The 260,747-nt window shown below is 48.8% G+C and overlaps 2 protein-coding genes and 4 pseudogenes across 15 annotated transcripts; 3 read left to right on the top strand and 3 right to left on the bottom strand.

The window, feature by feature from the left end:
- Window positions 1-18,410: 18,410 nt before the first annotated feature.
- On the top strand, window positions 18,411-147,599 carry LOC146398904 (uncharacterized). Of its 14 annotated transcripts, none has more exons than XM_084979537.1 (25): window positions 18,411-18,572; window positions 82,550-82,882; window positions 83,882-84,026; window positions 85,937-86,115; window positions 91,876-92,057; window positions 95,938-96,073; window positions 100,698-100,818; window positions 106,476-106,559; window positions 119,084-119,274; window positions 119,724-119,748; window positions 121,947-121,994; window positions 123,041-123,169; window positions 125,226-125,446; window positions 126,171-126,195; window positions 129,243-129,293; window positions 129,653-129,700; window positions 131,263-131,483; window positions 132,208-132,232; window positions 135,280-135,330; window positions 135,690-135,737; window positions 137,301-137,522; window positions 138,247-138,271; window positions 141,319-141,369; window positions 141,729-141,776; window positions 146,892-147,599. In XM_084979537.1, the coding sequence occupies exons 10-21, from the start codon at window positions 119,733-119,735 to the stop codon at window positions 137,495-137,497; spliced, it is 1,080 nt and encodes a 359-aa protein (XP_084835663.1). In that variant the 5' UTR covers window positions 18,411-18,572; window positions 82,550-82,882; window positions 83,882-84,026; window positions 85,937-86,115; window positions 91,876-92,057; window positions 95,938-96,073; window positions 100,698-100,818; window positions 106,476-106,559; window positions 119,084-119,274; window positions 119,724-119,732; the 3' UTR covers window positions 137,498-137,522; window positions 138,247-138,271; window positions 141,319-141,369; window positions 141,729-141,776; window positions 146,892-147,599. The 14 variants fall into 14 exon arrangements, 13 of the variants coding, with proteins under 13 accessions (XP_084835663.1, XP_084835662.1, XP_084835661.1 ...); XM_084979536.1 differs by lacking the exon at window positions 18,411-18,572 and adding an exon at window positions 50,533-50,646; XM_084979535.1 differs by lacking the exon at window positions 18,411-18,572 and adding an exon at window positions 54,078-54,214.
- A 16,215-nt stretch (window positions 147,600-163,814) lies between these two features.
- On the top strand, window positions 163,815-167,155 carry LOC146398903 (alpha-1,3-mannosyl-glycoprotein 4-beta-N-acetylglucosaminyltransferase-like protein MGAT4E; the record flags this gene model as incomplete). The annotated part of the gene is given in 5 exon segments (XM_084979557.1): window positions 163,815-163,895; window positions 164,816-164,972; window positions 166,019-166,873; window positions 166,876-166,905; window positions 166,908-167,155. Coding segments are annotated over 5 exon segments (1,371 nt in total), but the record flags the coding sequence as incomplete, so codon positions are not given.
- Window positions 167,156-173,014: 5,859 nt separating this feature from the next.
- Window positions 173,015-178,341, bottom strand: LOC146398902 (uncharacterized; annotated as a pseudogene).
- A 16,477-nt stretch (window positions 178,342-194,818) lies between these two features.
- LOC146398900 (sushi domain-containing protein 4-like) lies at window positions 194,819-255,007 on the bottom strand (annotated as a pseudogene).
- On the top strand, window positions 241,205-242,781 carry LOC146398901 (cyclin-dependent kinase 17 pseudogene; annotated as a pseudogene).
- Window positions 255,008-256,521: 1,514 nt separating the features above from the next.
- On the bottom strand, window positions 256,522-257,382 carry LOC146398899 (mitochondrial import inner membrane translocase subunit Tim29 pseudogene; annotated as a pseudogene).
- Between the last annotated feature and the right edge of the window lie 3,365 nt (window positions 257,383-260,747).

The raw sequence follows: 260,747 nt of genomic DNA, 5'->3' as shown, positions 1-260,747 counted from the left end.
CTCCAGGATTCAAGCCAGGTACATCTGGACCAAGAATGCTGCCTCCAAGTCATCAAAGGGCCCTCAGAGCCCCCTGATAGCCTGTCCAACTCTCTAGGCACTGGGCTGCCCAACCAGACAGGAATGGAACCACAGGTGTGAAAGGGGAACTATGTCCCCTCTCTGAGTTGAGGCAAAGAGGGCCAGAGTATCAGAGGCTGCATGTACCCAGGTGCAAGGCCCTGGGCACTTCCATGAGGTTCAACCCACCTGTCTCCAACCCCATCTCTGAGCCTGAAGGCACAGCCAGGGAGCTGCAGAGGGACTCTGCTGGTGTCTGGCACCATCTGGTGGCCATGTGCTCTGAGACCAATGCTCCACTTTTCCTACTGTTTCCTAATACAGACCCCCTGTCCCCACTGGCCTTGGGGCATTTGCCAGCATGACTTCCTTAACCCTCTCCCTCTCAGTACACTGAGAAGCACTGCAGGTGGGGATAAGCCTATCTCAAGGTCTCCCAGGGCTCTCTCCCCACTCGAAACCACCCCACTCGCTGAAATCTGTGAGCCTTGCCTTTTTTTGTGTGTGTCTTTTTAGGGCAGTATCCTTGGCATGTGGAGGTTCCCAAGTTAGGGGTCTAATTGGAGCTGTAGCTGCCAGCCTACACCAGAGCCACAGCAATGCAGGATCCGAGCCGAGTCTGTGACTGACACCACAGCTCATGGCAACATGGGGTCCTTAACCCACTGAGTGAAGCCAGGGATCAAACCTTTGTCCTCATGGGTGCTAGTCAGATTCATTTCTGCTGAAACACGATGGGAACTCCTGGCACTGCATTTCTAAACATTCATACTGAACCATCAGGAAAAGAACGAAAACAACCCTATTCACCACTGCATCCAAAAGAACAAGGAGTTCACACTGGGGTGCAAAGGGATCGGTGGCGCCTTGGGACCCCTGGGAGGCACGTTCCATCACAGAGGGTTAAGGATCCAGTGTTGGAGCAAGACAGCAGAAGCATAAGAGGACACGCTCACCCTCTCCCACAAACACATCAGAAAAACACATCTGCACGTACAATGACTCGCACAGAACATCCACTGCCTGCTGGCAGAGGAACCTAAACCTCCAAAAAGGGCAACTCTTGAGAGAACTGGGAAGAACCAAAGACAAAAAGAGAGGGTAAAGGAATCAGGGCGGGACTAGCATTCCTGAGAGGGAGCTCTGAAGGAGAAAAGGATCCCACCTCCTGGGAAGGCAGCTAACTGACAGGGAGATAAGCTGAGATGGAGGAATCTCAAAGTCACCACGAAAAGCACAGCAGCTGGACTGAGGAAGGCAAAGCAGAGTGAGAGCTGCATCTGAACCACTGGCCGGGACACCCCAGCCAGAGATGCGCAGACAGGGGCTGGGTGCTGAGACTCTGGCTCCAGAGGGGAGTCCTGGGGAGAGGACTGAGGCTGGCATGTGGGGACAGCCTGAGGGGCTAAGCAGCTGTGCAGCACAGGCTGAGGAGAGGAATGCCAGGGCAGAGGGAATCCAGGAGAAGGGCCAACCCACACGAGAGGCCAGGCACCATTGCTGGGGAAGGGAGGGGCATGGGTGGACCCAAAGGAAGCTCCAGGCACCAGAGCTGCCCATGCCCCAGGCTCAGAGGACCAGGTGGCTCTGTGCAGGTTCCCAGCAGGCGGTGAGAAGCCTCTTGCTCCTCGAAGGGAGACTGGGCACTTCTTCTGCAGGCTGCCAGTGGTCAGGCACCTCTTGTGTGGCCTAAGAGCATCAGGGGGCTGAGTGCTGTGTGGTGCCTCTTGCACCATCTACAGGCAGCAGGGACAGGCCTCAGCGGTTGCCTCAGAGGCCAGAGAGAAGCATGGCCTGCCACCACTGGGGACATGTGAGTGGGCTCCACCTGCAGTCACCTCAGGGGTTGGCAAAAAGAAGAGGGCACTGCACCCAAGCACCATACACTTTTGCTCTCACTCCCCTGGGAACACACCTGCCCTGCAGCTGCCATTGCCAAATGCTCTGGGCAGCACCCAGAGATGGTCATCTGTCCCTTCCCAAGACCCTACAACTAGGAGCAGCTGGCGCAGCACCTCCTGTGGGGGATAGGCAGAACAGGGTGCTTCTTGTATGGTCTGCATGTGGTGGGGGCAAACCACCACAGTTATCTCTGACTCCAGAGGCAGTCATGGCCCGCTCCCACTAGGGGTCCCTGAACAAGCACCACCTCACCTGTGGTTCCAATCACCTCAGAGGAGGGCATTGCAATTGAACACTGCTGCTGCTACTGCCAAATGCTCTGGACTCCTCGTAGATCTGCCTAGAGCTCATTACCACTTACTCGGACCCTGCAACTATGAGTAGCCTGTACCACATTCCTGCAGGTCCTTGCTGCTGTTTTGAACCCAATGACCAGGCACTGACTGCTGGCCCTACCCACTTCCTCCTTCTCCCTGAAAACACACTGAGTGTCCTGGAAATAACAGTCTGCTCACACCAAAGAAAGAGACAGAAACTATTCAAACTCGCACACCAAAAATAGCCACCCTCCCCCCCACAAAAAAAGAATACATAGAAGTAGCCTTGCAAGACTACAGTTTGGCTTCCCTAAACTCACAGACAAAGAAAAACATAAGCAAGATGAAGACGCTCAGAAACCAATCCCAGTTAAAGGAAAAGAGGAATTCACCTAAAGAAGTCAACAATGAAACAGACCTCTGAAGTCTGACAGACATTGAGTTCAAAAGGGAGATAGTGAAAATACTGAAGGAATTAATGCTGATCAAGGAATTAAGAGAGGATATGAATAGTAATGCAGATTCCTTTAGAAAGGAACTAGAAAATATAAGAAGGAGCCATGAAAAACTAGAAAATTCATGTGCAGAGATGCAAACTGAGCTAAAGGCACTAAAAAGCAGAATGAATGATGCAGAGAAATTAGTGACTTGGAAGACAGAATAATGGAAATCACCCAATCAGGACAGCAGACAGGAAACCAAATGAAAAAACATGAAAGCAATATAAGATATCTGTGGGATAATATAAAGCAGGCCAATCTACAAATAATAGGAATTCTAGAAGGAGAAGAAAAAAAGGGGGGATTGAAAATGTGTTTGAAGAAATGATGTCTGAAAACTTTCCAAATCTAAAGGAAACTGATATGAAGATACAGGAAGTACAGAGGGCCCCAAACAAGGTGAACTCAAACAGGCCCACGCCAAAACATAAGAAAAATGGCAAAAGTTAAAGATCAAGAGAGGATTCTAAAGGCAGCAAGAGAAAAGCAAAGCATTAATGATAAGCAAAGCCATAAGGCTATCAGCTATTTTTCTCTGTAGAAACCCTACAGGCCAGAACAGAGTGGCAAGATAGATTTCAAGGGCTGAGAGGAAAAAAATCTGCAACCTAGAATACTCTATCCAGCAAGAATATCATTTAAAATAGAAGGGAAAATACAGAATTTCTCCAGCAAACAAAAGCTGAAAGACTACAGCAATACTAAACCCATTCAAATAGAAATACGGAGGAGTTCCCGTTTTGGTGCAGTGGTTAACAAATCTGACTAGGAACCATGAGGTTGCAGGTTCGATCCCTGGCCTTGCTCAGTGGGTTAAGGATCCGGCATTGCCGTGAGCTGTGGTGTAGGTTGCAGATGCAGCTCGGATCCCGTGTTGCTGTGGCTCTGGCGTAGGCTGGCAGCTACAGCTCTGATTGGACCCCTAGCCTGGGAATCTCCATATGCCACGGGAGCAGCCCTAGAAAAGGCAAAAAGACAAAAAAAAAAAAAAAGAAATACGGAAAGGGCATCTCTAAATAAACAAAAAAAAAAAAAAAAAGGAAGAAGAAATAGGATGGAAGGAACCATAATTGGAAAGCAATTCCTTAAGTAAGTCAGCATATAGATCTAAACATGAAGATGTTAAAAAAAGGACTTCAAAATCATACAATGTAGGGAAGGAAATTAAGAAAATATAGATTCTGTTTTTATTTTAATGAGGTGTTCGAGGCTATGTGACCATCAGGCTAAAGCAAGCAGATATAGGAAGGGGTTAAGAACATACTTTAACAACAGGGCAATCCAAATCAAAACTGAACATTACATTCACAAAACCTGAAAAGAAAAGTACTCAAACATAAAATAAATGGAAATCATGCAGCCAAAAAAGGAAGGGAAGAAAAGAGAAACATAGAATCAACAGGAAAACCAGGTAGAAAATGGCAATAAATACCTATCTATCAATAATCACCTTGGATTTCCTGTCATGGTAGAGTGGAAATGAATCTGACTAGGAATCATGAGGTTGCCGGTTCTATCCATGGCCTTGCTCAGTTGGTTAAGGATCCAGCGTTGCTGTGAGCTGTGGTATAGGTCACAAACACTGCTTGGATCCCACTTTGCTGTAGCTGTGGTGTAGGCCAGCAGCTACAGCTCCAATTAGACCCCTAGCCTGGGAACCTCCATATGCTGCAGATGCGGCCCTAAAAGTCTAAATAAGAATAGGAATAATAAGAATCACCTTAAATGTCAATGGACTGAATTCTCTGATCAAAAGACACAGAGTGGTAGATTGGATTAAAAAAAGCAAAAAGCATCCATCTGCTGTCTACAAGAGAGTCACCGCAGGGAAAAGGGCACATATAGTTTGAAAGTGAGGGGACAGGAAAAGATATCTCATGTCAATGGACAAGACAGGAGAGCAGGAGTTGCAATACTCATATCAGACAAAATCAACTTTAGAATGAAGGCCATAAAGAAAGACAAAGAAGGACAGCATTTAATGGTAAAAGGATCCATTCAAGAAGAAGATATTACAATCCTCTATATATATGCCCCTAATATAGGAGCATCTCGATACCTATAACAAATACTAAGAGACATAAAAGGAGAAATTTATGGGAATACAATCATAGCAGGAGACTTTAACACCCCACTCACATCAATGACAATCCTCTCGAGAGAAAATCAATAAGGCAACAGAGATCCTAAAGGACACACTTTAGAAACATTGGACTTAACATTATCAGGGCATTACATCCAAAAAAATCAGAATATGCATTCTTCTCAAGTGCACATGGAACATTCTCAAGGATCGATCACATACTGGGGCACAAAGCTAACCTCGACAAATTTAAGAGTATAGGAATTACTTCAATTATCTTCTCTGACCACAATGGCATGAAACTAGAAGTCACCCACAGGAAAAGAAATGAGAAAAAAACTTACTACATGGAGATGAAACAATATGCTACTAAAAAAACCTATGGGTCAATGAGGACATCAAGGAGGAAATTAAGGAGTTTCCATTGTGGTGCAGTGCAAATGAATCCTACTAGGAAAAATGAGGTCTTGGGTTCAATCCCTGGCCTCACTCACTAGGTTAAGGATCAGGTGTTCCTGAGAGCTGTGATGTAGGTCACAGATGTGGCTTGGATCTGGCATTGCTGTGGCTGTGGTGTAGGCTGGCATATGCCACAACATATGGCTCTAAAAACCAAAAGAGAAAGAAAGAAAGAAAGAAAGAAAGAAAGAAAGAAAGAAAGAAAGAAAGGGAAGGAGGAAATTAAAAAATACATCAAGACAAATGACAATGAAGACATAGCTACTCAAAATCTATGGGATGCCACAAAAGCAGTGCTCAGAGGGAAGTTCAGAGAAATACAGGACTTCCTCAAAAAAGAAGAAAAATCTCATGTTGACAACTTAACCCACCACCTAAATGAATTAGAAAAAGCACAACAAGCAAAACCTAAAATCAGCAGAGGAAGGAAATCATAATGATCAGAGAGAAAATCCATAAAACAGACATTCAAAAAACAATAGAAAAAATCAATAAAACTAACACCTGGTTCTTTGAAACAGTCAACAAAATTGACAAACCTCTTGCCAGACTCACCAAGAAAAGGAGAGGAAAAAACCCAAATAAAGTCAGAAATGAAAAAGGAGACGTCACAACGGAAACTACAAAAATACCAAAAAAAAAAAAAAGAAAAAAACCATGAGAGAATACTCTCAACAATTATATGTCAACAAGTTTGACAAACTAGAAGAAACAGAAACCTTTCTAGAGACTTATACAGCCTTCCAAAACTGGATCAAGAAGAAATAGATCAACTGAGCACCCTGATCACTAGAAATGAAATTGAGTGTGTCATAAAAACACTCCCTACAAATAAAATTCCCAGGACCAGATGGCTTCACAGGAGAATTCTACCAAACATACAAAGAGGAACTTACACCCACCCTCCTTAAACTTTTTCAAAAGGTTGCAGAAGAAGGAACACTCCCAAAGACATTCTATGATGCCACCATAACCCTAATTCCAAAACCAGACAGAGATACCACCAACAAAGAAAACTATAGGCCAATATCTTTGATGAATATAGACTTGAAAATTCTCAACAAAATTTTGGCCACCTGAATCCAACATATCAAAAAGATCATACACCACGACCAGGATGGATTCACTCCAGGTTCACAAGGATGGTTCGACATGTGCAAATCAATCAACATCAAACACCACATTAACAAAAGAAAAGTCAAAAACCACATGATCATCTCAATAGATGCAGAAAAATCATTTGACAAAGTCCAACATCCACTCACCCTAAAAATTCTTGCCAAAGTGTGTCTAGAGGGAACATACCGTAACATAAAAAAAGCCATTTATGACAAACTCACAGCAAATGTAATACTCGATGGAGAAAAGATGAAAGCCTTCCCACTCAAATCTGGAACAAGATGAGGATGCCCACTCTCGCCACTGTTACTCACCAAAGTATGGGAAGTTCCTAGCCACAGCAACCAGACAAACAAAAGAAATAAAAGGCATCCAACTAGGAAGAGAAGAGGTAAAGCTGTCACCGTATGCCTACAAAGACATGATACTGGATATAGAAAACCCTAAGGACTCAACCCAGAAACTGCTTGAACTGATCAACAAATTCAGCAAAGTAGCAGGATACAAGATGAACATTCAGAAATCAGTTTCATTTTCGGATACTACCAATGAAATATTAGAAAAGGAACACAAAAATACAATACCTTTCAAAAATACAATACAATACCCCAAAAATCAAATGCATGGGAATACCACGGACCAAGGAGGTGAAACACACATATGCTGAGACCTAGAAAACATTAATCAAGGAAATTAAAGAGGATTCAAAGAAATGGGAAGAGAGTCCATGCTCCTGGGTTGGAAGAATTAATACTGTAAAAATGTACTCACTACCCAAAGCAATCTACAGATTCAACGCAATCCCTATCAAATGACCCATGACATTTTTCACAGAACTACAACAGACAATCCAAAGATTTATATGGAATCACAAAAGACCCAAAATTGCTAAAGCAATCCTGAGGACCAAAAACCAAGCAGGAGGCTTAACTCCCCAGACTTCAGGCAATATCACAAAGCCACAGGAAACAAGAAAGTGTGGTGCTGGTTCCAAAACAGACAGACAAACCAATGGAACAGAAGAGAGAACCCAGAAATAAACCCAGACACCTATGGTCAATTAATCTTTGACAAAGGAGGCAAGAATATAAAATGGGAAAAAGACATCTTTTCAGCACGTATTGCTGGGAAACCCAGACAGGTGCACACACATCAATGAAACTAAAACACATCCTCACACCATGCACAAAAATAAACTCAAGATGGCTTCAAGACTTAAATGTATGACAAGACACCATCAAACTTCTGGAAGAGAACATAGGCAAAACATTCTCTGACATCAGCCTTACAAATGTTTTCTCAGGTCAGTCTCCCAAAGCAACGGAAATAAAAGCCAAACTAATCCAATGGGACCTAATCAAACAGACAAGTTTTACACAGCAAAGGAAACCAAGAAGACAACTTACAGAAAGGGAGAAAATAGTTTCAAATGATGCAACTGACAAGGGCTTAATCTCTAAAATATACAAACAACTTATACAAATCAACAGCAAAAAAGCCAATAGCCCAATTGAAAAATGCACAAATGACCTGAATAGACATTTCTCCAAGGAAGATATACAGTTGGCCAACAGGCACATGAAAAAATGCTCAACATCCCTGGTTATTAGAGAAATGCAAATCAAAACTACCATGAGATACCACCTCGCACCAGCCAGAATGGCTATCATTCATCAGTCCACAAATAACAAATGCTGGAGGGGGTGTGGAGAAAAGGGAACCCTCCTGCACTGTGGGTGGGAATGTAAGTTGGTGCAACCACCATGGAGAACAGTATGGAGGTGCGTTAGAAAACCACATAGAACTACCATATGACCCAGCAATCCCACTCTTGGGCATATATCTGGACAAAACTTTTCTTGACAAAGACCCATGCACCCACATGTTCATTGCAGCACTATTCACAATAGCCAAGACACGGAAAAATTCTAACTGTCCAGCAACAGATGATTGGATTAGGAAGAGGTGGTAAATATGTACAATGGAATTCTACACAGCCATAAAAAGAACAAAATAATGCCATTTGCAGCAACACAGTTGGAACTAAAGACTCTCCTACTAAGTGAAGTAAGTCAGAAAGAGAACAAGTACCATAAGATATCACTTGTATCTGGAATCGGATATATGGCACCAATGAATCTTTCCACAGAAAAGAAACTCATGGACTTGCAGAATAGACTTGTGGTTGCCAGGGGGGAGGGGGAGGGAGTGGGATGGATGGGGTGCTTGGGGTTAATAGATGCAGACTCTTGCCTTTGGAATGGATAAGCAATGAAATCCTGCTGTGTAGCACTGGGAACTATATCCAGTCACTTATGATGTAGCATGATAACGTGAGGAAAAAGAATGTGTGTGTGTAACTGGGTCACCATGCTGTGCCGCAGAATATTGACAGAACACTGCAAACTAGCTATACTAAAAATAAATAAAAATCATTATATATATATCCAGTGTTGCCACAGCTGTGGCATGGGTTGCAACTGTGCTCAGATCTGATCCCTGGCCCAGGAGCTCCACATGCCACAGGGCAGCTAAAAAAGGGAAAAAAGGAACAAAAGAATACATTTAACCAAGGACATGAAAGACTGAAACACTTTCAGACAGTGATGAAGCCCCTGAAAACTATGACACACATAAATGGAAAGATACCTTGTGCTCTTGGAAAAATTCACATTGTTCAAATGTTCATTCTGCCCAAGGAAATGAACATGTGAATGCCAGCCCCTCCCCAAATTCCAACAGTCTTTTTCCCAGAAATAGAGCAAATCCTCCTACAGTTTGTGTGGAGCCACAAAAGACCTCAAGGAGCCAAAGCAACCCTCAGAAAGGACAAGAGGCCGGAGGCATCTCCCTGCCTGACTTCACTCTATGTTGTGAAGCTACAGTCACCAACAGAGTGTGGAACTGGCTCAAAAACAGGTGCCTGGCCCAGAGCAAGAGGACAGAGCCCAGAATTCAACCCACACTGAGCGGGTCAGTGTGTTCACGACAAAGGGGCCAAGGCCACGTCGTCCCCACAGGAAGTGCTGCTGGGAAAACTCAACACCACATACCATGTAAAGACAGTGGACACCATCCATACCACACACACAATGGACCAAAAAACCCCAGCTTTCAACCCAGAGCCCCTCTTGCATCCTCTGAAGGTGGACCCCCCCTCTGGTGCACATGGGAAGCTAAAAGCTTCTGCTCACCTTTTCCTCCTGTGCCACCCAATTGGCAGGAAACCTGGCTCCCATCAGTGTAGACACTGCCCCTTGATGTCCTAAAGCTGAAAGCCCCTGAAGTCTGAAGAAGACAGAGCTCTGACAGCAGAGATGCCACCAATCATCCCAGCAAAGCAGAAGCCATGGGCCCAAGGAGCCTCAACTCCCTTCATTTGTGCAAAGCAGGGTCCTCCAGGACCGCACCTGCCCCGTGGGTGCCACCACGGGAACTCCTAGAGTATTTGGTTTGGTCTGGTTTTTTTAGGGCTGCAGAAGTTCCTGGGCTAGGGGTCAAATGGATTTTGTAAAATTAAAGATTTCTCCTCTGTGAAAGGCCTTACTCAGAAAATCAAAAAGCAAGTCACAAACCGAGAGAAAACTATTTGCAAACACATACACAACAAAGGATTTGTTTCAAAATATGCAAAGAATTCTAACAAAACAACACCATTAAAAACAGAGAAAGCTCTGGAGTTCCCTTCATAGCTCAGCAGTTAATGAACCTGACTAGGATCCATGAGGATGTGGGTTCGCTCCCTGGCCTTGCTTAGTGGGTTAAGGATCTGGCATTGCTGTGACCTGTGGTGTAGGTTGCAGACACAGCTTGGATCCTGCACTGCTGTGGCTATGATATAGGCTGGCAGCTGTAGCTCTGATTTGACTCCTAGCCTGGGAACATCCATGTGACTTGGGTGCAGCCTAAAAAGAAAAAAGGAAGAAAGAAAACCATCCCCAAGAAATAGAGGTATCAAGAAAGCTGATTTATAATAGAGACAGCACTCTGCAAGTGGGTGGGGAAGGATGTTCACTTGAATAAACAGGGCCAGGATGGATGGTCACCCACATAAGAAAACTAGTATTACTGGAAACCTAACACAGTCCCACCTAAAAGACCCCTCCTACACCACTGCAAGAATAAGTAGGAGATGGCGTTCCTGTCATGGCACAGTGGTTAGCAAATCCAACTAGGAACCATGAGGTTGCAGGTTTGATCCCTGGCCTTGCTCGGTGGGTTGGGGATCTGACATTGCTGTGAGCTGTGGGTGCAGGTTGCAGATGCAGCTTGGATCCCATGTTGTTGTGACTCTGGTGTAGCCAGTGGCTGCAGCTCTGACTGGACCCCTAGCCTGGGAACCTCCATATGCCCTGGGAAGCAGCCCTAGAAAAGGCAAAAAGACAAAAAAAAAAAAAAAAGAATAAGTAGGAGAATATCATGATGACCTCAGGGCTGGGGGAGGGGACACAATGTGATACTATTTACAGTGTAGCAAAAATAGAGTGCAGAAATGCTTAGAGTAAAAACAGCCTCATGCTGACAGTTGCTGGATTTTGACAAGATGCCAAGTAAATCAAAAGGTAAGAGAGGAGTTTCTGTCATGGCTCAGTGGTTAAGGAACCTGACTAGCATCCATGAGGTTGTGGGTTCGATCCCTGGCCTGGCTCAGCAAGGTAAGGATCCAGTGTTTCGGTGAGCTGTGGTATAGGTTGGAGATACGGCTCAGATCTGGTGTTGCTCTGGCTGTAGTGTAGGCCGGTGGCTACAGCTCCGATTAGACCCCTAGCCTGGGAATCTCCATAAGTGGCAGGTGTGGCCCTAAAAAAAAGACAAACCACCAAAAAAAAAAAAAAAAAAGTAAGGGAAAGGGGTGCTGAAACAAATATATATCAGTGCAAAGAAGTGAAACTCAACCCCTACCTCATTCCATATGCAAATATGAATTTGAGACAAACACCTAAATTTTAAAAGTAACACGAGCAATTCTCATTGTGGTGCAGCGGAAACTAATCTGACTAGGATCCATGAGGATGTGGGTTCCATCCCTGGCCTCACTCAGTGGGGTAAGGATCTGGCATTGCCGTGAGCTGTGGTGTAGGTCGCAGAGACGGCTTGGATCCTGTATTGCCATGGCTGTGGTGTAGGCCGGCAGCTACAGCTCTGATTCAACCCCAAGCCTGGGAACCTCATATGTCACAAGTGTGGCCCTAAAAAATAAAAAATAAAAAAATTAAAAAAAAAATAAAAGTAGCACTATGTTTAGCACAGCAAAGGAAACCATCAACAAAATGAAGAGACAGCCTACTGAATAGAAGATATTTGCAAACCATTTAAATGACAAGGGGTTAATATCCAAAATATGTATGAAGGTCATATAACTCAATAGCAAAAAACCAAATAACACAGTTAAAAATGAACAAAGGGAGTTCCCATTGTGGCTCAGCAATAATGAAACCCAACTAGTAATCATGAGGTTGCAGGTTCAATATCTGGCCTTGCTCTGTGGGTTAAGGATCCAGCGTTGCTGTGAGCTGTGGTGTAGGTTGCAGACACAGCTCAGATCTTGCAGTGCTGTGGCTGTGGACTGCAGCTGCAGCTCAGATTTGACCCCTAACCTGGGAATTTCCAAACACCATGGGTTTGGCCCTAAAAAGAAAAAAAAAATCAAAGAAGACATTTCTCAAAAGAAGACATACATATGGCCAACAGGTACATGAAAAGATTCTCAACATCACCAGTCATCAGGGAAATTCAAACCAAAACCACAATGAGATATCACCTCATTTCTTGTGGTGAGGATGTGGGGGAAAGTGAAACTCTGTACACTTAGTGGGAATATAAATTGGTGCAGCCGTTACATAAGTTCCTCAAAAAATTAAAACTAGAACTAACAGGAGTGAAATAAAGACCCGGTGGCTCTGCAGGTTAAGAACCTGACTAGCATCCATGAGGACTTGGGTTCAATCCCTGGCCTCACTCAGTGGGTTAAGATCCAGTGTTGCTGAAAGCTGCAGCATAGATTGCAGGTACAGCTTGGATCCTGAGTTCCTTTGGCTGTGGTGTAGGCCGGCAGCTGCCGCTCCAAATAGATCCCTAGCCTTGGAACTTCCATGAACTACAAGTGCAGGCCTTAACAAAAAAGACTAAGTTATGATCTAGCAGTTCCACTTTTCAAGATGTATGTGTCCAAAGGAATTGAAGTCAGAATCTCAAAAGGATATCTGTACCCCTATGTTCACTGCACCAGAGTTCAGAATGCCCAGATGTGGAAACAATCTAAATGTCTATTGGCAGAAGAACAGAGAAAGAAAATGTGATGTATAAACACATACAATAAAGTATTCTGCAGCCTTTAAAAATGTGGAAATCCAGGAGTTCCCATCGTGGCTCAGCAGTTAATGAACCCAACTAGGATCCATGAGGATGTGGGTTTGATCCCTGGCCTTGCTCAGTGGGTTAAGGACCTGGTGTTGCCATCAGTTGTGGTGTAGGTCACAGATGCAGCTCAGATCTGGTGTTGCTGTGGCTGGGATGTAGACCAGCAGCTACAGTTCTGATTCGGCCCCTAGCCTGGGAACCACCATATCAGTGCAAAGAAATGAAACTCAACCCCATACCTAATTTTAGGTGCAGCCCTAAAAAGACCAAAAAAAAAAAAACCTGAAAGGAAAAAACCCTATGTAAAATCTTATCCTAAATTCTATTTTTTGCATCTCAAAAGCTGAAGAGGCAAGATAGGATATCATCTGGTCATCTTCTTTTCTTAGTGAAAGGCTACAACTACAGTTCATGTAATGCTCAGCTAAGCATGGTGAGGGGATGGAAGAGTGAGAAAGAAATGAAATATATTCTTAGTAATGGAAAAAAAAAGAGAGAAGAAAAGTCAACTTCAGAGGCCCTTTGAGCCATTCTGGGCCTTGGAAAGAACTGGAGATTCGAGGAGCCATTTGGGGTGAGTACAAGACACAGCCAGCAGCTGGGGTGACTGCAGCCTGGGCAGGGTAGGGCAGGATGGGGGCACTCCCTCCTCATCCATTTGAGTCAGACTGATCATTCATTTCCAATCTTCTGGGTTTGAGAGAAAAGGCTGGAAAGCTGGCTTTCCAACTGTATCCCTGCCTCATCCAGAAGCAGGTGCTTGTTATGAGGCTGGTGTGGTGAGCAGTCCCCATTCAAAGAGAACGGTGATTGACAAGCAGGGTCTCCTGGGAGGGGTGTCTAGGTGCTGCTACCTCTGAAGAGCCCACTGGGCCCCTATCCTGCAGCATTGAGGTCTTTTCTCCTTGATTTCAGAGGAATCCCTGCTCTCTGATAAACCTTTAAGCCACATTTTCTATGAGACACAAAGACCCCAGTGGAGTCTTCCAAACATGGTAAAGACTTTCACAGGATGAGAAGGTTCTAGTCACTTTTAGCTTTCCATCCTCTGCACCACTCCAGGACGGAAGAAAGCTGTGTACAAACTAGTTTCCCTTGGTCCTTCTGATTTGATCCCAAACTTCAGAATCTGCCAATCATGATCCTGGGAAGAATCAGCCACAAATGTAGGGGGGGAGCTAACATATGAGACCCAACTTATTGGCCAATTACACCCAGGTGGGGACTGGCTTGAGCTTGCAGTTTGGGCGAGGGTTGGTTCATCCCTAAGCCTTGCTTTCCTCTTCCTGGCAACACATCCTTCTGGTCAGGTCTCTGCTCCAAGAGTGAAGAAATGACAGAAACTTCTCTAGTCTCACCTGGAAGCCTGGATGAGAGGTGAGGAGGGCAGAAGCTGGACAGAGCCAAACTCCAGGACTTTTGTCTCCCCTCTGGAGGCTGCTGCATGTATGTACAAGGAGATTGAAGTGGATGGGAAAGGGCAGGGAGTCATCTGGAAGTGGCATTGGTGGAGGCGGGAAGGGGGCAGGAGGACCCAGGACCCACTGCCTGCCATCTCCACAGAGCTTCTTGGGCCCCAGCACCATGCGGCACTGCCCGTAAAAATGTTTCTTGGATGCTGTGTCCTTGATCCTCCTGAGCCGCTTCCTCCAAGAGAAAAATGCAGAGCATCCTAAGTACAGTTTATCCATGGTGAGTTCCAGAGGTGGAGCTTGGACTCCTAACCCTAACCCTTTGGGGGTGGGGGGTGGGTATATTTTCAGTTACACAAACAGTCTAAAGTCACCATGGAAGTTCTAAGAGGAATGCTGTTGAAGAATCAGGAGAGGGTTAGAGAAAAGATAATAGTGAACTAGCCTTGAAATATGTGTCGGGTTTGAATAAAGGTGAGGAAGACAAGGGGGCATTTTCCATGTGCAGAGAGCAGCCAAGGCCATGCTGTTTGGTGGGGTTGGCCCATGGGCAGCCTGCCTAGGTGAGGTCACATCCCTCTCCAGAGCCAGAGCGGTTGTGCAGAGCGCCTGCGTGGGGGTTGCGTGCGTGCAGTGGCGTGCGAGGGGGTTGCGTGCGTGCCCTGGCGTGCGTGGGGGTTCGCGTGCGTGCCGGGGAAGGGAGCCCCCGGAGCGACTGCTGAGGGACACCGCGGCGAGCGAGCATGGGTGAAGGAGCTGAGGGCGTGAGCAGGGCTGCAGCGGGCAGGTCCAAGGTAGGTTTGTGTTTATCTTTTTGAGAAGGGAAGAGGGTGCCTAGGATGCTTGGGAAAAGGGGAGGGAAGGTCCCAGGAAGTGTTTGGGGGAAAGGTGCGTGGTTGGGGAGGGACCGGCTTCAGTGCAGGGCAGGTATGGGGGTTGAGTGCAGGAGGGTTAGCTGCGTGGAGGGGAAGGGAGCTCAGAGGGAATGGGGAGGGCCACCGCGAGCGTGGGGGAGGGAGGTGAGGATGGCAGCGGAGCCCCAGCTGAGAGGTTGAAGTTAGGGTTAGTTTTGAGAGGCAGGAAGAGGGTGGATGGGATCCCTTGGAAAAGTGGAGGCGAGGTCCTAGGAAGGGTTGGGCCTGTGCGAGTGCGGGGAGCGTGGAGGCGGGCAGGCACCCCTTGCCCCCCGAGCGTGCGTGGGGGTTGCGTGGGTGCAGGGGAAGGGAGGCCGGAGGGAATGGAGAGGGACACGGAGGGCCTGGGGCCCTGCGGGGAGGTTGTGAGGGGCATTCTAGGGGATAGGTTCAAGGTAGGTTTTGGTGGCTGCTGCGGTGGTGGTGGTTTTTGTTGCTGGTTTTTGGTTTTTGGTTGGTTGTTGTGAAGGGGGAAGAGGGTGGAGGATGAGGACCCCTTAGCACATGGGAGCGGAAGGATGTCAGGAAAGGAGCCCAGAGGGGTTCGTGTGGGAATGGGCCAGGGCAGCTGGGAGGGGCTTGTGGGTAGTGCCTGAACAGAGGGGAAGGGAGAGCTGAAGGGAGTGCTGAGGGCCAGGGGAGCAGGGGGGGACTGAGGTAAGGCTGTCAGTGGAGTTCCAGCAGACAGGTTCAAGTGAGGTGTTTTTTGTTTTGGTTTTTGGCTTGCTGTGTGTGTTTGTTCGTTTGATTGTTTGTTTGAGAAGGGGGTAGAGGGGTGGGTAGGTTGGATGCCTTTGAGCTGATGGGGAAAGTTTCCAGGAAGGGGGGGGGTGTGGGTGGGGGCAGAGAGGGGCGAGGGGGGCGGGGACGCGGTTGTGCAGAGCGCCTGCGTGGGGGTTGCGTGCGTGCCGTGCGAGGGGGTTGCGTGCGTGCCGTGGCGTGCGTGGGGGTTCGCGTGCGTGCCGGGGAAGGGAGCCCCCGGAGCGACTGCTGAGGGACACCACAGCGAGCGAGCATGGGTGAAGGAGCTGAGGGCGTGAGCAGGGCTGCAGCGGACAGGTCCAAGGTAGGTTTGTGTTTATCTTTTTGAGAAGGGAAGAGGGTGCCTAGGATGCTTGGGAAAAGGGGAGGGAAGGTCCCAGGAAGTGTTTGGGGGAAAGGTGCGTGGTTGGGGAGGGACCGGCTTCAGTGCAGGGCAGGTATGGGGGTTGAGTGCAGGAGGGTTAGCTGCGTGGAGGGGAAGGGAGCTCAGAGGGAATGGGGAGGGCCACCGCGAGCGTGGGGGAGGGAGGTGAGGATGGCAGCGGAGCCCCAGCTGAGAGGTTGAAGTTAGGGTTAGTTTTGAGAGGCAGGAAGAGGGTGGATGGGATCCCTTGGAAAAGTGGAGGCGAGGTCCTAGGAAGGGTTGGGCCTGTGCGAGTGCGGGGAGCGTGGAGGCGGGCAGGCACCCCTTGCCCCCCGAGCGTGCGTGGGGGTTGCGTGGGTGCAGGGGAAGGGAGGCCGGAGGGAATGGAGAGGGACACGGAGAGCCTGGGGCCCTGCGGGGAGGTTGTGAGGGGCATTCTAGGGGATAGGTTCAAGGTAGGTTTTGGTGGCTGCTGCGGTGGTGGTGGTTTTTGTTGCTGGTTTTTGGTTTTTGGTTGGTTGTTGTGAAGGGGGAAGAGGGTGGAGGATGAGGACCCCTTAGCACATGGGAGCGGAAGGATGTCAGGAAAGGAGCCCAGAGGGGTTCGTGTGGGAATGGGCCAGGGCAGCTGGGAGGGGCTTGTGGGTAGTGCCTGAACAGAGGGGAAGGGAGAGCTGAAGGGAGTGCTGAGGGCCAGGGGAGCAGGGGGGGACTGAGGTAAGGCTGTCAGTGGAGTTCCAGCAGACAGGTTCAAGTGAGGTGTTTTTTGTTTTGGTTTTTGGCTTGCTGTGTGTGTTTGTTCGTTTGATTGTTTGTTTGAGAAGGGGGTAGAGGGGTGGGTAGGTTGGATGCCTTTGAGCTGATGGGGAAAGTTTTCAGGAAGGGGGGGGTGTGGGTGGGGGCAGAGAGGGGCGAGGGGGGCGGGGACGCGGTTGTGCAGAGCGCCTGCGTGGGGGTTGCGTGCGTGCAGTGGCGTGCGAGGGGGTTGCGTGCGTGCCCTGGCGTGCGTGGGGGTTCGCGTGCGTGCCGGGGAAGGGAGCCCCCGGAGCGACTGCTGAGGGACACCGCGGCGAGCGAGCATGGGTGAAGGAGCTGAGGGCGTGAGCAGGGCTGCAGCGGGCAGGTCCAAGGTAGGTTTGTGTTTATCTTTTTGAGAAGGGAAGAGGGTGCCTAGGATGCTTGGGAAAAGGGGAGGGAAGGTCCCAGGAAGTGTTTGGGGGAAAGGTGCGTGGTTGGGGAGGGACCGGCTTCAGTGCAGGGCAGGTATGGGGGTTGAGTGCAGGAGGGTTAGCTGCGTGGAGGGGAAGGGAGCTCAGAGGGAATGGGGAGGGCCACCGCGAGCGTGGGGGAGGGAGGTGAGGATGGCAGCGGAGCCCCAGCTGAGAGGTTGAAGTTAGGGTTAGTTTTGAGAGGCAGGAAGAGGGTGGATGGGATCCCTTGGAAAAGTGGAGGCGAGGTCCTAGGAAGGGTTGGGCCTGTGCGAGTGCGGGGAGCGTGGAGGCGGGCAGGCACCCCTTGCCCCCCGAGCGTGCGTGGGGGTTGCGTGGGTGCAGGGGAAGGGAGGCCGGAGGGAATGGAGAGGGACACGGAGAGCCTGGGGCCCTGCGGGGAGGTTGTGAGGGGCATTCTAGGGGATAGGTTCAAGGTAGGTTTTGGTGGCTGCTGCGGTGGTGGTGGTTTTTGTTGCTGGTTTTTGGTTTTTGGTTGGTTGTTGTGAAGGGGGAAGAGGGTGGAGGATGAGGACCCCTTAGCACATGGGAGCGGAAGGATGTCAGGAAAGGAGCCCAGAGGGGTTCTTGTGGGAATGGGCCAGGGCAGCTGGGAGGGGCTTGTGGGTAGTGCCTGAACAGAGGGGAAGGGAGAGCTGAAGGGAGTGCTGAGGGCCAGGGGAGCAGGGGGGGACTGAGGTAAGGCTGTCAGTGGAGTTCCAGCAGACAGGTTCAAGTGAGGTGTTTTTTGTTGTGGTTTTTGGCTTGCTGTGTGTGTTTGTTCGTTTGATTGTTTGTTTGAGAAGGGGGTAGAGGGGTGGGTAGGTTGGATGCCTTTGAGCTGATGGGGAAAGTTTTCAGGAAGGGGGGGGTGTGGGTGGGGGCAGAGAGGGGCGAGGGGGGCGGGGACGCGGTTGTGCAGAGCGCCTGCGTGGGGGTTGCGTGCGTGCAGTGGCGTGCGAGGGGGTTGCGTGCGTGCCCTGGCGTGCGTGGGGGTTCGCGTGCGTGCCGGGGAAGGGAGCCCCCGGAGCGACTGCTGAGGGACACCGCGGCGAGCGAGCATGGGTGAAGGAGCTGAGGGCGTGAGCAGGGCTGCAGCGGGCAGGTCCAAGGTAGGTTTGTGTTTATCTTTTTGAGAAGGGAAGAGGGTGCCTAGGATGCTTGGGAAAAGGGGAGGGAAGGTCCCAGGAAGTGTTTGGGGGAAAGGTGCGTGGTTGGGGAGGGACCGGCTTCAGTGCAGGGCAGGTATGGGGGTTGAGTGCAGGAGGGTTAGCTGCGTGGAGGGGAAGGGAGCTCAGAGGGAATGGGGAGGGCCACCGCGAGCGTGGGGGAGGGAGGTGAGGATGGCAGCGGAGCCCCAGCTGAGAGGTTGAAGTTAGGGTTAGTTTTGAGAGGCAGGAAGAGGGTGGATGGGATCCCTTGGAAAAGTGGAGGCGAGGTCCTAGGAAGGGTTGGGCCTGTGCGAGTGCGGGGAGCGTGGAGGCGGGCAGGCACCCCTTGCCCCCCGAGCGTGCGTGGGGGTTGCGTGGGTGCAGGGGAAGGGAGGCCGGAGGGAATGGAGAGGGACACGGAGAGCCTGGGGCCCTGCGGGGAGGTTGTGAGGGGCATTCTAGGGGATAGGTTCAAGGTAGGTTTTGGTGGCTGCTGCGGTGGTGGTGGTTTTTGTTGCTGGTTTTTGGTTTTTGGTTGGTTGTTGTGAAGGGGGAAGAGGGTGGAGGATGAGGACCCCTTAGCACATGGGAGCGGAAGGATGTCAGGAAAGGAGCCCAGAGGGGTTCGTGTGGGAATGGGCCAGGGCAGCTGGGAGGGGCTTGTGGGTAGTGCCTGAACAGAGGGGAAGGGAGAGCTGAAGGGAGTGCTGAGGGCCAGGGGAGCAGGGGGGGACTGAGGTAAGGCTGTCAGTGGAGTTCCAGCAGACAGGTTCAAGTGAGGTGTTTTTTGTTTTGGTTTTTGGCTTGCTGTGTGTGTTTGTTCGTTTGATTGTTTGTTTGAGAAGGGGGTAGAGGGGTGGGTAGGTTGGATGCCTTTGAGCTGATGGGGAAAGTTTCCAGGAAGGGGGGGGGTGTGGGTGGGGGCAGAGAGGGGCGAGGGGGGCGGGGACGCGGTTGTGCAGAGCGCCTGCGTGGGGGTTGCGTGCGTGCCGTGGCGTGCGAGGGGGTTGCGTGCGTGCCGTGGCGTGCGTGGGGGTTCGCGTGCGTGCCGGGGAAGGGAGCCCCCGGAGCGACTGCTGAGGGACACCGCGGCGAGCGAGCATGGGTGAAGGAGCTGAGGGCATGAGCAGGGCTGCAGCGGGCAGGTCCAAGGTAGGTTTGTGTTTATCTTTTTGAGAAGGGAAGAGGGTGCCTAGGATGCTTGGGAAAAGGGGAGGGAAGGTCCCAGGAAGTGTTTGGGGGAAAGGTGCGTGGTTGGGGAGGGACCGGCTTCAGTGCAGGGCAGGTATGGGGGTTGAGTGCAGGAGGGTTAGCTGCGTGGAGGGGAAGGGAGCTCAGAGGGAATGGGGAGGGCCACCGCGAGCGTGGGGGAGGGAGGGTGAGGATGGCAGCGGAGCCCCAGCTGAGAGGTTGAAGTTAGGGTTAGTTTTGTGAGGCAGGAAGAGGGTGATGGGATCCCTTGGAAAAGTGGAGGCGAGGTCCTAGGAAGGGTTGGGCCTGTGCGAGTGCGGGGAGCGTGGAGGCGGGCAGGCACCCCTTGCCCCCCGAGCGTGCGTGGGGGTTGCGTGGGTGCAGGGGAAGGGAGGCCGGAGGGAATGGAGAGGGACACGGAGAGCCTGGGGCCCTGCGGGGAGGTTGTGAGGGGCATTCTAGGGGATAGGTTCAAGGTAGGTTTTGGTGGCTGCTGCGGTGGTGGTGGTTTTTGTTGCTGGTTTTTGGTTTTTGGTTGGTTGTTGTGAAGGGGGAAGAGGGTGGAGGATGAGGACCCCTTAGCACATGGGAGCGGAAGGATGTCAGGAAAGGAGCCCAGAGGGGTTCGTGTGGGAATGGGCCAGGGCAGCTGGGAGGGGCTTGTGGGTAGTGCCTGAACAGAGGGGAAGGGAGAGCTGAAGGGAGTGCTGAGGGCCAGGGGAGCAGGGGGGGACTGAGGTAAGGCTGTCAGTGGAGTTCCAGCAGACAGGTTCAAGTGAGGTGTTTTTTGTTTTGGTTTTTGGCTTGCTGTGTGTGTTTGTTCGTTTGATTGTTTGTTTGAGAAGGGGGTAGAGGGGTGGGTAGGTTGGATGCCTTTGAGCTGATGGGGAAAGTTTTCAGGAAGGGGGGGGTGTGGGTGGGGGCAGAGAGGGGCGAGGGGGGCGGGGACGCGGTTGTGCAGAGCGCCTGCGTGGGGGTTGCGTGCGTGCCGTGGCGTGCGAGGGGGTTGCGTGCGTGCCCTGGCGTGCGTGGGGGTTCGCGTGCGTGCCGGGGAAGGGAGCCCCCGGAGCGACTGCTGAGGGACACCGCGGCGAGCGAGCATGGGTGAAGGAGCTGAGGGCGTGAGCAGGGCTGCAGCGGGCAGGTCCAAGGTAGGTTTGTGTTTATCTTTTTGAGAAGGGAAGAGGGTGCCTAGGATGCTTGGGAAAAGGGGAGGGAAGGTCCCAGGAAGTGTTTGGGGGAAAGGTGCGTGGTTGGGGAGGGACCGGCTTCAGTGCAGGGCAGGTATGGGGGTTGAGTGCAGGAGGGTTAGCTGCGTGGAGGGGAAGGGAGCTCAGAGGGAATGGGGAGGGCCACCGCGAGCGTGGGGGAGGGAGGTGAGGATGGCAGCGGAGCCCCAGCTGAGAGGTTGAAGTTAGGGTTAGTTTTGAGAGGCAGGAAGAGGGTGGATGGGATCCCTTGGAAAAGTGGAGGCGAGGTCCTAGGAAGGGTTGGGCCTGTGCGAGTGCGGGGAGCGTGGAGGCGGGCAGGCACCCCTTGCCCCCCGAGCGTGCGTGGGGGTTGCGTGGGTGCAGGGGAAGGGAGGCCGGAGGGAATGGAGAGGGACACGGAGAGCCTGGGGCCCTGCGGGGAGGTTGTGAGGGGCATTCTAGGGGATAGGTTCAAGGTAGGTTTTGGTGGCTGCTGCGGTGGTGGTGGTTTTTGTTGCTGGTTTTTGGTTTTTGGTTGGTTGTTGTGAAGGGGGAAGAGGGTGGAGGATGAGGACCCCTTAGCACATGGGAGCGGAAGGATGTCAGGAAAGGAGCCCAGAGGGGTTCGTGTGGGAATGGGCCAGGGCAGCTGGGAGGGGCTTGTGGGTAGTGCCTGAACAGAGGGGAAGGGAGAGCTGAAGGGAGTGCTGAGGGCCAGGGGAGCAGGGGGGGACTGAGGTAAGGCTGTCAGTGGAGTTCCAGCAGACAGGTTCAAGTGAGGTGTTTTTTGTTTTGGTTTTTGGCTTGCTGTGTGTGTTTGTTCGTTTGATTGTTTCTTTGAGAAGGGGGTAGAGGGGTGGGTAGGTTGGATGCCTTTGAGCTGATGGGGAAAGTTTCCAGGAAGGGGGGGGGTGTGGGTGGGGGCAGAGAGGGGCGAGGGGGGCGGGGACGCGGTTGTGCAGAGCGCCTGCGTGGGGGTTGCGTGCGTGCTGTGGCGTGCGAGGGGGTTGCGTGCGTGCCGTGGCGTGCGTGGGGGTTCGCGTGCGTGCCGGGGAAGGGAGCCCCCGGAGCGACTGCTGAGGGACACCGCGGCGAGCGAGCATGGGTGAAGGAGCTGAGGGCATGAGCAGGGCTGCAGCGGGCAGGTCCAAGGTAGGTTTGTGTTTATCTTTTTGAGAAGGGAAGAGGGTGCCTAGGATGCTTGGGAAAAGGGGAGGGAAGGTCCCAGGAAGTGTTTGGGGGAAAGGTGCGTGGTTGGGGAGGGACCGGCTTCAGTGCAGGGCAGGTATGGGGGTTGAGTGCAGGAGGGTTAGCTGCGTGGAGGGGAAGGGAGCTCAGAGGGAATGGGGAGGGCCACCGCGAGCGTGGGGGAGGGAGGTGAGGATGGCAGCGGAGCCCCAGCTGAGAGGTTGAAGTTAGGGTTAGTTTTGAGAGGCAGGAAGAGGGTGGATGGGATCCCTTGGAAAAGTGGAGGCGAGGTCCTAGGAAGGGTTGGGCCTGTGCGAGTGCGGGGAGCGTGGAGGCGGGCAGGCACCCCTTGCCCCCCGAGCGTGCGTGGGGGTTGCGTGGGTGCAGGGGAAGGGAGGCCGGAGGGAATGGAGAGGGACACGGAGAGCCTGGGGCCCTGCGGGGAGGTTGTGAGGGGCATTCTAGGGGATAGGTTCAAGGTAGGTTTTGGTGGCTGCTGCGGTGGTGGTGGTTTTTGTTGCTGGTTTTTGGTTTTTGGTTGGTTGTTGTGAAGGGGGAAGAGGGTGGAGGATGAGGACCCCTTAGCACATGGGAGCGGAAGGATGTCAGGAAAGGAGCCCAGAGGGGTTCGTGTGGGAATGGGCCAGGGCAGCTGGGAGGGGCTTGTGGGTAGTGCCTGAACAGAGGGGAAGGGAGAGCTGAAGGGAGTGCTGAGGGCCAGGGGAGCAGGGGGGGACTGAGGTAAGGCTGTCAGTGGAGTTCCAGCAGACAGGTTCAAGTGAGGTGTTTTTTGTTTTGGTTTTTGGCTTGCTGTGTGTGTTTGTTCGTTTGATTGTTTGTTTGAGAAGGGGGTAGAGGGGTGGGTAGGTTGGATGCCTTTGAGCTGATGGGGAAAGTTTTCAGGAAGGGGGGGGTGTGGGTGGGGGCAGAGAGGGGCGAGGGGGGCGGGGACGCGGTTGTGCAGAGCGCCTGCGTGGGGGTTGCGTGCGTGCCGTGGCGTGCGAGGGGGTTGCGTGCGTGCCCTGGCGTGCGTGGGGGTTCGCGTGCGTGCCGGGGAAGGGAGCCCCCGGAGCGACTGCTGAGGGACACCGCGGCGAGCGAGCATGGGTGAAGGAGCTGAGGGCGTGAGCAGGGCTGCAGCGGGCAGGTCCAAGGTAGGTTTGTGTTTATCTTTTTGAGAAGGGAAGAGGGTGCCTAGGATGCTTGGGAAAAGGGGAGGGAAGGTCCCAGGAAGTGTTTGGGGGAAAGGTGCGTGGTTGGGGAGGGACCGGCTTCAGTGCAGGGCAGGTATGGGGGTTGAGTGCAGGAGGGTTAGCTGCGTGGAGGGGAAGGGAGCTCAGAGGGAATGGGGAGGGCCACCGCGAGCGTGGGGGAGGGAGGTGAGGATGGCAGCGGAGCCCCAGCTGAGAGGTTGAAGTTAGGGTTAGTTTTGAGAGGCAGGAAGAGGGTGGATGGGATCCCTTGGAAAAGTGGAGGCGAGGTCCTAGGAAGGGTTGGGCCTGTGCGAGTGCGGGGAGCGTGGAGGCGGGCAGGCACCCCTTGCCCCCCGAGCGTGCGTGGGGGTTGCGTGGGTGCAGGGGAAGGGAGGCCGGAGGGAATGGAGAGGGACACGGAGAGCCTGGGGCCCTGCGGGGAGGTTGTGAGGGGCATTCTAGGGGATAGGTTCAAGGTAGGTTTTGGTGGCTGCTGCGGTGGTGGTGGTTTTTGTTGCTGGTTTTTGGTTTTTGGTTGGTTGTTGTGAAGGGGGAAGAGGGTGGAGGATGAGGACCCCTTAGCACATGGGAGCGGAAGGATGTCAGGAAAGGAGCCCAGAGGGGTTCGTGTGGGAATGGGCCAGGGCAGCTGGGAGGGGCTTGTGGGTAGTGCCTGAACAGAGGGGAAGGGAGAGCTGAAGGGAGTGCTGAGGGCCAGGGGAGCAGGGGGGGACTGAGGTAAGGCTGTCAGTGGAGTTCCAGCAGACAGGTTCAAGTGAGGTGTTTTTTGTTTTGGTTTTTGGCTTGCTGTGTGTGTTTGTTCGTTTGATTGTTTCTTTGAGAAGGGGGTAGAGGGGTGGGTAGGTTGGATGCCTTTGAGCTGATGGGGAAAGTTTCCAGGAAGGGGGGGGGTGTGGGTGGGGGCAGAGAGGGGCGAGGGGGGCGGGGACGCGGTTGTGCAGAGCGCCTGCGTGGGGGTTGCGTGCGTGCTGTGGCGTGCGAGGGGGTTGCGTGCGTGCCGTGGCGTGCGTGGGGGTTCGCGTGCGTGCCGGGGAAGGGAGCCCCCGGAGCGACTGCTGAGGGACACCGCGGCGAGCGAGCATGGGTGAAGGAGCTGAGGGCATGAGCAGGGCTGCAGCGGGCAGGTCCAAGGTAGGTTTGTGTTTATCTTTTTGAGAAGGGAAGAGGGTGCCTAGGATGCTTGGGAAAAGGGGAGGGAAGGTCCCAGGAAGTGTTTGGGGGAAAGGTGCGTGGTTGGGGAGGGACCGGCTTCAGTGCAGGGCAGGTATGGGGGTTGAGTGCAGGAGGGTTAGCTGCGTGGAGGGGAAGGGAGCTCAGAGGGAATGGGGAGGGCCACCGCGAGCGTGGGGGAGGGAGGGTGAGGATGGCAGCGGAGCCCCAGCTGAGAGGTTGAAGTTAGGGTTAGTTTTGTGAGGCAGGAAGAGGGTGATGGGATCCCTTGGAAAAGTGGAGGCGAGGTCCTAGGAAGGGTTGGGCCTGTGCGAGTGCGGGGAGCGTGGAGGCGGGCAGGCACCCCTTGCCCCCCGAGCGTGCGTGGGGGTTGCGTGGGTGCAGGGGAAGGGAGGCCGGAGGGAATGGAGAGGGACACGGAGAGCCTGGGGCCCTGCGGGGAGGTTGTGAGGGGCATTCTAGGGGATAGGTTCAAGGTAGGTTTTGGTGGCTGCTGCGGTGGTGGTGGTTTTTGTTGCTGGTTTTTGGTTTTTGGTTGGTTGTTGTGAAGGGGGAAGAGGGTGGAGGATGAGGACCCCTTAGCACATGGGAGCGGAAGGATGTCAGGAAAGGAGCCCAGAGGGGTTCGTGTGGGAATGGGCCAGGGCAGCTGGGAGGGGCTTGTGGGTAGTGCCTGAACAGAGGGGAAGGGAGAGCTGAAGGGAGTGCTGAGGGCCAGGGGAGCAGGGGGGGACTGAGGTAAGGCTGTCAGTGGAGTTCCAGCAGACAGGTTCAAGTGAGGTGTTTTTTGTTGTGGTTTTTGGCTTGCTGTGTGTGTTTGTTCGTTTGATTGTTTGTTTGAGAAGGGGGTAGAGGGGTGGGTAGGTTGGATGCCTTTGAGCTGATGGGGAAAGTTTCCAGGAAGGGGGGGGTGTGGGTGGGGGCAGAGAGGGGCGAGGGGGGCGGGGACGCGGTTGTGCAGAGCGCCTGCGTGGGGGTTGCGTGCGTGCCGTGGCGTGCGAGGGGGTTGCGTGCGTGCCCTGGCGTGCGTGCCGGGGAAGGGAGCCCCCGGAGCGACTGCTGAGGGACACCGCGGCGAGCGAGCATGGGTGAAGGAGCTGAGGGCATGAGCAGGGCTGCAGCGGGCAGGTCCAAGGTAGGTTTGTGTTTATCTTTTTGAGAAGGGAAGAGGGTGCCTAGGATGCTTGGGAAAAGGGGAGGGAAGGTCCCAGGAAGTGTTTGGGGGAAAGGTGCGTGGTTGGGGAGGGACCGGCTTCAGTGCAGGGCAGGTATGGGGGTTGAGTGCAGGAGGGTTAGCTGCGTGGAGGGGAAGGGAGCTCAGAGGGAATGGGGAGGGCCACCGCGAGCGTGGGGGAGGGAGGGTGAGGATGGCAGCGGAGCCCCAGCTGAGAGGTTGAAGTTAGGGTTAGTTTTGTGAGGGAGGAAGAGGGTGGATGGGATCCCTTGGAAAAGTGGAGGCGAGGTCCTAGGAAGGGTTGGGCCTGTGCGAGTGCGGGGAGCGTGGAGGCGGGCAGGCACCCCTTGCCCCCCGAGCGTGCGTGGGGGTTGCGTGGGTGCAGGGGAAGGGAGGCCGGAGGGAATGGAGAGGGACACGGAGAGCCTGGGGCCCTGCGGGGAGGTTGTGAGGGGCATTCTAGGGGATAGGTTCAAGGTAGGTTTTGGTGGCTGCTGCGGTGGTGGTGGTTTTTGTTGTTGGTTTTTGGTTTTTGGTTGGTTGTTGTGAAGGGGGAAGAGGGTGGAGGATGAGGACCCCTTAGCACATGGGAGCGGAAGGATGTCAGGAAAGGAGCCCAGAGGGGTTCGTGTGGGAATGGGCCAGGGCAGCTGGGAGGGGCTTGTGGGTAGTGCCTGAACAGAGGGGAAGGGAGAGCTGAAAGGAGTGCTGAGGGCCAGGGGAGCAGGGGGGGACTGAGGTAAGGCTGTCAGTGGAGTTCCAGCAGACAGGTTCAAGTGAGGTGTTTTTTGTTTTGGTTTTTGGCTTGCTGTGTGTGTTTGTTCGTTTGATTGTTTCTTTGAGAAGGGGGTAGAGGGGTGGGTAGGTTGGATGCCTTTGAGCTGATGGGGAAAGTTTCCAGGAAGGGGGGGGTGTGGGTGGGGGCAGAGAGGGGCGAGGGGGGCGGGGACGCGGTTGTGCAGAGCGCCTGCGTGGGGGTTGCGTGCGTGCTGTGCGAGGGGGTTGCGTGCGTGCCGTGGCGTGCGTGGGGGTTCGCGTGCGTGCCGGGGAAGGGAGCCCCCGGAGCGACTGCTGAGGGACACCGCAGCGAGCGAGCATGGGTGAAGGAGCTGAGGGCGTGAGCAGGGCTGCAGCGGGCAGGTCCAAGGTAGGTTTGTGTTTATCTTTTTGAGAAGGGAAGAGGGTGCCTAGGATGCTTGGGAAAGGGGGAGGGAAGGTCCCAGGAAGTGTTTGGGGGAAAGGTGCGTGGTTGGGGAGGGACCGGCTTCAGTGCAGGGCAGGTATGGGGGTTGAGTGCAGGAGGGTTAGCTGCGTGGAGGGGAAGGGAGCTCAGAGGGAATGGGGAGGGCCACCGCGAGCGTGGGGGAGGGAGGGTGAGGATGGCAGCGGAGCCCCAGCTGAGAGGTTGAAGTTAGGGTTAGTTTTGTGAGGCAGGAAGAGGGTGATGGGATCCCTTGGAAAAGTGGAGGCGAGGTCCTAGGAAGGGTTGGGCCTGTGCGAGTGCGGGGAGCGTGGAGGCGGGCAGGCACCCCTTGCCCCCCGAGCGTGCGTGGGGGTTGCGTGGGTGCAGGGGAAGGGAGGCCGGAGGGAATGGAGAGGGACACGGAGAGCCTGGGGCCCTGCGGGGAGGTTGTGAGGGGCATTCTAGGGGATAGGTTCAAGGTAGGTTTTGGTGGCTGCTGCGGTGGTGGTGGTTTTTGTTGCTGGTTTTTGGTTTTTGGTTGGTTGTTGTGAAGGGGGAAGAGGGTGGAGGATGAGGACCCCTTAGCACATGGGAGCGGAAGGATGTCAGGAAAGGAGCCCAGAGGGGTTCGTGTGGGAATGGGCCAGGGCAGCTGGGAGGGGCTTGTGGGTAGTGCCTGAACAGAGGGGAAGGGAGAGCTGAAGGGAGTGCTGAGGGCCAGGGGAGCAGGGGGGGACTGAGGTAAGGCTGTCAGTGGAGTTCCAGCAGACAGGTTCAAGTGAGGTGTTTTTTGTTTTGGTTTTTGGCTTGCTGTGTGTGTTTGTTCGTTTGATTGTTTGTTTGAGAAGGGGGTAGAGGGGTGGGTAGGTTGGATGCCTTTGAGCTGATGGGGAAAGTTTTCAGGAAGGGGGGGGTGTGGGTGGGGGCAGAGAGGGGCGAGGGGGGCGGGGACGCGGTTGTGCAGAGCGCCTGCGTGGGGGTTGCGTGCGTGCCGTGGCGTGCGAGGGGGTTGCGTGCGTGCCCTGGCGTGCGTGGGGGTTCGCGTGCGTGCCGGGGAAGGGAGCCCCCGGAGCGACTGCTGAGGGACACCGCGGCGAGCGAGCATGGGTGAAGGAGCTGAGGGCGTGAGCAGGGCTGCAGCGGGCAGGTCCAAGGTAGGTTTGTGTTTATCTTTTTGAGAAGGGAAGAGGGTGCCTAGGATGCTTGGGAAAAGGGGAGGGAAGGTCCCAGGAAGTGTTTGGGGGAAAGGTGCGTGGTTGGGGAGGGACCGGCTTCAGTGCAGGGCAGGTATGGGGGTTGAGTGCAGGAGGGTTAGCTGCGTGGAGGGGAAGGGAGCTCAGAGGGAATGGGGAGGGCCACCGCGAGCGTGGGGGAGGGAGGTGAGGATGGCAGCGGAGCCCCAGCTGAGAGGTTGAAGTTAGGGTTAGTTTTGAGAGGCAGGAAGAGGGTGGATGGGATCCCTTGGAAAAGTGGAGGCGAGGTCCTAGGAAGGGTTGGGCCTGTGCGAGTGCGGGGAGCGTGGAGGCGGGCAGGCACCCCTTGCCCCCCGAGCGTGCGTGGGGGTTGCGTGGGTGCAGGGGAAGGGAGGCCGGAGGGAATGGAGAGGGACACGGAGAGCCTGGGGCCCTGCGGGGAGGTTGTGAGGGGCATTCTAGGGGATAGGTTCAAGGTAGGTTTTGGTGGCTGCTGCGGTGGTGGTGGTTTTTGTTGCTGGTTTTTGGTTTTTGGTTGGTTGTTGTGAAGGGGGAAGAGGGTGGAGGATGAGGACCCCTTAGCACATGGGAGCGGAAGGATGTCAGGAAAGGAGCCCAGAGGGGTTCGTGTGGGAATGGGCCAGGGCAGCTGGGAGGGGCTTGTGGGTAGTGCCTGAACAGAGGGGAAGGGAGAGCTGAAGGGAGTGCTGAGGGCCAGGGGAGCAGGGGGGGACTGAGGTAAGGCTGTCAGTGGAGTTCCAGCAGACAGGTTCAAGTGAGGTGTTTTTTGTTTTGGTTTTTGGCTTGCTGTGTGTGTTTGTTCGTTTGATTGTTTCTTTGAGAAGGGGGTAGAGGGGTGGGTAGGTTGGATGCCTTTGAGCTGATGGGGAAAGTTTCCAGGAAGGGGGGGGGTGTGGGTGGGGGCAGAGAGGGGCGAGGGGGGCGGGGACGCGGTTGTGCAGAGCGCCTGCGTGGGGGTTGCGTGCGTGCTGTGGCGTGCGAGGGGGTTGCGTGCGTGCCGTGGCGTGCGTGGGGGTTCGCGTGCGTGCCGGGGAAGGGAGCCCCCGGAGCGACTGCTGAGTGACACCGCGGCGAGCGAGCATGGGTGAAGGAGCTGAGGGCATGAGCAGGGCTGCAGCGGGCAGGTCCAAGGTAGGTTTGTGTTTATCTTTTTGAGAAGGGAAGAGGGTGCCTAGGATGCTTGGGAAAAGGGGAGGGAAGGTCCCAGGAAGTGTTTGGGGGAAAGGTGCGTGGTTGGGGAGGGACCGGCTTCAGTGCAGGGCAGGTATGGGGGTTGAGTGCAGGAGGGTTAGCTGCGTGGAGGGGAAGGGAGCTCAGAGGGAATGGGGAGGGCCACCGCGAGCGTGGGGGAGGGAGGTGAGGATGGCAGCGGAGCCCCAGCTGAGAGGTTGAAGTTAGGGTTAGTTTTGAGAGGCAGGAAGAGGGTGGATGGGATCCCTTGGAAAAGTGGAGGCGAGGTCCTAGGAAGGGTTGGGCCTGTGCGAGTGCGGGGAGCGTGGAGGCGGGCAGGCACCCCTTGCCCCCCGAGCGTGCGTGGGGGTTGCGTGGGTGCAGGGGAAGGGAGGCCGGAGGGAATGGAGAGGGACACGGAGAGCCTGGGGCCCTGCGGGGAGGTTGTGAGGGGCATTCTAGGGGATAGGTTCAAGGTAGGTTTTGGTGGCTGCTGCGGTGGTGGTGGTTTTTGTTGCTGGTTTTTGGTTTTTGGTTGGTTGTTGTGAAGGGGGAAGAGGGTGGAGGATGAGGACCCCTTAGCACATGGGAGCGGAAGGATGTCAGGAAAGGAGCCCAGAGGGGTTCGTGTGGGAATGGGCCAGGGCAGCTGGGAGGGGCTTGTGGGTAGTGCCTGAACAGAGGGGAAGGGAGAGCTGAAGGGAGTGCTGAGGGCCAGGGGAGCAGGGGGGGACTGAGGTAAGGCTGTCAGTGGAGTTCCAGCAGACAGGTTCAAGTGAGGTGTTTTTTGTTTTGGTTTTTGGCTTGCTGTGTGTGTTTGTTCGTTTGATTGTTTGTTTGAGAAGGGGGTAGAGGGGTGGGTAGGTTGGATGCCTTTGAGCTGATGGGGAAAGTTTTCAGGAAGGGGGGGGTGTGGGTGGGGGCAGAGAGGGGCGAGGGGGGCGGGGACGCGGTTGTGCAGAGCGCCTGCGTGGGGGTTGCGTGCGTGCCGTGGCGTGCGAGGGGGTTGCGTGCGTGCCCTGGCGTGCGTGGGGGTTCGCGTGCGTGCCGGGGAAGGGAGCCCCCGGAGCGACTGCTGAGGGACACCGCGGCGAGCGAGCATGGGTGAAGGAGCTGAGGGCGTGAGCAGGGCTGCAGCGGGCAGGTCCAAGGTAGGTTTGTGTTTATCTTTTTGAGAAGGGAAGAGGGTGCCTAGGATGCTTGGGAAAAGGGGAGGGAAGGTCCCAGGAAGTGTTTGGGGGAAAGGTGCGTGGTTGGGGAGGGACCGGCTTCAGTGCAGGGCAGGTATGGGGGTTGAGTGCAGGAGGGTTAGCTGCGTGGAGGGGAAGGGAGCTCAGAGGGAATGGGGAGGGCCACCGCGAGCGTGGGGGAGGGAGGTGAGGATGGCAGCGGAGCCCCAGCTGAGAGGTTGAAGTTAGGGTTAGTTTTGAGAGGCAGGAAGAGGGTGGATGGGATCCCTTGGAAAAGTGGAGGCGAGGTCCTAGGAAGGGTTGGGCCTGTGCGAGTGCGGGGAGCGTGGAGGCGGGCAGGCACCCCTTGCCCCCCGAGCGTGCGTGGGGGTTGCGTGGGTGCAGGGGAAGGGAGGCCGGAGGGAATGGAGAGGGACACGGAGAGCCTGGGGCCCTGCGGGGAGGTTGTGAGGGGCATTCTAGGGGATAGGTTCAAGGTAGGTTTTGGTGGCTGCTGCGGTGGTGGTGGTTTTTGTTGCTGGTTTTTGGTTTTTGGTTGGTTGTTGTGAAGGGGGAAGAGGGTGGAGGATGAGGACCCCTTAGCACATGGGAGCGGAAGGATGTCAGGAAAGGAGCCCAGAGGGGTTCGTGTGGGAATGGGCCAGGGCAGCTGGGAGGGGCTTGTGGGTAGTGCCTGAACAGAGGGGAAGGGAGAGCTGAAGGGAGTGCTGAGGGCCAGGGGAGCAGGGGGGGACTGAGGTAAGGCTGTCAGTGGAGTTCCAGCAGACAGGTTCAAGTGAGGTGTTTTTTGTTTTGGTTTTTGGCTTGCTGTGTGTGTTTGTTCGTTTGATTGTTTCTTTGAGAAGGGGGTAGAGGGGTGGGTAGGTTGGATGCCTTTGAGCTGATGGGGAAAGTTTCCAGGAAGGGGGGGGGTGTGGGTGGGGGCAGAGAGGGGCGAGGGGGGCGGGGACGCGGTTGTGCAGAGCGCCTGCGTGGGGGTTGCGTGCGTGCTGTGGCGTGCGAGGGGGTTGCGTGCGTGCCGTGGCGTGCGTGGGGGTTCGCGTGCGTGCCGGGGAAGGGAGCCCCCGGAGCGACTGCTGAGGGACACCGCGGCGAGCGAGCATGGGTGAAGGAGCTGAGGGCATGAGCAGGGCTGCAGCGGGCAGGTCCAAGGTAGGTTTGTGTTTATCTTTTTGAGAAGGGAAGAGGGTGCCTAGGATGCTTGGGAAAAGGGGAGGGAAGGTCCCAGGAAGTGTTTGGGGGAAAGGTGCGTGGTTGGGGAGGGACCGGCTTCAGTGCAGGGCAGGTATGGGGGTTGAGTGCAGGAGGGTTAGCTGCGTGGAGGGGAAGGGAGCTCAGAGGGAATGGGGAGGGCCACCGCGAGCGTGGGGGAGGGAGGGTGAGGATGGCAGCGGAGCCCCAGCTGAGAGGTTGAAGTTAGGGTTAGTTTTGTGAGGCAGGAAGAGGGTGATGGGATCCCTTGGAAAAGTGGAGGCGAGGTCCTAGGAAGGGTTGGGCCTGTGCGAGTGCGGGGAGCGTGGAGGCGGGCAGGCACCCCTTGCCCCCCGAGCGTGCGTGGGGGTTGCGTGGGTGCAGGGGAAGGGAGGCCGGAGGGAATGGAGAGGGACACGGAGAGCCTGGGGCCCTGCGGGGAGGTTGTGAGGGGCATTCTAGGGGATAGGTTCAAGGTAGGTTTTGGTGGCTGCTGCGGTGGTGGTGGTTTTTGTTGCTGGTTTTTGGTTTTTGGTTGGTTGTTGTGAAGGGGGAAGAGGGTGGAGGATGAGGACCCCTTAGCACATGGGAGCGGAAGGATGTCAGGAAAGGAGCCCAGAGGGGTTCGTGTGGGAATGGGCCAGGGCAGCTGGGAGGGGCTTGTGGGTAGTGCCTGAACAGAGGGGAAGGGAGAGCTGAAGGGAGTGCTGAGGGCCAGGGGAGCAGGGGGGGACTGAGGTAAGGCTGTCAGTGGAGTTCCAGCAGACAGGTTCAAGTGAGGTGTTTTTTGTTGTGGTTTTTGGCTTGCTGTGTGTGTTTGTTCGTTTGATTGTTTGTTTGAGAAGGGGGTAGAGGGGTGGGTAGGTTGGATGCCTTTGAGCTGATGGGGAAAGTTTCCAGGAAGGGGGGGGTGTGGGTGGGGGCAGAGAGGGGCGAGGGGGGCGGGGACGCGGTTGTGCAGAGCGCCTGCGTGGGGGTTGCGTGCGTGCTGTGCGAGGGGGTTGCGTGCGTGCCGTGGCGTGCGTGGGGGTTCGCGTGCGTGCCGGGGAAGGGAGCCCCCGGAGCGACTGCTGAGGGACACCGCAGCGAGCGAGCATGGGTGAAGGAGCTGAGGGCGTGAGCAGGGCTGCAGCGGGCAGGTCCAAGGTAGGTTTGTGTTTATCTTTTTGAGAAGGGAAGAGGGTGCCTAGGATGCTTGGGAAAGGGGGAGGGAAGGTCCCAGGAAGTGTTTGGGGGAAAGGTGCGTGGTTGGGGAGGGACCGGCTTCAGTGCAGGGCAGGTATGGGGGTTGAGTGCAGGAGGGTTAGCTGCGTGGAGGGGAAGGGAGCTCAGAGGGAATGGGGAGGGCCACCGCGAGCGTGGGGGAGGGAGGTGAGGATGGCAGCGGAGCCCCAGCTGAGAGGTTGAAGTTAGGGTTAGTTTTGAGAGGCAGGAAGAGGGTGGATGGGATCCCTTGGAAAAGTGGAGGCGAGGTCCTAGGAAGGGTTGGGCCTGTGCGAGTGCGGGGAGCGTGGAGGCGGGCAGGCACCCCTTGCCCCCCGAGCGTGCGTGGGGGTTGCGTGGGTGCAGGGGAAGGGAGGCCGGAGGGAATGGAGAGGGACACGGAGAGCCTGGGGCCCTGCGGGGAGGTTGTGAGGGGCATTCTAGGGGATAGGTTCAAGGTAGGTTTTGGTGGCTGCTGCGGTGGTGGTGGTTTTTGTTGCTGGTTTTTGGTTTTTGGTTGGTTGTTGTGAAGGGGGAAGAGGGTGGAGGATGAGGACCCCTTAGCACATGGGAGCGGAAGGATGTCAGGAAAGGAGCCCAGAGGGGTTCGTGTGGGAATGGGCCAGGGCAGCTGGGAGGGGCTTGTGGGTAGTGCCTGAACAGAGGGGAAGGGAGAGCTGAAGGGAGTGCTGAGGGCCAGGGGAGCAGGGGGGGACTGAGGTAAGGCTGTCAGTGGAGTTCCAGCAGACAGGTTCAAGTGAGGTGTTTTTTGTTTTGGTTTTTGGCTTGCTGTGTGTGTTTGTTCGTTTGATTGTTTGTTTGAGAAGGGGGTAGAGGGGTGGGTAGGTTGGATGCCTTTGAGCTGATGGGGAAAGTTTTCAGGAAGGGGGGGGTGTGGGTGGGGGCAGAGAGGGGCGAGGGGGGCGGGGACGCGGTTGTGCAGAGCGCCTGCGTGGGGGTTGCGTGCGTGCCGTGGCGTGCGAGGGGGTTGCGTGCGTGCCCTGGCGTGCGTGGGGGTTCGCGTGCGTGCCGGGGAAGGGAGCCCCCGGAGCGACTGCTGAGGGACACCGCGGCGAGCGAGCATGGGTGAAGGAGCTGAGGGCGTGAGCAGGGCTGCAGCGGGCAGGTCCAAGGTAGGTTTGTGTTTATCTTTTTGAGAAGGGAAGAGGGTGCCTAGGATGCTTGGGAAAAGGGGAGGGAAGGTCCCAGGAAGTGTTTGGGGGAAAGGTGCGTGGTTGGGGAGGGACCGGCTTCAGTGCAGGGCAGGTATGGGGGTTGAGTGCAGGAGGGTTAGCTGCGTGGAGGGGAAGGGAGCTCAGAGGGAATGGGGAGGGCCACCGCGAGCGTGGGGGAGGGAGGTGAGGATGGCAGCGGAGCCCCAGCTGAGAGGTTGAAGTTAGGGTTAGTTTTGAGAGGCAGGAAGAGGGTGGATGGGATCCCTTGGAAAAGTGGAGGCGAGGTCCTAGGAAGGGTTGGGCCTGTGCGAGTGCGGGGAGCGTGGAGGCGGGCAGGCACCCCTTGCCCCCCGAGCGTGCGTGGGGGTTGCGTGGGTGCAGGGGAAGGGAGGCCGGAGGGAATGGAGAGGGACACGGAGAGCCTGGGGCCCTGCGGGGAGGTTGTGAGGGGCATTCTAGGGGATAGGTTCAAGGTAGGTTTTGGTGGCTGCTGCGGTGGTGGTGGTTTTTGTTGCTGGTTTTTGGTTTTTGGTTGGTTGTTGTGAAGGGGGAAGAGGGTGGAGGATGAGGACCCCTTAGCACATGGGAGCGGAAGGATGTCAGGAAAGGAGCCCAGAGGGGTTCGTGTGGGAATGGGCCAGGGCAGCTGGGAGGGGCTTGTGGGTAGTGCCTGAACAGAGGGGAAGGGAGAGCTGAAGGGAGTGCTGAGGGCCAGGGGAGCAGGGGGGGACTGAGGTAAGGCTGTCAGTGGAGTTCCAGCAGACAGGTTCAAGTGAGGTGTTTTTTGTTTTGGTTTTTGGCTTGCTGTGTGTGTTTGTTCGTTTGATTGTTTCTTTGAGAAGGGGGTAGAGGGGTGGGTAGGTTGGATGCCTTTGAGCTGATGGGGAAAGTTTCCAGGAAGGGGGGGGGTGTGGGTGGGGGCAGAGAGGGGCGAGGGGGGCGGGGACGCGGTTGTGCAGAGCGCCTGCGTGGGGGTTGCGTGCGTGCTGTGGCGTGCGAGGGGGTTGCGTGCGTGCCGTGGCGTGCGTGGGGGTTCGCGTGCGTGCCGGGGAAGGGAGCCCCCGGAGCGACTGCTGAGGGACACCGCGGCGAGCGAGCATGGGTGAAGGAGCTGAGGGCATGAGCAGGGCTGCAGCGGGCAGGTCCAAGGTAGGTTTGTGTTTATCTTTTTGAGAAGGGAAGAGGGTGCCTAGGATGCTTGGGAAAAGGGGAGGGAAGGTCCCAGGAAGTGTTTGGGGGAAAGGTGCGTGGTTGGGGAGGGACCGGCTTCAGTGCAGGGCAGGTATGGGGGTTGAGTGCAGGAGGGTTAGCTGCGTGGAGGGGAAGGGAGCTCAGAGGGAATGGGGAGGGCCACCGCGAGCGTGGGGGAGGGAGGGTGAGGATGGCAGCGGAGCCCCAGCTGAGAGGTTGAAGTTAGGGTTAGTTTTGTGAGGCAGGAAGAGGGTGATGGGATCCCTTGGAAAAGTGGAGGCGAGGTCCTAGGAAGGGTTGGGCCTGTGCGAGTGCGGGGAGCGTGGAGGCGGGCAGGCACCCCTTGCCCCCCGAGCGTGCGTGGGGGTTGCGTGGGTGCAGGGGAAGGGAGGCCGGAGGGAATGGAGAGGGACACGGAGAGCCTGGGGCCCTGCGGGGAGGTTGTGAGGGGCATTCTAGGGGATAGGTTCAAGGTAGGTTTTGGTGGCTGCTGCGGTGGTGGTGGTTTTTGTTGCTGGTTTTTGGTTTTTGGTTGGTTGTTGTGAAGGGGGAAGAGGGTGGAGGATGAGGACCCCTTAGCACATGGGAGCGGAAGGATGTCAGGAAAGGAGCCCAGAGGGGTTCGTGTGGGAATGGGCCAGGGCAGCTGGGAGGGGCTTGTGGGTAGTGCCTGAACAGAGGGGAAGGGAGAGCTGAAGGGAGTGCTGAGGGCCAGGGGAGCAGGGGGGGACTGAGGTAAGGCTGTCAGTGGAGTTCCAGCAGACAGGTTCAAGTGAGGTGTTTTTTGTTGTGGTTTTTGGCTTGCTGTGTGTGTTTGTTCGTTTGATTGTTTGTTTGAGAAGGGGGTAGAGGGGTGGGTAGGTTGGATGCCTTTGAGCTGATGGGGAAAGTTTCCAGGAAGGGGGGGGTGTGGGTGGGGGCAGAGAGGGGCGAGGGGGGCGGGGACGCGGTTGTGCAGAGCGCCTGCGTGGGGGTTGCGTGCGTGCTGTGCGAGGGGGTTGCGTGCGTGCCGTGGCGTGCGTGGGGGTTCGCGTGCGTGCCGGGGAAGGGAGCCCCCGGAGCGACTGCTGAGGGACACCGCAGCGAGCGAGCATGGGTGAAGGAGCTGAGGGCGTGAGCAGGGCTGCAGCGGGCAGGTCCAAGGTAGGTTTGTGTTTATCTTTTTGAGAAGGGAAGAGGGTGCCTAGGATGCTTGGGAAAGGGGGAGGGAAGGTCCCAGGAAGTGTTTGGGGGAAAGGTGCGTGGTTGGGGAGGGACCGGCTTCAGTGCAGGGCAGGTATGGGGGTTGAGTGCAGGAGGGTTAGCTGCGTGGAGGGGAAGGGAGCTCAGAGGGAATGGGGAGGGCCACCGCGAGCGTGGGGGAGGGAGGTGAGGATGGCAGCGGAGCCCCAGCTGAGAGGTTGAAGTTAGGGTTAGTTTTGAGAGGCAGGAAGAGGGTGGATGGGATCCCTTGGAAAAGTGGAGGCGAGGTCCTAGGAAGGGTTGGGCCTGTGCGAGTGCGGGGAGCGTGGAGGCGGGCAGGCACCCCTTGCCCCCCGAGCGTGCGTGGGGGTTGCGTGGGTGCAGGGGAAGGGAGGCCGGAGGGAATGGAGAGGGACACGGAGAGCCTGGGGCCCTGCGGGGAGGTTGTGAGGGGCATTCTAGGGGATAGGTTCAAGGTAGGTTTTGGTGGCTGCTGCGGTGGTGGTGGTTTTTGTTGTTGGTTTTTGGCTTTTGGTTGGTTGTTGTGAAGGGGGAAGAGGGTGGAGAATGAGGACCCCTTAGCACATGGGAGCGGAAGGATGTCAGGAAAGGAGCCCAGAGGGGTTCGTGTGGGAATGGGCCAGGGCAGCTGGGAGGGGCTTGTGGGTAGTGCCTGAACAGAGGGGAAGGGAGAGCTGAAGGGAGTGCTGAGGGCCAGGGGAGCAGGGGGGGACTGAGGTAAGGCTGTCAGTGGAGTTCCAGCAGACAGGTTCAAGTGAGGTGTTTTTTGTTTTGGTTTTTGGCTTGCTGTGTGTGTTTGTTCGTTTGATTGTTTGTTTGAGAAGGGGGTAGAGGGGTGGGTAGGTTGGATGCCTTTGAGCTGATGGGGAAAGTTTTCAGGAAGGGGGGGGTGTGGGTGGGGGCAGAGAGGGGCGAGGGGGGCGGGGACGCGGTTGTGCAGAGCGCCTGCGTGGGGGTTGCGTGCGTGCCGTGGCGTGCGAGGGGGTTGCGTGCGTGCCCTGGCGTGCGTGGGGGTTCGCGTGCGTGCCGGGGAAGGGAGCCCCCGGAGCGACTGCTGAGGGACACCGCGGCGAGCGAGCATGGGTGAAGGAGCTGAGGGCGTGAGCAGGGCTGCAGCGGACAGGTCCAAGGTAGGTTTGTGTTTATCTTTTTGAGAAGGGAAGAGGGTGCCTAGGATGCTTGGGAAAAGGGGAGGGAAGGTCCCAGGAAGTGTTTGGGGGAAAGGTGCGTGGTTGGGGAGGGACCGGCTTCAGTGCAGGGCAGGTATGGGGGTTGAGTGCAGGAGGGTTAGCTGCGTGGAGGGGAAGGGAGCTCAGAGGGAATGGGGAGGGCCACCGCGAGCGTGGGGGAGGGAGGTGAGGATGGCAGCGGAGCCCCAGCTGAGAGGTTGAAGTTAGGGTTAGTTTTGAGAGGCAGGAAGAGGGTGGATGGGATCCCTTGGAAAAGTGGAGGCGAGGTCCTAGGAAGGGTTGGGCCTGTGCGAGTGCGGGGAGCGTGGAGGCGGGCAGGCACCCCTTGCCCCCCGAGCGTGCGTGGGGGTTGCGTGGGTGCAGGGGAAGGGAGGCCGGAGGGAATGGAGAGGGACACGGAGAGCCTGGGGCCCTGCGGGGAGGTTGTGAGGGGCATTCTAGGGGATAGGTTCAAGGTAGGTTTTGGTGGCTGCTGCGGTGGTGGTGGTTTTTGTTGCTGGTTTTTGGTTTTTGGTTGGTTGTTGTGAAGGGGGAAGAGGGTGGAGGATGAGGACCCCTTAGCACATGGGAGCGGAAGGATGTCAGGAAAGGAGCCCAGAGGGGTTCGTGTGGGAATGGGCCAGGGCAGCTGGGAGGGGCTTGTGGGTAGTGCCTGAACAGAGGGGAAGGGAGAGCTGAAGGGAGTGCTGAGGGCCAGGGGAGCAGGGGGGGACTGAGGTAAGGCTGTCAGTGGAGTTCCAGCAGACAGGTTCAAGTGAGGTGTTTTTTGTTTTGGTTTTTGGCTTGCTGTGTGTGTTTGTTCGTTTGATTGTTTGTTTGAGAAGGGGGTAGAGGGGTGGGTAGGTTGGATGCCTTTGAGCTGATGGGGAAAGTTTTCAGGAAGGGGGGGGTGTGGGTGGGGGCAGAGAGGGGCGAGGGGGGCGGGGACGCGGTTGTGCAGAGCGCCTGCGTGGGGGTTGCGTGCGTGCAGTGGCGTGCGAGGGGGTTGCGTGCGTGCCCTGGCGTGCGTGGGGGTTCGCGTGCGTGCCGGGGAAGGGAGCCCCCGGAGCGACTGCTGAGGGACACCGCGGCGAGCGAGCATGGGTGAAGGAGCTGAGGGCGTGAGCAGGGCTGCAGCGGGCAGGTCCAAGGTAGGTTTGTGTTTATCTTTTTGAGAAGGGAAGAGGGTGCCTAGGATGCTTGGGAAAAGGGGAGGGAAGGTCCCAGGAAGTGTTTGGGGGAAAGGTGCGTGGTTGGGGAGGGACCGGCTTCAGTGCAGGGCAGGTATGGGGGTTGAGTGCAGGAGGGTTAGCTGCGTGGAGGGGAAGGGAGCTCAGAGGGAATGGGGAGGGCCACCGCGAGCGTGGGGGAGGGAGGTGAGGATGGCAGCGGAGCCCCAGCTGAGAGGTTGAAGTTAGGGTTAGTTTTGTGAGGCAGGAAGAGGGTGGATGGGATCCCTTGGAAAAGTGGAGGCGAGGTCCTAGGAAGGGTTGGGCCTGTGCGAGTGCGGGGAGCGTGGAGGCGGGCAGGCACCCCTTGCCCCCCGAGCGTGCGTGGGGGTTGCGTGGGTGCAGGGGAAGGGAGGCCGGAGGGAATGGAGAGGGACACGGAGAGCCTGGGGCCCTGCGGGGAGGTTGTGAGGGGCATTCTAGGGAATAGGTTCAAGGTAGGTTTTGGTGGCTGCTGCGGTGGTGGTGGTTTTTGTTGCTGGTTTTTGGTTTTTGGTTGGTTGTTGTGAAGGGGGAAGAGGGTGGAGGATGAGGACCCCTTAGCACATGGGAGCGGAAGGATGTCAGGAAAGGAGCCCAGAGGGGTTCGTGTGGGAATGGGCCAGGGCAGCTGGGAGGGGCTTGTGGGTAGTGCCTGAACAGAGGGGAAGGGAGAGCTGAAGGGAGTGCTGAGGGCCAGGGGAGCAGGGGGGGACTGAGGTAAGGCTGTCAGTGGAGTTCCAGCAGACAGGTTCAAGTGAGGTGTTTTTTGTTTTGGTTTTTGGCTTGCTGTGTGTGTTTGTTCGTTTGATTGTTTGTTTGAGAAGGGGGTAGAGGGGTGGGTAGGTTGGATGCCTTTGAGCTGATGGGGAAAGTTTTCAGGAAGGGGGGGGTGTGGGTGGGGGCAGAGAGGGGCGAGGGGGGCGGGGACGCGGTTGTGCAGAGCGCCTGCGTGGGGGTTGCGTGCGTGCCGTGGCGTGCGAGGGGGTTGCGTGCGTGCCCTGGCGTGCGTGGGGGTTCGCGTGCGTGCCGGGGAAGGGAGCCCCCGGAGCGACTGCTGAGGGACACCGCGGCGAGCGAGCATGGGTGAAGGAGCTGAGGGCGTGAGCAGGGCTGCAGCGGGCAGGTCCAAGGTAGGTTTGTGTTTATCTTTTTGAGAAGGGAAGAGGGTGCCTAGGATGCTTGGGAAAAGGGGAGGGAAGGTCCCAGGAAGTGTTTGGGGGAAAGGTGCGTGGTTGGGGAGGGACCGGCTTCAGTGCAGGGCAGGTATGGGGGTTGAGTGCAGGAGGGTTAGCTGCGTGGAGGGGAAGGGAGCTCAGAGGGAATGGGGAGGGCCACCGCGAGCGTGGGGGAGGGAGGTGAGGATGGCAGCGGAGCCCCAGCTGAGAGGTTGAAGTTAGGGTTAGTTTTGAGAGGCAGGAAGAGGGTGGATGGGATCCCTTGGAAAAGTGGAGGCGAGGTCCTAGGAAGGGTTGGGCCTGTGCGAGTGCGGGGAGCGTGGAGGCGGGCAGGCACCCCTTGCCCCCCGAGCGTGCGTGGGGGTTGCGTGGGTGCAGGGGAAGGGAGGCCGGAGGGAATGGAGAGGGACACGGAGAGCCTGGGGCCCTGCGGGGAGGTTGTGAGGGGCATTCTAGGGGATAGGTTCAAGGTAGGTTTTGGTGGCTGCTGCGGTGGTGGTGGTTTTTGTTGCTGGTTTTTGGTTTTTGGTTGGTTGTTGTGAAGGGGGAAGAGGGTGGAGGATGAGGACCCCTTAGCACATGGGAGCGGAAGGATGTCAGGAAAGGAGCCCAGAGGGGTTCGTGTGGGAATGGGCCAGGGCAGCTGGGAGGGGCTTGTGGGTAGTGCCTGAACAGAGGGGAAGGGAGAGCTGAAGGGAGTGCTGAGGGCCAGGGGAGCAGGGGGGGACTGAGGTAAGGCTGTCAGTGGAGTTCCAGCAGACAGGTTCAAGTGAGGTGTTTTTTGTTTTGGTTTTTGGCTTGCTGTGTGTGTTTGTTCGTTTGATTGTTTGTTTGAGAAGGGGGTAGAGGGGTGGGTAGGTTGGATGCCTTTGAGCTGATGGGGAAAGTTTTCAGGAAGGGGGTGGTGTGGGTGGGGGCAGAGAGGGGCGAGGGGGGCGGGGACGCGGTTGTGCAGAGCGCCTGCGTGGGGGTTGCGTGCGTGCAGTGGCGTGCGAGGGGGTTGCGTGCGTGCCCTGGCGTGCGTGGGGGTTCGCGTGCGTGCCGGGGAAGGGAGCCCCCGGAGCGACTGCTGAGGGACACCGCGGCGAGCGAGCATGGGTGAAGGAGCTGAGGGCGTGAGCAGGGCTGCAGCGGGCAGGTCCAAGGTAGGTTTGTGTTTATCTTTTTGAGAAGGGAAGAGGGTGCCTAGGATGCTTGGGAAAAGGGGAGGGAAGGTCCCAGGAAGTGTTTGGGGGAAAGGTGCGTGGTTGGGGAGGGACCGGCTTCAGTGCAGGGCAGGTATGGGGGTTGAGTGCAGGAGGGTTAGCTGCGTGGAGGGGAAGGGAGCTCAGAGGGAATGGGGAGGGCCACCGCGAGCGTGGGGGAGGGAGGTGAGGATGGCAGCGGAGCCCCAGCTGAGAGGTTGAAGTTAGGGTTAGTTTTGAGAGGCAGGAAGAGGGTGGATGGGATCCCTTGGAAAAGTGGAGGCGAGGTCCTAGGAAGGGTTGGGCCTGTGCGAGTGCGGGGAGCGTGGAGGCGGGCAGGCACCCCTTGCCCCCCGAGCGTGCGTGGGGGTTGCGTGGGTGCAGGGGAAGGGAGGCCGGAGGGAATGGAGAGGGACACGGAGAGCCTGGGGCCCTGCGGGGAGGTTGTGAGGGGCATTCTAGGGGATAGGTTCAAGGTAGGTTTTGGTGGCTGCTGCGGTGGTGGTGGTTTTTGTTGCTGGTTTTTGGTTTTTGGTTGGTTGTTGTGAAGGGGGAAGAGGGTGGAGGATGAGGACCCCTTAGCACATGGGAGCGGAAGGATGTCAGGAAAGGAGCCCAGAGGGGTTCGTGTGGGAATGGGCCAGGGCAGCTGGGAGGGGCTTGTGGGTAGTGCCTGAACAGAGGGGAAGGGAGAGCTGAAGGGAGTGCTGAGGGCCAGGGGAGCAGGGGGGGACTGAGGTAAGGCTGTCAGTGGAGTTCCAGCAGACAGGTTCAAGTGAGGTGTTTTTTGTTTTGGTTTTTGGCTTGCTGTGTGTGTTTGTTCGTTTGATTGTTTCTTTGAGAAGGGGGTAGAGGGGTGGGTAGGTTGGATGCCTTTGAGCTGATGGGGAAAGTTTCCAGGAAGGGGGGGGGTGTGGGTGGGGGCAGAGAGGGGCGAGGGGGGCGGGGACGCGGTTGTGCAGAGCGCCTGCGTGGGGGTTGCGTGCGTGCTGTGGCGTGCGAGGGGGTTGCGTGCGTGCCGTGGCGTGCGTGGGGGTTCGCGTGCGTGCCGGGGAAGGGAGCCCCCGGAGCGACTGCTGAGGGACACCGCGGCGAGCGAGCATGGGTGAAGGAGCTGAGGGCATGAGCAGGGCTGCAGCGGGCAGGTCCAAGGTAGGTTTGTGTTTATCTTTTTGAGAAGGGAAGAGGGTGCCTAGGATGCTTGGGAAAAGGGGAGGGAAGGTCCCAGGAAGTGTTTGGGGGAAAGGTGCGTGGTTGGGGAGGGACCGGCTTCAGTGCAGGGCAGGTATGGGGGTTGAGTGCAGGAGGGTTAGCTGCGTGGAGGGGAAGGGAGCTCAGAGGGAATGGGGAGGGCCACCGCGAGCGTGGGGGAGGGAGGGTGAGGATGGCAGCGGAGCCCCAGCTGAGAGGTTGAAGTTAGGGTTAGTTTTGTGAGGCAGGAAGAGGGTGATGGGATCCCTTGGAAAAGTGGAGGCGAGGTCCTAGGAAGGGTTGGGCCTGTGCGAGTGCGGGGAGCGTGGAGGCGGGCAGGCACCCCTTGCCCCCCGAGCGTGCGTGGGGGTTGCGTGGGTGCAGGGGAAGGGAGGCCGGAGGGAATGGAGAGGGACACGGAGAGCCTGGGGCCCTGCGGGGAGGTTGTGAGGGGCATTCTAGGGGATAGGTTCAAGGTAGGTTTTGGTGGCTGCTGCGGTGGTGGTGGTTTTTGTTGCTGGTTTTTGGTTTTTGGTTGGTTGTTGTGAAGGGGGAAGAGGGTGGAGGATGAGGACCCCTTAGCACATGGGAGCGGAAGGATGTCAGGAAAGGAGCCCAGAGGGGTTCGTGTGGGAATGGGCCAGGGCAGCTGGGAGGGGCTTGTGGGTAGTGCCTGAACAGAGGGGAAGGGAGAGCTGAAGGGAGTGCTGAGGGCCAGGGGAGCAGGGGGGGACTGAGGTAAGGCTGTCAGTGGAGTTCCAGCAGACAGGTTCAAGTGAGGTGTTTTTTGTTGTGGTTTTTGGCTTGCTGTGTGTGTTTGTTCGTTTGATTGTTTGTTTGAGAAGGGGGTAGAGGGGTGGGTAGGTTGGATGCCTTTGAGCTGATGGGGAAAGTTTTCAGGAAGGGGGGGGTGTGGGTGGGGGCAGAGAGGGGCGAGGGGGGCGGGGACGCGGTTGTGCAGAGCGCCTGCGTGGGGGTTGCGTGCGTGCCGTGGCGTGCGAGGGGGTTGCGTGCGTGCCCTGGCGTGCGTGCCGGGGAAGGGAGCCCCCGGAGCGACTGCTGAGGGACACCGCGGCGAGCGAGCATGGGTGAAGGAGCTGAGGGCATGAGCAGGGCTGCAGCGGGCAGGTCCAAGGTAGGTTTGTGTTTATCTTTTTGAGAAGGGAAGAGGGTGCCTAGGATGCTTGGGAAAAGGGGAGGGAAGGTCCCAGGAAGTGTTTGGGGGAAAGGTGCGTGGTTGGGGAGGGACCGGCTTCAGTGCAGGGCAGGTATGGGGGTTGAGTGCAGGAGGGTTAGCTGCGTGGAGGGGAAGGGAGCTCAGAGGGAATGGGGAGGGCCACCGCGAGCGTGGGGGAGGGAGGGTGAGGATGGCAGCGGAGCCCCAGCTGAGAGGTTGAAGTTAGGGTTAGTTTTGTGAGGCAGGAAGAGGGTGGATGGGATCCCTTGGAAAAGTGGAGGCGAGGTCCTAGGAAGGGTTCGGCCTGTGCGAGTGCGGGGAGCGTGGAGGCGGGCAGGCACCCCTTGCCCCCCGAGCGTGCGTGGGGGTTGCGTGGGTGCAGGGGAAGGGAGGCCGGAGGGAATGGAGAGGGACACGGAGAGCCTGGGGCCCTGCGGGGAGGTTGTGAGGGGCATTCTAGGGGATAGGTTCAAGGTAGGTTTTGGTGGCTGCTGCGGTGGTGGTGGTTTTTGTTGTTGGTTTTTGGTTTTTGGTTGGTTGTTGTGAAGGGGGAAGAGGGTGGAGGATGAGGACCCCTTAGCACATGGGAGCGGAAGGATGTCAGGAAAGGAGCCCAGAGGGGTTCGTGTGGGAATGGGCCAGGGCAGCTGGGAGGGGCTTGTGGGTAGTGCCTGAACAGAGGGGAAGGGAGAGCTGAAGGGAGTGCTGAGGGCCAGGGGAGCAGGGGGGGACTGAGGTAAGGCTGTCAGTGGAGTTCCAGCAGACAGGTTCAAGTGAGGTGTTTTTTGTTTTGGTTTTTGGCTTGCTGTGTGTGTTTGTTCGTTTGATTGTTTGTTTGAGAAGGGGGTAGAGGGGTGGGTAGGTTGGATGCCTTTGAGCTGATGGGGAAAGTTTTCAGGAAGGGGGGGGTGTGGGTGGGGGCAGAGAGGGGCGAGGGGGGCGGGGACGCGGTTGTGCAGAGCGCCTGCGTGGGGGTTGCGTGCGTGCCGTGGCGTGCGAGGGGGTTGCGTGCGTGCCCTGGCGTGCGTGGGGGTTCGCGTGCGTGCCGGGGAAGGGAGCCCCCGGAGCGACTGCTGAGGGACACCGCGGCGAGCGAGCATGGGTGAAGGAGCTGAGGGCGTGAGCAGGGCTGCAGCGGGCAGGTCCAAGGTAGGTTTGTGTTTATCTTTTTGAGAAGGGAAGAGGGTGCCTAGGATGCTTGGGAAAAGGGGAGGGAAGGTCCCAGGAAGTGTTTGGGGGAAAGGTGCGTGGTTGGGGAGGGACCGGCTTCAGTGCAGGGCAGGTATGGGGGTTGAGTGCAGGAGGGTTAGCTGCGTGGAGGGGAAGGGAGCTCAGAGGGAATGGGGAGGGCCACCGCGAGCGTGGGGGAGGGAGGGTGAGGATGGCAGCGGAGCCCCAGCTGAGAGGTTGAAGTTAGGGTTAGTTTTGAGAGGCAGGAAGAGGGTGGATGGGATCCCTTGGAAAAGTGGAGGCGAGGTCCTAGGAAGGGTTGGGCCTGTGCGAGTGCGGGGAGCGTGGAGGCGGGCAGGCACCCCTTGCCCCCCGAGCGTGCGTGGGGGTTGCGTGGGTGCAGGGGAAGGGAGGCCGGAGGGAATGGAGAGGGACACGGAGAGCCTGGGGCCCTGCGGGGAGGTTGTGAGGGGCATTCTAGGGGATAGGTTCAAGGTAGGTTTTGGTGGCTGCTGCGGTGGTGGTGGTTTTTGTTGCTGGTTTTTGGTTTTTGGTTGGTTGTTGTGAAGGGGGAAGAGGGTGGAGGATGAGGACCCCTTAGCACATGGGAGCGGAAGGATGTCAGGAAAGGAGCCCAGAGGGGTTCGTGTGGGAATGGGCCAGGGCAGCTGGGAGGGGCTTGTGGGTAGTGCCTGAACAGAGGGGAAGGGAGAGCTGAAGGGAGTGCTGAGGGCCAGGGGAGCAGGGGGGGACTGAGGTAAGGCTGTCAGTGGAGTTCCAGCAGACAGGTTCAAGTGAGGTGTTTTTTGTTTTGGTTTTTGGCTTGCTGTGTGTGTTTGTTCGTTTGATTGTTTCTTTGAGAAGGGGGTAGAGGGGTGGGTAGGTTGGATGCCTTTGAGCTGATGGGGAAAGTTTCCAGGAAGGGGGGGGGTGTGGGTGGGGGCAGAGAGGGGCGAGGGGGGCGGGGACGCGGTTGTGCAGAGCGCCTGCGTGGGGGTTGCGTGCGTGCTGTGGCGTGCGAGGGGGTTGCGTGCGTGCCCTGGCGTGCGTGGGGGTTCGCGTGCGTGCCGGGGAAGGGAGCCCCCGGAGCGACTGCTGAGGGACACCGCGGCGAGCGAGCATGGGTGAAGGAGCTGAGGGCGTGAGCAGGGCTGCAGCGGGCAGGTCCAAGGTAGGTTTGTGTTTATCTTTTTGAGAAGGGAAGAGGGTGCCTAGGATGCTTGGGAAAAGGGGAGGGAAGGTCCCAGGAAGTGTTTGGGGGAAAGGTGCGTGGTTGGGGAGGGACCGGCTTCAGTGCAGGGCAGGTATGGGGGTTGAGTGCAGGAGGGTTAGCTGCGTGGAGGGGAAGGGAGCTCAGAGGGAATGGGGAGGGCCACCGCGAGCGTGGGGGAGGGAGGGTGAGGATGGCAGCGGAGCCCCAGCTGAGAGGTTGAAGTTAGGGTTAGTTTTGTGAGGCAGGAAGAGGGTGATGGGATCCCTTGGAAAAGTGGAGGCGAGGTCCTAGGAAGGGTTGGGCCTGTGCGAGTGCGGGGAGCGTGGAGGCGGGCAGGCACCCCTTGCCCCCCGAGCGTGCGTGGGGGTTGCGTGGGTGCAGGGGAAGGGAGGCCGGAGGGAATGGAGAGGGACACGGAGAGCCTGGGGCCCTGCGGGGAGGTTGTGAGGGGCATTCTAGGGGATAGGTTCAAGGTAGGTTTTGGTGGCTGCTGCGGTGGTGGTGGTTTTTGTTGCTGGTTTTTGGTTTTTGGTTGGTTGTTGTGAAGGGGGAAGAGGGTGGAGGATGAGGACCCCTTAGCACATGGGAGCGGAAGGATGTCAGGAAAGGAGCCCAGAGGGGTTCGTGTGGGAATGGGCCAGGGCAGCTGGGAGGGGCTTGTGGGTAGTGCCTGAACAGAGGGGAAGGGAGAGCTGAAGGGAGTGCTGAGGGCCAGGGGAGCAGGGGGGGACTGAGGTAAGGCTGTCAGTGGAGTTCCAGCAGACAGGTTCAAGTGAGGTGTTTTTTGTTGTGGTTTTTGGCTTGCTGTGTGTGTTTGTTCGTTTGATTGTTTGTTTGAGAAGGGGGTAGAGGGGTGGGTAGGTTGGATGCCTTTGAGCTGATGGGGAAAGTTTTCAGGAAGGGGGGGGTGTGGGTGGGGGCAGAGAGGGGCGAGGGGGGCGGGGACGCGGTTGTGCAGAGCGCCTGCGTGGGGGTTGCGTGCGTGCTGTGCGAGGGGGTTGCGTGCGTGCCGTGGCGGGCGTGGGGGTTCGCGTGCGTGCCGGGGAAGGGAGCCCCCGGAGCGACTGCTGAGGGACACCGCAGCGAGCGAGCATGGGTGAAGGAGCTGAGGGCGTGAGCAGGGCTGCAGCGGGCAGGTCCAAGGTAGGTTTGTGTTTATCTTTTTGAGAAGGGAAGAGGGTGCCTAGGATGCTTGGGAAAGGGGGAGGGAAGGTCCCAGGAAGTGTTTGGGGGAAAGGTGCGTGGTTGGGGAGGGACCGGCTTCAGTGCAGGGCAGGTATGGGGGTTGAGTGCAGGAGGGTTAGCTGCGTGGAGGGGAAGGGAGCTCAGAGGGAATGGGGAGGGCCACCGCGAGCGTGGGGGAGGGAGGTGAGGATGGCAGCGGAGCCCCAGCTGAGAGGTTGAAGTTAGGGTTAGTTTTGAGAGGCAGGAAGAGGGTGGATGGGATCCCTTGGAAAAGTGGAGGCGAGGTCCTAGGAAGGGTTGGGCCTGTGCGAGTGCGGGGAGCGTGGAGGCGGGCAGGCACCCCTTGCCCCCCGAGCGTGCGTGGGGGTTGCGTGGGTGCAGGGGAAGGGAGGCCGGAGGGAATGGAGAGGGACACGGAGAGCCTGGGGCCCTGCGGGGAGGTTGTGAGGGGCATTCTAGGGGATAGGTTCAAGGTAGGTTTTGGTGGCTGCTGCGGTGGTGGTGGTTTTTGTTGTTGGTTTTTGGCTTTTGGTTGGTTGTTGTGAAGGGGGAAGAGGGTGGAGGATGAGGACCCCTTAGCACATGGGAGCGGAAGGATGTCAGGAAAGGAGCCCAGAGGGGTTCGTGTGGGAATGGGCCAGGGCAGCTGGGAGGGGCTTGTGGGTAGTGCCTGAACAGAGGGGAAGGGAGAGCTGAAGGGAGTGCTGAGGGCCAGGGGAGCAGGGGGGGACTGAGGTAAGGCTGTCAGTGGAGTTCCAGCAGACAGGTTCAAGTGAGGTGTTTTTTGTTGTGGTTTTTGGCTTGCTGTGTGTGTTTGTTCGTTTGATTGTTTGTTTGAGAAGGGGGTAGAGGGGTGGGTAGGTTGGATGCCTTTGAGCTGATGGGGAAAGTTTCCAGGAAGGGGGGGGTGTGGGTGGGGGCAGAGAGGGGCGAGGGGGGCGGGGACGCGGTTGTGCAGAGCGCCTGCGTGGGGGTTGCGTGCGTGCCGTGGCGTGCGAGGGGGTTGCGTGCGTGCCCTGGCGTGCGTGGGGGTTCGCGTGCGTGCCGGGGAAGGGAGCCCCCGGAGCGACTGCTGAGGGACACCGCGGCGAGCGAGCATGGGTGAAGGAGCTGAGGGCGTGAGCAGGGCTGCAGCGGGCAGGTCCAAGGTAGGTTTGTGTTTATCTTTTTGAGAAGGGAAGAGGGTGCCTAGGATGCTTGGGAAAAGGGGAGGGAAGGTCCCAGGAAGTGTTTGGGGGAAAGGTGCGTGGTTGGGGAGGGACCGGCTTCAGTGCAGGGCAGGTATGGGGGTTGAGTGCAGGAGGGTTAGCTGCGTGGAGGGGAAGGGAGCTCAGAGGGAATGGGGAGGGCCACCGCGAGCGTGGGGGAGGGAGGTGAGGATGGCAGCGGAGCCCCAGCTGAGAGGTTGAAGTTAGGGTTAGTTTTGAGAGGCAGGAAGAGGGTGGATGGGATCCCTTGGAAAAGTGGAGGCGAGGTCCTAGGAAGGGTTGGGCCTGTGCGAGTGCGGGGAGCGTGGAGGCGGGCAGGCACCCCTTGCCCCCCGAGCGTGCGTGGGGGTTGCGTGGGTGCAGGGGAAGGGAGGCCGGAGGGAATGGAGAGGGACACGGAGAGCCTGGGGCCCTGCGGGGAGGTTGTGAGGGGCATTCTAGGGGATAGGTTCAAGGTAGGTTTTGGTGGCTGCTGCGGTGGTGGTGGTTTTTGTTGCTGGTTTTTGGTTTTTGGTTGGTTGTTGTGAAGGGGGAAGAGGGTGGAGGATGAGGACCCCTTAGCACATGGGAGCGGAAGGATGTCAGGAAAGGAGCCCAGAGGGGTTCGTGTGGGAATGGGCCAGGGCAGCTGGGAGGGGCTTGTGGGTAGTGCCTGAACAGAGGGGAAGGGAGAGCTGAAGGGAGTGCTGAGGGCCAGGGGAGCAGGGGGGGACTGAGGTAAGGCTGTCAGTGGAGTTCCAGCAGACAGGTTCAAGTGAGGTGTTTTTTGTTTTGGTTTTTGGCTTGCTGTGTGTGTTTGTTCGTTTGATTGTTTCTTTGAGAAGGGGGTAGAGGGGTGGGTAGGTTGGATGCCTTTGAGCTGATGGGGAAAGTTTCCAGGAAGGGGGGGGGTGTGGGTGGGGGCAGAGAGGGGCGAGGGGGGCGGGGACGCGGTTGTGCAGAGCGCCTGCGTGGGGGTTGCGTGCGTGCTGTGGCGTGCGAGGGGGTTGCGTGCGTGCCGTGGCGTGCGTGGGGGTTCGCGTGCGTGCCGGGGAAGGGAGCCCCCGGAGCGACTGCTGAGGGACACCGCGGCGAGCGAGCATGGGTGAAGGAGCTGAGGGCATGAGCAGGGCTGCAGCGGGCAGGTCCAAGGTAGGTTTGTGTTTATCTTTTTGAGAAGGGAAGAGGGTGCCTAGGATGCTTGGGAAAAGGGGAGGGAAGGTCCCAGGAAGTGTTTGGGGGAAAGGTGCGTGGTTGGGGAGGGACCGGCTTCAGTGCAGGGCAGGTATGGGGGTTGAGTGCAGGAGGGTTAGCTGCGTGGAGGGGAAGGGAGCTCAGAGGGAATGGGGAGGGCCACCGCGAGCGTGGGGGAGGGAGGGTGAGGATGGCAGCGGAGCCCCAGCTGAGAGGTTGAAGTTAGGGTTAGTTTTGTGAGGCAGGAAGAGGGTGATGGGATCCCTTGGAAAAGTGGAGGCGAGGTCCTAGGAAGGGTTGGGCCTGTGCGAGTGCGGGGAGCGTGGAGGCGGGCAGGCACCCCTTGCCCCCCGAGCGTGCGTGGGGGTTGCGTGGGTGCAGGGGAAGGGAGGCCGGAGGGAATGGAGAGGGACACGGAGAGCCTGGGGCCCTGCGGGGAGGTTGTGAGGGGCATTCTAGGGGATAGGTTCAAGGTAGGTTTTGGTGGCTGCTGCGGTGGTGGTGGTTTTTGTTGCTGGTTTTTGGTTTTTGGTTGGTTGTTGTGAAGGGGGAAGAGGGTGGAGGATGAGGACCCCTTAGCACATGGGAGCGGAAGGATGTCAGGAAAGGAGCCCAGAGGGGTTCGTGTGGGAATGGGCCAGGGCAGCTGGGAGGGGCTTGTGGGTAGTGCCTGAACAGAGGGGAAGGGAGAGCTGAAGGGAGTGCTGAGGGCCAGGGGAGCAGGGGGGGACTGAGGTAAGGCTGTCAGTGGAGTTCCAGCAGACAGGTTCAAGTGAGGTGTTTTTTGTTTTGGTTTTTGGCTTGCTGTGTGTGTTTGTTCGTTTGATTGTTTGTTTGAGAAGGGGGTAGAGGGGTGGGTAGGTTGGATGCCTTTGAGCTGATGGGGAAAGTTTTCAGGAAGGGGGGGGTGTGGGTGGGGGCAGAGAGGGGCGAGGGGGGCGGGGACGCGGTTGTGCAGAGCGCCTGCGTGGGGGTTGCGTGCGTGCCGTGGCGTGCGAGGGGGTTGCGTGCGTGCCCTGGCGTGCGTGCCGGGGAAGGGAGCCCCCGGAGCGACTGCTGAGGGACACCGCGGCGAGCGAGCATGGGTGAAGGAGCTGAGGGCATGAGCAGGGCTGCAGCGGGCAGGTCCAAGGTAGGTTTGTGTTTATCTTTTTGAGAAGGGAAGAGGGTGCCTAGGATGCTTGGGAAAAGGGGAGGGAAGGTCCCAGGAAGTGTTTGGGGGAAAGGTGCGTGGTTGGGGAGGGACCGGCTTCAGTGCAGGGCAGGTATGGGGGTTGAGTGCAGGAGGGTTAGCTGCGTGGAGGGGAAGGGAGCTCAGAGGGAATGGGGAGGGCCACCGCGAGCGTGGGGGAGGGAGGGTGAGGATGGCAGCGGAGCCCCAGCTGAGAGGTTGAAGTTAGGGTTAGTTTTGTGAGGCAGGAAGAGGGTGGATGGGATCCCTTGGAAAAGTGGAGGCGAGGTCCTAGGAAGGGTTCGGCCTGTGCGAGTGCGGGGAGCGTGGAGGCGGGCAGGCACCCCTTGCCCCCCGAGCGTGCGTGGGGGTTGCGTGGGTGCAGGGGAAGGGAGGCCGGAGGGAATGGAGAGGGACACGGAGAGCCTGGGGCCCTGCGGGGAGGTTGTGAGGGGCATTCTAGGGGATAGGTTCAAGGTAGGTTTTGGTGGCTGCTGCGGTGGTGGTGGTTTTTGTTGCTGGTTTTTGGTTTTTGGTTGGTTGTTGTGAAGGGGGAAGAGGGTGGAGGATGAGGACCCCTTAGCACATGGGAGCGGAAGGATGTCAGGAAAGGAGCCCAGAGGGGTTCGTGTGGGAATGGGCCAGGGCAGCTGGGAGGGGCTTGTGGGTAGTGCCTGAACAGAGGGGAAGGGAGAGCTGAAAGGAGTGCTGAGGGCCAGGGGAGCAGGGGGGGACTGAGGTAAGGCTGTCAGTGGAGTTCCAGCAGACAGGTTCAAATGAGGTGTTTTTTGTTGTGGTTTTTGGCTTGCTGTGTGTGTTTGTTCGTTTGATTGTTTGTTTGAGAAGGGGGTAGAGGGGTGGGTAGGTTGGATGCCTTTGAGCTGATGGGGAAAGTTTCCAGGAAGGGGGGGGTGTGGGTGGGGGCAGAGAGGGGCGAGGGGGGCGGGGACGCGGTTGTGCAGAGCGCCTGCGTGGGGGTTGCGTGCGTGCTGTGCGAGGGGGTTGCGTGCGTGCCGTGGCGTGCGTGGGGGTTCGCGTGCGTGCCGGGGAAGGGAGCCCCCGGAGCGACTGCTGAGGGACACCGCAGCGAGCGAGCATGGGTGAAGGAGCTGAGGGCGTGAGCAGGGCTGCAGCGGGCAGGTCCAAGGTAGGTTTGTGTTTATCTTTTTGAGAAGGGAAGAGGGTGCCTAGGATGCTTGGGAAAGGGGGAGGGAAGGTCCCAGGAAGTGTTTGGGGGAAAGGTGCGTGGTTGGGGAGGGACCGGCTTCAGTGCAGGGCAGGTATGGGGGTTGAGTGCAGGAGGGTTAGCTGCGTGGAGGGGAAGGGAGCTCAGAGGGAATGGGGAGGGCCACCGCGAGCGTGGGGGAGGGAGGTGAGGATGGCAGCGGAGCCCCAGCTGAGAGGTTGAAGTTAGGGTTAGTTTTGAGAGGCAGGAAGAGGGTGGATGGGATCCCTTGGAAAAGTGGAGGCGAGGTCCTAGGAAGGGTTGGGCCTGTGCGAGTGCGGGGAGCGTGGAGGCGGGCAGGCACCCCTTGCCCCCCGAGCGTGCGTGGGGGTTGCGTGGGTGCAGGGGAAGGGAGGCCGGAGGGAATGGAGAGGGACACGGAGAGCCTGGGGCCCTGCGGGGAGGTTGTGAGGGGCATTCTAGGGGATAGGTTCAAGGTAGGTTTTGGTGGCTGCTGCGGTGGTGGTGGTTTTTGTTGCTGGTTTTTGGTTTTTGGTTGGTTGTTGTGAAGGGGGAAGAGGGTGGAGGATGAGGACCCCTTAGCACATGGGAGCAGAAGGATGTCAGGAAAGGAGCCCAGAGGGGTTCGTGTGGGAATGGGCCAGGGCAGCTGGGAGGGGCTTGTGGGTAGTGCCTGAACAGAGGGGAAGGGAGAGCTGAAGGGAGTGCTGAGGGCCAGGGGAGCAGGGGGGGACTGAGGTAAGGCTGTCAGTGGAGTTCCAGCAGACAGGTTCAAGTGAGGTGTTTTTTGTTGTGGTTTTTGGCTTGCTGTGTGTGTTTGTTCGTTTGATTGTTTGTTTGAGAAGGGGGTAGAGGGGTGGGTAGGTTGGATGCCTTTGAGCTGATGGGGAAAGTTTCCAGGAAGGGGGGGGGTGTGGGTGGGGGCAGAGAGGGGCGAGGGGGGCGGGGACGCGGTTGTGCAGAGCGCCTGCGTGGGGGTTGCGTGCGTGCCGTGGCGTGCGAGGGGGTTGCGTGCGTGCCGTGGCGTGCGTGGGGGTTCGCGTGCGTGCCGGGGAAGGGAGCCCCCGGAGCGACTGCTGAGGGACACCGTGGCAAGCGAGCATGGGTGAAGGAGCTGAGGGCGTGAGCAGGGCTGCAGCGGGCAGGTCCAAGGTAGGTTTGTGTTTATCTTTTTGAGAAGGGAAGAGGGTGCCTAGGATGCTTGGGAAAAGGGGAGGGAAGGTCCCAGGAAGTGTTTGGGGGAAAGGTGCGTGGTTGGGGAGGGACCGGCTTCAGTGCAGGGCAGGTATGGGGGTTGAGTGCAGGAGGGTTAGCTGCGTGGAGGGGAAGGGAGCTCAGAGGGAATGGGGAGGGCCACCGCGAGCGTGGGGGAGGGAGGTGAGGATGGCAGCGGAGCCCCAGCTGAGAGGTTGAAGTTAGGGTTAGTTTTGAGAGGCAGGAAGAGGGTGGATGGGATCCCTTGGAAAAGTGGAGGCGAGGTCCTAGGAAGGGTTGGGCCTGTGCGAGTGCGGGGAGCGTGGAGGCGGGCAGGCACCCCTTGCCCCCCGAGCGTGCGTGGGGGTTGCGTGGGTGCAGGGGAAGGGAGGCCGGAGGGAATGGAGAGGGACACGGAGAGCCTGGGGCCCTGCAGGGAGGTTGTGAGGGGCATTCTAGGGGATAGGTTCAAGGTAGGTTTTGGTGGCTGCTGCGGTGGTGGTGGTTTTTGTTGCTGGTTTTTGGTTTTTGGTTGGTTGTTGTGAAGGGGGAAGAGGGTGGAGGATGAGGACCCCTTAGCACATGGGAGCGGAAGGATGTCAGGAAAGGAGCCCAGAGGGGTTCGTGTGGGAATGGGCCAGGGCAGCTGGGAGGGGCTTGTGGGTAGTGCCTGAACAGAGGGGAAGGGAGAGCTGAAGGGAGTGCTGAGGGCCAGGGGAGCAGGGGGGGACTGAGGTAAGGCTGTCAGTGGAGTTCCAGCAGACAGGTTCAAGTGAGGTGTTTTTTGTTGTGGTTTTTGGCTTGCTGTGTGTGTTTGTTCGTTTGATTGTTTGTTTGAGAAGGGGGTAGAGGGGTGGGTAGGTTGGATGCCTTTGAGCTGATGGGGAAAGTTTCCAGGAAGGGGGGGGGTGTGGGTGGGGGCAGAGAGGGGCGAGGGGGGCGGGGACGCGGTTGTGCAGAGCGCCTGCGTGGGGGTTGCGTGCGTGCCGTGGCGTGCGTGGGGGTTGCGTGCGTGCCGTGGCGTGCGTGGGGGTTCGCGTGCGTGCCGGGGAAGGGAGCCCCCGGAGCGACTGCTGAGGGACACCGCGGCGAGCGAGCATGGGTGAAGGAGCTGAGGGCATGAGCAGGGCTGCAGCGGGCAGGTCCAAGGTAGGTTTGTGTTTATCTTTTTGAGAAGGGAAGAGGGTGCCTAGGATGCTTGGGAAAAGGGGAGGGAAGGTCCCAGGAAGTGTTTGGGGGAAAGGTGCGTGGTTGGGGAGGGACCGGCTTCAGTGCAGGGCAGGTATGGGGGTTGAGTGCAGGAGGGTTAGCTGCGTGGAGGGGAAGGGAGCTCAGAGGGAATGGGGAGGGCCACCGCGAGCGTGGGGGAGGGAGGTGAGGATGGCAGCGGAGCCCCAGCTGAGAGGTTGAAGTTAGGGTTAGTTTTGAGAGGCAGGAAGAGGGTGGATGGGATCCCTTGGAAAAGTGGAGGCGAGGTCCTAGGAAGGGTTGGGCCTGTGCGAGTGCGGGGAGCGTGGAGGCGGGCAGGCACCCCTTGCCCCCCGAGCGTGCGTGGGGGTTGCGTGGGTGCAGGGGAAGGGAGGCCGGAGGGAATGGAGAGGGACACGGAGAGCCTGGGGCCCTGCGGGGAGGTTGTGAGGGGCATTCTAGGGGATAGGTTCAAGGTAGGTTTTGGTGGCTGCTGCGGTGGTGGTGGTTTTTGTTGCTGGTTTTTGGTTTTTGGTTGGTTGTTGTGAAGGGGGAAGAGGGTGGAGGATGAGGACCCCTTAGCACATGGGAGCGGAAGGATGTCAGGAAAGGAGCCCAGAGGGGTTCGTGTGGGAATGGGCCAGGGCAGCTGGGAGGGGCTTGTGGGTAGTGCCTGAACAGAGGGGAAGGGAGAGCTGAAGGGAGTGCTGAGGGCCAGGGGAGCAGGGGGGGACTGAGGTAAGGCTGTCAGTGGAGTTCCAGCAGACAGGTTCAAGTGAGGTGTTTTTTGTTGTGGTTTTTGGCTTGCTGTGTGTGTTTGTTCGTTTGATTGTTTGTTTGAGAAGGGGGTAGAGGGGTGGGTAGGTTGGATGCCTTTGAGCTGATGGGGAAAGTTTCCAGGAAGGGGGGGGGTGTGGGTGGGGGCAGAGAGGGGCGAGGGGGGCGGGGACGCGGTTGTGCAGAGCGCCTGCGTGGGGGTTGCGTGCGTGCCGTGGCGTGCGTGGGGGTTGCGTGCGTGCCGTGGCGTGCGTGGGGGTTCGCGTGCGTGCCGGGGAAGGGAGCCCCCGGAGCGACTGCTGAGGGACACCGCGGCGAGCGAGCATGGGTGAAGGAGCTGAGGGCATGAGCAGGGCTGCAGCGGGCAGGTCCAAGGTAGGTTTGTGTTTATCTTTTTGAGAAGGGAAGAGGGTGCCTAGGATGCTTGGGAAAAGGGGAGGGAAGGTCCCAGGAAGTGTTTGGGGGAAAGGTGCGTGGTTGGGGAGGGACCGGCTTCAGTGCAGGGCAGGTATGGGGGTTGAGTGCAGGAGGGTTAGCTGCGTGGAGGGGAAGGGAGCTCAGAGGGAATGGGGAGGGCCACCGCGAGCGTGGGGGAGGGAGGTGAGGATGGCAGCGGAGCCCCAGCTGAGAGGTTGAAGTTAGGGTTAGTTTTGAGAGGCAGGAAGAGGGTGGATGGGATCCCTTGGAAAAGTGGAGGCGAGGTCCTAGGAAGGGTTGGGCCTGTGCGAGTGCGGGGAGCGTGGAGGCGGGCAGGCACCCCTTGCCCCCCGAGCGTGCGTGGGGGTTGCGTGGGTGCAGGGGAAGGGAGGCCGGAGGGAATGGAGAGGGACACGGAGAGCCTGGGGCCCTGCGGGGAGGTTGTGAGGGGCATTCTAGGGGATAGGTTCAAGGTAGGTTTTGGTGGCTGCTGCGGTGGTGGTGGTTTTTGTTGCTGGTTTTTGGTTTTTGGTTGGTTGTTGTGAAGGGGGAAGAGGGTGGAGGATGAGGACCCCTTAGCACATGGGAGCGGAAGGATGTCAGGAAAGGAGCCCAGAGGGGTTCGTGTGGGAATGGGCCAGGGCAGCTGGGAGGGGCTTGTGGGTAGTGCCTGAACAGAGGGGAAGGGAGAGCTGAAGGGAGTGCTGAGGGCCAGGGGAGCAGGGGGGGACTGAGGTAAGGCTGTCAGTGGAGTTCCAGCAGACAGGTTCAAGTGAGGTGTTTTTTGTTGTGGTTTTTGGCTTGCTGTGTGTGTTTGTTCGTTTGATTGTTTGTTTGAGAAGGGGGTAGAGGGGTGGGTAGGTTGGATGCCTTTGAGCTGATGGGGAAAGTTTCCAGGAAGGGGGGGGGTGTGGGTGGGGGCAGAGAGGGGCGAGGGGGGCGGGGACGCGGTTGTGCAGAGCGCCTGCGTGGGGGTTGCGTGCGTGCCGTGGCGTGCGTGGGGGTTGCGTGCGTGCCGTGGCGTGCGTGGGGGTTCGCGTGCGTGCCGGGGAAGGGAGCCCCCGGAGCGACTGCTGAGGGACACCGCGGCGAGCGAGCATGGGTGAAGGAGCTGAGGGCATGAGCAGGGCTGCAGCGGGCAGGTCCAAGGTAGGTTTGTGTTTATCTTTTTGAGAAGGGAAGAGGGTGCCTAGGATGCTTGGGAAAAGGGGAGGGAAGGTCCCAGGAAGTGTTTGGGGGAAAGGTGCGTGGTTGGGGAGGGACCGGCTTCAGTGCAGGGCAGGTATGGGGGTTGAGTGCAGGAGGGTTAGCTGCGTGGAGGGGAAGGGAGCTCAGAGGGAATGGGGAGGGCCACCGCGAGCGTGGGGGAGGGAGGTGAGGATGGCAGCGGAGCCCCAGCTGAGAGGTTGAAGTTAGGGTTAGTTTTGAGAGGCAGGAAGAGGGTGGATGGGATCCCTTGGAAAAGTGGAGGCGAGGTCCTAGGAAGGGTTGGGCCTGTGCGAGTGCGGGGAGCGTGGAGGCGGGCAGGCACCCCTTGCCCCCCGAGCGTGCGTGGGGGTTGCGTGGGTGCAGGGGAAGGGAGGCCGGAGGGAATGGAGAGGGACACGGAGAGCCTGGGGCCCTGCGGGGAGGTTGTGAGGGGCATTCTAGGGGATAGGTTCAAGGTAGGTTTTGGTGGCTGCTGCGGTGGTGGTGGTTTTTGTTGCTGGTTTTTGGTTTTTGGTTGGTTGTTGTGAAGGGGGAAGAGGGTGGAGGATGAGGACCCCTTAGCACATGGGAGCGGAAGGATGTCAGGAAAGGAGCCCAGAGGGGTTCGTGTGGGAATGGGCCAGGGCAGCTGGGAGGGGCTTGTGGGTAGTGCCTGAACAGAGGGGAAGGGAGAGCTGAAGGGAGTGCTGAGGGCCAGGGGAGCAGGGGGGGACTGAGGTAAGGCTGTCAGTGGAGTTCCAGCAGACAGGTTCAAGTGAGGTGTTTTTTGTTGTGGTTTTTGGCTTGCTGTGTGTGTTTGTTCGTTTGATTGTTTGTTTGAGAAGGGGGTAGAGGGGTGGGTAGGTTGGATGCCTTTGAGCTGATGGGGAAAGTTTCCAGGAAGGGGGGGGGTGTGGGTGGGGGCAGAGAGGGGCGAGGGGGGCGGGGACGCGGTTGTGCAGAGCGCCTGCGTGGGGGTTGCGTGCGTGCCGTGGCGTGCGAGGGGGTTGCGTGCGTGCCGTGGCGTGCGTGGGGGTTCGCGTGCGTGCCGGGGAAGGGAGCCCCCGGAGCGACTGCTGAGGGACACCTCGGCGAGCGAGCATGGGTGAAGGAGCTGAGGGCATGAGCAGGGCTGCAGCGGGCAGGTCCAAGGTAGGTTTGTGTTTATCTTTTTGAGAAGGGAAGAGGGTGCCTAGGATGCTTGGGAAAAGGGGAGGGAAGGTCCCAGGAAGTGTTTGGGGGAAAGGTGCGTGGTTGGGGAGGGACCGGCTTCAGTGCAGGGCAGGTATGGGGGTTGAGTGCAGGAGGGTTAGCTGCGTGGAGGGGAAGGGAGCTCAGAGGGAATGGGGAGGGCCACCGCGAGCGTGGGGGAGGGAGGGTGAGGATGGCAGCGGAGCCCCAGCTGAGAGGTTGAAGTTAGGGTTAGTTTTGTGAGGCAGGAAGAGGGTGATGGGATCCCTTGGAAAAGTGGAGGCGAGGTCCTAGGAAGGGTTGGGCCTGTGCGAGTGCGGGGAGCGTGGAGGCGGGCAGGCACCCCTTGCCCCCCGAGCGTGCGTGGGGGTTGCGTGGGTGCAGGGGAAGGGAGGCCGGAGGGAATGGAGAGGGACACGGAGAGCCTGGGGCCCTGCGGGGAGGTTGTGAGGGGCATTCTAGGGGATAGGTTCAAGGTAGGTTTTGGTGGCTGCTGCGGTGGTGGTGGTTTTTGTTGCTGGTTTTTGGTTTTTGGTTGGTTGTTGTGAAGGGGGAAGAGGGTGGAGGATGAGGACCCCTTAGCACATGGGAGCGGAAGGATGTCAGGAAAGGAGCCCAGAGGGGTTCGTGTGGGAATGGGCCAGGGCAGCTGGGAGGGGCTTGTGGGTAGTGCCTGAACAGAGGGGAAGGGAGAGCTGAAGGGAGTGCTGAGGGCCAGGGGAGCAGGGGGGGACTGAGGTAAGGCTGTCAGTGGAGTTCCAGCAGACAGGTTCAAGTGAGGTGTTTTTTGTTTTGGTTTTTGGCTTGCTGTGTGTGTTTGTTCGTTTGATTGTTTGTTTGAGAAGGGGGTAGAGGGGTGGGTAGGTTGGATGCCTTTGAGCTGATGGGGAAAGTTTTCAGGAAGGGGGGGGTGTGGGTGGGGGCAGAGAGGGGCGAGGGGGGCGGGGACGCGGTTGTGCAGAGCGCATGCGTGGGGGTTGCGTGCGTGCCGTGGCGTGCGAGGGGGTTGCGTGCGTGCCCTGGCGTGCGTGCCGGGGAAGGGAGCCCCCGGAGCGACTGCTGAGGGACACCGCGGCGAGCGAGCATGGGTGAAGGAGCTGAGGGCATGAGCAGGGCTGCAGCGGGCAGGTCCAAGGTAGGTTTGTGTTTATCTTTTTGAGAAGGGAAGAGGGTGCCTAGGATGCTTGGGAAAAGGGGAGGGAAGGTCCCAGGAAGTGTTTGGGGGAAAGGTGCGTGGTTGGGGAGGGACCGGCTTCAGTGCAGGGCAGGTATGGGGGTTGAGTGCAGGAGGGTTAGCTGCGTGGAGGGGAAGGGAGCTCAGAGGGAATGGGGAGGGCCACCGCGAGCGTGGGGGAGGGAGGGTGAGGATGGCAGCGGAGCCCCAGCTGAGAGGTTGAAGTTAGGGTTAGTTTTGTGAGGCAGGAAGAGGGTGGATGGGATCCCTTGGAAAAGTGGAGGCGAGGTCCTAGGAAGGGTTGGGCCTGTGCGAGTGCGGGGAGCGTGGAGGCGGGCAGGCACCCCTTGCCCCCCGAGCGTGCGTGGGGGTTGCGTGGGTGCAGGGGAAGGGAGGCCGGAGGGAATGGAGAGGGACACGGAGAGCCTGGGGCCCTGCGGGGAGGTTGTGAGGGGCATTCTAGGGGATAGGTTCAAGGTAGGTTTTGGTGGCTGCTGCGGTGGTGGTGGTTTTTGTTGCTGGTTTTTGGTTTTTGGTTGGTTGTTGTGAAGGGGGAAGAGGGTGGAGGATGAGGACCCCTTAGCACATGGGAGCGGAAGGATGTCAGGAAAGGAGCCCAGAGGGGTTCGTGTGGGAATGGGCCAGGGCAGCTGGGAGGGGCTTGTGGGTAGTGCCTGAACAGAGGGGAAGGGAGAGCTGAAAGGAGTGCTGAGGGCCAGGGGAGCAGGGGGGGACTGAGGTAAGGCTGTCAGTGGAGTTCCAGCAGACAGGTTCAAATGAGGTGTTTTTTGTTGTGGTTTTTGGCTTGCTGTGTGTGTTTGTTCGTTTGATTGTTTGTTTGAGAAGGGGGTAGAGGGGTGGGTAGGTTGGATGCCTTTGAGCTGATGGGGAAAGTTTCCAGGAAGGGGGGGGTGTGGGTGGGGGCAGAGAGGGGCGAGGGGGGCGGGGACGCGGTTGTGCAGAGCGCCTGCGTGGGGGTTGCGTGCGTGCTGTGCGAGGGGGTTGCGTGCGTGCCGTGGCGTGCGTGGGGGTTCGCGTGCGTGCCGGGGAAGGGAGCCCCCGGAGCGACTGCTGAGGGACACCGCAGCGAGCGAGCATGGGTGAAGGAGCTGAGGGCGTGAGCAGGGCTGCAGCGGGCAGGTCCAAGGTAGGTTTGTGTTTATCTTTTTGAGAAGGGAAGAGGGTGCCTAGGATGCTTGGGAAAGGGGGAGGGAAGGTCCCAGGAAGTGTTTGGGGGAAAGGTGCGTGGTTGGGGAGGGACCGGCTTCAGTGCAGGGCAGGTATGGGGGTTGAGTGCAGGAGGGTTAGCTGCGTGGAGGGGAAGGGAGCTCAGAGGGAATGGGGAGGGCCACCGCGAGCGTGGGGGAGGGAGGTGAGGATGGCAGCGGAGCCCCAGCTGAGAGGTTGAAGTTAGGGTTAGTTTTGAGAGGCAGGAAGAGGGTGGATGGGATCCCTTGGAAAAGTGGAGGCGAGGTCCTAGGAAGGGTTGGGCCTGTGCGAGTGCGGGGAGCGTGGAGGCGGGCAGGCACCCCTTGCCCCCCGAGCGTGCGTGGGGGTTGCGTGGGTGCAGGGGAAGGGAGGCCGGAGGGAATGGAGAGGGACACGGAGAGCCTGGGGCCCTGCGGGGAGGTTGTGAGGGGCATTCTAGGGGATAGGTTCAAGGTAGGTTTTGGTGGCTGCTGCGGTGGTGGTGGTTTTTGTTGCTGGTTTTTGGTTTTTGGTTGGTTGTTGTGAAGGGGGAAGAGGGTGGAGGATGAGGACCCCTTAGCACATGGGAGCAGAAGGATGTCAGGAAAGGAGCCCAGAGGGGTTCGTGTGGGAATGGGCCAGGGCAGCTGGGAGGGGCTTGTGGGTAGTGCCTGAACAGAGGGGAAGGGAGAGCTGAAGGGAGTGCTGAGGGCCAGGGGAGCAGGGGGGGACTGAGGTAAGGCTGTCAGTGGAGTTCCAGCAGACAGGTTCAAGTGAGGTGTTTTTTGTTGTGGTTTTTGGCTTGCTGTGTGTGTTTGTTCGTTTGATTGTTTGTTTGAGAAGGGGGTAGAGGGGTGGGTAGGTTGGATGCCTTTGAGCTGATGGGGAAAGTTTCCAGGAAGGGGGGGGGTGTGGGTGGGGGCAGAGAGGGGCGAGGGGGGCGGGGACGCGGTTGTGCAGAGCGCCTGCGTGGGGGTTGCGTGCGTGCCGTGGCGTGCGAGGGGGTTGCGTGCGTGCCGTGGCGTGCGTGGGGGTTCGCGTGCGTGCCGGGGAAGGGAGCCCCCGGAGCGACTGCTGAGGGACACCGTGGCAAGCGAGCATGGGTGAAGGAGCTGAGGGCGTGAGCAGGGCTGCAGCGGGCAGGTCCAAGGTAGGTTTGTGTTTATCTTTTTGAGAAGGGAAGAGGGTGCCTAGGATGCTTGGGAAAAGGGGAGGGAAGGTCCCAGGAAGTGTTTGGGGGAAAGGTGCGTGGTTGGGGAGGGACCGGCTTCAGTGCAGGGCAGGTATGGGGGTTGAGTGCAGGAGGGTTAGCTGCGTGGAGGGGAAGGGAGCTCAGAGGGAATGGGGAGGGCCACCGCGAGCGTGGGGGAGGGAGGTGAGGATGGCAGCGGAGCCCCAGCTGAGAGGTTGAAGTTAGGGTTAGTTTTGAGAGGCAGGAAGAGGGTGGATGGGATCCCTTGGAAAAGTGGAGGCGAGGTCCTAGGAAGGGTTGGGCCTGTGCGAGTGCGGGGAGCGTGGAGGCGGGCAGGCACCCCTTGCCCCCCGAGCGTGCGTGGGGGTTGCGTGGGTGCAGGGGAAGGGAGGCCGGAGGGAATGGAGAGGGACACGGAGAGCCTGGGGCCCTGCAGGGAGGTTGTGAGGGGCATTCTAGGGGATAGGTTCAAGGTAGGTTTTGGTGGCTGCTGCGGTGGTGGTGGTTTTTGTTGCTGGTTTTTGGTTTTTGGTTGGTTGTTGTGAAGGGGGAAGAGGGTGGAGGATGAGGACCCCTTAGCACATGGGAGCGGAAGGATGTCAGGAAAGGAGCCCAGAGGGGTTCGTGTGGGAATGGGCCAGGGCAGCTGGGAGGGGCTTGTGGGTAGTGCCTGAACAGAGGGGAAGGGAGAGCTGAAGGGAGTGCTGAGGGCCAGGGGAGCAGGGGGGGACTGAGGTAAGGCTGTCAGTGGAGTTCCAGCAGACAGGTTCAAGTGAGGTGTTTTTTGTTGTGGTTTTTGGCTTGCTGTGTGTGTTTGTTCGTTTGATTGTTTGTTTGAGAAGGGGGTAGAGGGGTGGGTAGGTTGGATGCCTTTGAGCTGATGGGGAAAGTTTCCAGGAAGGGGGGGGGTGTGGGTGGGGGCAGAGAGGGGCGAGGGGGGCGGGGACGCGGTTGTGCAGAGCGCCTGCGTGGGGGTTGCGTGCGTGCCGTGGCGTGCGTGGGGGTTGCGTGCGTGCCGTGGCGTGCGTGGGGGTTCGCGTGCGTGCCGGGGAAGGGAGCCCCCGGAGCGACTGCTGAGGGACACCGCGGCGAGCGAGCATGGGTGAAGGAGCTGAGGGCATGAGCAGGGCTGCAGCGGGCAGGTCCAAGGTAGGTTTGTGTTTATCTTTTTGAGAAGGGAAGAGGGTGCCTAGGATGCTTGGGAAAAGGGGAGGGAAGGTCCCAGGAAGTGTTTGGGGGAAAGGTGCGTGGTTGGGGAGGGACCGGCTTCAGTGCAGGGCAGGTATGGGGGTTGAGTGCAGGAGGGTTAGCTGCGTGGAGGGGAAGGGAGCTCAGAGGGAATGGGGAGGGCCACCGCGAGCGTGGGGGAGGGAGGTGAGGATGGCAGCGGAGCCCCAGCTGAGAGGTTGAAGTTAGGGTTAGTTTTGAGAGGCAGGAAGAGGGTGGATGGGATCCCTTGGAAAAGTGGAGGCGAGGTCCTAGGAAGGGTTGGGCCTGTGCGAGTGCGGGGAGCGTGGAGGCGGGCAGGCACCCCTTGCCCCCCGAGCGTGCGTGGGGGTTGCGTGGGTGCAGGGGAAGGGAGGCCGGAGGGAATGGAGAGGGACACGGAGAGCCTGGGGCCCTGCGGGGAGGTTGTGAGGGGCATTCTAGGGGATAGGTTCAAGGTAGGTTTTGGTGGCTGCTGCGGTGGTGGTGGTTTTTGTTGCTGGTTTTTGGTTTTTGGTTGGTTGTTGTGAAGGGGGAAGAGGGTGGAGGATGAGGACCCCTTAGCACATGGGAGCGGAAGGATGTCAGGAAAGGAGCCCAGAGGGGTTCGTGTGGGAATGGGCCAGGGCAGCTGGGAGGGGCTTGTGGGTAGTGCCTGAACAGAGGGGAAGGGAGAGCTGAAGGGAGTGCTGAGGGCCAGGGGAGCAGGGGGGGACTGAGGTAAGGCTGTCAGTGGAGTTCCAGCAGACAGGTTCAAGTGAGGTGTTTTTTGTTGTGGTTTTTGGCTTGCTGTGTGTGTTTGTTCGTTTGATTGTTTGTTTGAGAAGGGGGTAGAGGGGTGGGTAGGTTGGATGCCTTTGAGCTGATGGGGAAAGTTTCCAGGAAGGGGGGGGGTGTGGGTGGGGGCAGAGAGGGGCGAGGGGGGCGGGGACGCGGTTGTGCAGAGCGCCTGCGTGGGGGTTGCGTGCGTGCCGTGGCGTGCGTGGGGGTTGCGTGCGTGCCGTGGCGTGCGTGGGGGTTCGCGTGCGTGCCGGGGAAGGGAGCCCCCGGAGCGACTGCTGAGGGACACCGCGGCGAGCGAGCATGGGTGAAGGAGCTGAGGGCATGAGCAGGGCTGCAGCGGGCAGGTCCAAGGTAGGTTTGTGTTTATCTTTTTGAGAAGGGAAGAGGGTGCCTAGGATGCTTGGGAAAAGGGGAGGGAAGGTCCCAGGAAGTGTTTGGGGGAAAGGTGCGTGGTTGGGGAGGGACCGGCTTCAGTGCAGGGCAGGTATGGGGGTTGAGTGCAGGAGGGTTAGCTGCGTGGAGGGGAAGGGAGCTCAGAGGGAATGGGGAGGGCCACCGCGAGCGTGGGGGAGGGAGGTGAGGATGGCAGCGGAGCCCCAGCTGAGAGGTTGAAGTTAGGGTTAGTTTTGAGAGGCAGGAAGAGGGTGGATGGGATCCCTTGGAAAAGTGGAGGCGAGGTCCTAGGAAGGGTTGGGCCTGTGCGAGTGCGGGGAGCGTGGAGGCGGGCAGGCACCCCTTGCCCCCCGAGCGTGCGTGGGGGTTGCGTGGGTGCAGGGGAAGGGAGGCCGGAGGGAATGGAGAGGGACACGGAGAGCCTGGGGCCCTGCGGGGAGGTTGTGAGGGGCATTCTAGGGGATAGGTTCAAGGTAGGTTTTGGTGGCTGCTGCGGTGGTGGTGGTTTTTGTTGCTGGTTTTTGGTTTTTGGTTGGTTGTTGTGAAGGGGGAAGAGGGTGGAGGATGAGGACCCCTTAGCACATGGGAGCGGAAGGATGTCAGGAAAGGAGCCCAGAGGGGTTCTTGTGGGAATGGGCCAGGGCAGCTGGGAGGGGCTTGTGGGTAGTGCCTGAACAGAGGGGAAGGGAGAGCTGAAGGGAGTGCTGAGGGCCAGGGGAGCAGGGGGGGACTGAGGTAAGGCTGTCAGTGGAGTTCCAGCAGACAGGTTCAAGTGAGGTGTTTTTTGTTGTGGTTTTTGGCTTGCTGTGTGTGTTTGTTCGTTTGATTGTTTGTTTGAGAAGGGGGTAGAGGGGTGGGTAGGTTGGATGCCTTTGAGCTGATGGGGAAAGTTTCCAGGAAGGGGGGGGGTGTGGGTGGGGGCAGAGAGGGGCGAGGGGGGCGGGGACGCGGTTGTGCAGAGCGCCTGCGTGGGGGTTGCGTGCGTGCCGTGGCGTGCGTGGGGGTTGCGTGCGTGCCGTGGCGTGCGTGGGGGTTCGCGTGCGTGCCGGGGAAGGGAGCCCCCGGAGCGACTGCTGAGGGACACCGCGGCGAGCGAGCATGGGTGAAGGAGCTGAGGGCGTGAGCAGGGCTGCAGCGGGCAGGTCCAAGGTAGGTTTGTGTTTATCTTTTTGAGAAGGGAAGAGGGTGCCTAGGATGCTTGGGAAAAGGGGAGGGAAGGTCCCAGGAAGTGTTTGGGGGAAAGGTGCGTGGTTGGGGAGGGACCGGCTTCAGTGCAGGGCAGGTATGGGGGTTGAGTGCAGGAGGGTTAGCTGCGTGGAGGGGAAGGGAGCTCAGAGGGAATGGGGAGGGCCACCGCGAGCGTGGGGGAGGGAGGTGAGGATGGCAGCGGAGCCCCAGCTGAGAGGTTGAAGTTAGGGTTAGTTTTGAGAGGCAGGAAGAGGGTGGATGGGATCCCTTGGAAAAGTGGAGGCGAGGTCCTAGGAAGGGTTGGGCCTGTGCGAGTGCGGGGAGCGTGGAGGCGGGCAGGCACCCCTTGCCCCCCGAGCGTGCGTGGGGGTTGCGTGGGTGCAGGGGAAGGGAGGCCGGAGGGAATGGAGAGGGACACGGAGAGCCTGGGGCCCTGCGGGGAGGTTTTGAGGGGCATTCTAGGGGATAGGTTCAAGGTAGGTTTTGGTGGCTGCTGCGGTGGTGGTGGTTTTTGTTGCTGGTTTTTGGTTTTTGGTTGGTTGTTGTGAAGGGGGAAGAGGGTGGAGGATGAGGACCCCTTAGCACATGGGAGCGGAAGGATGTCAGGAAAGGAGTCCAGAGGGGTTCGTGTGGGAATGGGCCAGGGCAGCTGGGAGGGGCTTGTGGGTAGTGCCTGAACAGAGGGGAAGGGAGAGCTGAAGGGAGTGCTGAGGGCCAGGGGAGCAGGGGGGGACTGAGGTAAGGCTGTCAGTGGAGTTCCAGCAGCAGACAGGTTCAAGTGAGGTGTTTTTTGTTTTGGTTTTTGGCTTGCTGTGTGTGTTTGTTCGTTTGATTGTTTGTTTGAGAAGGGGGTAGAGGGGTGGGTAGGTTGGATGCCTTTGAGCTGATGGGGAAAGTTTCCAGGAAGGGGGGGGGTGTGGGTGGGGGCAGAGAGGGGCGAGGGGGGCGGGGACGCGGTTGTGCAGAGCGCCTGCGTGGGGGTTGCGTGCGTGCCGTGGCGTGCGAGGGGGTTGCGTGCGTGCCGTGGCGTGCGTGGGGGTTCGCGTGCGTGCCGGGGAAGGGAGCCCCCGGAGCGACTGCTGAGGGACACCGCGGCGAGGGAGCATGGGTGAAGGAGCTGAGGGCGTGAGCAGGGCTGCAGCGGGCAGGTCCAAGGTAGGTTTGTGTTTATCTTTTTGAGAAGGGAAGAGGGTGCCTAGGATGCTTGGGAAAAGGGGAGGGAAGGTCCCAGGAAGTGTTTGGGGGAAAGGTGCGTGGTTGGGGAGGGACCGGCTTCAGTGCAGGGCAGGTATGGGGGTTGAGTGCAGGAGGGTTAGCTGCGTGGAGGGGAAGGGAGCTCAGAGGGAATGGGGAGGGCCACCGCGAGCGTGGGGGAGGGAGGTGAGGATGGCAGCGGAGCCCCAGCTGAGAGGTTGAAGTTAGGGTTAGTTTTGAGAGGCAGGAAGAGGGTGGATGGGATCCCTTGGAAAAGTGGAGGCGAGGTCCTAGGAAGGGTTGGGCCTGTGCGAGTGCGGGGAGCGTGGAGGCGGGCAGGCACCCCTTGCCCCCCGAGCGTGCGTGGGGGTTGCGTGGGTGCAGGGGAAGGGAGGCCGGAGGGAATGGAGAGGGACACGGAGAGCCTGGGGCCCTGCGGGGAGGTTGTGAGGGGCATTCTAGGGGATAGGTTCAAGGTAGGTTTTGGTGGCTGCTGCGGTGGTGGTGGTTTTTGTTGTTGGTTTTTGGTTTTTGGTTGGTTGTTGTGAAGGGGGAAGAGGGTGGAGGATGAGGACCCCTTAGCACATGGGAGCGGAAGGATGTCAGGAAAGGAGCCCAGAGGGGTTCGTGTGGGAATGGGCCAGGGCAGCTGGGAGGGGCTTGTGGGTAGTGCCTGAACAGAGGGGAAGGGAGAGCTGAAGGGAGTGCTGAGGGCCAGGGGAGCAGGGGGGGACTGAGGTAAGGCTGTCAGTGGAGTTCCAGCAGACAGGTTCAAGTGAGGTGTTTTTTGTTGTGGTTTTTGGCTTGCTGTGTGTGTTTGTTCGTTTGATTGTTTGTTTGAGAAGGGGGTAGAGGGGTGGGTAGGTTGGATGCCTTTGAGCTGATGGGGAAAGTTTCCAGGAAGGGGGGGGGTGTGGGTGGGGGCAGAGAGGGGCGAGGGGGGCGGGGACGCGGTTGTGCAGAGCGAGTGCGTGGGGGTTGCGTGCGTGCCGTGGCGTGCGAGGGGGTTGCGTGCGTGCCGTGGCGTGCGTGGGGGTTCGCGTGCGTGCCGGGGAAGGGAGCCCCCGGAGCGACTGCTGAGGGACACCGCGGCGAGGGAGCATGGGTGAAGGAGCTGAGGGCGTGAGCAGGGCTGCAGCGGGCAGGTCCAAGGTAGGTTTGTGTTTATCTTTTTGAGAAGGGAAGAGGGTGCCTAGGATGCTTGGGAAAAGGGGAGGGAAGGTCCCAGGAAGTGTTTGGGGGAAAGGTGCGTGGTTGGGGAGGGACCGGCTTCAGTGCAGGGCAGGTATGGGGGTTGAGTGCAGGAGGGTTAGCTGCGTGGAGGGGATGGGAGCTCAGAGGGAATGGGGAGGGCCACCGCGAGCGTGGGGGAGGGAGGTGAGGATGGCAGCGGAGCCCCAGCTGAGAGGTTGAAGTTAGGGTTAGTTTTGAGAGGCAGGAAGAGGGTGGATGGGATCCCTTGGAAAAGTGGAGGCGAGGTCCTAGGAAGGGTTGGGCCTGTGCGAGTGCGGGGAGCGTGGAGGCGGGCAGGCACCCCTTGCCCCCCGAGCGTGCGTGGGGGTTGCGTGGGTGCAGGGGAAGGGAGGCCGGAGGGAATGGAGAGGGACACGGAGAGCCTGGGGCCCTGCGGGGAGGTTGTGAGGGGCATTCTAGGGGATAGGTTCAAGGTAGGTTTTGGTGGCTGCTGCGGTGGTGGTGGTTTTTGTTGTTGGTTTTTGGTTTTTGGTTGGTTGTTGTGAAGGGGGAAGAGGGTGGAGGATGAGGACCCCTTAGCACATGGGAGCGGAAGGATGTCAGGAAAGGAGCCCAGAGGGGTTCGTGTGGGAATGGGCCAGGGCAGCTGGGAGGGGCTTGTGGGTAGTGCCTGAACAGAGGGGAAGGGAGATCTGAAGGGAGTGCTGAGGGCCAGGGGAGCAGGGGGGGACTGAGGTAAGGCTGTCAGTGGAGTTCCAGCAGACAGGTTCAAGTGAGGTGTTTTTTGTTGTGGTTTTTGGCTTGCTGTGTGTGTTTGTTCGTTTGATTGTTTGTTTGAGAAGGGGGTAGAGGGGTGGGTAGGTTGGATGCCTTTGAGCTGATGGGGAAAGTTTCCAGGAAGGGGGGGGGTGTGGGTGGGGGCAGAGAGGGGCGAGGGGGGCGGGGACGCGGTTGTGCAGAGCGAGTGCGTGGGGGTTGCGTGCGTGCCGTGGCGTGCGTGGGGGTTGCGTGCGTGCCGTGGCGTGCGTGGGGGTTCGCGTGCGTGCCGGGGAAGGGAGCCCCCGGAGCGACTGCTGAGGGACACCGAGGCGAGCAAGCTTGGGGAAGGAACTGAGGGCGTGAGCAGGGCTGCAGCGGGCAGGTCCAAGGTAGGTTTGTGTTTATCTTTTTGAGAAGGGAAGAGGGTGCCTAGGATGCTTGGGAAAAGGGGAGGGAAGGTCCCAGGAAGTGTTTGGGGGAAAGGTGCGTGTTTTGGGCGGGAGGAGGGTGGCGGGGAGCGGCTTTTGGGCGGCGCAGGCGTGGGGGTTGGGTGCGTGCAGGGGAAGGGAGCGCACAGGGACTGTGGAGGGCCACCGCGAGCGTGGGGGCGGGAGGTGAGGATGGCAGCGTAGCCCCAGCTATGTATAGATTTCTAAGGTATCTCCAGACTCTTCTCCATAGTGGCTGTACCAGTTTACATTCCCACCAGCAGTGCAGGAGGGTTCCCTTTTCTCCACAGCCCTTCCAGCACTTGTTCTTTGTGGTTTTATTAATGGTCATTCTGACTGGTGTGAGGTGATATCTCATGGTTGTTTTGATTTGTATTTCTCTTATAATCAACGATGTTGAGCATTTTTTCATGTGTTTGTTGGCCGTCTGTGTATCTTCTTCGGAGAAATGTGTATTCAGGTCTTTTTCCCATTTTTCCATTGATTGATTGGTTTTTTTGCTGTTGGGTTGTATAAGTTGCTTATATATTCTAGAGATTAAGCCCTTGTCAGTTGCATCATTTGAAACTATCTTCTCCCATTCTGTAAGTTGTCTTTTTGTTTTGGGTTTCCTTTGCTGTTCAAAATCTTTTCAGTTTGATTAGGTCCCATGGGTTTATTTTTGCTCTAATTTCTATTGCTTTGGGAGACTGACCTGAGAAAACATTCATGATGTTGATGTCAGAGAGTGTTTTGCCTATGTTTTCTTCTAGGAGTTTGATGGTGTCCTGTCGTATATTTAAGTCTTTCAGCCATTTTGATTTTATTTTTGTGCATGGTATGAGGGTGTGTTCTAGTTTCATTGCTTTGAATGCAGCTGTCTAGGTTTCCCATCAATGCATGCTGAATAGACTTTCCTTTTCCCATTTTATGTTCTTGCCTCCCTTGTCAAAGATTAATTGACCATAGGTGTCAGGGTTTATTTCCGGATTCTCTATTCTGTTCCATTGGTCTGTCTGTCTGTCTGTTTTGATACCAGTACCACACTGTTTTGATGACTGTGGCTTTGTAGTATTTCTTGAAGTCTGGGAGAGTTATGCCTCCTGCTTGGTTTTTGTTTCTCAGGATTGCTTTGGCGATTCTGGGTCTTTTGTGGTTCCATATAAAATTTTGGATTGTTTGTTCTAGTTCTGTGAAAAATGTCATGGGTAATTTGATCGAGATTGCAATGAATCTGTAGATTGCTTCTGGTAGAATGGCCATTTTCACAATATTGATTTTCCCAATCCAGGAGCATGGAATATCTTTCCATTTCTTTACATCTTCTTTGATTTCTTTGATTAAGGTTTTATAGTTCTCGGCATATAGGTCCTTTACCTCCTTGGTCAGGTGTATTCCGAGGTATTTGATTTTGTGAGGTGCAATTTTAAAAGGTATCGTACTTTTGTATTCCTTTTCTAATATTTCATTGCTGGTATACAGAAATGCAACTGACTTCTGAATGTTAATATTATATCCTGCCACTTTGCTGAATTTATTAATCAGTTCAAGGAGTTTTGGGGTTGAGTCCTTAGGGTTTTCTAGGTATAGAATCATGTCATCTGCATACAGTGACAGCTTTAACACTTCTCTTCCTATATGGATGCCTTTTATTTCTTTTGTTTGTCTAATTGCTGTGGCTAAGACTTCCAAAACGATGTTGAAGAGCAGTGGTGAGAGTGGGCATCCCTGTCTTGTTCCAGATTTGAGTGAGAAGGCTTTCAGTTTTTCCCCATTGAGTATTATGTTTGCTGTGGGTTTATCATAAATGGCTTTGATTATATTCAGGAATGTTCCCTCTATACCCACTTTGGCGAGGGTCTTGATCATGAATGGATGTTGAACTTTGTCAAATGCTTTTTCTGCATCTATTGAGATGATCATATGATTTTTGACTTTTTTTTTGTGAATGTGGTGTATGATGCTGATTGATTTGCGTATGTTGAACCATCCTTGTGAACCTGGGATGAACCCTACCTGGTCATGGTGTATAATTTTTTTGATATGTTGTTGGATTCGGTTGGCTAAGATTTGGTTGAGAATTTTTGCATCTATACTCATCAATGATATTGGCTGATAGTTTTCTTTTTTGGTGGTATCTCTGTCTGGTTTTGGAATGAGGGTGATGGTGGCATCATAGAATGTCTTTGGCAGTATTCGTTCTTCTTCAACCTTTTGAAAGCGTTTAAGGAGGATGGGCACCAATTCCTCTTTATATGTTTGATAAAATTCGCCTGTGAATCCATCTGGTCCTGGACTTTTATTTGTAGGGAGTGATTTTATGACCTCTTCCATTTCATTTCTAGTGATGGGTCTGTTCAGTTGGTCTGTTTCTTCTTGATTCAGTTTTGGCAGGCTGTAAGATTCTAGAAAATTGTCCATTTCTTCCAGATTGTCAAACTTGTTGCCATATAGTTGTTCATAGTATTCTCTTATGGTTTTTTGTATTTCTGCAGTATCCGTTGTGATTTCTCCTTTTTCATTTATAATTTTGTTTATTTGGGTTCTTTCTCTCCTCTTTTTAGTGAGTCTGGCCAGGGGTTTGTCAATTTTGTTCACCGTTTCAAAGAACCAGCTCTTGGTTTTATTAATTTTCTCTATTGTTTTTTGAATCTCTATTTTATTGATTTCTTCATTGATCTTTATAATTTCCTTCCTTCTGCTGACTTTAGGACTTTTTTGTTCTTCTTTTTCTAATTCGTTTAGGTGGAGGGTTAAGTTGTCCATTTGGGATCTTTCTTCTTTTTTGAGAAAGGCCTGTATTGCTATAAATTTCCCTCTGAGCACTGCTTTCGCAGCATCCCATAGATTTTGAGAGGTTGTGTCTTCATTATCATTTGTTTCAAGGTAGTTTTTAATTTCCTTCTTGATTTCTTCATTGACCCATTGGTTTTTAAGTAGCATGTTGTTTAGTGTCCATGGAGTAGGTTTTTTCTCTTTGCTTTTCCCATGGTTGATTTCTAAGTTCATGGCATTGTGGTCAGAGAAGATACTTGAGATAATTTCTATGCTCCTAAATTTATTGAGATTCGCTTTATGTCCCAATATGTGATCGATTCTTGAGACTGTTCCATGAGCATTTGAAAAGAATGTGTATTCTGATTTTTTTGGATGTAGTGTCCTGAAGATATCAATGAAGTCTAACTTTTCTATTGTTTCCTTTAGGATCTCTGTTGCTTTATTGGTTTTCTGTCTAGAGGATCTGTCCATTGATGTGAGGGGGGTGTTTAGGTCTCCTACTATGATTGTATTCTCATCAATATCTCCCTTTATGTCTGTTAATATTTGTTGTATGTATCTGGGTGCTCCTATGTTTGGGGCATATATGTTGATGATAGTAACATCCTCTCCTTGGATGGATCCCTTAATCATTAAGTAGTGTCCTTCTTTGTCTTTCTTTATGTCTTTTGTTTTAAAGTCTATTTTGTCTGATATGAGCGTTGCGACTCCTACTTTTCTGTCATGTCTATTGACGTGAAATACTTTTCCCCACCCTTTCACTTTCAATCTATATGTATCTTTTGTCCTAAGGTGAGTTTCTTGTAGGCAGCATATTGAAGGTTTTTGCCTTTTTATCCACTCAGCCACTCTGTGTCTTTTGATTGGGGCATTCAGTCCATTGACATTTAAGGTGATAAATTGATAGATGATTATTTATTGCCATTTGAACCTCGTGTTCCAGTTGATTCTATGGTTCTCCATTCTTCCTTTCTTTTTTTTTTTTTTTTTTTTTTGTTGGATGGTCTCCTGTTGTTATCTGCTTGAGTGTATTTTTTTTTTCATTTTTTGTAAATGCAATATTTGGTTTTGGCTTGTGGTTGCCCTGTTTTTTAAGTATGCTAACCCCTTCCCATAATTGTGTGTTTTAGCCTGATGGTCCTGTAAGTTCAAACACTTCATTACTATATTAAAAATTAAGAAGAGAGACATACATACAAACAAAAAGGGTTATTTACCTCCTAACATCCCTTGCCCACATTTTGTGGTTTTGATGACTCTTTTATTTTTTTCTTTTTAATTTTATTTTGTTTGAAGTATGTTCATGATTAAATCTGTATGCTGGCTTATTTGAGTGACTGCTCTCTGATTGCAATTTCCTCAGTCCTAGTTCTTCCTCTTCTTCTTCTTCTTTTTTTTTTCTTTTCTTTTTTCTTCCCTTTCCTTCCTTTTTGGTTTAGAGAAGCTCTTTCAAAATTTCCTTTAACCTGGGTTTTGTGTTGCTGTATTCTTTAAGTTTTTGTTTGTTGGGAAAAATTTTTATTTCCCCTTCTATTTTAAATGATATTCTTGCTGGATAAAGTATTCTAGGTTGCATATGTTTTCCTTGTAGCACTTTAAATATCTCTTGCCATTCCCTCCTGGCCTGTAGTGTTTCTGTAGAGATATCAGCTGATATTCTTATGGGGGTTCCCTTGTGGGTAACATTCTGTTTTTCTCTTGCTGCCTTTAGGATCCTCTCTTTATCACTAACTTTTGCCATCTTTATTATGATGTGTGTTGGTGTGGGTCTGTTTGGGTTCAGTTTGTTTGGGGCCCTCTGTGCTTCTTGTATCTTGAACCCAGTATCCTTTAGATTTGGGAAGTTTCCATCGATAATTTCTTCAAATATATTTTCCATTCCCTTATCATTTTCTACTCCTTCTGGAATTCCTATTATGCGTAGATTGGCCAGCTTTCTATTATCCCATAGGTCTCTTATATTGCTTTCCAGTTTTTTGATTCGGTTTTCTGTCTGTTGACCGGATTGAGTGATTTCCATTATTCTATCTTCCATATCACTGATTTGTTCTTCTGCATTATTCATTCTGGTTTTTACTGCCGTTAGTTCAGTTTGCGTCTCTGCAAATGAATGTTCTAGTTTCTGTTGGCTCCTCCTTATATTTTCTAGTTCCTTTCTGAGGGTATCTGCGTTACTGTTCATATCTTCTCTTAATTCCTTCAGTATTTTCCCTATTTCTCTTTTGAACTCCAGGTCTGTCAGACTGCAGAGATCTGTTTCATTGTTGACTGTTTGAGGTGAGTTCTCCTGTTGGTTTGACTGGGGGTGGTTTCTCAGCTTCTTCATCTTGCTTGTTGTTTTCTTTCTCCTTTTGGAGTTGTACTCTCCGTGATCGGGTAGTGTTTGCCTTGTCACTACCGTGGAATATTTCCTGAGGGCTGGCGTTGTTGGTCAATCTTTTTTAAGGCAGTGTGGCTTTTCTGGAGTGTTGATGGGGCTAACAGTGTTTCTTTGAAGCAATGGAGGACTTCCTGAGGGCAGACAGGACTGGGAGGTCCACCCCACGATGGTAGCAGATTTCACTTGGTCATGCAGAGCTTGCTCTGGTGTTTTTAGGCTGTGGGGTTCTTGCAGGGAGTTGGCGGTGTTGGGCAGCTGCTCTTCAGGGGTGCATCACCCCCTGGGGGCTGGAGAAGCTATCTGGGTCACTGAGAACCTGAGAGGCTCTTCCCTAGGGCAGCCCAACTCAGAAGGACAGCCTGAGGATGTAGGTGAATCTTTTCACAGTCTGGCTGAGCTTGTTGCAGCTTTTCTGGGCCGCAGGGGCCCTTCCAGGGGGCTGGTGGTGCTGAGCAGTTATTTCACGGGAGTGGGGCATCCCCTGGGAGCTTGGGCGGGTAGCAGGGCCCTTGGAGACCCAAGAGGCTCCTCCCCAGGGCAGCCCGACTCAGAAAAACCGTCTGAGATCTTTTCCCAACTCGGCCAGGCTTGTTGCAGCTTTTCTGGGCTGCAGGGGGTCCTGCCTGGAGCTGGCAGTCCTATGCAGCAGGTCCACTAGCTCTCAGCACCCCCTGGGGGCCTGGGCGGGTAGCAAGGCCCTTGGAGACCCAAGAGGCTCCTCCCCGGGGCAGCCCGTCTCAGAAAAACCGTCAGAGAATTAGGCCGATCTATTCACAGTCTGGCTAGGCTTGTTCTAGCTTTTCTGGGCTGCAGGCCTTTTCTAGGGTGCTGGTGGTGTTTGGTGCTGCTCTGCAGAAGTGTAGCCCCTCCAAAGGGCAAGCAGGCCTGTGCAGGGACAGCCCCTGTGGTGGTAGGCTTCAGGCAATTGTTGAGACCAGCCCTCCTGGATGGCAGGTTGCCCCAGGTCCAGCGAGAGCATAGGGGGTGGTGGGGGCGGGGGGGATGCACTGGGAAGCGCAGCTTTCTGCTAGCTAGCGGACCTGTAAGCTTGCTGTGGTGTGGGGGGTATTCTATGGGGACCCACCCCTTCTTCTCTCCCCTCCCCAGCAGGGGTGCAGACCAGGCTCTTCTCCCAGGTTCCCTCTGAGGCGGCTTTCCACTTCCCCGCCCTTAGAGTATTGCTCCCTTCCCCTGTGACAGCTTTGTTTTCTAGTCTCCCAGGCAGTCTCTGCCCCTTCAAATGGTTTAGAGACCTCCCAAGCAGTTTCCGCTCTGCCCCGCCCCCTAGCCCTAGCCAAGGTACCCAGCCCCCACCCAGGCGTCCCCCGGCCTCCTCTCGGGGACTAACCTTCAGAGGCAAGGTCTCGGTGCCCAGCCCCCAACCAGGCGTCTCAATTTTTGGTGACTTTGCCCGTAGTTCAGATGGTCCGTTGGGTGTTTGATGGGTTTTTCCGTACTCCAACTTACTGACTGCTACACTCTTCTCTGCATCTGGAGATTCCTCCGGTTCGTTTGATCTTTCCCCCGTGTAGGTGACTTTCCAGGGTGCGGGATCCCTTTCTCCTCCGCAGTTCCCTTTCGGGAGCGCCCATCCCACTCGGATTCACCTTCTCTCACTCTCCTCTTTTCTCCCGTTCTGCCCAATAATTTCACGAACTTCTTGCCGTTATTGGAGTTTAGGTTCCTCTGCCAGCGATTGGTTGCTGTTCTGTGTGAGTCATTTCTTCTGTAGATGTGCTTTTTTTGTTGTGTTTGTGTGAGAGGGCGAGCGTGTCCCCCTACTCCTCCGCCATCTTGTCCTCCCGTATCGGATTTTTCTTATTCTTTAGCTCACCTTTAGTCCTTTACCCTAAGGAATAATCATACTTTGCATCTCTGCAGAAAGTTTTGTAGCAACCTAAGACTGTAAAATAAGACTTTGGCTAAAAAATGGTCTGTATCAATAAAACGGAAATTTATGTAGTGATGTATAATGATATTTTAGAAAATAATGTCAGGTTCATGATGCATTGTTATGGAAAAACAAAGGTTACAATAAAACACTATGTAAAGCAAGACCTGTTATTTTAAACATACAAATCAGAAAATAGAGGCTAGCATACAGAGAAGACTAGAAAGAAATTTATCAAAATATTAATAGTGATTATCTATGGGTAGTGGATTTCCTAGTATTTTTTTTGTTTTGTTTTCCCTGTGCAACTAGATATTCCAAATGAACATTATGTTATCATTATAATTAATAAATTATTAAAAAATGCTGCCTTGAACATTGATAATATTTATTTGTGACAGTGTTATTTTACTGTTAGCTTATTTAATATTCTACTGTATCTTTTGGCTCCTAAAGTAACTCTTCCTTGAGAAAGTTAATTGAGCTGTTAGGTATGTAAACTTAGTATCTCAGGCTGTGTATAACTTCAGTTCAGGTCCTTTATATTGGTGGGTAAATTTAACCTTTGATAGACTTATCTATTGTCTTACTCAAAGTAGTTTCTTCAATAAAATTAGAATTTTCTATTTTACTTTAACCGATCATTTGGGAACTAGAGTAAAGTAATCCTTACTGAAGTTATCTTTAATTTTACTTTTCTAAAAGGAGTTGAATAAAGTCACTACTCAACTGGCTCAGGTCACTACACATTTGCAGGATAAGCAAGAATATGGCAGTCAGGTGAAAAGTCATCTTAAAGAATATAAAGAGAAACATCTCTCTTTAGAACAGAAAACTGAAGAATTAGAAGGTCAAATTAGGGTTTGTATAAAAGAAACTGAATTTCGCCATATTTTCTGTTCCTGTAGCAATGTAATTGATGACTCAGATGGAATCTAAGATTTCAAACTTTCAAACAAAGGTTAAGCTGTGATGTAAAAGTTTTAAAAATTAAAAAAAAAGAAAGATTTCTCATCATGGTGCAGGGGTTAACAAATCCGACGAGGAACCAAGAGGTTGCGGGTTCGGTCCCTGCCCTTGCTCAGTGGGTTAAGGATCCGGCGTTGCCATGAGTTGTGGTGTAGGTCGCAGATGCAGCTCGGATTCCATGCTGCTGTGGCTCTGGCGTACGTAGGCCAGCAGCTACAGCTCCGATCAGACCCCTAGCGTGGGAACCTCCATATGCCACGGGAGCTGCCCAAGAAATAGCAAAGAGACAAAAATAAATTAAATAAATAAATAAATAAATAAATAAATATATAAATGGAGTTCCCATCGTGGCGCAGCAGAAATGAGTCCAACTAGGAACTATGAAGTTTCAGGTTCAATCCCTGGCCTTGCTCAGTGGGTTAAGGATCTGGCGTTGCCATGAGCTGTGGCGTAGGTTGCAGATTTGGCTTGGATTTGATGTTGCTGTAGGCTGTGACATTGCTAGGTGTAGGCTATAGCTCTGATTTGACCCCTAGCCTGGGAACCAAAAAAAATTACCTGTGCTTTTTCTTGTTTGATTTTTGAATTCCATCTTTACTTTTAACTTCTTTGTTAAAGGAGGGCTTTTGCAAATAGCAGTTAACATATATACTGGTTCCATGGTATGTGTAAATATTTCAAAGAGACAGCCAACCAGGGATCTACTCTGTAATTATGAGGAACTTATTTTTTGTTTTGCTATATCATTCCTGTCTCTTTCCCTCTTTATTCCAGTATAATATTCAGGGATGGCATATTTCTTCCTATTTTAAACTTTACATTTATACTCTTTGGGTTTTGTTTCTAATTTAATATCATTTAAATTTATTATAATTTACACTATGGTAAACTTCTTTCTTTAATACAACTCCAGATGAAAGTTTGGAGCTAAAGAGATTAAGTGGCTACACATATGAGAGAAGGATTTGACCTGAGTCCCTTGTCCTTTAAATTAAAACTGCTGTAAGTTAAAAATTTCTCAAGTTACTATATATATAAGTTATACCTCCACTGTCAGATAAAGCACTTCTGTACAACTGTAGAATCCTGGGCTTTGAATTTGTATACATCCACATCCACATCAGTATAACGTGGAAGAAGAAAATTACATTTTCAGATCTTCTCTGCATTCCTTTTTTTATTTTCTTTATGGTCAATAACATGGCATGACAAATTACTCGACATAATGGTTGAAAAAAACAAAAAACTAATTTTTTAGATGAAGGCGTCTCATGAGAAGTCTATTTAAGTATCTTTTAAAAATAGTTATTTAGAACCAATAATATTTATTGTAACCTATCACAACATTGGATATTAGATATTTTTTCTAATCATTGTTTTAGGACGTATTCCATCTGTTACATAGAATTAACATAGTTACATTGAGTGTCAAATATAAGCCTTGAGTAAGAACTACAGGTACCTAGATTGGCTTATAAAATATTTAGGGCACAAAATTTTTTACTGCTATACAAGAAAATGTCTTGCTCATAGATTTTTGAACTATGTACTTAACAGTTTGACTTTTTTTTGGCTTCACCTATGGAATGTGGAAGGGCCTCAGCCAGGGATCAAACTTGCACCACCGCAGCAACCTGAGCTGCAGCAGTGACAATGCCGGATCCTTAATCTGCTGAGCCATTAGGGAACTCCTGACTTTTGTGAATTTGTAAAAGTGCCCACAGTTATATCTACATGAATGACACAAAAATCACACTGTGAAGAACAATGATCTCTAGATGAAGAGATTGAAGAAGCAAAATCAGAAGTTTAATTGGTTTTATGTTTAGGGTCAATAGGTGTTAATGAGAAGGATGACATGACAACTGCATTTTAGTTGTGAATAGTTCTAATTATCTCAGTATTATTAACTGTGATTATAAAGGAGTACATATTTTAAGTGGGCCCATGTGTGAACCTGTTACTTAGTTTTTTCGGACTTTAGTTAATAAATTTTACGCAGGTAACAAATATAATTATTTTAAGTTTTTCTCTTAGAGTTAATTTTGAAAATTAAAAACTCAGTGACTGCTTCTCCTATAGGAAGCCTGCTGCTAGGTTTTCTTAAATATTCCATGATAAATGGCAGCTTTATTCAGTGAAAGCTTCAGAGTGTATTTTTTATTATAACAGATATTTTTGGCTATTTTTGTGTGTTATGTCAACACCAGTTTGAATGTAAACAAAAGTGGTATAATGTTATAGTAGATAATTGACATTAAAGTTGTTATTATATTTCTTCAATAGAAATTGGAAGCTGATTCACTTGAAGTTAAAGCAAGCAAGGAGCAAGCTTTGCAGGATCTACAACAGCAAAGACAACTGAACACAGATTTAGAGCTTAGAGCTACAGAATTGAGTAAACAAGTTGAAGTGGAGAAAGAAACATAAGCTTAATGACTTAAGGGGGAGCATTGTAAACTAAGAATTAACATATTTTTAAGATTTCAATTTTATCATCACATCTTTAAGGATTTACTTGATTCTATAAACTGCTTATATTAACATGAATAAAAATAAATCCATATAATATGGTTAAATAGGAGGGCTTGTTACCAGTCACATTTCAGCAGACTTTGTCTTTAAATGCCAAATATTCCATTCCGACTGTGTTGACGGACTTGATCTGTGGCAAGAGCATGAAGATTTTTGACTCTCAGTAGTAAAGATGGAAGTTGGGTGCGTGGGAAAGTTACCTTTCAGAGAAATGAAATAAAACCCATCAATAATTAAGTTGTTTTACACCTTCATGGTTGCATCCTTGTTTTGGGAGGGATGACAAAATTTTTTTGTTCTCATATCTAGTACATTGGGTCCTGATACTGTGAATTTGAGGATATACAGGTGCAAATGGCATTTCTTCTCACTGATAACATCATAGTTTCCAGTGCTGACGTTTGGAGAGTACACCTGATCCTTTGTATCACCCACTAACTTGGTTGTCACCTCTGGAAGCCAGTCATGTGTCTTTGAAGGTGACCTCTGAGTTGCTTCTTGTTCTCTTTCCCAAGGACACTTATGGGATCAGTGGTTCTTTCCACTTCTACTAAGGTTTTTTTTGTTTGTTTTTTTTTTTTTTTTCCCTTTATACGAACATTTCCTATGTTGGGTCCTGCCTTTCTAGAGTACTACCTAAGAAAGGCAAGCTAGGTAAACATATCTAGAGTTTGACTAAACCCTCAACCTTGGTTGAAAGGCTCAGCCCACATAACAGGGCACAGGGCCCCCCTTTCTCAAGGGCCACTGATGCTATTCAAGCCCACCAACTTCCATCTTATATTTTCATTCCTCTGCAGTTTAATATATTTTCAAATATCTTTTGTGATTTCTTCTTTGATCATGGTTAGTTAGAAGTATTTTGTTTACTTGTCAAATATTTGGGATTCTTGTAGATATCTTACTGTTACTGGTTTCTCATTTAATTCCACTGAGGTCAGAGAACATACTCAGACTTTTCAAACTGTTTTATTTAGGGCCCAGTATATGGCTTATCTTGGTTAATTTTCCTTGGGTACACATATGTGTTGTTGGGTAAAGTATTCCATAAATATCAATTAGGTTGAGGTAGTTGATAATATTGTTCTAATCTTCCATATCCTTGCCATTTTTTCCCTTCTGGTCATTTCTATCAGTTTCTGAGAACGGAGTGTTAAGGTTTCCCAGATCATGTGTGTTTTTTTTTTTTTTTTTCATTTTGATTTGTTTTGTTTTTTTATTACTAAGTGACTTTAAAAAAACAGCTAAGTTTTGCAGTCACTATGAAGGCCTTTATTTCTATTGCTGTCTTTGATTCACATAGTCATATGATTTTATAATAATTATTTGTGGGAAAGTTAAATAGCATAGTGAATAAATATATCAAGTCCTAATTTCAAGGTTGCTTGACATGGATTTTAATTATATTAAAATGGTAAAGTAATAATTAGTACAATGACTTTTCTGTTTAGACCTTTAAAAATCAGTGCGGTACAGGATCCTATGAATGTAGTTCACTTTTCTAGCTACTTTTTAGAAAGTAAAAGTAAGTTTCTGGGACTAAAAGTTCGAAATTTTCAAGGTATATGTGCAGCTCTGGTATTGTATTAATACCTAACTTCAATTATGTGGCTGATATAGCTTTTAATAATCTCTCTTTAACATATTGTTCAATTTATAGTAAGTACATTGATGGTAAAATACACTAGAAAGAGGATACATTCTAGAAATACTACTTTGCATCTGGTTTTATTTTCTCTTTAGAAACTTGTTGATCTTTAATATGTGCTTTTCCTTTGATATGCATATAAACATAATTGTATTCATTTTATGAAAAGAGGAGTCTTTAACTCTTACAGCAATATGTGCATTTCCTTATTCTTATAAATTTTTACTGATTTAGCTACAGAAAGCATTTTTTAAGGGGCAAATAATAACAAATCTCTTACATAATCTGCTAGGTTCTAAGATTACAATAAATCTTTTGTCCTTCCTCTATCTGAAATGAGATATTCTTCTGTTTTTTTCCTACTTACCTTATGTGTTTTGAAGTTTAAGTCGTTTCAAAGATATAATGTGTTTTATGTTTTCAAGGAAGGAGGCAAATTTCTGTATGTTCAGGGGTTAATAGGTTCTTTAGAGTACAGGGAAAACTTTTCTGGCTGTCGTAGGCTAGGTTTGCTCTATGCACAGTTTTCTTTGGGGATTAAGTCAGGGGCGTTAGATGGTCTTGACTTTACCACTAATTTATTTACTTGAGGTAAATCTTCTTTATCTGTTAAATAGTCAGAACAGATGTTCTACGGCATTTTTTTGGTTGTGTGGTTTTATTATTTTTTGACTAAATTTTTTTTGCTTTTTTTAAAAAAAAAAATTACAGTTAATTTATAATGTTGTACCAACTTCTGCTGTACAGAAAAGTGACCCAGTCATATACATGTATATATACATACACACACACACATATATACATATTACTTTTCTTATATTATCTTCCAAGATATAGTTCCCTGAGACTTGATATAGTTCCTGTGTTATACAATAGGACCTCATTGCTTATCCATTCTAAATGTAATAGTTTGCTTCTACTAACCTCAAACTCCCAGTCTGTCCCATTTCCCCTTGGCAACCACAAATCTGTAAGTCTGGGAGTCTGTTACTCTTTTGTAGATAGGTTCATTTTGTGCCATTTTTTTGAGGGGGGAGGGGCTGCCCATGGAGCTCCTGGGCCAGAGATCAGATTTAAGCTGCAGCTGAGACCTATGCCTCAGCTGCACCAATGCTGGATCCTTTAACCCACTGTGCTGGGCCAAGGATTGAACCTGCATCCTACCAATTCCATTGCGCCACAGTGGGAACTCCTGTGCCGTATTTCAGATTCTGCGTTTAAATGAAATAGGGTATTTGTCTTCCTCTTTTTTCTTAATTTCACTTGGTATGAGAATCTCTTGTTCCATATGTGTTGCTACAAATGGCATTACTTCATTCATTTTTATGGCTGAGTAGTATTCCATTGTATATATGTACCATATCTTCTTAATCCATTAATCTGTAGATGGACATTTAAGTTGTTTCCATGTCATGGCTATCGTGAATAGTGCTGCAGTGAACATGGGAGTGCATTTATCTTTTTGAATGAAAGTTTTGTCTCGATATATGGCCAGGAATAGGACTGCTGGGTCATATGGTAGTTCTGTATTTAGTTTTCTGAGGAATCTCCATATTATTGAACCTCCATGGTGGTTGTACCAATTTACATTCTCACCAACAGTGTAGGAAGGTGCCCTTTTCTCCACACCCTCTCCAGCCTTTGCTATTTGTAGACTTACTAATGATGGCCATTCTGACTGGTGTGAGGTGGTACTGGCTTGATACATTAAATTATTATTTTTACTTCTTAAGGATACAAAAAAGTTTAAAAAAGTAATAATTTATTTTGAATGGTAAATTAGAGGTGATAAATTATGCATTATTAAATTTTTTCTTAAATAGCATATCCAGTACAAAGTTGGATCTACAGAAGAAATCTGAAGCACTTGAAAATATTAAGCAAGTGCTTACCAAGCAAGAAGAAGGAAAAAAAAATCCTTAAACAAGAAAATAGAAAATTTAAGTCAAAATGCAAAAATGCAGCAGGAAGAATTGAATAACAAAATTCAAGCAGCAGTGACAGAACTACACAAAGTGAAGATGGAGAAAGAAACTCTAGTAACAGAGCTTTCTGGAGCAAAAGAGGAATTATCAAAAGTTTCTGATTCTTTGAAGAACTCCAGAAGTGAATTTGAAAAGGAAAGTCAGAAGGGAAAAGCTGCTATATTAGATATGGTTAGTTGTTTATATTTACTTTTTTTTTAAGCAGAAGTGATAATATTTAAAATGTACTGATTCTTCTGCCTAATTCATATTTGACATTTTCTTTTTTGCTTTATAGGGCCACACCCATGGCATGTGAAAATTCCCACAGGAGGGGTTGGATTGGAGCCACAGCTGCAGGCCTACAACACAGCCACAGCAATGTGGGATCTGAGCTGCATCTGTGACCTACACAACAGCTCATGGCAATGCCAGATCCTTAACCCACTGGGTGAGGCAAAGGCCAGGGATCAAACCCGTACCATCATGGTTACTAGTTGGATTCATTTCTGCCAAGCCACAATGGAAACTCCTAAAAAAAAGATTTTCATGTTACTTTTATGTTCCTTTCTGTTTGGAGAAAACATCTATCTGTACACATTCCCTCTTAAAGTATATGTGATTATTTTTATTTATCATTTCAACACTTTCTTTTTAAGAATTTCCTTGCTTCCTTTTTTTTGAAGCATATTATTCTACGTTTAAAATAGCATAATTTGGAATTACCTGGTGGCTCAGGGAGTTAAGGATCCAGCATTGTCATTGCTGTGGCTTGGGTCATTGCCGTGGTGTGCATGGGTTTGATCCCTGGCCAGAGAACTTTTGCACACCACAGATGTGATCAAAAAAACCAAACCATATCCACAACCACATAAGTTATTTAATTTAATTAATTCTGTGACAAAAAATGTGGCTTCCAAACCAAAGTTTTCTAAAATCTTGCCCAAATACTATCTAAATTATTTATTGTGACTCTTGGTTGATGATTGAAACACTTAGCCTTTTCCTGTTCCTCCTTCCTTACTGCTATAATACTTGCCTGTTTTTATTAATGAAATGGGATTATTTTGTCCCATCTTCAATGATCAGCAATTCTGGTTTATTTCCTTCTAAGGACCTTATAAGCTTGTAAACCAAAAGTCTTATTTTACTACAGATATTTTCGGCATAATATAGTTTCCATTTTTTTAGGAGAAAACCTGCAAAGATTTAAAGCATCACCTTGAAGTACAGATAGAATGCGCACATAAGGAACAGAATGAACTGAAAAACTCACTTGAAAAAGAGGAGCTAAGATTTTCTTTTTCTGTAACAAAATATGTTATAGCATAATAAGGTATTTATATTTTCAAAATATTTTCAGTGATAATTAGGTCAAAAGAAGGTTTATTTCATTTGTGTTCTACCCACTACTAAAAAGATTTAACCTAGTTTTTGATAAGAGGCCTAAAATAAAAGTAGTTAATTAAAGATGGAAAATTGAGTAATCTAACTATAGAGTTATAATTAGATAATTTAGATTAAGGCAGACTACTATGGATAAAAAAAAGTCTTGATAGGCTTTCCGTAGAAATGAAATTTTAAGGGCAATTTCATGGACATTGATATTAATATATTTGATAATGGTTGTTTAACAATGAAGAGATTTGTTGGCGTTCCTGTCATGGCTCAATGGTTAACAAACCCGACTAGTGTCTATGAGGATGCAGGTTTGATCCCTGGCCTCGCTTCGTGGGTTAAGGATCCAGCGTTGCCATGAGCTGTGGTGTAGGTTGCAGATACAGCTTGGATCTGCTGTTGCTGTAGCTGTGGTGGAGACAGGCATTTACAGCTCCGATTTGACCCCTAGCCTGGGAATCTCCATGTGCCACAAGTGCGGCCCTAAAAAGACAAAAAAAAAAAAAAAAAAGATTTTCTGTGGTTAATACTTCTGTTGTTCTCCATCAAAAGAAGCAAGAGTATAATATACATTAAGCGAGTATAGTAATATGTTGCTATTTTTTCTGAAGGCATACCTCCAGCAGCCAGAGTCCAGGCATGTAGCTTTCTAGAGATCTGATTTGATAAAGTAGTGAAACCTGGTCCTGACACATCTGTAGTGTTGTGTTCTGGTTGTTGCTTGAAAGAAGACACCTGTGTTTTAGATGCCAACATGTAACTGGCAAAATTATGGTGGTTTAGTGTATAAGTTCTGAATCCAGATTGTCCAGATTTATATCCTGGTTGTGCCACTTAATAGCTGTGCTGTCTTGCCTTGTCTTAGGCTGACAACTTGATCTCTCTGTGTTCCAGTTTTCTCAGTAGAAGATAAGGCTAATAAGAGAATGTTCACTATAGAATTATTTTGAGAAATAAATTGGTTAATATATTTCAAAGTGCTTAGAAAACCAGCTTAACAAAATAAATGGTCAAATGTTAGCTATTACTTTGTCATTGGTTATCATAACCAGTGGTACTTGTTAATCATTATTGTTATACTACCTGATTCCTGCTTTGCACAAAATATTTCCCTTTGTGTTGGAGATAAGCTGAAGCACTGAATTTTTTTCAAAAGTTACTCAGAATACGGTCAAATTGCTCAAATTATGTTCATAGTGAAATATGCATAAAACATGAAACATGACCTTAGCTAGAAATGTCGGAGAATGTGTAGTTCTCCTTGGCCACAGAGGAACCTCTCTTAGCTTCTATATGATGTCTAATTTTGAACAGAACTATATCCTAGTAGATTGTAAAAAGAAGGTATTAACAAAATATTCCTCAGATCTCTAAATGACAAATTGTGTGCGGTATAGTTTAGTTTCATCAAATACTAAACATATTTGCCAAAATTATTTTGGTTTTATTGCAGTTAATATGAAGCTATCCTTTCTGATGGTGGCTAACAGGCTCAGGTAGCATTTGCATATCCTTGAAAGGCAGTAGACATTTCAGCAATCTAGAGATGAATGCTGTTTTTCCCTATGTTATGATGTAAAGGAATAGTCCATTTCCAAGCTCTATCCAAATATATAAGTTAAAAAGGAAAGGAGGATTAAACAAATATTGAAGATTAATTCAGCATGCCATCTAATAGTGTATAGTGTCAGTCATGAAAGCTCTGTGAGGACAGGGATTTTTCTTTTGTGGTTTACTAGTGGATTGTTTATGGCCATCAGACCCAGTAGTTTCTACTTAGAGTAGTGCTTAGCTTGAAGTAGGGTGAATGGATAAAAGAATGCTAAACAGATTTTTATTTTCTTTTAGACTTCTCATCAGTTGAAATTGGAGTGCAATTCAATGCAGGGACAACTAATGCAGGCCCAGAAGAGTTTAAAACAAAAGGAAAAAGAAGAACAACGACTTCAGGGTAACAGAAATGAGTTAAAGCAACTGACTGAACAGAAGAAAAAGCAAATTGAAGCACTCCAAGGAGAGATTAAAAGGTAGTGATACTTGTTTTCTTTTTATGGGAAGATAGTGATATTTGTTTTCTTTTTATGGGAAGATAGTGATATTTGTTTTCTTTTTATGGGAAGCAAAATTGTGCATTGAAAATAGTAACATGATAATTAACACAGATGAGGTGCAACAAAGAAAAATTTATACATGCTCAAATTTTTTGAAGTTAAAATACACAACTGTACTTCTATGATTGACTAAGTCTGGATTTCCATTCACTGTAATCATGTTGTTCGATAATTCTTATAACACTAATCATTTGTTTGACAGACAAAACTTTTTGTAAAATAAGATACAACAACATTGAGAAAAATGTATAAACATCTCTAGTGTATTAGAAAATTTTAAAGGAATTTAGCAATAAATTATCCTTATTAAGGGAAATAATCAAGATAAAAAATCACAATGTGAGATATATTTATATCTACTATAACGTATATAATGTAGGTTTCATATGGTTATAATTGTTTGATACTTTTAAGTTAAATCATAATGGTTTTTATTTCCAAACCTATGATAAGTTATTATTAAGCATCTGTTCTTCATTCTTAAATATGTTTTAATATTTGTCCAGACCAAGAGTTGATAAAAGTGGAATGAACTTAGTGTTTGAACAAAATGAGGTTTTCCTCATGGTTGTTCTATGTTAATTCATGCAGGGAGAAGGGAGATATAAAATCCTTAATATGTAGAACCAAATACTTCATAGCATTAAGAGCTGGCTTGTCATATTACTAGAGGAAAAAAAATAACCGCACAAATACATTCTTTTATGTGGACCTCTGTTTTACAACCATTATTATGGCTGCTTTACAAAAGAGTAATTTTCTAATGACCCTTTATTCTTTTTTTGTGTGTTATCATATGTAATCAGAAGTCAGGATATAATTATCACAATATGTATTTTGGTTTATGATTTGATATCTTGAGTTCATTTGTTTTTTCAAAATCCATTAGCCTCAAGAGTTCCCATTGTGGCTCAGGGGTTAAAGAATCTGACTAGGAACCATGAGGTTTCAAGTTCGATCCCTGGCCTTTCTCAGTGGGTTAAGGATCTGGCAGTTGTGGTGAGCTATGGTGTAGGTTGTAGACGAGGCTCAGATCTGGCATGGCTGTGGCTGTGGCATAGGCTGGCAGTTGCAGCTCCAATTAGACCCCTAGTCTGGGAACCTCAATATGCCTTGGGTGCAGTGCTAGAAAAAGACAAAAACAAACAAACCAAAGAAATCCATTAGTCTCATATTAAAGTATTCCTTAGATCATTTTTATAGCACCTGATTTAATAAGTAAAAAGTCTTAACAACTATTAGCACATTTTCTTTCTTTTAAATTACTAGCTACAACAAGATTTCTTCCAGATTTATGGTTAATGTATATTTCTTCTACTTTGCATGGCTTTACTAGATACCACCTTAAGAATTATGAGATTTAGAGGAAGTGTTGTTATCAGTAGTTGTCTTACATGGGTCTGTTAAAACAAATATACCATAGACTAGGTGGCTTAAAACAATAAGCATTGATTTCTCAGAGTTCTGGAGACTGGGAAACTTAGAATAAAGGTACTTGGCATAGCTAGTGTCTGATGAGGGTCCACTCTGGCTTGTAGACAGCTGTATCCTGATATGACTGAGAACAGTTATCTCATTCCTTCTTAGAAGGGCACTAATCCCATTCACAAGGATTCCACCCCCATCATCTAATGATCTCCCAAAGATCCACTTCTACATACCATTACATTGGGGATCTAGGCTTAAACGTGCATTTTGGAGACATTCATTCACAGTAAGTAGTTCACTTATGCTAGTGCATGGATGCCAGAAAAAGGGACACAATTTTTAACCCTGAGGGAGTGCTGGGTGGATATCCAGTCTCTAAATTAGTTTTGGAATTTGGAGTAACTAGAGAATCATTGAGAGGCAAGAGTAGTTTGGCTTTATTGAGGAGCAGCATAATATCCTGGAAAGAAGGTAAATTTTAGAGTCAGGCAGATCTGAATTTAAATTTCATGTTATACGTATTATTAGGTTTATGGTCACAGGGAAGTGATTCATCTTTCTGAATTAATATAATGGGGTCATAGAGTTGTTGTCTACTCTGCCAGTGTCATGTTGCAAACAAAATAGTTGTGGGATAGTATATGGAAGTAGGCAAGCTGTGATCCAAGACTGTCAGTGCGCACGGCAAACCACACAGTGATGGTCTGTGGAAACTTATTAGTGGGCCACAGGGAAATAGGAAAAACAGGGATAAAGTTTAGGGTATAGATGTGTATGTGTACATACACTATATATAAGACACACATGCATATACTTCCTTTTTTTTAATGTGATTGTTTGGGAACCACTGAACAAGGATCCAGCACGGCTGTAAGTTATCGGTTCCTACAGCAACTTTATTTGAAACCTAATGTGGGAATACAGATTGAATAGGATATGGCCCCTATTCTTAAGTAGCTTATAATTTAATGAGGAAGCTGGTATGTAAGGACAAAGAAAATTGTAATAAAAAGAGAAAAAAATAGAGCTCAGTAGAAGTTTTGGCTGGCTTTTTAGAGGAGCTGGCATTTCAACTGGATCTTTAAAGATGATTATAATTTTGAAAAGTTAAAAAAAGGAAGAAGGAGTTCCCATTGTGGCTAAGTGGTAACACACCTGACCAGTACCCATGAGAATTCGGGTTTGATCCCTGGCCCTGCTCAGTGGGTTAAGGATCCAGCATTGCCAGAAGCTGTGGCACAGATGCGGCTTGAATCTGGTGTTGCCATGCCTGTGGTGTAGGCTGGCAGCCTCAGCTCCGAATTGTCCCCTAGCCTGGGAACTTCTATATGCCATGGGTTCTGCCCTAAATAAATGAAGAAAGCAGATATTTCAAGGAGGAAGCAATACTAGCAAAGTTTTTGAAACTTAAAAAGATGTCATTATAGGAGGTTCGCTATTGGAATACATGGTAAGTGGAGAAGTGAGGGGAGATAAGGCTACAGAATTGGGTGAAGTAAGATCAGAGTAGATGGATAACTGTTTCTACATTAAATACTTGATATTGGAAGGTTAAAGGTTTTTAAGAAGGGGGAAATGTGATCAGACCTGTTTTAGTACAAAAACTGATCACTGTGTGAAGGGTAAATTGCAAATGACGGACCCTCCTGTATTCTCCTTTGGAATGTTGGATTTAATTCCATTAAAATAATTATCAAACTGTTACATTGACCTGTTGTTTTTTTTAACCTACCCACTAATAAATTTGAATTTCCAAAATCAGAGAACTGTGTTTTCTAACAAATAAGCTATCAGTGATTTAAAAAGAATGAATGGATGAATCAATGAATGAGCCTGTCATTTGGAGTTGATAAAATGAAGGTCCAAATATAAGCCCCAGAGGGCAATGATGATCATTGTTAAGACTTTGTAGAGTACTTTGGTGAATAAAGAGAAAGAAATCTGGATTTGTGGGGGGGTGATGTTAAAGTAGTAGTCTACCAAAAAAAAAATGCAGTATAGTCTTCAACATGAAAAATAATGTCATAATGAAGAATCATTGGAGGGGATATGGGGTATTATCTGATAATGTATGGGTGATCAATGCCCTTCCCCCCCTTAGGCATCCCCTTCCCCACCATCTCCCAGCAATCTGCTTCCTAACTCAGTTGCACCTGTCTCTTTTTATTTATTTTTTTTGGCTGCACCCATGGCACTCAGAAGTTCCTGGGCCAGGCACTGAATCTGAGCTGCAGCTGCAGCCTATGCCACAGCTGTAGCCATGCGAGATTGCTTCACCCACAGCACCACAGTGGGACTCCTCTATCTCCTTTTCTTATTTCCCAACTTCCATAATCTTTGTCCAGGTTTTGTCTTATATGGACTATTATAAGATCCTCTTAGTGGAGTTTTGGGCTCTATTTGTCCACTTCCCATCTATTTGTCATTCATTCATTCAAGAAATATTACTAGGTATGTATTTTATGCCATGGGCACATTTATGGGTGTTGGAGATGTGGCTGTGAGCATACAAGTAACCTGTTCTCATGGATTTACACCTTCTTGAGGGGGGAAGAGGCTTCACAAAAGACAGTGATGGATTTAGCCCTGCTAAAAGGCTGGGTGATCAAAGAAGCTTCTCTGAAGAGGTTTGAGCTGGTACATGAAATACACGAGCCATACATACAGTGCTCAGGAGAACAAGTACAGAGATCTTTGGCTACAGCAAGCATGGTAGTTTCTAAAAACAAGTATAGTAGGAGAGAGGAAGAGTCATATGAGCTGAGCTCAGCGAAGCAGACAAAGCATAAACATGCAAACTTGTAGATTATAACAGAATGATATATTTTATTTGAAGGACAATTAGAATCAATTAGGAAATTTTGAGCAGAAAATGATGGGATATGACTGAAGGGAGATAAAGGAGCAAGCAAGGAGGGCACTGAAAAACTATTGCAGTAGTCCAGAAAGTCCATGATGATGGCATGAACTAAAGTGTTACAAGTGAATGATTTGGAAGTGTCTTTTGGAAGTTAAATCATCAGGGCTTGCTGATAGATTGGATGGTGAGAGATGCTGGAAAGAAGAGTCAGGAATAACTCTAGGTTTCTGGCTTGTGAAGGTGGATGGATGGCCATATTTATTGGGGGAAATAGTAGCTTTTTGAGGAGGAGGATTGTTGTCAGGAGTCAAGAATTCTGCTTGAGGTAGATATCTATCAGTCAGTCAAGGGAAGATGTCTGGGAAGTCCTTTGATATAATGAGCTCAAAGTTCAGGCAGAGGTTGGAGCTAGAGACTTAAATTCAGAAGTCAACTGTAAATAAAGTACTTAAAGCTATGAGTCTAGTTAGGATATTCTAAAGAGAGACTGTTTATAGAATAAAAGCAGCCTAGGGATGGAACCCTGGGGTCTTGTACTACAGAGCGATCAAAGGCAGTAGTAAGAGATTTTAGGAAGGAAGAATAACCAGTGAGGTAATAGGTTAACCTAAAACACAAGATGTTTTGGAAACCAGGTTCAAGAAATGTTTCTAGCAGGGACCATCATCAGCTATTTTAAGGACTGCTGGAATGTTCAGTAAGATGTGGACAAGAACATGAATATTGGATTGTGGAACAAAAAGGTTGCTGATAAATTCAACAGCAGGTTCATGGAAGTAGTAAGTTTATTTTAAAAGCCAAGTGCTTCTTCTCATACTATACATACATATCTTCTAATTACATCATAATTTGTGCACATCTCTTGAATCTTCTTAAAGACTGAAAACAAGTTTAGAGGAGTTGGACCTTTGCAGGATTTTCATTTCTTTTTCTGCCTTGATGTTAATGAGCATGCCCTTAGAAATTTCTTGGGTCATTCTTGAATTTTAGGGAGCAGAAACAATACACTTGAGCTCAGTAATGGCTTTGAAATTCTTTCATGCAGAAAATTCCTCTAGTTCAACCTTAACTTTCAGCATCTTCTAAAGCATGCATAGCACTCTATCTTCCATCAGAAAGTAGTTGTTACTCTCAGTCTCCTGAGACCTTGGTACTTGACACTTACCAGTGAAAATATTTTTTTCTTTACTTAATTCTTTTTTTAATTGGGACTTGTCAGATTTTGTAATTCTTTAATTTTGTATTTCTAAGTAAGATACTCTTTATTACAGTAGAATTTTAAGACATAACTTTAGTTTGTTCTCAGGAATCTTAGTTATTGGATTTCATTCTGTATTTGTAACTGGATTTTTGTATGCATACTGTTTTAAATAACTTGTATGTTTCAGATAGAACTTGAGAATAAACTACAGCAGCAGTCAACACAAGCAGCACAGGAACTTGCAGCAGAGAAAGAGAAAATATCAGTGTTACAAAATGCCTATGAAAAAAATCAGGAAACTCTAAAGCAGCTTCAGTCTGATTTCTATGGGAAGGAATCTGAACTTCTTGCCACAAGCAAGATCTCAAGGTATCATAAAAACTCACTATGTTATTGATAAATATTAAATGATTGATCTGAACCCAGATGGGCAGGGAATGTTAGTATTTGTGGAATATCATACTTGTTTTCTTTTGAATTATTTTTGGAGAAATATGCTTTTTAAAAAATAAGTTGTGGGAATTCGTGTCGTGGCTCAGTGGTAACAAACCCAACTAGTATCCATGAAGGTGAGGTTTTGATCCCTGGCCTTTCTTAGTGGGTTAAGGTTCCAGTGTTGCCATGAGCTGTGGTGTAGGTCGCAGATGCAGCTTGGGTCCCGTGTTGCTGTGGTGTAGGCTGGCAACTGTAGCCCTGATTTGTCCCTTAGCCTGTGAACTTCCATATCCATGGGTGCAGCCCTAAAAAGGCAAGGAAGAAAAGGAAGGAAGAAAGGAAAAGAGAAAAGAAAAAGAATTCTACTGCAGTGCCTTGGGGAGGCATGGGTTTGATCCCTGGCCTGGAGCAGGGGGTTCAAGGACAGCTGCCACTCAGATTCAATCCCTGGCTTGGGACCTTCCATATGCCATGGGTGTGGCCATTTAAAAACAACCACAAAACCCCATACAAATGTATCTTTTAATAGTGAAACAATTTGGAAATATGTTAACTGTCGTATTAGCTTATCAAAGGACTTTGCTGCCTATGTAAAAACAATAACTTATAAAGGACTGCTGTTAGAAAATCCAAGGAGTTTTCAATGTAAACCACTTGTGAAAATGGAAGCAATTTTATTGTTGCTTCTCAAGAAAGACTGACTTTAATTTTATGGATTTGTTAACTTCCCAAGACTATTGGAATGCATAATGGTTAAAATCGGGAGATTATAACTCAAAGTAAATTTAACCTTAATTATCTAAACATATCTGGATACCTTGTCCTTGGCAATACTATTTGATTAGATAAAGTATCATTAAAATGAATGATATACAAAAAAGGTAAATAATTTTTATGTAGCATTAAGTTATCAGTTCTCTACAGGAGATGGAACATTTCTATTCTCTCAAAGAAGACTTAGCCAGTCCTCTTTTTTGTCGTGGTGAAATATTATGCTTTTTGATCCTTTAATGTGTATGGTTTTTTGTTTGTTTGTTTCTTTGTATAAAGTGCCTTATTGACAAATTTTGTCAAATCACAGAATATTTATAATATACATAAATATACTATGTTTTATTCATAAGCTGTTTTAGGGAAGGCTTTATGAAGGAGGTAGGACTTGACCAGGTCCTGAAGGATCTAAGAATTTGAATACCCAGAGTCCTGAGAGAGATCCGTTCACTCAGGGGCACATTTGAGAAAAGGTGCTGCAGCAGGAACCAGCAAAGCTGGGAGTCAACATAATTGTCTTGCCAGAGTGATGGTTGGTGTCTGGAAGTTTAAAAGGTTGGGTTCAAATTGTGAAGTATCTTAGATGCCTAGCAGGGATGACTGGAGTTTATATTTGGGGGAGAGGAGAAGAGTCATCTAAGCAGAGGAATAAAATGAAAAAAAAAAATTGTAGGCAACTTAACCTGGAAGTTGTTTAAAGACAGCTTAGTTTGGACCTGAGGTAAATTAGTGCCATGGAGATTAAAGAGGCTGTCTCCCTTCCTCCTCCATAAACTCCAGCAGTCTAGGTGTGAATTGATTATGACTGGGGTTAAAAAGGTTGGAACAGAAGAGATTAATGGGAGAGAGACAATGAAACAAAAAGGATGAATAACATATAGGTAGAGAGGAGGTGAAGGAATTGTTGGTGACTAATGATCTGACAAAGAAACAGGAGATTGGGTAAAAGAATTTTCATAGGGCCAACAATAGATATTTTATATATATCAAGTTCAAAATCAACAAGTTGTTTTAAGGAAAAAAATACCACCTCGACATTTAGAAAGCATCTTACTTGCTGTATTCTCTAAGTAGCTTTAAATTACTATTTTTTTTCCCTTTAGAACACTATTGAAAGTTGGGGAGGGTTGGTGGAAGAGTTTGGACTTTATCCTAAAAGAAGGAGGATTTGCAAGGATTTGTATTTTATTTAGGCCAATAACTGGCAGCAGGATAAGGATGGATTGTAGGGGAACCTGGGTGAATGTGGGGATGAGACAGAGGAGACTGTGCCATAGTCCAAGTGAAGATGATGGTGGCTTGAGCTGGTAGGAGGAAGGATGGGAAATGCAGATGAACTGGAAGGACTATTTGGTGACAGAGAAGATGATATCTAAAGACTGACTGTAAAAGATCTACAGAAATCACACTTTTTCTTCATATGTATGTTATTTACGCATGAGAATAACAACAAGTCTTAGATCTTTTAAATCAGTATTTTTTCATTAAGCCAACTATTTTTGTCTAAAATGTTATGTCTTGTTCTAATTTTATACCTGAAAGAATGCAAATGTAAATATGGGAAGAAGAGAAAGACAGAGGGCTAAGGCTGCCATGGAGTTTTACAACTGCTGAGAGGCCATGAATAGATCTTTCTTCCAAAGCTTCCTTCTGCCTGTGAGACTGAAGCCCTGCTTGGCTGGTGACAGGCCTAATGTTTGCACAATAACAGAACTGTGACTGGATCTCAGCTCTTCTGATTCATGATTCTTTTACCATCATTTCACTAATTTTTTTTTAATAGAAGTATTGACATTTAATTCCTTCCAAAGTGAGAAGTTATCTGAACTACTTAATAAAAGGAATTCCTAGGAACATTCAAATCAAATTTATAGGTCAGAATAAAGGATGGTTATTGGCCATTCTTTTGCTTCCGTGATTTTTTCAATTTTATGATTCTTATTTTTTCCATTATAGTTGGTTTAGTGTTCTGTCAATTTCTCCCACACAGCATCGTATTTGTTAAATAATCTTGTGTACAAGAGAGAAAAGGAAGAAGTTCAGAACCATGTAACATGACACCCAAGTCAGGGGTGCCATCTGTGGGCATGTGGTGTATCTAGACACCAGTGAAATGCAAGTCCGGCTGGCTTGATCTATGCCTTTAGCCCCATCTGCTGGATTATTAATGAAATACTAAAGTTTGTGACTGGGTATTCCAAATTGGCCATGCTGTAGGTTATTCTTTCTTGTCAAGAAAGTTCATAGAAATGGAATTTAACTATAGATTTTGTACCGTGAATGAAGTGAGAATTCTAGGATAGTAAGTTTAAAATTAAATATAAACCTTGTTAGCCTAATACTATTCCTTATATCATTTCATCAGATATCAAGAATAAGTAACAACTAAAATTTCTAAAATTTTATTTTGAAAAAAGAAAAATTTTTGGACCAAAAAAAGCTACCACAGAATAATGCAGAAATTCCTTTTTGGCTACACTACTATGTGTTTAGGGTATTCCAGGATCAGGTTTGGTATTTGTTCTACTCAGGAATTTGCTTATTCTGGTGGGAGTCAGTGGGTTAAAGTAGCCCCAGTAAAACCACTAAATGAGAGAAGGAGTTCTCCAACGTAAAAAGATCCTGAGCAGATGAAAATATCCTGGCCTGCAGCCAGGAAAAGGAATATATAGCAGTGTATTGCTGAATGACACAAATGAATATTTAGAGGCAAAGTCGAAGAGTATGTCTTGGCATCTTCAGAAAATAGTAGCACAGATTTTGAGCTTGATTTTAAAAGATTTAGTCATTAGGTTTTTGTGAGAGTTTACAATGTTATAGGCAGCTATTTAAACCACAGGCATTTTGGAGTTTGTATATTATCTTGCTCAAGGGCATAACATACTATCTTTTTAGAGTGTACTGCTTTCTACTGTGCATATGTTAACTGTTATGTTTCTATAGAAATTTACTAAACAATGACATATAATAATCTGGGGAAATTTTTTTATAAGTCTGTGAAAGAGACGCTTTCTCTAGCATAGGAGGGCTTGATTTCAAACAGGAATCAAATTGGAAACCAAAATAAACTGATTCGAGAACTGAAGACTGCCAGGACTTCTTTGGAGCAAGATTCAGCCAAGAAAGAAGAGCAGTTGAAGGAGCAGTAGAAACCACTACAAGATGTTCAGAAAGAAAAGGTATTTTATTTTCTAACTAAATCTAGAATCTTCAGAGTTACAATGGCCATAGAGATCATCTAGTCAAACCTCTTAACCAGTAAAGGCATCACCTTATATTCAACAGCTAAGATGGGCATCAAGGTTATAAATAAGAGACTCTTGGTGACTGTAATTCTAATCCTAGGAGGTTATTCTTTACAGCTTCCTTGCCATTTCTTATTGCTCTTTTTAGTTATACAAAGGAGTCTGTTTTTTTATATCATAGACCCTTGGTTATTCAAAAAAAGATACTATAGCTCCTCAATTATTTCTCATATAACATGTTATCCTCTGGATATAGAAATCAGGTATGAAAGGTCTAGGAATAATTGAGTGTGTTAAGAATTCTTAATATTAATAACCAGCTTTTTTCTAAGAGGAAGTGTGGGTTTATTTTATATAAATGATGCTAAGTTATAAAGTTGAAAGTACTGGTTATATGACCAGTACACATAATGATCAGTTATATTTCTATATAAAAGATAAATGCAGATTCTAAGAAACATTTGATTTTTGGTTTCATAACTGAGATCATGTATTTCCATCAGTGGATAGAATATTCTTAAGTGTACAATTTATGAAGGTATTTGTGTGTGTGTGTGTGTGTGTGTGTGTGCGCGCACTTGTATGTATATCTGTTAATTGTGCAGTTCCTGGAAATTATCTTCAACTAAAAACTAGGGGGATGTTTTTGTGGGGATGGGACCGGTGAAGCTGGAATGAAATTTATGACTTATGCCACAAGTTTAGAAAATTCTGACAGAACTATAGTTTACAGGCCTTTAATTACAAGGGCATGAGATCATGCAGCTCTTGTTTTAGTTTTGGTTCTACTTCTAATAGATTATTGAACTTTTCTAAGCCTTTGTCCCTTTACCTATAAAATGAGGATTAAAAGGAGCTATGTGGTATAGAGATTAGATTAGACATATAGTTCTCCTCTTTAGGTGCCTTATGTAAAGATAGTGAGAGTAATAATATTAATAAGCATAAGAAGGTGTTTTAGCTCAAGTTTGGCCAGACACTATTTACTTTATAGTATTAACTATTTAGTCCTTATAACATTATTATTGTTCATATTGTATAAACAAGGACACAGGAACAAGAGAAGGTAGGTAATTTGCTCAAGTTAACTTAGGTTAAAGGGGCAGAGACAGTCATAAACAGTAGCAGTCATTTTTGTTAATTTTCAGTTAAGTAGTTAAAATTATTTTTTTAATAAGTTATTTTTCTATAGTCACTGAAAAAGAACTAGTAAATGAAAAATCTAAATTGGCAGAGATTGAGGAAATTAAATGTGGACAAGAAAAATAAATTGCTAAATTGAGTGAAGAACCTAAGTCTCACAAGCAAGAAAGCATAAAGATATGTGAAGATAATCATTGTTTTTCCTCTGTATTTTTTAGTGCTTGTTAAAAAAAGTATATATATATACACACACACACATTTATTTATTAAGAACATACTTTGTGGGAGTCCCCACCATAGCCCAGTGGGTTAGGAATCAAACTGCAATGGCTCGGGTTGCTGCAGAGGTGTCAGGTTTGATTCCAAGAGCAGTGGGAATTGCCTTGGCTTAGGTCACAACTGCAGCTCAGATTCAATCCCTGGCCTGGGAACTTCCATATGATGTGGGTGCAGCCATAAAAAGAAAAAAAAAAAACATACTTTATGCCAGGAACCATTGTTTTGTTATTTTTGACAAATATTCTTGCTCTCAGTGCTTTTGTGTTGCAGAATATCTATACATATATTGAAACTGTTACTTCTGTTTTCAGATGACTAAATAATGAGAAGTAACCCTAAAAATTTAGATTTTATTGAGATGCTAATCAAGAAAGCTATCAATTAAAAGAATTATGTGCGTTCCCATCATTGCTCAGTGGTTAACAAATCCAACTAGGAACCACGAGTTTGTGGGTTCAATCCCTGGCCTCGATCCGTCATTGCCGTGAGCTGTGGTGTAGGTCACAGATGTGGCTCAGATCCTGTGTTGCTGTGGCTGTGGTGCAGGTGGGTGGCTACAGCTCTGATTAGACCCCTGGCCTGGGAACCTCCATATGCTGCAGGAGTGGCCTTAGAAAAGGCAAAAAGACAAAAAATAAAAGAGTTATAGATAGCAAACTTCAAAATATCTAAGTTTAGAATTAAGATTTTAAGAGATTCTGTTTTTATAATTGTTTTTCTTCCTAAAATACTTAAATCTCTTTTTTTTTTTGTTTGGGGCAAGGAGTAGCAAATTTGTTAGGACTGAGAAGATTGTGTAGTAGTGCCCCAAAGAACCATTTCACTGAAGGTGGAATTTAGGTGGTATATATACACAATGGAATACTACTCAGCCATAAAAACGAACGACATAATGCCATTGGCAGCAACATGGATGGAACTAGAGAATCTCATCCTGAGTGAAGTGAGCCAGAAAGACAAAGACAAATACCATATGACATCACTTATAACTGGAATCTAATATCCAGCACAAATGAACATCTCCTCAGAAAAGAAAATCATGGACTTGGAGAAGGGACTTGTGGCTGCCTGATGGGAGGGGGACGGAGTGGAAGGGATCGGGAGCTTGGGCTTATCAGACACAACTTAGAACAGATTTACAAGGAGATCCTGCTGAATAGCATTGAGAACTTTGTCTAGATACTCATGTTGCCACAGAAGAAAGGGTGGGGAAAAATGTAATTGTAATGTATACATGTAAGGATAACTTGATCCCCTTGCTGTACAGTGGGAAAAAAAGCAGATGAAAAAGGAAGAAGTTGAACTGAGGAAAGAATTTATGGAGAAGGGAGCTAAACTGGTCAGTAAGTTAATGGTGGGAGGTGTGTTTTTTTATTTTTTTTTTAAGGTACAGTTCATTCATAATCATGTGCCAATTGCTGCTGTACAGCAAAGTGACCCAGTCATCCATATATACACATTCCTCTTCCTGTAGTATCATCCATCATGTTCTATCCCAAGATTAGATATAGTTCCCTTTGCTGTACAGTACAATGGGAGGTTTTGTAATTGATTTTGTAAATTAATTCAGTGAGAGAGGATTTTTCTACTTAAAAGTTATAATTCAAGTGCTCAACTGACACTTTACTGTTCAATTTAAGACTGATCTGATTGACTTAAATAGCTGACATGTGATAGGAAATATAATTTTTGGCTTATGTAAGTGAAAGTTCAGTAGAACATAATTAAAAAAAAAACAAAACCTTTTAGTGCCAGTAAAACAAACTAACCTCTAACTATGTAGTCTGCGGTAGATGGCATGAACGTTAGTTATATTGAACTCATTTTTTTGGTCACAGTGAATGCTGATAAGGGGAAGTGGAGATTTCAGTTGGGAATTGTGATGACCAATTGTGTGACCAAAAGTCTACTTTCCCCTCCCTAACTTGCGTGTGCCAAATGGGAAGCATCTGGCTTTCCTCTAGTGAATGAGGTCCAAATAGCCCCAGATAACTTGACTGTGGAATGTTTTCATTGAATTGCAATTTCAGGTTCACACAGTGATTTGAAGTATTGTGTTTTTGGCATGTTGATGGAGACCAAGGGATGCATGTGTAATTTAAGACATAAGAAAAGTCGAGCTTTATCTCCAGGGCACCTTGCTATCCCTGATTATGGTTATTCTTCTGCTGTAGTGGAAAAAAGGAAAATCTTAAATTGATTTACTTCAGCTTGATTTTATAAGAAACCTGCTGAACATCATTTCAGCATTGTGGCCTTTAAGCCAGTTCAAAATACACAGATATTTGTGGAATCCATTCTACTAGTGTCTTCTTTCCCAAAGAAGTAGTAGTAGTTATGCAGCTGGTATTTTAAATTCGACAAATTTATTTTTTTTACTTTATTTTTGTAATAGATTTTTTTTACTCACCGTTTTTCCTATTCTCAGCATTCCGAAAGAAAAGAAAAAGAAGTAGCAGTGCAGAAGCATGAGGAAAACTAGGCTAAACATACCATGCAGATAGCTGCATTAAATGAAAACCTGGGCACTGTAAAGAAGGAGTGGCAGTCCAGTCAGCAGTGAGTCAGTGAGCTCAAGAAGCAGATGGGGGAGTTCCCATCGTGGCTCAGTGGTTAACGAATCTGACTAGGAACCATGAGGTTGTGGGTTCGATCCCTGGCCTTGCTCAGTGGGTTAAGCATCCGGCGTTGCCATGAGCTGTGGTGTAGGCCGCAAATGCAGCTGGGATCCCCCGTTGCTGTGGCTTTGGCCCTCCATATGCTGCGAGGTGTGGCTCTAGAAAAGAAAAAAAAAAAAAAAAAAGCAGATGGATGACTTAGAGGGAAAAATCATGGTATTGGAAGCAACAGTTCAGAATAATCATGATGAAAGAAGGGCACTACCAGAAAGGTGACTGATGTCTAATAAAAATAATTTATTTCCATTCTAAGTGATAAAGACTTACATATTGCACATTGAAAAAAACTGAAGTCTTGAGAATAGTGCTCCAACAGGTATTTAAGTAGCCATTTAGAAACTACTCATTACAACAGATGGTTGAAATTCATGTATTATGCTTCAGACTGCTAAAGTAGTTCATTATCTGTGTTGGGGGGTCTTTAATTATTTTTTTAATGTTTTTGTGATTTGTTCTAGGTGTCTTAAAGGAGAAGGTAAAATAGAAAAGCTTCAAACCAAAGTACTAGAGTTGCAAAGAAAGCTGGATAATAAAACTGCAGCAGTGCAGGAGCTGGGCAAAGAGAATCAGTCCCTTCAGGTAAGTCGCCTGGTGATGTGCAGCAGTTTTTTAGTCTAGAATTTACCTCTTAGTAAAAAGCATATTTTGAACATTAAAAAATCTCATATATACATACTTTTAAATGGCTGCTGTCTGTGTAATAATATTGTAGGTGTTATGGGTAATTAAATACAAGATTTAAAGACTTCAGGGATTCCAAGGATTATAGAGACATGTCATTCATGAATTGTCAGTATTAGGAGAAGTCAAGAACACAAAGGCATGAATGAGTTGCTGTGTGTTAAAGAAGTGATCTGAATATATATGCTTGGAGTCTCAAGGAAGGATTGCTCCCTAGGGTTAGAATAAATGGGAAATTACCAAAGGTTAGAAATTTCCAGTGCTTTTGAGAGATAAAATTTGCTTTGCTTTATTGTCATTCAGACTTAAGATTGTAGCACTTTTTGATAATGGAAGATGACCAAATTATTTCTGATTTTCAAAATGTTATCCATTTGAAAACTTGGGCACCAATCATTCTTAAAAGTGTGGAATATTATAATGTGCTGAAACTTTTTAAAATAGATCAGACCTACACAAACACTGAATAGAAAGTGGGCTAACGACAATGAAGTACAGAGCTGAAGCACCTGTGGGAAAGGCTTTTCAGTCACAGTGAGATGGGATTTTATTCCACAGTTGACTGTTTTAACCATCAGAATTGTCCTGCATTTGATAGACTTTAAAAGTTTTGCCATTTATTAACTTTAACTTATAACTACGTAGAACAATTAAATTTATGCAGTCTAGTTTCTGATTAGCATATATTTTAACTTTAAATTCATTTGTTGCCTTCCTACTGATTCACTTTCTAGAATAATCATTTTCTGAACCACAGCATCATTATTAAACTCATACATTTTATCATCATTGAGTTATTTTAAAGGAAGAAAAAGCAGAGATTAAAAAAATCATTTTAAATAATACCATCATGTGATGTTTCAAATTTATATTCTGATTGTAGAAATGATGCCTGAAATATTTGGCAAGTAGAAATAGTTTTTCACCTGATAGGACTGTTTTATTAACACTTTAAAAATGCCTCGCATGGTTTTTTGAAAATTCTAAGATCAATCTCATATTGAAATTTTTAGTGTAGTATATAACTAGTAAGCATTCAAATTAATCAAAGGATTAAATCAGCATTGAGATTTGTTATTAAATAAACCTTGAAATAGTATACTTTCAAAGTGCAGTTGGCCTATTCTTGTAGTCTCATAATTTTGATATAGTTGTTATGCTTGAAAATGTTTATTTTTTTGTTGTTGTTTACAGCATCACTGCAGACAATGTGGAAATATCTTCTGTGCTGAGTGTTCAGCCAAAAATGCCTTAACTCCTTCTTCTAAGAAGCCTGTTTGTATCTTTGATGCATGTTTCAGTGACTTCCAAGGATAATGGGTTGTCACAACTTCAGAGTAATAATATACTAACATTCAATTTTTAATAAATGCACTTCATAGAGGTCTTGGACTACTACTATTTGATTTGGACAGTGGTTGCAATACTAAACCAAATTAGAATTTATATCTTTTGGAATGTTATCAAGTAAAACTCTTCTATTTTTGTGAGACTTGGGCTCATCTTTCATTACGTTTTTCTGTTTCACCCTGGAACAGCTTACACGCCAAGTTTAGAATTAGCCAATGAAATATAAATAAACTTTGGATGGAAAATAGGAATGTATTTTTTAATTATAATTTCATTGTTCACAAATGACACAACTACATTTCCATAGCTTACTTCTCCCAAATTTACAGAAAGGTACGTGAGTACTGTTACCATATAATATGTGCCGCACAATGACACATATTTTCTTTGTGAAGTTTGGCATAGAACTATAAAGCTTTCTTTTTTCTTATATAATCTGTATGCTGCCTTATTTGAGTGACTGCTCTCTGATTGCGTTTTCCTCAGTCCTAGTTCTTTCTCTTCTTCTTTTTTTTTTCTCTTCTTTTTTCTTCCCTTTCCTTCCTTTCTTTTTGGTTTAGAGAAGCTCTTTCAAAATTTCCTTTAACCTGGGTTTTGTGTTGCTGTATTCTTTAAGTTTTCGTTTGTTGGGAAAAATTTTTATTTCCCCTTCTATTTTAAATGATATTCTTGCTGGATAGAGTATTCTAGATTGCATATTTTTTCCTTTTAGCACTTTAAATATCTCTTGCCATTCCCTCCTGGCCTGTAGTGTTTCTGTAGAGATATCAGCTGATATTCTTATGGGGGTTCCCTTGTGGGTAACATTCTGTTTTTCTCTTGCTGCCTTTAGGATCCTCTCTTTATCACTAACTTTTGCCATCTTTATTATGATGTGTGTTGGTGTGGGTCTGTTTGGGTTCAGTTTGTTTGGGGCCCTCTGTGCTTCTTGTATCTTGGACCCAGTATCCTTTAGATTTGGGAAGTTTCCATCGATAATTTCTTCAAATATATTTTCCATCCCCTTATCTTTTTCTACTCCTTCTGGAATTCCTATTATGCGTAGATTGGCCAGCTTTCTATTATCCCATAGGTCTCTTATATTGCTTTCCAGTTTTTTGATTCGGTTTTCTGTCTGTTGACCGGATTGAGTGATTTCCATTATTCTATCTTCCATATCACTGATTTGTTCTTCTGCATTATTCATTCTGGTTTTTACTGCCGTTAGTTCAGTTTGCGTCTCTGCAAATGAATGTTCTAGTTTCTCTTGGCTCCTCCTTATATTTTCTAGTTCCTTTCTGAGGGTATCTGCGTTACTGTTCATATCTTCTCTTAATTCCTTCAGTATTTTCCCTATTTCTCTTTTGAACTCCAGGTCTGTCAGTCTGCAGAGATCTGTTTCATTGTTGACTGTTTGAGGTGAGTTCTCCTGTTGGTTTGACTGGGGGTGGTTTCTCAGCTTCTTCATCTTGCTTGTTGTTTTCTTTTTCCTGGTGGAGTTGTACCCTCAGTGGCCGGGCAGTGTTTGCCTTGTCACTGCCGTGGAATATTTTCTGAGGGCTGGTGATGGTATGCAGCTGATCCTCTAGAGCTTGGCACCCCCTGGGGCCTTGGGCGGGTAGCAGGGCCGCTGGAAATCCAAGAGGCTCCTCCCCAGGGCAGCCCGACTCCGAAAAACCATCTGAGAATTAGGCAGACTTATTCACAGCCTGGCTAGGCTTGTTCTAGCTTTTCTGGGCTGCAGGCCTTTTCTCGGGGGCTGGTGGTGATTGGTGCTGCTCTGCGGAAGTGTAGCCCCTCCAAAGGGCAAGCAGGCCTGTGCAGGGACAGCCCCTGTGGTGGTAGGCTTCAGGCAATTGTTGAGGCCAGCCCTCCTGGATGGCAGGTAGCCCCAGGTCCAGCGAGAGCATAGGGGGTGGTGGGGGTGGGGGGGAAGCACTGGGAAGCGCAGCTTTCTGCTAGCTAGTGGGCCTGTAAGCTTGCTGTGGTGTGGGGGGTATTCTATGGGGACCCACCCCTTCTTTTCTCCCCTCCCCAGCACGGGCGCAGACCAGGCTCTTCTCCCAGGTTCCCTCTGATGCAGCTTTCCACTTCCCCGCCCCTAGAGTATTGCTCCCTCCCTCTGCCACAGTTTTGTTTTCTAGTCTCCCAGGCAGTCTCTGCCCAGTCAAAAAGTTTCTAGACTTCCAAGCAGTTTCCGCTCCGCCCTGCCCCCCCAGCCCTGGGACTAACCTCTGGAGCCGAGGTCTTGGTGCCCAGCCCCCACCCAGGCATCTCAATTTTTGGTGACTGTGCCCATAGTTCAGATGGTCCGTTCGGTTCTTGATCGGCTTTTCCGTACTCTGACTTACTGCTATTCTCTTCTCTGCATCTGGAGATTTCTCTGGTTCGTTTGATCTTCCCCCCGTGGAGGTGACTTTCCAGCGTGCGGGATCCCTTTCTCCTCCTCAGTTCCCTTTCGGGAGCGCCCGTCCCGCTCGGATTCACCTTCTCTCACTCTCCTCTTTTCTCCCGATCTGCCCAGTAATGTCACGAACTTCTTGCCGTTACTGGAGTTTAGGTTCCTCTGCCAGCGATTGGTTGCTGTTCTGTGCAAGTCATTTATTCTGTAGATGTGCTTTTTTTGTTGTGTTTGTGGGAAAGGGTGAGCGTGTCCCCCTACTCCTCTGCCATCTTGTCCTCTCTCCCCCATAATTTCTACTAATCTGTCCTCCACCTCGTTTATTCATTCTTCTGCCTCCTGTATCCTGCTGTTAGCTGCTCCTCGTGAATTTTTTATTTCAGTTGTTGTATTTTGCATCTCTTCTTGTTTGCGTTTTATATCTTGTATCTCTTTGCTCAGTGTTTCCTGTTAACTACCCATCTTTGCCTCCAGTTTATTTCCAATGTCTTGCATCATCTTCAGCATCAACCGTCTAAAGTTTTTTCCTAGAGGCTGAGACTCTCCTCATCACTTAGCTGATATTCTGGGGGTTTTCCTTTCTCCCTCATCAGAGTTATAGTTCTCTGTCTTTTCATTTTTATAGGTTTTTGGTGCAGTGACCTTTTGACAGGGAATAGAATTGTAGCCTCTGTTCCTTCTGGTGTCTGCCCCCCTTGTGGCTGAGGTTGGTATGGAGCCTTGCTGTAGGCTTCCTGATGGGAAGGGCTGATGCCTGCCCACCGGTTCGTGGGGCTGATTCTGATTCTCCTCCCTCTAGTGGGTGGGGCTTTGTCTCTGGATGGGATTAGAGGTGTCTGTGTGCCTGAGGGTTCTTTAGGCAGCTTGTTTACTGAGGGATGGGGCTGTGATCCTACCTGGATTGCTGTTTGCCCTGGGGCTTCTCAGCACTGACTGGTGGGGCCAGATTTTGCCAAAATGGCCACCCTCCAGAGAAAGGCATGCTGCTGAATATTCCTGAGAGCTTTGTTCCCAATGTCCCTCCCTCGCAACAAGCCACATTCACCCCTGTTTTCCCAGGATGTTCTCCAAGAACTGCATTCAGTTTTGACCAGATTCCTATGGAGACTTTGCTTTGCCCTGGGACTCGGTGCACGTGAAAGTCTGTGTGCGCCTTTTAAGAGTGGGGTCTCCTTTTCCCCCAGTCCCGTGGAGTTCCTGCACACATGCCCCACTGGCCTTCAATGCCAGATGCTCTGGGGCTCTTTCTCCCAGTGCCAGATCCCTGCATGTGAGGATTTGATGTGGGGCTCAGAACTCTCACTCCTGTAGGTCTCTGTGAACCAGTTAGTTTCCAGTCTGGGGGGCTTCCCACCTGGGAGGTATGGGGTTGTTTGTATCACAAAATCATCCCTCCTACCTCTTGATGTGGCCTCCTCTTTCTCTTCCGGAGTAGGATGTCTTTTTGAAGGTTTCTGGTCCATTTGGGTGAAGATTGCTCAGCCTTTAGTCGTGACTTTTGTTGTTTTTAGGAGAGAAGTTGAGCTCCAGTCCTCTTCCGCCATCTTAATCCCATCTCCTACATCCAACTTTCAAAAACCTGAAATGTGCCCATGACATCACTACCATGGACACTTACTGCACCACAGACAATGCATGTCTGTATTACTAATTTGCCTGCAAAAACTCCAGACTGGATTCTTGGCTGCATTGTTGAAAGAAAGAAAATAGCCGTTAACAGTGATTTCCCAAACAGAATGGTTTTACTCTTTGGGAAGATAAAACCCTTTGACTCAGTTCCTGCGGTGATTTACTAACATGCCTTTGGTGTGCCTGTTGGTCCTAGGTGGAGTGGGGAACACACACCTCGTTCCTGTCTTCAAGCAACCTAGGATCTATTCTGCAGACAAAACATGGATCCATCCAAAAGGTAAGTCACAAGTAATGATGGTGTGTTGTGAATTTCTGCAAGGAGTGGAAGAGCCCACAGAGTTCTCGGCTTAAGACTCAGTTGTCTTCCCAGCTCTCTGAAGTCTTTCCTCACAGCAGCCCAGACACCCTGTGATGATCTCTGCCCTGACCATTCTCATTCACGTTCATTGGACTGTCCCCAGGTTTAACAGATAAGAACAAGATAGGCCCAGTTACATTGGCATTTCAGATAAACAACAGATATATTTTAAGTATACGGATGCCTCATGCAATATTTGAGACCTACTCAAAAGTATTCCATGTTTCCCTGAAATGCAGATGGATATATACCACATCTTTCTTGGCTCATCCTTCTGTAGATGCTTGGGTTGTTTTCTTGTCCTGGTGATTGTAACTCTGTTGTGATGAAATAGAGGTGCGTATGATCGTCAAGCGAGTGTTTTCGATAAATTGCCAGAAGTGGAATTGCTGGGTCACACTGTAGTTCTGATTTTAATTTTTTGAGCAATCTCATGCTGTTTTCCACTGTGGCTGCACCAGTAATGTTCCTTTTTCTCCACATGCTCTCCAACATTTATTGCTTGTGTGTGTGTGTGTTTATAATAACCATTCTCTAAGGGATGAGGTTGAAACATTATTGTGGTTTTGGTTTGTAGTTCCATTAGTGTGGTTTAACCTCTTGTCATAAGCCTGTTGGCCATTTTCTGTTTTCTTTGGAAAATGTCTATTCAGATCCTCTGCCCCAGTTTTTTGTTTGTTTGTTTTTTGTTTGTTTTGTGCCACACCCAAGGCACACAGAAGTTCCCAGGTAAGGGACGGAACCAGCAGCGCCCCATGGCACCGTAGTAACAATAGCAGATTTTTTGTATTTTTGCCACGTTCTTGGGCCGCTCTTGGGGCATATGGAAGTTCCCAGGCTAGGGGTTGAATCGGAGCTCTAGCCGCTGGCCCACACCACAGCCACAGCAATGCCAGATCTGAGCCGTGTCTGCGACCTACACCACAGCTCACAGCAACGCCAGATCCTTAACCCACTGAGCAAGGCCAGGGATCAAACCCACGACCTCATGGTTCCTAGTCAGATCCGTTAACCACTGCGCCACAATGGGAACTCCATTCCGCTGGTTTAATTTTCCCTTTCTATCACTTGCCTTTGAGGTCAGAGCCAAGTGTAAGCAGACAGATGTCCATGTGCTTACCACCTATGTTTTCTCCTAGACATTGTATGGTTTCATTTCTTCCATTTGAGTCTTTAGTCCATTTTAATTTGGGGATGTGTTGTAAGGTAGGGGTCTCGTTCCATTCCTTGCATGTGCCTGTGCAGTTCTTCCAGCACCATTGATTGAAGAAACTGTCCCTTGTCCATTGTATGCTCTGTGGTCCTTTGTTGGAAATGACTTGTCTGTGTCTGTGTTGGTTTTCCTTCTGGGCTGTCAGTGTTGTTTCACTGGTCTGTCTGTTTTGTTTTTGTGCCAGTCCTGATCTGTTTTGCTATCTATAGCTTTGTAGTGTAGTTTGAAATCACGAAATGTAATCCTTCCAGCTTTGCTGCTCTTTCTCAAGATGGTTGTAGCTGATGGGGATCTATTGTGGTTCCATACAAATTTTAGAAGGGTTTCTCCTAGGTCTGTGCAATGTGCAGTTGGGATTTTGGTGGAGAGTGCATTGAGTCTCTGTTGCTTTTGGTAATCTGGACATTTGAATGATGTGAATTCACTCATAAACATGAAATATCTTTCCATTAATTTGTGCCTTTAATTTCTTTCCTCAACAGCATATAGTTTAGAGTGTACAAGTCTTTACCTTGCCTGGTTAAATTTATCTCTAGGTACTTTAGTTTTTTCTTTTACTTTCGTTTTATTTATTTTTATCTATTTATTTATTTATTTTATTTTATTATTATTATTTTTTTTTTGCTATCTCTTTGGGCGGCTCCCACGGCATATGGAGGTTCCCAGGCTAGGGGTCGAATCGGAACTGTAGCCACCGGCCTATGCCAGAGCCACAGCAATGCGGGATTTGAGCCGCGGCTGCAATCTACACCACAGCTCATGGCAACGCCAGATCGTTAACCCACTGAGCAAGGGCAGGGACCAAACCTGCAACCTCATGGTTCCTAGTCAGATTCCTTAACCACTGGGCCTTGACGGGAACTCCTAGGTACTTTATTTTTGATGCAATCATAAATACGATTTTTTGGTTTGTTTCTGTTTTAAATCTTCTATGTCTTTGTTTAGTCTTTCTTGTAATGTGTTGATCTTTGCCTCCAGTTTTTGTCTGAGCTCTTGGATCCTCTTCACAATCATTATTCTAAAGTCATTTTGCATGGAGGTGGGTGTGGGGGTTGTCTTGTTCCTTCATCTGGTTCATATTTCTCTGCCTTCTCATTTTGTATGCTTTTTGCATGATCTCCTTTTTGTAGGTTAGAGGTGTGTAGCCTGTCTTGCTTCTAGTGTCTGCCTTCTTGTAGGTAAAATAGAGGCGTTTATGGCCAGCTTCCTGATGGGAGGGACAGGTGCCTGCCCACTGGTAGGTGGAGCTGAGCCTTGTCCCTCTAGGGGGTGGACCTTTGTCTGTGGGTGTGATGTGGAGCACTTTAGGTACCTGTTTGTTGATCAGTGGGTCTGTGTTCCCAGCCTGTTTGTTGTTTGGCCTGGGGCTTCTCAGCCCTAACTTGTGGGACCAGATTGTTCCAAAAGGGCCACCTCCAGGGGAGCTCATGCCAACAACTATTCCTGGGACCTCTGCCTAGACTGTCCTGCCCTACAGTGTTTCCCAGTCACCCCCTCCTTTCCCAGGAGACCCTCCATGATTGGCCAGGTCATTCTGACCCAGATTCTTCTTGAGTGCCTGCTTAGCCCTGGGACCCAGTGCACATGAAAGCCTGTGTGCACCCTCCAGGAGTGGAGTTTCTGTCTCCCCCAGTCCTGTGGAGCTCTTGCACACAAGCCTCACTGGCCTTCAATGTCATGTGTCCCAGGGGCTCCTCCTTCCCGTGCCAGACTCCCTGGCTTAGGCACCTGCTGTGGGGTTCAGAAGTCTCCTGTGGGAAAGCCTCTGAAATAGAGTTCTTTTCCAGTTTGTGGGCTGCCCATGCAGGGGGTATGGGATTACTTCTACCATGAATGAGCACCTCCTGCTGTCTCAGTGTGGCTCCTTATTGCCTTTGGGTGTAGGATATCTTGTTCTTGGTAGTTTCCAGTCTATTTTGTTGATGGTCATTCAGCACATAGTTGTAATTTTGGTGTTTTCATGAGAGGAGGGGAGCTTGAGTCCTCCTACTCTGCCATCTTGTCTATTTCTTTCTTTCTTTTTTTTTTTTTTTGTCTTTTTATCTGTTCTGTGGAGGTTCCCAGGCTAGGGGTCTAATCAGAGCTGTAGCTGTGGGCCTACACCAGAGCCACAGCAATTCAGGATCCTCAACCCACTGAGCGAGGCTAGGGATCGAACCCACAACAGCATGGTCCCTAGTCAGATGTGTTAACCACTGAGCCACAACAGGAACTCCGTGTCTGTTTCTCTTCTTGGGGTTTTGTTTTGTTTTGTTTGTTTTTAGGGCTGCACTTGCAGCATGTACAAGTTTCCAGGTTAGGGGTTGAATCAGAGCTGTAGCTACCAGCCTACACCACAGCCACATGGGGTCTGAGCTGCATCTGCAACTACACCACAGCTCAAGGCAACACAGGATCCTTCACCCACTGAGCAAGGCCAGGGATTGAACCTGTGTCCTCATGGGTACTGTTGTGTTTTTTAACCATTGAGCCATGACAGAAACGCCTGTTTCTCTTTTTGATGTTTTGTTATTATTGTATAGAAATGCCACTGATATGTACGTTGATTATGTAAACTGAAACATAACTGAATGTATTCATTCAAACAGTTTTTTGCTAGAGTATGTAGGATTTTCTATTATAGTATCATGTAATCGGCAAAAAGGACACTTTTACTTTTTTCATTTATGATTCCGATTCCTTTTATTTCTTTTTCTTGTCTAATTGTTAGTAGGACTTCAAATCCTATGTGGAATAAAAGGGGCAAGAGTGGGCATCCTTCTCTTGTTCATCATCTTAGAGGAGAAAAAGCGTTCAGCTTGTCACAGTTGAGTGGAATGTTAGCTGTAGGTTTGCAGTTGATGGCCTTTATTAAGTTGAGGTCCATTCCCTTTATACTTGCTTTGTTGAGACTTTAACATAAGTGGATGTAGAAGTTTATCTCATGGGTTTCTTTGCATCTATGGAAATAATCATATGGTTTTTACCCTTTTTGTTTTTCGGTTTTAGTTTTAGGAATGCACCCACATCATACAGAGGTTCCCAGGTTAGGGGTCTAATCAGAGCTAGAGCTGCAGGCCTACACCACAGCCAAGCAAGTTCTGTTTCCCTTCCCAGATGATGGAAGATTTTAGGCATTATTTCTTCCATTAATTTTTCTGTTCTGTTCTCTTTCTCTTCTTCTGGAACCACCCCTGTAATGCAAATGTTATTCTGCTTGATGGTATCCCATAGGTCCTTTAAAGTAGCCTAATTTTTTAAAAATTCTTTTTTCATTTTGCCTCTCTATCTGATTGAGTTCCATTGTTTTGTCAGGCAGGTCTCTGATTAATTCTCCTTCATCCAGTCTGCTGTCAAAGCCCTCGAGTGTGTTTTTCAGTTCATTAATAACTTCTCTTTGGTTCTTTCCTCTGCTTCCTGTCTCTTCATTGAAGATCTCTTTGTGTTCATTCCTTCTTCTGAGTTCAGTAAGCATCTTTATGTCCATGACTTCTGACTCTTTCTCAGGTCGATGGCTTATTTCCACTTCATTTTGTTCTTATTCTGTGATTTTGCCTTGTGTTTGTTTTGTTTTTTTTTTAGAAAGATATCCCTGTGTTTCATTTTGCCTAATTTTCTGTGTGTGTTTCCATGCATTAGGTCCATTTGCCATCTCTCCCAGTCTTGAAGGAGAGGATATACTTGGGAGCTGTCCTGTAGGGCCCAGAGGCGCCATCCCACTTGGCCACAAGAGCCAGGCACTCAAGGAGTGTCTCCTCTGTGGTCTGTGTGAACCCTCCTGTTGTGGTGGGGGCCCAGCTGTGATTCTCTTTGCTGGGAAGTGGGGAAGCACCGGTCTGGGACACAAGGTGCCTAGCTGCGGTGGGTGCGAAGCCCTGATTTTTTCATGTTCTCTCTGCTTGAAAGCCCTTGTGTCCTGATGTTTAATTTCGAACATAGTTCCTCCATTGTTCCAGAGCTGGCTTTTCTCCCATGTGGACTAAGGGGGCCGATCTAGGGCCCTGGTCCTCAGGAAGGCTTTGCAGCCTCTCTGGGTTGCTTTCTTCCCTTTCCCTTGCTTCAGACAGTGTTGCTACAGCCACAGCTGAGCAGCATGTCCACAACTGCCATACTTATACACACACCAGCCCTTGCCAAGCAGAAGTGTGGGAATGGGGTTCCTCTCAGTCAGCAGGAAGGGGAGGCTGTTTCTCAGAGCCCATTTCCCTCCTAGCCATGGAGATGCACCCGCGAATGAGCTCCAGTGCTGAGCAGGTCAGCTTCCTTTTCTCAGAGAGTCAGGGGGCTGTGTGTTCATGTTTTCCTCTGTGGGACTGAATATGAAGGTGAAAAATAGGATTTCTTTTTTTGTCTTTATGCTATTTCTTTGGGCCACTCCCACAGCATATGGAGGTTCACAGGCTAGGGGTCTCATCAGAGCTGTAGCCCCTGGCCTACGCCAGAGCCACAGCAGCACGGGATCCGAGGCACATCTGCAACCTGCACCACAGCTCATGACAACGCCAGATCATTAACCCACTGAGCAAGGCCAGGGACCATACCCACAACCTCATGGTTCCTAGTCGGATTTGTTAACCACTGAGCCATGACGGGAACTCCTGAAGTTTGCTTTTTAAATAAATTTAAGTTAAATATGTGTCCCTTTGAAGAATTCATTCCTACTTACAGCAAAGTATGCCTAAGGGTCATGTTTAAAAACATGTTCCCTGAGAATTTTTCTACCTGTATAGAATCCAGTAGTAAAGAAAAGAAAAGGAATACCGCCATGAACTACCACATGAGGTAAAATGAGGTAGGATGTATTGTTTGATGAGAACCTCAGTAGTGTATCTTAATTGTGGAATTTCATCCAAAAAAATCGGAACCAAAACTCTCATAAGATTCAGCAAATCCATTGCTAGGGCTTCTGATGAAAACGAACATCCTAATTTGAAAAGATAGGAGCAGCTCTGTCCACTGAAGTGTCCCTTAGACTTTTTCTCTCACATAACTTCTTTTCACAACAGCGAGTGATAATGTGTAGACCAGCCAGGTCATGGCAGCAGCCTGTGTCCACTGAGGGATGAGTCAAGAAGATGTGGTGTCCATATGCAGTGCAGTGGTATTCGGCCAGAAAAGAGAGTGGCCTCTTGCCATTTGCTGCACCTTGGGTGAGCCTAGAAAGTATTATGCTGAAGGCCACAGTCAGACAAATCAGGATACTATGTGATGTCCCTGATTTGTGCAGTCTAATACCCAAAACCAATGATCAAACACACCAAAGAGTAACAGACTCATAGATACAGGGAGGAAAAGAGGACTCCCATCTCCCTTGTTGTCCTATCAGAAGAGCGATGCATTTGGTCTCTCAATTTTAGATACTTGGGGAGAATCAGCCATGGCAGAGTTGTCTCTCACAGCCTCCCATACCTTACACCCTCCCTGCTTGGCTTGAAATATTGCAGTGCTCTCAGTTTTCTCCAGGAATTGTCTCATGTTCCATGTGGGCTGGTGCTCAGTTTGCTCTCGAGCCAGATTTCATGACACTGTCCCAGGCACTGGTGTGATGAGGGGTTGAATTTTGAGAAGAATACATTTCATCCTAGAACTTTGAGTTAGCTAAAGTTTGTTGCTTAGAAAATTATGAGATATGTGTTTTAAGGCAACCCACTGTTGAAAGTAGGGTGAGTCCTTGTTTCCTAACTGTTCAAGGCATAGTAAGTTTTGTACGTATACAATGACAGGGACACTGTTAATGAAGAACCAGTGGAAAGATAATGAAGTGTACAGATTGTTGCATCCAGAGAAAAATTCTACACACGGTCATTGAGTGAAGACTTTTGCAACTTGATGAGCATATGCTTAGTGTGTGGCATTTTACAATTTAATTTCTATAACTACTCCTTTTCTTCTGGACAAATGTTACCTATGGAGTGTAAAAATGTCTGGTGCCTCAACTACCAGAAATGAGTGGAAATGGTATTTCCATCAAAAAATGGGAGCCCTTTTAAATCTCACCATGGTAGGATTTTGCAATTCCCCTAAACGTTGAAGACCCATTATATTTGGGGAGGTCTTTTTCTCTCCAGTAATGTCTTTTCAAAACAGAGAGTAATACTGTTTGATTGTAGGATGCAGTTTTTGAAATAAAATGTTGACCCTGTCCAGGGAAACGGCCACTAGGCTATATAGAGCAGGTGGACCCAGAGGGGGCAGAGTTGCCTTCCCTCTGAAAGTTCCAGGCCTCTGACCAGTTTCCACGGCAATGGAATGCTGCCCACGGAGCCTTGTGGTTCAACTGCCAGTCTGTGAGAAGAGACGTGTGTGTTGGCCACAGCTGGGAGGCTCTCCCCTTCACTGCTCAAGTGTCAGACGATGGGCAACCTTAGCTGTTGTTGCGGAGGTATGTTGCTACTGTTCTAAAGGCTGTTTCCTCAGATGGGTGGTTCATTTTGACTAAACATATTATCTCCATCTTTATCTCCATTGCCACCAGTCTCATCAGTCTCTCAAGCCATAGGTCTGTTATACAGGCTTGCTGTATGACTAAGGTATATCTTAATGCTCCGAGTGAGCCAACTGCCTCAAGTATTTTCCTAAATGTGAGAAAAGACTCGTGTCTCGTGGCAGTTTGAAACACGTTCTCCCAGAGCACAGAGACGGCAAACATGCCCCTCTGCCTTTTTCGAAGCACGAGGCCCTCGCTTTCAGCCCTGCAGTAGACATTCAAAAGAGGGACGTTACAGCGCCACTCTTCTCAGTGTACATGTCGATGTCTTAATGCACATGCTAGCAGTCCAAAGGCAGAGGAATTTCGATGGAGCAAGAAACGGGGATTTTTCAGGTTGGATTTCCCCGGGTTGATGAGGACTAGCCCACTGGCTCTTTGGGTGTTAGCTGGTAGTGTGGTGACAAGGGCCAGTGCCAGCAGGTTAGTGGGGTGAACATTGGGTAAGGAAAGGAAGGAAGGTCTCTCTGGTGATCCTCAGAGAGACCCAGGGTGGGGTCTTCAAGCTGAGGTCTGGAGGGGGTCTCTCTAGGAGGAGCACTGTCCCTGCCACTCTCAGGTCTAGAGAAGGATGAGGAGTGTCCAGAGTATAGAGTGGGTTTGGGTGACAGAAGACTTGCACTCTGGCCCATTGTCAGCCAGACCTTCGTCAAGGTTGCTCAGACTGGTGCTCTGATGCAACGTCAGTGAGACCTGGAGAGTCACAGATTTCCTTTCCTAACCCCGCCCCCCAGCAGGCACTCATCCGGATGGCCACCTCCCCAGTGAGTCCACAGGACTTGATCATCCAGGTGTGGTCTGCCGCAGGAAAGCTGATTCTTGCTAGAGCCGTCATGTGAACTTGAAGGTGTTTTGATCCCTGAGTCAAATTGGGGATCCAAGCAGACCGCTGTTCACATGAGGTGGTCAGCTGGTCACTGTGAAGGGCTGCCAAGGGAAGATTGGGGGAGGATGGGCCGAGTTGGGGTTTGTCTAGTCCTCCAGAGGAGCTCTTTTTGGATGAATGTTTGTATTTTGGGTTGTGGGTCAGAAGATAGAGGCAAAATGTTGGGTAAAGAATTGGACTGCTCTCCTGGCTCTGATATGTTCTCCAGGATCACCCCAGGACATCTTGGGGGCAGCAGGATTCAACAGAGAGAGAGAGAGAGAGAGAGAGAGAGAGAGAGAAAGTGGAGTTCTGGATTCAAGCAAGAGTCCAGGGCATGATCTCAGCGCCAAGCAGGCTTCAGTGGTTCAGGGGGATGTGTGACCTGAGGGAACCAACTGCACTCTTGTCCCAGATCTGCTCACACATGATTGGCGCGACTCTTGAGAAGATGCTCTAAGTTTCAGTGCTGTCCACTGGAAGATAGGGGTTCGAGCCCCTGTTTTGAACCCTCTTCCTCTAAAGTGGCATGATGTGCAGATCAGGGAACGTGACAGGAGACATTCTCCCTGAGCCATAAAGCCCCCTTCCCATGGAAAGGCCTTCTCCTGTTTGGTTCTTCCTCACTCTTTAATTATTGTCTGTATCTGGTCTATTTGGAATGTGGGTCTTTTTCTCTCACCTGTCTTGTGTTCTCAAGCAGAGAGTAACACTGTGTGGTTCTGGGATGCATTTTTTGAGACAACATGTTGACCCTGCACTGCCATCCCTGTCCGTAGAAAGACACATTAGTCTAGACAGAGCAGGTGGGCCCAGAGGGGGCAGAGTTGCCTTCCCTCTGAAAGTTCCAGGCCTTGACTGGTTGCCACAGCAATAGGATGATACCCATGGGGTCCTGCGGTCCAACTGCCACTCTGTGAGTGGAGAGGTGTGTGTTGGGCCACAACTGGGAGGCTCTCCCCTTCACCCCTCAAGAGTTGGACGATGGGCAACCTGAGCTGTTGTTGGGGAGGTATGTTGATACTGATCTAAAGGCTGTTCCATCAGATGGCATAGTTTACCCTGATGGAAAATGTTCTCTGATTTTTTTTTTTCATTTCCACCACTTCAATTTGTGTACAGAGATGTAAATCTCTTATACAGCCATTTTGTATTACTCTTAAGATTTTTAATTATTTCTTCCTGGTTGGGCGCCTCAATTTTTTTCTTAATTTATACAATACTCCTTCCTATTTCCCATGTACAAACCTTCTCCCATCACACTAACCCTGGTAATACCCTACTCTGCCTTTATTCAGTGCAGAGGGACCCTGATTCCATTCTTCAATACACATGATGGAAATGGGCATTTATAGCTCCACTCTTCTGAATGCACATATCAACGTCTGAAGCCACATAATTGCAATTTTTTTTTGTCCCTTTTGCTATTTCTTGGGCTGCTGCCACGGCATATGGAGGTTCCCAGGCTAGGGGTCGAATCGGAGCTGTAGCCGCCAGCCTACACCAGAGCCACAGCAACTCGGGATCCAATCCATATCTGCAACCTACACCACAGCTCAGAGCAATGCCGGATCTTTAACCCACTGAGCAAGGGCAGGGACCGAACCTGCAACCTCATGGTTCCTATTTGGATTCGTTAACCACTGCTCAACAACGGGAACTCCCAATAATTGCATTTTAAATGTAGAAATTGATTGTAAGGAGTGAAACTTGGATTTTCAAGTAGGATTTCCATGGGTTGATGATGATAAGCTCCCTGGGTAGTTGGCTGTTCGCTGGTAGTGTGCTGAGAACACACAGTGCTGGTAGGTTCGTGGGGTGACCATTTGGTAACTGAGGGAAGGAGGGTCCGACTGGTGATCCACAGAGGGAGACTTAGGGTCAGGTCTTCAAGCTGAGAGTCTCTAAAGGGTCCCTTTTAGAGGATAGAAGACTATCCCTGCCACTGCAGGGTCTGAAGAAGGATGAGGAGTTTCCAGGGTACAGATTGGGTTTGGGTGAAGAATGACTTGAGCTCCTGCTCATTCTCAGCCAGACCTTGGTCCAGGCTGCAGAGGAGGAGCTCAGACTCCTATTGCTGTACAGCAGCAAGGGGTACAACATTGTCAGTCAACAGTATTTTCATCACAACAATTTTTTAAAGAAAATTGTGTGAGACATTGACAGTCAGAGATTTTAATTTACTAAACAGTCAGAGCACTGGCCCAGATGGTCTCCTCCCGAGTGAATTCCCAGGAACCTCTTATCCAGGCATGATTAGCTGAAGGGAAGCTCATTCTTGGCATTCAGTCGAGACTGTTCTAAGCTCTGAGCCATCTTGGGAGTGAAACAGACCCCTAGTCGCTGGAGGTTGTCAGCTGGTTGTCATGAAAGTGTAATGTGATGCAGTGGATGACATGAAGATTTGGGGGAGAATGCCTGGGTTGGAGTATCCACGGAGCCAGGGCAAAGCCTCGGTCCTTCAGAGGGGCTTTGTTTGGAGGAAAATGTTGGATTCAGATCAGGGATTAAAGCATGGAGACAAAGGGCTGGATAAGGGTTTGGACTGATGTCTTGGTTCAGCATCTCCTGCAGGGAAGGCATCAGAGCTTGCCCACTAAAACCTTGGGATGGGAGGACTTGTGGGAGAGTGAGAAGATCTCTTGATTCAAGGGTCCAGGGCATGGTCTTGGCCCTGAGCAGGTGTCCGGCCTTCAGGGTTCAGGGATTTCTGTCCTCAAGGAACCAACTACATTCTTGGCCCACATCCATCCTTCAACATTGCCGTGATTCTTGGCAAGTTAGTCTAAAGTTCAATGCCCTCTACTGTCAAATCAGGCTTACACTCTCTGGGTTGCACCCCCTTCGCCTGCAACCGGGCCAACTTGGGGATGAGAGGAGATGATGAGAGAGACGCTACATGACCTGGAAAGCTTCCTTCCCATGATGTTCTTCCATACTCTCTTGCTGTGGAGCTATTCAAACCCCCTCTTTTGATCCAACCAGCCCCAAGACTCAAGCTTATGCAGGTAGTCATTCAATGAAACCAATCCCAAATGTTAACAAGAGATCCGTGGATAAACCAAAGGCAGTATGAATCCACATAGGAATAAAATTCTACCGGAGAAAAAATTGTAATTATGTTAAATATGTTGCTACATGGATGATCCAAAATGAAACACACTTTTAACAATAGTGAAGTCAGACAGACACAGGAAAAGAAATATTGAACAATTCAACATATAGGCGGTAAGTAGATTAGGCAGATTGTCAAAGGTGGAAAGTAGAGAGGGCTAAGACTTGGCAGCAGGGCTGAAGGGGGAGTCATTGCTGAATGGGTGCAGAGGTCCTATAAGTTATGATGAGAAAGGTTGTTATGGACAGTGGTGCAAAGTACATGGCTTGTGAAGGCATGCCCGACCCCTGAATTTCCTATTGCCAAAGTATTCCAAAGAGAAGCATTATGTATCTAAGAAAAGAAAAGAGGTGAAACATCCCAGAGGATGGCGTGTGAACACAGGAGCACCCTGTGGGAAGAGTAGGGAAGCTGAAATGATCTCCTGCCATTTCAGAAGATGGAGGAATGTGGCTGGAGAGGAAAATGGGCAGGAGGATTCACGAGACTCTGTCATGGCAGCAGAGCCTGCATGCTCGTGTTGGCCATTTCTCAGATGGAGAATATGCCACGGAGAGGTTCCCTTTAGCAAGAGAGGCAGAGGCTCCCTTTCTCAGGTCTTTCAAGGTGCTCTCTGCCGTCCTTCAAAACGTTTACCCGGGAGGATGGGCCAAGAGAAGCTCCATCCATGCTTCATCCCACCCCCACCCCTTGACTCCCAGCCCATGTCCAGTCAGGTGTGGCACCCAGAGTACCTCCTGATCAGCATCACTGCCTTGCTGACAGTGACTGTGTGTCCCCCTAGAAACACACGACAATGTTGTGGAGGCCAGTGGGAGTGAGAAGACCGAAGAGGAGGCCCCAGCCAGGGAAAATGAGGAGGAGGAAGGCTCGCCCAATAACAAGGTGGAGGAGGAGGCCACAACAAGTGGAAATAACGAGGAGGAGTCCCCTGCCAGGGACAGGGCCGAGCAAGAAGCCCAGACTGCCCCCAAGGTAAGCTCACTTTTCATGATCTGAGATTTAAAAAGGTGCCTCCTTTCTTCTTGGATGTGCCTACTTCAGAAATGGAAATCGGAGGAAGTCCATTATAGAGGATATATGCAGATTCCTCTTTGAAGGGATGTTGAGTCAAAGTTTGGTACCAACCAATAACTCCTTCCAAGGGGCATTGGCAAAAGTGACCATATCAGTTCTGCAGTGTATGGTAGGGAGCATTTTTCTTTGAAGAAGACCAAAATTTTCTTAAATGAACATGGCCTTGAGAGATCTTCTTTGAAAAGCTGGTGCCTTTTCCAAAGGTGTCTTTGCTGTCTTCTTTTGGGGAAACAGACTCAACTCTGCCTTCTGTCTGTGTGCCTGCGGTCCGCAACCACAGGAAGACCTGTGGCCACAGTGGGGAGGATGCTGTGACACTCACAGGGTTTTCTTTTCTCTCATCACAGGTGGACGGGATGGATGATGAAAGCCGTAAGTATTCTGGAACCCGGCTCTGCTGAGGAGAAGTCCAGGTGTTGAGGAAGGGCGGGGGGTGCTTTCCTGCCCCTTTGGTTGCAGAGACACCCTGATTCTGGGTTCCTCCTGGGAAAGGGGGTGAAGGATGGGGTGAAAGAGACTGACTTCCCACAAAAGGGCCATCCCAAGTCCTCGGGTCCCTGGAGGAAAGGAGGCTCTTTGTATGGTGGGGGTAGGTGTCCGGGAACATTGGGGGGTGTGCGTGTGAGGGCCTGTTGGTGTGATTGTGAACCAGTGTGAGTGGGTGTGTTTTGTGGGGAGTCACTTGTGCCTTAGCACCACATAGCTGTCCAGTTTCTCGTTGAACAGTCTCATGATGACCGCAGGCTAACTGTCCATTCCCTCATTCTCCCTGCACCCGCTGGGAGCAAGGTTTGGGGAAAAGGCTTTCCTTCCTCTGTTGGTCTTTCGTTTCCTCTTTTCTTCCCCCTCTGCTTGGTGCAGACTTTCATGCTGTTGTTTCAAATATGTGCCGTGAACTCGAGCCTCTTGAGGTTGTAAGTGTCCCGAGGGAGTGTTGTGAACGCTGTGCTCCCCCCGCACCTCCTGCCCACTCGGGGCAGCCACCCTTCCAGCCTCTGCTCAGGAGTGGTCTTTCAGACACCTCATGTGCATGACATCAGAGAGTCTTTGTCCTTCTGTGTCTGACTGGCTTCACTTGAAGTGATGTCCTCCAGCGAGTTCCTGTTGAGGCTCAGAGCTCATGAACCTGACCAGTACCTATGAGGACACGGGTTCGACCCTTGACCTTGCTCAGTGGGTTAAGGATCTGACTCTTCCCTCAGCCACGGTGTAGGTTGCAGACATGGCTCAGATCCCAAGTTGCTGTTGCTGTAGCATAGGCAAGCAGCTGTAGCTCTGATTCAGCTCCTAGCCTAGGAACCTCCAAATGCCTCAAGCGAGGCCCTAAAAAGACCAAAAGAAATGATATTGAGATTTTGATATGTGTTGTAGTGTACCTGCTGTTTTTTCATGTAGTATGAAATGTCAATGATATTCCGTCTTCCAATCTATTTTTTTTATTTTTCTGTATTTTTCAGGCCTTGCTCATGACATAATGAAGTTCCCAGGTGAGGGGTCAAATCTGAGCTATTTATGCCAAACTACACCAGAGCCACATCCACACCTACAACACACGTCTGTGACCTACACCACAGCTCAAATCAACACTGGACCCTTAACCCACTGAGTGAAGCCAGGGATTGAACCTGCTTCATCATGGATATTAGTTGGGTTCATTCCTGATGAGCCACAATGGGCACTCCTCCTTCCCCTCTGTGAACATGGAATGTCATTTGAATTCTTTGTGACTTATTCAATTCTTTCAGCAATGTTTTGTAGTTTTCAGTGTAAAAGTTGTTTCCTTTCTTAGAGCCCTGAGCCTGCTTTCCAGCTACTCCAGCAGCACCATGAGAAGGACGGGCTCGTGAAAACATTGGCGTGTCCCTCACTGCCTCTGCACTGAGCTCTGATTATGGCAGCACAGGTGTTGTGGGCCATACACAGCACCTCTGCTTACCCGTGGGTTCTGCTAGGAATCGGTCTAGAATGTCACCGTTGCCATCTCTCTTTGGGTGTCTGCAGGGCCTCCCAGAATTCCTGGCACAGGTTCATGAGCACAGGAGATACCTACAGATGAATGATCAGGTCAGACCAGCCAACTGGTCTGCAGTAAAGCATGTCCGGGGAGGGGAGGTCATATCTTGCTCATCTTTGAATCTCCACCCTGAACACGATGCCTGATGTGGCAGTCACTGGCAGATCACCTCTTTATACTTCATGGAATTCTGTAATAAATAGTGCAATCCATTCATATAAAACACAGCACCGTTCAATTGCTTACTCAGCTATCCCCTTTTCAGTGTGTGTAGAGGTGGAATTTCAGGTGTGTCAGTTTAGAGGTAGGAGCTATAAAGGGCCATAGAAGGAAGAAGTTGAAAGGTCATTCCTTCAGCACGTTGCTGTCCTTCGAATGTTGGCATCTGTGCTCACCTTGTGTGGAAGGGTCTCAGTCCATGGAGCAGAGGGAAGGTCTGGGAGCCTGGAGGAAAACCCAGGGTGATGCTCTGTAACCTGCAGTCACCTCAGGGAAGCAGGAGGAATGGGAGGGTCACTCTTTCTAACTCAATTCCCCGCGTGGTGTATTTCTACAGACTCAGTGGTGGAGAGCCTGAGCAGCCGCCAGGATGAGGAGGCTGCAGGTAGGGAAGAGCACGCAGCTGGGATCCAGTGGGAGAGGGTTCCTGGGAGCACCTGGGTTCCGCCTGCTGCCGGGAGAGGGAGGAAGTGGGGGATAGGACTTGGCGGGTGGGTGGGTGGGTGGCCTAATGAGTGGCACTCTGCTGTGGTGTTTTCCCCTGTGAAATGGATACCACGAAGAAGACTTGGGTCCCTGGTCTTTGTTGTGCTGTGTTTGTATTCCTCTCTCCTTTTCTTTGAGAGGGAGAATCGATTTTCCCTCCCAAAGCTGCTCCTTCCTGCTTTGGTCTCTGCCCGTTGTGCAAGTTTGCTTTGTGATTGGCACCGTGAGGGCCCAGTGCACAAGAGCTGTTGACTTGGTTTCCTTTATTGGCCTTGAGGGACCTGAAGTGGTGGCACCCAAAGCTCTCCTAGGCCCTTGACCCTGGAGACCAAGTTGGTCGAGTGAGTGTCAGGTGGTGGGTGAGAAGGCAGCTCTCTGGCTCTGCATGTTCGGGATTTCTGACCTCCCTGTCCTATTGTGTCCTCACGGTGTGTCCTGAGGGAAGGGGCGTTCCCAGAGTTGGATGCCCAGAACAGGGAACTGAGGCACAGACAGATCTACATCTCCTTTTGTGGCATGTGTTTCTTCTACAGGGGATGTGAGGAGTTCCCTAGTGTCCTAGAGGCTAAAGATCGAGTGTTCGATCCCTTCCGTGGTGCAGAATCAAGTGCCTGGGTTGGGAACCACTGCATCCCCTGGGAGTGGTGACAATCAATCAGTCAACCAATGGGATTGACATCAGACCATTCTGCATGGTCATTATCTAGGTTGTCTCCGCTACCCAGAGGCATTTTCACACGAAACCTGTGTGGGGAGGTAATGTTTTGAAGTGCACCCCAAAGAGCAAGATCTTTCTAAGTAGAACTTGGATTCTGAAGGCTCTTCTGGGCGGCCGGGTGTTATGGGCTTTGAGGGCTTGGCCTGGGAGTCAATTATTAGTCATTTCCCTGTTATCTTCTGCAATCAGGATGTCACTCGTTCTCTCTGTTGTCATGTATTTTCCAGAATCTTGCTTTGGAAACCTAGGATCTTGCTTCAGGAGTCTGAGGGCAATTTTGTTCTTTACCACCTTGGCTGGAATAATCCCATGGTGGCCACACAACAGGGTGCACCCTGCCAATGAGCCAGATGAAGGTACTGTGGAACCTGACTCAATACATCCAGGCCTGAACAATGATTCTAGTTCATTCCGTGTTCCAAATTTCAGAACAAACTCTACAAATGCTACGCCACATCTTTCTTTTATTCCATGATGCAAATTCAAACGAACTAACTCGGAGTTCCCATCATGGCGCAGTGGTTAATAAATCCGACTAGGAACCATGAGGTTGTGAGTTTGATCTCTGGCCTTGCTCAGTGGGTTAAGGATCCAGGGTTGCCGTGAGCCATGGTGTAGGTTGAAGATGTGGCTCGGATCCTGAGTTGCAGTGGCAGTGGTCACTGTAGGCCACTACAACTCTGATTAGACCCGTATCCTGGGAATCTCCATATGCTGAGGGAAGCAGGCCTAGAAAAGGCAAAATGACAAAAAAAGCAAAAAATAAATTGAATAACTCAGTTGGTAATTTCCCAACTATGGAAATAATGATTCATTTAAAATCGACATTTGGTTCCTGGTTAATAGCAAAGGTGACCTCACTCATTTTATGACATTTGCTGATATTTAACATTTCCAGTTGTAATAGATCCCTGCATGGAACCACATTTCCCAATTTGAAAACAATACTAGAAATGATTTAGAACAAGATTATATTAACAAGAAATGGTGGATATTACAGAAAGCTCCTCTAACCCATTCCTCCAATTTCCACCAATGACAACGTCCAGCACTGAATGGGGAACTCATGGTACACTGAGCAGCAAAAGATTCCTATAATTTTAATTAATGAAAAGTTCCCCATTTACATTCACATTCAGTTTTTGGGCTGTGCCAGTAGTTGAGGTTGGACACATGCAAAATATTAGGAGGCCCCAGTATGTTACCATAGAGAACGTGTACACTCCCATTTGTAGAAGGACGTTATTCCCAACAGCAAAGAGATGAAACCAATCACAAATGACAAGAGATCAGGAGAGAGATCAAATGCGATATGTGAACAGAAGAGAACAGTATTCTACCGGAAACAAAAGTAAAATTTTAAATAGGATACCAAGAGGATGATCCAAAAAAAAAAACTAAGTACTGTTTGACCAAAAGTGAGGAGTTCCCATCATGGCGTGCCAGCAGTGAAACCGATTAGGAAGCATGAGATTGTGAGTTTGACCCCTGGCCACAATCAGGGGGATAAGGATCTGGTGATGCCGTGAGCTGTGGTGTAGGTGGCAGATGCAGCTGGGATCCTGCCTTGCTGTGGCTCTGACATAAAATGGCAGCTACGGCTCCTATTAGACCCCTAGCCTGGGAACCTCCATATGCCATGCGTGTGGTCCTAAGAAGCAACAAGTATCAATAGAAAAAAAAAATAGAGAAATCAGGCAGCACAGAGAAGGAAATATCGTGCAACTCAACATATAGGCGGTAACCAGACTCGGCAGAGTGTCAGAGATGGAAAGTAGAAATGGCCAAGACCTGGCAGCAGGGCTGAAGGGGGAGTCATTCCTGAATGGGTGCAGAGGTCCTATGAGTTATGATGAGAAAAGTTGTTATGGACAGTGGTGCAAAGTACATAGCATTGGGAAGGCCTGCTCTCCCCGTGAGTTTCCTATTGCCAAAGTATTCCAAAGAGAAGCATTATGTATCTAAGAAAAGAAAAGAGGCGAAACATCCCAGAGGATGGCGTGTGAACACAGGAGCACCCTGTGGGAAGAGTAGGGAAGCTGAAATGATCTCCTGCCATTTCAGAAGATGGAGGAATGTGGCTGGAGAGGAAAATGGGCAGGAGGATTCACGAGACTCTGTCATGGCAGCAGAGCCTGCATGCTCGTGTTGGCCATTTCTCAGATGGAGAATATGCCACGGAGAGGTTCCCTTTAGCAAGAGAGGCAGAGGCTCCCTTTCTCAGGTCTTTCAAGGTGCTCTCTGCCGTCCTTCAAAACGTTTACCCGGGAGGATGGGCCAAGAGAAGCTCCATCCGTGCTTCATCCCACCCCCACCCCTTGACTCTCAGCCCATGTCCAGTCAGGTGAGGTGCCCAGAGTACCTCCCGAGCAGCACCACCGCCTTGCTGACAGTGACTGTGTGTCCCCCTAGCAACCCTCGATGATGTTGTGGAGGCCGGCGGGAGTGAGAAGACGGAGGAAGAGGCCCTGGCTGGGGCAAATGAGGAGGAGGTGGGGCCGGGAACTGAGAAGGTGCAGGAGGAGGCTGCCTGCATTGACGAGGCAGAGGAGGAGGCAGGCCCATCCCTTGAAAATGACGAGGAGTCCCCAGCCAGCGACCTGGTTGAGCAGGAAGACCAGCTTGCCCCCAAGGTAAGCTCACCTTTCTTGATCGGAGATTTAAAAAGGTGCCTCCTTTCTTCTTGGATGTGCCTACTTCAGAAAAGGAAATCTGAGCAAGTCCATTATAGAGGATATATGCACATTCCTCTGTGGAGGAATGTTGAGTCAAAGTTTGGTACCAACCAATAACTCCTTCCAAGGGGCATTGGCAAAAGGGACCACATCAGTTCCCAAGTGTACATAGGGAGCATTTGTCTTTGAAGAAGCCTGAATGTTTTGTTTTGTTGTCTTTTTGCCTTTTCTAGGGCCACTCCTGTGGCATATGGAGGTTCCCAGGCTCAGGGTCAAACCAGAGCTGTAGCCACCGGCCTGCGCCAGAGCCACAGCAACGCGGGATCCGAGCAACGTCTGCAACCTACACCTCAGCTCACGGCAATGCCGGATCCTTAACCCACTGAGCAAGGCCAGGGATCGAACCCGCAACCTCATGGTTCCTGGTCGGATTCGTTAACCACTGCGCCACGACGGGAACTCCAAAGAAGCCTGAATGTTTTTTAAATGAACGTGGACTTGGGAGGTCTTCCATGAAAAGCTGGTGCCTTTTCCACAGGTGTCTTTGCTGTCTTCTTTTGGGGAAACAGACTCAACTCTGCCTTCTGTCTGTGTGCCTGCGGTCCGCAACCACAGGAAGACCTGTGGCCACAGTGCAGAGGATGCTGTGACACTCACAGTGTTTTCTTTTCTCTCATCACAGGTGGACGGGATGGACGATGAAAGCCGTAAGTATTCTGGAACCCGGCTCTGCTGAGGAGAAGTCCAGGTGTTGAGGAAGGGCGGGGGGTGCTTTCCTGCCCCTTTGGTTGCAGAGACACCCTGATTCTGGGTTCCTCCTGGGAAAGGGGGTGAAGGATGGGGTGAAAGAGACTGACTTCCCACAAAAGGGCCATCCCAAGTCCTCGGGTCCCTGGAGGAAAGGAGGCTCTTTGTATGGTGGGGGTAGGTGTCCGGGAACATTGGGGGGTGTGCGTGTGAGGGCCTGTTGGTGTGATTGTGAACCAGTGTGAGTGGGTGTGTTTTGTGGGGAGTCACTTGTGCCTTAGCACCACATAGCTGTCCAGTTTCTCGTTGAACAGTCTCATGATGACCGCAGGCTAACTGTCCATTCCCTCATTCTCCCTGCACCCGCTGGGAGCAAGGTTTGGGGAAAAGGCTTTCCTTCCTCTGTTGGTCTTTCGTTTCCTCTTTTCTTCCCCCTCTGCTTGGTGCAGACTTTCATGCTGTTGTTTCAAACATGTGCCATGAACTCGAGCCTCTTGAGGTTGTAAGTGTCCCGAGGAGTGTTGTGAACGCTGTGCTCCCCCCGCACCTCCTGCCCACTCGGGGCAGCCACCCTTCCAGCCTCTGCTCAGGAGTGGTCTTTCAGACACCTCATGTGCATGACATCAGAGAGTCTTTGTCCTTCTGTGTCTGACTGGCTTCACTTGAAGTGATGTCCTCCAGCGAGTTCCTGTTGAGGCTCAGAGCTCATGAACCTGACCAGTACCTATGAGGACACGGGTTCGACCCTTGGCCTTGCTCAGTGGGTGAAGAATCCCGCATTGCGGTGAGCTGCGGCAGAGGTCCCAGACGCGGCTGGTATCCAGCTTGGCTGTGGCTGTGGTGTCGGCCGGTGGCCACAGCTCTGATTTGCCGCCTCGCCTGGGAATTTCCATCTGCTGCGGGGGCAGCCCTCAAGCCCAAAAGTGAATCAGTCAATAATGTCCTGGAGTTCTCTGTGCATTGCTGCAATGGGTAGGGTTTCCTTCTTCTGTGACAACGGAATACCTTGCTATGGTCTGTATCCACCCCGTTGTCTTTCTCAGTCTGTGTGCCCGTGGACACTGGGGCTCTGTTTCTGTTGGGCTCTTGTGTATGGCGCTGCCGTGATCCTGGGATGGCAGGTCTCTTTACCCGACACTGATGGATCTTCCTTTACATGTCCATGCAGCAGTGGGATTGCAGGGTCCTGCCGTGGTGTTTCCCGTCCTGGCTGGCCCCGTTGACATTCCCTGCTACAGTGTCCAGAAGTCCCAGGCAGTCACATCTTCCCAAACATCTGTTCAGGTTTGAAAACACTCCGTGTCCTACCAGGTGGGAGGTGATACCTCGTATTGCCTTTGCTTTGCCTTTCCATTGTGATAGGCGACTTTGGGAAACATGCCCTCTGTGTGCTGCTCTCTGTGGTCTTCTTGGACGGTGGGTCTCTCCCAGGCTTCCACTCATCTACAACTGAGGCATTTGCCTTTTGATTCAATTGATTTGTAGTTGTTTCCCATATATTCCAAATATGAGCCCCTGTTTCAAATACAAGATTTACAAATATCCTCTTCTGTAGGTTGTCTTTCCATTCAGTGGATTGTTAGACACTGTCCTTTCTGTTTGTTTCTATTTTAATGGAGGTACAGTGTTGTTTCACTCTCTGCTGTGGAGCAACGTTCCCCAGTCGTGTGTGTCCATTAACGTATGTTCCTTTTTTGATATTATTGCCGTCTGAGATCAGGTCGATTACAGGAGATTGGATCTCGTTCTCCGTGTGCTGCAACAGGAGGACCTTGTTGTCTCTCCATTCTCAATGCCGTAGTTGGCATCAACTGCCCCCAAACTCCCAGTCCGTGCCCTTCACAACCACAAGTCTGTTCTCTGCATCCGTGGGTTCTGTGGACAGGTTCCTTTGTGCCGTGCTTTAGATTCCACCTCTAAGTGAGATCAGGTGGTATCCGTCTTTCTCTTTGTCACGTACTTCACTTTGCACGAGAATCTCCCGATCCATCCCTATTGTTTTGAGTGGCATTGGTTTCTTCTTCGATTTTCTGGCTGAGTCGTGAATTCCATCATCTATGTGGACCACATCGTCATGAGCCATTCATCTGTCTGTGGACATGAGGTGGCTTCCCTGTCTTGGCTGTTGTGAACAGTGCTGCCATAAACATAGAGGGGCATATGTCTTTTTCCTGGATACATTTGTCCTGATATTTCCCAGGGTGCTCGGCTTGCTAGGTCGCATGCCCTGCTGTGTTCAGTTTTCGCAGGACCCTCCATGGTGTCTTCCATAGTGGTTGTACCAGTGTACGTTCGCATCGGCAATGCTGGGGCGGGGGAGCCTTTTCTCCAACCGTATCTGCGACCGACACCAGAGCTCTCGGCAACGCTGGATCCTTAACCCCCTCAGCGAGGCCAGGAATCAACCCCGCAAGCTCGTGGTTCCTAGTCGGATTCGTTTCCGCTGTGCCCTGATGGGAACTCCTGGGTGGTTTCTTTGCTGTTGTTGTTGTGGAGGTGTATGAGTTTTCTTTATATATGTTTTGGAGGTGAACCTCACGGGCAGTGGTCCCTTTCTCCTCAGTGCTTCTGTAGAGCTGCTGTCCACAGTGTGCCAGCCACTGGCCAGAAGGAGCCATTTCTGCTTAATTGAGTTCAGTCAGTAGTTAGGTCTGCCTCTTGCAGTGAACAGAATAAAGCAGCCTATGGTTCACTCCCAGGGGCCACCACACAAGTGTGTCCATGCAGCTGGAATTTCAGGTGTGTCACCCTGGAGCTGAGGCCTCCAGATGGACTCGTAGAAGGGAGATGTGTAAGGCTCCATCCCTCAGCAGCCCACGATCTCTGAAGGTTTGCCACTGTGGCCAATGTTTTATGGAAGCTTCTGAGGCCGTAGAGCAGAGGGAAGTTCTGAGCACACGGAGGACAAGCCAGGGTGGTGCTGTGTGGCCGCAAACAACCCTAAGTAGGGGATACGTGTGGGGGACAGGCTCTAACACCTTGATTCCTTATGTCTGTGTCTCTGCAGTATGTTTCATGGAGAGTCTGAGTGACAGCAACCATGATGAAAGTGATACAGGTAAGAACAGCTCTCAGGTAGGAGCCAATGGGAGAGGGATCCCGGGACACTTGGGTGACGCCTGCTGCTTGGAGTGTGGGGCAGGTGAGTCTGAAACTTAAAAACAGAAAGAAATTGATGTAAAGATGTTCACCGCCTACTTTAATAAGGAGAGGGAGCAGATATGAGATGCCTGAATGTTGGCATCTGTGCTCACCTTGTGTGGAAGGGTCTCAGTCCATGGAGCAGAGGGAGGGTCTGGGCACCTGGAGGAAAAACCAGGGTGATGCTCTGTACCCGTAGTCACCTCAGGGAAGCCGGAGAAACGGGAGGGCCACTCTTTCTAACTCCTTGATTCCCCTGATGGTGTGTTTCTACAGACTCAGTGGTGGAGAGCCTGAGCAGCCGCCAGGATGAGGAGGCTGCAGGTAGGGAAGAGCACGCAGCTGGGATCCAGTGGGAGAGGGTTCCTGGGAGCACCTGGGTTCCGCCTGCTGCCGGGAGAGGGAGGAAGTGGGGGATAGGACTTGGCGGGTGGGTGGGTGGGTGGCCTAATGAGTGGCACTCTGCTGTGGTGTTTTCCCCTGTGAAATGGATACCACGAAGAAGACTTGGGTCCCTGGTCTTTGTTGTGCTGTGTTTGTATTCCTCTCTCCTTTTCTTTGAGAGGGAGAATCGATTTTCCCTCCCAAAGCTGCTCCTTCCTGCTTTGGTCTCTGCCCGTTGTGCAAGTTTGCTTTGTGATTGGCACCGTGAGGGCCCAGTGCACAAGAGCTGTTGACTTGGTTTCCTTTATTGGCCTTGAGGGACCTGAAGTGGTGGCACCTGAAGTGGTGGCACCTTGACCCTGGAGACCAAGTTGGTCGAGTGAGTGTCAGGTGGTGGGTGAGAAGGCAGCTCTCTGGCTCTGCATGTTTGGGATTTCTGGCCTCCCTGTCCTATTGTGTCCTCACGGTGTGTCCTGAGGGAAGGGATGTTCGCAGAGTTGGATGAGTTAAAGGAGGCATACTTGGAGTTCCAGTGGTTAAGGAATCCAACTAGGAACCATGAGATTGCGGGTTCGATCGCTGGCCTCACTCAGTGAGTTAAGGATCCAGTAATGCCGTGAGCTGTGGTGTAGGTGGCAGATGCAGCTGGGATCCTGCCTTGCTGTGGCTCTGACATAAAATGGCAGCTACGGCTCCTATTAGACCCCTAGCCTGGGAACCTCCATATGGCATGTGTGTGGCCCTAAAAAGCAACAAGTATCAATAGAAAAAAAAATAGAGAAATCAGGCAGCACAGAGAAGGAAATATCGTGCAACTCAACATATATGCGGTAACCAGACTCGGCAGAGTGTCAGAGATGGAAAGTAGAAATGGCCAAGACCTGGCAGCAGGGCTGAAGGGGGAGTCATTCCTGAATGGGTGCAGAGGTCCTATGAGTTATGATGAGAAAAGTTGTTATGGACAGTGGTGCAAAGTACATAGCATTGGGAAGGCCTGCTCTCCCCGTGAGTTTCCTATTGCCAAAGTATTCCAAAGAGAAGCATTATGTATCTAAGAAAAGAAAAGAGGCGAAACATCCCAGAGGATGGCGTGTGAACACAGGAGCACCCTGTGGGAAGAGTAGGGAAGCTGAAATGATCTCCTGCCATTTCAGAAGATGGAGGAATGTGGCTGGAGAGGAAAATGGGCAGGAGGATTCACGAGACTCTGTCATGGCAGCAGAGCCTGCATGCTCGTGTTGGCCATTTCTCAGATGGAGAATATGCCACGGAGAGGTTCCCTTTAGCAAGAGAGGCAGAGGCTCCCTTTCTCAGGTCTTTCAAGGTGCTCTCTGCCGTCCTTCAAAACGTTTACCCGGGAGGATGGGCCAAGAGAAGCTCCATCCGTGCTTCATCCCACCCCCACCCCTTGACTCTCAGCCCATGTCCAGTCAGGTGAGGTACCCAGAGTACCTCCCGAGCAGCACCACCGCCTTGCTGACAGTGACTGTGTGTCCCCCTAGCAACCCTCGATGATGTTGTGGAGGCCGGCGGGAGTGAGAAGACGGAGGAAGAGGCCCTGGCTGGGGCAAATGAGGAGGAGGTGGGGCCGGGAACTGAGAAGGTGCAGGAGGAGGCTGCCTGCATTGACGAGGCAGAGGAGGAGGCAGGCCCATCCCTTGAAAATGACGAGGAGTCCCCAGCCAGCGACCTGGTTGAGCAGGAAGACCAGCTTGCCCCCAAGGTAAGCTCACCTTTCTTGATCGGAGATTTAAAAAGGTGCCTCCTTTCTTCTTGGATGTGCCTACTTCAGAAAAGGAAATCTGAGCAAGTCCATTATAGAGGATATATGCACATTCCTCTGTGGAGGAATGTTGAGTCAAAGTTTGGTACCAACCAATAACTCCTTCCAAGGGGCATTGGCAAAAGGGACCACATCATTTCCCAAGTGTACATAGGGAGCATTTGTCTTTGAAGAAGCCTGAATGTTTTGTTTTGTTGTCTTTTTGCCTTTTCTAGGGCCACTCCTGTGGCATATGGAGGTTCCCAGGCTCAGGGTCAAACCAGAGCTGTAGCCACCGGCCTGCGCCAGAGCCACAGCAACGCGGGATCCGAGCAACGTCTGCAACCTACACCTCAGCTCACGGCAATGCCGGATCCTTAACCCACTGAGCAAGGCCAGGGATCGAACCCGCAACCTCATGGTTCCTGGTCGGATTCGTTAACCACTGCGCCACGACGGGAACTCCAAAGAAGCCTGAATGTTTTTTAAATGAACGTGGGCTTGGGAGGTCTTCCATGAAAAGCTGGTGCCTTTTCCACAGGTGTCTTTGCTGTCTTCTTTTGGGGAAACGGACTCAACTCTGCCTTCTGTCTGTGTGCCTGCGGTCCGCAACCACAGGAAGACCTGTGGCCACAGTGCAGAGGATGCTGTGACACTCACAGTGTTTTCTTTTCTCTCATCACAGGTGGACGGGATGGACGATGAAAGCCGTAAGTATTCTGGAACCCGGCTCTGCTGAGGAGAAGTCCAGGTGTTGAGGAAGGGCGGGGGGTGCTTTCCTGCCCCTTTGGTTGCAGAGACACCCTGATTCTGGGTTCCTCCTGGGAAAGGGGGTGAAGGATGGGGTGAAAGAGACTGACTTCCCACAAAAGGGCCATCCCAAGTCCTCGGGTCCCTGGAGGAAAGGAGGCTCTTTGTATGGTGGGGGTAGGTGTCCGGGAACATTGGGGGGTGTGCGTGTGAGGGCCTGTTGGTGTGATTGTGAACCAGTGTGAGTGGGTGTGTTTTGTGGGGAGTCACTTGTGCCTTAGCACCACATAGCTGTCCAGTTTCTCGTTGAACAGTCTCATGATGACCGCAGGCTAACTGTCCATTCCCTCATTCTCCCTGCACCCGCTGGGAGCAAGGTTTGGGGAAAAGGCTTTCCTTCCTCTGTTGGTCTTTCGTTTCCTCTTTTCTTCCCCCTCTGCTTGGTGCAGACTTTCATGCTGTTGTTTCAAACATGTGCCATGAACTCGAGCCTCTTGAGGTTGTAAGTGTCCCGAGGAGTGTTGTGAACGCTGTGCTCCCCCCGCACCTCCTGCCCACTCGGGGCAGCCACCCTTCCAGCCTCTGCTCAGGAGTGGTCTTTCAGACACCTCATGTGCATGACATCAGAGAGTCTTTGTCCTTCTGTGTCTGACTGGCTTCACTTGAAGTGATGTCCTCCAGCGAGTTCCTGTTGAGGCTCAGAGCTCATGAACCTGACCAGTACCTATGAGGACACGGGTTCGACCCTTGGCCTTGCTCAGTGGGTGAAGAATCCCGCATTGCGGTGAGCTGCGGCAGAGGTCCCAGACGCGGCTGGTATCCAGCTTGGCTGTGGCTGTGGTGTCGGCCGGTGGCCACAGCTCTGATTTGCCGCCTCGCCTGGGAATTTCCATCTGCTGCGGGGGCAGCCCTCAAGCCCAAAAGTGAATCAGTCAATAATGTCCTGGAGTTCTCTGTGCATTGCTGCAATGGGTAGGGTTTCCTTCTTCTGTGACAACGGAATACCTTGCTATGGTCTGTATCCACCCCGTTGTCTTTCTCAGTCTGTGTGCCCGTGGACACTGGGGCTCTGTTTCTGTTGGGCTCTTGTGTATGGCGCTGCCGTGATCCTGGGATGGCAGGTCTCTTTACCCGACACTGATGGATCTTCCTTTACATGTCCATGCAGCAGTGGGATTGCAGGGTCCTGCCGTGGTGTTTCCCGTCCTGGCTGGCCCCGTTGACATTCCCTGCTACAGTGTCCAGAAGTCCCAGGCAGTCACATCTTCCCAAACATCTGTTCAGGTTTGAAAACACTCCGTGTCCTACCAGGTGGGAGGTGATACCTCGTGGTGCCTTTGCTTTGCCTTTCCATTGTGATAGGCGACTTTGGGAAACATGCCCTCTGTGTGCTGCTCTCTGTGGTCTTCTTGGACGGTGGGTCTCTCCCAGGCTTCCACTCATCTACAACTGAGGCATTTGCCTTTTGATTCAATTGATTTGTAGTTGTTTCCCATATATTCCAAATATGAGCCCCTGTTTCAAATACAAGATTTACAAATATCCTCTTCTGTAGGTTGTCTTTCCATTCAGTGGATTGTTAGACACTGTCCTTTCTGTTTGTTTCTATTTTAATGGAGGTACAGTGTTGTTTCACTCTCTGCTGTGGAGCAACGTTCCCCAGTCGTGTGTGTCCATTAACGTATGTTCCTTTTTTGATATTATTGCCGTCTGAGATCAGGTCGATTACAGGAGATTGGATCTCGTTCTCCGTGTGCTGCAACAGGAGGACCTTGTTGTCTCTCCATTCTCAATGCCGTAGTTGGCGTCAACTGCCCCCAAACTCCCAGTCCGTGCCCTTCACAACCACAAGTCTGTTCTCTGCATCCGTGGGTTCTGTGGACAGGTTCCTTTGTGCCGTGCTTTAGATTCCACCTCTAAGTGAGATCAGGTGGTATCCGTCTTTCTCTTTGTCACGTACTTCACTTTGCACGAGAATCTCCCGATCCATCCCTATTGTTTTGAGTGGCATTGGTTTCTTCTTCGATTTTCTGGCTGAGTCGTGAATTCCATCATCTATGTGGACCACATCGTCATGAGCCATTCATCTGTCTGTGGACATGAGGTGGCTTCCCTGTCTTGGCTGTTGTGAACAGTGCTGCCATAAACATAGAGGGGCATATGTCTTTTTCCTGGATACATTTGTCCTGATATTTCCCAGGGTGCTCGGCTTGCTAGGTCGCATGCCCTGCTGTGTTCAGTTTTCGCAGGACCCTCCATGGTGTCTTCCATAGTGGTTGTACCAGTGTACGTTCGCATCGGCAATGCTGGGGCGGGGGAGCCTTTTCTCCAACCGTATCTGCGACCGACACCAGAGCTCTCGGCAACGCTGGATCCTTAACCCCCTCAGCGAGGCCAGGGATCAACCCCGCAAGCTCGTGGTTCCTAGTCGGATTCGTTTCCGCTGTGCCCTGACGGGAACTCCTGGGTGGTTTCTTTGCTGTTGTTGTTGTGGAGGTGTATGAGTTTTCTTTATATATGTTTTGGAGGTGAACCTCACGGGCAGTGGTCCCTTTCTCCTCAGTGCTTCTGTAGAGCTGCTGTCCACAGTGTGCCAGCCACTGGCCAGAAGGAGCCATTTCTGCTTAATTGAGTTCAGTCAGTAGTTAGGTCTGCCTCTTGCAGTGAACAGAATAAAGCAGCCTATGGTTCACTCCCAGGGGCCACCACACAAGTGTGTCCATGCAGCTGGAATTTCAGGTGTGTCACCCTGGAGCTGAGGCCTCCAGATGGACTCGTAGAAGGGAGATGTGTAAGGCTCCATCCCTCAGCAGCCCACGATCTCTGAAGGTTTGCCACTGTGGCCAATGTTTTATGGAAGCTTCTGAGGCCGTAGAGCAGAGGGAAGTTCTGAGCACACGGAGGACAAGCCAGGGTGGTGCTGTGTGGCCGCAAACAACCCTAAGTAGGGGATACGTGTGGGGGACAGGCTCTAACACCTTGATTCCTTATGTCTGTGTCTCTGCAGTATGTTTCATGGAGAGTCTGAGTGACAGCAACCATGATGAAAGTGATACAGGTAAGAACAGCTCTCAGGTAGGAGCCAATGGGAGAGGGATCCCGGGACACTTGGGTGACGCCTGCTGCTTGGAGTGTGGGGCAGGTGAGTCTGAAACTTAAAAACAGAAAGAAATTGATGTAAAGATGTTCACCGCCTACTTTAATAAGGAGAGGGAGCAGATATGAGATGCCTGAATGTTGGCATCTGTGCTCACCTTGTGTGGAAGGGTCTCAGTCCATGGAGCAGAGGGAAGGTCTGGGCACCTGGAGGAAAAACCAGGGTGATGCTCTGTACCCGTAGTCACCTCAGGGAAGCCGGAGAAACGGGAGGGCCACTCTTTCTAACTCCTTGATTCCCCTGATGGTGTGTTTCTACAGACTCAGTGGTGGAGAGCCTGAGCAGCCGCCAGGATGAGGAGGCTGCAGGTAGGGAAGAGCACGCAGCTGGGATCCAGTGGGAGAGGGTTCCTGGGAGCACCTGGGTTCCGCCTGCTGCCGGGAGAGGGAGGAAGTGGGGGATAGGACTTGGCGGGTGGGTGGGTGGGTGGCCTAATGAGTGGCACTCTGCTGTGGTGTTTTCCCCTGTGAAATGGATACCACGAAGAAGACTTGGGTCCCTGGTCTTTGTTGTGCTGTGTTTGTATTCCTCTCTCCTTTTCTTTGAGAGGGAGAATCGATTTTCCCTCCCAAAGCTGCTCCTTCCTGCTTTGGTCTCTGCCCGTTGTGCAAGTTTGCTTTGTGATTGGCACCGTGAGGGCCCAGTGCACAAGAGCTGTTGACTTGGTTTCCTTTATTGGCCTTGAGGGACCTGAAGTGGTGGCACCTGAAGTGGTGGCACCTTGACCCTGGAGACCAAGTTGGTCGAGTGAGTGTCAGGTGGTGGGTGAGAAGGCAGCTCTCTGGCTCTGCATGTTTGGGATTTCTGGCCTCCCTGTCCTATTGTGTCCTCACGGTGTGTCCTGAGGGAAGGGATGTTCGCAGAGTTGGATGAGTTAAAGGAGGCATACTTGGAGTTCCAGTGGTTAAGGAATCCAACTAGGAACCATGAGATTGCGGGTTCGATCGCTGGCCTCACTCAGTGAGTTAAGGATCCAGTAATGCCGTGAGCTGTGGTGTAGGTGGCAGATGCAGCTGGGATCCTGCCTTGCTGTGGCTCTGACATAAAATGGCAGCTACGGCTCCTATTAGACCCCTAGCCTGGGAACCTCCATATGGCATGTGTGTGGCCCTAAAAAGCAACAAGTATCAATAGAAAAAAAAAATAGAGAAATCAGGCAGCACAGAGAAGGAAATATCGTGCAACTCAACATATATGCGGTAACCAGACTCGGCAGAGTGTCAGAGATGGAAAGTAGAAATGGCCAAGACCTGGCAGCAGGGCTGAAGGGGGAGTCATTCCTGAATGGGTGCAGAGGTCCTATGAGTTATGATGAGAAAAGTTGTTATGGACAGTGGTGCAAAGTACATAGCATTGGGAAGGCCTGCTCTCCCCGTGAGTTTCCTATTGCCAAAGTATTCCAAAGAGAAGCATTATGTATCTAAGAAAAGAAAAGAGGCGAAACATCCCAGAGGATGGCGTGTGAACACAGGAGCACCCTGTGGGAAGAGTAGGGAAGCTGAAATGATCTCCTGCCATTTCAGAAGATGGAGGAATGTGGCTGGAGAGGAAAATGGGCAGGAGGATTCACGAGACTCTGTCATGGCAGCAGAGCCTGCATGCTCGTGTTGGCCATTTCTCAGATGGAGAATATGCCACGGAGAGGTTCCCTTTAGCAAGAGAGGCAGAGGCTCCCTTTCTCAGGGCTTTCAAGGTGCTCTCTGCCGTCCTTCAAAACGTTTACCCGGGAGGATGGGCCAAGAGAAGCTCCATCCGTGCTTCATCCCACCCCCACCCCTTGACTCTCAGCCCATGTCCAGTCAGGTGAGGTACCCAGAGTACCTCCCGAGCAGCACCACCGCCTTGCTGACAGTGACTGTGTGTCCCCCTAGCAACCCTCGATGATGTTGTGGAGGCCGGCGGGAGTGAGAAGACGGAGGAAGAGGCCCTGGCTGGGGCAAATGAGGAGGAGGTGGGGCCGGGAACTGAGAAGGTGCAGGAGGAGGCTGCCTGCATTGACGAGGCAGAGGAGGAGGCAGGCCCATCCCTTGAAAATGACGAGGAGTCCCCCAGCCAGCGACCTGGTTGAGCAGGAAGACCAGCTTGCCCCCAAGGTAAGCTCACCTTTCTTGATCGGAGATTTAAAAAGGTGCCTCCTTTCTTCTTGGATGTGCCTACTTCAGAAAAGGAAATCTGAGCAAGTCCATTATAGAGGATATATGCACATTCCTCTGTGGAGGAATGTTGAGTCAAAGTTTGGTACCAACCAATAACTCCTTCCAAGGGGCATTGGCAAAAGGGACCACATCAGTTCCCAAGTGTACATAGGGAGCATTTGTCTTTGAAGAAGCCTGAATGTTTTGTTTTGTTGTCTTTTTGCCTTTTCTAGGGCCACTCCTGTGGCATATGGAGGTTCCCAGGCTCAGGGTCAAACCAGAGCTGTAGCCACCGGCCTGCGCCAGAGCCACAGCAACGCGGGATCCGAGCAACGTCTGCAACCTACACCTCAGCTCACGGCAATGCCGGATCCTTAACCCACTGAGCAAGGCCAGGGATCGAACCCGCAACCTCATGGTTCCTGGTCGGATTCGTTAACCACTGCGCCACGACGGGAACTCCAAAGAAGCCTGAATGTTTTTTAAATGAACGTGGGCTTGGGAGGTCTTCCATGAAAAGCTGGTGCCTTTTCCACAGGTGTCTTTGCTGTCTTCTTTTGGGGAAACGGACTCAACTCTGCCTTCTGTCTGTGTGCCTGCGGTCCGTAACCACAGGAAGACCTGTGGCCACAGTGCAGAGGATGCTGTGACACTCACAGGGTTTTCTTTTCTCTCATCACAGGTGGACGGGATGGACGATGAAAGCCGTAAGTATTCTGGAACCCGGCTCTGCTGAGGAGAAGTCCAGGTGTTGAGGAAGGGCGGGGGGTGCTTTCCTGCCCCTTTGGTTGCAGAGACACCCTGATTCTGGGTTCCTCCTGGGAAAGGGGGTGAAGGATGGGGTGAAAGAGACTGACTTCCCACAAAAGGGCCATCCCAAGTCCTCGGGTCCCTGGAGGAAAGGAGGCTCTTTGTATGGTGGGGGTAGGTGTCCGGGAACATTGGGGGGTGTGCGTGTGAGGGCCTGTTGGTGTGATTGTGAACCAGTGTGAGTGGGTGTGTTTTGTGGGGAGTCACTTGTGCCTTAGCACCACATAGCTGTCCAGTTTCTCGTTGAACAGTCTCATGATGACCGCAGGCTAACTGTCCATTCCCTCATTCTCCCTGCACCCGCTGGGAGCAAGGTTTGGGGAAAAGGCTTTCCTTCCTCTGTTGGTCTTTCGTTTCCTCTTTTCTTCCCCCTCTGCTTGGTGCAGACTTTCATGCTGTTGTTTCAAACATGTGCCATGAACTCGAGCCTCTTGAGGTTGTAAGTGTCCCGAGGAGTGTTGTGAACGCTGTGCTCCCCCCGCACCTCCTGCCCACTCGGGGCAGCCACCCTTCCAGCCTCTGCTCAGGAGTGGTCTTTCAGACACCTCATGTGCATGACATCAGAGAGTCTTTGTCCTTCTGTGTCTGACTGGCTTCACTTGAAGTGATGTCCTCCAGCGAGTTCCTGTTGAGGCTCAGAGCTCATGAACCTGACCAGTACCTATGAGGACACGGGTTCGACCCTTGGCCTTGCTCAGTGGGTGAAGAATCCCGCATTGCGGTGAGCTGCGGCAGAGGTCCCAGACGCGGCTGGTATCCAGCTTGGCTGTGGCTGTGGTGTCGGCCGGTGGCCACAGCTCTGATTTGCCGCCTCGCCTGGGAATTTCCATCTGCTGCGGGGGCAGCCCTCAAGCCCAAAAGTGAATCAGTCAATAATGTCCTGGAGTTCTCTGTGCATTGCTGCAATGGGTAGGGTTTCCTTCTTCTGTGACAACGGAATACCTTGCTATGGTCTGTATCCACCCCGTTGTCTTTCTCAGTCTGTGTGCCCGTGGACACTGGGGCTCTGTTTCTGTTGGGCTCTTGTGTATGGCGCTGCCGTGATCCTGGGATGGCAGGTCTCTTTACCCGACACTGATGGATCTTCCTTTACATGTCCATGCAGCAGTGGGATTGCAGGGTCCTGCCGTGGTGTTTCCCGTCCTGGCTGGCCCCGTTGACATTCCCTGCTACAGTGTCCAGAAGTCCCAGGCAGTCACATCTTCCCAAACATCTGTTCAGGTTTGAAAACACTCCGTGTCCTACCAGGTGGGAGGTGATACCTCGTGGTGCCTTTGCTTTGCCTTTCCATTGTGATAGGCGACTTTGGGAAACATGCCCTCTGTGTGCTGCTCTCTGTGGTCTTCTTGGACGGTGGGTCTCTCCCAGGCTTCCACTCATCTACAACTGAGGCATTTGCCTTTTGATTCAATTGATTTGTAGTTGTTTCCCATATATTCCAAATATGAGCCCCTGTTTCAAATACAAGATTTACAAATATCCTCTTCTGTAGGTTGTCTTTCCATTCAGTGGATTGTTAGACACTGTCCTTTCTGTTTGTTTCTATTTTAATGGAGGTACAGTGTTGTTTCACTCTCTGCTGTGGAGCAACGTTCCCCAGTCGTGTGTGTCCATTAACGTATGTTCCTTTTTTGATATTATTGCCGTCTGAGATCAGGTCGATTACAGGAGATTGGATCTCGTTCTCCGTGTGCTGCAACAGGAGGACCTTGTTGTCTCTCCATTCTCAATGCCGTAGTTGGCGTCAACTGCCCCCAAACTCCCAGTCCGTGCCCTTCACAACCACAAGTCTGTTCTCTGCATCCGTGGGTTCTGTGGACAGGTTCCTTTGTGCCGTGCTTTAGATTCCACCTCTAAGTGAGATCAGGTGGTATCCGTCTTTCTCTTTGTCACGTACTTCACTTTGCACGAGAATCTCCCGATCCATCCCTATTGTTTTGAGTGGCATTGGTTTCTTCTTCGATTTTCTGGCTGAGTCGTGAATTCCATCATCTATGTGGACCACATCGTCATGAGCCATTCATCTGTCTGTGGACATGAGGTGGCTTCCCTGTCTTGGCTGTTGTGAACAGTGCTGCCATAAACATAGAGGGGCATATGTCTTTTTCCTGGATACATTTGTCCTGATATTTCCCAGGGTGCTCGGCTTGCTAGGTCGCATGCCCTGCTGTGTTCAGTTTTCGCAGGACCCTCCATGGTGTCTTCCATAGTGGTTGTACCAGTGTACGTTCGCATCGGCAATGCTGGGGCGGGGGAGCCTTTTCTCCACCCGTATCTGCGACCGACACCAGAGCTCTCGGCAACGCTGGATCCTTAACCCCCTCAGCGAGGCCAGGGATCAACCCCGCAAGCTCGTGGTTCCTAGTCGGATTCGTTTCCGCTGTGCCCTGATGGGAACTCCTGGGTGGTTTCTTTGCTGTTGTTGTTGTGGAGGTGTATGAGTTTTCTTTATATATGTTTTGGAGGTGAACCTCACGGGCAGTGGTCCCTTTCTCCTCAGTGCTTCTGTAGAGCTGCTGTCCACAGTGTGCCAGCCACTGGCCAGAAGGAGCCATTTCTGCTTAATTGAGTTCAGTCAGTAGTTAGGTCTGCCTCTTGCAGTGAACAGAATAAAGCAGCCTATGGTTCACTCCCAGGGGCCACCACACAAGTGTGTCCATGCAGCTGGAATTTCAGGTGTGTCACCCTGGAGCTGAGGCCTCCAGATGGACTCGTAGAAGGGAGATGTGTAAGGCTCCATCCCTCAGCAGCCCACGATCTCTGAAGGTTTGCCACTGTGGCCAATGTTTTATGGAAGCTTCTGAGGCCGTAGAGCAGAGGGAAGTTCTGAGCACACGGAGGACAAGCCAGGGTGGTGCTGTGTGGCCGCAAACAACCCTAAGTAGGGGATACGTGTGGGGGACAGGCTCTAACACCTTGATTCCTTATGTCTGTGTCTCTGCAGTATGTTTCATGGAGAGTCTGAGTGACAGCAACCATGATGAAAGTGATACAGGTAAGAACAGCTCTCAGGTAGGAGCCAATGGGAGAGGGATCCCGGGACACTTGGGTGACGCCTGCTGCTTGGAGTGTGGGGCAGGTGAGTCTGAAACTTAAAAACAGAAAGAAATTGATGTAAAGATGTTCACCGCCTACTTTAATAAGGAGAGGGAGCAGATATGAGATGCCTGAATGTTGGCATCTGTGCTCACCTTGTGTGGAAGGGTCTCAGTCCATGGAGCAGAGGGAAGGTCTGGGCACCTGGAGGAAAAACCAGGGTGATGCTCTGTACCCGTAGTCACCTCAGGGAAGCCGGAGAAACGGGAGGGCCACTCTTTCTAACTCCTTGATTCCCCTGATGGTGTGTTTCTACAGACTCAGTGGTGGAGAGCCTGAGCAGCCGCCAGGATGAGGAGGCTGCAGGTAGGGAAGAGCACGCAGCTGGGATCCAGTGGGAGAGGGTTCCTGGGAGCACCTGGGTTCCGCCTGCTGCCGGGAGAGGGAGGAAGTGGGGGATAGGACTTGGCGGGTGGGTGGGTGGGTGGCCTAATGAGTGGCACTCTGCTGTGGTGTTTTCCCCTGTGAAATGGATACCACGAAGAAGACTTGGGTCCCTGGTCTTTGTTGTGCTGTGTTTGTATTCCTCTCTCCTTTTCTTTGAGAGGGAGAATCGATTTTCCCTCCCAAAGCTGCTCCTTCCTGCTTTGGTCTCTGCCCGTTGTGCAAGTTTGCTTTGTGATTGGCACCGTGAGGGCCCAGTGCACAAGAGCTGTTGACTTGGTTTCCTTTATTGGCCTTGAGGGACCTGAAGTGGTGGCACCTGAAGTGGTGGCACCTTGACCCTGGAGACCAAGTTGGTCGAGTGAGTGTCAGGTGGTGGGTGAGAAGGCAGCTCTCTGGCTCTGCATGTTTGGGATTTCTGGCCTCCCTGTCCTATTGTGTCCTCACGGTGTGTCCTGAGGGAAGGGATGTTCGCAGAGTTGGATGAGTTAAAGGAGGCATACTTGGAGTTCCAGTGGTTAAGGAATCCAACTAGGAACCATGAGATTGCGGGTTCGATCCCTTGCCTCACTCGGTGTCTTAAATATCCAGCATTTTTGTGAGCTATGGTGTTTGTCGCAGATACAGCTTGCATCCTGTATTTCGTGGCTGTGGTTTCGACTGGCAGCTGCAGGTCCCATTTTGTCCCTAGCCTGGGAACCTCCATATCCTGTCAGAGTTGCCCTAGAATAAAGAAAAAGGCAAAAATAGTATAAAATAAAATAAAGGAGAAGTCATCTGGGGTTGCTGCATAGGATCCAGTACCCTTGAGTCCTGTCCACCTGCACAGCTGACCCCAGGCTGCTGTCATGACTCTCCTCCCCTCTGGGAGAGGTCCATGTCCAGCTGCCCAAAGAGACCACCCCTGGCCAGCAGGAATTTGGGGGACTGTGTGAAGGAGCTGCTGGCCTTGCTTCAGACCCTTTCTCTCCTGGCCCTGTGACCTCATCTCCTGGGATTGACCATGTCCCAGACAGAGCCTCTGGCAGCAGGACCAGGTGGTCACAGCTCCTGTTGGATCCCCCTCTTCCCATCAGACTGCTATCCCCTGATCCCCAAATCCCAGTCATGTTGACCCTGTGTCCCTTCCTAGCCTGGCCCTGGTCTCCTCCCTCCCAGGTCCCCGAGGCTCAGGCCAAATGGAGGCAGGTGGTGAGCATTCACATCGGGTCTGTACTGAACCAATCTCAGCCTGAGAGAAGTGACACAGGGTCCTTTCCCTCTGAGTTTGTGTCAGCCTCTCTAAGGCCTCCCTCATGTCGGGGCTCCAGAAAACAATCAAGATGAAGGCATCTATCCCTCAGTGCTCATGTACGAAGAGTGGCTCACCTGGCCCAGCCCTGCATCCTTGTGGATGCTTAGTGCTCCTGGCATCACACAGAAGACATGGCAGGATCCCAACCTGAGTGGGAATTTCCAGGGTCTGGGTCTTCCCTCAGTCTCTGTAAGGCCCAGGGATGGCCTGGGCCATCCCATGCCACCCATTCTCAAACTGAGGTTGGAACTTCTGTAAATTCTTTGACATAGATGACAAGTTCAAATGCAGCAACCCCTGAGGCAATTCAGTTCTGTGTTCTCTTGGGAAAAGTGAAAGGCTAGGATTCAAATTTGTTGTATTCCTTTCAGTGACTTTTCACTGTGTCATCTAATAACATGAATGTAACTTGTTTTAGTACACTTTCAAAAGCATTGTCTTCTCAGAGTTCCTGCTGTGGCTCAGTGGGTTAAAAACAGGACATGGTGTCCATGAAGATGCAGGTTCAATCCCTGGCCTCGCTCAGTCAGTTGAAGAATCTGGCATTGCTGCAAGCTGTGGCATACATTGCAAAGGCGATTCAAATCCCACCTTGTGGCATCTGTTTTAGGCCTGCAGAGGCAGCTTGTCCCTGACCCCTAGCCCATGAACGTCCATATGCTGCAGGTGTGGCTGAAAAAAGAAAAAGAGATTACCTTTCTTCTATATACTTTTCATGCAGCAATAGAATAAAAAGATAAATTTATATTTCTACTACCACATCTTCATGATTTTTTGAAACTCTTAATACTGAAAAATATTTATTGAATTTCTTTTGCTATAGATTATTTACTGTATTGTGTTAGTTTCAGGTGTACAGCTTCAAATTCTTTTTCTTTACAGGTTATGAGAAGATATTGCATAGAGTTCCATGTGCTACACAGTGAATCCTTGTTGCTTCTCTATTAATCTCACACTCCCAATTGATCCCTTCCCTTCCTTTCCCTTTCCCCTTTGCTAATGGAAGTTTGCTTCCCATGTCTGTGCGTTGTTTCAGTTTTGTAAAAAAGCTGGATTGTAGTCATGTTTCAGATTCAGCATAGAAGTGTTAGAACTTTCATCTTTGTCTAACTTACTTCACGTAGTATGATAATCTCTAGGTCTGTCCATGTTGCTGCAAATTGCATGGCTTCATTCTTTCTTATGGCTGAGTGTGACTCCTATATATACATGAAGTATTTTTTGAAGAAGTGAGGTATTTTTGTACCTATTTCTGCTGTACAGCGAAGGGACCCAGTCACACCTATTTATACATTATTTTTCTCTTCTTATGTTCCATTGTGTTCTCTCCAAAGAGACTGAATACAGTTCCCTGTGCTACAGCGTAGGGCCTCATTGCTTATCCATCCTAAATGTAAGCGTTTGCATCGACCAACCCCAAATTCCCAGTCCATCCCACTTCCTCTCCCCTCCCCCTTGGCTCCCCACACGTCTGTCCTCTAGATCTGTGAGTCTGTTTCTGTTCTGGAGATATGTTCCTTTGTGCGCTATCTTGGCTTCTGCATGGAAGTGATGTCATGTGGTATTTGTCATTGTCTTTCTGACTTGTGCCACATACCATGATAACTTTAGTGGCATCGCTGTTGCTGCCAGTGGCATTGTTTCTTTCTTGTACACAGCTGAGTGGTACGACATTGTATATGTGTACCCCATCGTCTTCATCCATCCATCTGTTGGTGGACATTTAGATTGCTCCCATGCCTTGGCTCTTGTGAATTGTGCCATGAACATACAGGGGCATGTGTTTTTTGAGGGGGGTTTGGGTTTTTTTTTGTTTTTCATTTTTTTGTGTTTTTACCATTTCTTGGGCCGCTCCCGTGGAATATGGAGGTTCCCAGGCTAGGGGTCAAATCGGAGCTGGAGCTGCTGGCCTACACCACAGCCACAGCAATGCAGGATCCGAGCTGTGTCTGCAAACTACACCACAGCTCATGGCAACGCCGGATCCTTAACCCACTGAGCAAGGCCAGGGATTGAACCCGCAACCTCATGTTTCCTAGTTGGATTCGTTAACCACTGAGCCACGATGGGAACTCCACAGGAGCATGTGTCTTTTTGAGTGAAAGTTTTGTCTGGGTAGATGCCCAGGTGTGGGATCGCTGGATCATATAGGGTAGTACTGTAGTGAGTTTTCTGAGGAACCCCCATACTCTTTTCCAGAGTGGTCACACTGATTTCCACTGCCACCAACAGTGTAGGAGGGTTCCCCTTTCTCCACACCCCCTCCAGCATTTGTTATCTATCAACTTAATGACGGCCATTCTAACAGGTGTGGGGTGGTCCCTCGCTGCAGTTTTGATGTGTAGTCCCCTCGTACCAAGCAAGGTTGAGCATCTCTTCATGTGCCTATTGGCCATCCCTAAGCCTCATCTGGAGAAATGTCTCTTTAGGTCTTCCGGCTCTTTTTGCATTGAGTTGTTTGGTTTTTGTGGTGGTGGATGAGTTGTATGTGTTGTTTCTCTATTTTGAAGGTAAAGCCATTGGTGGGTGAATCATGTACAAATATTCTCTCCTAGAATAGATTTACAAGGAGATCCTGCTGAATAGCATTGAGAACTATGTCTAGATACTCATGTTGCAACAGAAGAAAGGGTGGGGGAAAAACTGTAATTGCAATGTATATATGTAAGGATAACCTGACCCCCATGCTGTACAGTGGGAAAATAAAAAAAAAAAAACAAATATTCTCTCCCATTCTGTGGAGTTTTTCTTTTTTAAAAAAAGGTCTCCTTTGCTGTGCAAACGCTTTTGAGCTTAATTAGTTCCTACTGATTTAGTTGTGTTTTTATTGTCATTATTCTAGGAGGCATATCAAACAAGATCTTGATGCGATTTATGTCCAAGAGCATTCTGCCTGTTGTTCTCTAGGGGTTTTCTAGTATCTGGCCTTACATGGAGGTCGCCCAGCCATTTGGAGTTTATTTCTGTGTATGGTGTTAGTGAATGTTCTCACTGCACTTTTGACAGGTACCTGTCCGGTTTTCCCAGCACTACTGATGGAAGACAATGTCTTTCCTCCAGTGTATGTTCTTGCCTCCTTTGCCATAGAGCAGTTGACCCTTGGTGCTTGGGTTTATTTCTGGGCTTTCTGACTGATCAGTGTTGCTGCTTTTTCGCCAGGATCATAGAGTTGAATGACTGTAGCTTTGTAGTATAGTCTGAATACAGGAAGACTGATTTCTCCACTTCTTCCCCCCCCCCCCTTGAAAAGCACAAGCGAGAATGGCCAGGAGGTAGAAAGCATTCTCAGGGTAAAAGGAGGTCTTCAGGCCTCTGTCCATTTCTGCCACACAGGTCTCATGGTTAGTGGTATAAAGCATGGGCTGCAGGGGCTGGTTACCCCTTCCCTTGGGTTATCAGATGTCCTGCTCCTCCCAGGGCCCCACTGGGAGGGACTACATCCTTGTCTCCTGGAGCCTCCCCTTTCCGCTGCATCTGTTTCACTGTGCAGGGATCAGTCCCTTGAAGGCTGCCCAGCCCAATGCACAGGGAACTCGCTCCTGGAGGACAATTGTATTCCCTCTTTGCTAACAGAAAACCTCCTCAGCTAAGCACAGCATAGACGGCAGTGCCACGGGGATCTGAGCCCTGGGGAGTTCCAGGCCCTGAGGAGCCTGACGGACCCACACATCCACCCAGGGGAGCCCTCCTTCCATCTGACTCTGCACCTCCTCGGTGATGGCATCCCTGTGTTTGTGTTGCAGACTCCTCTGGGACACCTTGAAGCCTCAGCCTGGGACTGGAAGAGTCCAAAAGTTTCCATCTTGACCAGGATACAAGATTGACCTCACTCTTCATCTATTACGAGCCAACTTTAGTATAAGCTTAGTTCTTTATTGTCTAGATTTAGTATTAAGTTCTGATACATGTTTACTACTTGGTATATAAGATTTTGGTAGAATGTAAGATTGTGTATTAAATAATTGTTACCTATCCATTTGCTTTTTTTAAAACTAGTTTTCGATAAAATAAACACAGGTATAGGAAAGCCCCCTTAAGCAGAGGTAGAACTTAATGCACTGGAGTCAGGCAGTCACCCTAGTGTCCACCCCCTGTCCTGTCACCCGCATCAGTCCTGACTGAAGAAGGGGACTGTGGATTTAGTCCTGACCAACTGCCCTCAAGCCAGTTTCTTTCCAAGGATTCTGTGGCCTCATGTCGGTTTGTACCTTTGACCATGGGAACTCTGTCACGCTCCCTCTTTCAGGATGACATGGTTGGCCGAGCCTTGCATGCCCAGACCCTGGCTGCTGGAACATCCATATCTCACCTTTTCCCTCCTCATGTCTCTGACATGTTTCTTTATATCCCATGCCTGGAGTTGGTATTTTTAAAACATGTAGAGTGACACCGAATGAGACACAGATAAAAACTGTAAAAGTAATTTTAATAAAGTACACTTTGATTGCAAAGCAAGTGTGTTTTTTGTTAATGGATCCCTTGGGAGGATAAAGAATGGCATACCCAAGTATGGAAGGCAGAGATAGGAAACATGAGAGAAGGCATGAACGTGCAGATTTTTCGGCAAAGGCCAAGAGAAACATTTCTTTGTCCACAGAAGGAAGATGTGGTGCTGCAGAATTGGGTGGCAAGAGTATTTTCTCTATTCCAAAATCTGAGAGTGAATCCCAAGGTTAACACTTTTCCCCTCCCCAGAATGCGTTGTCACACCTTTCCATTGTCCACGCATCGTCGTGCTCTGCTCTCCCTGCCTTGTAGGACTCTGGGTTCTGCATGATCAGGGTTGCACCTGAAACAACAAAGAAAGAGAGGGAAAGACCAGCTGTCTTTGCCTTGGCTTCTCAAACCCCTCGGGCTCTCCTGGGCTTCCTGGCTTTCCGTGTCTAAAGATGCTCCTAGTGGGAAGCTGAGTCCTGGTCATTCAGATAGGACGTGGGATGGCCAAACTGGGTTCACCCCTGGGAACAGACTTTGCACACTTCCCCAGGTTGTAATGCACATCCCGGCCCCAACCCCACCTACCCCCATGCTCCAGTGCTTCTACTGGGCGACCACAAAAAGAGGAGGCTTTTTCCACCGTCCACCAGCAACAAAAACAGAGGAGACAGAGACCAAAAGGAAGACAGACAGGGAGAGAGAGAGAGGGCTGAGCATAAAATGGGGAGAAAGTGGAAACAAGAGTGAGAGAAAGACACCAAAAATTCAGAGAGAAAGAGAGGGAAGAGAGGCAGTTGACATAGTGGCCTTAGCATCGGGCTCAAGTCACCCCTAGTGACCAAAGCTGTCACAAGTCTGAGCTATCTCAAGGTGTTTTTCGTCCTGGTGAAGCATCTCCCCTGGGGAAGCCATTCTGAAGTTGGCAGAGGGGTTGAGGGGCCTGCAGCTCCTGGGGTCCCTGCTGGGCCGATCAGGTCAGGTTCTCCCCCAGATTTCCACAGACACTCACCCAGCATCTGAAGGGGATGCAGTCCATCCAAAAAGATGTGCTCCCAACCATGCTGCTTGAAGAGCCCCAAGAAGGGAACCAAGACACCTGCCTTTCATGTTCTGGGAACCAGACAGCTATCAGCAGGATACTCCTAGCATGGACTGCTCTAATGCAGTCAGGTCAAGCCAGGAAGCATGGCTGAGAGCTAAAAGAAGAGCTGTTGGCCAAAGGGAAAGGAAACTCCAATAAGGTGCGAAGTACAGTGATAGACCCCCAGGCTCCAAGATCAACAGAGACTGGACGTGCAGAGTTCCCTCCGCCTCCCACAGCAGAACCTTGGTCTGCACTGGCCTTGGGCACCTGCCAGCGTGAGTTACCTGCTCCTCTCAGTGCCCCAAAATGAATACCAGTTGCAAAGTTGGCTGGGCCTCTCACCCAACCCGACACCACCCTATGCCCTGAAATCAGCAACCCCTCTTTTTAAATCAAGTGAGCAGGCTTTGAGTCATCAGCACCCTTCAGACCTGAGATCCAGACAAATCAAGGACCACCCAGCTTGTATCCACATGACCTGGATTCAGGTAGCTTCCTTCTAACGAGGGTGCCACAGAGGAGGAAGAGGCTCAGACGGAGAAGGAAGAAGGCGAGTGTGGAGCTCTCTGGAGAGAAAGGGCACAGGGATGAGCACAGCCTGCCCCCAAAATACCACCACGTGGACACACTGTGCTCATGACCAGAAGCCAAATTCCATGCCAGCCTGATTCTAGGAAGTTGCACCTCCAGGATTCAAGCCAGGTACATCTGGACCAAGAATGCTGCCTCCAAGTCATCAAAGGGCCCTCAGAGCCCCCTGATAGCCTGTCCAACTCTCTAGGCACTGGGCTGCCCAACCAGACAGGAATGGAACCACAGGTGTGAAAGGGGAACTATGTCCCCTCTCTGAGTTGAGGCAAAGAGGGCCAGAGTATCAGAGGCTGCATGTACCCAGGTGCAAGGCCCTGGGCACTTCCATGAGGTTCAACCCACCTGTCTCCAACCCCATCTCTGAGCCTGAAGGCACAGCCAGGGAGCTGCAGAGGGACTCTGCTGGTGTCTGGCACCATCTGGTGGCCATGTGCTCTGAGACCAATGCTCCACTTTTCCTACTGTTTCCTAATACAGACCCCCTGTCCCCACTGGCCTTGGGGCATTTGCCAGCATGACTTCCTTAACCCTCTCCCTCTCAGTACACTGAGAAGCACTGCAGGTGGGGATAAGCCTATCTCAAGGTCTCCCAGGGCTCTCTCCCCACTCGAAACCACCCCACTCGCTGAAATCTGTGAGCCTTGCCTTTTTTTGTGTGTGTCTTTTTAGGGCAGTATCCTTGGCATGTGGAGGTTCCCAAGTTAGGGGTCTAATTGGAGCTGTAGCTGCCAGCCTACACCAGAGCCACAGCAATGCAGGATCCGAGCCGAGTCTGTGACTGACACCACAGCTCATGGCAACATGGGATCCTTAACCCACTGAGTGAAGCCAGGGATCAAACCTTTGTCCTCATGGGTGCTAGTCAGATTCATTTCTGCTGAAACACGATGGGAACTCCTGGCACTGCATTTCTAAACATTCATACTGAACCATCAGGAAAAGAACGAAAACAACCCTATTCACCACTGCATCCAAAAGAACAAGGAGTTCACACTGGGGTGCAAAGGGATCGGTGGCGCCTTGGGACCCCTGGGAGGCACGTTCCATCACAGAGGGTTAAGGATCCAGTGTTGGAGCAAGACAGCAGAAGCATAAGAGGACACGCTCACCCTCTCCCACAAACACATCAGAAAAACACATCTGCACGTACAATGACTCGCACAGAACATCCACTGCCTGCTGGCAGAGGAACCTAAACCTCCAAAAAGGGCAACTCTTGAGAGAACTGGGAAGAACCAAAGACAAAAAGAGAGGGTAAAGGAATCAGGGCGGGACTAGCATTCCTGAGAGGGAGCTCTGAAGGAGAAAAGGATCCCACCTCCTGGGAAGGCAGCTAACTGACAGGGAGATAAGCTGAGATGGAGGAATCTCAAAGTCACCACGAAAAGCACAGCAGCTGGACTGAGGAAGGCAAAGCAGAGTGAGAGCTGCATCTGAACCACTGGCCGGGACACCCCAGCCAGAGATGCGCAGACAGGGGCTGGGTGCTGAGACTCTGGCTCCAGAGGGGAGTCCTGGGGAGAGGACTGAGGCTGGCATGTGGGGACAGCCTGAGGGGCTAAGCAGCTGTGCAGCACAGGCTGAGGAGAGGAATGCCAGGGCAGAGGGAATCCAGGAGAAGGGCCAACCCACACGAGAGGCCAGGCACCATTGCTGGGGAAGGGAGGGGCATGGGTGGACCCAAAGGAAGCTCCAGGCACCAGAGCTGCCCATGCCCCAGGCTCAGAGGACCAGGTGGCTCTGTGCAGGTTCCCAGCAGGCGGTGAGAAGCCTCTTGCTCCTCGAAGGGAGACTGGGCACTTCTTCTGCAGGCTGCCAGTGGTCAGGCACCTCTTGTGTGGCCTAAGAGCATCAGGGGGCTGAGTGCTGTGTGGTGCCTCTTGCACCATCTACAGGCAGCAGGGACAGGCCTCAGCGGTTGCCTCAGAGGCCAGAGAGAAGCATGGCCTGCCACCACTGGGGACATGTGAGTGGGCTCCACCTGCAGTCACCTCAGGGGTTGGCAAAAAGAAGAGGGCACTGCACCCAAGCACCATACACTTTTGCTCTCACTCCCCTGGGAACACACCTGCCCTGCAGCTGCCATTGCCAAATGCTCTGGGCAGCACCCAGAGATGGTCATCTGTCCCTTCCCAAGACCCTACAACTAGGAGCAGCTGGCGCAGCACCTCCTGTGGGGGATAGGCAGAACAGGGTGCTTCTTGTATGGTCTGCATGTGGTGGGGGCAAACCACCACAGTTATCTCTGACTCCAGAGGCAGTCATGGCCCGCTCCCACTAGGGGTCCCTGAACAAGCACCACCTCACCTGTGGTTCCAATCACCTCAGAGGAGGGCATTGCAATTGAACACTGCTGCTGCTACTGCCAAATGCTCTGGACTCCTCGTAGATCTGCCTAGAGCTCATTACCACTTACTCGGACCCTGCAACTATGAGTAGCCTGTACCACATTCCTGCAGGTCCTTGCTGCTGTTTTGAACCCAATGACCAGGCACTGACTGCTGGCCCTACCCACTTCCTCCTTCTCCCTGAAAACACACTGAGTGTCCTGGAAATAACAGTCTGCTCACACCAAAGAAAGAGACAGAAACTATTCAAACTCGCACACCAAAAATAGCCACCCTCCCCCCCACAAAAAAAGAATACATAGAAGTAGCCTTGCAAGACTACAGTTTGGCTTCCCTAAACTCACAGACAAAGAAAAACATAAGCAAGATGAAGACGCTCAGAAACCAATCCCAGTTAAAGGAAAAGAGGAATTCACCTAAAGAAGTCAACAATGAAACAGACCTCTGAAGTCTGACAGACATTGAGTTCAAAAGGGAGATAGTGAAAATACTGAAGGAATTAATGCTGATCAAGGAATTAAGAGAGGATATGAATAGTAATGCAGATTCCTTTAGAAAGGAACTAGAAAATATAAGAAGGAGCCATGAAAAACTAGAAAATTCATGTGCAGAGATGCAAACTGAGCTAAAGGCACTAAAAAGCAGAATGAATGATGCAGAGAAATTAGTGACTTGGAAGACAGAATAATGGAAATCACCCAATCAGGACAGCAGACAGGAAACCAAATGAAAAAACATGAAAGCAATATAAGATATCTGTGGGATAATATAAAGCAGGCCAATCTACAAATAATAGGAATTCTAGAAGGAGAAGAAAAAAAGGGGGGATTGAAAATGTGTTTGAAGAAATGATGTCTGAAAACTTTCCAAATCTAAAGGAAACTGATATGAAGATACAGGAAGTACAGAGGGCCCCAAACAAGGTGAACTCAAACAGGCCCACGCCAAAACATAAGAAAAATGGCAAAAGTTAAAGATCAAGAGAGGATTCTAAAGGCAGCAAGAGAAAAGCAAAGCATTAATGATAAGCAAAGCCATAAGGCTATCAGCTATTTTTCTCTGTAGAAACCCTACAGGCCAGAACAGAGTGGCAAGATAGATTTCAAGGGCTGAGAGGAAAAAAATCTGCAACCTAGAATACTCTATCCAGCAAGAATATCATTTAAAATAGAAGGGAAAATACAGAATTTCTCCAGCAAACAAAAGCTGAAAGACTACAGCAATACTAAACCCATTCAAATAGAAATACGGAGGAGTTCCCGTTTTGGTGCAGTGGTTAACAAATCTGACTAGGAACCATGAGGTTGCAGGTTCGATCCCTGGCCTTGCTCAGTGGGTTAAGGATCCGGCATTGCCGTGAGCTGTGGTGTAGGTTGCAGATGCAGCTCGGATCCCGTGTTGCTGTGGCTCTGGCGTAGGCTGGCAGCTACAGCTCTGATTGGACCCCTAGCCTGGGAATCTCCATATGCCACGGGAGCAGCCCTAGAAAAGGCAAAAAGACAAAAAAAAAAAAAAAAAGAAATACGGAAAGGGCATCTCTAAATAAACAAAAAAAAAAAAAAAAAGGAAGAAGAAATAGGATGGAAGGAACCATAATTGGAAAGCAATCCCTTAAGTAAGTCAGCATATAGATCTAAACATGAAGATGTTAAAAAAAGGACTTCAAAATCATACAATGTAGGGAAGGAAATTAAGAAAATATAGATTCTGTTTTTATTTTAATGAGGTGTTCGAGGCTATGTGACCATCAGGCTAAAGCAAGCAGATATAGGAAGGGGTTAAGAACATACTTTAACAACAGGGCAATCCAAATCAAAACTGAACATTACATTCACAAAACCTGAAAAGAAAAGTACTCAAACATAAAATAAATGGAAATCATGCAGCCAAAAAAGGAAGAGAAGAAAAGAGAAACATAGAATCAACAGGAAAACCAGGTAGAAAATGGCAATAAATACCTATCTATCAATAATCACCTTGGATTTCCTGTCATGGTAGAGTGGAAATGAATCTGACTAGGAATCATGAGGTTGCCGGTTCTATCCATGGCCTTGCTCAGTTGGTTAAGGATCCAGCGTTGCTGTGAGCTGTGGTATAGGTCACAAACACTGCTTGGATCCCACTTTGCTGTAGCTGTGGTGTAGGCCAGCAGCTACAGCTCCAATTAGACCCCTAGCCTGGGAACCTCCATATGCTGCAGATGCGGCCCTAAAAGTCTAAATAAGAATAGGAATAATAAGAATCACCTTAAATGTCAATGGACTGAATTCTCTGATCAAAAGACACAGAGTGGTAGATTGGATTAAAAAAAGCAAAAAGCATCCATCTGCTGTCTACAAGAGAGTCACCGCAGGGAAAAGGGCACATATAGTTTGAAAGTGAGGGGACAGGAAAAGATATCTCATGTCAATGGACAAGACAGGAGAGCAGGAGTTGCAATACTCATATCAGACAAAATCAACTTTAGAATGAAGGCCATAAAGAAAGACAAAGAAGGACAGCATTTAATGGTAAAAGGATCCATTCAAGAAGAAGATATTACAATCCTCTATATATATGCCCCTAATATAGGAGCATCTCGATACCTATAACAAATACTAAGAGACATAAAAGGAGAAATTTATGGGAATACAATCATAGCAGGAGACTTTAACACCCCACTCACATCAATGACAATCCTCTCGAGAGAAAATCAATAAGGCAACAGAGATCCTAAAGGACACACTTTAGAAACATTGGACTTAACATTATCAGGGCATTACATCCAAAAAAATCAGAATATGCATTCTTCTCAAGTGCACATGGAACATTCTCAAGGATCGATCACATACTGGGGCACAAAGCTAACCTCGACAAATTTAAGAGTATAGGAATTACTTCAATTATCTTCTCTGACCACAATGGCATGAAACTAGAAGTCACCCACAGGAAAAGAAATGAGAAAAAAACTTACTACATGGAGATGAAACAACATGCTACTAAAAAAACCTATGGGTCAATGAGGACATCAAGGAGGAAATTAAGGAGTTTCCATTGTGGTGCAGTGCAAATGAATCCTACTAGGAAAAATGAGGTCTTGGGTTCAATCCCTGGCCTCACTCACTAGGTTAAGGATCAGGTGTTCCTGAGAGCTGTGATGTAGGTCACAGATGTGGCTTGGATCTGGCATTGCTGTGGCTGTGGTGTAGGCTGGCATATGCCACAACATATGGCTCTAAAAACCAAAAAAGAAAGAAAGAAAGAAAGAAAGAAAGAAAGAAAGAAAGAAAGAAAGAAAGAAAGAAAGAAAGAAAGAAAGAAAGAAAGAAAGAAAAAGAAGGAGGAAATTAAAAAATACATCAAGACAAATGACAATGAAGACATAGCTACTCAAAATCTATGGGATGCCACAAAAGCAGTGCTCAGAGGGAAGTTCAGAGAAATACAGGACTTCCTCAAAAAAGAAGAAAAATCTCATGTTGACAACTTAACCCACCACCTAAATGAATTAGAAAAAGAACAACAAGCAAAACCTAAAATCAGCAGAGGAAGGAAATCATAATGATCAGAGAGAAAATCCATAAAACAGACATTCAAAAAACAATAGAAAAAATCAATAAAACTAACACCTGGTTCTTTGAAACAGTCAACAAAATTGACAAACCTCTTGCCAGACTCACCAAGAAAAGGAGAGGAAAAAACCCAAATAAAGTCAGAAATGAAAAAGGAGACTTCACAACGGAAACTACAAAAATACCAAAAAAAAAAAAAAGAAAAAAACCATGAGAGAATACTCTCAACAATTATATGTCAACAAGTTTGACAAACTAGAAGAAACAGACACCTTTCTAGAGACTTATACAGCCTTCCAAAACTGGATCAAGAAGAAATAGATCAACTGAGCACCCTGCTCACTAGAAATGAAATTGAGTGTGTCATAAAAACACTCCCTACAAATAAAATTCCCAGGACCAGATGGCTTCACAGGAGAATTCTACCAAACATACAAAGAGGAACTTACACCCACCCTCCTTAAACTTTTTCAAAAGGTTGCAGAAGAAGGAACACTCCCAAAGACATTCTATGATGCCACCATAACCCTAATTCCAAAACCAGACAGAGATACCACCAACAAAGAAAACTATAGGCCAATATCTTTGATGAATATAGACTTGAAAATTCTCAACAAAATTTTGGCCACCTGAATCCAACATATCAAAAAGATCATACACCACGACCAGGATGGATTCACTCCAGGTTCACAAGGATGGTTCGACATGTGCAAATCAATCAACATCAAACACCACATTAACAAAAGAAAAGTCAAAAACCACATGATCATCTCAATAGATGCAGAAAAATCATTTGACAAAGTCCAACATCCACTCACCCTAAAAATTCTTGCCAAAGTGTGTCTAGAGGGAACATACCGTAACATAAAAAAAGCCATTTATGACAAACTCACAGCAAATGTAATACTCGATGGAGAAAAGATGAAAGCCTTCCCACTCAAATCTGGAACAAGATGAGGATGCCCACTCTCGCCACTGTTACTCACCAAAGTATGGGAAGTTCCTAGCCACAGCAACCAGACAAACAAAAGAAATAAAAGGCATCCAACTAGGAAGAGAAGAGGTAAAGCTGTCACCGTATGCCTACAAAGACATGATACTGGATATAGAAAACCCTAAGGACTCAACCCAGAAACTGCTTGAACTGATCAACAAATTCAGCAAAGTAGCAGGATACAAGATGAACATTCAGAAATCAGTTTCATTTTCGGATACTACCAATGAAATATTAGAAAAGGAACACAAAAATACAATACCTTTCAAAAATACAATACAATACCCCAAAAATCAAATGCATGGGAATACCACGGACCAAGGAGGTGAAACACACATATGCTGAGACCTAGAAAACATTAATCAAGGAAATTAAAGAGGATTCAAAGAAATGGGAAGAGAGTCCATGCTCCTGGGTTGGAAGAATTAATACTGTAAAAATGTACTCACTACCCAAAGCAATCTACAGATTCAACGCAATCCCTATCAAATGACCCATGACATTTTTCACAGAACTACAACAGACAATCCAAAGATTTATATGGAATCACAAAAGACCCAAAATTGCTAAAGCAATCCTGAGGACCAAAAACCAAGCAGGAGGCTTAACTCCCCAGACTTCAGGCAATATCACAAAGCCACAGGAAACAAGAAAGTGTGGTGCTGGTTCCAAAACAGACAGACACACCAATGGAACAGAAGAGAGAACCCAGAAATAAACCCAGACACCTATGGTCAATTAATCTTTGACAAAGGAGGCAAGAATATAAAATGGGAAAAAGACATCTTTTCAGCACGTATTGCTGGGAAACCCAGACAGGTGCACACACATCAATGAAACTAAAACACATCCTCACACCATGCACAAAAATAAACTCAAGATGGCTTCAAGACTTAAATGTATGACAAGACACCATCAAACTTCTGGAAGAGAACATAGGCAAAACATTCTCTGACATCAGCCTTACAAATGTTTTCTCAGGTCAGTCTCCCAAAGCAACGGAAATAAAAGCCAAACTAATCCAATGGGACCTAATCAAACAGACAAGTTTTACACAGCAAAGGAAACCAAGAAGACAACTTACAGAAAGGGAGAAAATAGTTTCAAATGATGCAACTGACAAGGGCTTAATCTCTAAAATATACAAACAACTTATACAAATCAACAGCAAAAAAGCCAATAGCCCAATTGAAAAATGCACAAATGACCTGAATAGACATTTCTCCAAGGAAGATATACAGTTGGCCAACAGGCACATGAAAAAATGCTCAACATCCCTGGTTATTAGAGAAATGCAAATCAAAACTACCATGAGATACCACCTCGCACCAGCCAGAATGGCTATCATTCACAAGTCCACAAATAACAAATGCTGGAGGGGGTGTGGAGAAAAGGGAACCCTCCTGCACTGTGGGTGGGAATGTAAGTTGGTGCAACCACCATGGAGAACAGTATGGAGGTGCGTTAGAAAACCACATAGAACTACCATATGACCCAGCAATCCCACTCTTGGGCATATATCTGGACAAAACTTTTCTTGACAAAGACCCATGCACCCACATGTTCATTGCAGCACTATTCACAATAGCCAAGACACGGAAAAATTCTAACTGTCCAGCAACAGATGATTGGATTAGGAAGAGGTGGTAAATATGTACAATGGAATTCTACACAGCCATAAAAAGAACAAAATAATGCCATTTGCAGCAACACAGTTGGAACTAAAGACTCTCCTACTAAGTGAAGTAAGTCAGAAAGAGAACAAGTACCATAAGATATCACTTGTATCTGGAATCGGATATATGGCACCAATGAATCTTTCCACAGAAAAGAAACTCATGGACTTGCAGAATAGACTTGTGGTTGCCAGGGGGGAGGGGGAGGGAGTGGGATGGATGGGGTGCTTGGGGTTAATAGATGCAGACTCTTGCCTTTGGAATGGATAAGCAATGAAATCCTGCTGTGTAGCACTGGGAACTATATCCAGTCACTTATGATGTAGCATGATAACGTGAGGAAAAAGAATGTGTGTGTGTAACTGGGTCACCATGCTGTGCCGCAGAATATTGACAGAACACTGCAAACTAGCTATACTAAAAATAAATAAAAATCATTATATATATATCCAGTGTTGCCACAGCTGTGGCATGGGTTGCAACTGTGCTCAGATCTGATCCCTGGCCCAGGAGCTCCACATGCCACAGGGCAGCTAAAAAAGGGAAAAAAGGAACAAAAGAATACATTTAACCAAGGACATGAAAGACTGAAACACTTTCAGACAGTGATGAAGCCCCTGAAAACTATGACACACATAAATGGAAAGATACCTTGTGCTCTTGGAAAAATTCACATTGTTCAAATGTTCATTCTGCCCAAGGAAATGAACATGTGAATGCCAGCCCCTCCCCAAATTCCAACAGTCTTTTTCCCAGAAATAGAGCAAATCCTCCTACAGTTTGTGTGGAGCCACAAAAGACCTCAAGGAGCCAAAGCAACCCTCAGAAAGGACAAGAGGCCGGAGGCATCTCCCTGCCTGACTTCACTCTATGTTGTGAAGCTACAGTCACCAACAGAGTGTGGAACTGGCTCAAAAACAGGTGCCTGGCCCAGAGCAAGAGGACAGAGCCCAGAATTCAACCCACACTGAGCGGGTCAGTGTGTTCACGACAAAGGGGCCAAGGCCACGTCGTCCCCACAGGAAGTGCTGCTGGGAAAACTCAACACCACATACCATGTAAAGACAGTGGACACCATCCATACCACACACACAATGGACCAAAAAACCCCAGCTTTCAACCCAGAGCCCCTCTTGCATCCTCTGAAGGTGGACCCCCCCTCTGGTGCACATGGGAAGCTAAAAGCTTCTGCTCACCTTTTCCTCCTGTGCCACCCAATTGGCAGGAAACCTGGCTCCCATCAGTGTAGACACTGCCCCTTGATGTCCTAAAGCTGAAAGCCCCTGAAGTCTGAAGAAGACAGAGCTCTGACAGCAGAGATGCCACCAATCATCCCAGCAAAGCAGAAGCCATGGGCCCAAGGAGCCTCAACTCCCTTCATTTGTGCAAAGCAGGGTCCTCCAGGACCGCACCTGCCCCGTGGGTGCCACCACGGGAACTCCTAGAGTATTTGGTTTGGTCTGGTTTTTTTAGGGCTGCAGAAGTTCCTGGGCTAGGGGTCAAATGGATTTTGTAAAATTAAAGATTTCTCCTCTGTGAAAGGCCTTACTCAGAAAATCAAAAAGCAAGTCACAAACCGAGAGAAAACTATTTGCAAACACATACACAACAAAGGATTTGTTTCAAAATATGCAAAGAATTCTAACAAAACAACACCATTAAAAACAGAGAAAGCTCTGGAGTTCCCTTCATAGCTCAGCAGTTAATGAACCTGACTAGGATCCATGAGGATGTGGGTTCGCTCCCTGGCCTTGCTTAGTGGGTTAAGGATCTTGCATTGCTGTGACCTGTGGTGTAGGTTGCAGACACAGCTTGGATCCTGCACTGCTGTGGCTATGACATAGGCTGGCAGCTGTAGCTCTGATTTGACTCCTAGCCTGGGAACATCCATGTGACTTGGGTGCAGCCTAAAAAGAAAAAAGGAAGAAAGAAAACCATCCCCAAGAAATAGAGGTATCAAGAAAGCTGATTTATAATAGAGACAGCACTCTGCAAGTGGGTGGGGAAGGATGTTCACTTGAATAAACAGGGCCAGGATGGATGGTCACCCACATAAGAAAACTAGTATTACTGGAAACCTAACACAGTCCCACCTAAAAGACCCCTCCTACACCACTGCAAGAATAAGTAGGAGATGGCGTTCCTGTCATGGCACAGTGGTTAGCAAATCCAACTAGGAACCATGAGGTTGCAGGTTTGATCCCTGGCCTTGCTCGGTGGGTTGGGGATCTGACATTGCTGTGAGCTGTGGGTGCAGGTTGCAGATGCAGCTTGGATCCCATGTTGTTGTGACTCTGGTGTAGCCAGTGGCTGCAGCTCTGACTGGACCCCTAGCCTGGGAACCTCCATATGCCCTGGGAAGCAGCCCTAGAAAAGGCAAAAAGACAAAAAAAAAAAAAAAGAAAGAATAAGTAGGAGAATATCATGATGACCTCAGGGCTGGGGGAGGGGACACAATGTGATACTATTTACAGTGTAGCAAAAATAGAGTGCAGAAATGCTTAGAGTAAAAACAGCCTCATGCTGACAGTTGCTGGATTTTGACAAGATGCCAAGTAAATCAAAAGGTAAGAGAGGAGTTTCTGTCATGGCTCAGTGGTTAAGGAACCTGACTAGCATCCATGAGGTTGTGGGTTCGATCCCTGGCCTGGCTCAGCAAGGTAAGGATCCAGTGTTTCGGTGAGCTGTGGTATAGGTTGGAGATACGGCTCAGATCTGGTGTTGCTCTGGCTGTAGTGTAGGCCGGTGGCTACAGCTCCGATTAGACCCCTAGCCTGGGAATCTCCATAAGTGGCAGGTGTGGCCCTAAAAAAAAGACAAACCACCAAAAAAAAAAAAAAAAAAAGTAAGGGAAAGGGGTGCTGAAACAAATATATATCAGTGCAAAGAAGTGAAACTCAACCCCTACCTCATTCCATATGCAAATATGAATTTGAGACAAACACCTAAATTTTAAAAGTAACACGAGCAATTCTCATTGTGGTGCAGCGGAAACTAATCTGACTAGGATCCATGAGGATGTGGGTTCCATCCCTGGCCTCACTCAGTGGGGTAAGGATCTGGCATTGCCGTGAGCTGTGGTGTAGGTCGCAGAGACGGCTTGGATCCTGTATTGCCATGGCTGTGGTGTAGGCCGGCAGCAACAGCTCTGATTCAACCCCAAGCCTGGGAACCTCATATGTCACAAGTGTGGCCCTAAAAAATAAAAAATAAAAAAATAAAAAAAAAAATAATAGTAGCACTATGTTTAGCACAGCAAAGGAAACCATCAACAAAATGAAGAGACAGCCTACTGAATAGAAGATATTTGCAAACCATTTAAATGACAAGGGGTTAATATCCAAAATATGTATGAAGGTCATATAACTCAATAGCAAAAAACCAAATAACACAGTTAAAAATGAACAAAGGGAGTTCCCATTGTGGCTCAGCAATAATGAAACCCAACTAGTAATCATGAGGTTGCAGGTTCAATATCTGGCCTTGCTCTGTGGGTTAAGGATCCAGCGTTGCTGTGAGCTGTGGTGTAGGTTGCAGACACAGCTCAGATCTTGCAGTGCTGTGGCTGTGGACTGCAGCTGCAGCTCAGATTTGACCCCTAACCTGGGAATTTCCAAACACCGTGGGTTTGGCCATAAAAAAGAAAAAAAAAATCAAAGAAGACATTTCTCAAAAGAAGACATACATATGGCCAACAGGTACATGAAAAGATTCTCAACATCACCAGTCATCAGGGAAATTCAAACCAAAACCACAATGAGATATCACCTCATTTCTTGTGGTGAGGATGTGGGGGAAAGTGAAACTCTGTACACTTAGTGGGAATATAAATTGGTGCAGCCGTTACATAAGTTCCTCAAAAAATTAAAACTAGAACTAACAGGAGTGAAATAAAGACCCGGTGGCTCTGCAGGTTAAGAACCTGACTAGCATCCATGAGGACTTGGGTTCAATCCCTGGCCTCACTCAGTGGGTTAAGATCCAGTGTTGCTGAAAGCTGCAGCATAGATTGCAGGTACAGCTTGGATCCTGAGTTCCTTTGGCTGTGGTGTAGGCCGGCAGCTGCCGCTCCAAATAGATCCCTAGCCTTGGAACTTCCATGAACTACAAGTGCAGGCCTTAACAAAAAAGACTAAGTTATGATCTAGCAGTTCCACTTTTCAAGATGTATGTGTCCAAAGGAATTGAAGTCAGAATCTCAAAAGGATATCTGTACCCCTATGTTCACTGCACCAGAGTTCAGAATGCCCAGATGTGGAAACAATCTAAATGTCTATTGGCAGAAGAACAGAGAAAGAAAATGTGATGTATAAACACATACAATAAAGTATTCTGCAGCCTTTAAAAATGTGGAAATCCAGGAGTTCCCATCGTGGCTCAGCAGTTAATGAACCCAACTAGGATCCATGAGGATGTGGGTTTGATCCCTGGCCTTGCTCAGTGGGTTAAGGACCTGGTGTTGCCATCAGTTGTGGTGTAGGTCACAGATGCAGCTCAGATCTGGTGTTGCTGTGGCTGGGATGTAGACCAGCAGCTACAGTTCTGATTCGGCCCCTAGCCTGGGAACCACCATATCAGTGCAAAGAAATGAAACTCAACCCCATACCTAATTTTAGGTGCAGCCCTAAAAAGACCAAAAAAAAAAAAAAAAAAAAACCTGAAAGGAAAAAACCCTATGTAAAATCTTATCCTAAATTCTATTTTTTGCATCTCAAAAGCTGAAGAGGCAAGATAGGATATCATCTGGTCATCTTCTTTTCTTAGTGAAAGGCTACAACTACAGTTCATGTAATGCTCAGCTAAGCATGGTGAGGGGATGGAAGAGTGAGAAAGAAATGAAATATATTCTTAGTAATGGAAAAAAAAGAGAGAAGAAAAGTCAACTTCAGAGGCCCTTTGAGCCATTCTGGGCCTTGGAAAGAACTGGAGATTCGAGGAGCCATTTGGGGTGAGTACAAGACACAGCCAGCAGCTGGGGTGACTGCAGCCTGGGCAGGGTAGGGCAGGATGGGGGCACTCCCTCCTCATCCATTTGAGTCAGACTGATCATTCATTTCCAATCTTCTGGGTTTGAGAGAAAAGGCTGGAAAGCTGGCTTTCCAACTGTATCCCTGCCTCATCCAGAAGCAGGTGCTTGTTATGAGGCTGGTGTGGTGAGCAGTCCCCATTCAAAGAGAACGGTGATTGACAAGCAGGGTCTCCTGGGAGGGGTGTCTAGGTGCTGCTACCTCTGAAGAGCCCACTGGGCCCCTATCCTGCAGCATTGAGGTCTTTTCTCCTTGATTTCAGAGGAATCCCTGCTCTCTGATAAACCTTTAAGCCACATTTTCTATGAGACACAAAGACCCCAGTGGAGTCTTCCAAACATGGTAAAGACTTTCACAGGATGAGAAGGTTCTAGTCACTTTTAGCTTTCCATCCTCTGCACCACTCCAGGACGGAAGAAAGCTGTGTACAAACTAGTTTCCCTTGGTCCTTCTGATTTGATCCCAAACTTCAGAATCTGCCAATCATGATCCTGGGAAGAATCAGCCACAAATGTAGGGGGGGAGCTAACATATGAGACCCAACTTATTGGCCAATTACACCCAGGTGGGGACTGGCTTGAGCTTGCAGTTTGGGCGAGGGTTGGTTCATCCCTAAGCCTTGCTTTCCTCTTCCTGGCAACACATCCTTCTGGTCAGGTCTCTGCTCCAAGAGTGAAGAAATGACAGAAACTTCTCTAGTCTCACCTGGAAGCCTGGATGAGAGGTGAGGAGGGCAGAAGCTGGACAGAGCCAAACTCCAGGACTTTTGTCTCCCCTCTGGAGGCTGCTGCATGTATGTACAAGGAGATTGAAGTGGGTGGGAAAGGGCAGGGAGTCATCTGGAAGTGGCATTGGTGGAGGCGGGAAGGGGGCAGGAGGACCCAGGACCCACTGCCTGCCATCTCCACAGAGCTTCTTGGGCCCCAGCACCATGCGGCACTGCCCGTAAAAATGTTTCTTGGATGCTGTGTCCTTGATCCTCCTGAGCCGCTTCCTCCAAGAGAAAAATGCAGAGCATCCTAAGTACAGTTTATCCATGGTGAGTTCCAGAGGTGGAGCTTGGACTCCTAACCCTAACCCTTTGGGGGTGGGGGGTGGGTATATTTTCAGTTACACAAACAGTCTAAAGTCACCATGGAAGTTCTAAGAGGAATGCTGTTGAAGAATCAGGAGAGGGTTAGAGAAAAGATAATAGTGAACTAGCCTTGAAATATGTGTCGGGTTTGAATAAAGGTGAGGAAGACAAGGGGGCATTTTCCATGTGCAGAGAGCAGCCAAGGCCATGCTGTTTGGTGGGGTTGGCCCATGGGCAGCCTGCCTAGGTGAGGTCACATCCCTCTCCAGAGCCAGAGCCATCATAATTCCCATCCATCACATGCAGGAAACCCCCCAAAAATGCCCCAATTATAGCCCCTGCACGTGGAGACCACCAATCCAGCACAGGTCACATGCAAGCCCCAGGGTCCAGGTTTTCCTCCAGAGCACAGCCTAAGTGGATGTGGGCAGGTGAGTCAGAGATGTGTGTATGTGTGCACAGAATTGAGCCAAAGAAAGGACTTTAGAATGGAGGTACCATGTGTAACTTCCTTGGGGACAGAACTGGCTTTCAACATCTGCCACAGAACCTAGCACAGTCCACGCCGAGTTAGGTGATGTCTGCCAGCCTGATAATGGAAGGGGGTTAGATGTGGGCCATGGCAGGCATGGGCCCCTTCTCACTCTGCACAAGCCCAGGACTTTCCCATAAGCATTCTGCACAACACCCGAGGGGCCCCTCCATTGACTCTGGGTCCCACCACCGCTTCTGAAAAGCCCTGTGTGCCCCCATGATGAGGGGGATAGTGGTTGACTATATCCTGGGGCTTGCCTGGCATGGCCTCAAAAGGGAATCTGACCCGCAACCGACTCCAGAGATCTAAGGAAAAATCTCAGAGCTGATGCTTATCTTACTCTGAGCAGGAGGGAAAGAAGGTGGTACTGGGGCAGCTAGATGAGAAGCAAAGCATTTCTGAAATCAAGAACCTTCTGAAGACCTTCAAGGACTTGCAGAAAACCTCCCCTTTACTCCAACATGCCGAGTACAGATTCCTGGTGGGAGCCCCTCCCCAGGAAAAGAGTGAGTACATGGGAGGCAGGGATCAGACTGGGGGAAGGTGAGACAAGATACTATTCTGCCAAGAAAGAGGAAGGGCAGAGCTCCAGCTGTGGCACAACAGGATAGGTGGTGTCTGCAGCACTAGGACGCAGGTTTGGGCCCCGGCCCGGCCCAGTGGTTTAAAGGACTCCCACTGCTACAGCTGTGGCGTAGGAAGCTCACACACATGGCTGTGATCTGATCCCTGGCCTGGGAACTCTGTATACCTAGGGGTGGCCAAAAAGAGGGGGTGAAGAGGGGAAATGATCTGGCAAGGAAGATGGGTGCTCAGAGGCAGGGCCACCCTGCAGAACTGGAATGCGGGGCAGGTTATAAGCCCAAGTGCATTTTCTTCCTGCTGCCACCCCCTTAAATGACAAATGTCCAGAGGCTCAGAATGGCTGGTAAGGAGGCACTCATCCAAGTTCCCATTGTGGCCGAGTGGTTAATGAACCCAACTAGGATCCATGAGGATGCAGGGTCCATTTCTGGCCTTGCTCAGTGGGTTAAGGATCCGGCATTGCAATGAGCTGTGGTGTAGATCACAAACACAGCTTGGATCCTGCATTGCTGTGGCTGTGGCTGTGTTGTAGGCTGACAGTGCTAGCTTTGATTTGACCCCTAGCCTATGTCCATATGCCTCAGGTGTGGCCCCCTCAGCGAAACTCGCTCAGGGCAGGGAGCACAGGAATCATGGGCACAAGAGTGCCACAACCCTTGGGTCCAGCCCTGGATCCTCCAATCCAGGCCTGGTGGCTCCTCAGTCACTGAGATGATGCTGAGATCAAGGCCAGCAAACTTCCCTTTGGTACCTGACAGCCTTTCCCCTCAGAGGGAGCCTTGTCCCCGCAAGGACTCCCCAGCAGCCTTTCCAAGTAGTGATCAAAGAAACCACCTGACTACTGTGCAGAGATGAGCTCTCCCAGAAAAGGGAACTGTGAGTTTGGCCCAGGTCCTGGTCTCGGGGGCAGCCATGGGCAGAGGGGCCTGGGAGCAACTCAACTCTCACTCCCCTCCACACTCCCCAGAGCTGCTGACTGTGGGCATCTCCTCAATGCAGCATCCCCAAGGGACCCGTCTGCTGAACAGCCTGCAACTTCTGTTCCAGGCTTCCTCAGAACCAGAGCTGGAGTGTATCGTGGTGCTGGTCTGCCTGTCCAACTCTGAGCTGGAATGGCTCAGCCAGGTTGCGGCCAACATCTCAGACCTCTTCAGAGGACACATTGAGGCCCAGCAGCTGCTCGTAGTCCATGGCCACCTCGGCGGCCCCCCTCTCCCAGAAGATCTGGGTGAGGCTCATCCGCCCTTGCCCCGCAAAGGCCTTCACAACCAGCAGAAAAGGGATCTGGCCCTCCTCATGAACTTGGCCACCAACTTCTCTGAATACTTTCTGCTGCTGGAAGACCAGGTTTCTCTCATTTCCAAGTTTATCTCAACCAACTATTGGGTGTTATTAGCCTGGAAAAACCTCCCTTGGGTGATCCTGGACTTCTCCAACCTGAGCCTCTCCGGGAAAGTCTTCCACACCAGCGACCTCCCCCGCCTGAACTCTCTCTTCCGCCTTTTCCAAAAGGACACTCCAATGCACCTGCTTCTCTCTGAATTCCGTCTTCTTTTGGCCCAACCCATGCCAATCCATTTTAGTTCCTTGGTCCTCGACCAAACACATTCTGAGCTTGAGGACTTCTGCTTTCCTGGAAAGAAGAAGAGGGTCTTTGGTAAACCAGACAACCCCACTGCCAGCATCATCACAGACATGCTGACCATATCAGACAATGTACCACAGTATGCTTACACGCTGAACAAGGAGTGCAACTCCACCTTCAATCCCATGAAAGGCAACCACCTGACAGTGATTTTGGAGAGGCCACACAAAGTCATCCGATCGAGGTGCTGACAGGTTCCAACAAACAAGGCAGTACCAGCTGGAGCAAGGGCAGGTGGACCTGGGCTTTTACCCCCTGGAGGATTTCAAAGGCTGTGCCTGCTATACCCTGCTGGGACCACTGGTAGATGGACATTTGGACCAGATAGTATCTTATGAAGAAGCCTCCGCAGAGCAGTTGAGTTGCATCCGGATGCTGGTGCTAGCACCCCAGGAGTCCTGGCTCCTGATCAGGCAGATTAAAGTCTGGACCAGCAAGTATGAGGAAGAGAAGTTGTAGACAGCTCAGTGGGAATCTGGAAGGACAGGGTTTGGAAATGGAGTCTATGTGGTGAGCAAGAAATAAAGCTAGAAATTTTGATCGAGGGCTGCTCACTCTGACTTGGGTGACCATTAATTTGTTGTTCTCACTGGGACATTTTGAGAAGGGAAGGAAGCTCCAGTAAAAACTACACTGGAGGAGTTCCTATTGTGGCACAGCAGAAACAAATGAGACTGGGAACCATGAGTTCAGGTTCAATCCCTGGCCTTGCTCAGTGGGTGAAGATTCTGGTGTTGCCATGAGCTGTGGTGTAGGTTGCAGATGTGGCATTGCTATGGCTGTGGTGTAGGCTGGCTGCTGTAGCTCTGATTGGACCTGTAGCCTGGGAACCTCCAGATGCCACCAGTGCAGCCCTAAAAAAACAAATAACAAAGATCATACAAACAAAAAACTACACTAGACCACAGACATAAACCAGGATTGTCCCAGACAAGCTGAGATGTAAGGTCACTCCAATTCTTCTTTTGTAGGATGCTCAAGACAGAGGCCAGAGTCTGATAAAGGACACAAATCAGACACTAGCCTTCAGCTTCTTAAAGCCAGAGGGAGGGAAGGGATCTGCCTGAACTGCCTCAATTCTTAGCTACTCACAAGGATAACACCCCAAGATCTTCCTGGGAAAGAAGTGCAGCAGTCTTGATAGCTCCATGATCATGGAGCAGAGACTGACTTTGGCTCATGTCTACAGACCTGTCTCAGCCTCTTCCAGATGCTATAGCAGAATGCCATCAATTGAGTGGCTTAGGAACAGCATAGCTTTGTTTCTTACGGTTCTGGAGGCCAGAGTCCTGGATCAAGGTTCTGGTGGATTCCGTGTTTGGCAAGAGCCAGCCTCTCAGTTCACAGACTCCATCTTTCCACGCTGTCCTCACAGGTGCCTGCCCAAGGGGGTGAGTGAGCTGTCTGGCTTCTTGTCTGAGAACACTCATCCCATTCCTGAGGGCTCCTCCCTAAAGGCCTAATCACCTCCCAAAGACTCCACCTCCTAAAACCCCTGGGGGCACAGATTCCAACATGTGGATCCTGGGGGGACATATTTAGACAATAGAAAGACTCAAGCCTCCAATGCATCAAGGTTAAGTCCTTGCTGGAGCAAAGTTGTCTTAGCTGGGATTCAGGAATAGATGTTTCTAGGATTTATGAATCTCCTAGAACTGTGTGCGAAATTTGGTATGAATGCACACGTGCATTATTTTTCTTTCTTTCCTTTTTTTTTCTTTTGCTTTTTAGGGCCACATTCATGGCATATGGAGGTTCCCAAGCTAGGGGCCCAATCGGAGCTATAGCTGCTGGCCTACACCACAGCCACAACAACATGGGATCTGAGCCGCCATCTGTGACCTACACCACAGCTCATGGCAATGCCAGATCCTTAACCCACTGAGCAAGGCCAGGGATTGAACACATGTCCTCATGGATTGTAGTCAGGTTCTTAACACACTGAGCCACAATGGGAACCCCTATTCACCCTATCTTTAACTGCACTGAAACCTTAAGTTTGCAGAGTTCCCTTCATGGCTCAGTGGTTAACAAACCCAACTAGGATCCATGAGGATGTGGGTTCAATCCCTGGCCTCACTCAGTGGGTGAAGAATCTCTCATTGATGTGAGCTGTGGTGTAGGTCACAGACATGGCTCGGAGCCCATGTTGCTGTGGCTGTGGGATAGGCTGGCATCTGTAGCTCCAATTCGACCCCTAGCCTGGGAACCCTCCATATGCCTTGGGTGCAGTCCTAGAAAGAAAAAAAAAGGGGGGGGGTGACACAGAAAGTTTCTTGTACCCAGGAGCCCCACAGGGCCTCGTCCAGTTTCAGAATCTATGGGGGACTCCGGTTCAATCTCTGGCCTCACTCGGTGGGTCAGGGGTCTGGTGTTACTGTGGCTATGGTGTATGCTGGCAGCTGTAGCTCCGATTTAACCCCTAGCCTTGGAACCTCCATATACCACAGGTGCTGCCCTATAAAGCAAATAAAATAAAATAAAATAAATGGTGTAGTCATATAAGGGAATAATAATCAGTAATAAAAATGAACAAACTATGATCACAACATGGATAAATCTCATAATCACAACACAAAAGAAGTTAGATGCAAAGGAATACATACCATATAATCCCATTTATATAAATTCCTAAAAGAGGCAAAACCAGTTTGTGGCTGGAAGTCTGGACAGTGGTTGCATCTGAGAGTTGGGGAGTGGGTGTGAGTACAGAAGTTTCTGAGGAGCTGGCAACCACCTACTTCCTGATCTGTGTGGGTGTGTTGACTTGGTGAAAACTTGACATCTGCCTAGCGGCTGATAAGGGGTAAAAATCTGATTAGATTGAGTCTAAGAGCACTGCAGGAGGAGAAATTGGAAGCAGAAAAACTGGAAACAGCGATTTGGAGGAGTTTTGCTGCCAAGGAAGACAGAAAAATCCCCACATGATGCATTCTTTATATTTTGCATAGTGAAGAGCAGCAGAGGAAATGGAGAAGACAAAAGATTTCTTTCTTTTTGAAGAATGCAGGGGGTGGAGTTCCTGTCGTGGCTGAGAGGAAACGAACCTGAGTAGTATCCATGAGGACACAGGTTCGATCCCTGCCCTGGCTCAGTGGGTTAAGGATCTGGGGTTGCCATGAGCTGTGGTGTAGGTCATAAATGCGGCTTGGATCCTGCTGTTGCTGTGGTGTAGGCCAGCAGCTATAGCTCCGATTTGATGCCTAGCCTAGGAACCTTCATATGCCATGCGTGCAGCCCTTAAAAAAAAAAAAAAAAAGACAGAATGCAGGGGGTAGTGACCTAGTAAGGCATGAAGAGCTGATGCTAGAGAAGACAGAAAGCAGAGCTACTAGAGCGACATCTTTTTTTTTTCTTTTTTGGTCTTTTGTCCTTTTAGGGCCACATCCATGGCATGTGGAGGTTCCCAGGCTAGGGGTCTAATCAGAGCTGCTGCTGCTGGCCTACACCACAGCCACAGCAATGAGGGATCTGAGCCTCACCTTCAACCTACACCAAAGCTCACAGCAACACTGGATCCTTAACCGACTGAGCAAGGCCAGTGATTGAACCTGAGTCCTCATGGATACTAGTCAGATTCATTGCTGCTGAGCCACGACAAGAACTCCTGCTCTTTCTCTTAACATTAGGCACAAAGCAAGATGCCCACTCTTACCACTCCTTCACAACACTGCACTGGACGTCGTAGTGCAATAAGGCAAGAAAAAAGAAACAGCATAGGGACTGAAAAGGAAGAAACACGGCTGTCCCCTGGAGCTCCCTGGTGGACTAGCACTTAAGAATTCAGTGTTGTCACTGCTGTGGCTCTGGTTGGATCCCTGGCCTGGGAAATTCGGCATGCTGTGGGTGCAGCCAAACAAAAATGAAAACAAAAATCCCACAACTATCCCTATTTCCAGATGACATGATTTTCTATATAGAAAATTCCAAGAAATCTACAAAAAAAAATCCCTTGAACTAATGAATGAGTTTAGCAAAGTCACAGAATACAACGTCAACCCACAGAAATAATTGTTTCTATAGACTAATAAAGAACGACTGGAAATCAAAATCTTAATAAAGGAATAACATTTAAATTAGCACCCCCTTAAGTTCCCTGTTGGTTAAGCAGGTTAATAATCCAGCATTGTCAGTGCTGTGGGCTCTGGAGCAACTCTGGCACAGGTTCAATCCCTGGGTGGGGAACTTCAACATGATGAAAGTGCAGCAGAAAAAAAAAATAGCACCACCTGGAGTTCCCATCGTGGTGCAGTGGTTAATGAATCCAATTAGGATCCATGAGGTTGGGGATTCTATCCCTGGCCTTGCTCAGTGGGTTAAGGATCTGGTGTTGCTGTGGGCTGCAGTGATGGTCACAGACAAGTCTTGGATCCTGAGTTGCAGTGGCTTTGGCGTAAGCTGGTGGCTGCAGCTCCAATTAGACCCCTAGCCTGGGAACCTCCATATGCAGCAGGAAGCAGCCCTAGAAAAGGCAAAAAAAAAAAACAAAAAAACAAAAAACAAAACCTCCCTGTTATAGACTGAATTGTATTCTCCCACATTCATATGTTGACGTCCAGCCCTAGACCTTAGAATGTGATGGATTGCAGAGTCTTTTTTTTTTTTTTTTTTTTTTGTCTTTTCTAGGGCTGCACCCATACCACATGGAGGCTCCCAGGCTACGGGTCTAATCAGAGCTGTAGCTGCCAGCCTACACCACAGCCACAGCAATATGGGATCCAAGCCACATCTGCAACCTACACCACAGCTCATGGCAACAACGGATCCTTGACCCACTGATGGAGGCCAGAGATCAAACCCACAACCTCATAGTTCCTAGTAGGATTTGCTAAACATTGAGCCAGGACAGGACCTCCAGAGATAGTCTTTAAAGAGATAAAATGTACCCCAGATATTTATTTTTTCTCAGCTTATAAATAAGCATTATCATACTGAGTAATACTGGAACACAAGACATAAGGCAAAATTACTAATACTGATCCTGTATTTATTTAAAATTTTGTATTGTGTTCATCGTCATGAATTTTTGCATTAATTGTGATTTTTAAAATATATTGCATTCATTATTTCTCTTGAAAAAAAAGAAATAAAATGAAGTCATAGAGTTGGGCCTAAATCCAATATGACTGGTGTCCTTATAAGAAAAGGAATTTAGGTCAAAACATGCGTGGACAGAAGACCATGCGAAGACATAGAAGATGGGCATCTACAAGCCATGGAGAGACGCCTCAGGAGAAACCACCAGCAAATGTCGATCTGGCTGGGAAACTGTATGGAAAAAAAAATGGCCATCTTCGCAAAGGTGTGGCTCCAGGCTCTAGGGGTCTATTTCTGACTCTTGCCTGTGCTTCTGCTGCCAACAGAGCTCAACACTAAGTTCCTAAATGAGCATCAGTACCATCTCCAGAATCATTGCAGCAGCTGACACTTGGTTAGTGTTTTGCTCACTCCACTCCCCTTTCCCCACCTGGCTTGGGTCCTCCAGGTTGTGTGGTGCCCCCAGGGTATGGCTTCTGTGCCCCCAGACATTTCTAAGACTCAGCAGCCTCCCTCCATCCTGCAGGATTTGCTCACATCTCCTCTGAGCAAATACTAATCTTTTCCCCATCACCCAGGCCCTCAATCACTACGAAGGCTCTGGCAGTCATTGGCACAAGTTCCTGCACTGGGGAGTTTTTGGTGGAAGGGCTCCAGCTGGGGCATCAGTGGGGCAGTCCTCCCCACCCAATAGTTTCTTGGGACGCCAGCAGGAAGCAAGGCACTTTTGCCCTCTCAAAACATCCCATAGTATTTTGAAAGGTAACAGGAATGCAGCCAGTCCACAGCAGCCCTTTTGTATCTGTGCACGTGGTCCCCAGGCAAACATGTCTACCTCTCTGCCTGCATCAACAGCAGTCTTGTCATCAGGCCCTACACTCCCATCACCAGCGATGAGGACCAAGGCTATGTGGATCGTGTCATCAAGGTAAGGAGGGTAGGAAGGAGCTCCAGGAGCCCCTCACCCTCCTCTCTCTGGGATTTGTAGAAACTTCCAAGATGTATTTGATAGCAGGAGATGCATGTCATTTGGGGACATGGGGAGAGTATGTGGACTGGGAAAAGAGCACCTGTGTCATTCCTGCCCAGCTCCAGGCAGGTTCTAGTCAACAGGGGCCTCAGAAACCAGGGACATTCCAAATAAAATTCTTCCCGTTCTATCTTAACAGGTCTACTTGAAGGGCATGCACCCCAAATTTCCTGAGGGTGGAAAGGTGTCTCTGTACCAGAATAGCCTGAAGCTTGGGGATGTGGTGGCGATTTGAGGGTCCAGTGGGTTGCTTACTTACACTGGGAAAGGTAATGGCCCAGCTTCCACTCCAGTGCCCCTGGTCCTCCATACACAGTGTGGCTCTGAGTGTTCATGTGCCTGTGCGCAGGGATAAGGGCGGGTGGCCGCTCCTACAGACACAGCACTGAAACCATTGGAGGTATGTTCTTCAGTCCCATTTGCTGCAGAGATCCATTCCCTCCCTGTCCCCATGAATTCACCAGGCCTGACAGCTGTGGCGATGACTAAAACAAACCAGATCCTTAACTCTCTGAGTGAGGCCAGGGATCAAACCTGCAGCCTCATGCATCCTAGTTGGATTCATTTCCACTGTGCCATGATGGGAACTCCCAGTTTGTCTTATTTATGCTTTATTAATAATTGACTATCAAATTTTATTTTGCCCATATGTTTACTTAATTCTCCTGAGTCTGATGGCTGAGTTTATAAACAGTAGCTCTTACTCAGGCTGATGATCCTCCGTGTGCCCCCTGCAGCACACCAGTATCATGGAAATGGTTTCACTGGTCACTGAACAATCTCAATGGGTTTGCTGGGTACTAGTTTCCTCTGGAATAATAGCTACTTTCCCATTTGGCTGATTTTAGGAGTGGAACCAAAACTGGTCCCGGATGGAGTTAAGAATCATATTTTTGTGAGCTCTGCATTGATTCAACAGCTAGTTCTCCAGCAAGCCATGCTAATAGAGGAAGGGGCTGGAATTAGGTTTTGCGTGCTCTTTTATGTTGTTATTGTGTTACAGAGGTGGAGTCTTCACTCCTGGAGCAGGCTTCTGCAGAACAAAGTGAACAAAGTTGATCAAAAGACTCAACCAATGTGGTATTGAATTTAGTGTCATTAGCAGCTCTGAAGTCTAAATAGGTGAATATTTAACTGAAGTCATAAAGAGCACGAAATAACAGCTTTTTAATTTGGTATTTGAAATTCTATAATCCTTCCTGACTATATGTGGAGAAGATTGTCAATCTAAAATATGTGTACCATAAAAGCAGGAAATTGTACTTGCTTAACATAAATTTCAGATCGTAGCTGATTTGTGATTTGATTGCTTATGAGAGAAAACTAGTATTTGACTGACTTTTTCATTGAAGAATTTATGGTCAGTTTTTATAGGGAAGCTGGTAGATCCAAGGGTAGGATGGGTGGCTGTGTGTTGCTGACACATCTCTTGATGAAACACCCAGGCTGGTGGTCATATCAGGCAGTAACTGTGTTTTTCTTGCCATAATAATGAATGCCATCTCACTTTCCCATGAGTTTGACTGCAAAGTGTTGGCCTTTGCTATTTTAGCCTAGTTTTTCACCCATCTGTGCTGGCTAAGTTAAATAATAAAGGATTATTGATTAAACAGTGGTTTTGTGTTAGGATGTGCCTGTGTATTTGAGTAGTGGTAGAAATGTGTTTCCTAAGTAGTCTATGTACTGCTAATAATGGGCTCGTCATTCATCATTTTCCCTGGTTCTGTAACTGTGTTGAGTTTTAAGGATATAGCTGGTAAATTTTGATTGACTTCCTTTTTTTTTGTCCTTTTCAGGCTGCACCCATGGCATATAGAGGTTCCCAGGCTAGGGGTCAAATCAGAGCTGTAGCAGCTGACCTACACCACAGCCACAGCAACACCAGATCCGAGCTGCATCTGTGACCTACACCACAACTCATGGCAACACCACATCCTCAACCCACTGAGCGAGGCCAGGGATCAAACCTACATCCTCATGCACACTGGTCAGGTCCTTAACCCACTGAGCCACAAAGGGAACTCCCAGGAGTTGTAGTTCTTAACCCTCTCAGCATCATTAGTTTCAAGTCAGCTGATGGAAGCCACAGGACATGACCACTACAGTTGGGGGGGTCTTAAATCAAGGCCTTATTTTAAAATAACAGTCATGGGAAGGATTATGTTGGATTTGCTTTTCCTTTGTTTCTGCATTCCCTCCATTTTGTAGTTAGTAACCACCTGAATCTGCCATTTTGAACTTAGGGAATGTCTAGAAGACTAAAACATTTTTCTACAAAAAGCAATGGGGGACACAGCAGGGCTTTTGTACCTTGGAGGACCGCACAGGGTCCTGCTTTGTTCAGTGATGTGAGTAGACTCCTATCATGGCAGTAAAAGTATTGTGTGTGGACATGAGTGGGGTGTCCTGGGAGTTCTCCCTTTGGGCTAGAAAGTTGCATTTGAAAGCTGCTACCAGAGGCCTGTCACATAGTCACCTAGGAGCATGTTTGGTTTCAGGAAGTCTGATTGAATGGCCCTTTTCTTACTGCCAACAGGCAAAATTGGTGGGATATCCAAATATTTGAGATTGGTGTGTATTCTTTTAATACTGTAGAAGTTCTGAGGTTTGCAAAGGATTGTCTGGGGTGGGAGTTCTCCCACTGATGTGGTTTCATATTCATTTCCTTTCCCCTGATCATTAATGAAATGCCTGCTCAGATGCTTTGGTCATTTTTTTTCCAATGCGTTTTCCAATGCATTGTCTTTTATTTTAAAAGTATGTAGTTGTTGGAGTTCCCATCGTGGCACAGCAGAAGCAGATCCAACTAGGAGCCATGAGGTTGCAAGGTTGATCCCTGGCCTCACTCAGTGGGTGGAGGATCTGGCCTTGCCATGAGCTGTGGTGTAGGTCCTAGACATAACTCAGATATGGTGTTGCTGTGGCTCTGGCATAGGCTGGCAGCTGCAGCTCCTATTGGACCCCTGGCCCAGAACTTAAATATGCCAAAAAAGACCTGAATAAATAAAAAACCAAATAAATGAATAAGTTGCAGCACTTAGGTATGAATGTGAGTTCAGCACGTGTAATTCTGAAAGGATGGGAGGAGCTGAGCCTCCTAACAAAGACAAAATGGCTAAATAAACTATGGCACACGGACATCCTGGGAGGCATGCTGCCTTGTAGATGTTCTTGGGGATATTTACTTGTCGATGGTGATGCTGAATGTAGATAGATAGATGATAGATAGGTAGATGATAGAAAGAAATTAGTGTGTATTATATTTAAGTTAATGTGCAAGACTTCATATTTTACCCTTTAGATTTTTCCTAAATATATATATATATATATCTACTCTGAAAACAGAGCCAAATGTACTTGGTAAAAGGATATTTTCCTGTAAATTATTATTTTTATTTTAGTGCTTCCTTTATTCAAATTTATTTCAGGAGCTTTTTCATTTATGTGCACAGTATTCTTGCATTCTTTGCTTTATAAACTCAGGCACTCAACCAGGAGAAGCTTCAAGGGCTGGGCTGACCCAAAGTTCTGTGAACTTTGAAGTTTTCAGCATTACTGGGCCACAGTGAAGGTTAGATTACTTGCCCTCTTCCAGGCTTTAAGGTTAGGTGTAAACTTTCCTGAAAAGCATCAAGAGGGCTAAGCTTCCAAGGGTGAAATCAAATCTGATTCAGTATATTTGCTCCTGTGAAAAACTTCCCCAGCTCAGACCTGTGCTAGCACAAGTTAATCTCAAAGTGGTACCAGAGAAACATTTCATGCATAGAGTTTGGTTGGTTACCTGGGTTGGGGAAACAATAGCAGGTGAAACTATTGTGGGAGAATTGGTGCTTCTGTGCCCATTGGCTTCTGGAAGAAGAGGCAGGGGGTCATGTTTCACAGCAACCACAACCACCGCATCCACAGGCTCTGAGGGGTGGATACAAAGTCTTTTGGGAGAAGAGGGGCCACAGATTTCCCCAGACCCAAACACGGACTCATACAGAGCATGCTTGTGCTCAGCCTTAGATTTCATGTTGGGGCCAACCTGGCTGACTCTGGGGAGGATATAGGTGTTCCCCAGCCAGGGTGGCTGGGGGCAGTGGTGGTGGGAGGAATGAGTGGGGGTATGGTGGGAGTGGTGGCAAGCCACCCCATTCAGAGCCTCAGTATAGCAGCCTTGCCGGGCGGGCGAGCCCAGTTTACTACTGATGCCCATGATGCTGTTGAGCATGGTGATGGAGACTGCCGCGATGCAGTGGTTGGTGTAGGTCTTGGAGAGCTTGGCCACCTTGGAGAGCATCTACATCCTGGTGCCCAGCAAGTTCTTGCTGATGTCTTTGTCCTCGTACCAGGTCATATCGCCCTCGCTGCAGTGGTCACGGGGCAGCTGGAAGAATGCCTTGCAGAGGGGTCTGTGCTTCGACAGGTACTTGACGAAGCTTGTGTAAGGGCAGAACTCGGTTCCTGTCTCATACATGAGGGGCAATTTCTCCTCGTCACTGCTCTTGGCATGCTTCTTGCTCCAAGACAATGAGCACAATTTGTGGTAGGGCCCGAAGTACTTAAGGTAGACGAACTTGCCACCATCCTCATCCATCGCCAGCCCAAAGGAGTCCTTGAGCTCACGCTGGTTCTCACGGCCTCACGTGCAGAAGTACATGCACGTCTCGAACCAGACCTTGTTGAGCAGCCTGAAGGGCATGTTGGTGCTGAAGATGCTGGAGATTTAGAGCTTGCCCAGGTCGGCCCCCGTGATGGATTGCTTCTGCACCTCTGGCGGGGCACCCTGTTCCTCGAGCTTGCACATGACCACAGCCAGTCAAGTTGGCGCTGCACAGCTTGGGGTCCTTGGTGAGGTCGAGCGTGCGGCAGTAAGGGGACTCATTGAGGTAGTGGTTGAGGGAGCTGTGGATGATGATGAGCAACGACATGCTGTAGACCTGGCCACTCTTGGAGTGGGCCTCTGCATAGAATGCATAGAACAAGCACAGCACGTGGCACAGAGCCCCCTTGTCCATGGTCTCCAAGTCTGGGCTCTGCGCCTTCTTGCTCAGGTACTCCTGGAAGATGCGCAAATCATAGTGGGTTGCCAGCCAGGTGTTCTTGCTCAGCTGGGCCCGCTCGGGGTCCCATCCCCTGGGCGGCCCACCACGGGCCTGGGGCGCCAGCAGTTGCAGTGGCGCCTAGGGCTTCAGCATAGAGCTCTGGTCCATATTGATCATATGGACCAGCTCAGGCTCCAGCTCCTCCCCAGCCAAGTCCTCAGGCTCCAAGGGCTGGTCCCAGTCCAGCCCCATCTCTTCCTCCTCCTCCTCCTCCAGACCCCCACCTCCACCCTCCTCCTCCTCATCCCCTGTTATCTGCACCTCCTGGATCTCCTCCTCCTCTTCCTCTTCCTCCTCCTCCTCACCAGCGCTGCAGTAGTGCAGGTGGCAGTGGCGGCGGCTGTGGCCCCCAGCACCGTGCTCGCCCTCACCCTCCTCCCCATTGTGCTCCTTGGCAGCAGCGGCACTGGTGGCGGTGCTGGCGCTGCGGCCTGTGCTGGTGTTACAGTCCCGGCTGCCAGGCATTCTCGCCATATTGCTGTCTCTCTGCCTCCTGTAAGTTACTCACCTTCCTAGTGTCTGCCTGGAGAGGATACAACATCTAAATCACAAGAGGAGAGACCTCTGTGGGTGTGCCTGCAGCACTGCTGTCTATGGTAAACAGCCTGCTGCTGACACTTTATAAAAGGAAAACTTTATCTCTCTTCTTGATCTGAAAGTGCCAACCAATGAACACTATCTAAACAATACTAACTCATAAAATGTTACTAAATGAAAAAAAATCCTGTTACAGTTTATAGAGTAAGATCCCCATTTAAAAAAAATAACACCACACAACTGTGTCTGAAGATACACGAATATGAAAAAGTCTGAAAACTCCCAGGATACCCCATGGTGTATGCCTACTTTCACTGTTGGTACTGTCTCTAGCTTTTGGGACTTGTATAGAAAAGCAGAAAAATACAAATGAAAAGCCAAACATGGGTGTTCCCATCAACGCTTGGTGGAAACAAATCTGACTAGCATCCATGCAGACACAGGTTAAACCCCTGGCCTAGCTCAGTGGGTTAAGGATCCAGCATTGCCTCAAACAGTGGTGTATGTCACAGACATGGCTCGATCTGGCATTGCTATGGCTGTGGCTGTGGTGTAGGCTGGTGGCTACAGCTCCAGTTCAAACCCTAGCCTGGAAACCTCCATGTGGCATGAGTGAGGCCCTAAAAAGAAAAAAGAAAGAAAAAAAGAAAAGCCAAACACAGCCTAGAGAGGTGCTGAGCATAGAATAATGGTGCTCACTGGCAGGGGTTCAGGACACTGCTTTTGGTGTCTGGTAGGCCTGGGTTCAAAGTCAGATTCTGTCATTTACCAGATAAGATTCTGGGCAAGGGGCTTTATAGCTCCAAGTCTCAGTTTCTTCTTCTTTAAATTAGGGTTCATTGTGCTCACCTTACAGTGTTATCAGACCATAAAAGTGATACCATTAAGTCTTTCACAAAATGACTGCCAACAGCAAAGTAAATGGGCATTGGTTTTAACAAAAATAATCACCTTTATTGAGATCAATTGCACATAATAAAATGCAATTGAGCTACACAGTGCTGTGGCTGTAGCCTCTCCTCCCATCACCACAGATTAAATTTGCCATTTCTATAGTTTTGTGTAGACGAAATCACAAGGATATGCTTCCTTCCCTTTTTGAGATTCAGTTGGTTTGTTGTTCCAGGTATCATTAGTTTGGTTCCTAAGAGCCCCAAATGTCTACGAGCAGGTAAAGGCTGTACAGTGATGAATTATCCAAAGAAAGTTCTAACCTTCCACTTTCAATTCCTGGGATGTGATCTTTAGGATGCTGGAATAGCCTGCTTCATGGGACTGTTTGCCCAACAGTCCCACAACGTGATCTATGATGGATGGGTCTTTGGAACACACTCTATCAATTCCATCCTCTGGGAGAGGCTGGAGATGATCATCCATGTGGCAATAGGTGATCAAGCTCCAGTATAAACTCTGGAAACAGTGCATGAGTGATCCTCCTGAATCAGCAGTATTCTGTACACTCTGCTATGCATTGATGCCGGGAGGGGGGTGGGTAACACATCCTGAGAAAATGGAAACTTCATGTTGGAAACCCTTCCAGATTTGGCCCTATGTGGTGGGAACACTTGGTTGATTCTAATTTGTATCCCTTTGCTGTAGGAAAAACATAATTCTAAATGGAGCACTTTCCTGAGTTCTGTGAATTGTTCTAGGAAATTATGGAACCTGAGAGTGGTGGTGGAGACTCCCAAATTTGTTTCTGAAGTGAGGAGGGTGTGGGGATTCCCAGACTTGTGGCTGGTGCCTGAGCTGAGAACGTCTTGTAGGAATTCTGCCCTCAGACTTTTCAGTTTGGCAAACTCCCTGCCCATGGATAAATGCATTGTGGTATGTACCATGGAAGGGTACTCAGTGATTTGAAAAAGGACATACTATTGATGCATGCATGGGACACAGAAATGAATCTCAAAACTATTGTGTGTGTGGGTTTAATGCTGCAATTCAGCAACTGACCCAGATAACAGGTGACCACGGATGCCCTCCCCCTGGGCTTATTGCACAGAAAAATGCCATGCCAGGAAGGCAAATTGCCATGGTTTGTGGGTGAGGAGGGTGAGAGCTTCATTGGGAAGTGAAACATTGGTGGGGCCCAGAGGATAGAGTGATATGGAAGCCATGAGGGCACTTCCTTCTAACACAGATGGACAAGCCTGGCAGGAAAATGGACACTAGGGCTCAGGGAAAATAAAGCAAGGCTAGGGGTCAGTGAGAATTTGGACTCACCTGTAAGGTGTGAGGTGACCCTAGCATTTTCAGAGCTGGATGTGGGTTGCCATGTGATGAAAGTAAGGTGGTGGAGTCTCCACTGTGGCTCAGTAGAAATGAATCTGACTAGCATCCATGAAGACTCAGGTTCAATCCCTGGCCTTGTTCAGTGGGCTAAGGATACAGCATTGCCTCAAACTGTGGTGTAGGTTGCAGAATAATCTTGGATCCTGAATTGTTGTGGCTGCAGTGTAGGCAGGTGGCTAGAGCTTTGATTCAACCCCTAGCCTGGGAACCTCCATATGCCACAGGGATGCCCCCCAAAAAAAGATAAAAAAAAAGTAAGGTGGAAAGAAAAATTTGCTCCCTACTGTTGTACCAGGTTGAAGACTAATATTGTTGTACCCACTGGAGAATAATTGGAATGGTTGGGCAAAGGATATTTGCTCTGAATATAGCTGTCAGCAACCCATGCACATTTCAATACCCAGTGAAGTGCTTTTCAGACTTTTCTCAACAGCAACTGAAAAATAAATTTTGCATCAATACTCAGTATGCATACAAATGAAACAAAATTTCACCAAACAATATGTGCTCTTACAGCATGCAGTGCATTCTAAAATTTCCTATTCTATCCTGGTCTATGGTTTCTTTTCCTTGCCATTCTTTCTTTCTTTCTTTTTCTCTTGATCTTGCCCTCTTTCTTTCTTTCCTTCCTTCCTTTTGCTTTTCAGGGCCACAGCCAAGGCGTATGGAGTTTTCCAGCCTAGGGGTCAAATCAGAGCTGTAGCTGCTGGCCTACACCACAGCCACAGCAATGCAGGATCCAATCCAGGTCTGTGACCTATAACACAGCTCACCACAATGCCAGATCCTTAATCCACTGAGGGAGGCCAGGGATCAAACTGCATCCTCATGGAAAATAGTTGGAGTTGTTACCAATGAGCCACAATGGGAACTCCTAGGATTTCTTTTTAAAAAACATACTGGTGATTAAGCACTAATTTTTTTCCTGGCTAAATACATTTGACCCCTTCCACATCCTATAGTGAAACTGCTTTTCTGGGTGGATGGGGGCGGGGGGCATTGGTGTTTCTGCAGAGCTGCAGGGATGGGCTGTGGTGTGGCTCTGACAGTGAGCCTGGGATGGGGGGAGAGAAGTTATGGGGACTGGCTCTGCCTCTCAGGTCATGTGGCCATAGGCACATCTTGTCACCTCTGACCCTGACTTGCCAACTCTTCAGAGGGACTGGCCACACCTGCCCTGCCTCTGAGTGGCCCTCAGAGTTGAGACCAGGTACTTGAAAGCTTCTTGGAGCTGCTATGAGCTATTTGAGGGAAAGGAATTATGTCCCTGTTTTTGTAATGCGCCCCACACCCTTCCCACAGACACCTGGTAACCACTGCAGTGGATGCATATCACAAAGCAAGCATGGGAGTGTCACAGCATAGGTGATTTTAAAAGTCTGAGCATCCCCTCCAAGGCAGGTAGGACTACATATTTTAGATACATGGTCTGTAAACATCACTCAGGTATTCTTTGTAGGAAGTTATTATGCTCATCATATGGGTGAGGAAACAGAGGCTCAGAGAGAGGAGAATGTTGCAATGATTGCATGGGTGAGAGATTTCAAAGCCCAGAGCACTCATTAGCCCCTGTCCCCCTGCCCACTCTGCCCCACTGTGAAGTCCTTGACCTTCAACAGCCAGGCCCAGGGCATTTAGGGAAGTGAGTTAGCTGCAGACAGCCATGGATGAACACTGCAGCCCGAGGTGCCCCCCAGTGCTCTGGAGAGCTCTCATGTATATAGATATGTCTCTGTCATTGAATCTGGTTTCCCAAATTATGATCATTGCAACTGCAAACACGCAGGGCACCCAGCTCAGCTTTGTTCAGACCCTTGACTCCTTATGGCAGACATGGTTGTTACACCTGCTCTAACAAAGTTGGGAGGGTTGAGATGGCTTTCCCAAAGTCACACAGCCGATAAGGAGCTGAGCTGAAACTTGAACTCCACTTGATCCCCAGACCTCCAATTATGACAATTTCAACCACTATGTCTTGGAGATTTAAGGAACAAGAAAATGGGAAGGAATAGAGAAGGCTGATGCTCAATTCTGAGGATATCATGAGTGCTCTCAAGGAAAGCCAAAGTGCAAGAAGAGAAACATAGACTGAGAGAGCTGAGGGCCAATCAGGTCAGAGTGTACAGCATAACCCAGATTCCAGCAACCGCCCCCCAAAGCATTCTATTATTCTCTTTTTTTCTTTTTTCTTTTTTCTTGTTAGGGCTGCACTCATGGCATATGCAAGTTCCCAGGCTAGGGGTCAAATCAGAGCTGAAGCTGCCAGCCTAAGCCACAGCCATAGCATCACCAGATCCAAAGCACATCTGCAACCTACACCACAGCTCACAGCAATGATGGATCCCTGCTAGAACAGCCTTGGCTGTGGACTCTCCTCCAGGCAGGTGGATTTTTCATAAACACTTTGTTGTCAATCTCAAGAAGAGGAGAATTACAGTCTCAGGGCTCTGACAGCATGGTGCCCCAGAACACACTCTCCATGCTCCTGTCCCATGTGCATGGTGGGGTCACTGGGGGCCTGCCAGCCAGAGGAGGAGACTGGAGGGGAGGGTGGGCAGCTTCAGAGAAGGGAAAGTCTTTATAAATAACTCCATCCTCCCTCTGCCTTGAAATCACAGCACTATGACAGGCTATGAAATTAAATGAAGAGCAGCCAGGGCTACGGCATCAGTGGGGAGAGAGGGTGCAGGTTGGGGATAAGCTGGAGAGGCAGGTTAATGATAACTCAGGTAAACAGGTGACCCCTGAGAGGAGTCAAGAAGCCCTGGGATGTGCACTTGTCTGAGTGTGTGTGTGTATTTGTGTGTGTGTGTGTGTGTGTGTGTATGTGTGTGTGTGTGTGTGTGTAAGATATACACACAGAAAGAGAGAGAGGGAGAAGGCCATGAAATCCACTTGTATTTCATCCCTCCCTCTTTTTTTTTTTTTGATTTTTAGGGCCACACTGGCAACATATGGAGGTTCCAAGGTTAGGGGTTGAATTGGAGCTGTACCTTCCAGTCTACACCACAGCCACAGCAACATGGGATCCAAGCTCCGTCTATGACCTACACCACAGTTCATGGCAATGCTGGATCCTTAACTGGCTGAGCGAGGCCAGGGATTGAACACACTTCCTCATGGATAGTAGTCAGATTCATTACCCACTGAGCCACAATGGGAACTCCTGATCAGAGTATTCTGAACACACTTGGCCCAAGCACTTCCAAGCCAGCTACACAAACTCTCATGCACACAAACACAATTTTCATCCTTAAATCTTGGTAGCTAAGCTGTACAACCACATGAGATGAAGTCAAGAGAAGTGTGCAGCCTGAGTTGGTTTCTCTGGAGCTCTCAATGTGACCCTGATAAGTGGCATCCTGTGGGTTAAGCTGACTAACTAGACCAGGGGCTCCTGCCCCAGTGGCCACACAGCCACCTGGGGAAAACATTCTTGGCCTGGGAGCTTTCCATCAGTTTGATTCAGATTGAGCCCAACCTCTTTCTTAGGAAGATTTTGTCTTCTTGCTCATGGCCTTCCTTCCCTTATTTAAATAATTGCCTTATATTTTTTCTCCTAGTCTAACTGGGGACAGACTCTTGCTCACTTAAGGACAATCCTTTTAATGTTTTTGTCGTTTTGCCTTTTCTAGGGCCACTCCCATGGTATATGGAGGTTCCCAGGCTAGGGGTCTAATCAGAGCTGTAGCCACTGGCCTGCACCAGAGACACAGCAATGTGGGATCCAAGCTGCATCTGCAACCTACAGCACAGCTCACAGCAATGCCATATCCTTAACCCACTGAGCAAGGCCAGGGATCAAACCCACAACCTCATGGTTCCTAGTTGGAACCACAAACCTGTTAACCACTGAGCCACAACAGGAACTCCCAAGGGCAATCCTTGAGTGACATTTTCCACTATAGTCCCTTCTAGATATAGGACTGATGTTTTCACCAGCTCTTCTGGGATTCTCTTACAGAGAGAGACTTGATGTTAAATCCAGTTTTTCCTTCATAGGAGGGGCCAGTAGTTACAGATGCACAGAAAGCTATTCCAGAGCACAGGCTACCCATACCAAGAAATCTGCCTGGGCTACTCAGATTCAGCCAGAGTCCATTTACACAACACTAACTGAGAGTTCTCCACACAGAGAACTTAAACATCCCCAGATAAACAAGGAGAAAGTGCAAATTATGACTTAGGGCCCACATCTATTTTTGCACAGTGCATACCAATGTGGTTTTGCTCTTTAGCTAGGGCAATGCAACTACTAATTCCTTGACACAGAGCTACCCAGATGCAAGAATTTGTTTCCTGAGACTGTTACAAGAAATAAAGACCATTAGGAATTTGGTTTTCCCTTCAGAAATCCAGCAGGCATGATGGGGCTAGATGTGGAGTGTTTAAGCACTGTCTCTTAGAGCATAGTTTGAGCAGGACTGAAGAGGTTAAAGCAGGCCCAGAGAAAGGGGGCAGGCATTCAGGTGGGCTGGAATGTGCTAAGCTTGTGTCAGAGACTTTTATCATCAAGATTGTGCCATCAAGATCTTATCACAAGCACAGACTCAGCTTGGATGAGGAGCAAGTGTAAGAAATAAATCAGAACATCAAAGAATGAACTGTGAAAGGCATAAAGTACCACACACCAGCTGGCAAGAGAAGAAATTAGTCACAGAATTTGATCACTTGGAAGATACACTTGTAGGACAATATGAGCTGAGGATGTCTAGAGGAGCCACGGGATGTCAGTGGGCCCTCAGGGACAGGTGGATTCCTGAAGCTCTCAGCAAGCCTAGCCTGGCTCCATGGCATGTGTCTGGGAGGTGTGGGGGATTGAGGCAGGATAGAAGGATTGATGGATTTTAAATCATTGCCTAGTGGTTCTGCCAAGTTCAGTCAATACTTCCTCTGTCTTAAAATTAAAAAAAAAAAAGAAAAGAGATGGGTAGAAAAGAGAGCATAATAAAAAGAAGAGTAGGGGAGCAGAAAAATAAGACAAGGTAAGAAGAATGCAAAGAAGGATAAAACAGTTTAATAAGTGCAAATTATGGTCTCAGAGCCAATATTAAAAAGATTTCAGTTGGGAGCGATGGGAGTTCATGTGTTTGTGTTTACTTCTGTTTCTGGGAAGATGTAATAGATTTTTTTTTCTTTTCCCCTTACTAAGGATGATTAGAAACTTTACACCATTTATATAAAGTCTACTTTTTTATATAAACAAAAGGCTGTGAAATGTGGAGGAAAGAAAGTAGATGAGCTGGGAACTGTGAGAACTGAGGATGATATGGTGGGGAGGCTCCACATATCCCAGACAAGGAGCTGAAGAAGCGACCAACAGGTGCAGACAAAATAAAGAAACAAACAAGAAAAGCCTGCTCTCGAGCCAAAGGCTGGGGAGAGAGGCAGGCTAGAAAGACACAAATCTTTTAGACAGTAACCATTCTACTCCAAATGCTACAGAGAGACAACCTGTCAACCAAGGTCTAGGGAGGAGCATGGCCTTCTGACCTCATGAGATTTGGAAGAGGTACCCCAACACCTATGCCACAGTGGTGACTGGACAGGTCAAATAGGGAGCCTGAGTTATCATCTCAAATAGCTGGTCACAAGGAATCCCTGACCCCGACCGAGGTATGAGTAGACATCACATGTAAGTCTGCAACTCCAGCCCTCACTTGGCAGTGAGGGACACTTGCTTCAAGTCTCAGTGGGGTCTGACCTGTACCCCAACTGGCAGGAAGAAGGCAGTGACTCAAGGATCTTGCCTGACTTCTTTAAGTGACTGAGCTGACATGTAAACCCAGGTCTGTTGGCTTTCAATGCCCAGGAGTTTAAGCAGAAGCCAGGGTCCCCTCCAGGCATGTGGCACCCACTCTAGGCATGGGGCAAACCTGAAGCTGATATCTGGAAACCATTGTTAGGGGCCCATGTGGGGCTGGGGAGGCCAGAGCCCCCCAAGAGGCCAGGGATGCTCATCGGAGACAGTGTTTGGCCAAAATGGAGAAGCAGGTGCTAGGATGAGGGGACTTGTGAATTAAGGGCTGATGTTAGACAAGCATCTGGTTCAGTGACTACAAGGATGGCTTGTCAGCACTTAGACACAGAAGTGGTGGTGAATAAAAATCACTGATCCTGAGTTAACAAAGAATGAGTTATGCCAGACTGACCTCATTCCTCTCCATGGCTTTGCCCTTCTGATGATCTATGGGAGGTAGAGGGGAACTCATAGATGGCCACACTATAAATATCTGCGGTATGCCTCCTGACATTTGCAAGGACACCTTTGGAATGTGAGCTTGATGCCACCAAGGAAGGCTGCTTTCAGGTGAGTTGAGTACTTGTGCCCCAGGGGGCCCACTTAGCCACCACAAGCTCAGAGGGAGTCTCAGGAGCAAAGTGGAGATGGTTCAATAACCAATAAGGAAAATGTCACTGTGAACTGCTTGCAGAGAAAGCAAAGCACCTTGGAGCAGGCAGATTTACCTTTATATCTGGGGTGTCAGAGGGGTACCAATAGCATTGGGTGGGTGAAACCATAGCAGTAACAGCTGACACTGTGGAGTCTGCTCTAGGCCCCCCTACTCACTGTGCATAGATTCATCAGTTGCTCCTGACAAGCCTATGAAGTAGGTCCTGTTATTTGCCATGTTTTACACTTGGGGAAACTGAAGCAGTGAAAGGGGTCAAGGCCAACAGACCCCTGAGACTGAGTCCCTTCCGTTATTTATTTATCTATGCATTTATTTTTTTGGCCACCCCGAGGTACCTGGAGTTCCCAGGCCAGGGATAAAATCCAAGCCCCAGATGTGACCTAAGCTGCAGCTCTGGCAGTTCTGGAACCTCAACCCACCAATCTGGGCCAGGGATTGAACCTGTGTCTTGGTGCTCCTAAGATGCTGCTGATCCCATTGCACCACAGCAGGCACTCCAGGACTGAGTCCCTTTAGACTGAGATTGCCCTCTATGGTGGGGAAAGTGTACCTATTTTATGCACAAAAAGATGGCCCTTTACAGCAAGGGGCTCCCCATACACAGCTCTGGGAAACCCTCCCTGCCCCCCAGGCAGAGTTGGGGATCCCTCCATGTGCTGGCATGGTACCAGGGATGTGGTGCCATTGTCACACCCCACAGCTGCCCTGGTTTATCATTTCCTGTGTGTACAGGCCACGTCATCCATTTAGGGGGGACCGTCTGTGTGTACCTTAGTGATGCTTCAGAGTTTTTCATCAATGTTGGCAGGTGTTGGGGACTGAAGATGGAAGGTGTGGCAAAGCATGGAGGACAGAGAGAAGTCCTGGGGCTGTGGAGCCTGAGTGTTCACATGTGCAACAGAATCACTGGTAGAGGCCAGCTGAAGGGACAACAAATGAAGAAGTTTGTCAAATCCCCAGTGTTGTCTCAAGGGCAGCTGTGGAATGTTCTTTCCTGAGTCCTTGAATGGCCTGGGGAGACGACCCCATAAGAGATGCCCCGGCCTCTCCCATTCTCCAGCCCACAAGCCAAGAAGCCTGCGAAGACTTTGAAGTTTCTACTTGTGAAAATCGGGCTGCTTTCCTTGTCCTTTGCACAGCTCAGAGCTCTGAAAGACACAGAGGATTCCTATGTGCTTATTGCTAAGGGAAAGGAGCCATTCAGATAATGCCACATACTGTCTGATTCCAGCTATGTGACATTCAGGAAAAGGCAACATAATGGAGACCATCAAAAGGTCAGTGGCTGCGCATTCCCATTGTGGCTCAGTGGCAATGAATCCAACTAGTGTCCTTGAAGATGTGGGTTTGATCCCTGACCTCACTCAGTGGGTTAAGGATCTGGCATTGCTGTGGCTGTGGTGTAGGCTGGTAGCTACAGCTCTGATTTGACCCCTAGCCTGGAACTTCATACACCACAAATGTGGCCCTAAAAACAACAACAACAGTAACAACAACAGCAAAAACCAAAAAAAAGATCGGTGCTGCCAAGTGTTCAAGGGGAGAGAGGGGTGAGCAGGTGGAGCCCAGGGCATGTTCAGGACAGGGACACAGCACTCTATGACACATGTCATTGTGCAGTTGTCTAAACCCAGAGAATGGATGACACCAACAGTGAACCTTGATGTAGAGGTTAGTTAACACTAAGTACTGGCTCATCAGTTGTAGCCAGGGTACCTCACTAAGGCAGAGGTTACTAATGGGCAAAACTGCACTGAGAGGGGGTCATATGGGAAATCTGTATTTTCTGTACAACTTTTCTATAAACCAATGACAGCTCTACAAAGAAAGCCTCTTTGAAAAACAGAGCTCTGTGTCTGACCTGGAGCATGAGCTGGAAACAGGGCCAGCCCACTGATGTGAAGTCATAGGAATGTGAGAACTCTGGGGAAGGGCAGATCCTCACTGCCCATGGTGGGTTTAAAAACAGGCAGCACCAATGTCATCATGACACTTGTCAGCTTCCTTCCTGTCTCCTGGCCCAAAGACACAATGGGCAAGCAGGCTTCATAGACCTGGAAATACTCCAGTAATACTGTGTGAGCAAAATCAATCTGATAGATTTGTTTGGGCATTTAGTTGCTTGAAGTCATCCTAGCCAAATGGACTCTGTGATGGGCACCTTTAACACCTGTTTATGGCTGAGGAGTCCAGGTAACTGCCCCAGGAGGGCAGAAGTGCTGAGGCTGGTGGTGTCTCTTGTCCCTCACCCCCATCGCAACTGATGCGGTGGCAGAGTGTTTAGAGCATGGAGCTCCCTCCTAAGGGGATGTTGGGCAGGATCTGCTCCTAAGCCCCAGATGCTCATTGGGAGGAGGAGCTGGGAGGAGTGTGGACATGGAGGGGAGGGGCAGGAGTGGGCTGCTAAGAGAGACCTCAGGCATGGGGCTGGGTGATGTTTGACTGGATCTTTTAAAAAAGCCAGGAAAGAGGAGTTCCCCTCATGGCACAGTGGAAACAAATCCAACTAGGAAACATGAGGTTTTGGGTTCGATCCTGGCCTCACTCAGTGGGTTAAGGATCCGGCATTGCCATGAGCTGTGGTCTAGGCTATCAGCTGTAGCTCTGATTTGACCCCTCTTCTGGGAATCTCCATATGCCATGGGTGCAGCCCTAAAAATAAAAAAGCCAGGAAAGAGAATTTCACCATGTAAAAGCTGAGGAATTCTTTGAGGCCATCTGTTCCCCCTTCACAGGACCACTGAGCAACCAGGGCTCAGAGGTTTCTGAGACACACAGTGGTGCCCTCAGCTGGATCAAGGTGTCCCTGACTCCTAGGCTTTGCAGGTGAGCAGACCTTCTCCTGTGCCCCCATCTCAGCCCAGCTCTTTTCTGCTTCCCACTCCCCACAGGGAACCACCATCCTCAACCTGGCACCAGCCTCCAGGTCTAGCCCTGAGTTACCTCTCCATCCCCAGCCCTCAGCTGCCCATGCACCCCACTCAGATTGCTCCAACCACACTGCTATGTCTGCTGCAGCCTCTGAGAGCCCAGGTTGGGAGACCTTGTCCTTAGCATCAGAGCTCTGGGTTTGTCCTGCCTGTTTGCCCCAGTCCTCATTTCCACTGGATCAGAGATGGCAAACTCAGCCTGGCCCATAGCAGGTGCTTTATAAATATTTATTGACTGAACAGGGTTTATAAATATTTCTTATGGGCTCTAAGCAGACATTATCAGCTTCCTTCCTTCAAGCCCCATCCCCCCTCACTCCAAACTATATCTTTTCTCCTTTTTTGCTGCCCTGTTGCATAGGGAGCTCCCAGGCCACGGATCAGAACCAAGCCACAGTTGCAAGCTAAGCTGAAGCTAAGGCAGCACTGGATCCTTAACCCACTGTGCCTGGCTCAGGGATTGAACCTGTATCCCAGCACTCCCAAGATCCTGATCCTGTGGCACCATGGTGGGAACTCCACCCCAAGCTCTTCTTGCATCTGCTGGTGCTGACGTTTCTTTATCCCAGGGTCTTGAAGGACCTGGGACCAGGGTTCTGCATGCTCTGAACACACAGATGAGGCCCTGAACAGGGCCAGTTCGGCTGGTACTCAAGAAACTGGGCATGCCTCTGGCCACTTAACACTGCACACTGCAGGTGCCCAGGGACAGGTTTCCAGCCCGGTGAATGCTACCTGCCACAGCAGCTGAACATGGCCTGGCAATGCCACATGCTCTGTGTCACCTTTTACGGTTTCAGTGCAATGGTGCCCAGCATCAGCCATCCTGCTGAGCAACTGCTGCACCCGGGGGCCTGTTCTGCCTGCTGGAGCAGCATCTTTGCCTCCCACTTCCTTCTCTATCACCTTGAAATGCATGGGCATTAACTTTTATGCTCTAATTTGAAAACAGAAAATAAAATTAGGGAAGCAGGTTAGTGTTAATCTCTGGGACTGCCCATGCAGGTGACCTGAGTCCTTCAGAGTCCTTGGGGGAATTTCTAAGGTTGTCCTGTCTTCTCACCTCCACTCCCCACCCCAGCAGAACTTTCTGTAGCACTCAGAGAGGGGCTGTGCTGGGAAGGAGAGCAAATGCCCCAAAGGCTAAGGATGACAACTTCCCTCCACAAAGAGAAGCCAGGCAGGTGCTCCTAGGAGGAGGGGCCAGAGGAAAGGGCACATTTTATCCCATCACTCTAGGGCAGCCCAGACAATCTTTGTCTGCAAGCACATTTGAAGGACCAAGGCAGAGGCACACACCTATGGACACCCACCTGAGTTAATCACCTACATGATACCCTCTCTCAACAAGGGAGAGAAGTGGACATTTATTGAACACCTCTTGTGTGCTGTGACACACCTTAGCTGTCATCCTCACAGCTCAGCATGAAGGTAGAGGTAGACCATCTCCAGAATCTTCATGGACATACTGAAGTTGGTCATGGGGGGGGGAAGCTCAAGTCCACAGCTAGTTAGTGGCAGAAGCAGGGTTTTTTTTTTTTTTTTGTATGTTTTAGGGCCACACCTATGACATATGGAGGTTGCCAGGCCTGGGGTCAAATCTGAACTGTAGCAATTGGCCTATACCACAGCCACAGCAACTCAGGATCTGAGCTGCATCTGTGACTTACAGCACAGCTCATGGCAATGCTGGATCCTTAACCCACAGAGTGAGGCCAGGGATCGAACTTGAATCCTCATGGATACTAGTCAGATTCATTTCTGCTGAGCCATGTCGGGAACTCCCAGAAGCATGTTTTGAAGCAGGTGATGGCCCATTCCAAAGCCTGTGTTCTCCCAGGATGGCACACTGGCTCTGCAGGGGATGGCTTGGGGGATGGCTTGGGACCTGGGTGTCTAGTAGGAGGGCTGTGTCACACAGCTGTGTGTGGGGGATTGGGCTGCAGGCTGTGGCCTGTGAGCCTTTGTGTGTCACTCCCAGCTGTTCTGGGCTGCTGTGTGGTTGGGGGCAAAACCCTTCTGCTGGAATAGGAGGCAGCTCTGGCTATGAGCTAGCTGCTGAGATGGGTGTAATTAGTGGGATGCAACCTTGCAATGAAATAAAACTTCCATGGGAGCTTCCCTGTGGCACAGCAGGTTAAGGACCCAGTATTGTCACTGCAGTGGCTTGGCTTGCTGCTGTGGGGCGGGTTCGACCCCTAGTCTGGGAATTTCCACAGTTCCAAGGTGTGGCCAAAAATAAATAAATAAATAAATAATGAAAGAATAGTAAAGAAAAAAAGCTACATGGAAGTGAAGTATGAATACGTCTCATGTGTAGAATGGGGAGTCAGTCAGCCGGAAAACCACTGCCCTGCAGTTCCTTCATACACGCACCTGTGCAAACCTGCCAACACCATGGGTTCTTGGCACTGGCTCCTGATCACTGTCCTGGGGGTGCCACCCTCTCCCCAAACAGAAAGAGCTTTAGGGGGAGCAGGTGGCTCTGTCACAGCACCCTTCTGCATTCCAATTCACAATCCAGCCAGGTTTGTTCTATTACCTATTAATTCCTGAGGCTGGCTGAGAGGGGTTGGTGCTGTCCATAGCCAGAGGGCCTCCGGGACTTTTACATGAACAGTCAGATTCACCACATGCTTGGGTATCATGAGGACATTTTCTTGCCACATAAACTCACTACAATGACAAAAAATCATGGGAAACAGTATTTGCGAGTGAGACTCAGATGTGGCCACACACTAAAGGACCAAGGGAATGACCCAGGTAATTTGGTTGGACAGCGTCTGATGCCATCCCTGAGCAGGTGCTTCCTTCCCACCAGCATCTGTGCTTAGAACAATGTTGACATGGACGTGGGATGTATGTGTCACTTGTGTTGTTACCTGTCTCGCAGGTGTGCAGGCTGGACGTTTCTGATCTCTACTTTTGGAGAAAGAACATTCTCAGGAAGGAGAGGACAAGACCCAGAGACAGCCCTGTAGGCCTCTTGGGTGGGAAACAAGGCACTTACCTGGTGGTCTCTGAGACACACCCTCCACTTACGTGGGATCAGGGTAGGACAGGTGTGGCATGGGGAAGAGCTGAGACCCGCCCAACAGGGATCCTGGGAAGGCTGCTGTGGCCAGGGTGGGGGTGGGGGTAGCTACTACAGTGAACTCTGGCTCCCCCCACTCCCACACCCAGCCACCCACGCTCTCTTTGAGCTGGCCAGATGGGGTTTAAGCATGGACATGTATGAAATCCAGCTTTCATGGTGAAACACCATTATTATTACCAACCACCTTTACCCACATGCTCAGCACACTGCTGCTGCTGCTGCTGATGGTGGCACCCCCACCCATGGCACTGGGTGAGGCACAGCCTGTCTAGTCCCCTCCCTCCTTCAGCCTCTGGTTCTGGCCCTGCACTGTCTCCACCCCCCACATCACTGTCACTGCCCGCCCAACTCCACTCTGCTATTAAAGTCATGCTTCAAACTGTCATTTTCTTTTTAATTTTTAATAAGTCTGTGTTGAGAAAAAAAAATGGGGATTTGGTCAAGCTTCCAGCTCTCATGATTGTATCAGCATAGCAATTTGATGAATCAGAGTTTTGTCTGTATTTGTCTAAAACCCAGAGGAGAAAAGGAATCAGCTCCACAGATCAGCATGTATTTGAAGAGACTCCTCAGGACTCAGGGAATTCTTTTTTATCAATCAACTTCTTAGGAACAACACCCAGTGGGCACTGGGAGAGCATGCAGAGGGGAAGCTGGGTTGACAGGGAGGTGAGGCAGCCAGAGGCACCAGGAGCACAAGCAGAAATCATCTTTCTTTAGGCTGGGTGGCCAGCCTGTGGACCTGCCAGGACAAAATTAAAGGAAAAAAAATCCCACCTCACATTTTATTTGGAGCAGGAGGAAAGTGCTTTCAGAAACAATTTCTGTTTTGAAAAATTAAATATGGCTGATTTGGAAGCAAGGGCAACAACCCTAAGAGGTAACTAGACAGGGACTAAACGATTGAGATAAACTTTTGAGTAGGATCTTTTAAGAATGCCCCGACAAACATTACTGTGATAACTTCTCCACCACGAGATGTATTTGGACATATTCTGATCATGTGTAAGGTCGCAAGATTTACCCAATGCCATGGATCCCTGTGGTAGACCATGAATACAAATATGATATCTCAGCAAAGGACAGTCCAGAGGACAAGAACTCTTCTTTTTGAAGGAATTTACAGAGGCAGAGTCTGCCCGAGTCTTTCTTTTTTCACTGGAACTGCCAAATCCCTCTTTAGTCTTGCATTGCACAGAACTGTCCAGTGCAAGAAGACCATCCAAGAGACATGTGAGAATCTTTCCCTCTGGGAGCCCACAGGGGGCACTCTGTTGCTCCTCCTGCCGAGGCTGATCCATAATCTGGAGTCCAGAAGACAGCTTGAAGCAGATTTTAGAAGTGATTTACATAATGTGACATGTTTTCAGAGGACGCAGGTAGTACTCATAACATAAGTCAATGGGGGATGTGGGAGCCAGGCTGAACACCTTCCTCTAGGACCATGCAGGCTTTCCCCTCATCCTTTTGTTCCTCACTCATCCTGTAGATCCTCAAGTTTCATGGAAAAGCCCTTCCCCCACCGTTTGCCAGCCTCACTGTTGAGTCCGAGGATGTATGATGTGATAAAGCTGTCCCCATGTTGATAAATCAGAAAACATCCCCCATCCCCCATGCTCTGTCCTTCCAATGCCTCAGTCCATGTACAATGTTAACATCCCCCAAGGGGCAGAAGAATCACCCAGACTTTGCCCAGTTATGGATCATCTTCCATTAGGGGGATCTCTGTAAAAGAAGAGGTGGTTATTATGTTAATCCACCAAAAAACACTGCCAAGATCTGGAATTGGGAGTTTTAGTAACATATCTACAATCAATCAATCAATTTTTAAAAAAAATTTAAGTCACACCCAGATGGGCAGTATCTCTGGAGCTCCGGACTGCAGGTTTGATCCCTGTGGAGCACAGTGGGTTACAGGCGGATCAAGCATTGCCACAGCTGCAATGTAGGTCACAGTGTGGCTCCAATCTCATCCCTGGACCCACAATGGCCAAAAAAGGAAAAAAAAAATTCTTGAAATCAGCGAGAAGAAGAAAGAGTTAAGCACATAAACCAAGCCCTCTGCACAACATTATCCACTGGAACATCTCACACCCAGCTCATCAAAAATAAATTCTAAGGCTTCAACCATGCACCCTAACAGTCATACAAACCAAAAGGATGGTATGAAGTAGAGGAACGCTATGGGTAACCAGGAGAGACCCTGTTTCCACTCATGATTGTTGCTACTTCCTGTCAGTATCAGCTGGAATCAGTGCTTTGCTTGGCAAAGTGGGGCCGGTGCCTGCTCCCCCAGCAACAGAGCCCTAATTCACCTGATGCATTTTTACTATTTTCCCATGAGCTGCCATCTGCCTTTCCTTGCGATAGGCACATATACATCTTTCATTTTATACCTGGTACACATCACCTGTTGTATCCAGAACCTCTCCAGGGCTGGGCCCTCCTGCCTGCATCTGGGGCTTCACTTCTATCAGGTGTGTGTCTTCTGATCCTAAGCACCCCTCTCAGAAGCCCTGCCTAATTAAGTAAGAAAGGAGAAGAGCCTCCTGGCTCCCATGGATGACCTGAGGGCCGAGTGTCTCCCACTGCAGCCTGTGGCTGGGTGCTCTTTTGTGCCTCCTGAAATTTCAGTTAATGGGCTCAGTGCTTGCAAGAGGAGGCTCATTCCTTCCTGAAGTGGCCTTGCCCATGGCCTCCACAAGCAGAGAGAGCAAGATGCCTTTATGCGAAGGTGGAAGCACTGATCTGGCTCTGAGCTCAGGTCAGGGAGGGGGCTGTTCAGGGGCAGCTCAGGCTCCTGGGCAGATGCTTACCATCGGTGATGGTGATGCCCAGGCTGGTGGATGCCACCTCCCCTGCCATACTGGGAACCATGTCAGGATTGTCAGAAGTGGGGCGGGTGCCCCCTTGACATGTGGGCTTTGACTAGACTCTGGAGAAGCTCCAAAGAGCCTAAGATGCTGTCACAGGTTTCCAACTCCCCTGGGCCAGTGTCTGTGTCCCCTGAGCTGGGGTACACTGGGGGGCTCTGGTGGTCCATGGGTAAGGGGCAGCCTGGCCCAGGGAGGCCAGGTACCCAGGGCCTAAGGCACTCAAGCTGCCACTCACAGCCTCATCATAGGACGGGAACACGACAGGCACACCATCCACCACCACAAAGTCAGGGTTGCTGCTGGAACTCCTGGGAGGCCCCCTGTGGGGAGGAAAGCAGTGTCAACCTGTCAGGGGACACAGGATCATCCCCCACTGCAAGTTGGGTCCCCAGAGGAGCCCTTCTGGGATGTGGTGCAGGAGCTTGAGCTTCCCTGGCAGGTCCCCTATGGCAGCTGGGGTCCCCCAGGCCCATGCTGCTGGCAGGAGGGGTTTTCTTTTCCTCACTCCTGCCCTCTGGCCTCCCTCTGCTCTTCCTCACCTCCTCTGGTCCCCACAGTCTCCTCATGCTTCCTTCTCCCCAATTTGGCCTCATGGATGTAATGTCCTGGGCAAGGGACCATGTGGCCCATTCCCACACATTATCCAAAAGTGGCCCTGTAGTGTCCCTTGGAGGGCTGCTGGAAATGGAAAAGCTTGGCAAACTATGAAACCCAAGTGTCCCTTTTCAGTTACCCCTGGGCTGCTTCTGCCTCTTGTTTGTTTTCTGCTACAGTATAAAAATCACACATTTTTCATCAAGACAGAAAAACAACAAGAACAGGAACAAAAAGGAACTCGGAGCACCTGGTCAAGGTCTCTGGGCTCACGGTCGCCTCCTGACCCTGAGGGCACCTAAGCTTCACCCATGCTGCCCAGGAGTGTGGGTTACACTCATGGCTCCCAGCCTCGCCCTGGGCCTCCTGTCCCCAGAACCTGCAACACTGAGTGGCTGAGTGTGGGCATGTCTGTTGCCAAAGCCATAGCTCCAAGGACCACTCTGCTCCTGGCCCCAGAAGCACCAGGGGGGATAGTAAGTGGCCAGTGGAACTCAGATCCTTAGTCCTCTGTTTGGAACTGGTTCTGAGTGAGGTGACCAGAGGTAAAAGAGCAGAAAGAAAAGATAACCCAGCCGGGGGGCAGCCCCACACCCAGTGTGCCAGTACCAGGGATTCCAAAACCTGAGGAACGAGACTCCAGACACTGGCATCTGAGGTGGAGGGAAGCCTCAGGCCACCTCCCTCTGATGCTTGAGTTTGAGTCCACTGGCTTTTCCCTTTTTTTCCCTCAATACATTATTTTTTTTCTTTCTACTGTACAGCATGGTGACCCAGTCACACATACATATATACATTCTTTTTTCTCACATTCTCAATCTCCCAGGACTCAGCAGGATCTCATTGCTAATCCATTCCAAAGGCAAGAGTCTGCATCTGTTAACCCCAAGCTCCCAGACCATCCCACTCCCTCCCCCACCCCACTGGTCTTTTAGAGCATCTCGTTTAGGGATTCTGGTGGAGGGGGCTGGATCCACCCTTCTTAAGGCCACCCAGAGACTGGGGGAGCTTGTGGGGCCCATGCACCCCCCCAAAGGCAGGAACCCAGAGGAAATGCAGAGTTTCCTCCAATTCTGTCTTCTCTGCTCTTTCACAGTCCTTGTTAGTAGATCCTGGACAAGCCAAGCTGCTCACCTCCCTGCCTCCGTGGCCTTATGCTGGCCTCCTTTCTCACTCTGGCATCCCTCCCTCCTCACCGTCCCTTTCACTTACAGGCCCCCTGGGTGAGCACCCCAATGCCTCTGTGCTCCCTTTTGCCTTAATAATGTCCAGCACCCAGACCCTCTGAAGTGGCAGCCCCTCCTCACCCCCCACTCCTCAGTCTGTCATCAGCATCTCTTCAGCACCTAGCCCTCTGGGACCTGGAGGAAAAAGTCATTCCTGGACCTGCCCCTGAGAATCTTCTTATCAATTTGCATTGCAGAGACCAACTTTCCTACAACCAGAGAGGAACCCAAGATGGAAAGACTCAAGGGGTTTTAAAAAAATGAAATTTTGTGAAAGAGTTTTAGGGAAGTTTTTCTTTTAGGGCTGTACCTGCAGCCTATGGAAGTTTCCAGGCTAGGAGTAAAATCAGAGCTGCAGCTGCCAACCTATACAACAGCCACATCAACTCAGGATCTGAGCTGCATCTGCAACCTCCACCACAGCTCACAGCAATGCCAGACCCTCAACCCACTGAGCGAGGCCAGGGATTGAACCTGTAACCTCATGGATACAGGTTAGTCTGCTTTGTTATGCTGAGCCACAACAGAAACTCAAACTCCCACCCCTGTACTTTCTTTTTTTGTCTTTTTGTCTTTTTAGGGCCACACCCACGGCATATGGAAGTTTCCAGCCTAGGGTTTTAATCAGAGTTACAGCCACAGCAATGCCAGATCTGAGCCACATCTGTGACCTACAACAGAGCTCACGGCACCACCCACTGAGTGAGGCCAGGAATCAAACCCACTACCTCATGGTTCCTAGTCGGATTCATTTCTGCTGCACCACAAAAGGAACTCCCTCCCCTGTACTTATTAAATGACTTCTCCTTCCAGGAACAGTGATCCACCAGCAGTGGTGCTGAGTGGCTCTTGGTTAGAAGGGTGCTGCTGTGGTTTGTTCCAGACAAGCCACCAGAGGGGAAGGGGCACTGAGGGGGCCAGGCCACATCCAAGGGACCTTGACAAACTCCTCTCAAGTGGTGATGACAGGAAGGATGAAGACACTGACCGCATCTCACCTGTGCAGCACAGGAGCATGGGGACCCCCCACCCTCTGCCCATGGGTCCCCCCCCACATGCTCAGGTCCTACTTGCAGGTAGAAGCTCCTGAGTCCTGCCCTAGCTCCCCATCCAGAGCCTCTCCCCCTGCCTGGGACTTGCCACATTTCTGCACACTGGGTTTCTTCTTCTTCTTCTTTTTTTTTTTCTTTTTGCTTTAGAGCCACACCTGTGGCATATGGAGGTTCCCAGGCTAGGGGTCAAATTGGAGCTGTAGCCAACAGCCTATACCACAGCCACAGCAACACCAGATCCAAGCTGCGTCTGTGACCTACACCACAGCTCACAGCAACATCAGATCCTTGACACACAGAGTGAGGTCAGGGATTGAACCCATGTCCCCATGGAACCTAGTTGGTTTTGTTAACTGCTGAGCCACAAAGGGAACTCCATGCACACTGGTTTGGAACCCCTGTTGAGTCACGCTCCTTGGATTTTGTCCCTAATTCATTCTGTGTATTTCTTATCCTCCTTGTGGCCTGGAAGTTCCAAGGTAGGTAACAGGCCTGCACATCGTGGACAATGGGGGTGCCCTGGGGGTGGGGGGGGTGCAGCCCTGACTGTGCTCCCCCCCAATGATACCTGCTCAGGACCAAAAACCTGGGGCAAGAGGCAGACAGGGGCTCCTGGGGCAGGGGTGAAAAGAGGAAAATGAGTCTGTCTCCAGCTTGATGTTCTGAACTTGGACACCCCAAAAACCCCAGGAATGTGTTTTTTCTTTCTCCCCTTTTTCCCCTTAGGAGCTTAGCTCTTCCCTCTTCAAGGCTGGATGTCCACTCTCTGTGGCTTGGGGTGGCTCAGGGTGCCAAGGGTCACCCAGGGCTGTGGCACTGACCTGGGGGGAAAGTGGGCCTTGAACTTCATCTGGAACTTCCTGGACAGGATGACGAGCAGCAACACCAGCAGCATGCTGGTGGCTGTGAGTGCCATGATCTTCCACATGGTCAGCAGCGTCTCATGGGAGCTGGGCCATGTTTGCTCTGCCAGGAGAGAAAACAAAGCAGCATGTGAGACACCTGGACCCCACTGGCATGGCTTCCCATGTGCTCATTGGCTGGACTTGACTTCTTTCTCTTCCCCAGCTCCTCTGAGCTGGTCCTCATTTGGAGGCCTCCAGATGCCTGTTAACAAGTGCTTCCTGCAGGCTGCCTTCAGGGGAAAGGCATGTGCCCAATGTGGGCAGAGCTGGGGGTGGGGGGTGCAGGGGGCATGCTCTGGCTCCCTGGTCTCCATGTGCTCACTCCCCTGGTGTAAGGAGACCAGTTCTAATGTTGGTTTGCTAGTAATTTGTTTTTGTTTTTCTTTTTTGGCCACCCAGAGGCATGTGGAGTTCCTGGGCCAGGAATCAGATCCAAGCCATAGTTGTTACCTTAGCCACAGCTGGGGCAACAAGCAACACCAGATCCTTATCCCACTGTGCTGGGGCCAGGAACTGAACGTGTGTCCCAGTGCTTCTAAGATGCCTTAAGTCTCATTGCAACACAGTGCGAACTCCAGGAATTAGTTATTAAGTATGAAGCATGGGTGGTTGCAAATAGCTTAATGTTTTTGCAGAGAGATCTGGTCTTATCCACAATAATATCATTTGTGTTCTGATAACACACCCCTGAGTGGAAGAAAAAGGTGGAGATATGCATCACTGGGTCACATCTGGGGCCTATGTCCCTGTCAGTGGAGGGGACAAGTTGGGGTGAAGGCAGAGTGCACAGAGACCAGGTCCTTTCACGGGTGATAGGGGTTTAGGGATCCTGTTCAGAGGGTCAGCATTTTAACCTGGGCCCAGGCAGGTTGAACAGGGCTTGAAATCACCAGCTGCATGCATCCTCAAAGATGAGTTTCCAGGTCTTGTTCCTAACACTGCGTGTGGGGGAAGAGGGACAGGGCTCAGGGTACAGCCACCGGCCACTCAGTGTGGTCTGGATCTGGACAGTCCGGGGGTGGCCTGGACATGCTCACCTGACTTGATGCAGTAGACTTGGTAGGAAGGAAACCACTCCCCATACTGGCAGGAGATGTACATGTAATCACTGGTGAGGCTGTAGCCGGGGTTGCAGTAAAACTCCACCACGGTTCCATGGTTGTAGCTCACACAAGGCCGTGGGTGGCAGATAAAATCACTCGGTTCACCATTGGAGGGAAGGGGCAGACTTGGGATGTGGGGAAAAATAAGAGTTTCAGAACCACATGCTCATCCTTGCCAAGCCCTCAAACCTGAGGTCAAGCCCAGATTACATGTCTCTCAGAGATGGGCTTATACGTTCATCATCAGACCTATTCATCATTGGCTTATTTACCAGCCAGCGAACATCAGCCCCCACTGTCCTTTCTGGGGAGGTCAGACAGAGCCTGTGATGAGATTCTGAGCATGCGCTGTCATCACACAGCAGACTGAAGCACATCATAAAGGCAAGGTTCATTTTACATGCAAAGGGGAAGACTAGTTAAGACAAAGTGTTAAGCTACTCCATTAAGGATGCCCACTATTATGTGCCAGACCACCTAGTAAATAAAATGAAGATGTCTATGGACCAAATCTTCACTGAAAACAACAGCTCTGCTGAGCATGTCTCTGTGGCTACAGGAGTCATTTGGGGCTGTCCAGAGCTCTGAATGTCACTAGACTGATTCTCAGATGCCCTCCAATGACACATATGAGGCTGTTCTGGTGGCTCTGCATGCAGGCCCAGGCCACAGCCTCCTGGGTGCCCTGACCAGCAGGGAGGAGCCCTGGGTCCTGGACTAGGTTCTGTCAGCAACACACTTTGTGACCTAGCAGAGGTTCCTTCACTACTTTAAGCCTTAATTTTCTCCTCTGTGAAGTGGAAGCTTATCCTACCCCCCCTTTTTTTTTGCTTTGCTTTTTAAGGCCACACCACAGCATATGGAAGTTCCCAGCCTAGGGGTCAAGTTGGAGCTTCAGCTGCCAGCCTACACCAGAGACACAGCCATGTTTGATTGGAGCCTTGTCTGTGACTTACACCACAGCTCATGGCAACACTGGATCCTTAAACCACTGAGAAGGGCCAGGTATAAAGCCCATGTCTTCATGGATATTAGTTGGTTTCATAACCTTCTGAGTCACAACAGGAACTCCCCCAGATGCATTTCTACATGGAAAAACAAAATGACACCTCAACCACCTCCGTCTGCCTGGCATTATTAGCACTCGGTCGCCCACCTGGCCAAAGATCCAGGAACTGGTTTTCCTGAGACAGGCTGCATTCCAGACCTTCTGAAGGAAAAGGCTCCTCACATTCCTGTCCCAGTATCCTTATTCTATTCTTTCCCTTGTTTCTGCATTTATTTAGCACACATTTTTTGGATGGCCACTGAAACTCGTTATTACATGGATCCCATCCCATGGGGCTTGCTAAAGTCAGATGATAAGTAAACAAGTGAATACTGATATGGCTGGATATGCCTTCTCTCTCTGCTGAATAAAACATTGACACCAACACACACACACACACACGTGGAGGTGACATGGTGACCTGCATTTCCACCCCCTGCCCCTGGCCCTGGGGGCTGGTTGGCTCCTGGGACCCAAAGGAGCCAGATGCTCTTTCATGGCCAAGAAGGTCTGAAATGTAAGCTGGCACTGGCAGTGGACAAGAGAACCAGGGCTGCAAAAGCTTCTAAAAGGCAAGGCTACCTGGCTTCCCCTGCAATGGAGATGGGCTGGGGACAGCTGATGTGTCCACCCCATGAGGGAGACACTGATGAGCCCCAGATACCAGAGCAAGGGCCCCAGGCTAGAAAGGGAGGCCAGGGTGTGCTGGGGGGTACATCCTGGGCAGAGGGGATGACACACAAGAGGGCAAGCTGTGGGCATGAAGACAGGAGGGGACTTGTGTCAGGAGGGAGGAGCAGCTGCCCACAGAGGAGGAGGGGCTGCCAGGGAGGTGAACATGCCGCTCCATGAGCCCCATGCAGGGAGCTGAGATTCTGTCCTAAGTGACAAGTACTTATAGTGGCCTAGACCTACTTTCATAAGCAGCTGCGAGAACAGGGAGCAGAGGTGATGAGGTTGGCATGGGGTGGCTTGGCAGGATAGTGGCAGTGAGTGACAAGTGAGGAGCATGATGGGACCTCTTTCAGAACCCCCTGATTCTACAACAGGCCTTGCCAAGAGACAGAATTAGGGGGACAAGGAAAGAATCAAGGATGACCCCAAGATTTCTGACATTAGTATCTGGGCAAATAGGGGTGCCATTCACCGTATCAGGTTTTTGTTGGTTTGTTTTGTGGGAAGAGAGGGGTGCCGAGCATCTGGCTTTACATTGCTCATGTCCAAGCTTCCAGTGAGACCATCATCCAAGTGTCAACCACCTGCAGAAAGTGCCATAAAGAACTCAGGAGTCATGAGCCTCAAGATAAGACTTAGGACCACTGGGCAAACTCACAGAAGGGGAGAGGGTAGAGAGAAAAGAGGAGTGGTCCCCACCCAAAGGCTGAGAAATTGGATGGATTGAAAGAGGCAGTGGCCAAGCTGAAGGGGATGTGTCACAGAAGCCAATAGATGAGCTGTTTGGAGGAGGAGGCAGTGGTTCCCAACAAGCTGAGAAAGATGGGGACAGGAGAGGGAGCCTGTGATAGGGATAGAGTAGCAGAGGTGGTTGTAGAAGCCCCAGTGGGGGATCACAGATAAGGCAGGAAACCTGGGAGAGGTTGAGGGACCACTGTAAGTTCATGAAAGCCATCAGCACAAGGCAGGCTTGCTTGACTTGTGGAGATGTAAGAACTGCCTCAGGTCATTGGGTTGGGGGTGGGAGGAGGTCTGCATTCAGATTCAGACCCAGGGCAGGAGTTTGAGGACCACCCTTCTGCTGATTTGAATACACACCCAATGGGATACTAAGGAGGAGCTGCTACTCTAAGAAAGGAAGAGGCTGTCTTTTCCAAACCTCCATGTCCCTTGGATGATAAAACTGTAGCCCACTGGAGATCCTTTGTCAGAAACTTCCTTGCCTGCCAGCTTGCATCTCTCTCAAGCATCCTATCTCGATAAATCTGTTTCTTGCCTATCACTTTGTCTCTGGCTGAATTCCTTCCACATAGAGGCATGAAGAACCTGAATGTCAGTGAGTCCAGATGCAGGATGAGTGATTATAATTTTTAAAACCATGGATTCAAGGCCCAATCTGGCTTTGGGTTGGGTTCTTGTCCAAGCACATGGGTTCAAGTCCCAGTCAGTGTTCTGGCTGGGTTCAGGCCATTAGTTCTGTCAGTTCCACCTGGATTTGGCCCTGTGGGAGTTATGGTGACCTTGAGGACACAATCCGAGCAGAGCCCCAAGTGGCCAGTGGAGAAGGGGTAGCATGTTCTGAGGAGTGGGGCACAGGGAGGAGCAGTAAATGACTCATTAGAGAAGCTTTGCTGAAGGAAAGCAGCCCAAGGGCAGTGGGAGGGCCAGGAAGACCCTGCCCACCCCTACAGGAGCCTAGACCTCATTTACACATCCTCTAGGGAGCAGCCAACACAGACGACAATGCAGGTGATGTGGAATGGGAGGAGGAATGCAAGGTCATTATGAAGGTGAAAGATGTGATCCTAGGCACATAAGTAGACAGACTGGCCTCCCTTGGTGCACCCCCTGCTGGGATGCAGGTCTGTCAACATCCAGGGGAGCCAGGGTGAGAATTATGTTGCCAGAGTTTCCAGTGGGAATTTTGACCTTCCATTCAGCACTTGCTCTTCCACAGCAGTCCCTGAACCATCAGCTTTGGGATCAGTTGGGGGCTTGTTAGAAATTCACAATCACAAGCCACAGCCCAGTCCTACTGAATCAGAAACTTCATTTTAGCAAGATCCCCAGGTGCTTCAAGGTACAGTCTGAGAAGCATGGACCCAGACCACGAGGACAATGATGAGGAGGAGAAAAAACTCTCTTAAGGCTTGAATCTGGCCCTCAGCTGGCCTGGCAGCACACAAGGAGGTGGTGGGAAATCCAGCAATGAATCCAAAGGCATCACCTTCAGACCAGCAGCACGAGGCCCACACCCCTCCCAAGAGCACAGGCACTGCACTGCACACATGGGGAACCACCAAGGCTCTGCCTGCAGGAGTTCTGCTGGCTTCTTTTCATCAAAACTGCCACGGCACCTGGGAGTTCCCATCATGGCACAGTGGTTAATGAATCCAACTAGGAACCATGAGGTTGTGTGTCTGATCCCTGGCCTTGCTCAGTGATTTAAGGATCCGGCATTGCTGTGAGCTGTTGTATAGGTTGCAGATGAGGCTCAGATCATGCATTTCTATGGCTCTGGCATAGGCTGGCGGCTACAGCTCTGATTGGACCCCCAAGCTTGGGAACTTCCATATGCTGTGGGAGAAGCCCTAGAAAAGGCAAAATGACAAAAAAAAAAAAAAAAAAAAAAAAAAAAAAAAAAACTGCCGCAGCACCATGAAGATGGCCCTGGGGTCATCTAAGTTAGGTTAATGGTTCCAGGAAGCTGCATGGCATGTTCCAAATCCGAAACCCAAGCTATTTCCAAGGCTATGTCCAAAGCTTGCTTTTGGCTCAGGGAATATATGGCACATAACACTTTCCACTTTTAGGCTCCTCTAACAACATGGAAGGCCAATGTATGTGTCCACTTAGGGAAGCAAATGATGACAAGGCTGAGGCTTTGCTTATTTCCAGGCTGGATGGAGCCTGGTGTTTACTTGCTTAGAAGTGTGCTGACAGGTGAAATTTAAGATCAATATCATGCAGCAGCCCTGGGGGAGGGGTTCTGATCTGATTCTAGCTCAGAGTCACCACCTTAGGGTGTCCCTGACCAAATAGGTGAGGCATCCAATGACTGTAAAATTTCAGTCCAAAAAAAAAATGGATTTCACGTAATAAATCCAAAGTGTGTCTGGTTTGGTGACATGGTGAAGCCACAGAGGAACTCACAGTTGAGGGAGCAGGTATAAAACTGATTTTCTCTGACAGCTTTTAGCAGCAAAGACTGGCTGGTGCTGGACTCTAAAGCTGACCTGTATTTCTGGGCACTGATGAGGTGTGCTTCCTCCTTTGTAGGGACCAGAGCACCAGACCAGTCCTGCCTCACTCACCACATGGTGAAAAGAAATCACGTGACATCTGCAGCATTACCATGTTTGGAAGTCTGCGACCATCTTCCCAAACAGGATTCCTACAGTTGTGACACCTGACGGTCATTGGGCAGCTTAATTTTTTGGAAGGGAGAGAAATCAGGGGCCCAAGATTAAAGTTAACACAAATTAACACAGAAAGCACACAGGTAGGGAATTCTCATTGTGGCTCAGTGGTAATGAACCCAACTAGTATCCATGAGGACACAGTTTTGATCTCTGGCCTGGCTCAGTGGGTTAAGGATCCGGTGTTGCCTTGAGCTGTGGTGTGGGCCAGATCCCAAGTTGCTGTGGCTGTGGCATAGATTAGTATGTGCAGTTCTGATTCGACCCCTCACCAGGGAACTTCCATATGCTGTGGGTGTGGCCCTAAAAAGGAAAAAGAAAAGAGAAAAAGAAAGTTCACAGTAAAGGAGCACTTAGGGTGAGTCTCTCCTGCCTCTTCCTGCAACCAGTGAACCTTCTCACCATTAGAGATCATGCTGAATATAAAATGTGGCCAGTGTATCCTGGCAATTTTTAAGTTCCTTCCCCACAAACTGGACCAAGGCACCATACTGATGCATGAATGTGTTGATTTTCCAAACTTTGATTTTCCCTCTTATAATTTTTTTTCTTAAATTTCTCATGCCTTCTCCTTCCTATCAGCAAATCCTAGCAGATGATGGGATAAATAATTGAGCAGCAAGTTCATCAAAATGGGAAGCAATTGGTTATGCTCTGTTCCTAACTAACTGTGACTACACACACATGTGTTGTATAAGTTACATGTATGTTTATGGTCCTATATTGCACATAGAAAATAACCAGCCAGGTTTCCTGCTCACAAAAGTGCTTCTAAGGTTTACATACATATTTCTTAGTGTTCTGCTAAAAGAGAAAATGCTAGTCTGTGAAAAGTACAATGCTTTCCTGACATCTGAATGTTTTTGAAAACTGCTGTCTCCAGTGAAAATAGGATAAGAGGGGAAAATCAGCCCCCAGAAGAGAAAAGGAGAGAGTGTGAGAGTGAGAATGTGAGAAAAGACTGGGGAGACATAACTCATCCATGGACTAAAGGAGCTTTGTATAGTACAGAGCTTACACTTCCCTGGGTTCAAATCTTGGCTCACACACTTAGGAGCCCTGTGACCTTAGGTATGTTATTTAACCTCTTTCTGAGATAATATTAGTTTCCATCTTCTATAAAATGGGAATGATAATACCTATACTGCAGAGCTTTTTATAACAGTTAAAAATAATAGCTGTAAGTCAGCAAGCACAGTGCCTGACACAAAAATATATGCCCAATAAATAGATAGCTACTCTTATCAGTAACTATATTATGTATAAACATAGTCGCTATATTACGAGCCAATGAAATAACATGTAAGCAGAAATGAAAATGACAACTTTTAATGAGCTCTTATGGTGAGAGCGGCAGGCACTATTCTCCTTGATCCTAACAATTTTGCACAACAGATGTTGTTATTGTCTCATTGTAAGGGAATCGAGGCTCAAGAAAGTGATGTTACTTGTCCAAGTTCAAATAAAGGGAAGAGCTGGGATTTGACCTTGAGCGAGACTTATTCAGAGGTTGTGCTCTCCCATGGAGTCTTGCCATGGGATTTTAAGTGTGCACAGGGGCAGGGGAGAGTAGGCCACACAAAGACCAGATGTGAAAGCAATGGTTTCATGATCTTCTTGGATGTGGGCTGTGGAGTGAGGTCAGCATTTGGAAACGCCTTGGAGCCTCTAGAGGGAAACAAGGTGAGATTTCCCTCCTGTTCATCCTCAGGCATTATCAGGATGCTGTGGGTGAAGCCAGAGGAGAGGCCAGCTCAGGACAGGGCTGTGGGCAAAGTCCAAGGAGGCTGGCCTACTGGGGTTTGGGAAGCCTTGAAGACAGACCATTACACCAGATGCAAGAGGTGGAAGGAAGACAGGAGGGGCAGCTGCTGCTTCTCATGCCAAGCCAATGAGAGCATGTGGTGCCCATTGGGTTGTGTCCCCCCAAAGTTGTGTTGAAGCCCTAACACCAGGTATCCATGCATATGGCTCCCTTTGGCAACTGCAGAGGTCAGTAAGGTGAGACGAGATCATATCACAGTGGGGCAGGCCCTCCATCCAATATCATAGGTAGTCATTTTTATTTACTTATTTGTTTATTAGTATTTATTAATAATATTAATACATAAGTATTTATTTATTTATTTTTGTCTTTTTAGACCTGCACCTGCACCATATGGAAGTTCCCATGCTAGGGGCCAAATCAGAGCTGCAGCTGCCAGCCTACACCACAGCCACAGCAGCTTGCTTCTGAGCCACATCAGTGATCTACACCACAGCTCCCAGCAATGCTGGATCCTTAACCTACTGAGTGAGGCCAGAGATTGAACCTGCATCCTCATGGATACTAGTCGGGTTTGTTACCACTAAGCCATGATGGGAACTCTGCTATTTAATAAAAAAAAATTGTATTGGCATATAGGTGACTTACAATGTTGTGTTAGTCTCAGGTGTACAGAAAAGTGAACCAGTTATACCCATACATATACCCATCCTTTTTCAGAGCCTCTTCCCATAAGGTTATTACAGAGCATGACAGGTGTTCCTCTACTAGGAGGAGAACCACATGGAAAGCAGATGGCCACATGAAGATAAGGTCTCATAGGGACAATGACACAAGACAACAGAGACAGAGAATGGGAGGGTATAGCCATAAGCCAAGGAAGGCCAAGGCCACTCAGAAAGAAAGGAACATTGTGGCTCAGGGGGAATGAGACCAACTAGCATCCATGAGGATGAGGGTTCGATCCCTGGCCTCACTCAGTGGGTTTAGGATCCAGTGCTGCTGTGAGCTGTGGTGTAGGTCACAGACTCAGCTTGGAACCTGCATTGCTGTAGCTGTGGTATAGACTTGCAGCTTCAGCTCCGATTCTACCCCTAGTCTGGGAACTTCCTAAAAACCCATAAAAAGCAAAAAGCAAAAAAAAAAAAAAAGCAAAAAAAAAAAAAAAAAAAAAAAAAAGGAAGGGCTCTACCCTGGGTCTCAGGAACATGATCCTGTTGACACATGGACTTCTAGCCTCCAGAACTGTGAGAGGACATTTCTCTTGTTTTAAGTCACCCACTTGTGGTATTTGGTGATGGTAGCCCTGGGAATCGAGGACCACCTGTGTCTATCCCTGGCTGGGGAAAAAATGGCCAAGCCCTTAAGACAGGTGCACAGGGAAACAACTAGGAACCAGGAGGCCTCCTGGCTCATGTCAGAAGGACTCACTGGAGTAACTAGACACAGAGATTTCCTCAAAGGGATGTAAAACACACAGAGAGATTTGTACAAGGGAGTGGTTATGTCCTGAGATACGCTTTAGTGGACAGAGCAGAGTAAAGGTGATGTGAGATGACTGCAGCCCATGCCTTCAACCTTAAGGACCCCTCGGGGAGGTAGGAGGCTCTCCTATTGGGAAGCAGCAGAAGGAACAAGGCTGAGGAGAGAGTCACTCACAGTTAACTCAACGGGCCACCAGATATTTAAAGTTTGACTACTATGAGCAGGATGTTCCTCTTGCATGCTATTTTAGTCATGGCTGTCTATAGAAGTCTTGTCTTCTCAGCTTCCTATATATTTACATTTCTTCCCAATTCAAAAAAAAATTTTGGGATTAAGATTTTTATGGTGTGAAAATACAGATTAATGTTTGCACCATTGTAGGGACTAGTTTTAAAATCTGAATTCCAATATAATTGGCTTCATCTTAGTAGTAGTAGTAGTTTTTTTTTTTTTTTTTTTTTTTTTTGCTTTTTAGGGCCACCCCTGCCCCTGTGGTGTATGTAAATTCCCAGGCCAGGGACTGAATTGGAGCTACAGCTACTGGCCTACACCACAGCCACAGCAATGTGTCAGATCCAAGCTTTGTCTGCAACCTACACCACAGTTCACAGAAATGCCAGATCCTTCACCCACTGAGTGAGACCAGGGATCGATCCCACATCCTCATGGATACTAGTTGGATTCATTTCCACTGAGCTATGATGGGAACTCCTTCTTTTTTTTTTTTTAATGGCTGCACCTGTGGCATAGGGAAATTCCCCGGCCAGGTATCAAATCCAAGCCATAGTTGTGGCAACACTGGATCTTTTAAACCACTGTGCAAGGCCAGGGATAGAATCCACACCTCTGCAGCATCCAAGCCACTGCAGTCAGATTCTTAACCCACTGCACCACAGTAGGATATCCCAGCTTCTTTTTAAAATTCCAGCTGTTTCCACCTCCTTAAAGCCTGGACCAATTACCTCCCTTCCCAGAAGTGGGAGAGATGGTGTTATAAAATGAATTTGGTTCTCACCCACCGAAGAACAAACAGGCCAGCATGTGAGCAAAGTCCCAGACTTTTCTGCAGGAGTCCCTGGTGCTGGGAGGAGGAGGTGGAACAATCAGATGCAGGGCCATGTCCACCAAGTGCATAAAATTTAAAGACATCTGGGCACATTTAGAGTCAGGCACCAGCTCTTTACAATGATGAAACCCCAAACCACAAAAAACCCTCCTGTACAAAAAAGAAAATTACAGTGAATATGGGTGTTATGTTACAGGTCCTATGAACAAAACGAATGAACGGCACAAGGCACACAGCTGGACATGGAAAGGTGTGACTATTTCACCTGCCCATCATCCCCAATGTCTACTCACTTTGAGGAAAAAGGGGAATCGTCACTGCTTGTGAAGAGAAGGAATGAGCCCCAAATGCCCCTGCCAAATACTTCTGTGGGCCTCTTGGCCTGCAAATGCCAGGACTGACTGGAGCGACTTATTACCTTCTGTGTTGCACCTGTTTGCAAGCAGTTTTATTACCACAAAATACCAGTCATATGAGTTTCCAGAGAGGGAAGAAGGAAATAAATCCTGCCTGGAGCTGCAATGGAGAAGATATTATACAGTTGAAGGCCAAACACCCTCATTTTCCTATTTGCCCTGGCCATCTATTTTCTGAGTGTAATGAAGTCCCCCTCTTGGCACAAGCTAGTTGCTCAAACCACTGGCCACAGCTCTGTGGTGGCTTGGCTGTGCAGTCCTTTCCCTGACCTGACATTTAAACATCCAACATCAAAAAATAAAGACTTCTGCTTGCACTCCTGTGAGATTTTCAAAAACATGACACTACAAGGCAAAGCAGAAATACATTTTTGTAAGAGCCATGAGTGCAGCAGCAGAAAGGGACTGCTCCACCCCCTGCCCCCCAACCATGAATCCGCCTCAGCCTGTGAAAAAAGGGGTAAAAGATCTCTCTGCCATGAAAGTTGTGGAATACAAATGAATTCAGAACAGTTTCCCCAGGAGAAGCGTGTGTGTAGGATTCCTGTTTTGTATGAGTGGCTTTGATGGCAGAAAACATGCAGCATCCACAGTGACACAATCTGAAAGGGGCTTTGACAAAGCCACAGCACCAGGGCTTCCAACCTACTCCGTGACCTATGATTCAACCCAGCCCTGCATGCCTGCACCTGAGGTCTTTCCATAAAGACACGAGGGTTGGTGCCTGGCTCCAGATCCACTGTTCCCAACAGGCTGCCTTCCCTAGCTGATAGCTGATGGGTTGGGGGTGGGGGTGCTTGGGGGAGGCTGGGTCCGAATCTGGTGGGACCTAAGTGTGAGTATGCAGTGGGAGAGGGGGTTAGCCAAGTCCCCCTTTGAAATACTCTTCTTTCCTTGATTTGGTGGGATTTGGTCCAGAGTTCTGCCACCTCTTTTCCCCTTTGGTGGGAAAGAGGAATCACTTCCCTTCTTTGACATCAATTCAAAAATATCTGTAATTGACTGAAGTGAAAAAAAAAAAAAAAGAATTACAGGAGACCAAAGAAGCTAGAGGGTTGATGGTGGTCAGGTGATTCCACAAAGGCTAAAAGGAAGGCAAGGGACCTGTCAAAGGATGAAGGTGAACAGAGGGCCTGGGGACAGAGGAGGAGGGAGAGTTCAGGGCTTTCCATCAGGTCAGGGGTCATAGAGTTCAAGAGAAAAATAGCCTACGATGTCATAGTCCAGAAGCCCGGGAACTTGGTTCCACTTGAAAAATAAGAACAAAATCTCTTGGTTTTCCTGTGACAGAAAGTTCAGTGTCTCTGGATTCAATATAGAAGAGAAAAAAAAAGAATAATGAAGCTTCTTAATGCCATGCACAATCCATTCTTGAACACAAGAGAGTCATGTGCCTGAGAAGAGGAAGATGAGACAGTGGCAATTATTTATTGTATATAAAAGAGAAATTAAGCATGGGGATCCCCGAGAAATGCTGGCATGACATGCAACAGCTGTTTTCTGGTAAGCACTCTGCTGTAATGTACACACGGTTCATGGAAGTGCTATTAGAATAATTTACTATTGCTTGAAAATAATAAATTAACAAGGTTGCTTGCTATCTTGCATTTCCCTATAATAAAAAGCCCCATTAGTGTCACAGGCAAGGTGGCTGTTGGACAAACAGGACCGGATACAGGAATTATCACTGCCTATAGGATGTGATACAGTAATAGAGGTGCCAAGGTTGCAGCACGCATTTTGAGTTTGAAAAGCACCCTCTGCATTGTTGCAGGCAGGACTTCTCCCTGGCTAGTGTCACTGATGTGAGAGGGAAGAGCCTGAGACTTCTGCCTTCCCAGGCCCAGGGAACACACCTGTCTTCACAGGGAAACAGAGAGCCTTTTGTTTTTGAGAATAAGATGGGAAATGCCCTGAGACATTGAGAGATGGCAGCAGGGTCCCTGATGGGCGATCCACTCACACACTTGAAGGCAGGCATTGGAGGACATGGGAGAATTTCCATGTGATCTGGCCAATCATTTCATTTTGCAAGTTTCTAAAGAGGCAGAACTAGAGAAAGGAGTTTCGTACTTGACACCAGCAAGCTCACTGTCCAAATCAATCTTAGGAACACAATCTTGGGAATGCAAGATGTGAATACATAAAACAGAGCCACTGGGGTAGGGGTAGCTGGAACCAAGCTACCTTGGACCACCCCTCCCTGGCTTCTCAGGGAACTCCTGGGCCTCCGGGCCTTGAGGACAGGGCCAAACCACATGATCAATGGTTTCTGCACCTTGTATAATCCTCTTACATTGGGGAAGAAGAGGGGAGGGTATAGGATCAGATAAGCAGATAAAGCAAACCCCCTTTCTCTCCCTTCCTGTGGATAGAGGCCCTGTTGCTACACTAAGCACAGAGAGAGATAAAGGTCTTTCATTGCTCTTTTCTTCATTTTCTGCAGATTCTGTCTCATATGGATTAAGCACTGGAAGGATCACGGGCAAGGGTGCAGGGAGCATGAGAACCCAGGTGAGGTGGGTGGAGACCTGGCCCTGGCTGGCTGGTCTCCTCTGAACCGTGTGAGGCCTGGGTGGCCATGGGTGAACAGATGGTCAGTGCTATTATCATTCCAGTTGGGGTGAGCAGCATGTGAATTCCTGATAGCAATGACCCCATGACACAGAGTACACTTGGTATGAGAGGGAGGGGAAGGGAGGAAAGGAGGAAGGAAAGAAGAGAGGGAAGGAGGGAGGAAGGAAGGAAGAGAGAGAGAGAGAGAGAGTCAGGGAGGAAGGAGGGGAGGGACAGAAGGAGGGAGGAGCAAAATTCCCACATTATCCATCATTATAGGCAGCATGGCTTGGGCCAAATTGTATAGCATATCTTCTTCTTCCTTCCCAAACTTCTCACATGATAAAAGTCCAGGTTACAAGGAACATTAGCAGAGAAAGAAGTGGCTCATGGGCAGCTGAGTAGAGGCAGAATGCATGGATCTGGCCTCTCTCACAGGATCCAGTAGGGAAGGAGAAGGAGCATAGCCCAGGAGTCAGGTCAGGGTTGGATCTCTAGAACCTTTTGATTTCTGGCTCTGCAACTTACTCCCTGAGGCCACATTCCCAACTTACCTGCTGAGGTCTGTCAGGGAAGAGGGCATAATAATACCCAGAGTTGTTCTGAGGCTACATAAAGACAAGAGAAGTACTCAGTGCCAAGAGGACCACCCGCCAGCCTCAATTTCCTCTCTGGCCAGTCTATTGGTGATGAGTTGATGGTGTGAATACGAGTCTCAGGAAAAATGTGAGCAGTCATCCAGGGGAGGAACTCTTTATCACCCAGCCCTTTGTTTGCTCCCAGAGCCATCGGAGGATGGGATGGCCTCTCTGGAACCATGGGTTCTGATTCAGAGAAGTCAAGCAATGAGTCAGCTAGGAAAGACCCTCAGAAAGCAGCTCTTCCTGTTCCCTCACTTCCCATCCTGATGAAGTGAACCCCCCAGCCCACCCAGCAAGTAACACAGTGAGGATTTGAGCCCAGGCCCTAATCTTCAACAGGTAGTCTGGGTCCTAGAAGTACCTAGATGAGCAGTGTAGGTAGATGGTGTGGGCTCAAGTGCCCCATGCCTAGGCTGCTGGTGAGCAGGGTGACCTTGGAAGAGCCAGGAGGCTCTCTGAGCTTCTTCCTCTGCTGTTAGCACCACACTTACTTCTCATGATGCTTGTTAGGACAAGAGGTCATGTAATAAATGTTCCTGAGCAATGTCTGGCATGAAGCGGGCATCTCAAACTTTTGAAGGGACCAGAGGACATTTTAGTTATGATGGCTACAGGTTTTTTTGTTTTTTTGGCTGGCCCAAGGCATATGGAGTTCCTGGGCCAGGGATCAGATCCAAGCTGGGGATTGAACCTGCCTCCCAGGTCTCCCAAAATGCTGATGATCCTGTTGCACCACAGCAAGAACTCCAATGATAGCTACAGGTTGATGAGCTCATATATCACATGCCAGGGAAGGAAGGAACAAGGCTCTGCTTGAAGTTGCTCCTAGGAATTTGAACTTCTGATTGTTCTCCTCTCAATTCAAGAATGTAGATGCAGAGGGAAGAGGAGGAGGTGAGTGGCCTGGGTCCCCCATGTAGAGGCAGCAAGGTGGTGCCAGAGCTGGGGTACCAGGGTGGGAAGATTGCTGGTACTTCCAGCCCCGAGGCCTTGCATAACCATGCTACCAATTCATTTCTGAAAAGGGGGTTCCAGGGTGCAGAAGGTGCCTTTTCCAGGGGAAAGGCAAACCAGTGATGCCTAAGGATTTCTTTCTTTCTTTTTTTTTGTTCTTTTTTCTTTTTGTTTTTTGTTTTGTTTTGTTATGTCTTGTTTTGCTTCTTAGAGCAACACCTGTGGCATTTGGAAGTTCCCACAGGCGAGGGGTCAAATCAGAGCTGCAGCTGCCTTCCTACACCACAGCCACTGTGACACCAGATCTGAGCCGTGTCTGCGACCTAAAACATAGCTCACCACAATACATCCTTAACCTGCTGAGCGAGGCCAGGGATGGAACCTGCATCCTCATGGATACTAGAGTTTGTTTCTGCTGTGCCACAGTGGGAAATCCCTCTAAGGCTCTCCAAGCTCTGAATTCCATGATAAGTGATCCCAAACCAACACCAACAAATCCTGCTGTGACTCAGTTCTGTCATTTCCCTTGATCGACTTAACATTCAACACAGAAGTTTCCAGCTAGTTAAGGGATCCCACTTGCCACTTTCTGACTGAGGATGGGTGGGCAGGAAGGTGCAAGAGACCCAACTCTCCCTTGTTTGTCAGGCTGGCAAGGCAGCAGGAGGCACACAGCTCCATGGGAAGGTGTCGGACTCTAGTTTAGGGATGGCACAGTGACACGTGTCCTCACCATGAACGATAATTTACAGCAGTCTTTTTCAGACAAGGCCTGGCCTCCTTTCTGTGCTTTGAACTTTCCTTTTGTAAAATGGGAACCTCCTTGCCACAGGGTGGACTTTGATGATACTGCAGGTTGTTATTCACCAAGGGTAAAATGCAGGGCAGCTCTTAGCAGAGGAAGCCTGGATTTCTCCACTGTCTTTTCTGTTCCTACACAGGATTCACTTTGAGGTCACAAGTCACTTCTGCACAAGGCAGGCTTCCTGGATGGAGAGATGATACGGGCTCCTCTTGTAACAGAATGAGTTTTGTCATGGGAATAAGTCACACTGCAAAGGCAGCTCGGTGGCTGGGATCCCTCCCTGTCCAAACTGGCTTTGAGTTCTCATCCCAAATTGGAAAATTTCAAGTGATTTTACATTTGGCCAAAGTTTCTTATTTTTGCTTCTTTTCTTATATAAGGATGCAGATTTAAGAGGACCCCTGGGGGCTAGAGGGTTCTTAGGCAATCACATGGCTGTATTGCCTATTAGCAAATCAAAACTGATTCAACTTGCATCTGTGTCCATGTGGGCTGGGAATGAGTGGGAAGGGCCAGGGGGTGGGAACACAGTGGGCTTTCTGAGTTTGGGGACTGGCTGGATTTAAAAACAAAAAGTTCTGTGTGTTCCCATCATTGCACAGCAGAAACAAATCCAACTAGGAACCATGAGGTTGTTGGTTTGATCCCTGGCCTCACTCAGTGGGTTAAGGATCTGGTGTTGCCATGAGCTGTGGTGCAGGTCACAGATGTGGCTCAGATCTGGCATTGCAGTGGCTCTGGTGTAGGCCAGCAGCTATAGCTTCCTATTTGACCTCCTAACCTGGGAACCTCCATGTGCTTCAGGTGCGGCCCTAAAAAAGCAAAAGACAAAAAAAAAGTTTTGGATGTTCAGCTTCTAATGAGGTCAGGTTTGCTTGTTCCTGGGAGCAATGCCTGCCACAAGGCTTAAAAAGCCCATGGATAGCTGAGTGCTGAAGGAACCATCACCCATAACATGGGGAAAAAAACTGAAGGCTCCGACAGTTCCTGGGAAGTTTTAGTCCTCTGATTGGGGAAAGTAAACACACAAGTGCAGCAAAACCTCCTGGGGCCCTGGGTTCACACTCTCAGTCTTCCTGGGAAGTCCAAGTCCCTGCTGTCTTGGGGGCAGAGCCCAGGCATCAGGTGGCAGAGCCAATCCAGTCAGAGCAAAAGGTGACCCACCATGCCCACCCCCATGCCCCCAGTTCCTTCAAAACCAGAGACCCTTTGAGAACCCCTTCAATGGGGCCTCAGAGTAGGTGACAAGCTTCTCTACCACTAGGGGCCCAGAGAAACTTACAAAGGGAATGTTGCAAATGGAGCCCCACCTGTGCAGAGAGTGAAATTCCACTGACCACAGGCGGGATGAACCAACCTGGGGGCAGAGATCTTGTGTCACATCTGCCTCTGTGTTCTCCATGCCTTGCAAAATGCTCAGCACATGCACACAAAAGAGTTTGCTGAATGCATAAGTGAATCTAAGAGGCATTTATTTAAAAGAGCATATACCACTGATTTGGGTAACTTTCTATTCAAACTCTGATCCCATTAAATGTTTAACTTGTCCTTTTTTTCTAGATTTGAGCCCATATTTTCCCCTAGAGGATACTGAAAGAAGGATGTGTGGTTTAAGGACCTAGCCCTCTAATTTAATGGTTGGGAAACAGATAGGTCTTTATGTGGGGAGTTCCCAAGCAAGGACTCAAAAGTCCAAGCTCTAGGAGTTCCCACTTTGGCACAGCAGAAATGAATTCAACTGGTATCCATGAGGACTGGGGTTTGATCCTTGGCCTTGCTCAGTGGGTTAAGGATCTGGCATTGCCATGAGCTGTGGTGCAGGTCACAGATGTGGCTCAGATATCACGTCAGTGTGAATGTGGTGTAGAGTGGAAGCTACTAGCCAATTCCTCAGCCCCTAGACTTCCATATGCCACAAGTGCAGCCCTAAAACGCAAAAAAAAAAAAAAAAAAATTCCAAGCTCTGGCATCAACCAGCTGTCTTCCCAGCCCTCAGAATGATGCAGTGGCGTGATCTCAGCCATTGTTAACCTGCCCCCAGGAATTCCTGCCAATAGGCACCCAGCAACTGTGTTACTTCCAGGGCATTCGAAAACCTGAATGTGAACAGTATGTTCTGAATACTTAAGGCTGTTGGATGGTCCTTCCCCGTGCAGACCATGTTTTTCTGCAGCCACGGCTAGCCAGCATCCTCTGCAGCCCCAACATCATAGCATCAATGGGACTCTGAGCATTTAGTACTGCTTCTGAAATGTGTGTATTTGCAGCCCTACCTATAACCATTTGTTGCAGGCTTGGCTCACATGCTTATTTTTATGCCCCTCAATAACCTCCTATAATCCACCTTCACACCACTGGGCTGGCATGCCTCACACAGACTGAGGCTTGTTGCTTTGGCCAATGAGCTCTTCAGAGCCTCAAAATGCACTGTCCTCCTGAATGAGTGAGACGGTTAGACTCTCTTTCCCCAAATTCCTAAGCAGAGACAAAAACTAAACAAACAAATACAAAAACAAAACAAGCAAAAAAACCTCAAGCATGCTTCTGTTTGGTTTCCAGGGAAAAGAAACCAACAACTCATAAATTCCTAGATAGAATTTTTCATTTCCTGATTGTGATACCATTTACCAGAACCTTCGCTCTACATCATCCAGATGCAGAAGCAGGCACGTGGTCCTTGGTAAGGGTGGACACAGGCACCATGCAGGAGGATGCTCATCTCTGGGATCTGTCATCTTGTTCTCCCCATAAGGGTGTAAGCTCTTCAAAGGAGGGAAGGATGTCTATTTCTTCCTTTCTGTCCCAGAGCCCAACATTTGTATTGCTCTGTGCCTAGAAGGGGTCCTGTAACCACAGCTGACAACCTAGACCAAGTTCTTAGTGCTTACAAATTAGAAACTGCCCACATTCACTATCAAAGCCCTTTAAAAAAATTCTTGAATTGTGTGGGGATTGGTGTGAGAAAGAGAGAGAGCTGAGAACCTTAGAGATGAAGATGGCCTGAGAATCAAAAACATTAAGATACATAGAAATATCCCACTCCTGGGCATCTACCCAGAGAAAACCATGACTCAAAAAGACACACATACTCCAACGTTCATTGCAGCAGCACTTGCAATAGCCAAGACATGGAAACAACCTAAATGTCCATTGACAGAGGAGTGGATCAAGAAGATATGGTACATATACAGAATGGAATATTACTCAGCAATTAAAAAGAGAGTAATAACGGCATTAATAGCCACACAGTTGGACCTAGAGATTATCATGCTAAGTGAAGTCAGTCAGACAATGAGACACCAACATCAAATGCTATCACTTACATATGGAATCTAAAAAAAGGACACAATGAACTACTTTGCAGAATGGATCCTGACTCACAGATTTTGAAAAACGTATGTTTTCCAAATGAGATGGGTTTGGGGGTGGGGGGGGAAGGCACTGAGGGTTTGGGGTGGAAATGCTGTAAAATTTGGTTGTGATGATTGTTTTACAACTATGCATGTAATAAAATGCATTAAGTAATAAAAAAAAGATACAGAGAAATAAGGAAAAGCACTCAGGCCTACTGTGAGAACAGACCCACCAAACAGAAACCTACTGGGCCCTTTGCAGGCTCAAATTTATACATTCATGGATTTTAAAATGATGGAGCTGACATTCTGGTTCAAGATTCTGTGATTTGATGTGTTTTATCCCCACAAATCAGCATTGGGAAAACAGACATAAGATAGGTGTCCTGTAACTTGGTTGGATGGGTGCAATAACACGGGCCCCTGAACCCATCACCCACACTCCTGTGCCTTGGAAATCCTGCCACCTATGGTGCAGCTGCCAGAGCTCTCCCTGCCAAATTATAATCTCCTTCGTGAAGCCAGGCCCCAATCACAGGACTGTTGACATTGAGTGTGACAGGTGTCTCTTGACACTGGAGCCAGTGAGGCTGGCACTGTTACATCAGGGAGAAGAAGCACAATGTGGTGGGAAAAGCCATGGCCAAAAGTTGGAGGTGTAGACAAGTCAAATCACCCTGCGAAGTGTCAGTCTCCAGGCTTGTGAAAGGAGATGCAATACCCAAGCAGCCCAGCTGGCTGAGGTGAGGCTCCACTGTGATGGGGGCAGTAATGAGCCCTTGGGGACAGTGGTCAGGGCTCTCTGCCACCCAGTGGGCAGCAGGGCCTCCTCTGGACTCTGGCCCCCTGAAGCTGGGATTTCCACTGGGAGGAAAACTGGACCCAAAGAACACATCCTTTCCTATGAAATAACTCTTTTACATTTTTTGAAAAATGGCCATAAAGGTATCAAATGGTGAAGAAAGCCAAGCAAATTAGATAATCCATCCCTAGCTAATGCATCTGGGTGATGAAGAGAATGGGCTTTGAAATGGCAAAGACCTGTTTGAGTCCCCACTCCCCCATGTACTATCTTGTGACTCTGGGTGAGTTACTGACCCTTTAGAAACTTGGGTTTGCTCATCAGTAACATGCAGTTAAAATTAGTCTCCAGTTCACAAAGGCAGCAAGGGGACTAAATGAAATATTGTGTCAAACATTCTGACACACAGGAAGCTCTCAAGATTAATGGCAATTATTCCTATTGTTCAGTATTTCCTCCCATGTTTGGGGATTTGTCTTATACAAACACACTTAAAAGTATGTGAATAACCAAAACTGCAGCTGGCAAAATAATGTCATGATGTAATGCATAAAAGCCTGACACGAGTTCCCAGTGTGGCTCAGTGGTTATTGAACCTGACTAGAATCCATGAGGATGCGGGTTTGATCCCTGGCCCCTCTCAGTGGGTTGAGGATCTGGCCTTGCCCTGAACTGTGGTATAGGTCACAGACACAGCTCACATCCCGTGTTGCTGTGGCTGTGGTGTAGGCTGGCAGCTATAGCTCTGATTAGACCCCTAGCCTGAGAACCTCCATTTGCCATGGGTGCAGCCCTCAAATACAAAAAAAGACCGAAAAAACAAAAAGCCCAGCACTTTACTCATACAGTCACCTCCAGATTCTCATTTATTATGCCTCTGTTCACAATTCTCAGAGCAGTAAAAATGGTAGATGCTTGATTGACCACCTACTATGTGCTGGGCACATCACTGAATGCATTACATGCATTGCCACACTGGATACTCACAGCCCCATGAGGTAAGTATCCTCATCTTCCCATTTTACAGACGAGGATGTGGAGGCCAAGAGAAGTTAAGTGACTTGCCCCAGGTTGAAAGGATACATTAGGAAAGTGCGGATGTAAACCCACACTTGAATCAGTACACTGCAGCACCCCAACCATCACCTGGGGCTCATAGCAGGTGAGAAAAAGCATTGGGGCATGGTACAATCTGCAGTGACAGGTATACTGACAGCTGATGGACTGATGGATAGGAAGCTCACAGAGACAGGCTTCCAGAGCTTTCCTGCTGTGGCTCAGCAGGTTAAGAACACAACGTGTATCCATGAGGATGTGAATTTGATCCCTGGCCTTGCCCAGTGGGTTAAGGATCCCATGCTGCTGTGGCTTGTGGCATAGGCCAGCAGCTGAAGCTCCAATTGGACCTCTAGCCCTGGAACTTCCAAATGCAGCAGGTGTAGCCATGAGAGAGAGAGAAAGGTTCCCACAGCTCAACCATCTGGCCATTCACCAGCCATCTGACTGCTGGGGTCAGAACACCCTCATATATTTCAAAGCCCTGAATAGCAGCATGATCCAAATTACAGCACACTAACTGTCACCCTGCCAACAAGAAAAGTCAAACTGTATGCTCAGGAAGACAGGAAATTGAGGGGAGGGGAAGTGTGGGTGACACAGGAAAGGGGCAGGTACTTTCCTTGTGGACAGCGTATCTGTGTGGTCTACTCATGGTCTACTTGCATAAGTAAGGCACCACCTTTGAAAAAGACACAATTCAAGAGTTAAAGAAATACAAACACCCAAGCACATCTGGATACATTGTTGAGAATCCTTATGTCTTCTTTTAACTCACTGCTTAGTTGAACCCAGTTTCTATCAAGATTTTTTTTTCTTTTTAGGGCCATACTCATGCCATATGGAGATTCCCAGGCTAGGGGTCAAATCTGAGCTCCTGCTGCCAGCCTACACTGCAGCCACAGCAATGTGGGATCCAAGTGGCATCTGTGACCCACACCATAGCACATAGCAATGCCAGATTGATCCCTGACCCACTGAGTGAGGCCAGGGAGCGAACCTGCATCCTCATGGATACAAGTCCCATTGGTTTCCGCTGTGCCATAATGGGAACCCCCAGTTTCTCTCAAGTTTTGAGACAAAATCCCCTTCAGACTTCTCTGTGCCTCTCAGTTTGGAATCATGCCTTTGGTAGCATTTAAAGCTCTCACAAACTAATTGCAACAGATAATTGCAAGGAACATGTATTTTGAAGGTAAAGACATAAAAATTATTTTTTAAAAACCGAAGAAAGAAGGTATCAGGTGGCCGTCTAAGTACAGGCAGCCATCGCCTGAGTTTCACCATCTCTCTGGGGCCCAGCCCAGGCTGGCAGAGCAAAAGGGACTCATGTCAAAGCTTGAGACCCATTTCCAATTAGAAGCAGCTGCAGCCTCTTGTCCAGAATCTTAGCTTGTTTCTCCTTGAAGTGAGGTTTTGTTTTACCCCTCTTCCCATCATATCCCCTTAGCTCCAAGAAAACAACTTATGAAGTCCCAAAATGAAGCTCATCAGAATATAAGTCCACAAAAGGCATTTAAACCAATTCCAAAAGATTTTAAAGTAGGCCTTTCAAATTGATAGGACCTTTAACTGATCCTCTATTTCTGGTTGTCTAAGTAGGGAGAAACCTCAAGGAACCAGAAAAGCCCCCATTCATCAGCAGCTACACTCATCTCACCTGCCAGTGGCATCGGGACAGCAGAAAAGCTGTTCCTAGGGGAGATGGGGCAGGGTGTGGGGTGCCCTGGGCCCTCCAGACAAGGGTTGCTAGATTTGGTAAATGAAAATACAGGCCATGGAAGTTCCCATCATGGTGCAGTGGAAATGAATCCGACTAGGAACCATGAGGTTGTGGGTTTGATCCCTGGCCTCGCTCAGTAGATTAACAATCCAGCATTGTGGTGAGCTGTAGTGTAGGTTTCAGACATGGCTAGGATCTGGCATTGCTCTCACTCTGGCATAGGCCAGCAGCTGTAGCTCCGATTAGACCCCTCACCTGGGAACCTCCATATGCCACAAGTGTGGCCCCCAAAAGACAAAAAAAGACCAACAAAAAGAAAAGAAAACACAGGACACTCACATATGGCCAAAGTTCAGAGAAACAAAGAATAATTTTTGACCATTAAGTCCCATCCAATAGTTAAGACATGTTCATAATAAAAAGTTACTTGTTTATAGAGTTCCCATTATGGTTCAGTGTGTTATGAATCTGACTAGTATCCATGAGGATGAAGGTTCAATCCTTGACCTCCCTCAGTGGGTTAAGGATCTGGTGCTGCTGTGAGCTGTGGTCTAGGTTGCAGATATGGCTTGGAGCTGGCACTATGCCAGCTGTGGCATAGGCTGATGGCTGCAACTCTGATTCAACCCCAAGCCTGGGAACTTCCATATGCTCTGGGTGCAGCCCTAAAAAGAAGAAAAAAAATATTTGTTGGTTTTTCTGAAATTCAGATTTAACTGGGTGATCTGTATTTTATGTGACATCTCGACTGTAGGCTCTGGTTCTCTAGGGGTTTCTGGATGGGTGGGCTCCACCCTCCAGCCCAGGTGAAGAGCAAGTGCCACTCATGCCCCTGCTGCCATTCTCACTTCTTCGGGCACCAAGCTCCGTTCTCTTCCCCTCCTTCCCCTCCTTCTCTCAAAGGGGGCTCCATGGCTCCAGCCAACCCACTCCAATCCATGGTCTCCCTTAGGAGACCCCTTCCATGATCCTCTCGCTGTCACCCCTGACAACACACCTGCTACTCTGACCCCACCCCTCACTGAGATGCATGCATGCAGACAGGGCTTGTAGGAATTTGGTGGTTTCTACATTCTAGTGGGTCTTGTTCTGTTTCCCAAGAAAATCTGCAAATGGGCTATGGTTGAAGGTTCCTTTCATTGTTTCTCTCATATACAGTTCCTCCTGTCTGCTGTATTCAGATGCCAAGAAGAAAATCAGGGTTTGTTTCATTTGATCATAACTTCAAGACCTGAACTGAAGCGAGGGCCACTCCAGCATACCCAACTTGCCTAGGAGAACTTTCTATAGACTCTACACACAGACACTGGCCTGATTCTGCAGTGGACACTCTGACCCCCACGAGACTTTAAACTGTTGATTAGTGCTCCTCAGGGTACCATACTCAAAAAGAATCACATACATTTAACAAAAACAGGAAAGAATGATCTAGTTGTTTCAGGCTTCCAAGTGTGTGCTTATAGCAAACTTTTACAGCTAAGCCATAAAATGCATGGAAATAGGAAGAAGCATTGACACAACAATAAAACAAGGGGTGAGATTAATGATGCCATGATACAATCTGTTTTCATTTGGTGCAGAGACAATTAATTTTTGAAGACATTTCATTTAACTTGGCAAGATTTTTCAGTTCAACCTTTGATGCTTGAAACACTTCTCTTTCATTCACTGTAAGCCTAAGAACCAAGGAAGGACAGTTTTATGTCTGGTTGTAAGTACTGCTTCACAGCAGATGGCCAGGCTTGCTGCCTCTGCTCAAGACAGAGGCAAGCAATGTGTACTCAGGGAATGAAAGTCATTGCTGACCATAATTCTCAACTCTTTATCTCCTAGCAACACATCCAATTTAATAAGCCACAATTCAGTTTCCAAAAGAATGAGATGTGTTAGCTTCCAGAGCAAGGCACCAGGGTAGGCTGGATGACCAGATAAGGCTGTATAAGCACTTGAGATCCTCAGACCCTTCAAGTTTGAATCCAGGGAAGCCTTGATGGGAGGTCACAGTGCCCACTGGGAAGGAGGTCTGGAACTCAGAGATGTTCACATAGCCATTAGAAGAGGTGAGTGGTCTCAGTCAGCCTGTGATGCAGGAGAAAAAAAGGGAAGAGTCTCATGAGGGTATCTTGGCACACCAGAAAGACAAAGCACTATACTTCTTTCAGAGTCCCCCACTGTAAATGGGGTATGGCTTCTGAGGACTGCCCAGCTTGTTCTTAAATGCTCAGACTTCCTAATGTCCAAACCTATTTTATTCATAAAGCAACAATTTGCTTTTATATTTGCAAGTGACATCAAGAGGGTCAGACAAGTAGGGAGGTAGTGATGGAGGGTTGCAGATCAGGACACCACTACCAGGGGGGCCCAGGCCTGACTACATATCAGAATCACCTTAGCAACTTCTTTATTCTTTTTAGGGCTGCACCTGTGGCATATGAAAGTTCCCAGTCTAGGGGTTGAATCAGAGCTACAGCTTCCAGCCTATGCCACAGCCACAGCAATGCAGGATCCAAGCTGCATCTGTGACCTAGACCACAGCTCATGGCAATGGAGCTCCTCAACCCATTAAGCCAGGGATGAAACCTGCATCCTCAGGGTACTATCACATTCCTAACCCACTGAGCCACAATGGGAACTCCTGGAAATTCTTAAAAACACCAATGCCCAGCCCTGTTCCCTGGGTCAGTGTATCTCCTGGAACCCCTATATTTCTCTTTCTTTCTTTCTGTTTTGCTTTTTAGGGCAGCACGTGCAGCATAGGTACATTCCCAGGCTAGGTGTTGGGAACTGGAGCTGTAGCTGCCTATCACAGCCACAGCCACAGCCATAGCTACAGACACATGGGATCTGAGCCACACCTGTGAACTACACCGTGGCTCACAGCAATGCCAGATCCTTAACCCATTGATAGAGGTGAGGGATCAACCCCCAATCCTCCTGGATATTACTTGGGTGTGTAACCTGCTAAGCTGCAAAGGGAACTCCCAACCCCTATCTTTTATTATGATTAATATTATTAATATTATTATGATTATCTTGTCTTTTTAGGACCACACCCATGGCATAAGGAGGTTCCCAGGCTAGGGTTTGAATCAGAGCTGCAGCCACAGCAACACCAGATCTGAGCTGCATCTGTGACCTAAACCACAGCTCATGGCAATGCCAGATCCTTAACCCCCTGAATGAGGCCAGGGATCAAGTCTGCATCCTTATGAAAGTTAGTCACATTTTATTTCCTCTGAGCCACAAAAGGAACTCCCACCCCTATCATATTCTTAAGCTCCCCAAGTAACCTTACAGTGCCACCAGGTCTGAGAACCACTGAGGTGCCAGAGAGGAAAGAGACACTCCAGCTGTTTCAGTGGGGGCGGTGGTGGTGGGGCAGATGAGCAGGCTGGATACAAACTGGCTTCCATGGCAGCAGATAACAGAACAAACACCTGCCTGACATGATGTGATTAAAGGTTTGAAAATCTAGTTGGGCTTTAGGTGCAAGAGGCAAGTAACATGCAGCAAAGTGGTTCTCACACTGAGAGTCACCCAGAGAGAGGGCTTATAGAACTCACCACTGCCCCCCAAGCAGCCCCCTGAGCTTCTGATTCAGTAGGTCTGGGTGAGATCCAAGCATGTGCACCATCAAAGGCTTCCAGGTGCTGCTGCTCTCACTGCAGGCCTGGGTCCCAGTGTTTGAGCAGCCCTGCTGTTGTGAGTCTGCACCAGGCACACCATTCTGAGTGAGCCTGAGACCTGGACCCCAGCTTCTGCAAAACAGCAACCACCTTTTTGTCCTGTTCCCTGTGCAGTCCAGTGGAACATTCCCAGTTGTTTGGCATCCCCCTCTGTGCAGTATCCACTGTGATCATGGCATGGCATACTGGCTTTGGCAGTCTTACTGGAGGGAATAATGACCCAGCAGAGCTGTTGCTCTTCCTGGGGAGAATAAATTGTGTGTGAAGGAAATAATGTATAATGGAAATACCCACTTTCCCTTCTAATCACCAAGTACAAAGTATATGGGAGAAGCTGCAGCAGAATCAGCTCTTCTTCTAAGCTGACTCTGTTACAGATCATGAGCCTGGGAGAGCTCTGGGTTTAGCACATCATTTGGGTCAGTGCCGAGTTAGATGGTGTCCGTATTGGGGCAAGCCCAGGGCAGTAAGTTGTGCAGAACACAAGGGGTATATACATGGGGCTGTGTAAGTGCCAAACTGGTGTCCTGGAGCCCTGCAGATCCCACAGACCCTGAAGATCCCTCAGGATGGGCCAGATAAGAAAGGCATGGTGCCCAGCCATCTTTCTGAGCAGTTCCAATGTCCTACAATGCCTTTTTCTTTTCCCCCAGAGCTGAAAACTGACAATGTTCATGGTAAAAGTGAAGTGTGTGTGGGTGGGGGGAGGTTGGCCATCAGGAATAAACTAGATCAATAATGGAGAAGAAATGGTAACCAAATTAACAGGAAGAAGGAAATGTGCTAGAAGCCTAGGCAGGGCTCCAATGAGTGGACCTCCTTGGAAGGAAGGTAGTCCTAAGCTACCCACAAAGATAAACTGCATCCTCTAGAGAAACACTAATTCTGACCCACAGGGAGAAGGAGGTATTGGAACATGGCTCTCCACAACACAAAGTTCCCTGGGGGAAAATGGCCTTGGAACAGTGCCCCCCACCCTCAAAAGGAGACAGAAAGGGGCTGTAACATGTGCAGCTAATCAAGAGGAAAAGCTAGGCTCACCCTTGGTTGGAGACAGCCTGTCCTAAAATACAGGGGAAAACTGGCTTCCACTCAATAGTTCAATGTGATTTCTATTTGCACTTCTAGATAATAGAGAGAAGGCTCCTCAGAATTTAGCCCCTGGATCTATAGGTGCAAATAATAGTTACAGGATGAACTGTCACTCCAAGGGCCAATTATATTCCCCCCTGGGGACTCAAGAGCTGTGTCAGGCTGTCTAAAGCAACCCCTGCATGTGTTTGATGCCTGAGCAGGCAGATGGCAAGGTGCTAGGGTTGGAGAGGATTAGGGCCCAGACCAGGGGCACCTCCTTGGTGGAGCTTGAGGGGTCTGGGGAGGGATGAAGGTGGGCTTTGGGGTGTATGGCTGTTTGGAGAAGCACACCTCTCAAGAGCAGCTGGCCAGCTCTTCTCTTGTTGCAGAAAACATCCAAGCTGTGTTTTGACCAGGATTTAGTAAGGGGGGAGAGTCAGGAGGGGCCAGAAAGATCCAGCAGAAGCCCAATTCCGAACTCTGGACAATGACACCCCAAGACATCTATTGCCACAAGGCATTTCAAAAACATCATTGGGGGCAAAAATAACTCCTAAAGAAGCATGTTGTGTTTAAGGACATAAAGGGAAACCAAAAGAGTGGGAGAACCAAAAGATAAATGGAAAATATTAATGCAAGAAGTGGCTGGAGTCCAAAATAATTTTCCTGGCTGATACTCAGATAGTGGGGCAGGACCGGAAGGAATCAGTGGTTCAGCAAGTTCATTTGAATAAAGCACCCCACCTAAAAGCTGGCTGCTGATTCTGTGAACAGTCTCCCAGAATGTAAATACAACATGCATCTCCTTTAAAAATATAACACACAATGTGCTAAACAACACAGGAGGTTTATGGGGGGCGGTGGGAGAAAGCAGGCAGATGAGACCCTGGGCTGCCGCTGCCCCCTAATCCTGAAGCTTTTGTTTCTTCAAGGGGCCATGATGCCTCAGCTCTCGCATAAGGAAATGATTTATTTCCAACTCTGGGGCATGAAAAGTAATAACAGAGTCTGCCAGTTGTTTCCCAGCCTCAACATCCCGATTTTAACATGCCAGTGCTTTTGGTGCAAAGAAGATTGCTCGCCCTCTCCCTTGCATTATGAATTATGCATGGACTTTTTGGTCCTTTGGTCCATGTCCCACATCAAAAAAAATAAAATAAAATAAAATTGGAATTAGTGCAATCTCGAGGGCTTATTTTCACAAACAGGGTCCTCTGGTTCCACCAGGCAAATTTAAAAAATGCAAGAGGATGAATATTCACTTTATGGTCTGGATGAAATTTGAATTTGATTACTTTTCTGCTCCTCATGCATTATAAAAAAGGATAACATTAGTAAGAGAAAATAGTCTCTGTAAGATTGACTTTACATATATTTGCACCACTATGGAAATTGGTATAAAGGCTCTGTTATTCCAATTAAATATATAATTGTTCATCATACCCTTCCCAGCCCAGTTACAAGGCTCCTAATTCAGCAACTACATTTGGTTTCATAGTGAATGGAGACATCTGACATGCTGGAGAATAAGACATTTCCCATTTAAACTTTAAAGCTGGATCTTCAGAGCTGCAAAGAACCCAAGGGACAATGTGGAGATGCTGAGAACAGAGCTTTGGCGATCAGAGTGCAGTAGGGCTGAACCATGGGTTGTGTGTGGCTTTGCATTTCTCTCTGGCATCTTACTGGAGAAGCGAGTCCACACTCTACAATCACGTCTGCCAAAAGAAGAGCAGAAAAGCACAGCCTCCGCCCAGTACCTTGGCAAATGGGCAGATTGTCCCACGTTCCATCATCATGACACAGTAAAACCACATTGTACATGTCAGGGTAACGGATCTTGAATCCTTTGTGACAAGTGATTATTAACTTGTCTCCATGTCTGTATGTCTTGTTATGAATCTCAGCATCTTCAATTTGTGGGATATGACAATCTACATTTGGGTAAAGGGATACATTATTTTTGGAGTTTAAACCATTTTGTGCTTCATGGCTTCACAAGAAAGCTCTTATTTTCAGACCTGGTCTCTACCTACATGGCAATCTGAGAAGTGATTGCTTATGTATCACAAGGCTTGGGTCACAGTGCTGAGTAAAAGAACTGGTTTCATGGGAAAACAGAGAGAGGGACCAATGGGGGGGTGGTCCAGACCCAAAAGGAGCTCTCTTTCCTGCCTGGGATAGGTCACACCCTACAGATGAGCTTATAATTTTAGAAATGAGTGAACAAAGATAGAGGATGGGGCTTCACCTGAAATCTCTATCTGTCTGTACGCTTGGCCATGAGAGTGGGCAAGCATGGTGTGATGCAGCCTGCCTGGCTGGTCTCCTATGCCTCTGCCTGTGGGGTAAAGGGCTGGGCATGATAAGAAAATGTGCTTTGTAGAACCACAGGGGGCTGAGCCATCAGTGTATCTGCTGTTGGCCTTTCCCATCCTCCTTATACGTGTCTAAAAAGTTAATAAATGGAGTGGCACATCCTACTGCCAATATGCCAGTATTTCAAAGGCTCAGAGGAAGCAAAGATGGGGTCAGAACAGAACGCAGGGCCTGGGAGGCAAGAGGCAATGCAGGAGTCAGGAAAAGGGTGGTGGGGGAAGGATGAGCCCACACAACAAAATGGTTAAAAGATAAAAGTAACTCTACAATTGATTCATTCTAATTCTACTTCCAGTTTACCCTACAGGCCAAGTCACTCTTCTGCCAAGTTGGATCCAGTTCACCCTGCCCCCATCCCTGCCCAAAACACCCACCTTTAAAATCCCATGTGGTGCAAGCGGCCTTGGTGTCACCAACTCCTATGGGCACATTCTGTTGAAGGTCTCTGATTTTACGTGCATATATGCTATAAGCCTGAGCCATTTATTTCTACCTTTATTTTTTTTTTTTCTCTTTTTAGGGCCACACCATGGCAAATGGAGGTTCCCAGGCTAGGAGTCTAATCTGAGCTACAGCTGTCAGCCTACACCACAGCCACAGCAACAAGGGATCCAAGCCACGTCTGCAACCTCCACCACAGCTCAAGGCAACACCAGCTCCTTAACCTACTGAGTGATGCTTGGGACCAAACCCACAACCTCATGGTTCCTAGTCTGATTTGTTTCCACTAAGCCATGACAGGAACTGTCTATTCTTACCTGTAGAGTCGGGTAGATGAGATGTGTTCCCAGTTTGTTGCTTCTTACTTTTTTTTTGAAGCAAGGAAACATTTTAAAATAGCACTTTGAGGATCAGACAAACCTACAGAAATTTCTCAGTGGGTTTCTCAGCCATTCCCTAAAGGCTATGGAATCCAGAAGAGGCTGGTACCATCTTAATAGGAAGCCTGGTTCTCAAGTTCCTCTAAGCTTTGAAGAGTCAGCTGTAAGGTACTAAGCCCTTAGATTCAGGGGGCTGACTGGTGGATGATTCAGGGTGGGGGGTCGAATCTGGGTGGCTTTACAAAGAGCATGTCCAAGGAATTTTTTTTTTTTTTGGCTGCCCCACAGCATATGGAATTCCCAGGCCAGGGATCAGATCTGAGACACAGTCATGACCTGAGCCACAGGTGCAGCATCACCAGATCCTTAACCCACTGCACCAGGCCAGGGATCAAACCTGAATCCCAGTGGTCCCAAGATGCTGCCAATCCTGTCATGCCACAGTGGGAGCTCTGTCCCAGGAGCTTTGATGTGGGGCTGGGGCTGGGTTTACTGGGAGCACTCTGACAATGGCCTCTGGAAACTAGGCCATCAGTGACAGGAAAGCCTGGGGCAGAAAAGGGCCCCCAAGGCAGAGGAGAGCCCTGACAGCTGGAGTGAATTGGTGGTGGCCATTCACCATCTCCTATGGGTCCTCCAGGTCCAAGCCCCTGCAAGCCCAGCTCTGCCTTTACCTCAGCCCTCATTAGCACCCTTAGCTTGAGAGCAGGGACTGTGTTGCCACTGCCTCTGACACTCTGCCTGTGTCACCAGACCTTTGTATATACCTGGCAGAGAATAAATCCATGTGGACCTTTGCCCAGGAAACCTGTGAGCCCATAGCCCCCACATGAGACTGATTGACAGGCTTTCAGGGTGGCTCCGGCAGCTAAGCCGTCCCCAGAGGAAACCCATCACCAGCCCTTCCATGTGCCTATGGATGTCAACAGAGTCTTGGATGGTGAACTGGGTTCTGGTTTCAATTTTACCTCTCATTTTTGCATTTCAGGCTATGGAAAGAGGTCTTCTAGCTGTTCCTCTTTAACCAACAGTTTCTCTACCAGAATAGCTGAATCCCTCCCAAAACAATGCCAGAATAATCCTGACTGGAGTCACAGAAAACTGAGAGCTCTTGGCATACCACTGCTGCTTTCTTCTTAGGGGAAAATGGGAATGACATTTTTTTCAATATCACTACGCAGAAATTACTCACAGCAAATAAAAATGCATTTATCAAGTCACCTATCTGTAAAATCTGGGCTGTAAATAGAGCCTGTGGCAGTCATTTATATGACTAAACAACTATTTTCATGACTGATTCAAAACTTGTTCATGAATTAACTAACATACTCAGAGGGTGGCCAGCAAGAGGCAGTGAATTCAATGGACAGAAATGTCCATTTAGATTGTGACATATGGGTTGTGGCTGACCAGGAGCAGAAGCATCCAAGCTTTGTTTCCAAGGGTGGTTTCTCTGCATAGGGCTCTGTAGGAAGAACATGTCAAACTTCTCATTAGAACTTCATAGAGTTCCTGCTTCAGCTCAATGGGTTATGAACCCAACTAGTATCCATGAGGATGTGGGTTTGATCCCTGGCCTCACTCAGTGGATTAGGGATCCAGCATTGCCATGAGTTGCAGTGTAGGTTGTAGATGTGGTTCAGATCTGGTGTTGCTGTGACTGTGGTGTAGGCCCCTAGCCTGGGAACTTCCATATGTCACAGGTGGAGCCCTAAAAAGAACAAAAATCCAAAATACTTCATGTGACCATAAGTAGAAGTTGGGGGCTATGTGTTCAAAGGGAATCCACAGCCCCCCCCCCAATCCCAGTAATTATGTACTCTACTCAAGGAAGACTTAGCGTAGCAGAGTTCCCATCATGGTGAAGCAGAAATGAATCTGACTAGTATCCATGAGGTTGCAGGTTTGATACCTAGCCTTGCTCATCAGGTTAAAGATCTTGCATTGCCATTAGCTGTGGTGTAGATCTCAGATGTGGCTCAGATCTGATGTTGATGTAGCTGTGGTGTAAGATGGGAGTTGTAGCTCCAATTGGACCCCTAGCCTAGGAACCTCAATATGTGGTCATGGCCCTAAAATGCAAAAAAAAAAAAAAAAAAAAGAACCAATTTACTGTGTTCTGTGTGAGAGGATCCCTATGTCACCTGAGGAGTCAGAAGCTGGAGTTCACACTCTACCAAGGCAGAGCTGCCAGGAAGGCCTGTGCCCTTGAATTTAAGAACAAAACTCAGACAGACCAGCTCTAACAAAGCCTAAACTAAACCATGACAGCAGAATATACCACCCAGAGACTTTAGATATATATTTTTAAACCCACCATGTCTGGAACCAAATCCCCCCAGTAAGGAGGGTCATGAAGAAAGAAGAAAGCAGCCGAAACAGGCAGACGTCTCAACCAGGTTATCAGTAGCAGTAAACAACTCTGAATCTTATATCCATGAAAATAAATAAACCAGGATCCTTAGTATCTGAAAATACACCTATAATATTCATTGCTTCTAAAGTTTCAAACAGAAATAACATGATTTTTCTATAGCACAAATGCATCCAGCCACCAGAAATAATTTGTAAAAGGAATTTCAGAAATAGTGTTACCAAGGACTATGAGAAACAGTTTACCATAACTGATTTTGTCAGGTAGACTCAGGTCAACAGTCAAAACAGCTCTTGTTTGCAGGGCATAAATGTGCAGTTTGGAGCTCTAACTAGAGGCATATCAAAAGCCTCCATTCCAGAAATTCCCTTTCACTAGCCTACCACTAGGGTTGTTTCTGTATCCTGTCTCTAGTAACAATGAGGATTTAATATAATAAATAAACAAGTGAGGAGTTCCTGACAGAGCACAGCAGAGGTGAGTCCAACTGGGGACCATGAGGCTGTGGCTTTGATCCCCAGCCTCGCTCAGTGAGTCAGGGATCTGGCATTGCCATGGGTTGTGTTGTGGGTTGAGGATGCAGCTTGGATCTAATGTTGCTGTGGCTGTGGTGTAGGCTGGCAGCTACAGCTTGGATTGGCCCCTTTGCCTGGGAACCTCCATGTGCCATGAGTGCAGCCCTAGAGAGACAAAAGCCAAAAATTGAAAAATAAAAAAAAATAAAAAAAATAAATGAGTGGAACAGAGGCCCTAAGGCAGTACTACGCATCTGTACCTACATACAAATCAACTGCTCAGATTAGCTGCAGAGAACAGAGTCCTAAAGGATGGAGCAGGAAAGAGCAAAGGACATTTTATTTGGTCTCATTTATTTGTTTGTTTATTTATTTATTTTATTCTTAGGGCCACACCTGTGGTAAATGGAAGTTCCGAGACTGGGGATCAAATCAGAGCCACAGCTGCCAGCCTACACCACAGGCAGGGCAACATGGGATCTGAGCCACATCTGTGACCTATGCTGCAACTTACAGCATTGCTAGATTCTTAACCCACTGAATGAGACCAGGGATTGAAATGACATCCTCAGGGATGTCATGTAAAGTTCTCATCCTGCTGAGCCACAGGAAATCTTAAATACTTTTTAAAGAATATGTGCCATCTGTTAGATATCCTACTCTTTAAAATATTAGCTATGCATGAAAAGAAATCTGATTCCTCAAAAATGCCAAATTTCAAAATCAATACACTCCCCTCCAATTGTTCCTAGGAATGTGAATACATGATACTAAAATTCACAATTCATATTGGTATGCTAAAGGCTCTGAAAGTCTTGCTGTCAAGAATTCTACTGACCAGAGTTCTCACTGTGGCTCAGTGGAAATGAATCTAACTAGTATCCATGAGGATGCAGGTTCAAACCCTGGCCTTGCTCAGTGGGTTAAGGATCCAGTGTTGCTGTGAACTGTGGTATAGGTCACAGATGTGGCTCAGATCTGGCAGTGCTGTGGCTGTGGTGAAGGCAGGCAGCTGTAGCTCCAAGTCAAAACTTAGCTTGGGAACTTCCATATGCCACAAGTGGTGCGGCCTAAAAAATCCAAAAAAAAAAAAAAAAAAAAAAAAAAGAATTCTACTGATCTTGTTCAAGCCAGCATTTGTGAAGAGCATTATGCATCTGCCCACTGGTTCATTCATTCACTGAGTTACTGAGCACCTCTTCTAGGTCCAGGGCATTGCAGGGGCTGGGGATGGAGAAAAAGTCAAGAATCCCATGCTTATAGCTTTTGCATAGAGGGAGACTGCTAACAGTCAGATTATCAGGTGAGTGAGTTCACAAATAACAGGCATTGATCTCTTTGATGATGAACACACAACAAGGTAATATGATAGGGACTGACCCAGGGACAGGAAAGGAGCCTCTCAGGAAATGACATTTATTAATCTGAGACCTAATGACAAGAAGAATCCAATCATGTGTGGATCAGGGAAAAGAGTATTTCAGGTGGAAGGAACAGAAACTACGAAGACCAGGAAAGAGCCTGGGGTCTTTAAAATCACAAAAGAAGATCAGTGTGTCTGGAGGAGAGTAAGAAAGGAGGAGATGGAAAAGCCAGATCATCCAGGGCCTTCAAGAGGAGGGCAATGGATCCTCTTTCATTTTAGAGTGACGGGAGCTCCTGGAGATTCTAAAGTATGGGCCATGACATGCTCGGTGTCGCGTGAGTATGTGCAGCAAAGGGCTAGCCTTACACAGAGGGAGTTTTTGTCTTTGCCCTCAGCTCCTGGGAAGTTCCCTCAAAGCCCTTGGTATGTCCTGAGATGAGTATTTTTGTTTATCTGGGGCTTCCAGGCCATGCCAGATGTGTATGCTAACAATGGGATTTGGGCCAGGGAACACTGACTTCAGGAAGTATTGGCTCCACTCTTGGAAGAATAGGAGACACAAAAGTGGCCACAACAATGCCTATGTGCCGATGCCCCAAATAAAACATTGGACACCAAGTCTCAGGTAAGCCTCACTGCATGTCAGTACTCTATGTGTGTTGACACACATAGTGGCTGGGAGAAAAGTCACTGTGTGTATGAATCCATTCAGAGGACAACTGGAAGCTCATGACTGGTGACTCTTGGACCCATGTCAGTCTCTCTCTTTTGCTGATTTCAATCTGTGTCCTTTCACTGTAATAAACCATAATCATGAGTCTCATCAGTGCTTCTAGGGAACTGCTGAACCTGAGGATGGGCTTGGAGACTTCCAAACTTGTAGCTGGAATCAGAAGTGACAGTCTGGGGGCTCCCATACTTGCAGTTGGTTTCAGAGGTGATGGTGGGTTTTGAGGATCCTCAAACTTTGCACCACAGAATGTTTTTTTTTTCACTTATTATCTACTACCATCCCTCAGAATCACTGTTCTGTGTTGGTGCTGTTCCACACACTACTGTTCCCTGAAGTAGTTCCCAGAGAACATGGTCCTGATCACCACTGTCTACTCAGGATCAGGGTGAAGATGCTGAATGGAATCAACAGTGGCCAATGATGTCAAAATAAACAAGCAACATAAGGCAGAGAAAAGCAGAGGCAAGGTGATGCTCTTCAGAAAGGATACAACTGGACAGAGTGGGTGCTTTATAGCAAAAGAGCCACCAACACATGGGTAGTTTTGCTTTGGGAACAGGACTAGTTCAGGCTGTTTCTTTCTTTTTTATAGGATATTGACTCTCATGGAACCTGAAGAACAGGATGTTCAAGACGTCATGGCTCTTAGCTCAATGTTTACAAGAAACTATCTCCAGGTCATGCTTAAACCACTGAGAAGTAGCCATGTGGCAGAGAGGGGGACACAGTAAAGTTACTATAAGCAAGCATGTTTCTTATACTTAGCATTTTTCTTTGACTTATAGATTGCTGTATTTTATTTATTTGTGGTTGACAAAGGCATCTAGCATCTGTGTTTTGCTAAAGTATTTCCTTATAGTTAACACTTGAAGAGTAATTCTTCATGCATTCTTGGCTGTCTACTCTCATACATTTCTTTTAAGCATACATAGAACATTTATAAAAATTGGCCATACTGGGGCATAAAGAAAGTCTCCATACATTTCAAAAGACTGAAATTATACTGCATGTTTCCTGGCCATGGTGAAATGAAAATAGAAATACATACAGTCATCCCTAAGTATCCACGGGGTACTCGTTCCAATTAGGAACTCCTCCCACCCCATGGATGCCAAAATCTATGGATGCTGAAGTCCCTTACATAAAATGGCAAAGTATTTGCACATGCCATATTCATATCCTCCTGTACTTTAAATCATCTCTCAATTACTTGTAGTACCTAATACAATGTAGGTGCTATGTAAATAGTTGCAAATAATAATATAAATGCTAGGTAAATCATTGCCAGTGTGCAGCAAATTCAATTTTGCTTTTTGGAACTTTCTAGAATTTTTCTCTGTGTGTGGGTGAATATTTTCAATCTGAGGTTGGTTGAATCTTCAGTGGAATCCTAGCAGAACATGTGGATACAGAAGGGAGACTTTGAAAATTTAGTAAAATCCCCAAATGTTTGGAAATTAAGTAATACCTTTCTAGATAATCCATGGGCCCCAAAAGAAATCATGGTTAAAAAGAAAAATGCTTTGAATCAAATAACAATGAAAATGCTACATATTAAAATGTATGCCCACAGATAAAACTATGGCTCTAAATTTCCCTCTAATCATAAATGCACATATTAGAAAAAGAGAAATATCTGAAAATCAGGAGTATATATCTCACAGTTGGTTAGAGTTTGCTAGTAACATTGTTTTCTATACATAGTAGATTGTTCTATAAATTTCTAAGAGAGAAACATTAAAAACTTTCATTGTGATTGTGGACTTGTCCTTAAAGTTCCATGAACTTTTGCTTTATGTATTTTGAGGTATAGTACTAGGAACACAAAAATTTAGAATCCATTATTAAGTACCCAAATTAAGAATTCCTCTAGAAAAGTTAGAAAAATGGCAGCTGAACCTAAAGAAAGTACAAGGAAGTAAATAATAATGAAAAGAGCAAAAGCATTAATGAAATGGGAAAAGAAACATACATAAGAGAAAATCCACAAATGCAAAAGCTAGTTCTTTGAAATCAAAAAAATAAAAAAAGAGAGGTCACACACAACCATAAAAGAATAAAGCAGGGACACCATTACAAATCCTGATTTGAAAAATTTAAAAAAAAAGTTATGGAAAACTTTACACCAAGAAATTAGAAATGTTAGATTCAACTGAATTCCTAAAACAATTGAACAATAACTGTATAATTTACCAAAACTGACACAAGAAAAAACTGAAAGTGGTTATAATCCTAAAAAATGTAGAACAAACTGAATTCAAAACTAAAAAACCTTCCCACAAAGGAAACTCTAGGTGGCTTCCCATGAATTACACTAAATATTTAAGGAAGAAATAGCACCTGTCTTATTCAAACTCTTTTAAGACTTCTATTCAGAAAGACAACAATCCCTCATTTTATGAGTGTAGCATGACCTTGATGGTAAAAACTGACAAGAACACTACAAAGAAATAAAGACTGAGGCAGGCCAATCCATCTTATCAACATAGATGCCAAATTATTTTCCAGATGGCTATTTGACCTCATATGTAAATTTAGAGGTTGTTGGAGAAACTGGGTTTGGTTTAGAAGGTTTCACCCTAGGAGACAAAATGACCTAATTTCTTGCTTTTCTCTTAATAAACAGAATTTTAAATACTTTATTAAAAAAAGAAAACATGGAGGTCTCTTTCCACCTTGTGGAAAGTAACTTTCATTTTCAACAAGGAGGTGATAGAAGCATTTGGTTGCCAGAATTGAGCCCACAAGAAAAATCAGAGAAGGCCATTTCCAAGGTTCTATCCTCTGTCTTCATGTTCCACTTTGGCGCACCTATGGCAAGTATCACAAGCCATGCTCTGAGGCCTGCCAGCACGAGAATCTCCTGGAGGTGCCTGCCAAATTCAGATTCCTAGTGCAGAAAAACCTCTCAGAGTAGGCCTGGAAATGTGCATTTTTAACACGCTCCTAGGGCAATTCCCATGAAGTAAAACATGGAGAACCACTGCTGGATGGATATGCAAGGTGACCAACTAGGTGAAAGACAGCCGTTCAAACACAAAGGTTGGCTCAGGGTTAACAAGCCCCCTGGCCCAGCCCTGAGGACTATGACCTGGAGTAAAGAACAAGTTCTTATCTGAGCAGCTGGGAGTCAGCACTGTAGCTGAGCCTCTCATTCTGCCTCCAGGGTGGTCTTCTAAGATCTGCATTATTTTATTTATTTATTATTTCTACTGCCACACCTGTGGCATATGGAAGTTCCCAGGCTAGGGGTCAGATTGGAGCTGTAGCTGCTTGCCTTCACCACAACCACAGCAATGCCAGATCAAAGCCACATCTGCAAACTATGCCACAGCTCACAGAAATGATAGACCCTTAACACACTGAGTGAGGCCAGGGATCAAGCCTGAGTTTTCATGGATACTAGTTGGGTTCTTAACCCTCTGGGCCACAAGAGGAATGCCAAGATCTTCACTCTAACAGGACTCTCAAGATGCAGACTGGGGAGCCACAGTTGGCCCTAAACTGCTCAAGACTGGCTTAAGGGAAAAAGAACTTCATCTGTGATAGGTTTGGAAGGATACCCTGCATTTTCCATAAGTGGCCAACCTAATTCTGGGTCATTTTAGTTCTGAGCTTGTGAAAAACTGCTTTCTGGGGGAATCTCCATGATCAGCTTGGTGCAACACCTTTCTAACACTCATTTTGTGACCTTTGTACATAATCCGACAAGGATATGGAATGTGGGGATGTTCCGCCATTGCCTAATAATTCTGTGACTTAAAGCAACTCAACTCCCTACCTCCATGGTCCCTGTAGAGAAAGGGCAAGTCTCAGCACTCACAGACCATGGGAGATGACAGGAGGCAGCTGGTAAAGGCTGCTAGGATTGGGATTTTCCTCTGCACTACAGGGGGCTCAGTTGTGCAGGCTTGTGAACCCTTGTCTGAGGTGGTCCAGCTGTCATCTTGCAACAATGATAACTGATCATTTCTGTCATTTATCTTTACTGCATCTGCCCCCATCTGACCTGATCTTATTTCCTCCGTTTTTTTTTTTTTTTCCTTTCAAGTCTTACCAGAGTTAAGTGAAAGACATCATTTTAAGAACAAAAACCCAAACTCACACAGAAGCCACAAGGGAAGGAGAGGAGGAAAGCAGTGACTTCTGTTACCAGAAGCACAAATAAATGGCAGTGCTCCTGAAGACAGGGAGAGGCACTCCCTTCCCCTTCCCATCTTAGAGGATGGAAAATGAGAAGAGTATGTTAGGCAAAAACATGTAAATATTTGCCCCTGTGGGCACAGGCTGCTCTTTCTGATAACCCACATCTAAGGTAAGAAGAAAGAAATTTTAAAGGATAGAAAATGCATATGAGAAGAAAACGATCCTGAATAAAACATTTTTAAAGCATCCATCTGTATTGGTGCAGTTTCTGGAGCTGGAAGACAACTCACCTTAATATAGGAGGAACTGTAAAAAAGAAGTACGGCTGCCTTGCTTTTGACAAATATCTGCCCCCACCCCCAGTTTCACTGAATAAAAGAGTTATCTGCCATCTTTTTTTGCTCCTGAGTCAAGTTGAATTTTTCAATTAAAAATTTATAATGTAATAATCACACTGAAACTCACATTGCACCTTCTCTCCAGGAAACTTAAAGAATCTTCTTCCCATCAAATTACTCATATTTTATAGCCATCCTGGTCAGGTCTATGAGAATCAAAATATTTTAGGAAGTACTTAAAAATAATGCTTGCTGAATGATTTCATTTCCTCCCCTGGTGCATTCTGCAAGGAACTAGAGCAGAGAGGGGTTCACCATGGAGACATGGCAGGTTTGGGCAAAGACAGGGACTGCTCTCCTGTGCTCTATGTGACCTTTGGCCACAGGCAGATGATGAGGTGGAGACAAAGTGCAGCTGGCAGCAGTAACTGCAAGGACACTGGAAGCTTTCAGAAATACCATGGTTGAATTCCCACTGCCCAGAACAACTAAAATAGGAGGTCTTGGAGAAAGCTCCTGGCACCGTTATTTCTAAAAGTACCCCAGCCCTGCCACCCCAGGGGGGACAGGTGGTGGCATCAATCTGCAGCCTCAGAGTGAGAAAGTGAGGCACATGCAGTGAGCAAGAGTGGCTGCCCTCAGTGTCCTCAGCTCCTCATGATCTGGCACCAGAAAAGAAGGAGCCCACGTCTAGCCAGGCAGCCTCAGCTGGGTTTCAGCACTTCCCAGGCTGCCTGGCTCCTGCTCTGCTCCTCAAAGGGGATAAGTGCATGGCCTGCGTGGCCCCGCAGCTTGAAAGCCATGTTATCTGGGGGGCTTGGCAACATATGAGGAACATGTGGCCCCTCTTGGAGGCTCAGACCCTCAGCTTGAACTGGAAGGTGGTGGCTGTGGTGGGGGCCTGTGCCTCAGAGGCCCCTCAGGTCTGCTGGCCACTGGGACCCAGACCTGCATCCAGTCTCTGTGGGTGTCAGCAGAGCTTCTTTCAGTCTGCACACTGCCTCGCTTTGCCTGGGCTCAGGACGTGGCCCCCACACTTGCTGCCTTCCGTGAATTGTAATCTTTTCCTGGAGGATTGCTGCTGACTGATCAGAATGGTGCTAGCTCTGGCAGTTTCTTAAGAATTTTTTAAATCACATTCAATTTGATAGGATGAACAAATTTAAGAGAAGGCTATCCCTCAGCCTTCGAAGAAGCCAGACTATTGATGAATCATTGTCTGAATTGGCTGAACAAATGACTATTGAAGAAAACAGCAGCAAGGATAATGAGCCTATTGTGAAGAATGGCAGGCCTCCAACCTCTCACAGTATGCATTCCTTCCTCCACCAGTACACGCGGTCCTTCAGGAAGCCCCTCTTCAGAGACCACATAGCGTTATTGGAGGAGGCGTTGGTTCCTTCATGGCAATGACCAGAAATGGAAGCAGATTAGATATGGTTCATGAAAATCTAAAAATGGGATCAGATGTTGAGAGTGACCAAGCTTCAGGGACATCATCTGATGAAGTCCAGTCACCTATGGGTGTTTGTCTTAGAAATCATATACATAGACGCATCTCCATGGAGGATTTAAATAAGCAGTTATCACTGTCTGCAGATATCAGAATACCTGATGGGCATCTTGAAAAGTTGCAGATGAACCGTCCACCATTTGCTCAACCAATGAGCCAAAGGTCTTGGAGAGTTTCCTTATCAGAAAATGGGTTTGGAAAAATGGAAACCTACATCAAGTTAGAAAAGCTTGGAGAGGGTACATATGCAACAGTATATAAAGGAAGAAGTAAACTGACAGAGAATTTTGTGGCATTGAAAGAGATCCAATTGGAACATGAAGAAGGTGCGCCCTACACAGCAATAAGAGAAGTTTCACTATTAAAGGATCTAAAACATGCAAATATTGTAACCTTACATGACATTGTTCACACAGATAAGTCTTTGACCCTCGTCTTTGAGTATCTGGATAAAGATCTAAACAGTACATGGATGACTGTGGCAACATCATGGGTATGCCCAATGTAAAGCTGTTCCTATACCAGATTCTATGTGATTTGGCATATTGCCACAGAAGAAAGTTCTTGTACCAAGACTTAAAACCACAGAACCTCCTCATTAATGAAAGAGAATTAAAGCTAGCAGATTTTGGACAAGCCAGAGCCAAGTCAGTTCCCACAAAGACCTACTCAAATGAAGTTGTCATGCTGTGGTGCCAGCCACCTGATGTGCTTCTCGGTTCCTCAGAGTACTCAACACAGATTGACATGTGGGGTGTTGGTTGCATTTTCTTTGAAATGGTTTCTGGAAGACCTCTGTTTCCAGGATCAACTGTGGAAGATGAACTACACTTAATCTTCTGACTGCTGGGAACTCCATCTCAGGAAACTTGGCCAGGTGTTTCTTCAAATGATGAGTTCAAGAACTACAACTTTCCAAAATATAAACCACAGCCTCTAATTAACCATCCACCCAGATTAGACTCTGAAGGAATTGAATTGATAACAAAATTTCTTCAGTATGAATCTAAGAAAAGGGTTTCAGCAGAAGAGGACATGAAACATGTGTACTTTTGAAGAATACATGCTTTACCTGAAAGTGTGTCAATATTCAGTTTGAAAGAGATTCAGTTGCAAAAGGACCTGGGTTTTTGAAATTCTTCCTATCCAGAGAAAGGTGTGTTTGTCATAAACCATTTCATGTGTCAATCATAAAATTTTGTGTGGAATCAAGTGTTTGGTTTATAAATTGATGAATAAAATTGTCAATGTAAAAGCCAATGTACAGTGCATTCCAAAACTGTGTACATTTAGCATTGCATGCACTCACTTTTCTGTTGATGTGGGCAGCTCAGTAATCCTTAAGAAAGAAATCTGACTCAGTCAAAGGAGGGATCCTGAAAGCTGCAAATGGCACAAAGACCTTTTACAAGTGACCTGACTTGATCAGTGTACATGCTATCCCTGGCACCTGAGGCAGAAGATGCATCTTGTGCTTCCCTAGTCATCAGGTTCATCACTTCGAAGCACAGATGCTATAGACTGACCCCATCAACAAGAGGGTCATTTAAGACAATGCTGATCACTCTTGCCATGGTGTATTAGCTTTTGCTGGTGGGAACATTAGCTTCATAGAGTCACCAAATACTGTATGTGGGATAAACCTGAACCTTGAACTGCCTCATAAAATGACTTTCTATTTAAGACATGGGAATAACAGAAGACAGAGCATGCTTTTTAAGTCTGATGAAATGGTTTCAAGCCCAGCCCCCAGCCTTTCTTATCAATCAAGGACTCAGATCTGAAGGCAGTTATTTATTTTGGTGGACGTGGAATGTTCATTTGTCTACACTGTCCTCTTCACAGTGGAGTCATTTTATTTCATACCTACAAATTGTTTTTGTATTTGTTGTCACAGTGTGACAATTTTTTGGTACATTTGGTTTTAAGGTCTTCTCTGCCATTAGAGCCAATAGGTTACAGCTATTGATGTAACTGTAGCTGCAATTTTTGTGCAGGACTGAGAAACACAGTGCATTATGTATTGCAGAATCATTGCTGCTAAATAACTCCTGTCTGTTTATTTAACACAACAGTTGAATGCCTGAAGAAGTTGCAGTGGCTTTATTATATGTGAATGCATCTGTTTCTCCTCACAAAGTGTTTTACTGCTGCATTTTTTGTTTGTTTGTTTTTAAAATTAAACTGCAGTGTTTCCTGGAATGTAAATTTAGCTTTGCTTAACAGTAAAATAAGTGAGCCATCTTGAACACTCTTAAGATCATGCTATGTGTTTTTTTCTGAACATTGGCAAATAGAGTAGCTAAAAAATTGATAAGCACCCTTATGTTTAGGAAACCATGTGATTCAGAAGTTGACTCAAGCAAGTGAATACCTGATATTTTGGGAATCTCGCATTAGACACCAGTAAATTAAGTCACCAAAAGTATTTATTTTTAACTTTCCTCATTTTAGAAATATTTACTGCCTATTATTGGATATTTGTATACTAATACACTTGGTGATACATTGTGCTTTAATTTAATTAAAACTAAACTCTTCTAGTTGAACATGAGAAGTCTTGTTTTTGACTGTTTTAAATACAGTTCTTTTATTCAAAAGGATGATACTTCATTGGGGAACAAGTTATTTCATTTGGGAGCTGTGTGTATGTGTGTGTTTTAATAATATTCACTTGGAATCAGCTGAAAGCTGTAATATGCCTTTGAAATGAGCCATGATAAATACAAAAGAGAGCAATGAGGACTTAGAGGATTTTTTGAAAAGCATTATGGGTATTATCTGTTTACCAGAGAGAGTAAATATTACAGTTTTAATTATGAATCTTTGAACATCATAAACACACCTTGGTGTTGTTACAGTGTTTTAATGAAGCATTTGTGTTCACCTTTAAGGACTGTTTGTTTAGTGCATCTTACAAATGATAAATCTTAATTGGTATATTTTGAAATGGTCATGTAAATTTTTGGCTTATATATCATGAAAATAAGTCATAACTTAATCCTTTTCCTGACATTCACTGTAAAACATTCAGGGGCCCTACCGTTTCTGTTCTGGAAATCTTGTAGTTTATTGTTATTTGACAGTATTAAGTGAAATTTTGTATATTTCATTTTAACTTTATTTGTGAATAGTGATTGTGGCATGTTTGGGGTGTTATTTTAATATTTCGTCATAGTGAAATTTTAATTTTTTTAAAATTTTTTTTCTGGAAGAAATGGATTCATGTGTAATGGTGAATATTGAACCATTACTGTTTTTCATATTTGTAAACTGGTTTTATGCTAAACTCTGTAGCCTAACATACTGCTGTTATTTCTAACTAATGGACACGTATTAATATTGTACTTTGAAGGTTATAAATATTATGTGGAAATTCCTCAATTTTGTTTTGAAATTTATAATAACAAAATCTTCATGTTGTTAAAATGTGAAAAAAAATTGAAAAAAATAAATAAAAGTCCCCCAGGTGAATCTGACCGCAGCTTGTTTTGCACAACATCAGTATGATGGAAAGAGCACTGAACTAGGAGTCAGGATGCAGGTCTTTTTTTTTTTTTCTTGTCTTTTTTGTCTTTTTAGGGCCACACCCAAGGCATATGGAGGTTCCCAGGCTAGGGGTTGAATCAGAGCCATTTCTTCCAACCTACTCCAGAGCCACAGCAATGCCAGATCCAAGCCAACTCTGCAACCTACACCACAGCTCATGAGAATGCTGGATCCTTAACCCACTAAGTAAGGCCAGAGATCAAACCCACAACCTCATGGTTCCTAGTTGGATTTGTTTCTGCTGCACCACAATGGAAACTCCAGGATGCAGGTCCTAATCCTGGTTTTGTTGTCAAGTGAATTTACACAGAGTTAATCTAATTTTACGTATACCTTTTCTTCCAAAATGCGGGGAAGGGGTTGTATTTTCCCAGAGAAAGTGGCCCCCAGGACACTAGTTGAGTGATCTTGGAAAGGAAGAGCCCAAGATGGTGGCTTTGTTCACTGTACTTACTATGTCAGCAGCCCTGTGCACACAGGGAATATTTCAATCCTTTTCCAACTACATGGTCCCCTCTCCATCATACTGGTCATGTCCCTGCTCCCTGGACCATAAGCATCCTCACCCCTGCTTAGGGATATGTAGATTCTAGTCTTAACAGAAGTTGCTTGGAATAATAGTGGCACCTCTTAAGCTGCAGGCTTTGGGTACCAGGAAATTAATATTTGTAAGTCCAAACTCTTATAAGTGAGATTACTTGGAATAAACTATTTGGAATGGAGTGAAGGGAGAGAGGGCTGGTTCATGTAGCAGTGCAAAGTGAGGAGGAGAAGAAAGGGAATCTGTGTGAATGCACAAAAAATCATCTGCCTTAATACCACCTTGCTTCTGGAGAGCACATTCCTGCTATCAAAGCATTTGAAGGGAGTTCCCACTGTGGCTCAGTGAGTTAAGCATCTGAGGTTGTCTCTGTGAGGATGTGGGTTCAATCCAAGGCCTGGCTCAGTGGGTTAAGGATCTGGTATTACTGCAAGCTGCACATAGGTCGAGATGTGGCTCAGATCCAGTTTGGCTGTGGCTGTGGTGTAGCCAGCAGCCACAGCTCTGGTTTGTCCCCCAGCCTGGGAAATTCCATATGCTGCAGTGATAAAAAGAAAAATGTCAAAGCATTTATTGCAAATGAAATTTTTTCTTTTTTACATTTGTACCTCTCAAAGTTCCCTGAAGTCTCAGTAGGGTAAGGATCCAGCATTGTCTCTGCTGTGGCATGGGTTCAATCCCTAGCCTGAAACCTTCTGTATGCTGCAGGCATAAACAAAAACAAATAAATAAGTAAAAATATAATAAAATCCGTGTGTCGGGCAGAACTGCCTGACAGCAGGGAAATCTGGAAGGAGTCCAGGTCACACTGACAGGACCTGAGCTAGAACAGATTTGTCCCTAAATCACCAGTTAAGTCTGAGAAGGCTCTTACCTTCTCTGAGACTCAGTTTCCCTACTGATCAAACAAAAACTAAATGCAAACAAGGGCCTGAATTATCTGATTACGGAGTCCCTTCAACTCTGAATGTTGATGATCCTTTTTGGCATAACACTGGGTTGTGTAACTGATGACAATTGGGATTTTGTGACACCAAGAAGAAAATCAGACCTAATGCTGGAGAGGAAAAAGTGCTGGCTGAGAACTAGTCACAGATCCACTGCTTACTCCTCAGCTGTGTGACTTGGACAAAGAAGATGAATGTCGCTGAGCCTCAGTTTCCTAATCAGGAAATGAGGACAATAGGACTTGCCTTGTAGGGTTCAATGAGATAGTGAATCTGACTGTACTTTTAAACTCTAGTGACCTATAAAGATGTGAGTATTTATTATTGTTATCAGGCTTATCACCATGCCAAAAAAATCCATTAGCCTTCCAAGAATTACCTGACAAGGGAAATAAATGAATTCAGCAGCCCTTACCATTTGGCCAGTATAAATCTTAATCAAGGAATAAAGACAATTTATAAATCAGGGGACAAAAGAATTTAGCTTTGTCCCTACTATACAACACGTGTGGAGTAGACAAGTACCCTCCCCTCACCCCTGTGAGCCACGTCCAGAGGCTCAGACTGTGATGGTTTTCTCCACTGCAAGGGTAACAGATTAATGTCTTTATACAAACTTTTCAAAGACCAACAAAGTCACCATTTTATTTCTTTTTTATGGCTGCACTTGCAGCATATGGAAGGTCCCCACCAAGGGGTTGAATCTCAGCTGCCATCTAAGCCACAGCCACAGCAATGCCAGATCTGAGCTGCATCTGCGACCTACACTGTAGTTCACAGCAATGCTGGATCCTTAACTCATTGATCAAGGCCAGGGATCAAATCTGCATCCTCATGGATGTGAGTAGTCAGGTTCTTAACCTGCTGAGTCACAGCAGGAACTCCAAAATCACCATTTTGATTCAAAATAATTATACCATCATGCTGAGAAAGGCAATACCTGTTATTCCAAACTTCCTAAAATGATGCTTCCAGCACAACATTGTGACTGGAAATGAGGAGGCCTGTGCCATCGATCAGAAGCACCTTGCTTAATCCAAAAAGCTGACTCTCTACTGCCTTCCCCACACATCTGGAGCCAAGTGTTAAGAATTGTGCTGACAGACCAGTACAAGAGAAGCCTCTACTCCCAGGTGGTTTTGCACTCCCCTTTTTGGAATTGCTATGCAATACATAGTTACCTACAAAGGTGGAAATATGCTTACCTAAATAGGCCTAAGCCTTTTTTTCCCCCCTAGGATGACAAAGAAACAGAAGACCCTCATCTTGGGCAATAGTGAGGAAGCTCATTGGTTTCCTTTGTTCTCTGATGTTTTTGAGCTTATCTGTCTTTTAGGCACTGGGTGGGTACCTTGGTTCATAGGTTTCAGCAAGTAAGTTTTAAGATGCAAATGAAATAAAATTTTAGTTTCTATAACTTAAGGAAATAATAGCTTGCTTGGACTGCATGTAAGAGGAAAAAGTAAATTTATTTTTAAAAACCTAAATTCTTTGTATAAATTTTGACTTTAAAAAATACCTTGGAAATAAAAGCAAAGATATCAAGTCCTTTAAGGGTTAACACATAAATTACCCATCCTTCATAATTTCCATAAGGAGGAGCAAATTTGATGTTTGATAAATGTATGTCAAATCAAATTATCTTAAAAGTGTCATAAAGAAGACAGACACTAAATCAGAACAAGAGTTCACATAGCATTATTATAAAAGCTCCATCCTCCAAATCAATAATGGTGTTAAGAGAAAGTGAAACCCCTTCTAATGATATTGATGAAATATAAATTCTATGCCTATTGGCAGTTCAGGGCTAGAATTATTTCCTGATTCACAGTTTTTCCTATTTCAGCCTTGTCAATCATGAGAGATATGTCATGAACAATTTGGCATTGCAATTAAACTCAGTGACTTCTTTTAAACTCTAAAAGTATATCCAAAGAGTAAACACAAACAAGCAAAATATATACACACACATATAGATACACACACCTACATATAAAGTTGTTTCAACCAACAGACTTAGAGATAATTAGTAGAAGTAAATGAATATTTTGTCATGACCAATAAATTTAGGGATAATTGCTAGAAATAAACATATACCTTATCAATCAATCACTACTTGCCACAGTTCTTTCTTTCCTTAAATGAATCATGTCTAACACAGAACTTGATAAGGTGTAATTGATTTATTCCTCTAACACATGCATCTTCCATATCATTAGACACAGTTTGGGGCCAATATATTTCCTGCACATTTTATTGAGGAACATAAGTGCTGAGTTGGCAGTGCACTAATAAATAGCCCCAATGTTATCTGAGTTGCTCTCTTGCATTGACAAAAATGGTGATAAATCAGATGATAATTGAGACAGAGAAGGAGGATGATTATTTGTAATGTCCAGATGCATTTCTCCCCTGCCCCAGCCCTGACCTCACACACAGGCTCCTCCATCAGGCTGCAGGATCAGCTTTGAAGCAGAGTGCATCCCAAGGTACCAGCCAGTCTGGCACCCAGCCCTGTACCCCAGTGGCCACATGCCCATCATGTGAGTGGCTTCCATGTGGTAGAGTGGGGGTGGGGGAGCACTTTACCTTCCTGCACACACATGGGCTTATCACTTGGGACTCAGCCGAGGGTTCATTTCAGGTGTTTCATACACAATCTCATTGTAGAGCCCTTCAGCATGAATCTGTCTTGGCAGTGCAACTGAGTGACAGAGCTTTCAAAGAAAACCCCTCCGCTGGGCATCCTGAAGCCATTCTTGGGGATGCCTGGGTCAGTGCACACCTGAAGGTCATCGAACCCTACATGGACAGAGAGAAGAAAAAGTGCCTCTGAGTGTTCTCCTCAGATGCCAAGGGTCTTCCAGTATCCACGGCAGACATTGTCCACTTTCTAACTCTGTGGGCCACTCAACTACACCAACAAAAGAGCCAAGGTCATAAACATCCCAGTGCACTCAGTTGCTCTGCTTTTTTTGCCCTTTGCTTAGTCAAGGGCCCATAAGTGATTGAAGTTCCATGGCCCCATCAGTCCTTCAAGGAAATCCTAGGAGTAGGGAGATGGGGAAAGTAAATGACAAAAGGTACAAAACAGGAAACGTCATGGCCAAAATAGAAAGTGCAGAAGGGATCCAAGGAAGGTGAAATACTAGGAAAGGGGGAGATGGGTAAGATGCCAAGGATAGAACCAACTTTGCAGAAGAAGGTACTGGGGGATGGCATGAGTGATGGCTGGGCTGGGAGACAGCAGGAGTGTCTTGGGAGCAACAGGTGGCTGAGAGCACTCTAAGGCATGCGAGGGAGGAGGTATGCTGCCCACTGCCCTCACCCCCAGCTGCCAGGCCTGGTCCATGTTCCTCCTCCTCTGAGGGGCCTTCCTTGAGCCTGCCCTCCCCCACCCAACTCCTTTCTCCACCACTGAAACACAAACGCAGCCCTATATGGATGACCAGTAGGCACATGAAAAAATGCTCAACATCACTAATTATTAGAGAATTGCCAATCAAAACTACAATGAGGTACCACATCACACCAATCAGAATGGCCATCATTAATAAGTTAAGAAATAACAAATGCTGGAGAGGGTTTGGAAAGATGGGAACCCTCTTGCATTGTTGGTGGGAGTGTAAATTGGTACAACCACTATGGAAAACAGTATGGAGGTACCTCAGAAAATTAAATATAGAACTACCATATGACCCAGCAATCCTACTCCTCAGCACATTTCCAGATAAAACTTTCATTCAAAAAGACACATGCACCCCTATGTTCATTGTGGCACTATTCACAATAGCCAAGACGTGGAAACAACCTAAATGTCCATTGACAGGTGAGTGGATAATGATATGGTACATATACACAATGGAATACTACTCAGCCATAAAAAAGAACAGAATATTGCCATTTGCACAACATGGATGCAACTAGAGATTCTCATATTCAGTGAAGTAAGATAGAAAGAGAAAGACAAACACCATATGTTATCACTTACATGCAGAATCTAAAATATAGTGTACACAGACACACGCATACACACACACAGATATAAAATAAAATATAACACAAATGGACCTATCTACAAAACAGAAACAGACTCACAGGCACAGAGAACAGACTTGTGGTTGCCAAGGGGGAGGAGGAGGGAGTGTGAGGGACTGGGAGTTTGGGGTTAGTAGAGGCAAACTATTAAATTTAGGATGGACAATCAATGAGGTCCTGCTGTACAGAACAGGGAACTTATCCAGTGTCTTGGGATAGAACATGATGGGTGATAATATGAGACAAAGAATGTATGGGTCAAAGAATGACTGGGTCACTTTACTGTACAGCAGAAACTGGCACAACATTGTAAACCAACTATACTTAAAAAAAATCATTTGGAGAATGGCCACCTCTCATTCTGGGTTATGAGCCCCTCAGGACTGGTGCTCAGACTTTTTTACTTTTGTACCCACAGAATCTATCACAATCCTGCACAGAATGTGCTCCCTCGGTGTCTGATGAGTGAACAAAGAGAGTTGGCAAAGGGAGTGGGAGACCTACTGGGGTGACCCTCAAGGGCCAGCTAAGTGTGGAGCCCAGCGTGGAGCCATGGAGCAGGATGGTAGGGACCACGAGGTCAATGGAATGCAGCTTGTGGGATTCAGTGGAGGTGGGCCCTGAGCTTGGCTTGGAGATCCATGTCTGGCTGAGATGTGGTGGACTTGAGAGCACAGGGCTGCCAGAGACAGTAAAGAGGGCACTAGAGTATGAGACATCCTGGTCCAATTTTTTTTTTTTTTTACCACATCTGCAGCATAAGGAAGTTCCTGGGCCAGGATTGAAACCATGCCACAGGTGCAGCCTGAGCCACAGCAGTGACAATGCCAGATCCCTAACCTGCTGTGCCACTAGGGAACTCTAAGGTGATCTTGAAGCAAAGAGGATGTCGAGAGCTGACAGGGGAGGCCAAGGATAAGGAGGGGGTCCACTGTGGGCACAAGGCTCCAATGTACCATGCGAGGCAAAGGATGGAGGCATTCCAGAGAACCTTAAGCCCCTGCACACCATGAAGTCCTCTACTCCACTTTCTTACAAATCAACCAACAAGGAGTTCCCATCATGCCTCAGGGGTTAACTAGCCTGACTAATATCCATGAGGACATGGGTTCGATCCCTTGCCTCACTCAGTGGGTTAAGGATCCCACATTGCTATGACTGTGGTGTAGGCTGGCGGCTACAGCTTGGATTGGACCCTTAGCCTGGGAACCTCCATATGCTGTGGGTGCAGCTCTAAAAAGACCAATGCCAAAAAAATATATAATCAACCAAGTCCTTACTGAATAAATGCCAAGAACAAACATGCGTGACTCCAACTGGACATGGTTGGTGAGCCCACCCACCCCACCCCCAGTGCAGCTGCTGGTAGCAGGTCAGGACATGGCTGCCTTAGAAAATCTCAGTCCAGACCCAGAGGCAGCATTCCTGGGGCTCATGGCAGATTTACTTGGTTTCCAGGTGATGCCAAGATTCCGGGCTCATGAGACACCTGATCCCCTGTACCACACTGGGCTTGCAAGGCAGTTGATTTCCCACCCCAATGTTCATGGGCTCAGTCACCACTCTCCCCGGCTGACCTCATGACCCCACATTCTGCCAGCACTGCTGCACTGCAAGTCACACACTGCACGTGACACCATGGTGGCAGGAGGTCCAGCAGTTGTAATGTGCTCTGTCCACTGAGGACACCAGGCTACAGACTGGGTGGAAAGCAAAGGTGGGAAGCAGGGAAGTAGACAGTGAACACCTCTGACTCTCCTACACCTTTAAATGGGAGCGGGTCTGCTGTTTTATCAAACAGAATATGCTTTGACAAAGGAGACACTGCCCAGGCCCCCCCTTACCTGCAGTCACCTGCCTGCCACACCATGAGCAGCCCAACAGCACAGAATGCATTCAAGCCCCATGGAGGGTGAAGGATGCCCATCTGGGGGAGGGCAATAAAGCACTGGCAATCTGTTAAGTGATGGCTTCATGTTTGTATTCCAAGGGAAGGTACTGGAGAGTGTCAGCTGCTTTCAAGTTATGAAGGTCAAGGATTTCTTTCCAAATCAGGTCATCTCAGGGCGACCCCTACAAATGTATTTGCATTATGGTATTGAGGTGGAATGAGCAGAAAATGCATTCTGATCCACCCCAGCCTAGACAGGGCATGAGCAGAAACACACAGATCTCTTCAGGCAGTCTGTGGGAGAAAGCTGTCACACATACACCCTATGTCCAACAGAGCCTCTCTGTTCCAACAGCACTGGGCAGGGGACACTGATCAGGCAGTGGGTGGCCACAGAAGGGTAACCAAGGGTAAGAGGAGGGGACAGGGTTCTGGAAGGTGAATCCTCACAGCTGGGCAGACACCAGCCAGGCAGGGGGACGGAAGGCACTGTGGGGAGAGGTTGGGGGCATGGGAGTGGGCTGAGCACCTTTCAGGAAAGAGGTAGCTCTGCCAGGCTGGGGGCAGGTGTGAGCTAAGGGTTTGGAGTCAATGAGGAGGCGGGGTGGGGGTTGTGCCAAATACTGAGAGCTTTGAACAAAGACATGACCAGGGTCAGATGTGTATTTTTGAATGATCTTTCTTGAACCCACACAGACAACTGACTGATATAGACTAAGCAGGAGGCAGGAAGCTCATCATAAGTGCTTCTCAGGCCTCCAGCTGCACCTCAGGAGCACAGGGACACCTTTGTACATGGACAACCACTGGTCCAGGCTCTCTAGCTGAGGTGGGGCCCAGAAGCCCCACATTTTAGAAAGCTCTCCCATTGACTCCGAGGCAGCTGGTCCCACACCTGCCCAAGGACAAGTATCTGAGAATGTGGGATCTCAAGGATGGATGGATAGAGAGACAGCTGGGTGGATGGATAGAGGATAGGTGGGTGGAAGGGTAGGTGGATAGAAGATAAGTGGGTGGGTGAGTGGATGGATGGATAGAGGATGGATGGATGGATGTAGATGGATGGATGGATGGATGAATAAATATGGATGGATGCAGAGAGGATAGGAGGGTGGATGGATGGACAGAGGATCAGTAGATAGGTGGATAAGAGGATAAGTGTGTGAGTGGCTGGATAGATGGAGGATAGGAGGGTGGATGGATAGAGGATAGATGGATGGATAGAGGATAAGAGGGTGGATGGATGGATGGATGGATAGATGGATGGAAAAATGATAGATGGATAGATGGATGGATGGAGAATAGATGGATGGACAGAGGATAAGAGGGTGGATGGATGAACAGATGGACAGAAGATGAATGGCTGAAGGGTGGGTGGGTGGATGAGTAGATGGCGCCACATGCTCTGCTGGGCTCATCAGGCTACCATTCCTACCTCATCCCAACAAAGATTCACAACTATGGCTCTGATATTCCCAGAAGCTGATGTGCGCCACAGACAAAGAGGGTGTGAACACTCTCCCCCATCACAAACACACTCTCTCCTAATGACCTCTCACCTTCCTCTCTTCTCTCAGCCTCAGTAGACTGTGTTTCTTAGATTTTTATAACCTTCCAATCCATATCCTCAAACACCCAGTCCTCCTCCTCCCTCTCCACTCAGGGAAGCACCCAAGGCAGGTTGATGCTAAGGATTTGGCCAGGACATCTGTTCCTTTCCAACCAGCACACAGGCACCTCTTGGACAGCTGCACCCTGCTCACAGAGGAGCCATGCTGACTGCAGGGGCCCAGGCTCCACCCCTCTTCTTGTTACATCTCTCTGTCCCCAGCCAGAGATGTTCTCTGTCAGAGGAGGACAGACATTCAAGAAAGTGCTGAAGATGCAGCCCTGAATCCATCAGAAAATTGCCTCCAGCTCTCATAAATAAATGATGACAGTGTCATCGAAATGACTATGGGAGAGCAGCAGAATTTCCTGACAAGCCCAAATCTGTACTCCTTCTTTGCTTATTCTTTTCTTTTCTTTTTGTAATTTTTATTTTTTTAAAGTATAACTGATTTTCAGTTCTGCCAATTTCTGCTGTACAGCACAGTGACCCAGTCATATAGATAGATAGATAGATAGATAGATAGATAGATAGATAGATAGATAGATACATAGATACATAGATAGATAGATAGATAGATGTTCTTATTCTCATAATATCTTCTATCATGTTCATCTCAAGAAACTGGATAAAGATCTCTGTGCTGTACAGTAGGACCTCATTGCTTATCCATTGTAAATGTAATAGTTTGCATCTATCAACCCCCAACTCCTGTCCATCCTACTCTCTCCCTTCCTTTTCAAAAGAGCAACCAACCATTTCTCTGCTTTCACAACACCATAGCTGGCCGTTGGATCTCTTCCTGTGCCCAGGACAGTACTGATGATCAGGATGCTGCCAGCCATGGAGGCCAGCCCCTGGCTCAGAAGAGAGAAATAATAACAAGCAGTAAAAAGAGAGCAATCAGAAAATGGGATGGTACAAGAAGAAAATATTCTTCCTTTTGGACAACTAATCCCATTGAGCAAGGTAGTAATTTTCTAGGGCCTGCCACGGTCTCAGACTCCACTTTTCAAATCACCCCCTGGTGGATCAGCTCCCAGCACAGGTCCTTTTTCTGTAGGTCTGTTCTCTTAATGTCTTTCTGTAATGTGGATGATCAGCCCCATCAGATAACACATCCATTAAGGAGGTGGGCTGCTTTAGGTGTTAGGGAAGAGGATGGAAAATAATGCGCACTGCCCAAATAAACTTTATTTTCCTTTTTTCTTTTTGGTTATTTCATGTCTTGGTTTATTAACTAGCTATAGGTCACATAGGTGACAGAGGTAGTGACATTCCTTTTAGTATTTTAGTTTTAAAAGTATGATTACCATAACCCAGCTCTGAATACCAACATATCCTTTCCATAGAATTCTGTGTTTTCAGGGTTATTGAAGTAAAACATAACCAGAAGCTATGATTCCGTATTGATTTCCAGATCAGAAAATGCTTTGTCCCTCCAAGTCATTTAACATCAGTATCCGTACATGCATGGTAAAAGCAGCTTGGTTTTGAGTGGTTTTTCTGGCCACACCTGTGGAATCTGGAAGGTCCCTGGCCAAGGATCAAATCCACACCAATGTTATGTGTCACAGCTATGGCAATGCCAGATCATTAACCCACTGTGCCACATGGGAACTTCCAAAGCAGGTTGTTTTGAGGGTTCCTGTTGTGGCTCAATGGGTTAAGAATCTAACTGGTATCCATGATGATGAGAGTTCAATCCCTGGCTTCACTCAGTGGGTTAAAGGATCTGGCATTGCAGCAAGCTGCAGTAGAGATCACAAGATGCTGCTTGGATCCTGCATTGCTGTGGCTGCAGCAATCCCTAGACTGTGAGACTTCCATCTGTCATGGGTGTAGCCCTAAAAAATAGGGGTGGGGGAGGTTGTTTTTGCAAAATGTTTTGTCATAAAATCCAAATAATCATACCAATATTAACTTCCTGGGTTGGGAATGATTACATAAGTTATGATTTGGGGGAGGCTGGGTGAAGATACACAGGATGCCTATTTTTCCAGTCTCCTCTGAAACCATAATTATTTTAAAATTACTTTTTAAAAAACATGCTAGTCATGGAAACAGGGGATAAACATTTCAGTTCAAATTTTAAAATGAAAATCTAAAAGTTCTTAGGAGAGCTTGGGAGTCACCTAACAATTGTGATACTTTAGTAGGGGGGGGAGGGGGAAATAAGCCCAGTGCAAAGGCTTATTTCCATCTAAGGCTCCTCCCTACTTCCGGCAGTGATAAGTGTTACAAGGCATGTTGCTCTGCTCTTCCCAACTCTGAGACCAAGGAGGCTCTGAATTAGCATCAACTCAAAAGGAGCAGGCGAGAGAGAGGCCCTCAATTTTTGAAAACCCACGGAGAGATCACCGTACACAATTTATTTCCATCGCTCTACATTTGAGGCTGATTCTCACCAACCACACAATCCTGGGTTGGCAGGGTTTCATCTAGCGACTTCCAGGGGCGCCAGTGGGTTGGCTTGGCTCAGGGCGAGCTGGTCCTTCTTCTGCTTCTGCAGGACCTGCTCCTCCCACAGTGCCTGCTCCACCTGATCCACGGTGAGTACTACAGGCCTGTACTTCTCATGGAAGAGCCGCTCCTTGGCCTCTGAGTGCAGCTGGTGGGGCCCGACAACACGCAGATGTGCTGGCAGGTGCAGGAACTCGTCATCCTTGATGTCACAGTCGTGCATCCGGATCCCCAGCACCCACCAGTGGCCCAGGAAGCCCACATCCAAGATCAGGTCAGGGAAGTCCGCCCAGTGGGGATGCAGGTAGCAGCAGCGGGTCTGGTAGGGCTGAACTGGGCGTCAAAGGGTGCCTCGTACACCAGTGAGCAGAGGCCCATGTTCACGTGGCACAGGCAGCCGCGACCCCGCAGCCAGAGCAGCCGCCGCACAAATGCTTTGGAGTCCCAGCTGCGTGTGGCAAGCGCCAGCAGCAGGAGAGGCCCTGGCGCAGCCGCAGTGCCTCCTCAAAAGTTGCCCCGCTTGGCGCTAGGTCGCCGCAGGCTGCCGCACCGCCCAGCAGCCCCACGTACAGGGCTTCCTGCCTGGGCCATGCTCCTGCGCTGCCGCTGCCTCGTCCCTTCAGGCCTCTGCATAGTCTTGGAGCAGCACACAGGTCCTGGCTCCCAACAGTGCCCACACGCCAGGCTTTCTGGCCTCAGCGTCACCCGCCTCCCCAGGGCTTTGGGACAAAAACCTCTTCAGTGCAGCTGCCGCCATCCTCTTCCAGCTTGGAGTCCTGCTCAAATACTCTTATCCTAGGAACCAGAGTCCTGAGGTGCTGATTGCTGTCTTTCTTTTTGCTTTTTAGGCCATACCTGGAGCATATGGAAGTTCCCAGGCCAAGGGCTGAATCACAGCTGCAGCTGCCAGCCCACACCACGGCCAGGGCATGGCCATGGTTCTGAGCCACCGACCCTATAGCTTGTGGCAACGCTAGATTGTTAATGCAGTGAGCGAGTCCAGGGATTGAACCCGCATCCTCACAGACACTATGTCAGGTTCTTAACTCTCTAAGCCACAGCAGGAACTCCTCTCAATTGCTTTCACTCCAATTCTTCAAATTCTACATATGCTTTAGAGCTTAGTAGCCATGGCTTGGAGAAAAGAGAATTCTTTTCTTATTTCTGCCAATTTCTGCTGTACAGCACAGTGACCCAGCCATATATATATATACACACACATTCTTATTCTCATATTACCTTCTATCATGTTCTATCTCAAGAGACTGGATATAGATCCCTGTGCTGTACACCAGGACCTCATTGCTCTCATTGCTTATCCATTCTAAATGTATTTATCCAGAATTATTTCCAATATGTTTCTGGGAAAGGGAACATTCCACCTCACACCAGTCAGAATGGCCATCATTAATAAGTTCACAAGTAACAAATGCTAGAGATGGTGTGGAGAAAAGGGAACCCTCTTACACTGCTGTGGGAATATAAATTGATACAACCTCTATGGAAAACAGTATGGCAGTACCTCAGAAAACTAAATATAGAACTACCATAGGACCCAGCAATCCCACTCTTCAGCACATATCCAGAAAAAACGTTCCTTGAAAAACACACATGCAACTGTATGTTCACTGCAGCACCATTCGCAATCGCCAAGACATGGAAACAACCATCAAGAGATGAATAAATGAAGAAGTGGTATATATACCAATGGAATACTACTCAGTCATAAAAAAAGAACAAAATAATGTCATTCGCAGCAACATGGTTGGAACTAGAGACTCTCATACTAAGTGAAGTAAGTCAGACAGAGAAAGACAAATACCATATGATATCACTTATATCTGGAATCTAACATACAGCACAAATAAAGGTTTCCACAGAAAAGAAAACCATGGACTTGGAGAATAGACTTCTAGTTCTCAAAGGGGGAGGGGAAGGGAGGGTGGTGGACTGGGAATCTGGGGTTCATAGATGCAAACTATTGCCCTTGGAATGGATAAGCAATGAGGTCCTGCTGTACAGCACTGGGAAGTATATCTAGTCACTTATGATGGAGCATGATAATGTGAGAAAAAGAATGTATATATGTATGTGTGACTGGGTCACTTGGCTGTATAGTAGAAAATTGACAGAACATTGTAAATGAACTATAATGGAAAAAATAAAAATCATTTAAAAAATGAAAAGGGAACATTCCATTTTAATAAGCCCTTGCAAGCAGGATCCCCTAACAGTTCCCACAAAGTTCACTGCAGAGTGCAACATCTGTATACATGATGGTTCATTTTATGTGTCCCATGGACTAGGACATGGGAAGATATTTGGTCAAAGCTTTAGTCTGGCTGTGTTGGTGGGGGTGTTCCTGGATGAGATGTACTTGGGAGTGGGCAGATGGAGTAAAGTGGATTGCCCTCCCTAATGTGGTGAGCCTCACCCAATCAGTCGATGGACTGCCTGACTCTAAAAGGGAAGTAGAAAGAATTCTTGCTCTCTCCTGTCTTTGAGAGGGCACTTTGATCTTCTCCTGCCTTCAGACTCAGGAGGGACTTACACCATCGGCTTTCCTGGTCCTCAGGCCTTTGGACTTTGACCGGACTGACATCCTTGGCTCTCTTGGGTCTCCAGGCTGGAGATCTCGGACTGCCTGGCCTCTGTAATTGTGTTGGCCCATTCCCTATAGCACATGCAAGTGGCCTATGTCCTGTTGGTTTTGTTTTCTCTGGGGAACCCAGACTAATACAGTCTTCCTAATTCATGCATTTTTTAACATGTTTATATTGTTCATTCCTGAATCTCTTTCCAATCACTTTATATTTTAGGTATATGTACTTGAGCAATTATTGCAAAGGGTTTTTTTTTCTTGTTTTTACCTATTAAATATTTAAAACTTTTTTTCAGGGCCACACCTGCTAGGGTCCCAGGCTAGGAGTCAAATCTAAGCAGTAGCCTCTGGCCTATGACACAGCCACGCCAATGCCAGATCCAAGCCGCATCTTCAACCTACACCACAGCTCATGGCCATGCTGGATCCTTAACCCTCTGAGTGAGGCCAGGGATCAAACCTACAACCTCATGGATGCTAGTTAGATTCGTTTCCACTGAGCCACGTTGGCACTCCATATTTTTTAATTTTTTATTAAAGTTTAGTTGATTGATAATGTTCAACTTCTGTTGCACAGCAAAGTGATCCAGTCATACCTATATGTAAATTCTTTTCTTTTTCATGCTATCTTCCATCATGTTCTATCTGAAGAGATTGGACATAGCTACCTGTGCTGTACATTAGGACCTCATTGCTTATCCAAACACTTTATAAATATGATGTGAGGGAGTTCCCTTTGTGGCTCAGTGGTTAACAAACCCAACTAGGATACATGAGGATGCGGGTTTGATCCTTGGCCAGTGTAGGTGTGGTGTAGCTCACAGATGCAGCTTAGATCTGGTGTTGCTGTGGCTGTGGTGTAGGCTGGTAGCTGTAGCTCTGATTTGACCCCTAGCCTGGGAACCTCCCTATGCTGCAGGTGTGGCCATAAAAAGAAAAAAAATGTGATGTAAACAGTGACTGTCCCCATACTCAAGAGGATGCTATTTCTCTCTGGACCCTTGAGTTCAGGTAAGAAGCGCACTGAGGCAGCAGGCTGAGGCAGAGGGGGTTGTGGGGTGGGTGGGTGGGGCAGTGACTGGGCCCTGTGTTCTGAGCAGCCTGGTGTGGAGTCCCAGCTAAAGTCCCCTCTGGTGCATTCTCAGCATGTGTCACCCTCCTACGTGCTGGCCTCCCCGTCACTGGCATTGATTTTCCTGCCCAGTGTTTATGAGCCCAGGAATGAGTCAAAGGTAGGCTTGGAATATGCACTAGTCCTCAGTGGGGCTGAGAATCCCTGTCTTCACACACAGAGAAATGCACACGCCTCAGTCTCCTTATGAGGTCCTGACACTTCTGCTTTGATGACTTCTGAGGTTGCTGAAACACACCAGCCAGTTTTACTGTGAGCAACATAAGAAGTCTTTTCAAAGAATCATAAAAATGAAAGAGGTGTGAAAAGCGATCTTTTGGCTTATTATAACTGAAAAGTAATATCCTCGAAAGGAAGAGTGTATCAAATGTAGCCAAATCAATTTAGA

This window comes from Sus scrofa, chromosome 10, assembly GCF_054392235.1.
Source record: "Sus scrofa isolate SSC_HxYL_T2T_F1_AM1 chromosome 10, Sscrofa_HxYL_maternal_Yorkshire_Landrace_v2.0, whole genome shotgun sequence".
NCBI lineage: Eukaryota > Metazoa > Chordata > Mammalia > Artiodactyla > Suidae > Sus > Sus scrofa.
The sequence above is the reverse complement of the archived record's forward strand: the minus strand, read 5'-3'. Positions and strand labels throughout refer to the sequence as shown.

Bases quoted from the DNA above. Each gene is read 5' to 3' on its own strand.
- LOC146398904 (XM_084979533.1), top strand. From the start codon at position 106,448: ATGCCTTTGGTGTGCCTGTTGGTCCTAGGTGGAGTGGGGAACACACAC. The intron at 129,701-131,262 runs GTAGGGAAGAGC...GTGTCCCCCTAG, and splicing joins CCAGGATGAGGAGGCTGCAG to CAACCCTCGATGATGTTGTG. The intron at 131,484-132,207 runs GTAAGCTCACCT...CTCTCATCACAG, and splicing joins AAGACCAGCTTGCCCCCAAG to GTGGACGGGATGGACGATGA.